General features: G+C 44.0%; 1 protein-coding gene and 2 pseudogenes across 6 annotated transcripts; all 3 read right to left on the bottom strand.

Moving 5' to 3' along the window:
* Nucleotides 1–3,274: 3,274 nt before the first annotated feature.
* On the bottom strand, nucleotides 3,275–4,561 carry LOC308251829 (ornithine decarboxylase-like; annotated as a pseudogene). Its single transcript has one exon. The product of its transcript is annotated as an ornithine decarboxylase-like (transcript).
* A 19,145-nt stretch (nucleotides 4,562–23,706) lies between these two features.
* ARHGEF3 (Rho guanine nucleotide exchange factor 3) lies at nucleotides 23,707–181,877 on the bottom strand. Of its 4 annotated transcripts, XM_080675326.1 has the most exons (11): nucleotides 181,719–181,877; nucleotides 154,044–154,106; nucleotides 64,188–64,295; nucleotides 49,886–50,056; nucleotides 47,113–47,175; nucleotides 45,747–45,843; nucleotides 45,512–45,588; nucleotides 40,095–40,352; nucleotides 35,129–35,299; nucleotides 28,176–28,362; nucleotides 23,707–26,127 (listed from the first exon to the last, which is right to left on the bottom strand). In XM_080675326.1, the coding sequence occupies exons 1-11, from the start codon at nucleotides 181,776–181,778 to the stop codon at nucleotides 25,775–25,777; spliced, it is 1,608 nt and encodes a 535-aa protein (XP_080531452.1). In that variant the 5' UTR covers nucleotides 181,779–181,877; the 3' UTR covers nucleotides 23,707–25,774. The 4 variants fall into 4 exon arrangements, with proteins under 4 accessions (XP_080531452.1, XP_080531451.1, XP_080531453.1 ...); XM_080675325.1 differs by lacking the exons at nucleotides 154,044–154,106; nucleotides 181,719–181,877 and adding an exon at nucleotides 88,616–88,882; XM_080675327.1 differs by lacking the exons at nucleotides 154,044–154,106; nucleotides 181,719–181,877 and adding an exon at nucleotides 65,243–66,030.
* LOC308250627 (large ribosomal subunit protein eL14-like) lies at nucleotides 173,672–174,817 on the bottom strand (annotated as a pseudogene). The gene is made up of 2 exons: nucleotides 174,773–174,817; nucleotides 173,672–174,358 (listed from the first exon to the last, which is right to left on the bottom strand). The product of its transcript is annotated as a large ribosomal subunit protein eL14-like (transcript).
* Nucleotides 181,878–224,125: the final 42,248 nt, after the last annotated feature.

The raw sequence follows: 224,125 nt of genomic DNA, 5'->3' as shown, positions 1-224,125 counted from the left end.
CTCTCCACCTGCAAAAAGATTACAACTGGCTTCACTGGACAAAAAGATTACAACTGACTTTATTGAGGTAATCTGGAACTGAACCTGCAGTATATCTGAGCTATGCCTGTATTGGGCACAATTTAAAATACATATTTTTTGAAGTATTTCAAGACCTTGAACAAAATGAAGTTATGAAAATCAGAACCTGAAGTCAGGTCTGTTTAACTCCATCACAAAGTACTTACACTTGACTACTTCTCCAAGACCTAATCTTGACAGCAGCTGTGCACTTTTATGTATTATAGATGTAGACATGAGGATTGACACCTAGTTTAGTCTCCTGGTGCAGCAAGGTCAGGATTGGAACCCAAATCTTGATTCTCAAACTCCAGCTGTCTCCCAAGGAGATAACTGACCAAACCTATAATTATAACAAAACTAGAGGCCCAGTGCACAAAATTTGTGTGTGTGTGGCGGGGGGGGGGGGGGGGAATATGTGTCCCTCAGCCCAGCCTGCACCCTCTCCAATCTGGGACATCCCTCTCACAATCCAGGACTGCTGGCTCCCAACGGTTAACCTGCCTGCCTGCCTGATCACCCCCTAACCACTCCCCTGCCAACCTGATCAATGCCTAACTGCTCCCCTGCTTGATTGCCCCTAACTGCCCTTCCCTGCCAGCCTGGTCACCCCTAACTGCCCTCCCCTGCAGGTCTGGTCCCCCCCAACTGCCCTCCCCTGCTGGCCTGATCACCCACAACTGCCTTCCCCTGCCGGCCATCTTGTGGTGGCCATCTTGTGTCCACATGGGGGTGGCCATCTTTGACCACATGGGGGCAGCCATCTTGTGTGTTGAAGTGATGGTAAATTTGCATATTACCTCTTTATTATATAGGATTCTAGGCCAGGGATCAGGAATGTTCGCCCCTCGGGCCATATAAGGTCCAGGAAATCATTTGGTGTGGCCCTGCCAAGGCATTAGGGGTGAGTTAATTAAATGTTTGACAAAATATAGCAGGCTAGTTTTTAAGTTGATAATTTTGTTTGGGCAGCGAATGATGTTAGAAATATCCAAATGGCCCTTGGCAGAAAAAAGGTTCCCCACCTCTGCTCTAGGCCTTGCTACTTAAAGAACATCCTCAAGAGCAGCATGAAAGTTGAATTCCTATGTCCTGTGATAAACATCCCTGTATGGAATAACAGCCTATATGGAAAAGCTAATCATGGTTTGCCCAACCTATTTGAATCAACTGAGTAAATGGAAGGACAATGAGTGTAATAAAACAATTATTCCTTTTAGTAAACAGTTCATGTAAAAACATGAAAAAAATACTGATGAAAACATTATATGAGCTATATTGAAACAAAATGCTCATTTAAAAAAATTTTTTTATTGATTTCAGAGAGGAAGGGAGAGGGAGAGAGAGACAAATGGTGATGAAAAAAATAAAATAAATAAATAGGAAAGGGCAGTAGTCCAAGATCACACAGCAAACTAATAATTACAGTTAACATGCATTGAGTACTTTCTATATGTCAAGCACTGGTATAAGAGTATTTAATGTATTATCTCATTAATCCCCACACAAAGTACTAATGTTATCTCTATTTTACAGATAAGGAAACTGAGACAGAGTATTTAACCTTCTTAAGGTCATTTAGATTATAAATGGCGGAACCAAGATTCTAACCGAGGCAGTCTGCCTCCAAAGCCCATGCTCTTAATAACTGCTGTATGCTAACCTCTCTTCTTAGTGGCAAAACAAAGTCCAGAACCCAGTGCATTTTACACTTTGCCATTTCGTATCACTTCCTCAAACAGTACTTTAAAATACAGGATATAAACGGTATAACTCAGCAATAATATCAGTATTACTGATGCATAAACCTTTGACTTCACAATTTTACTTCTAGAAATTTATAATACAGATATACATACTCATTCACATTCTTAATGTTTATTCAAGGATATACACTATTGTTTGTAATGGGACAAGTGTTTGTAATAGCAAAGGATTGGAAACAACCTAAATATCTATCATAGGGTATATCCATACGATGGAATACAGCCATATAAAGGAATGAAATATTGATACATGCTACCATGTGGAAGAACCTTGAAAAGATTATGTTAAGAGAAAAACCAGATACAAAAAGTCACATATTGTATGATTCCATTCATATGAAAGTTGAAAATAGGCAAATTCATAAGAACAGAAGATAGGTGGTTACCAGGGGCTTCGGAGAGGAGAGAATGAGGATAAGACTGCTAATTAATTATAGGATTACCTTTTGGGGTGATGAAAATATTCTGGAACTAGATATGCTGTTAGTTGCACAACTTTGTGAATATACTAAACCCCACAAATTTTACAGTTTAAAAGGATAGGTTTTATAATACATGGACTATATCTCAATTTTTTAAAAAACAGAACATACTCATTCCCTGAGGACAGATACTCCAAGCAGCAGATTCTCCCAATGGCTTTGAAGAAGCAAGCTGCCATGAATTCTACAGCTGCCAACAACTTAAAAGCACTTAGAAGAAAATTCTTTCCTGCTGATTGTACAGGTGAGAAAGCAGCCCAGCTGACACAATGATGTCAGCGTTGTGAGACCCAGGCACAGAAACCAGCTAAGCCATACCCATACTCTGACATATAGAAACTGTGAGGTAATACATGGATATTGCTTTAAGCCACTAACGTTTTGGATTTGTTACACAGCAATAAAAAACTAATATAGAGCCTAGCCAGTGTGGTTCCGTGGTTGAGTGCTATGAACCAGGAGGTCACTGTTTGATTCCTGTCAGGGCACATGCCCAGATTTTAGGCTCAATCCCTAGTGTGGGTTGTGCAGGAGACAGCCAATCAGTGATTCTCTCTCATCATTGATGTTTCTATCTCCCTTCTCCCTTCCTCTCTGAAATCAATAAAAATAAATGTTTATTTTATTTTTTAATTTTCAAGGTACTTTGTTGTTAAAACAGGTCACAACACTAAGCCTCTGGCCTGTTCTGCCAATGTACAAGCTACAAATGCTTGCCCAGCAGCTAAGGGACACTCTGCAGTAGCATGTTTAAAAATTCAATAAAAATCCATATAAGACAAACATTCAAATAGTTTCCATAGGAACACAGATAAGTGTGACCCTGTCACCTAAACCTTCCACCTTGTTCCATCTGTGCCAACCCCACTTACAAAGACATTTCAAAATTATCAATAATTAAGTTAAATGGTCCCCCCAAGTGTCTTAAGTCAAGCTACACTTGCATAACAGCTTCAAGAATGGCATCTACACATTAACAGGAGCTGAAATCCCACTCTCCCAGCCATCAGACACAAGCAGAGCACTGGCCTTTCTGCTTCTCCACCTCGGGCTGGAAGTCATTCTGGACTTGCCACATCAGTTGCCATGCCGACCCTGACATCACATAGTAGATGGTCTGCCTCTGGAATCCATTGAAAATAGAAGCAGCAGCAATGGTGTAAGCACCCATGTTTTCAAAGAGCATCCAGTCCCCCCACATGCATCTTGGGTAAGCCGCAGCGCTCTACAATGCAATCAAGGCTGTCACAGGTTGGTCCCACATGCTGGATGAAGAATAACTCTCATCTGGTTTGGGACTCTTCTGCAGAAGGCGCTTCATGTGCACATGATCATAGAAGATGCAATTAAATGATCCATATACTCCATCACTCATGTAATACATAAAGGTTTTTTCACTTAATTCATCTTCATCATCAGAACCTGTTTGTTCCTTTAATAGCAGGTTTTTGGCAATTATATTAACTGCAAACGTGAAAGCTGATGCAACATAGTATCTGCCTGGCTCAGCTATGAGTGTCACTCCCGAGTCTGTTGTAAAATACTGGGTTTATTACTCTACTCAGATCCAGGAAAGCCACCACCAATATCCAGCAGATACATGTTTAAACCAACCTCAGCTCCCATGTCAAAGACACAGGGGGCATCAGAGATGGCCTGCATGAAGATCTCAGGGTCAGTACAGCCACTTCCCATGTGGAAGCTGACACCAATGACATCAATATTTAGCTCTTTTGCCTGGTTTTAAGTATGGCACCAAATTTAACACTGAGACAATGGACTGCTTCACAATCCATAAAACCAACTTTGCCTTTGGATGTGAGCTGGCAATGTTCATCAGCTGGACTTCACTATCAAAAGTCATCATCTGGATTCCATTAGTGGCATCATATTTAATCGGAAACACTTGTTTACAAGGATTTGCATAGATAATCCTCCCAAGGCACCCCAAGACTCTGCACTAATTGTATTTCAGTCTTGCTGGCATAGTCAAATCCTGTCCCGATGACAGCTGGAGTCTTCACTATGATTCTGCTATCACTGCATTTGACTGCATAAAAGGGGGTAATACTGAGGAAGAGCTTTTAACCACTTCAGATGTTTCTTTAGAATGTGTCCCAGATCTGCAACAGAGAAGGCATCCTTATCACTGGAAGAAGAGACTTTGTCAATTTTTTGGTCTAGAAGATCCTTGGTAGTAAAGCCCTCATTGAGGAAATGGCAGTCAAACTCTTCATTACTAACGTTGTTCATGTTTATGGTTTTTGGATGTTCCAAAATGCAACACAAAGGAAAATGAAGAGGTAGGACTTAAGAAATTATTGCCAGTTGTTCATAAATGCATCTCTCCAGGAATTCCAAGTCCACAGAAGATGGGCGTCCTCTTGGTGCAGCAGTAGAAATGCCGTAGGAGTGCAGGGGCGCCTCACACTGACCCCATGGAGCCCCTCCCTTCTACTCTCTCTAAAAATAAATGAAAAAAAAACAAAAAACCCTTGGGTGAGGATTAACAACAACAAAACTAACATAGAGGTTACAACATGCCTGGCATTTTTTAAAGTGCTTTACATATGTTAACTTTATTTAATTTTCACATAAACTCTATGAAGTGGGTACTCATTTTTTTTCTGAAAAAGAAGCTCATTATGTGCAAAAAAAAAAAAAAATAGAATCTTAGCATCTGTACCCCTGAACGGGAAATGCAGTTAAGTATATGCACTTATTTGTATAAAACTTTTGTGGAAGGCTACATAAGTAGTAAATTGGTTGCCTGAGGAAAGGGAATGGTCTGGAAGACAAGTGGGAGAGACTTTCACTTTATATCCTTTCTTACTTTAAAGCAAAAGAAGATTTTTTAAAACCGTTTATACAAGAGTGAAACAGTAATCCTATCTAATAAAAGAGTAATATGCAAATTAACAACCACTCCGCTACACCCACAAGCCACGCCCACCAGCCAATCAGGAGCGAGTATGCAAATTAACCCAACCAAGATGGCTGCGGCCACAGAGCAAGCAGGAGGCTTGGGTTTCCCCAGCAATGGAGGAAGCCAAGCTTTCCACACACCTTGGCAGGCCCTGAACTCCACTCAAGGTGACAAAGTTTCAATTATAGAAGATAAATAAATCCCAGATACCAGGGCCTCCACTTGGGTCACCAGGGGGCGTGGCCAGCCTGCAAACCACCACAGGCCTCTAGCCCAGGCCACCCATACCCCAAGGGAACCCCCACCCTGATCTGGGACACCCTTCAGGGCAAACCAGCTGGCCCCCACCTGTGCACCAGGCCTCTATCCTATCTAATAAAAGAGTAATATGCAAATTGACCATCACTCCAACACACAAGATGGCTGCCCCCATGTGGACACAAGTTGGCTGCCACAAGATGGCCAGCAGGGAAGGGCAGTTGGGAGGGACCAGGCCTGCAAAGGAGGGCAGTTGGGGGTGATCAAGCCTGCAGGGGAGGGCAGTTAGGGGTGACCAGGCCAGCAGAGGAGGGAAGTTGGGGGCAACTGGGCCTGTAGGAAAGGGCAGATTGGGGGGACCAGGCCTGCAGGAGAGGGCAGTTAGGAGTGACCAGTCCTGCAGGGGAGGGCAGTTAGGGTCAAAGAGGCTGGCAGGGGAGTGGTTAGGGGGTGATCAGGCTGGCAGGCAGAAGTGGTTAGGGGCAATCAGAAAGGCAGGCAGGCGAGCAGTTGGGAGCCAGCAGTCCTGGATTGTGAGAGGGATGTCCGGCTGCCCATTTAGGCCCGATCCCACTGGGATTAGGCCTAAACGGGCAGCTGGACATCCCTTGAGGAGTCCCAGATTGGAGAGGGTGCAGGCTGGGCTGAGGGACACACACCCCCGTGCACGAATTTCGTGCACTGGGCCTCTAGTATCTTAATAATCATCCAGAAAGCCAATACAATAATTTTATGTTTTGTTTTTTCTTTAATGTATTTTTATTGATTTCAGAGAGGAAGGGAGAGGGAGAGCTAGAAACATCAATGATGAGAGAGAATCACGGATCGGCTGCCTCCTGCACACCCCCTAGTGGGGATCGAGCCTGCAACCCGGGCACGTGCCCTTGGCCAGAATCAAATCCGGGACCCTTCAGTCTGCAGGCTGATGCTCTATCCACTGAGCCAAACTAGCTAGGGCTATGTTTCTTTTTTAAAATAATTTTTAAAAATTTTCAATTACATTTGACATACATTATTATATTAGTTTCAGGTGTACCACACAGTGATTAGACATTACATTACTTACTAAGTTATCATCCTAATAATTTCACACCCATCTGACACCATACATAGTTATTAGAATATTGACTATATTCCCTATACTGTATTTTACCTCCCCCTGACTATTCTGTAACAACCAATTTGTACTTCTTAATCCCTTCACCTTTTTTACCCACCCCTCAAACCCTCCCATCTGGCAACTACCAAAATGTTCTCTGAATCTATGAGTCTATTTCTGTTCTGCTTGTTCATTTTGTTTTCTAGATTCAATTGTTGATAGATAGGTATTGCCATTTTGGTGTTCATATTTTTTATTTTCTTTCTTCTTCTTAAAGAAGACCCTTTAACATTTCATATAATATGGAGGTGTGACCAGCCCATTCTTTGTCTCTGCCCCTCCTATCACTCTCAATGAGGTCTCTTCTTTAATTCTGTAGTTGTAGGATTTCCATTCAGCCAGAATTCAGGTGGTTCTGAATAATGGTTGTTCTATAGTTTAGTTGTAATTTTGATATCTTGACTGGAAGCTCCCATATGTTTCAATACAGAGGAATTATAGACTTACACATGCTAATCATAGCAATTAAGTAAATATGTAATCAGAGTTAAAGGATTCACACATAGTAAAACAAAAGCATTAATAATGTATCTTTGAAGTGAATAAAGTCACTAATAAGAATTGATAGTAACAACAATCCTTAACATTTGCAAAGCAATTTCATGTGGGGTATTTTTGTTATGTTTTGTTTTGTTTTTTAGGTGAAAGATGTTATCTGATGCTCACAAATACCTGAATCTTCAAACCTTCAAGGTCACACAGCTAGGAAACCGCTTTCTTTCTTTCTTTTTTTTCTCTCGACATTTCCATTGAAATGCAGCTCTAGGGAAAGATAATAGAGGCCAATCAACAAAACCACCACTAATAGATCCAATTCATAAACTTCAAGGATCTTAGGGATTAATTAGTCTGGTCATTGTATGAATAAAGACAGTATTATAAGCCTACAATTTCATTGCCTATTCAGATGCATTTAAAAATATGAAATTGCCATTCCTTCCATTATGCTTAAGCTAAAACAATAATCTCATTGAGCAGATATTTCTTATATTTGTCCCAAGAAAATATAAGAAAGACCCTTTTATTTTGGCAACAATCTGGGATGAAGTTCACCAATGGTTGATGTCCGGAAGTCTTTCCATGCAATGAAGAGAAGGCAGAAGAATCCTAAGTTGAAAATAAGAATATAGTTAGGGATGAGCAAGTATGCAAGTATCCCTTAAATTACTATGCCAGCTGATCTGATAACTAAATCCAGTAGTTAAGAGCTGTGACTAAGGTTTACATTTTTGTTTCCTTTTTGAGTCAAATTCTTCTAAATTTTCCGTTACATGTAATGCCATGGATGAATCTTACAGGCATAATGTTAAATGAAATAAGCCAGACACAATATTATATACGGTATGATTCCATTCCTATGAGTTCAAGGCCAGACAGAAATAATCTATGGTAATAAAAGAATAGTGGTTCTCTTGTTGGGAGAGGGGGTGGTATATTGACTCAAAGGGGACATGAAAGAACTTTCTGAAATTATGGAAATGTTCTATATCTTGATCTAGGTGATGTAAGAGAGACAGTGTATACATATTTAATTTTTATTGAACTGTACCCTTAAGAGATATGCATTTTACTATATGATGTTATTCTTCAATTAAACAACAACATAAGTAAAATGAAACAAAACTCCTCTACAGATTCTCATTATCCTATATAATAAAAGGCTAATATGCAAATTGACCAAACAGCGGAATGACTGGTTGCTATGATGCGCACTGACCACCAGGGGGCAGACGCTCAACACAGGAGCTGCCCCCTGGTGGTCAGTGTGCTCCCCTTGTGGGAGTGCCACTCAGCCAGAAGCCAGGCTCACAGGCTGGCAAGCGCAGAGGCGGTGGCGGAAGCCTCTCCCGCCTCTGTGGCAGCACTAAAGATGTCCGACTGCCAGCTTAGGCCTGCTCCCCGGACATCCCCCAAGGGCTCCCGGATTGCAAGAGGGCACAGGCTGGGCTGAGGGACATCCCCCCGAAGTGCATGAATTTCATGCATCATGCCTCTAATTCAAGGGATAATAAAGATAAGAATTCTTCATATGACTTTTAGAGCCCTGCTGACTCTGGCCCTGGTTGACCTTTCTCTGTCCACTCCTCTTCCCTAAACTCTTTCTTGGTGCTTTCTCAGTCTGACACACTTGCTGAGCTCCCCTGGCCACATGGTCAACCTTAGCACATGCTATTTCCCCAGTGTACTATGCTCTCCTCACTATCTTCCTCCCCATTAGCTCCTGCATTTCCTTTGGTTTAAGGTGCACTTCCTTGTGTAAGCTTCCTTGATCAACCCACTTCTGTTCTAGGTTGGGTTCCCCTCTTGGGTGTTCTCATAGAACCTTGTTCATTTCACCCAGACTATTTACATCCCACTCAATCTGTGACTACTCCCTTATTTGTGGGATTATTTAATTTAAGTCTCTCTGTCCCATGAGACCCTATGCCCCACTTCATGGGCTGAAGGGAGATGTCTTGGTTTACTTACCACGGTATTCCCAAAGCCTGGCATAGTGTCTGGAACACAGGAGATATTTACTAAATATGTTTTGACTGCTGAGGACAACACAATGGCTCTCTGGTATTTTCTGGTAAGAAAATCACTTACCTCATATAACCTGATTTGGGTTTATCCTATTAAGTATTTACAGGTTTATCTTGCTTTAAACAAACTGGCTTCATTATATGGAAATCTAAATTTACCCAAAATATAAATTAGGGTGTATCTATCAACTCCCTTTAAATGATTTATACAAATTCAAAGTGCCTTTTACTGAATTTGAGAAGACAGGTAAATTTCCTTTGCCAAATCCAAGACTTGTTGAAAATCAAAAAGATTTAACTCTTGGAAGTGATCATTGTGTTATATCAGCTGGTTGACCAGTATAGGCCTAGTTACAAGATAATTCACACCACTGCCATTTCCACCTGAAGAAAGACTCAGGTTTATACTAACTTCACATTGTGTTTGTGGAGTTTTCTAAGAAGGAGGATGGTGCACAAAGAGAAAAAAATGCTCAAGAGGAAGTGGTACACTACAAAAGTGCAAAGAGTGGTAAAATATGTGGGAAAGAAGTGTCTTAGGTTTTATGTTTTTATAATAAAGGAGGGCAAAAGAAACTTGTATAGGAATTCATGTTTTCAGAAGAATAACGTCTCATCACTCAATTAGGAAGACTGAATAAATTGGAGGGAAAGGAGTAATACTACAGAAAGAACATTTGAATACCTCCCTACAATTTATCATATGCTTTATTCATTCTCACCACAAATATTTCTTAAGGACTCTATCTGCTACCAGACCCCAGACTGGGCTTCTGGGAAACCAACTGAAAGTAAACATTCATCCTGCCCCTGGGTTTATAGCAGGGGTGGGCAAACTTTTTGACGCAAGGGCCACAATGGGTTCTTAAACTGGACTGGAGGGCCGGAACAAAAGCATGGATGGAGTGTTTGTGGATACTAATATAAGTTCAAAGTAAACATCATTACATAAAAGGGTATGGTCTTTTTTTTTTTATTTCAATAGTTTTATTCATTTCAAACGTTTTAACAAGAAGAATGTAAACACTAATTATTATAATTTGAAACTTCAAAAAATGGAGGAATCATAGCACAATAACATACCTTATATTGAAGATGGCAAAGGCAAAATAAAATTGCCTAACAAAGGAAAGGTACAAAAGCCTTTCAAATTAAACTTAAATATAATAAAATAATTTAAAACTAAAACAAATAGAAAAGAACAAAATGTGTAAACAGTAAATTAAACATTTTCTTTAGTGCAACTTCCAAATTATGCCCGGGACATAGATGTAGATGGCAATGTAGACTGGGTTGAAAGGTTTTTGGTCGGAGAGAAACCAAGATGGCGGCATAGGTAAACACCTAAACTGCTGCCTCGCACAACAATTTCAAAACTACAACTAAAAGACAGAACGGACACCTTCCAGAACCACAAGAAAGCTGGCTGAGTGAAAATTCTACAACTAGCAGGAAAGAGAAAAGCTCACAGAGAATTGGAGGTACGACAAAGGGTCTTTGTGCGCGCAGAGAGGAAGGGCGGCTGAGAGCCTGGCTGACTTTCTCTGGCGGAAGGGGGAAGGAAGCCCCCGACCGCACTGAACCCCAGTTCTGACTGCACTGAACCCCAGTTCCGGGCGGGCCCCTGGGGACCCACGCTCTTACGGGGGGAGTCTGGACTCTTGGGCGGAGACTCGGGAGCCGGGGAAGGTGGAGGACTGAAAGCGCGCGCGTGCCAGTGCGCACAAAGGCTGCGGAGGTTGCCACAGGCTTTCCCTAGTGGAAGGGAGTCAGAGGCTCCCGACTGCACTGAGCCCCAGTTCTGACTGCAGTGAACCCCAGTTCCAGGCGAGCCCCTGGGGACCCACGCTCTTGTGGGGGGAGTCTGGACTCTCAGGCGGAGACTCGGGAGCCGGGAAGGCAGAGGTCTGAAGGCACGCATGTGCGCTCAAGGGCAAGGCTGACGGGAAGCCAAGACTGAGACTCCACCCCATCCAAGCTGAGCACAGAGGCTATTGCAATTTGGCAAGTCTAATCCTATAAGGCTGTCTTCAGCACCGAACTTCTCCCAGCATAGACACAGCTGATCCTTACAGCCAACTGGCCTGGAGGTCAATTCTTCCCAGTGATACCAACAACAATCAAGACTTAATTACAACAAGGCTGTACACACAGTCCACAAAGGGGTGCACCAAGAGTGTCCACCTCAGGTTAACTGGGGAGGCAGACCCACTGGGCCATATTGGAAACCTAGCACACAAATCTACCTTACCAACTCAGGGAAGCAGTGAAAATGCGGCGTCAAAGAAACAGATCACAAACAAAAGAAATGGAGGAAAACAAACGACTGGATATAGAATTCAAAACCACGGTTATAAGGCTTTTTAAGAATATCCTAGAAAAGGCCGATAAATATAACGAGACCCTCAAAGATATGAAAAAGGACCAACTAGAAATTAAACATACACTGACTGAAATAAAAAATATTATACAGAGACCCAAAAACAGACAAGAGGAACACAAAAATCAAGTCAAAGAATTGAAATACAAAGAAGCAAAAACACTCAACCGAAAAAGCAAAAAGCAAAAAAAAAAATCCAAAAAGTTGAAGATAATGTAAGAAGACTCTGGGACAACTTCAAGCGTACCAACATCAGAATTATGGGGGTGCCAGAAGAAGAGAGAGAGCAAGATACTGAAAACCTATTTGAAGAAATAATGACCGAAAACTTCCCCCACCTGGTGAAAGAAATAGACTTACAAGTCCAGGAAGCCCACAGAACCCCAAACAAAAGGAATCCAAAGAGGACCACACCAAGACACATCACAATTAAAATGCCAAGAGCAAAAGACAAAGAGAGAATATTAAAAGCAGCAAGAGAAAAACAGTTAGTTACCTACAAGGGAGCACCCATATGACTGTCAGCTGACTTCTCAACAGAAACTATGCAGGCCAGACGGGAGTGGCAAGAAATTTTCAATGTGATGAATAGCAAGAACCTACAACCAAGATTACTCTACCCAGCAAAGCTATCATTCAGAATTGAAGGGCGGATAAAGACCTTCAAAAATAAGAAAAAGCTGAAGGAGTTCATCACCACCAAACCAGTATTATATGAAATGCTGAAAGGTATTCTTAAAGAAGAGGAAGAAGAAAAAAGTAAAGATAAAAATTATGAACAACAAATACATATCTATCAACAAGTGAACCTAAAAATCAAGTGAATTAAAAACCTGAGGAACAAAATAATCTGGTGAATATAATAGAATCAGGGGCATAGAAAGGGAGTGGACTGATAATTCTCAGGGGGAAAGGGGTATGGGGGGTTCATGAAGAGACTGGACAAAAATCATACACCTATGGATGAGGACAGTGGGGGGGGAGGTAAGGGCAGAAGGTGGGGTGGGAAATGGGTGGAGGGGAGCTATGGGGGGGAAAAGGAGAAATAATTGTAATAATCTGAATAAAGATTTATATATTAAAAAAAAAGGTTTTTGGTCTTTAAAACATCAACTTCAGTGGGAACAGTGTTGTTGGTCTCCTTTTTAGCTAATGCTCTGATACTGTGCTCTCCAGGGGCATGTCTCCCTACATCACCATGATAACGTGTCTACGCATTCCCAGGGTGATGTCCGGGACGTGTCCGCGGGCATTACAAGGAGCCTCTGGAAGATTGAGAGGTTGTTCCTTCTACTGAATGGGCGGATATAAATCCGCCCACTCAGAAGAAGGAGCTGCGGCCGTGTTTCCCGATGTTGCCATGTTAACACTGCTGCTGGTGAAGGAGCGGAGGGGAGAGCAAGAGAACCCTCTGCTCTTTCGGCTCCGCAGGGAGGATAGAACAGCCGAACGGGCCGGATTCGGCCTGCGGGCCGTAGTTTGCCCACGGCTGGTTTATAGTCTGGTGCTCCCATCACCTGATTTAATCTTCACAGCAGTTGCCAGAGAAATATTGCCACTTTTAGCAGAGAAGGAAATGGTAGCTTAACTGTCTTGCTGAAGGAAACAACACTACACTAGTAAGTGATGGACAGGACTCTAATTTACATCTCCTTACTACAATTTCAGGCTCTTGCAACTACATTTGCTTGTAGGTCTCTGGGTCTCTAATTTGCAACTACATTTGCTTGTAGGTCTCTGGGATCTCTAATAATCAGGCTCTCAAGAGAAATAAAGATAAATTATGAAGTTACAGCACTAATGCTTTTTAAGCACTCCTCTATGTATCTCTTCTCCTCCCCTGTTTGTCCCTCTATTATTCTCAGTGAATAGGAAACTTCCCACCAACAACCTTACACACACACTTCATTTTCACTTTTTCCTAAGGCACCTAGGATTTGTATGTAATTTGTGGACAGACAGAATTAAATCAGTCTTCCAGTTTCCTTGACTGACTAACAACTGGACTGAAAATCTGCTTCCCTTTTATGTCACATGACTCAGGTTATTGCTTTATTATTTGGTGCTTCATAGGACCAGAAAGCTACTCAGACTTTAACTTTGGATATTTTCTCCCCAATGCATAAAAGCCCCATAATAAAAGGTATAGCTGACATGACCTCTTGCTACATAGTAAATACTGATTTTAAAAGGACCTTAATTAGCCCTGGCCAGGTAGCTCAGTTGATTAGAGCGTCCTCCTGATACACCAAGGTTGTGGGTTCAATCTCTGGTCAAGGCACATACAGGAAGCAACCAATGAATGCATAAATAAGTGGAATAACAAATAGATGTTTCTCTCCCTCTCTCTCTCCCTCCCTCCCTCTCTCTCTCCTTCTCCCCCTTCTTTTTCTAAAATCAATAAAAATAAAATAAATGGATACACTAATTAATAAATGTCCCATCAAATGTATGTGCAAATAATATTTGGCCACACAAAAAAATAAAATACGGACACATGATAAAAAATAGATGAACCTCAAAAACTATGCTAAGTAAAAGAAACCAGTACAAATAGCCAAATATACAATTTCATTTATATGAAATGTCTGGAATAGGGAAATCTATAGAGACAGAAAGTAGTGGCTATATAGTACTGGAGGAATGGGTGGATTTAGGGTGGAAGCTAAAAGATCCAGGTTTCTTTTTAGGGTGATGAAAATGTTCTCTTAATATATATATATATATATATATATATATATATATATATATTTCAAATTATTTTTTTAAAAATTGCATTTCAACTATTTAAAATAAAAGTTAAATTATTGTTTGGCTTTAAATACCTATTTCAAGTGTCCTTTACCATAATATTCTCAAACACACACAAAAACATGTTTTTCCCAATTATCTTCCCACTTAATATAAAAATATTCCTGGCTAGGAGAAATATGCAAAAATAGATACTTACAAAAATTACAACCTAGAATATTAGTACCCCACCCCCAGTGGCTCTGAAAAGATAGGCAACTAATTATTATTTTAAGTTTTCTTCTAAGAAGTCTTTGGGGAACCAGCCAAGTTTAAATAGGGTAATTATAGGTCTATGGTTACAATTTACATAAATTATAGAAACATAACACCAGACATTTATCTAATTGAAGACAATATAGTGTTTGGTTACATATCTAGAGGAATTCTACATGTGGTTTGTGCCATTCTCTTGAGAATCATATTCTCTTGGGACAGAATATGCTTGCTAATAATGTTAAAAAATCAGTCTTGCTTTACTTCTTGAAAACTCAAAACATATATTAAATATAAAATACTATTTGTATATATATTTTTAATTAAAATAGTATTAAAATAATATAACTCCATAATTCCTTTAGAAGATATTTATCCACATCCCTAACAGAGATGTTGATTAGTTACACTCACTGTTATGTGCTGCTTCTTTCTTTAAATGTGAATGAACTCTTCACTCTCCTAGTCAGTAAGTAATCATAGGTCCTATGACCTTAGTTGAGTTTATGTTTCCTGCAAATATAATAACAATGTAAGATAATTAAGGCTGTCAAATTTTACAAGTATTTTTCTACATAAATGTGAAGATGCTATTTCTATAAAAAGCATATTAGAATTTAGATTCTTGTAGAATTGCACATAAGTTGTCCCAAATATTTAAGCTTCAGAAATTATTCAAGCAAAATTCCACATCCCTATTTCCTACCTAAAGAGGTCTGAAATAGAGTCAAATTGCAAGTTTTATGTGTTGTGTGTTTTTTTAATATAATCCTATATAATAAAAGCCTAGGTGGCGTCGCACAATGTCATCACAAGATGGCCGCCCCCATGTCATCACAAGATGGCCACCATAAGATGGCTGCCCCCACATCATCACAAGATGGCCACCACAAGATGGCCGGCAGGGAGGGCAGTTGGGGGCAATCGGGCTGACAGGGGGGCAGTTAGGAGGTGATCAGGCAGGCAGGCGAGTGGTTAGGAGTCAGCAGTCCCGGATTGTGAGAGGGATGTCCCCCAAGTGGTCCCAGATTGGAGAGGGTGCAGGCTGGGCTGAGGGACACCGCCCCCCCCCCCCCGCATGCACAAATTTTGTGCACCGGGCCTCTAGTAACATACAAGTCTGTCTCAATGCCTCAAATAACCTCCAACCACAGCCTATCTACAGTAACCTAGGACACCTACAAGACAGGAGAATGCCTTATGCCCTCATACTGGGACACTGCAACTTGGAGATTACTACACCAATGTTACTGGTACTCATTTATTCAACTTGCTTAGTTAGCAATTACTTATTGATCAACTTGTGCTTGCCAGAACTGTAACTGATGCAGGGATTAAAGAAAGACATATATCCTGCTTGAAAAGACAATCAGGCAAAGGAGGCCATCTAGTAGAGACTCTGAGTTAGCAAAGGCCAGAGAAGAAGTTTAAGTGGAAGGGAGCATGATAGGAATCTAGATAGAGAGGACAATAAAGGAATAAAGATACCACCGTGAGAAGCAAAAAGATTTATGCTGCAGGGAAGCACAGCTGGTCCTGTGATATACAGGGTGAGTCAAGAAGTTGAGAGGCAAACTGAGCTGAACTACAGACCTGACATATCTCCTGCTTGAAAAGATAAGAGATAAGAATTTAAAGACTTTCGGTAGATTTTGTGTGTTGTTTTTTTAAACAAAAACATTAAGTGTGTTTTTTTGCCTTACAATCTGCCTTTAACTGTAATTTTCAAATGGAGACCTATACAGCAGAAATAAAGGCACAATGTGTAGATGGATTTAGAGGATGGGAGGAAGCTAGTTCAAATATGTGTAAGTTGACATTTTCATTCAAGTATATTAATGCAGAGATTTCTAAATGGGCCACCAGCTTAAAACATCATCTTTAAAACAGTGAGAAATAAACAGCTATTATCTTGTGCTTTTCTTCTCCAAGAACTTTGTTTAAATGGTCATGGCTCCCCTTCCATGGAAGGCAGCTAACTGCTGTCACCATATCAAGTTTTAACCAGACATGTTTTTGCAGCCATCCACCCACTCAGGATATCTCATTTCCAAGTTTCTCACATAGGCGAGTAGGTTCTGGTTAATAAAACTTACTGTTGTGTGAAAGACATCAGGGAGCGAGGATGGTGTGATCAGCCACCTTTTTGGCCAACAGCATGGCCCTCTCTGCCTCCATGTCTTTAGAATAAGTCCACTCCGGCGCAGCAGTACTCTCTTCAGGCTGCTGGTTAAATTGCAACCTTGGGGCACAGTCTTACAGCAGCTTCTTGGGTGCGGAGAGAAGGGTCAGAGAAGGAATGCGCATACCCTTTACAAATAAAAATTCCTCACAGAACAGGGAATGTCTTGATACTAAGGAAGTAACGGTCTTCCTGTTAAAAAAAAACCAGACAACTCAGGAGGGTCTGGAATAAAGTTCTGTACTCAAACAGAGGGAAAATCAGGCCTCAGAATGGCTGGCTTTTTTTTAACTTCATTTCCTTTTACAAGAGTCCAGAAAAACCATAGGCAAATAAAAGGGGTGGAGGTGATTTAAGGGCCCATGTCACCCAGTTTTCAAAATCAGGTAAATAAAGCCACCTTTTCTGTTTAAGGTGGTGAAGTACATTCCATGGCGAATGGATAATAGTATTACATTTTCATTTTCCCACCGTACCCCTCAGTTCATCCATGCCCAAGAGGCTGCATCAGGAGACAATAGGTTTTTCCAGGCAGAAAAGATGAAAAAACAGACTTAAAAATTCAACAGTTAAGGGGTTGCTTTTCCTAGAGACACAGCCAGAATACAAGTAATAACAAATCATATCTCTTAGATAGTATCCAAATAAACAAGGGAATGAGTGAATTTAGAAACAGAGCCGCTGTTGTAGTGTAACCACGAATCGCACAAAGGACACCTCAATCAAGAAGTCGAATTATGGAGTCATTTATTCAAAAGCCGGCAGCTACGAGGGGGCAATAGCACTCCAAATCTCGCAGCCTCAAAATGCTGGCATCATCAGGCTTATATAGGCAGAATATCACGAAGGTATCGATTACATCTTTGGGTTTGGAATGAGGAACCTGGTTTGCACAAAGCAGTTACAGAAGCGAAATTGAGCAAGTTAGTTATCTACAAGGATTAATTATAGTTTTGGGTCTTTGGATCACTGAATCAACTGAAACACATTATCTGGAGCCCCTGAGGCAATTTAGAGTCCTGGTCTTTAGGTACAGAAGAATGTGTTTCGATGACCAGTAAGATCACAATCAAGGGTATATTCAAACCACCAACAATGGAGTATTCAATCGATTGGGGTAGCATACGTAAGTAAATCAAAGTAACTTTTCTATTGTTTTAGCAAGCCAATAAGTACAGAAGCCAAAACAGCAGGGTTAAAGTTAAACTGTAGTTTCTACCCAAGATGATTGCTACTATGCTTCACCGCACCCAACAAGTGTTTCCTAAGGTTCCGTTTATACGTATGATGGTGGATGTTGGGTCCATATCACACATTAGCTTTACTCTACAACAGGGGTGGGAACCTTTTTTTATGCCAAGGGCCATTTGGATATTTATGACATCATTTATGGGCCATACAAAATTCTCAGCTTAATTAGCCTGCTAGCCCTAACTGTTTGGCTCAGTGGAGAGAGCAGCAGTCTGCGGACTGAAGGGTCCCAGGTTCGATTCCAGTCAAGGGCACATGCTTGGGTTGTAGGCTCGATCCCCAGTGCTATCTCTCTCTCTCCCACTCTGAAATAAATGAAAAAATACATTTTTAAAGTAATGAAGTACTAATAAATATTTCCTTGTTACCAAAACAAAAATAAAAGTAAAAATAAAGACTTTAGGTAGAGGCTGATTCAATCAGATGTGCATTTTAGACCAATCATTCTGGTTTCTGTTATAGAAGGTGGGTTTTAGGGATATAACCTGAAAGCAAGAAGACCAGTTAGGAGACTGTTGCAAAAATCTAGGCAAGAGATGGCTTGGGACTTCACTATTCTTGGTCATTGTCAGCCTAGACACAAACAAGGCTGTGTTACAGCATAAGAGAATTTCAAAAGGGAAGAAGGAAAGAGGTGGAAGAAATCAATAATAGCTACTGAAGAAAGCTATTGCTGTCCTCTTTCCCACCACAATCCTGTTTTAAATGTGTCAGTAATTTAAATTCTCTGAAAAGACCAAATAGTAAACCATGAAATGATGCTGCCAGGTGTTTCAAAACAAACCATATAAAGAATGGAAACGCTTCCAATTCGTAATTCAGATGCAGAAGACTTATAATAGTTCACAATTTTTAATCCCCTGTAAAGCATTATAGGTAATTTTTCCTATTGGAATTATTTAACAGAGGACCACAGGGTTTGAAATGGAGTGATAATGAGAAGACTGAATGGCTTCATATTTCTTTCTTTCTTTTTAAAATTATTGGTTGATTTATTCAGTAACAATAAGCCAAGTCACAGTGAAATAAATTACTTGCATTTGAACATGTAAGCAGTTTATTGTCTAAAAATATCCCATTTAGCAAAGAATTATGAACTCACTATATTTTGGGGTTATACTGGCCTTTAGCATGTATAGCTGAGCACTATAATATAGAAAAAAAGATGTATGTAACAAAACTTAATCTTCTCATCACTTCACCCAACCACCAACTTTCCTTCTGATTTGGCTCTTTCTTTTGTGACATTAACCAGGCGGATTCCAAACTTCATAGTCACATTTGACCTTTTCCACTTTGTGAATTCTTATACCCAGGAAGTCACCAGTGAATTCCTATAAAGTACTTTGTAATCCATCACTTCCTGCCTGCTCTCACAGTGAATGGCTTAAGATACTCTTTTTCCATTCTAAGACTAGTTTCAGGCAGTATCTGGGGTGTCAAAATTGGCTCCGTAACATTTAAATGTACAATATTGTTTTTAATGTAAAAAAATAATTTAAATGCATTTAAAAATAAAATTTGAAAGCAAGCACTTGCAGAATATCTAAGACATCTCCTTGAAGCTTAAGGCTCTGAGAAAAGAATCTAACACTGGACTAGTTTGGCACTTCATAATCTCCCTTTTTTTGCAAAAAAACACAGACCCTTAGGAGCATATACACAAACAGTCCAGCAGAGAGCAGCAAAACATCACTAACCAGTTTTTTTAAAAACCCCTAGCAGCTTTTCTATATTGCCTAACAATTATTTTATGTTTTTAAATTATAGTTGATATACAACATAGTAATTAGACATTTATATACCTTACAAAATGATCATCATGATAAACCTAGTCCCAACCTGGCACCAGACATAGTTACTACAATATTATTCAGCAGAAGAGTCATGTGAACATATTTGTTTATATATGTATTAGAGGCCTGATGCACAAAGATTCATGCAAGAATAGGCCTTCCTTCCCCTAGCTGCTGGCACTGGCTTCCCTCCGGCACCCTGGACCTGGGCCTTTGCTCTGGCCGCCGCCTTCCGCCTTCCGCCTTCGCTCCGGCCCTGCCGCCCTCCTGTAGCTCCCTCCACCCTCTGCCCTCTCCACCCCCCAATAGCAGGCATCCCACCCTGGCTGCTCCGCACCTGCACGCGCGCTGCCCAGAGGCCCAGAGTGGCCGGGGCGGGGCGTTCCGCAAGCATCTTTGTTGTGTCAATTTGCATATTCCCTCCTTATTGGCTCTGGGCGCCACAATCTTGGTTGCAGAGTGACAGTCAATTTACATATTCTGTCTTTATTAGATAGCATATGAATTAGTCTATCTTATAGTAATCATGAAATTGTAGCACTTATGTTTAGGCAGACTAGATTTCTTTCCAGAAACAAAGGTAGGCCACAATGTCTTTTTTTAAAAATATATTTTTTATTGATTTCAGAGAGGAAGGGAGAGGGAGAGAGAGATAGAAACATCAATGATGAGAGAGAATCATTGATCAGCTGCCTCCTGCATGCCCCACACTGGGGATCGAGCCTGCAACCCAGGCACGTGCCCCCAACTGGAATCGAACACGGGACCATTCACTCCATTCACTGAGCCAAGCCAGCCAGGACGGGCCACAATGTCTTAATGTCTTAACAGGGTCGTTGGCTGGCGGTTTGCCAACTCTTTTACAAAAAATATTGTGGTTTAAGGTACAAAGGGTTTCTTTTAAAAAAATATGTTCTAACTATGTGCCTGAGTTTCCTCATCTGTAAAATGAAGATCATTGCACCTAAACCACAAGGGGTTGTTGGGCAGATTAAATGTAAAGTGAGTGGAACACTAAGGGTTCACTGTTTTATTTTTTTTTAAATTATGGCAAAAATACATAAAAAAAATTTACCATCCTAATCATTTTAAGTGTATAGTTCAGTAAAGAACATTCACATTATGTATAACCAATTCTCAGAACTGGGTCCATGTTGCACAACTGCAACTCAATACCCATTAAACAAAAATTCCCCATTCCCCCTCTGCCAGTCAGTGGTAACCACCATTCTACTTTGTCTCTGATTTTGTCTATTCTAGGTACCTTATATTAGTGGAATCATACAGTATGTCTTTTTGTGATTGCCTTATATACTTAGAATAATGGCCTCAAGATTTATCCATGTTGTAGCATGTATCAAAATTTCATTCCTTTTTTTAGGCTCACCAATATTACATGTTATGTATATACTAGAGACCTGATGCACAAAATTCATGCAAGGGGCTCGGCCCTCGCAGCTGTGGCGGCTTGCCTCAGCCTTTCCAGCCCTGGCTTCCTCCGGAAGGTTGTCCGGCTGTCCGGTCTAGTTAGCATATTACACTTTTATTATAGTAGATACCTGGTATATTCTAGAACAGGAATTTATAAAATAATTTTGGGAATACTGTTTTCAGTCATAGTGGAATAACAAAGATTAGACTTAATTCTCCCACTAGAAACAACTAGGCAACTGGCCAAAATATATAAAACAATCATATTCAGACATTAGACAACACGCAGTGTGGATCATAATTCCCAAGGGAAGGAAACCAAAAGGTAAGCTTTACAACCATCCCAGATATTTTATTAGAGGCAGTCCCCAGGCTGTGGATGCAGGAAGGATGATGGAAGCAGATTTAAATGAATCAACTGCATCAATAGGACGGCCTTTTCTACCATGCCAAGGGGAGCCCAAGTGGTCAGACGTTCTCTTTATCAAATCTTCTAGAGTCCTCAGGCTGGTAGAGAATTTGTAGGTGGGCATGGACTGAATTTAAATGAAAAGTTGAGTGGCTAGCTCGCCAAGATGGAGGGTTGCTGTTTCCTGTAAGCACAGAGACATGGTTAAGAAGGACTGTTATGAAGAGCTCTTCAGTCTCAGCTGCTGCAAACTGTGCTAGGAATGGAAACAAAAGCAGTCGGTGGTGGTGACCACAACCCAGAAGCTGAAACCACACTCTAATTTTGCACAAAACTGCTCGTTGTGGCTCTTCTCTTTGCTTGTGACTTCATTTAGACTGTGAGGATTACATTTAGTTGTGTGTCAAATAACATCCTGAAAGTAGACTGGAGAAAACCATTTTGCCTTTAGTCATTTGTACTAACCCACCTATTGTCAGTAAAGATGTTTTCTAACATGCTAGTACAGAGTATTGAGGGCAATGCAGTCCTGGAGTGAAAAGTGGAAGAAGAGCAGAAGTGGCCCGGAAGAAGGACAAGAAGGCTGAAAAGGAAGGAGGGGAAGGAGACAAGAACAAGGAGGGGTGAGTTTTCATTTGGGAAAAATATTTGGGGTTAAATTTATGTGAGTATTTTGATTACTCTGGAAATTAACAGTATGTTAAAGAAAATGGTAAGAGCTTCTTATAAAGATAAGACCAATTACCAGCTTTATTGGGCCAGCATGCTATTGACAATTGGTCACCAGTAGCTTAAAACTGTTTAATTTTTTCACCCTAAAACCCTTCTTTGGGGGAATAAACCCTCAATTTTGTGGACCTCAATTTAACGGACCTCAGATTTTTTAAAAAATTAAATCTTTATTGTTGAAAGTATTACATATGCCTCCTTTTTTTCCTCCACTGACCCCTTCCATCCCACCCAATCCCCCACCCTGGGCCTTCACCACCTTATTGTCTGTGTCCATGGGTTATACACATATGCATACAAGTTCTTTGGTTGATCTCTTCCCACCCACCCTCCCCCACCTTCCCTCTGAGATTCTGCAAGGCATGTGGTAATTGGTTGTATTGTCACGTGTGGCATGACTTTCTGCAGCAGTTCCCAAGGGACATGCCCTAAGCCACGCCCCAACCATGTGAATTTGTTTACTCAAGGTGGATGGTGAATGCAAGCATTTACTAGACCTCTTAGGTATAAATTTTAAATTATTGTAATACATGTAGAAAACTGTGAAATTAAACTTTTCCTACATACTTAATGTTAATTACACAAACCTGTCTACCTTGTAAAAACAGGTAAGCTAACTCATTTGTCCATTTTTTAACATAAGCATTCAGAAAACCAACTTTATTGTAAAATGTACTTTCAGCTTTAATGGACACCCCCCACTCAAATTAGTCCATTATATCAAGGTTTTATTATAAAACTAACCAAAGAATTTCAAAGTGAAATTTGCCTTCCATTGTTTCGTCTCGAGTTCTTCAACAGTCACCTATGCTAACAGTGAGATCCAACACTTCTTTTCTATAAGAATTCTGACTTATCACCTGACACATACTGGTAGTACAGATTTAAGATATAGTTGTTAAAAACTAATAAATGGATAAGTGGGTGAGCAGAGAATGATCTTAGAAATACTGAGTTATGCAAAAGCTTTGATAGATCAAAGGAAAGCATTCATTTCAACCTGCACCCTCTTTCAAAGTTTGCATTTGGGAACAAGCAAAAATTTTGTAAAGAACCTCCCGGGGAGGTAGTTGAAATTTGATGTTTGTAGGGTATCCAGCCGTGGGCAAACTACGGCCTGCAGGCCGGATCCAGCCCGTTCAGCTGTTCTATCCGGCCCGCGGAGCCGAAAGAGCGGAGGGTTCTCTTGCTCTCCCCTCCGCTCCTTTACTTTGAATTTATATTAGTTCACACAAACACTCCATCCATGCTTTTGTTCCGGCCCTCCTGTCCAGTTTAAGAACCCATTGTGGCCCTCAAGTCAAAAAGTTTGCCCACCCCTGGTATAGACTGTACACAAAGAGGACAACATTTTAAGGTAATTTATTTGAAATGCTCCCAGAAAGTTTAAGGCCATAATACAAAAACATTCATTTCATCAGAACATTCATTGACTTTCTTCCCAAAGGTCAGCTCTTGACAGACCTCTTTTCTTGATGCACTGGCCAAAGTGTCCAATGGCTCCTGCAAAGAACAAGTCATTCTTTTTCCCACCATCAAACACCTTCTCTCTGCTTCTATCTGCAGCAAGGTTCATTCACTCCCCAAATCAATAACAACTTGAGAAACGAAGCAGTTTTAAATAAACTTGCAATAGAAAAAAAAATTCACCATGGTTAAGATCTATAAATACAGAAATAAGCTTACAGGGTAAAATTGACCACAATATTTTTTGTTTTTGAAAAATAAGTAATATACCTTGTTTCTATATTGATAAATCTTGTCACACAGCTTCTCTGAATGCACATGATAGCTGTACGTAATAAAATGACAACATAGTATTTACTGCTTTCTTTTCTGTAAACTTGAAAGACACAGAAGATTAAAAAAAAAACCTTTTTGGCAATAATTTAGCATCATTACTACTAGTGCTGGTGTGGGTATAACTTCGCACAGGTCACCCCTAATATTTACACTCACAGGAGCTTTTCTGTGTATTCGGTTAACTTTTTTTAAGGTCTATGACCCACTCTGCGCTGTAAATCAAGGCTGGACAAAGAGATACTAATTTGGCTACCTGATCCTAATTAACCATGGAGTTAATTAAGTTGGCCTTTGGAGAAGGTAACTGTGATTCCCAGTACAGAGCCAGAGGTGGCAACCTCAGGACCCAAAGGCAGAGCAGGAAAGCCCGAGGCTCTGGCTGCATCCAGAAGGGTGCTGGACCTTTTCTCTCTTACTATTTCTCGCATAAGGTCCTGATGAACGCACTTCTTCCAAATTCTTCTCACGTTTCTATAAACAGAGTTGCTGACTCAGATTGTCCTTTTCCCTCATCCCTTCATTCATGCTCTAACACAGCCGTGGGCAAACTACGGCCCGCGGGCCGGATCTGGCCCGTTCGGCTGGTCTATCTGGCCCGCGGAGCCGAAAGAACGGAGGGTTCTCTTGCTCTCCCCTCCACTCCTTTACTTTGAATTTATATTAGTTCACACAAACACTCCATCCATGCTTTTGTTCCGGCCGTCCGGTCCAGTTTAAGAACCCATTGTGGCCCTCGAGTCAAAAAGTTTGCCCACCCCTGCTCTAACAGGTGAGTAGACCTTGGCAGATGAAACACAATGGAGATGGGCTTCCTTGCTACCCTGCCAGGTTTTCCCAGGTGCTCTGAGATTTATTCTGATGTTTTAGGCTAGAAATGGCTCTCCTAGGCAAGCCAGCAATGATGACAGAGACTCCGGGTGAAATGCACATTTCAGTTCAAGAGTCAGAGCTGACAGCTGCTTTTGTGCTGGTCCTGGTAAGGCCAGACTCTAGTTCATGTCCTAAGATTATTGCATCAAATTTGCACTGGATGACATGACAAGGTCAAGAGGGTATTTCTTCCTTTGCAAAATGAAGCCTCCAGGGCCCCCAGGGATGTTTACATGCTTTGTGGTTGTATAACATCGAATCAAGTTCACTGCCAGGATTGATCTTTCCCAGTTTTCCTTCGAATGCCATCATAGCACATGAACGACTTCCTTGTGCCCTGTGTGCAAGGCCCCCTAACCTCTGTGCCTTCAGCTACCACATCAAAGAGCTAGAAAAGCACTAGAAAACATGGACGGACTCTAAGAATCTACATGAAACAGTAGTTTAGAGACTCTTTTTCTATTTTTTAAAATCCAGCAGGACATTTGAGAATAAGTTGTTCAAGTACCTCTTCATCCATCCAGACACTTGTGAAATACAATACAGGAGAACAGGCCACAGATTCCAGCTTACACAGACAGACTGGCAGTTACAGTACTAGGGACAAAGATACAGACACAAGAGACTGGGTCAACATGGTCACAACATATTAAAAAGTGCTTCTCCAAACTGTTCCATGAGTGGAATGCAAATACTGTACAGGTAAGACACAGGGCTACTTCCAAGAAGTACTTGCTTCTGTCAGACATTGCTTTCAACGTGCTTGCTGTTCCCACAGGAAGAGTCTGTCTGTTCCATGCGCTCACAGTCGAGGCTGACCTCACTTGTGTCCATACTGCAGTCTGAGTCACTGTCCGATTGGTCCATCTGCTCAAGTTTTGTTTCTCCCTGCGGCTCCCTGCTCCCAGCGGCGGGATTTAGGAATGATCCCTCGGAGTCGAGCACCCCAGCCTGCCCAGCAGCACACAGCACTGTTTCTTTGGCTTGACGAATACAATTGAGCCACTGCTGTTTGTTGAAGGTGTCATTGGCTTGTAGTGAGTGGGTCTGACTTTGGGATCCATTTTTGAAACTTACTCTAAAGAAGTTTTTAACTAGAAATGAAAACACATGAAAGAAGGTCAATGGACAGATATTCTCCCAGGCCAAGATAATACATGTAGTGACACTAACCCCAGGTCCCCATGGCACAGGCATCACTGACTGATTACAAAATGTGTCCCACGGATTCAGGATCCATGGCTCAGCAGTGCCCTGCAGCCACCATCAGTCAACCAGAGTTGACACAGGTCTAGCTCTCAGTTGCCCTCTGAAGCTAGCAAATGGTATCAGCCCGGAAAAACTAACTCATGTTTCAGGGGACCCCAGAGTACTGGTCACCCAACCTGGTTGCGTTATCAAAATGCCCTGAAGAGCTTATTAAAAACATAGATACCTGGGTCCTATCCTTGGAGATTCGTAATCACTAGGTCTAAGGTGTGCCTGGTAGTCTTTAATTTCAACAATTTCCTCACCTGGAGAGTGCTTCAAGTTCAAGAAGCTCTTTGTAACATCAAAACATGCCTATGAGCCTCCACGATGGAACTTTTCATTTAGTATCCAGTGATTGAGAAGATATGTAATGACGTAGAGAGGTTACAAATTCAGTTTCATTGAAAAATGAAATTACATGTTTAAGATCTCAACAGGAATTTATGTGCATTTAAAAAACAGCGGTGCACACTATGAAAGACATTTTATTTAGTTTAATAACAACATCAACTGGCATTTAATGCCCCACATGCCACGTACACCACTTGGTTCAAGAAGGATCTGCGTTCAGCCAGTTCCCTTGCATGACCCTGTAGTCAAGACTGGGAGCCACCTCCTCAGATACATTTGGGCTCCACTCTTTGTCTTAGGCAGGTGCCTTAACTCCTTTATGTCTCAGTTTCCTTATTTGTAAAATGAGGGAAACAAAGAGAATCTGCCTTATGAGATTATTATGAGGAATAACGGAAGTCCTCGTACAATGCCTGGCACATAGCCAGTATTCGAGAAATAGAAGTTACTACTACTACTACCATCACTAGGGTGGAGGACTGATGAGTAGCTAAGAGGTAGTACATATTAATTACTCTGACAATATGATGCCAATGTTACCCCAAAAGTCAAAATGTCACTTTCTCAAAGAAGGCTGCCCTGACCATCTCATCTAAAACAGATCGCCTACTGCTATCCCCATCTATCCCCTTACTTGGTTTTAGTATCCTTAACAGCACCCATAATATTTATCTGTTTCTCATCTATCTCTTCCATCACAATGTAAACTCCATAGGGGCAAGGCATTTAACTGTTTGTTCACCAGGGTGTACTAGTGCCTAGAAGAGTGCTTGACACATGGAAGATACTCGATAGACATGGCTATCTTAGCTTCCCTTAGTTAACGCCTTTGCTTATTCAGTCTCAAGTTAGAGAAGCCCATTCGAGTAGGTACAAATGAACCCGCAGCCCAATTGACCATTCTTATGTCTCTTTTAGAGATAAGTCTGCCAGCTCAACTACAAAAGGCACTGTTATGCAACTGATATTCACATAGGGACTATCTGGTATTAAGCACGCTTTTATACAACAGAAAGATAGAGAGAAAGGAGCTTAAGAAGCACCAGTTCAGTTACATACAGGCAGGTTCACTTGCAGTATCTTACTTAACCCTTAAAACCACCTTATGGAGTAGGTCTGCATGCATCCCCACTGGGCACATGAAAAACCAGGGCTCACAGAGATTGAACAAGGCTACACAACCAGTAAGCAATGGGATAGCTCTGGGATGCAGTTCAACTCCAAGGCCATGGCTCTTCTCTTTTCACCCGCCAGCCACTCCCTCTGAACCCCCATTGCACTAGACCAGTGGTCGGCAAACTGCGGCTCGCGAGCCACATGCGGCTCTTTGGCCCCTTGTGTGTGGCTCTTCCACAAAATACCACGTGCGGGCGTGCACGTACAGTGCGATTGAAACTTTGTGGCCCATGCGCAGAAGTCGGTTTTCGGCTCTCAAAAGAAATTTCAATCGTTGTACTGTTGATATTTGGCTCTGTTGACTAATGAGTTTGCCGACCACTGCACTAAACGTTCAACAGGTCAAAACAAACTGTCGTCATACTTCTCTCGTTGTTGCTGAATGCCCCTCGCAGGGAGCCGCCCAGCCTCACTTCTCCATCCTGCAGGTCTTCCAGCAGGAGGTCCTTCACAGGGATCGGCTGCCGGTACAGCTGGTAGCAGAGCTGCTCATTGTGGGTAATGGCTCGAGTGATCACCAGCACTTCTTGGAACAGGAAAACGTGCAGTTTCTAGAAGAGAAGAATTCACAGGATGTCCCTAAGCAACAATCTAATGAGTAGTTGATTACTGGACTAAGAGGTCCACAGGTACCAAGTTCACACTGGATTATACACCTCAGGCTCAAATCCACCTCCAGGTAAACAGAAGTCAGGCAGGTCCCAGGCATTTCCAGATGCACCCACTGCCTTTCTTATAGGAGCCTCCCCAGGGCTCTGTGCAGGCCTTTCTGCCTACAGACACCAGCAGGCAGGACTGCCTTCATATTGCAATTCAGAACCTGTGCAGACACACATGGCCCCAGCTCCCATATGAAAAAGGGGAACAGAATAAAAGGGGGTTGTGGGGAGGGGTACCTCCCTGACTTTGGTATACATTACTCAATATAATTCTAAGAGGTCAAAATGAATAATCCTATCTAATAAAGAGGGAATATGCTAATTGACCATCACTCTGTCACAAAGATGGCTGCATCCACAGCTGAGGCCAAGTTCCCATAAGGAGCCTTAACAAGCAATCAGCAGGGACCTGAGGCTACGCCCTCCCCCGCCCCGTGGGGCTTGACAGGGGACCTCAGACTGCACCCCCTGCCTGGCGGGGCTTGACAGAGGACCTCAGGCCATGCCCCCCACCCAGCGGGGCTTGACAGGGAACCTCAAGGTGCACCCCCATTGCTGGGTTGGGGGAACTCAGGCCGCACCCCCGCCCAGCGTGGCTTGACGGGGGACATGAGGCTGCGCCCCCCCGCCTGGCGGGGCTTGACAGGGGACCTCAGGCCATGCCCCCCACCCAGCGGGGCTTGACAGGGGATCTCAGGCCGTGTCCTCCCCCTGGCGGGGCATGATGGAGGACCTCAAGGCATGCCTCCACCCTGGTCTGGGCTGGGGGACCTCAGGTCACGCCTCCTGTCCTGGCGCTGGGCCAGGGGATCTGAGGCTACACCCCCTGCCCGGCAGGGCTTGACAAGGGTGGGACTGGCTGGGTCTGGATCTAGCCCAATGAGGGGGGGCAGCCAGGTCTGGGTCTCATGCGATTTTGAGGTGCATGTGGGTGGGAGGGGACTTGACTCTGGGTCCTGTGGTGTGCCCCAGACTCTGACAGGAGTAAGGTTTTCATATACATTTTACTAATTTTCTTTCATCTCTGACACTTCTATTATAGAGAAAGGGCAAATAGCAATATTAAATTATTTCCTCTAATTAATCCCCTTTTAATGTGCATGAATTTTGTGCACCGGGACACTAGTTTATCTATAATAATAAAAGCATAATATGCTAATTAGACCTGACATCCTTCTGGATGACCTTCTGGATGAAGCCAGGGCTGCGAGGGAAACCCGGGTCCCGGGTGACAGAGGGAAGCCGGTACCAGCAGTTAGGGGAAGGAAGGCCTACTCTTGCACTAATTTCATGCATCGGGCCTCTAGTAGTCTATAAAGGATAAAACTGGTATATCAAAGCTTATTATTAATCTCTTCTTCCCAAACTCAAAAAAAAACAAACACTTGTTCCTTCAACCACAAAGCTGATTATCAGCTTCATCCAAGCATCCCCCCTCAGAACACTGCCCATTCCCAGGGAAAGCAGAGCATGCTGCCGCAGCCAAGAGAAAAAAGATCAAAGACGTTGTCCTTCTCAGTTGAGTTCATCAGAACCTCAGTTCTCTGAAGAGGTTGTGTTTAAAAGACTGATGACTGATGTGTGTGCTATGGGCAAAAGAAAATCTCAAAAATAAAGGCTTGTGTCAAACCACATCAAGAAAGCAAGTGTGCCGGGTGGAGGAGGGGTAAACTAGCTCCATTCAGTTCCATGTGTCAAGTGAAGAGATGCACCACTTTGCAGCTGGGTTTTGGTTTTTTAGTATTTGGGAGTATTTGGGATTGTCAACTTAAAATTTTCAAAAAGGAAATGGGTAGAAACTCACACTGAAAAAAATGTTTTTTTTTTTTTTTTTGGTTATAGAATAGTATGTATTTTTCTCTTACTTCATGAGTCAGTTTTTAAAACAATTTTTCAAATTTATGTTCCTGGTAGTATCTTATTATCTTCTTTTTTATTAAAGTACTAGTGGCCCGGTGCATGAAATTCGTGCACATTAAAAGGGGATTCATTAGAGGAAATAATATTGCTATTTGCCCTTTCTCTATAATAGAAGTGTCAGAGATGAAAGAAAATTAATAAAATGTATATGAAAACTTTCCTCCTGTCAGAGTCTGGGGCGCACCACGGGACCCAGAGTCAAGTCCCCGCCCACCCACATGCACCTCAAAATTGTGTGAGACCCAGACCCGGCCGCCCATCCCACCCCCATTGGGCTAGATCCAGACCCAGCCAGTCACACCCTTGTCAAGCCCCGCTGGGTAGGGGGCATGGCCTCAGGTCCCCTGGCCTGGTACTGGGGCGGAGGGTGCGGCCTGAGGTCCCCAGCCTGATGCCAGGGTGGGGGGCGTGGCTTGAGGTCCCCTGTCAAGCCCCATGGGGGTGGGGGAGGGCATAGCCTCAGGTCCCTGCTGATTGCTTGTTAAGGCTCCTTATGGGAACTTGGCCTCAGCTGTGGGTGCAGCCATCTTTGTGATGGAGTGATGGTTAATTAGCATATTCCCTCTTTATTAGATAGGATAGTTGACACAGTGTTACACTACCTTCAGGCATACAACATAGTGATTTGATATTTATGTATCTTACAAAGTGATTACTATATTAAGTCCAGTAACTATCTGTCACCATACAAAATTACTATGATATAATTGACTATATTCCCTGTGCTGTACATTACATGCTGTGAAGTAATTAATTTATGACTGGAACTTTGCACTTATTACTCCCCTTCACCTTTCTTACCCATCTAGAATCTTGATTTGGGGCAGAGGAGCACATTCAGCATTCTCAGATACTTTCATATTTGGGAGAAATGAGACCTACCCCCACCCCATCACAGACAGACAGACACACGCACACATGCACACACATGCATATGCACACACACGTGCACACCAAAAACTATAGCTCAACCAAATGTTGGCTGGTGGAAACACAAATGATGATTCTGTATTGGGGGGTGGGGGGGAGAGGTTTGAGGAGTGAGAGTTTATGTTTATCAAAATGACTAAATATGCATTCAAAATAGTTAAAAACATAGTAAAGCACAAAATAACCAAGTGAAGGGCTTTTTTAGGGGAGAGGTGGTACAAAAAAATGTGTTAAAACTTTTTGTTTGTGGACAAGGAGAGAAGGGATTGGTCATCATTGTACACACTAAACATTATCTACATATATAAAACCCTAATATGCAAATAGACCGAACAGCAGAACAACTGAACAACCGGTCACTATGATGTGCGCTGACCACCAGGGGTTGTCAGCAGCAGGCAGCAGAGCGCAGAACATGGCGGGCGTCAGCCGTAGTGGCATGTCCAGGTGAGTGGGGGTGCCAAACCAAGGCGGGGTGCCGGTCGCTGTCATTGGGGCAAGCCTTTGGTGGTTGCTGAAAATTCTTTGCCACCATGCGCCGCAGTCCCACCTGGCACTCACACCTGCTGCCGGTGCCAGCCCCACTCGCACTCGCTGCTGGTGCCAGAGCCGCCGCTCGCACCCACTGCCCGTGACGACCCCACTTGCACCCACAGCCGGCACCAGAGCTGCTGCTTGCACCCACTGCTGGAGCCAGCCCCGCTCGCACCCACTGTTGGCTCCTGGTGCTGGTCCCGATCACTCGGTGCCATCAGTGGGTGCGAGCAGTGGCTGCTGGCCCCGATCACCCGAGGGCTTCTTCACCTCCCGCTACTCCTGAGGGGCAATCATAGCAGCAGCCGCCACTTGCACCCGCTGCTGGCGCCAGCCCCAATCACTCCGCACAGTCAGGTGTGAACGGGCCGATGCTGTCAGTGCATGGGAGCAGTAGCAGTGGGAGTGGGGCTGCCGGCAGAGAGGGGAGGGGGGGGCACGCAGTGGGAGGGGCCGGGCAGGGGCACGGAGGATGGGCTGAGACCCGCCCCTGTGCCTGCCGCAGCCTCGTGGCCCACAGTTCCTTTCAAGGTACACGAAAGTCCACCAGTGCTTTCCAAAAACCAGCAAGAAGCAGAATACAGCTTTCTACCCATCGGTCACTCCCTAGTCAGAGATATTTATGCTGTTTCTACTTAAATCAATCTTATAGCCACAGTAGGCAGTTTGAACTCAGATTATCTGGGAAATATATATTTTTTCTTCTTAAAACAATTTTTTTATTGTTGACACTATTACAGATGCCCCCAACCCTTTACCCCTTTGATCACCTCCACCCAGTCCCCACACCCCCTCCCTTGGCCTTCATAATACTGTTGTCTGTGTCCAAGGCCTATCGATGTATGTTCTTTGGCTACTGTCTCCACCTTCTTTTACACAGTCCCCCCAACCTGCCTCCCCTCTGACATTTGTCAAGTCTGTTCCATGTATCCATGCCTCTGGTTCTGTTTGTTTGTCAGTTTATTTTGTTCATTAGATTGCACATATTAGTGAGATCATATGATATTTGTCTTTCTCTGACTGGCTTATTTCCCTTAGCATAATAATCTCCAGGTCCATCCATGCTGTGACAAAGGGTAAGAGTTCCTTCTTCATTTTACAGCCACATAGTATTCCACTGTGTAAATGTACCACAGAGTCTTTATCCACTCATCTATTGATGGGCACTTGGGCTGTTTCTAGATGCTGGCTATTATAAATAATGCTGCTATGAACACAGGGATGCATATAGTCTTTTTGATTGGTGCTTTGGGATTCTTAGGAGATATTGCCAGAAGTGGGGATTGCTGAGTCAAAAGGCAGTTCCATATTTAATTTTTTGAGGAAACTCTATACTGTATCTGGGAAATCTTTACAAAGATTTATTATCCCTTACTTATGAATGCTCATTGAGGACTCCTGTTCTTACTTTCTGCTTCTTTTTGCCCTCAAGAAATTGGGCTCTTTTCCTGACACAAGATTTTGTTCATAATGATTTCTACAATTCTACTGGGTAGGGGGAGGATAACTAAAACAAACCTCCCATCTCAACTACTATCTTTGTTCTCAAAAATCTGTCTGCCTGCCATATGAACTAGAGTTCGTCTGTAATGCCCTAGACCCATCCAACCAGTCTCAGTCCTTGACTGAGGGACAGAAAGAGAATAGGCCCTCATCCCATGGAGCAGTGCCTCTTCCCGACTATTTCCCACAGGGCTCCTAAGAATGTGTGGTCAAGGAGCAGAGCATTCAGTGTTAGAAGTCCACCAGTGCTTTCCAAAAACCAGCAAGAAGCAGAATACAGCTTTCTACCCATCGGTCACTCCCTAGTCAAAGAGAAACACCGTTTAAGCAGTGGTCTGCGACAGGTCTCATTATCTCCACTGCAGCACTGATAATGAGTGCTGTGACATGTATTCAGTGATTTCAAGTAACGTTTCCAAGCCTGCTCTTAAATGCCATTTCACAGTCCAGGTCAAAAGGATATCCCTTGAGTTATCACAGCTTGATTAAGAACTCTCCAATATAGTTTTGGCTGCCTAGCCAGCGTGGTTCAATGGTTGAGCGTCGACCTATGAACCAGGAGGTTCGATTCCTGGGTTATGGGCTTGATCCCACTAGGAATGTGTAAGAGGCAGCCGATCAATGATTCTCTCTCATCATGGATGTTTCTCTCTCGTGCGCTCTCTCTCTTTCCCTTCTTCTCTGAAATCAATACAAATATATTTAAAATATAAATATAGTTTTGGCTTTCATTCCAAGTTATTGAAGATAAAATACAGTAAAAGTGGAGACTCTTTCTCAACACTGAATTTAAATATATAGTATAGATAATAAAGTTTATGTATTATATAAAATATATTTTACATTATAACATAAAAATTATAACATATATTAGCATTATTTTCTACTGACTATACATAAAAATAGCCTGGTCAGTTGAATGAATTTTGAACTCTCATATAATTCAAATTCATCCTTTCTTTATATAAGCATTCACTCATTCATTCATTCACTCACTTATAATAGGTTCTGGGAATTGACACGGCACAGTCCTCTCTCAAAGAGCATGGCATAATGGGAGATACTGACAGAGAGGCGGAGAACTGCAACCCACTGCAGTAAGCGCTCCAGGAGAGATTTGTCCAAGTTGCCATGATAGGAGAGGAAGAACAATTTCAGTATCTATTCAGGAATAAAAGCCAGGAAATGAAGTATCTACAGGTCAGAGGAAGATATACAGCCAATGGAAGGTAGGTTACTATTTAAAAAAACAAAACATCGGTCTCAAAATGTCAGTCTGTAGATGGGTACCAATCCATACGAAAGAAGAGAGTTTCTCACAATGCTAAATGCACTCCATGTAAGAGCTGTTTCTCTGAGATCATCCGCTGTTTCTTGATATCCAAGCGGGAGGAGATAACTGTTCTGTGTTTGCTTTTGAAGGTTACGATCAAACAAAATAAAACACTGGCAACTCTACGTTGTTTTCCAAAATTCTTTCTATGTTCTGGTCATAAAATTAATAAAATATATGTATACATAAAATATAAACATGTATTTGTAATATATGTTACTTATATATAAATTATAACCATATAATATATAAATGTATATAATTATACATATCCATGTATATGTGAGTCTCTGATATAAAAGACAATGGAGAGGCCATTTTTGTCTAAAGAACGTGATTCTGGGTAGGGAAGGCATAGTAACAGGAGGCTCAGCATCAAATGGATTAAGTGTTGGGGGAGGCCCAGGGAGAGACCACCGAAGGGGAGTAACCACTCACCATGCCCCGGTTGTTCTTCAGTTCGCCATGACAACACAGCACTCTCGAGCTGTCGATCAGGGAGTCCTTCTGGCCTTCTTCCAAGTAAAGAAGCCGTTCTTTATAATAATGGCATTCAGATTCCCCAGTCTTGATGTTGATTTCTGCTACGATTCCCTGAATGATGTTTATCTATGGAAACAAAAAAAGTATGGGGAATGGAAGCAAGCCACCCACACTAACAAGTCCCAGGGGCTCAGCCTAGAAGGTCGCCATGATACACCTGGATCTAATTCTGAGATTCTATTATCTAAGTTGCTGCTTTGGGAAAGGGGACAAATATAATGCTTTTAATATTCTGTATCTATCTATCCATCTATACACATACACAGACATATACATGTATTTATACATATATATACATACATTTATTTGTACACACATACAGATGTTTGTATTATATATAAAACTAATGTTGATGAATAATCTTATCTGAGAGGACAAGATATAAGGTACCGTTTTCAATATGCAGGACTCACAGCTACTACATACACTTAGGCCCAAGCCTCAGCACATGTGAACAAGTGAGGGGGTAGAGGGATTTCAAAGCAATGGTGGATGCAATGCTGTTAATGCAAAATGAAGCAAAGTAAAACAAAACAAAAACAGCACGGCACTGACACATGATCAGTGGGCATGAATTCTGATGTGTTGTTCTATCACATAGGTCCATCTGAAAGTTAGAAAATACTAGAAAACAAAGGAACAAGAAATCAGTTGAATAAAAACTCCTAAGACGCCAATCAAAGGCAGAGTAATGACTTCCTTTGTCCCCTAATAGTGAAAAGACTGAAAGTCTCAACTGCCTTGCGGTTGTGTTAACTGAAAGAGCTTAAAAAGTTACCAGGTCTTGTAACGTGTTGAAGTGGTAGTGAATTGTTTCTAAGATGGTTAAGTGATTATTTTTCACATGCGAGTGAAATGATCTTCTTCTCAAAGCAACTGGATGAAAACTTCTACCAGTTATAACTGGAACGTCCACGTGAGTGTGACAGAAAAGCGTACAGCTCCGAGATAAAGCCTGGTGACGGTAGCCTATGAACAGATGCACAATCTGTATACTTTTGTAGCTATTAAGAGTTTCAAAAATCATTTATTTATTTTTATTTATTTGTTTATTTTAAATATATTTTTATTGATTTCAGAAAGGAAGGGAGAGGTGGAGAGAGAGATAGAAACATCAATGATGAGAGAGAATCATTGATTGGCTGCCTCCTGCACACCCCACACTGGGGATGGAGCCCACAACCTGGGCAAGTGCCCTGACCGGGAATTAAACCATAACCTCCTGGTTCATAAATTGGCACTCAACCTTTGAGCTACACCGGCCAGGCTCCCCTCTTGGTTTTCAAAGATGATTATTTACTGCTACTTTAAAAAACAAACAAAAAGAAATTGCACAGAATATGCTACAGCTATGACTCATCCTTTAACTTAATTAAACTAATGTTTGTTGAGCATCTGTTCATTGTTAACATAGGTTGGGTGCATTCAAAGAAATGAGAGGGTCTCTATCCTCAAGAAGCTTAAAAATATTATATGGGAGGTATCTGAGCCACTGATTTATTATCCTTTTACTTTGTTACATTTTTAATATGTTATAGAATCCATATATTTCCTTGCTTTTTAAGATCTTGGCATTAATTGTTATGACTCATCTTATAAGTTAATTACTACTAAGTATAACTGGGCAGCTGACATTAACCAGTACTTGAGTCAATTTTCTGAGTTTCCTGCAAGTGTCCAGGAAACCAGAAGGAAGATGCACCACAGGCATAAAGACGAGTTCACTTCCTAATTTAACTCAGGAACTGAAGAGCTGGCATATCACATGAAGATTAATAAACTCAACCACCACGGTGGTTCCTCAGGCAGCTATGACTACTTTCAAAGGTGCTTTTTTCCTCTGGTGTTTGAAAGTATAAAGAGACAAAACAATGGAAACCATCAGTGTTATTCCATATTCTATATGTACATTTATAGTAGTAACTCTGGGTCTGCTTTATTAAAAATCTTATTTTGTATTTATATCCACTGGTACACTGTCCGAGTCTACTCTCTGCACTGGTTCCTGAGAGGAATTTATTTTGTAGAATTTCATCGAGGAACAAAGCTAAATATAGCAGACGGCCAAAAGCAAACAGTCATGGCAGTTGTACATTTATATTAAATTTATTGTTGCATCTCTCATCAAACCAAAGGGAAGGGACTGGTAAAGGGAGATGACGAGCGATACCTGGTAACTGCACAGGAATTAAGCCCACATATGGTGGATCCATCATCCTCAAAGTGGAATCTGAAAGCCCTGTCTGCCTAGTCCCTTGGGTGGTAATAGCATCTCCTCACAGGCTCCTGACACGAACCAACAATAGCAGCCTTCACTGCTGTTGCATCAAAAGCAGGACTGTTCTTCCCACTGATTGCAGTGATTTTATTTTATAGGAGTTGGGGAACAGTGATGGGCAGAGAGGAGAGACAGTCTGCAGGGTCATCGTCTGGCTGGAACCATCCTGAGAATTTAAAACATTAAACAACTAGCTCCCGGAATATCTGAATATACAGAGTCCTATTTTAAGAATTTCTCTTTTGGGGGAAATTTCTATCAAGCCTCCAAAACACTGTTAAGAAATTCTAATAACGATGCTGCATTGCATTAGCAGCAAGACTTTCTTTAGATCTAAGTCAGGACTGGATGCTTGGTATAGAAGCAAATTACTTAGTGTTCTCTGTTTTTTATTTTTATTTTATTTTCATAGGTGGAACATTTATTCAGGGAACATGTAAGTTAAGCTACATTTATGTTTATCAAACATTCACCATGCACCCAAGAGTACAGGGCTAAATATTTCTGCTCATCTAGGGTAATGCCACAAGGATTTTGAAAAGAAGATTAAAAAGTGCTGTGCCTACATTGTGTAAGTGGGCATTCAGAGGACTTGCTTTGCAGACATTTTCCAATGCGGGTTTCCCCATGCTTCGTGCACAAATCTGCCTGAATTACCAGGTGCAGAATCAACCTCGGAGAAGGGCATCACATTTTCTGCACTAGGGAAATTGGTGCAAACCATCATATTCTTATCTCCCTGGCTTTTAGTTCAAGCTTTAGCTCACTGGGTGTTTTTTTATACACAGAGTATTATTCTTTCATGCTGCATATTAAAAAGAAGAAATCTTCACAATAAAACTGTAAGCAAGCTTGTGTGCTTTAAAAAAGTAATTATTTAGACTAGCGTGAGCTCCCTGCTTTCATTCCTGCAGACCACACACTGGCTGGGATGAAATATGGAAAGGAGGCAACTCTATTGCACACTCCCCAGTAATAAAAACAGACATGATGAAGTGAGATGGGCCTCATCCCTGGTGCCCACATCCCCCATCGTGCTCGACTGCGGGCCTGGTCTGTGTGAGTCGGGCCTGCCAGACACCTCATGAATCAGGAGAGTCTTTTCTCTTTCTTCTCTGTCCTTACATGGAGGCACTGGCCCAGCTCTGCACCAGTGAGGCCTCTCCACAAAGCTTGGTGGACAGCTTCCTGTAATTCCAAAGGCAACAGGGCTCAGAGCAGCCAGGCTTTCCGCTCCATGGTATAGGATCACAAGGAAGTGGAAACGGCCCCGGATTTGCAGTCTACACTGACAGGTTCAGACAGCAGCCCCATCCCTTGCTGGCTCTGGACCCGACAAACTGTTTTCCCCTCCAAGCCTCATCCGGAAAATGGTCCTAACAAGAAGTTATCTCGTAGACTACTCTGCAGATGAACTAAGAGCTGATTTACTAGGTATTCAAGAAACGGCTGCAGGTATTACTGTTAGTGTTGTTGTTACTACTTATTATTAAGCCCTTCTTTGGGAGGAGATGGGCAGGATGCTCAGCAGGTTCAAGGTTTCTGATTTGCAAACCACCAATGCACATCCTCTTTCTGTTATTGTCACAGACCCAGTCTGGGAACGAGCCCTATGAATTAGTCTCAGCCTCCACGCCTACTGCCACTGCTGAGCAGGCTCCCACGACTGCACACCTGGGCAGCTGCACCAAGAGACTGTCCCTAGTCTCTCCTCCTCTGTCCCCCGTCCTACAGACCGGAGGTAACTTGTCCAAGGTTACACAGTTTGTTGCGATGGAAACAAAAACTTAGAAAACAAAAACACAACAAAGAGAAAATGTCTCAAACTGACATTTAAAATCCTCTATAATCAGCTATAAACCCCCATCCTCTTCATCCTCTCCCACTGTTTCCTCAGACTATCCTCAACCTCTGTCTGACTGCTCCAGGCCTCTGCCCAGGCAGGACCTGTTCTGTCACATCTTCACACCCTGCACAGGCCCTTTGCTCCTCCAGCCTGCCATGTCCCCTGCCTGCCCCGCCGAGTACCCCAATCAGAACCCAGCTCTCTGGGCAGAATGCTCACAGTTTACGTTATTCTCCTGATGCAGACTCCATTTCCCCCCATCTTGATAAACCACCACTGGTGAGCAGCACTAGGCCCCCACTGCAATTGGAGGCCTGCATCCAATTGATTGAAGAGAGCTACATTTTAAGTGGGTGCTGACTTCAAAAATGGGCTTTGGGGCTCAGGTAAAAGGCAACTCCAATTTGCTAACTAAGCAAAGATATTCAACTTAAAATCACCACAGAGATTTTGACCCTCACAGCAATGGTAACAAACAGATTACAGAATCAAAAAATTGTAGCATCAAAGGAACCTTAGAGAGCATTGCAAATAAACACTACATATTATAGGTTAGGAAACTGAGAGAGGAGAAGTGACTTGCAAAATCAAAAAAATATGGTTGATAACAGAGCCACGCCTAGAACCCAAGCTTGCTGACGCCCATGTACCCAGGGACCCTTCATTCACCCATCACCTAATCCTCTACTATCCCATGGGGGAAAATAAGAAGGCAGGAGAGAAAGAAAGAAACTTACAGCTTCTTCCAGGTGCTGCTGGTCTGGGTTATCATTTGGTGTGTGCCTCAGGATTTCTCGAAGGAGCAGAGGGTATTTTACCAGGCGGCTTCTTGGAATATCGAGGAAATTCCACAGATCTAGTTTGCGGCTGAAGGGGGATTCTAAACATCGCTGAAGGAAATCCTGGACCCGGTGGTCTTGTTTCTTGTGGTCCAGCAGAGCTTTGGCGGCTACTTGGTTGCTGCAGTAGCTGTCGTAGGAGCTGAGACAAGGCAGCTAAGAAAGGAACATGAGAAGAGGGTTGGAGTGTTACAATCACTGGAGCTACAGTTAACATCACTTGCTGGGACTGAACAAAACCTAACTGGTCTCCTGGCCTGGCCCGGCCCACATTCCTTTATCTGCAAAGGCTGAAGGACACAGACCAATGGAATCTTCAAGATGACAATGGAACAACGTTTTTTGGCTTTGATTTGCTTGCACAAAGTAACTGTCTCAGTTGCATGTTTCCGTTCTTGATTGTTAAGACCAATTTAATTTATTTTGATTAAAATCTGTTTCAAATTTGTTTGCATTTCTGACAATCTAAGCTAAAAACAAAAGAACTAAAATTATTGCATATGCGTATAGTTCATAATTTTCCTAAACTTCCCAAAGTATCTGGTGAGGGAAGAACCTCCTATTAAAATTTTTCTTTTAAAATTATTCATAAGAAATATATCTAGAAGACTTAGTGGCATAAAAAGAAAGCAAGCAGCCAGACTCTGCAGCCAGCCCTTGGCAGAGCTTGGAAAAAGCACCTCAACTTTAGTTTAAGGTTGACTGCTTCAAAGGTGGACAGATTATAAAGAACTCCAAGAAGTTAAAGCAAAAATGTAATAATAAGTAAAAAATTTGATGCAAGAAGCATTTAGTAGAATCTTTTAAATTAGTTCTGACAGGCCAGGAATCATTCTTGGCTCTACCCAATGGTTAACATCACACTGCCATGCAAAACACAACTTATGCTTAAAGACCTTGGAACACTTCAACCCCACTGTCCCCTTCCAGCAAATACTAATTTCTCTGACACGTCCCATCAGTCCAATCGTGCAAACATGGAGTCAGAGACTCAGGGAAAGGGCTGCTCACCTCCCTTTTCCACTTCTCCCTCAAAGGGGCACCCTATACCATGCATCTTAATGCATTGGCTGTCAGCTTCCAGAAAGTTCCTGGAGGCAATAAAATGCAGCCAACGGCCTTGCTGTGTGCTTCTCTCTCTCGGACTATGAAGCCACATTCACCACGACACCTGCTCTGCAGTGGGATTCAGTGCAAGACAGGGGCAAGAGAGTCTTTTGTTTCTGTATCCTCAGCACTTTGCACTGGGCCTACTATACAGCAGTTTGTATTCTGAATTAACAAATAAATTAGTGTTTAATGGATTACCAGATTAGGAAATATTTGATTGTTTGGGAACACAGCTTAAAAATAAGTTGTGGCAGCATCTGAACCATGGGTCAAAGTTTAAATATTCTGCTGCTTCTTTTACCCCTCTTATTGAAATTATTTTTTCAGTGACTGAAACAAAAAAAAAGATACCAAGGAAGCAATGTTTAAAAAGTTCACTGTTGAGTTTAACATTCCTTGGAAATGTCTACCTTCCTTACATGTTATGAAAAACCTCTATTTGTGTTAATACGAGTTGCAGATATTCTTTCCTTAACCTTGTATGTGAAGGTAATGATAACTGGTGTGCGCACGCGTGTGTACACACACACACACAGCAGATGTGGTTTGTGGGTTGTAATTTAGATTTTCAGAGTTAATTAAAAGGAGCCTCAGGCCCTCTCAATTTCATTTCCACTTCCTCGCCTTTTAAAGAGACTTGGAAATGCCTAATGTGGTCATTACAGAGAAAGGAATCAGCAGTAACCATCGCATGTAAACTCGTGAGGAGGCCCCAAAGACACTGCTGCTCACTGCCCAATGAGCCCTTACTCTCTGTGATCCTGCCACCCCTGCTGCCATGGCAACCAAATCAAGCTCTGGTCCTGTGTTCACACCTGACAGGGTGCTCATTTCCTGGGCATGACCTGCAAGGCTCTCTGGCGCAGTCCACTGACTAGAAAAGGCCACAAGTGATCTATAGCTAGATAGGAAATGAAGAATGTACACATCTTGGTTCCCAATTACATACACGTGTACCTATATGAAATGTGAGAGGTGACAGACAACACAGTGGTGAAGAGGACAGACTTGGATTGGGGAGAATCATTTCAAAGCCTTAACTCAGGCTGATACTAGTCAGGTGACCCTTCTGAGCCTCAGTTTCTGCACTTACAAAATGCATAGACTAATGTCCTCCTCTCCTTTAGTTCAGTAAGCAGATAAACAGTGTAGCACGAACATGGCTCCTGGTTAAGAATCAGTAAGTACCAGCTATTATTATTATTATTTATCCCTAGAATATTTTTATGGAAGAAACTGTGGGTTAGAGAAGCAAGACTGCATGCTCAGCTGGAGACAAAACCAGTCTGAGTGTGTTCTCTCCCTATCCCACCTGCAAAGCTCTGAGCTCACCATCTCTTTAAATAGATGATCAAGAAAGAATTCATAAGAGAAACGCTCACTTTTTAAGAAATTTCTTCCATCTCCCTAACATTGTGAAAAGTGACACAGAACAAATCTATATTTTTTGCTTTCATGTGCCCTGTCCTCCTTGGAATTAAAATTGAATTAGAACCCAAATTAACATGAGAACTTGTGCCTGGGAGAGCTTATAAATTATTTTATTACTGAAAAAAGCGTTAGTGTGAAGATAAGTCACTTGGGAAGTTGTTTCTTTATGATGGGGAGGCTGATGAGAGCAGGCTGACCCCTCAGGGAGACAGATCCTCAGTACCCAGGGAGGTTCCCTGAGAAAAAAAACAACCCACCACTTCTGTAAGGCCTTCAAAGTAAAAGTAATTGATTCATTCAAAGGTCAAAAGGACTGGTCAGGGCTAACCCACTTGGCAGGCTCACTTGTTTAAAAGGGTTCCCCCCCCCCTCTTTTTCTTTTGGGGGGAATAAATCAATTTTTCATGGGTCAAATGGGCTCTGACTTTTCTCATTCAAAGTCCACTAAGATGTTTATTTTGTTCTGTTAAAAAGACCAGAACTCAAACAGATGTACCCTTTGGTTTACAGTTCCCACTCGCACGGACACATCTGCAGTTAAAGGAGGGAAAACATTTAACAGCTCGTCGGCCTGAGAAACAAGGACCGTTTCTATGAGGTCTGGTCACAACGGGCCAGTTGTTTAATTTTAGGCTGCTCCTCAAGATGCAAGTCCCACTTGATGTCTGAAGGATGCAGATAGCAACGGGCCGAAAGGTCTGCAAAAGGTACCCCTAGAGCAAACCAATTTTCTAATAAAAGTGACAAACATTTCTTTCAGAAAAAAAAAATTAATAACAAGGCAAATGCCTGTACTTTCGCTTCTGATACAAACTGACAGTTTGTATGTTGGTGTCTAAGGAAACCGTGCAGTTCTATGTTGCCATCTCATCAGGAACAGCAGTCACCACGCTGATTCTGGAGTGGGGTCTCCCTGGCCCCCTAGCTCCCATCAAAGCAGCCCGCAGACTCAGAAGTGTAAGCACAGTGAGCACACCCTCTCTTCTCATCGCACCTTCTCTGTCTCCAGCTGTCTGGCTCTCTTTAGAGAAATTTCTTTGTGGGCTAAAGAAGTTAAAACATCTACCATAGCTTATAATAAAATGAAAGTAAAAAATATAAGATGAATGACCTCTCCTGAAATATTAAAGCACATTTTCTAAATTATTCATATGAGAACATTACTTGCCTTTCAGATGCCCTTGGGATATTTCAGCCTCACTGCTAAAATTGACTCCCAAACTAACGCCAGCTAAGTCAAGAAACCCTCAAAGTTTCTGGATCAAGGCAGTAATTGAGAAGCATAAGTTAATATAAGAGGTCAATGTCAAAACTTAGGAACCAGAAGGTTTTAGGAAGGCTAAAACACAAATGCAAATGGAACTAGATAAAGAGAACTCACATGGTGAGAGTAGAATTCATAACCTTCACAACATTCTCCCAACAGTGGATGACCCTAATACTTGCTGTTGTGGCAGTATCTGCCTATTTTCTAGATCAGGGGTGGGAAACATCCGGCCCCGGGGGCCCTTTAAGGCCCTCGAAATCATTTGGTCTGGCCCAAATGATTTAATTAAATATTTGGGGTGAGTTAATTAAATATTTGACCAAATAGAGCAGGCTAATTTTTAAGTTGGTAATTTTGTACGGCCTGCAAATGATGCTATAAATATCCAAATGGCTCTTTGCAGAAAAATGGTTCCCCACCCCTGTTCTAGATCATTGTGTGGATCAGAAGGATGAGAGATCTAATCCTGTCTGGAAGAAGTCATCAGAGTACTCTGCTTTCACTACCTGGTTCATAACAAATGGAAAAAACCTGGGATTGGGCTAGAACACTCACACATTCACAGACAGAAACAGAAGCATGCCATAGGAGTGATGGGGACTGTGGCAAAAGAGAGAGTACATGCTTGGTCTAAAATAAATCAGCCAAATGAACAACCACCTTACGGACCCAATAAAACACACATTCAGCCCAGGACCATGAATTTAGAAGCCCTGATCTAAGGTCACAGGTGATCTCTTCAATTCAGAAAGGAAAGGGGTTATACAGTATTGAGATGAAGGTCAGCATTCTATCCAGCTCTCCTAAAAAGTCACTTAGAATCAGATATATACTAAACAACAACATTTAGTCATCACCTTGTTTATGAAACTACATTTGGCTATAAGAAGTTTTTGACAGCCTGAATAAAAGCTTTATTAAGGCCCTGGCCAGTGTGGCTCAGTGCTTGAGCTTAAACCCATGAACCAAAAGGTCACAGGTTTGATTCTCTGTCAGGGCACCTACCCTGGTTTCTGGTTCAATCCCTGATCGGGTGCTTACAGGAGGCAACTGATGGATGTTTCTCTCTCACATCAATGTTTCTCTCTCTTCCTTCCTTCCTCTCTTAAAAAATCAATATAAACATATATTTTAAAAATATATTTAAAAGTTTTTTTTTATCATGATAGATAGGAATATGTCCCTAAATTTGTACTGGAATAGAATTGGTAATAATTATATTATAATTGGATTGAATAGAACATTAACTAATGTTACTTTATTTTATTGAAAAAAAAAGGGCATGTTATCTTTAAATGCAGTAAATGTGTAATAAGAAAAAAATTGTTTCCCTGCTTCGAAGGGATACAGCCTAACTATAATGATAAATTTTAAGAGGAATTTGCTGTTTTATTTGTTTCTGGTGTGAAATCAGTGTTTGCTAATAATCAGAAAAGTCTAGCTAATATGAAACTCCATTTAAATGATTGAAATTTATCTTCAATCAAGACCAGAGAACTTTTCTTACCCAGCCCACGAGGATGGCACCGACGTGTTCAGTTGAGCCATCAGGCTTCCGGACATCTCGAAGCTGACTAAGGAGCTCTGGTAAACAAACAGAACACTTATTTTGTTAGGCACTCAAATATGAAGGAGGCTGGAGGTAGGTTCTGGGTTACTCACATTATTACATAATCATGACTTATATAAGGCAGCTCAATTAAGGCTACAAGTCACAACTCATCCTGGGAACAAAATTATACCTTCATGTAGAGGAATCAGAGAGTCCAGTGTTCCAAAAATCTGATTCAGCTCCTGTTCTGTCATTATGGAGAGTTTCAGCATGGGGTCGTGATAGGCCTGCGCAAGAACCACAAGAGATGGAAGCAAACATTTAAACTCGGAGGAAGTAAGTTGTTAATGTAAATGGCTTCTGAGAGGCCCTGAGAATAACAAAATATTTGGCTCTCCCCAACAAGTTCTCCCATAATGCTGCAGAAACAGCAGATGGGTGTGGCTGGAGCAGATGGGAGTCCAGCATTGCCTTGAGTCTTTTGTGGTTGTTGATAAACCAAAGTAGATTTTTTTTTTATTCCTGTATCATACATCTAGGAAAGGGCACAAATCCTAAATATAGAGCAGATTTGATTTGTATTTTTTAAAATTTAATATTATTACCACCTCTTATTAATGATAATTAACCCACAAGAACACCCAATTATTTCCAGGGTACTGTAATAGAATACAAAGACTCAGATGGCACAGTCCCTGCCTTCAAGATTTATAAAGTTAATTGGGAAGATAAGAAAAACACATGGAAAGTTACATATATGTTTAAAAAATAGTTCAAGCCCAGACTGGTGTGGCTAAGTGGTTAGAGCATTGGCCCATGCACCGAAGGGTCCTGTATTCAGTTCCCAGTCAAGGGCACATACCTGGATGCAGGTTTGATCCCCAGCCCTAGTTGGGGCAGGTGCAGAAGGCAACCAATTGATGTGTCTCTCTCACATTAATATTTCTCTCTTTCTCTCTCCCCCTTTCTCCCTCCCTTCCTTTTTCTCTAAAAAATCAATGGAAAAAATATCCTCAGATGAGGATTAAAAAAAACCCAAAAACTACATTGGCTACAAGACATGGGTTTCATCCACCTTCCCACACACAATGAGATTAAAAAACAAATTTCCATATAAAAGACCCTAACTTACATGATAGTACACAAGTGACTCACTTAACCATATTATCCACTTATGAGATTCAAATGACTATTTCTAACACACAATTCCAGTTTCAGACCATCTACACTTTCTCTCCGTGGATAAGGAGGCCCTGCACGTGGAACTTCTAGGACAACAAAACATATGTAAAGCCAGGCCTCCACCAACTTTCTGATTAAACTGGAGTATTCTTTGAAGTGCACTAGAAGCATGCAGAGAAGAACCCTTAAAGGTGCCAGGTCCAGAGGGCTTTCTTGTTTTGAGCCATTTTCCCCACTGCTTGGTTTGTGCAGGTTTTTCTCAGTTTTGGATGACCTTAGTCATAAAAAGAGTGCTCAGAAAGACAACCTTAGAATTGTGAAGTGAGAGGGGAAAAACATGAGGTGATTCACATGACCACTGGATTTAAATTTACCTTTTTTGCCAATTTCAAGTCCTCTATCAAGTCTTCTTCTCCTTGGGAAAGCTCAAAGATCGCCTGCGAGGAAAGATAAAATACACCCACTGAAATAGCTCATTTACGAGACCAAATTCAAACGTTGCTGGTTCCAGCGCTCAAAGCTCCAAATCTACTTATTTCTTAAATATTTTTAAAGGATTCTTAAAAAGTTAAATTGACCTGCAGCAAATATATCGAGTGGCCAAAACCTACAAAGGAAAGATTTTGCAAAACTTCTGTATAATGTGCTTATCTGTGGGATAAAGAGGTTCCAACATATGTTTCCAATCCAACAAGTCGTCTTTCATGTTATAGAACTCTGATGCAGCCAAACAAGAGGGAACTATTTTAGGTAAAATAATTACAGATTGAGCCATGGATACGAGTTTGTTGTCAGTGGCAATCATAGTGAAGGATTCAGGGCCTGCTCTCAGGGATGGATGTGGCAGTGTTATTAATTGGGCCGTCACAATTTGTCTTCCTTCTACTCAACATAAGGTGCATCTCAACGGAAAGCTTTCCCTATCAGCTACTTGTCCTGAGGCTGGAATTATAGGAAGAGTCTAATATTTTATCGCTCTAAATGTCTGGTGAAGTTAATTCATTCTCAATTACTTTGCAGCCCTACACGGTACAATAAATAAAATTACAGGAGCCGGCTGTGCGGGCGAGTGCGTAAAGGGACCGTGTCTAATTTGGCTCTATTAAGCCATCCTAATTTAAAAGCTATGGTGTGCAGAACGCTCTTTCACTCTCCTCTGGGAGTCTAAACGGTGGCAAACATTACATTATGAAAAGACTGCATGTTTGTCGTGCTAGCTTGGGGACTCCTACATCTCTTTTAAACGACAGGGCAGAAGTGAGCAGGGTGGAGAACCCCTCCATCCCTGGGGTTGGTGGAGCTGGACACTCGCTGGGGGCCAGTACATGGTGTCCCTCCGAGGCCCAGTAAGGCCTTGACGCCATGCCCTCCTGCTACTCTATTTTGTTTAATCTTTTATTTTGAAATACAGACTCACATGTGAAGTTAAGCAAATAGTACAGAGAAGTCCAGTACACAGTCTTTCAGATTCCCCGAATGGTGGCATCTTACATAACTACAGAACCGGGAAGTGCACTGGCACAACATCCTTCACTAGCCTTTATTTGGGCCTTCCTCACCTTGCACGCCTGTTTTACTAGGGCTCACGTCCATAGCCTGACTGTCTGACCAAATGTGACCCCAGAGGAGGAAAATCACAGAACTCCACAAGGGCATAGGCCACAGTCAGTTATCTGTGGGGGCAACACAGTGTCACCGTGAAGACCGAGGGCTTTGGAACAGGACAGGGCCTGGGTTCAGAAGCTGGCTCTGCAATTTTCTGGTGCCCACTGTGCCTTGCTAATTTCCTCACCTGCAGAATCAGTCCTTCCCTCCTTCCTTCCCACTATCAGGCTGTACAATAATACATGCACACTAGTAACACTTGGAAAACACAGAAAAGTATAAAGAAAAAATTTTTTGAATTCCCATAGGAGATACTTAAACATCATTAAGATTTTGCCATATTTCCTCACAGGACTTTTTAAGTGCAAATAAATGCTTTATTTACTCATTTTAAAATAGATAATACATTGACTAGGTTCAAAAGTTAGAGTGCACAAATTCATACTTGCTGAAAACTTTTCCCTCTCAACTCCTTCCAACCACCCAGTTCTCCTCCAAGGAGGCAACAATGTTACCAGTTCCTTGTGTTCCTTGCTTCCAGAAATGTTATACTGTGTGTTTTTAAATTTAAAGAATTATTTATTAAATTGTTTGGGGTGACATTGATCAACACGAACATATAGGTTACAGGTGTGGGTTATGTTTTATGGTTTTAAAAGAAAATACATTTACACACATACATTTTCCTTCCTTCTTCTTTCACATAAATAGTAGCATACTCTTCACCCTATTTTGTGCTTTGCTTTATCCACTTAGCCATTCATACATATCAGCACTTTTTGTGTGTTTCTACAGCTACACAGAATTCCATGTATGGACATTCATTATTTAACCAGTCCCTGGTAATAGATGTTCAGGCTGTTTCTGACACTATTCTAAACATTACTGTGATGAATAAGCTCACATATACATCTTTCCATCTGTGCATAAGTGTGCCTGGCAGAGAGATTCCTAGAAAAGAATTGCTGAGTCAAAAACCTAGAAAGTTTTCAAGTACTCCCTTTTCCAAGGTCAAGTTTGCCTCAAAAACAGAAATTCTAAGGATTTCACGAGATGATGCACATTTGAAGTATTTAGCACAGCCTGGTAAGGGATGAACTCTCCATAAAGGGTAATATGATCATAGCCATTTAGGGCTATTGATACAGAAAACTTAGAGGGAATGAAATTAACTGCATTCCCTAGAAGAGTTTTCCACAACACTGAATCAAAGTTTCATTAACTGAATATTTTAAAATATTATAGAAGTTGCTATCAAAATATTACTAAATGATTATGATTATTTTTGTGAATTCTAGGATCCAAAATAGACACATCCCAATTCACCTTCTTTGTAAATTCAGATGTTCACATCAGTTTCTTTTTCAAGTGGGGGCCACACCCACCCAGCTGAATGCTGGTTTCTCGGTTCCTTAAAAGGTCTGACACCCCCATTTGTCCTCCTTCTACAAATGCCAAGGAGAATTGATTTGAAGGAGGGGTGTAGACCTGCAGTGCACCTGCCGCCAGGCACAGGGCCAACTCCGTGGGCCCCAAGCCTACCTCCTGACGTTTGATTTCCTTGGATGTAAGCATCTGATTGACGCACACGTCGAAGGTCTCACTCCACAGTTTGCTGTCTCGCCGCTTGGTGCTCGAGGGGGCGGCATTTCTGGACCAGGGCCGGGGGGTGAGGATGTCAGGACGGCTCTCGCTGCGGAAGCTAATGGAACGCTGAACAATAAGAAAAACAAACCGTCACGGGCGCAGCAGGACTGGGTGGATCACTTGAGCAGCTTCCTGTCCCTGACAGAACATAAATCAGACATCTGCAAGAAAGAGAGGACAATGCCAGAGGCCTTTTGGGAAGGAGGGCATTGTCCTGAGCCTACGTGCTAAGAAAAATTGGGCAAGGGGCCACTTCCCCGCACATGCGGGGAGTATCCACGATCTGTATAAACACAAGAACATGCACAAAGGCAGCTCTCATACAAGCGATGGGTCTACTTCTTTCCATTAAACATTTCCGCTCTTCAGAAGAACAGCAATTAACCGTAGTAGATGTCCTTAAAGAATTCTACTCCCACTCTCCTCCTCCTTCTAGGAACAGAATCCCACTCTCCTTGCTATTCTGTCTCACTTACTGTGGCTGGGCTCCCCCTGACCTGACCAGTCAGAGTACTCCACCCTGGTTCTGGAAGGGCTTGTGATTCCCTGAAATTTCATGGATCATGGGAGAAAGAGTGAAAGACTCTCTATTCTTTTGGGATGGTGAGCTCCAAGAGTTAACATAAGCAGAAGTTTTTTGAAGCTACTCTCTCTGGTCACAGAGAAGAGTCGGTCTGATATAGGAAGGAATAAAGGGACACAGAATGAAGGATGGAGAGAGACACCAATCGAGGGAGGGGAGGAGGGAACAAGCTTTACCCACACAGTGAGAGTGCCTGGATCCCACTGTGCTTGAAGCCAGGAAGAGCCAGTCTTAGACTAAGGGGCTAATACATCCTCCTTTCTGTTTGCATTCATCTCAGTTAAGGTTCTGTCAACTTAAAAGTACCAACTAATGTACATACTAAATATCAAGCAATGATGCCTGCCCCCGAGTTATTTTCCAAAGAGGTCCCAGTAGACTTTGGGGTGGTTTAACCACCCAAAGTGCACCCTTATGGCTGAAACATGCTACCACAGTGCTTTCTCTCGAAAAATACAAATGATCAAGAAGAAAGCTATGTGCATCATATTCAGCTTTCAGCCTAGATTTCACATTTATTAAAAAGTTTGCTAAAGCAATGAGGTGTTGCTGTGCTCAAAAACCACATACTTGCCTGGCCAGTATGGCTTGGTGGTTGAGCATTGATCTATGAACCAGGAGGTGGTCACGGTTTGATTCCTGGTCAGGGCACATGCCCGAATTGCAGATTCGATCCCCAGTAGCGGGTGTGAAGAAGTAGCTGACCAATGATTCTCTCATCATTGATGTTTCTCTCTCTTTCTCTCTCCCCCTCTCCCTTCCTCTCTGAAATCAGTAAAAAATATTAAAAAACAAACAAACAACAACAACAAAACACCCCACATTCTTACTTAGCAAGTGCTCCCTGCCTTGACTGTGGCCACATACCTACGGCCTTCAGCATAAATTTCCAACTCTTCAGTGTGGTACAGAATGCCTCTTATAATCTGACCAGAGCATACATGTACATAGTATCACTTCTTGCAACTCACCAATTTTCTAGCCCTAGTATGGTATCTCTAGCCCTATTGGACTATCTGCCATTCCCTAAATGCATAATGCTTTGCCATCTTCTGTGCTTCTTTCAAGAAGTCTTTTCTTTCTAGAAAGCTTTTCTTCCATTTCTTACCTAATTAATTCCTGACTGTCTTCAGACACCTCCTCTAGGAAGCCTTTACCAATGTTCTCCCATGCTCTCCTAGAGCAATTTGGACATATTGCTGATATAGTAACAATCACATTTTATTATACTTAGTGGTCACCTGCTCTGAATTATAGATTTACTGAGGGCAAGAACTGATTTTATATGTGACATATGTGTCATCCTCACTAAGACATTATGAGGTAGCTTCCAAGTATTTTGAGATTCAACAAAATTTACAAAAGAAATTTTAAAAAATATATTTTATTGACTTTTTACAGAGAGGAAGGGAGAGGGAGAGCTAGACACATCGATGAGAGAGAAACATCAATCAGCTGCCTCCTGCACACCCCCTACTGGGGATGTGCCTGCAACCAAGGTACATGCCCTTGATTGGAATCGAACCTGGGACCCTTGAGTCTGCAGGCCGATGCTCTATCCACTGAGCCAAACCGGTTAGGGCTACAAAAGAAATTTTTAGACAACTATTCACATGAGGACATTGCTAAATAAGGTATAACTCATCTGCTTAATGGAATATTATGAAGTCATTAAGACAATTCTGAGCTAATTTAACAGACAATTTTAACAGCTGAAAATCCCTCTATGCAAAAACAAGATTAAATCAGTATATGAGCCCGGTTGGTATGGTTGAGTGTTGACCTAGGAACCAAGAGGTCACAGTTCAATTCATGGTCAGGGCACATGCCCAGGTTGTGGGCTTGATCCCCATTGTGGGGCATGCAGGAGGCAGCTGATCAATGATTCTCTCTCATCATTGATGTTTCTATCTCTCTCCCTTCATCTCTGAAATCTATAAAAAAAAATTTTTAAATCGGTATATGAACAGTTTATGATAATAAAAAAATGCACATGAGCAAAGATATAAAGAGGATGCCACAAAACGCTATTTTTTTTTACCTGACTACATTATAGGTAATTTTTATCCTAGTTTACAAATTTTTATAATTCAAGAAAAATGAGTAAGTGAAAAAATGTAAAAAAAATTTCCAAGGGGCCTCAGGGTGTTACCAGCAGGAAGCCAGTTCTGCCTGCAAGTAGCAACACAGCTCCTTAGGCTGGCATGGCATCCCGGAGCTGCTGGGCTCATTAACCAGCTCGAGCTCACGATTGCTGGACCAGCCCCGGGCTGGTCAAGAAAGTACTCGCTCCAAATACGCAGTTCCCTAATGGTATCTCATGAATCCTTGTGATCTCCTGAAAACAGGCCCTCTAAGAGAGGGCGCGGACTAATGCTGCAGATCCCCAGCACGCAGAATCAATTAGCCACAGGCACGGAAAGGTCAAAACAAGCAAAGTGAGTCATCAAATAACCCACTCATCTCAGTCAGTGGTTCTGATCCCCGCCTGGGGGGAAAAAGAGTTAAAGAGCAGAGAGAGGAACACACAAAAAAGCAGATTCAAATGAAAGACATTTTCCACTTTCACTTGAGAAAATCAACCACCCACCTGTTAGTGCCTGACCAACTTCAAAATCCCCCTCCCCACCAACAGTTTGAAAGTAATTTATGCTAACTTTAAATTTTCATACGTTGCAAAGTATATAAAATTAAGTACATGGGGGCTAGGGGCATGTGCTGGGGGGTGGGAGCGGGCTGGGAGAGGTCAATGGGGAAAAAAGGAGACATATGTAAAACTTTCAACAATAAAGAATTTTAAAAAAAGAAAAGTGTAAAAAACAAAAAAAAAACAAAAGAATTAAGTACAAATCCTCTCAATTTTAAAGTCCACTTAGCAGAAGTAAATGCTATTAAGTTTGTTCTAGATCTTGTCAAACCTTTTCTTCCCAGTTGCTAACTTTCACAGAAAACATAAAAATTTATCTTTTCATTTAATAATGTCTTTGCATATTAGTATAAAAGACTGACTTCCAAAAAAATAATTTATCGTCCTAGCAGGTGTGTTCAGTGGTTAGTGTTGGCCCTTGCACTGAAGGGTCTCGGGTTTGATTACTGGTCATACCTGGGTTGCAGGTTCGATCCCCTGCCCTCATCGGGGCTTGTGCAGAAGGCAACCAATTGAGGTGTCTCTCACATTGACGTTTCTCCCCTGCCTCCATTTCCTCCCTTCCACTCTCTAAAATAATCAATGGAAAAGTATCTTTGGGTGAGGATTACCAAAAATAATACTAATAAGAAGAATTTATTGAGGTGAAACTTCACACAACATAAAATGAACAATATTTCAAGTGAGCAATTCAGTGGCCTTTAGTATATTCACAATGTTGTGCAACTGTCATCTTTATCTACCGGTAGTTCCAAAACATTCCATCACCCAAAGTGACTAATTCTTTGTTTTTTCTTTAATCCTCACCTGAGATTTTAGAGAAAGAGGAAGGGAGGAAAGGAAAGAGAGAGAAACGAAGAGAGAGAGAGAGAGAGAGAGAGAGAGAGAGAGAGAGAGAGAGAGAGAGAGAGAATGTGAGAGAAACATCAATTGGTTGCCTCCTGTATGCACCCCAACCAGGAATGGATCTGCAATCTAGGTATGTGCCCCAACTAGGAACTGATCCCACAGCTTTTTTGGCGTACAGGACAATGCTCCAATCAACGGAGCCACCTGGCCGGAGCTCACTCTTTTTTTTAATGGCTGCCGAGTTAGTATCCCATATCTGGGTGGACCACATGGATGCAAACAAACTCCAACTGATGGACATTTAGATCCTTTCCCGTGTCTGGCTATTACAGAAAGTGCCTCCGTGAACATCCTTTATGTATTTGTGCTGGCATTTCTGTGAGGCAGATTGCTTATGTAGAAGTCCTTGTTTAAGAAAATCAACATTTTAACATTTGCTATGTACTGCCAAGGTGACCTCCAAACAGTCTGTCGCAGAAAGGTGTATGACACGTCAGTACACTTTTTCCAGACTCTCAGCAACAGGACATTATTATCATCCTAACAGGAAAAACAATTATACCTCCTTAATTTCTGTTTCATGTTTTGAATGTAAGATTGGGCATATTTTCATGTATTTATTGAAAACTTTCCCAGAGAGTTGGAGATTTTCTTCTGTTGCAGTTTGAAGAAAAAAAAAAAAACAGATGTGAGCCATACCAGGTGAGCTCTGTTGCTAAGAATTCCTCATTTTGTGTTTCCTTGGTGATTGCTGGGCTTGGGTACTAAAAGGAAGGGACAGGATGATGGATGATGTTCACCGTGTATGTCACACACGGGCCGTTATGTGCCTCCCACGCTTAGCACTTCTGGTGAATTCTCTCTGATCCTCACAACCGCCCTGCAAGGTGGGGACTGATTCCCATCCTATCTAATAAAAGAGTAATATGCAAATTGACCATCACTCCAACACGCAAGATGGCTGCCCCCATGTGGTCAAAGATGGCTGCCCCATGTGGACACAAGATGGCCAGCAGGGGAGGGCAGTCGGGAGGGACCAGGCCTGCAAGGGAGGGCAGTTGTGGGCGATCAGGCCAGCAGGGGAGGGCAGTTGGGAGGGTCCGGGCCTGCAAGGGAGGGCAGTTGGGGGCGATCAAGCCTGTAGGGGAGGGCAGTTAGGGGTGACCAAGTCGGCAGAGAAAGGAAGTTGGGGGTGACTGGGCCTGCAGGGAAGGGCAGTTGGGGGGGACCCAGGAATGCAGGGGAGAGCAGTTGGGGGGCACCAGGCCTGCAGGGGAGGGCAGTTGAGGGGGACCAGGCCTGCAGGAGAGGGAAGCTGGGGGTGACCAGGCCTGCAGGGAGGGAAGTTGGGGGGACCCAGGCCTGCAGGGGAGAGCAGCTGGGGGGGACCAGACCTGCAAGAGAGGGCAGTTGGGGGCAATGAAGCCTGGAGGGGAGGGCAGTTAGGGGTGACTAGGCTGGCAGAGGAGGGAAATTGGGGGCGACCAGGCCTGCAGGAAAGGGCAGTTGGGAGGGACCCAGGCCTGCAGGGGAGGGCAGTTAGGGGTGACCAGGACTGCAGGGGAGGGAAGTTGGGGATGACCAGGCCTGCAGGAGAGGGAAGTTGGGGGCCTGCAGGGAAGGGCAGTTGGGGGGGACCCAGGCCTGCAGGGGAGGGCAGTTAGGGGTGACCAGGCTGGCAGGGGAGGGCAGTTAGGGGCAATCGGGCTGGCAGGGGAGCAGATAGGCATCAATCAGGCTGGCAGGGGAGTGGTGAGGGGGTGATCAGGCTGGCAGGCAGAAGTGGTTAGGGGCAATCAGGAGGGCAGGCAGGCGAGTAGTTGGGAGCCAGCAGTCCTGGATTGTGAGAGGGATGTCCGACTTCCTGTTTAGACCCAATCCTACTGGGATCCGGCCTAAACGGGCAGTTGGACATCCCTCGAGGGGTCCCAGATTGGAGAGGGTGCAGGCTGGGCTGAGGGACACACACCCCCATGCACAAATTTCGTGCACCAGGACTCTAGTTTTATGATAAGGAAATTGAGGCTCAGAGAGGGTGCCTAATGAATGAATGGCATGCGGTATGTGCTGGGCACTGTGAGGGGAGCTGTAGAGACCTGCTGTACCCCCAAGGTAAGGAATCCTACCCCTGTTTTGCACATGGGGAAACTTGAGGTTCAGAGAGGGTGACACTTTGCTCAAGGTCAGGCAGCTAATGAATAGTACCCCAGAATTTAAACCCAGGTCAATGGTGAACTCAGAATGACACCTAGGTCTGGTCTATTTCAGTCCAACCTCTCCTCCCCCCATTTTTTTAACCAATAGCCTACCCTGCTTCCTCTAGGGTAGTGGTTGGCAAACTCATTAACAACAGAGCCAAATATCAACAGTACAACGATTGAAATTTCTTTTGAGAGCCAAATTTTTTAAACTTAAACTTCTTCTAATGCCACTTCTTCAAAATAGACTCGCGCAGGCCGTGGTATTTTGTGGAAGAGCCACACTCAAGGGGCCAAAGAGCCGCATGTGGCTCGCAAGACGCAGTTTGCCGACCACAGCTCTAGGGTAAGACTCAAGTGTGGGGTGCATGTACCCAAACGGAGGAGTTTCAGGCTATTTCTCACCCTTGCCACCACTAACATTTTGGACCAGAAAATTCTTTCTGGTGAGGGGCTGTCCTGTGATTATAGGATGTCCTGCAGTACCCTTACCGCTAATCGCTAGATGCCAGTAGTGCCTGCCCCTGTTATGACAACCTACACATCACTACACATTGCTGGCTGTCCCCTGGGGTGAGAAACAGTGGTCTATGGTGACCAGGAGGGGCTTACTTCAGAAAGAGGGACCCAGCCTTGGGAGGAATTGCATACAAAACAGAAACACATATAGAGATCCCCCACCTGGCATGGTGGTGAGGTTCTGGGCCTGGAATGAAAAACGTTCCAGGACAAGCAAGAGTTTCCATGAGGGAATGCTGCCTAGCAAGTGAGCCAAAAACCCAAAGCTCGTAACTACGAGCAGCTACAATAACAATGGCCATAACAGGCAGAGATAATGCAGACTGAGGAAATGGGTGCTCGTGTTTATGCCGAGTTGGTATGTGGAAAAGATGCTGCAGGTGCACAGGGGACTGTCTGTCAGGTGGGGGCATGTGTCAGAGGAAATGTAAGCCCAGCAGGTGAGGCGCGATGGAACAGATTTGGTTTGTTAATGCTGCCTGTTCAGCAGGGTGCTCCCTCACCTTTTCCAAAAAACAGAAGGTCTCTCCAGCCAAAGACAACATGCTCCAAAAAAAGAGCTCCAGCCAGGAACTTCTTGATGCCTCCCATTGCTATTTTGTAACAGATAGTTTATTATTAAATGGACTGGAAGCTAGGGGCTATAGGAAGAAAACACTTTTCTATGTTGCTACTACAATGGGTTAAGCCAAAATGTTCAGTGGTTACGGCTGGGACCAGAAAATGTTCTCCAACAGCCCAGTTGAAGAGTGTCTCACGTAAGGCTTGATTAGAACATTTAACTTAAATCGACAAGTAACACTTTCCTGCTGTGTGGCCTCCAGCACATCCGAACCTCATGCTAATCCTGGGAGAGGAATGGGGCAGGTTCTTATATTATGCTCCCTTTTAATAGATGAGAAATCTAAGTACCAGAGGACTAAAGTGACTGGCACAAGGCAAGTGCTGGAATAGGATCTGTGCCCAGTATTTTGGCTACACAACATGGATTTAGGTAAAGAACACAGGCTTTGAGGTCAAACAGACATGGCTTCAAGTCCACCCGGAAGCCGAGGGACCTTGGGAAAGTTAATCCCTTTGGGTCTCGGTTTCCTTAAAGGTGGAAGGGGTGTGGTAATAGTATCTCACAAAGTTGTAGTGAGGATTAGGTAAGAAAAAGTATGTCAAGGGCTTAGCCAAGTGCTGGCACATGGTCAGTAGGAAATGGATGTTACCTATCATTGTTACTACTCCACCATCTGCACTGCCACCATCAGTGTTTATTTATATGTTTTCATTCATTAGCAAACAGCAGGCATCTCGGAACTACTTGGACCAAATAGCACCTTGGGGGACCTTCATTAGGATAATTTACAGGAGGAGAAAACCCCTCGGCAGCACAGCGTTGTTGAAATAGCCTAACATGACCAACAATAGGGATGAAATAAATTACAGTGTAACTGTAAAATGGAACATTATACAGTCGCTAAAAACATTCTTTTTGAGAAAAACTTGATAATGGGAAGGTCTCACATGCAGAATTAAGTAAGAGAAGGGAGATCCCTATTTAAAAATTGACAAGTTTTCAATTATAATCAACTATTACAATGGTTTATCTACTATTGTAGGGTAGTAAAGGTTGGCAGAAGGTCAGGAGTTCCCCTTGACATGGAATATAGGTCACCTCTCAGCTATACCCTTGCCTTCTAGATGGAAAGGCGGTATGGTTTCTGGCTCCTCCAAACACACGCACCCACGCACCAAGCTTGTTCCTGTATCTGCCAAATAACTTAGGACCAAGGACTTTGGTCAGTTGTAGAAAGTGTGTCACCTTGGACCAGGGGACTAAATGTGAGGTCCTTGGAGAAGAAAATCATGCTTTCCAGCTCATGGAAAGCAAGCAAATATGCTTGGGTTCTCCTCCTACTTATTTCCCAAAGCGAGATGCCATCAGTCTTCTCTCAGTTGTTCCTCAGATCTGAAATGCCCCTTCTCCCCTCCATCCCCATCACCTCTGAGCCATTCCAGGCCCAACACAAGCCCTCCCGCCCTTCCTTCAACCCCTGTCCCAGGCCACTGCACTAAGCGTCCTCTCTCTAATATGCTCATCATATAAGATTTTCAAGTCTTAAATATTTTTATCTGGTTGCAAAGGTAATATATTATTACAGAGTGGGGTAAAGATTTGAGATCAGGATGTCTAAAGCAGTTTATAATGATGGAAAAATGAAAACAACTAAAATATCCAATAACAAAAGAATGATAAAATAAACTGGTATACCCTTTTAATGAAACAGTATATATACCCAGTAAGAATCAGGTTTGTGAAAAATATTTAATAACTTCGATATATACTCTCATACTATAAGTTATCTTATACTGTTAAGACAAAAGCAAGTTAAAAATAGTGCTATAATATGATTATAATTTTGTTTAACAAAATACACATGCAAATATATAGTAAAAAAAAAGATTGCCTGAGTATATGCCAACATGTTAATAGAAGTTTTGTGGTGATAGGAGATGGGATTATGAGGGACTTTTATTCCCTTTTCTGTACTTCTCTATATTTTTCTATTTTTTAATGATGTTATATAACCAGAAAAGAAAGCACAATAGAAGGTAGGTACTTAAAGAAAAAGAACAAGCACCTTCAAAAATCATTCTCCATACAGAGTTATATAATAATGTAAAAATATTCACAGCCTAAATATCCATTAATAGGAGACTGGTTATATAAAATAAATCACATCTACACACTAGAATATATATGCACAGTCCATTAAATTACGATCATATTTCCAAGAATAACTGTGATATAATATTTCCCTTAAGCCATAACAAAATTCTCATCCAGCTAAATTACAAAGGGAAAATAAGAATGAAAGAGATAAAACACACCAGGCAAAATGCAAAAAAATTAAAGTTAAAAAACCACAAAGCATTACAAGAAATAAACGGAATTATTTAACTTTAATAAAAGGTATAATTCCCCCAAGAGGCTGTAACAATGATGAAGAGGAACCTTTAAGTACCCAACTGCACAGCTTGGAAATATGTGAGGCCAAGACCAATAGAGATGCACAAAAAACCAATCACCCACTGTCTTTGTGGGAGGGCTCATCCAAAAGTGAACAGATCATACAAACATAAGGCTGGATAGACTGGGAGTAACCCCAAATTTGTCTCAGGAGTGTGTAGGTTATGTAGTTTACCTGGAATGACATTGAAAGGGAATTATTAAAATCTTAACAGGTTATTTTAGAGTGAAAGGCTTTATGTGTCCTTTTCTCTTTCTCCTTTTCTGTATTTTTCTGCAATGAATGTACACTTTTATAATGGAAAAAAAAGAAAGTTCACGTTCAAAGAGGAGGCAGGGCTCAATCACACTGTAATGAACACGGCATTCCACAGCACATGCTGGACTCAAATGAGTCCACCAGGCGTGCACAGCTGTGACGGGATGACTGGCCAAGGGGCGGAAGGCGAGCTCGCCTTCCTCACTCCACAGGAGTGCATGCAGGTCCCTCTTGGAGCTGGGCTGGATTGTCCTCCGGGCAGGGCAGCGGAGGATTTACGGGCCCAGAGGGATCCAGACATCTGTGCTCCATCTACCAGCAGTGCTAGCCTCCCTGGTCAGCAGCAGACGGAGCACCATGCAGTTGGCTGTCCCTCTCTGATTTCCACAAATGCCGCCTTTGTGCTGAGGCCCGAGCCCCCAGTCCATGTGGGGCACAAGGGAGGCAAGAGAGAACAAGGCCTGCAGTGTCTTGCTGAGCTGCTGCAAGCACCACTCCACTGGTGACTGGGGTTTTAACCTTTTTGGAAGAGGCTGCCAGCCCCACACTCTCCTGATATCCTCCCGAGGAGCCAGAGGACGGACTGCTAAGTGCTCCATTATTGATTAAAGCATCATGTTTGGGTGTTTGGGCCTCACTCATTTCTCCTATAATAAAAGGAGCCCAACGTGAGAGACACAACGGGACATCCAAAGGGATATATATATATGGCTCTAAGGTGCCAGGAACCAAAGGCAAGGGGTACTGTGGCAGAGAATCAGGCTGCTCAATCACAGCCTTGAGTTGCCTTTGGAAGGAGAAAGGGTATAAATATATACACACAGGTAAGAAATGAATGCTGAGAGGCAGCCCCTACCCTCCATGTTCTCTGTTTCTCTCCTTTTAGAATGGGCATCAAGGCCACAGTGGGCAAAATGGGGAAGGATCTGAGGTTGGCCCACTGAGTACCCCCTTTGGGACTTCCCCATCCCCCTCCTCCTCCCTGCTTCTCGGGCTACATCAGCATCCTATCCCATTCTAGCTGGTGCAGGAAGCAGTAACGACATGAGATTATTGAGATGCTACGACTGGAAATAATTTTGCAGAATTTGCACTGCATGCACCAAGGTGACTGTTGGAAATATTTGGGGGTGCTTCACAGGTTCCTCTGCAAACATGGCTGTTGAACTCTGCATACAACCACAGGAGCATATTTCCATTTGCTGACCTCTCAAGGACACACTCACAGCATAAGCACATTGCTCAAGTTCTCTCTGTGTCTACGTGTAAAACCATTATGCATAACTCTGCTGGGTTGTTTCTGTCCATAAATGGAGCCTGGAGTTAGCCATTAACCATGATATTTAAAAAAGTAAATAAAAATTATTTTGCTACAAAAAAATCTGAGGTTTTATATTATTTTTTAAAAATATATCTTTATTGATTTCAGAGAGGAAGGGAGAGGGAAAGAGAGATAGAAACATCAATGATGAGAGAGAATCATTGATCGGCTGCCTCCTGCTGCATGTCCCCTAATGGGGATCAAGCCCACAACCCAGGCATGTGCCCCTGACCAGAATCGATCCCGGGACCCTTCAGTCCGCAGGCTGATGCTCTATCCACTGAGCCAAACCAGCTAGGGCAAATCTTTCAGGTTTTAGAAACTAATTTCCGCATGTCAGATCCCTCCCTCGGGTCTGGCTTTCTCATCCTTGCTTGGCCTCATCTGCTGCATTTCAGACATGGCTTGATTTTTTTCTGCCCCAGTTCTCAAGGTCAATGCAAATTGTCAAGGTGATCAAATATTTCCTGCAGCGTTCCATGCATAGGATCTGCATAGAGCAGAAACAGGAGAAAAGAAATAAAGGTTGCCTGGGAAGCCAAAGAAAAGATTCTGAAGGTATGACAATGGGGACATTTGCAGGTGACGGCTGGCTGGCTACAGGCCCAGCTCCTTACTGCCATGTGGGAACAGAGGCCCAGCACCACCAAGCCTTCCACTTCCTCAAGAGGAGTCAGAAGGCCAGGTCCTTACACAGATTGTTTTGATTTTTAATTGTTAGCTCAAAACACTGTGCGGCCAAACAAAACACAACTTGAGGGCCAGATGTGGCCACGAAGTTGTCAGAAAGCAACTCTATCTAGAATGTAAGCAACATGATCTCAGGAAGTAGGGCCTGGTGCATGACGAGGGGATGAGTGAGGCCCTTCCTTGGGCAGAGGGTGGACTGTCCTAGGAGACAATGGGAAGAGATGCTGGCAACATGGGGGGGTCTCATAATTAAGGGGGGAAATAACTACAGAGTGAATGAACTTGAGCCACAGTCGCTGGGATGGAAAGGAAAGGGTGAAATAGCAGTAGACAAGCTAAAGAATTTCCAAAAAGCAGAACTCAGCAAAAGACCAGATGTGCAGGACTAGGGCGGTGATGAATCTTCCAGAGGAAGCCTGCCATGAACTTGGCCAGAGGGCTGAGGGGCTGGTCACGGGGGAGAGAAGGTAAACACATTTTTCTCCACTAGCTTCAAAGTCCTTCATCTGCCTCCTCCAGACAACCTTCTTTTTTCCTCCTCTGCTCTCCCACAAAGGGGACCTGGGGTACCCAGAGGCCCCAGCACCAACAGAACCAGAGCCAAACCTATAGGTAACTATGTGCTGAGGTATTCATCCAGAAGACACTGTTAGCAGAGTTAACAGAGGAATGGGTACGTCAGGGGAGAAGCACCGGAGAGGACGGCTTCTCTAGGGAAGTGGCGAGAACAGCTTGGGCTACTCGGAGTCATAGCACATTGGCTGAATGGTGTGGAAGCAGCGACAGGAGGGGATTAGAGAGATTCAAATCATTCTCAAGTCATAGATTATCAGAGCATGGGACAAGCCTTGGGTTCCAGTCCACAATTTTCCTAATGACTCACAAAGTCAAGAAAAAAAATACTACAAAGAAAAGTGTTCAGGACAAGTGAGAAAAGGCAGACTCAAGTCAACTTCTCAGCTAAACAAGATGAGCCTTCTCATGGCATGACTTTTGCGGGCTTCAGCCTACAAGAGGACGCTTATGATTATCAAATTGGGTTGGAGGCCTGGACAAATCTCAGTTTTCACTTTAAAAGATAAACTTTATCAGGAGTTTAAGAACAAGAACTACTACTACCACTTGTTAAGCAAAGAATTATTACAGTAGATACTATTTACTTCCTGGCTAACTAATTAGTAAATAAGTGATTGCTAAGGATCAAGGCATTATACCAAGCCTTTTAAATGCACTATCTTGTAAATATTTACAACAATTCTATAAAGGAGCTGGTGGCATCAACCCCAGTTTACCCATTAGGAATAAAAGCAAGACCTAGAGATGTTACATCATTTGCCCAAGGTGACAAAGTATTTGAGTGACAGAGCTGAAGTCAGAGCTAAGATATTTCATTTCCAGGGTCCCTGTTCTAAGCCAGGGGTCAGCAAACATTTTCTACAAAGGACCAGATAGCAAATACTTTTGACCTTGTGGGCAATATAGTCTTTGTCACAACTACTAGACTCTGCCACTATAGTATAAAAGCCATAGACAAAAGCAGGACATAAATATTGGGCATACCTGTGTCCCAACACAACTTTATTAGTGGACACTGAAATTAGAATTTCAAATCATTTTCATGTGTGGTGGAATATAATTCCTCCTTTAATTTTTCCTCAGCCATTCAAAAAAAGGAAAAAGCATCCCTATCTCGTGGGCCATAAGAAGACTGAGGTGGGCTGAATCTTTTCCCACGTGCTATAGTTTACAGATCCTGACCTACACCACGAGGCTCTCTTGCCCTCTGACTCACATCCTTAGAAGGCCCGGAGACATGTTAGAATGAAACCTGTCAGAAGGCGTCTGAATGGGGCACACAACTCGGAAATACGAATGTGAGAAAAGACGGGACAGAGATGACTCCTCAAGTTACCCCTCTCAAAGGACACTGCCTGACCCCCGTTTACAAGTTGAAATACCTCTTTCTTCCTTTCGGTCCCCTCCCTTGCTCCCTTCTATTGAAATAAACCTTGATTCAGGTCAGTCTGAAACCAGGGCAGATTCTCGGTAAAACAGCAACGCCCTTCCCGCACATGGTTTTCTGCAAACAGGAGCCCACTGTGCCCTTCTTACCTGCAGGGTTTGGCTGAAGCGCTTTAGCGGTGTAGCCTTCACGGGCGGGATGAGGTTTGCTAGTGATGTGACTCTGGAAAGGGGTTTGACCCGTTTATTACTAGGCTCCTGTAGGATAAAAAAAAAGAAGAAGAAATGAAAATGTCAAGTCAATTACGAAGAAAACATAACTCCACCATAAGTCTGTCCCACTCATGAGCTTGCACACGGATCTGTGAAACGCAAACAGTACCCTGTCTCACTCCAGCTGCGCGGAGGTGACCTGGCTTAGGAGCCCGAAGGAGCAATGGCAGCCAGATGTCAACAGAAGCAGCCTCTGAGCACACAGCTAATGGGCCAGATCTGCTCCCTGCCCCCACTCCCAATATCTGCCAGTTTTTAACTCAGTAAAATCATTCTTCCCAAACCCTCCTGAGAGAAAAGCTGCCTCAGATTTCCCATCCAATGACCTTGTCAGGCTGCTGCCTTTGATACCTCTGGCTTCTTCTTTTGAAAAACCCTTTTTTCACCTTGCCTAAAGCCACTCTCCACTTTTCTTTATGCAATGGATTTTCTAAAGCACAAGGAATCTTTTAGTTAATTAAAAAAAAATGTTTTTTAAAGAAGTTCTTCTATTCCTGGGCTCTTAAGAAAGCATATTTGCATCATCAGTATATTTGAAATGTACACATTAATACTTACAAAGAAAAACCAGACAGCAGAAGAAAATGCACAAAGAGGAAACCCTGCCTTGGGCATCCGTTTTTATACTATATACAACCGTAAGCTTTGAAAATCACCTCCACGTAAAACACTGGCAAATCTGCACATTACCCCAAACCAAGCTGATGGGCGAGAGGGAGCCTATCCGTTCCAGTGACTTTGCAGACAAGAATTACACAAATAAAAGAGCAGACTGAAAGACGGAGATGACAGACAACACATCCTGCAAGGACAAAGAGAACAGTTACCCTTGTCTTCCTAAGCTCCATCTGACCTGCGGTGGACGCTGGACAGCACATGAATACACCAGCTTTTAATAGAAAAGGCCAAACGTGACAAACGTTGTGGCGAACCTCAATCATTTCCAGAGGGAGTCTCAAGATGCTCATCTTTCTTTTTCAGCCATCGCTTTCTCTCAAAGTTTCGAAGGGTAAGCCAGAACTTCTGCTTCTCCAGGATGTCCCTGCAGGGTGTTCTGAACATAGTAGGTGCTTGGGAAAATCTTGTCTGGATTTGGAATTCTGCCAAGAAACCCTCATGTCATTTTATGCCCTTGCCAGCCTCAGCCATCAGAAGCCTTCTTTGACACAGACCCAACTTTTCTGGCATTTAAATACAAAAACAAGAACAATTCTACACTGTGGCCAGGAGTGATGTCACGGTTTCTCGAAGCAGTGAAGCACTTTTCCAAGACAGAGAACGAATCCAGGCTGCCGGCTACCTCTCCAGCTTCTCGGCTTGCTGAGCTGAACAGACAGCGGGAAACTCTCCCAACACTGGGAAGGCTCAGCTCCAAAATTCAAAAGATAAACCTCTCAGTGAAAGAGACCTCGCATTCTAATTCCTGATGTGACCGAGGGGAAGATCCAACAGCTCTGCTGCTCCAGGTGACAGTGCCCTTCAGGATGCTCCCCGTCCAATTCCTGGCTCCTGAGCATCTGTCCTCAGAGGAGGATTTTAAAAATGTTTTACGTAAGAGCTGCATCACTGGCATAATGAACACACACACACACACACACACACACACACACGTGCACGCACACACTCTTGAGCACCCCCTGAATTCCTCTACGTGGGTGCTGCCTTAGGCTGGCAATGCCAGAATTGTGATATCACCACCTTTGGTGGCATGAACTGCACTGCAGCAAGTGAGGTGAGAGATTTCCTGGGGTGGGGGCCAGGACTTGTTCTCCAGTAATCCTGCACCCACCTCAGCACCTGGAGACTCCTGGGCCCCTGTTTCTTTAATGGCTAAAGCGGCTGGGTCACAGAGTCTATGTCAGAATGGGGAGATTGAAGGGCAAATGCCAATTGAGTTCTCTCGCTTTAAAAAGGGGCAGGGAGCAATGCACGCTTGGCAGGATAGGAGAAGACTCAGCTCTGTTCCACCTGCTGTGTCATCTTTTCTGAGGTTCTGCTGACTTTGCTGTCCTTTTACTCGACCCAGTTGGACAGCTACAGAATGTAACATGTGATGCGAACGCCAGCTCTGCTGCAGGCTGTGCAGTGCTGCTAATGAGACGGCAATGAAAGCTCCCTTCCTAAGGCATTGACCATGCGAAAGTAAACATCGGGCTGCTCTCTGCCAGTCTCATTCCCAAGTAAGGAACAACTGAACCAGCAACTATGGTTGCGTGACTTAGTGCTGTGGTCCAGCAAAGCAGGCAGGTGCGATTTTAAAACCAGGCTACTGGTCCACGGAGGAGGTTTTATGCATGACCGACATGAGTGAAGTATGAATTACGTTGTTCTCCTGGAAGGCTTCAGTGAGAATAGGCGATTAAAAAAAACTTGGCCTAATTTGATTTTTCTTTTCCATTTGGTCAGTATGTCTCCAGCTACATTTTACTGCTGTTTAAACAGAGCCCTCAAGGAAAATGTTCCCAGATTCTAGTTAAACAGCTCTACTCAGAACTAGCAAATGCAATACCAGGTTTGCTTCCGGGCGTTATAGAAAGATGACAAAATACATCTCATTGCAGAGGCTTCTTAGTCCAACAACTCGACGGCCAGACCAAGCTGGGCAGGTTTAGCATGCTAAACCCAAGAACAAGGTGTCCTGTTTCAAGTGCAGACACCGCCCTCACCATGCAATTTTAAGACAGAGCAGAAGGGCAGCACACTAAATAAGGTTAAAAGAGAAGAAAAGTAAAAGGCATTGCATGTTTTGTGTAGGCAGCACTTTCTGAATAACAACACAGTTCTGTTGCATCTTTTCCAGCCTTACAGCTTTTTGTTTTTCTTGTCTTATTGCAATGGCTAGGACCACCTATATACTGTTGATTACAAGCTGAGCTAGTGTGTACACTAGTCTAATTCCTGAATCAGAAGTGATTATTATGAAGATTTCATCCTTAAGTATTATGTTTCTTGAAAGCATGGACAAGACAACCCTTTTCAAGTAGAGAAAGTTCCCTTCATGCTAAGTTTGCTGTGAATTGTTATCATGAATCCATATGAACTTTTATCAAATGCTTTTTCTTTTTTCAGAGGACAAGCAAGGGAGAAAAAAATAAAGGGGAAAAAAGAAGAGAGGGGTAAGAGGAAGGGGAGAATGAAGAAAGGCATGGAGGTCATATTTTTTTCATCAGTCGAGGCATGTGCCCTGACCGAGAATCAAACCAGCAACCTTTCAGTGCATAGGATGATGCCCAACCAACTGAGCCACACTGGCCAGGGCTAGCACAATTTTTTATTCCTTCAAAAATAGTTCCATTCTAATAGGCATGACATAAGGAAACCCCCATTCATTCTCCCTGCAATTCACTGCTGCAGCCTGAGTGGGGCTGGGAGCAGTAGGAGGGTCGTCCACACCACAGTTGTAGCTGCCCTGAGACTACTTTCACTGGGCCATAAACACAGCCCAGAGGGCCCAGAAGCACAGACACAGGTGCGGGACTTAGACTGCTCTGCTGCAAGGCAGCACTGCTCCTGCCTGCTCTGCACCTGGCCAGGAGCAAGGGATAGGAGAATCAAGTGTGCCAGCAAACGCTTTTGCCCATGAGTTTCTGGAGTCATAAAAAAAATGCCTTTCCAATGCTTAGAAATACCAGGGAAGCATTATGGAGAGCTCCATCTGTGTAACAGGAGGTGTGCAGGGAACTGCACACCCAGGGGTCACGTTTCACCCACCCAGTAACCCTCTAGGATGTTTTTATCACCTTCATGTTAAAAAGGAAGTTACAACCTCAGCATAACTGAGGAGCTCTAGCATTATTAAATAAGAACGAGCTAACAACAGAGTGATATGCCCTTCTCGGTGCATCATATTGGGGGTGCATTATGTCACTATATGTTATTACTGCTGATGATAACTTTGACCTGTTGGATAAGGTGGTGTTATGGGTTGAACTGTGTCCCTTCAAAAAGATATGATGAATTTCTACCCCTGAACCTATGAATATAACCTTATATGGAAATAGGATCTTTGCTGAGGTAATCAAGTTAGGATGGAGCCACACTAGATTACAGTAGGACTTAACCCCAATCACTGGTGTCCTTATAAGAGACACAGGGAGAATGCCATGCGATGACAAAGAGAGCAACTGGAGTGATTTATCTACAACACACAGAACACCGAAGACTGACAGCCAACACCAGGAGTTAGGAAGGCAAGAAAGGATTCTCCCACGGGTTTCAGAGGGATCATGGCTGTGCTGAGACCCTAACTCTGGACTTCGAGTCCCCAGAGCCATGAAAAATACATTTCTGTTATTCAAAGCCACCAGCATGTGGTACTTGGTTACAGCAGCCCTAGGAAAGGAATACAGGTGTGTCTGTTGGATTTCTTGATTGTAAAGTTACTAGCACAGTAGCCACGCCTCCCCTTCCCCGGGAAAATGTTCCAAGACTTCCAAGATGCCTGAAATGGACTGTACTGAATTATATATACAATGTGTTTTTCCTAAACATACATACCTATGATAAAGTTTTATGTCTTCATCATCTTAACTAAGCACTTACCATGCACTGTGGCCATAACTTTTGCAGTTTGAGCAAAATTAGCACAATGTTCTTTTTCCTTCTTTACAATTTCACAGATTTGTCCTTACTGTAGAGTTTAGCAACCTCAGCATACAAGTTTTTTTCTTTCCTTACGCAGAGAAATTTCACCTTTTCACTTAAAGGACGCATTTTAACGCTTCTCTTTGGCATATCTGAGTTGCCAATATCACTCCTCTTGTGCTTAGGGCCATTATTAAGTGAAGTAGGGGTGACTTGAACACAAGCACTGCGGTACCCTGCGAAGAGATCTGATAACTGAGACACTACTAACTGGCTAATAGGCAGGGACCACGTGGAGCATGAATTTGTTGGACAAAGGGATGATTCATGTCCTGAGCAGCACAGCACGAGATTTCATTACACCACCCAGAACAGTGTGCAATTTAAAACTTATGAACTGTTTGTTTCTGGAATTTTCCATTTAATATTTTGGAGTGTGGTACACAGCAGGTAACCAAAATTGCACCGTGAATAAGGGAGAACTACTGCACTCCCTTTGTAATGAATTCATATATTGGAAGAGAGACTTTGTGACTATGTGCATCCTTTTAAATCCAATTCTGCTAGTGTTTACCCAGCACCTGCAAAGTGGGCTTCACTGACAGGTGTCACCTTAGGAAGAGCTTCTCCCAGTGAACAGGGAGAGCCAGAGGTTGGTCCAGGCAGAGTGCCCAGGAGAGTCAGTGTTGGCTGCAGCGGGCAAGGAGTGGGGCATGTGGGCATCAGGCAGGGCATCCCCAGTGGCTGCAGGGCAGAGAGGCAGCAATGAGGAGCCTGAGCAAGAGCAGTGGGGCTGCAGAAACAGGAAGGGGAGCTTCTCTGGAGCCTGAAAGTGACTCTTCACCTTATTTTTATTTATTTATTTATTTATTTATTTAGGAAATAGGGAAAAAAAAGCAGTAAAGAAATAATGGTTTCTAACTCCAAAATTTCCATGAAAAATATTTTTTTCTGTTTTCTTTCTTCTGGCATCTGTTCCCAGAAATTGAAAAGAAAAAAAAAACGAGTCCCACATCTAATGGAAACCTGGCTTCATTGATTAGACCAAACCCATTTCAGAATTATTGACTTCTAACCCATAAGGTGAGCAAAAGATCTTCAAATCCAGAACTGTAATTTTCCCCAAGAGATGCTTATCAGTGATTCCAACAAAGGAGTACAGGCGCTGTGGATGTAGATAAACACCAGGAACAGCTCTCGAGGGAGCCTGAGACCTTTGTCTTGGCTCCCCTCAAAGACGGAGGCCACACCCCTCTGTTTATTTTCTCCAGGAGTCAGGCTGCCTTGCTCCAGCACCCAAGGGAGATCTGATTTCCTCTTTGATAATATGGCCCAACTCTCTCCCTACCGGACCCTTTAAGGAAAACATCCCAATTTCCTTCCTTCTTTAAAAGAAAAAACAAGTGCGGGGGGGGGGGGGGGGGGGTGGTGTGTGTGTGTGTGTGTGTGTGTGTGTGTGTGTGTGTGTGTGTGTGTGTCAAGGAGAGCCTGGCTCTAAATAAAATCTCAGAACATGCTTAATTCAGTCCCATGGCCGCGCTGCTGCAGACAGGGTGTTAGATTGCTGTGTTGAAGATCTGATAATTTCTCGAGTCTAGGCACTCCCACGCCTCCATGGAAATGCTGAAAAGCATATGATGGAGGTGTCACAAGATGGTCTGGGCAAATCCACAAAATCAAACCTCAGGGGCACACCACTGAACACAATTAAGGTTGGAGAAATTACGACTTACTCCCTGCATAGTGAGTTTGTCTTTGCCTGGGACAGTCATTCAGCACAAAGAGTCCAGTCAGCATCTCCAGCATCTGGTCAAGGTCAGTCTATGTGGTGGTCATTTTTAGGGCAGCCTTGGTTAAGGGAGAGGCATCAGGGGGACATTTGACTGAGCTCAGACAATGCTGGCATGAGCCTCTGAAAGCCTGCTCAGTCCCTGCCCAAACATAGCTTCCTGTATAGTGCAAGGAAGAAAAGGAGGATTGAGAGAAATCGCACTTCATGACAATTTCTGTGGTCATCCTGGCATCATTTCCTCCAGGCCTTCCCTGTTTCCTTCAAGTCCAAAACATGCTAGAAAAACAGTATAGCTCTCTAACATCTGTATAAACCAAATGACAAAGTGAAGGAAAGGTGGGGTGTGGAGGGAGCTAGATGGATTTCATCCAGTATACATACCCTAGAGAAACAATTAATTTTACTACAAACTCTCAGAGGGCATGCCATTTTGTTTTCGAGGAAAGACCTCAAGCACATTATTATCTTTATTCTTCTCATTATCATTGAATTTTTTTTCTCCCACATGGGAAAAGTAACCTATCCTACTTGTCTTCCACAGGGAAATTCATTTTTGCTGAATGATGGTTTGTACGCTGAAAAAAATAAAAGAACCTTGGGAAGTAATTCAGTAAAAGGTAGGACTCCGAGCCCTAGCCATTTTGGCTCAGTGGATACTGCGTCATCCTATGGACTGAAGGGTCCTGGGTTCGAGTCAGGTCAAGGGCCTGTACCTCAGATGCAGGCTCCTCCCCGGCTAGGGCCCTGATCAGGGCTCGTGCAGGAGGCAATTAATTGATGTGTTTCTCTCACATCAATTTTTCTCTCTGACTTGCCCTCTCTCTTTCACTCTCTCTAAAAATCAATGGAAAAATACCCTTGGGTGAGGATTAAAAAAAAAAAAAGGAGGAAAAAAAAAGGCAGGACTCTGAGAGCTGCAGCAGGCAGCAGCAGCCTAGCTTATGGAGTGTAATCTCTTAGCTGTGCCAGTAAAATAAAACAGAACCACTGTTTCAGACACTGTATTTTTGGCTAAGGTTTCACTCCTCAATTACTTTCAAAGTTATTCATTTCAGTCAACATTATAAGGGTAAGTCAACATTTGTCCTGGCAACATGCCCAAAGTTGTTATTTTATTAGTCTGCTACTGGTTAAATTGGCCCAAGATTAAACACATCTAATAAACAGCCCTAAAATATTGGAGTTTAGTAGAAAACCACATTCAAGTTCTCTTGCACAGGATGTTACTATTACTTAACCTTGGGCAGAAGGAGACATGCATACCCACACCCCAATAAGTTCCTTTTAGCAAATGCCAGCCCACTGCCTGAAACTCATCGTGGTCATGCCCAGACGTGGCACTACAGACCTTCGGAGAAAGAGGAAGTGGAATATTTGGCCCTCTCTGCGGTCCCTGGCTCACATCTGCCTCTGAAAGGCCAGCACAGCTCTTCCTCTGTCGAGGCAGCAGGGCCAGCTGATCAGAGCTGTAAGCACTTCAAGAGCTTGACCTCCTGAAAAGTGAGGGCTGCCAGCAGCGGCCGGGGCTACCAGGAGGGCCAGCCTTGGGCCCAGAAGATGTGTTCTCATGATTAGATTGAGGCTATGCATTTTGGGCAAGAATGCCACAGGAGGGATGTGACCACTGTGCCACAACCATCCCCAGGTCTGGAAAACGGGGCCAAAGCTGCACATCCCTGGGGGGAAGATGCCAACAAGGCCCCTGGAGGTGGCAGTGGTGGCCTAATCACAGCCACAGGGCCCAGAGGAAGGCCCTGCGGTTCTGGGGTTTCACAGTCAGGTCATTTCCTATTGACTTCTTGGAAACCCTGAGGTGGGATATCAATGCTGTACTTGTTTATCTCAGTAAAAGGGCTTCCCTGGCTTCCCTTTTGGGCTGGGATGGAGGGGGAGGGGGAGGACAATGCCACTGGGCATTCCACCCCTGCTCAGGGTTCGGGAACTATTGTGTACAGACACCAAGGGTACTTTAAAGACACTTGCTGAGACTTCCCCAGAGCTTAGGAATACTCCGAAAACCTGTATAGCAAGTGACCAAGTTCTTATCACTCTGGCTCCAAGAATGTTGATTCTCTGCACAGGACTTAAGGGTAAAATAGGAGACAACCTTTCTGAGCTCAATATCCTATGGTCTCAACACCCTGACTTTGGGCCAAAAACGTAACCTCCAAGGGCTTTGTCTCCCCAGTGAAGTGAAGGTGATTCTCCTATTCCCTCACAGTGTTGCTGGGAAACGGGCAAGAGATCATGCCTGCAATGTGCTTGGAACAAACCTGCCCCGTAAGTGGCCCAGCCTTCTCTCCTGCCCTGTCCATTCTGCTCTGGATTTTCCCCTGGCCTCCCAGGGACAACGCTGGAGCCCCAAGTCACCTGCCACCATCTCACCAAAGACATGCTCTGAACACCGAGGCCCAGCGGCTGTGAGACCAGTATTTTGATTTCACATTCCTGCCTTCCCTTTCTTCCTGCACCTTTACCGTCTGTTTAGCCAAGCTCTGGCTAGATAAGAGCAAACCTGGGGGTGGTTTGGCAGGATCCAAGGCTATGTCCTGAGGAGAGAAAAACTTTAGCCTTGAAATCCCAAAATTAAAACCTGAGTGGGGGAAGGGAATCCAAGTAGGTGGGGCTTGAGGTCTGCTTCCACCCCTTCCACTGCACCCCACATTGCTGAATTACAGGCTAGAAAAACTGGTCTACAATCTTGCCTGATCCCAGTACTATCTGGGATTAGGCAGTGATAGGAACTCACGGATACCAACTGACTCAACGATATGCATTCAACCCCTGCCAGATGTTCAAGGTGGAAGGTCTCCCCTAAATAACATGTTACCTTTGGCTTCCAGAAAGGACCGCACAGATCCACTGACATGTTCTCTATCTCTCACCCACCTGTCATTCCTTGAAGCTCAGCATTCTCTTAACTTCCCAGAAGAGGGGAAAAAAATGATAAAGATGACAAAGGATGCCTAGATCTTAATCTCAATGTCCCAAGGGAAGAACAGCCTGTTCCAGCAGAATCTGGTACAATCCAACACATCTCAGGCAAGGAATGCTGACAGCCAGGTCTGCCATCTGACTGAGGACTAGGCTGGCACAGGGGTCCCACATTCAGCTGCTGGGTAAAACCTACAAGGACATCTGTCCAAGGACCCCGGGTCTGCAGTAGGAGAACACGGACTCGCATTGCATGTTCCCCAGACAACGTCTATTTCTGAGAATAATGACTTTTGAGCAAACAAGCCTTGAAAAGATGGAACACTAAAGACACTTGCCGTGCTCCTTGGTAGCACCTGGCCCTCTCTCCTAGCACACCGTGTTCCTCAGCTCATTGGTCCACACGCACCCTCAGCGGCACGCACCTGCATTAGGACCCAAAACTCTGCGCCTGGGTGTTTTAGAACAGCCTGCTCTCAGCTGAGAACAGAATACACTGAAGCCTGATTATTCAAAATGGAAACAGCTACCAGTCACACAGCACAAGTGACTGATTGAATTGAGTATAAAATAAAAAAATTTAACTTTCCTGTGTGTGGCTTTCAGCTCGTATCTTACCACTCACTGACCTATGAATGAGATGTAGGAAAAATAAGGTACAAGGCATGCTGTTCAGGAAATTGAACATGCAGAACACAACATTAACTTTATTTGAGATAGTTTTCATTTTGCACCACATTTTTAATCACAGGAATTAAAAAATGCCCACCAACAATGGATTTTTCCAAAGGCTCATAAAAAACACTGGCTCTCAGTACTGTACATTTGCAACCTTGAAACACAGTGATTATGTGTTATTTCTAACTCTCAGCAATTAATATGCAGCCAGATGTATCATTATCTACAGTCTATTAAAATTCAGAAGCCTGTGAATTTGAAAAAGAGTGTATCACACGCCAACGACAAAGGAGGCAGAAGCCTCAGAGAGCCAGCTCTAGTCCCCAGTCACTCGCGGCTCATTTCAATTACAAAGACACCAGAGGGAAAATGAATAGACAATGGCAGTTGACTTAAAAGAAAAGAAGTAAATACAAACCTGTGATTTGACTGTTACGTTTCTTGTGAAAAATGTTGGTTAAGCCATTGGAGAGTCAGTGCTAAGGGGTGCCAATAAAAGTTTCCAGAAGAAACAAAGGCAGTTTTGTGGTAAAAGAAAAAAGTTATTTATTCCTGTGGTAAAGTGGCAGAAAGGGGCAAAGTTCCCAGGAGTTTTCCAGCACAGGCCATCCATAAGGAAACTACAGGGGGGATAACGAGGCAACAATTTCCCTGGACAAGGTTCCCCAAGGGCCCCCAGGGATGGAGGGAAAGGCTCATTTACCTGGCAGGCACTTCCTCCTTCTGCTCTGCAATTTAGGAGTCAGGCTCTGGGCTGCTCCTGAATTTGCAAAGCAGAAGTGGGGTGCAAGGAGGCTGCCTGAGCATGCAACGACTTCTGAACTACTAAATTAAATGCTGCCAGGGCCCCTATCTACTCAGACTCTAGCAATTCTCTAGAAACAGAGAAATCGCCCAGCTGTGATTCTTCTGACTGCCTGACAAGTAGAGAAGGAAGTGCTGTATAGACAATGGGGACCCCTGGGTATGAAGGAGGAGGCACCAAGAGCCATGGAGTTACCCCATACCTGGGGCTGGAACATAAGCAGGAACGTGCACACATAAATAGGAAAACACACACACACACACACACACACACACACACACACACACTCATCTATTTGGTATAGCAACCCCCATCACTCCATTTTATAGAAGAGGAGGCAGGTGTTCAGAGAAGTGAAGCGACTTGCCCCAAGTCATACCCAGCAATTAATTGGCAGAGTTGAAATTCAAAGTCAAATCTACCTGAGTTGAAAGCCTTCCCTGCCACCCCCACACTGGCTTCCCAGGATATACAACCTCCTTTTCTAACATAAATGACATAATAGCAATAACACTGAGGATGACTTCATGCCAAGCTGTGCCAAAGTGCTTTCTGTGCCTGTTTTCCTTGACTTCTCTTAAGTTAGTATTATTAATATACCCATTTCACAAAGCAGGAAACTGAGGCTCAGTGGGGTTAAGAACCTTGCCTGAGGTTATACAGCCAATAGCATGAGTGGCAGAGCCAGGAGTGAGCCCCAAGGCTTTTACTCAGCAAGGCCTCGGCACTTAACCACAATGCTGCTCATTTCCTAAGCTAGGTGGGAAGCCTGAAGGAAACCAAGACTGCAGAGGCAGAAGGGCGGTGGAGACTGAGGCAGGGGGTGGAAAAGTAGAAGCTGTTCTTCCAACATTCGAGCCCTGTCACTCTGGAATCCATAACCCCTCTTGTCTCCTCCCTCAGCATCTGTGAATGGCCAGCCGGGTGCACAGGTGCCTGCTCATGCGCCCCCAGCAGTCAATGTTCCCCCTTAAAGGCACACCTGGAAGTGGTGGGTTACCATCCAGCATCGCAGATTCATTGGATGGCCACCTCCCAGTACTGCCCGCCTCCCAGTCTGCCAAACTCCCCAATGAGATTGCCTGCTTCCCCTACACCCCTTCTGCTGACTGACAATTACTGCCTATATGTTAGGGTTGTAAATGAGTTGGTCAAATTCAAGTAGAAGTTTCTTGCATGCCTTTCTCTTATTTTTTAAACGCAGGAGGAAAAATGCTAGCTGGAGTCTAGTCTCAGTAAATACTTACTGACAATCGAAGAGCATTAGGGGTCATTTTTAGTTGTCTAACTCTTCTCCAACTCATATCCATCACACTATGGAGTTTCCCCACATTTCTATCACAGGATCCACTTGTAATTAAAGTGCCCCGCTAATGAATAGGGCATCCTCACCTTCCCTGGGTCTGTGTCCTCGCTAGGAGCGTGGTTAAGATTTCCTGATGAAGCCTGTCAGGTGGGAGCTGGCCTTGAGGACAGATGACATGCTCCTCATTTCCTGTGACCAGGGTGCCTCCACCCAGAGCCCAAACCCCACCTCCTGTGTGAAAGTCATCATGGGAGCAGTTGAAAACCACACTAGACATTTTTCATCCTACCTGGCAGGAATGAATGCGAAGTGTACCAGTGAGCTTGGAACATCTTTTGTTTTTTTTTAAAAAAAATAGTGCCCAGTGCCAATGCGAACCCCTGGGAAACTGGGTGGGTGTTTCCTAAAAGGAAAGTGACCTCCCAGCAGACCACAGACAGGGCTGGTCATCCAAGCTTCCTCTCTAGGAATATACATGCAAAATAGAGGCTGCTGCTGCCGCCACCAGTGAGCTGTGGGCACTTGCTCTGTGGTGCCCTCTGCATGCCCATTTCATCTCCAGGATTCCCTCGCAAGTTCTCATTTTACAGACGAGGAAACTGAGGCTTAGAGGATGAGTCACTGGTCCAAGGTCCCGTGACTCACAAGCGGCCATTCAAACACAGCTCAGTCTGACCCTCAAACCCAAGTTCCTAACCACTTCACTGGATGGCTGCCCCAAATTAAAACGCAATCTTCCTCAATCCTTCCCTCAGGGTGAAGGGCAAAAGAAGACGGGTTAAATGATTTCAGCTGGAACTTTGGAAACTAACTTTGAAGCTTTGAAAAAAAGAAAGATCTTTGTTTTTAGAACAGAAATCCAGTTTTATTTATTTTTCAATTGGCCAACATTTAGTCAAGAATAATTACCTATAATACATTAAGACCAGTGGTTTTTGTTTTTTTTTAAGGTCAGTTTTTATCAGTTTAAAAATCTTTAGTATTTGAAATATGGGTCCCATGCTCAAAGTCCAAATTTCAAGTTTAGCCTGTAAGTGGCTGTGCCCAAATTTGAGAACTTACTGTGACAGAGTTCTGATTCCAGAATGGCCTCAGAACACTCCTAAGGCACTGTGTCTAAACAGTTGATACCATCATGACAATTTTTTTTGCAAAATGTACATATCACCTGAGCTATTGTGTAGTTAATATTTTCTTAAGTAACTCATTTTGCTTAAGCAAACTTGTAAAAACAAACAATATCACTGCCTTACAGGGAGAATCACTATCACTTGCCATAATTAGAAACTAACTTTAAAAAAATGAGTCCTGTTGTTAAATTCTTGTTAGATACTCCTGCCTGGAGGATGCAGAGCCTGAAGCCTGCACTTCCTTAAAAAGGAAAATTAGCACGTGATAGAGAGTTGTTAAGGATACACTAGCAGCAGGTATACTAGCTGCAAACTGAGACTTTCTCCTGAACACAATCAGAAGGATTGGTAGAGAACTGGAAAGAGAAAGTGATTCAAAATTATTTTATGCCTTGCCTTGGCCTATGTGGCTCAGTTGGTTGGACTATTGTCCAGTACACCGAAAGGTCACAGTTTCGATTCCCCACCAGGGCACATATCCAGGTTGTGGTTTGATCCCCAGATGAGGTGTGTATGAGAGGCAACTGGTCGATGTTTCTCTCTCACGTTGATGTTTCTTTCTCTAAAATAATTAAAAAAAACAAACATATCCTTGGGTGAGGATAAAAAATATACATATTTTGTGTCTTGGGCCCAACACCATCTCTTTCCAACCACTACCTGGTTCCTCTGTATCACCTTGTCCTGTGTCACTTGAGCTATCACAAGAGATATGAAACTCACCTTCTGAGAAATAATGATCTAACCCAGTCTGCTCATTCCAGAAACAAAGGCTCTGAGGGTTCAAGAAGCTGAGTCTACTTGTGCCCTGTCCCCAACTAGTAGGGAGACTCTTGTACGAACCAACTTAGAAATAAATGCTGGTAAAGAAACTCAGATGAGCCAGTAAGAGTCCTCCGAAGTGAGTTCCCATCATTCCATGTTGAGTCAGAACAAAGCTCACTCTCCCTAGACTCTTAAAGCCTGGACATACGACATTCAGAGACTAACAAGAGGAATGATATTTAATGATATTTCTCCTTCAAAACTCGCCGATAAGACACCATCAAACAGCTGGGGCGGAAGGAGGTCACTGTTCACCTCGTGTCTGTGGTTAACACTTAAGCTACCATCAATTTTTCCTCTTTGAACAATCTATTTCCTTCTTCTCAGCAGTTTCAGCCCCCTCCTGCAAGACCACACCCAGAAGCACCCAAGGCAATCACCGAGCAGCAGGAGGATGGCTGACAGAGGTGTGTGAAAATGAACCAAGACTGTCAAAACCTAGCAGGATATTGATGAGCAACCCACACCCCTCCCCCACATGTGTGAAGTGAAAAATAAGAATAGTCTTCGTCAGTGACCTTTAATTATCCCCTCTGTTTGCTTGGGGTTGTTCTTGACATGCCTGTGTCAAGTGGGGATTATGAATGTTAGCATTTCAATGTAAGATAACACACTTGAGCAGGGTGTTTACACTGGCCTTGTGTCAGGGCCAAAAAGCACACAAAAGGATGCCTTATCACTTAGCCCCCTTGGCCATGGGCCCAACTCCATCACTTTCCAACCACTAGTTGGTTCCTTTTCCCCTTCTCTGGCTTCTTCCTCAATGTGTGGTACCTGCTAAACATTTAACTTTATTTTTCCAAGATCCTGACATTGGATCTCAGTTTTATTTTAGCCAGTTTGCCAACTTCTAGTGATGTCTCTACAGAAACAGTACCCTCAGGGAAAGGCTCTATTTCTCCTTATCATTTAATGATCACCTCTGCTGCAAACTAGACCTGCAGAGCTCAGTAAGACATCATTTTAAGGAATGTCATCTACATGGATAGAAGTTTGGGTCTAGCCAAGCCAGCGTGGCTTAGTGGTTGAGCATCGATCTATGAACCAGGAGGTCAGGGCACATGCCCAGGTTGTGGGCTCGGTCTCCAGTGTAGGGCGTGCAGGTGGCAGATTAACGATTCTCTCATCATTGATGTTTCTATCTCTCTCCCTCTCCGAAATCAATAAAAATACATTTTAAAAAAGAAAAAAAGGAGTTTGGGTCTATCCATTCTTTTTTTTTTTTTTTTTTTTTAAATATATTTTATTGATATTTTACAGAGAGGAAGGGAGAGGGATAGAGAGCTAGAAACATCAATGAGAGAGAAACATCGATCAGCTGCCTCCTGCACATCTCCCACTGGGGATGTGCCCGCAACCAAGGCACATGCCCTTGACTGGAATCGAACCCGGGACCCCTCAGTCCGCAGGCCGACGCTCTATCCACTGAGCCAAACCGGTTTCGGCGGGTCTATCCATTCTTTGTGGGCTTTTTGTTGACTCTAACAGGGATTTCACATCCAATATAAAAACCTTTCACTTGGATCTGCTGGAGTACATGCCAAGGGAAAGGCCCACCAGTCCACTGGCCCCAAGGCAAGTTCTAGCCAAGTTTATAGGGTTCACTTTGAACACCCCAAAAACAGTGCTGTTTACAACTGACCTCACTCAGGAACATGCCTGGCTTAAGCCAACATTGTGTTATGCCAAGAGGTCAAGGTTAGGCAAGGAGAGACCAACATTTTGGCCCTGCCTTCTAATCGCTCTGAATCTCTGTTTCTTCTGTTGATAACAAAGAAGACAGTCCTTGCCTTGCTCAGCTCCCTCAGCTGGTGCAAGGTTCAAAGGAGATAATGCATGTGAAAGCAGCCAACTGCTATTTGAATACTGGGTGGCGTTTCTGTGAATGAGAACTTAGCGAGCATGATGAGAAAGGGAGGTGCTCTGTCTGAAACATCCCTCCCCCCACTTCTCTACATTCCATGTTCATGCATATATATTCAGATTGGTTACACATGCATATAATTATGCTCAACCTTTTTCCTCTTTATTTTTTCCAGGAACTCTAGGGTAGATCTGTTTACTAGTGTGCAATGGCTCAAATGATGCCCCTGACTCTTGTGCCAGAGGCCATGGTACATGGAACCATTCCTCCATTATAGGTCAGGGAGGTTGTTGGCTTTTCTGACGAGTATAAATAAGTACAAGAGTGTGCTGGACTGGAATCAGACAACTGGACTTCGAGAGGTCCAGCTCTGCCATTCCTAGCTGTGTGATCCAGGGGAAATCACTGAATCCCTCTGACTCTTAGTAGCCTCATCTTTAAAATGAAGAGAGCCCAGCTGGTGTGGCTCAATGGTTGAGCATTACCTATGAACCAGGAGGTCATGGTTCAATTCCCCATCAGGGCACATACCCCACGGATTGTGGGCTCAATCTCCAGTGTGGGGCATGCAGGAGGCAGCTGATCAATGATTCTCTCTTGTCATTGATGTTTCTACCCTCTTCTACCGCTCCCTTCCTCTCTGAAATTCAATTAAAAAATATATCCTATCTAATAAAAGAGTAATATGCAAATTAACCATCACTCTGCTACACTCACAAGCCACGCCCACTAGCCAATCAGGAGTGAGTATGCAAATTAACCCCAACCAAGATGGCTGCAGCCACAGAGAGAGCAGGAGGGAGGCTTGGGTTTCCCCAGTGATGGAGGAAGCCAAGCTTTCCGCACACCCTGGCCGGCCCAGGCCTCCGCTTAAGGTTACAAAGTTTCAGTGATAGAAGATAAACAAATCCCAACAAAAATGATGGCAGCCACAGAGCTGGAGAGAGCAGGAGACTAGGATTGCCCCTGGTGATGGAGGAAGCCAAGCTTTCCGCACACCCTGGCTGGCCCAGGCCTCCACTTAAGGCTACAAAGTTTCAATGATAGAAGATAAATAAATCCCAACAGAAACGGCTGCCGCCATGGAGGGAGCAGAAGGCTTGGCTCCGCTCCAGGCTACAAAGTTTCAATTGTAGAAGATAAATAAATCCCAGATACCAGGGCCTCCACTTGGGTCGCCGGGGGGCGTGGCCAGCCTACAAACCACCACAGGCCCCTCGCCCAGGCCACCCCACACCCCAAGGGAACCCACACCCTGATCCGGGACACCCTTCAGGGCAAACCATCTGGCCCCAACCCGTGCACCAGGCCTCTATCCTATCTAATAAAAGAGTAATATGCAGACTGACCATCACTCCAACACGGAAGATGGCTGCCCCCACATGGTCAAAGATCCTGCCCCCAGGTGGACACAAGATGGTCACCACAAGATGGCCAGCAGGGGAGGGCAGTTGGGAGGGACCAGGCCGGCAGAGGAGGGAAGTTGGGGGCAAACAGCCTGGCAGGGGAGCAGTTAGACATCAATCAGGCTGGCAGGGGAGTGTTTAGGGGGTGATCAGGCTGGCAGGCAGAAGCGGTTAGGGGCAATCAGGAAGGCAGGCAGGCGAGCAGTTGGGAGCCAGCAGTCCTGGATTATGAGAGGGGTCCCAGATTGGAGAGGGTGCAGGCTGGGCTGAGGGACACCCCCACCCCCGTGCAAGAATTTCGTGCACCGGGCCTCTAGTATATATATATGAAGATATACTCAGGTGAGGCAAAGAATATAAAAGTGCTTTGAAACTTATAAAATGCACAAACATAAAATGTGAGCATTATTGCAAATGATATCATTATGAACAACTTTGGACAAACAGCTCTCCCTCCCCAGAACTGGAATACTGGGCCCAAAGATTTTTTTGTCTTTTAACGTGCACTGACAAGTTCCCTCATTCCACAAGTCTGTTATTTCCCTGCAACATCCCCAGCATTGGGTTTTATCATGTCTTTCAGATATTTGTGACATCAATTAAGTATGAAATAGAATCTTATTATTTTTTGCCTTTTTTATTTCTATATTTCTATTAGGTTGAATATTTTAAATAATGTTACTTTGCTATTTGCTGTGTGCGAATTGCACATTTGTCATTGGACATCTTGCAGTGTTCTTTTACATGTGTATAAATTATTTATATGTCAAAGATTAATTTTTAGTCTGTCATCTCTATTTCAAAAATCTATTTCAATGTATTAGTCTACGTCCCTGGTCTAAGGAAGCACATTAAGTATAAAAGAAACCTTGTTGTTGGTACAGCATCATACAGTGTCTTTGGGCTGATCGATACTCAAGATTTCCAAGCACACTGGGGATGCCCAGTAGAAACAAGCAAGCAAGAAAAATAAGTTGGACAGCATGTTCTATTTGGAACTGTTAGAGGAACTGGGAGTCTAGCCAGGAGAAGACCAGCACCTGAGGGGTGGGGGAGGGGGTTGCAGGGGGAGAAGAGTTTTCAGATATTTAAGGGAATAACCCATGAGAAAGTATTACCCATGAGAAAGTAATATTCAGCTCCAGAAGGCATCACTACGACAAAGAAAGAAGTTTCTCATGATCCACACTGAACAAAGACAGAATGTACAGCCTTGAAAGTAATGAGCTCTCTGTCCCTGCAGGTGTTTAGCAGACTGAATGGATTGAGCAGGGGATACAAACTGGGCTCCATATTCTCAACAGGCCTTTCCCACTCTGAGGTTCTCTAATGAAATGACCCTGGGTCATTTCCTGGAGGCTAGTTTTGTTTGCTTGTTTCATAAATCCCTGGAACAAAAAGCTTGTTTTGTTATTCCTTTCCTCCTCATCTTAGAGCCCAAGAGAAAAAAAGTTTAGTGGGTTTACCATAAGGTTTCTGGTTCAGCTTCAATTAACTGACCTTTAGTAATAATTGAGCTGCCTTCTTGCAAAAGGACACAATAGCCCAAACACAGGAGGTCCAGGCACAAGTGTTTCTAGACTTAAAAAGACCCACTCCTATTCCAGCCAGTCAAAGGTCCAGAAGCCTTTCTTGATTAATTTATGACACCGTCTCTTCTAAGCTAATAACTGGTGTCAATTCATAAAGAATGAAAGGCATTAAAAGCCACTGCCCTTCACTCCAATGGTCCATTAGTCAACACAACAAGAATAAATGGCAATGCAATCGCAGCCACGGCCTCATTTTGTGTGACCTGTACCTGTTACCAGCGCTGACAGATTATGGAAGGCAACTGCATGCATACATCACAAATGAAGTCGCCCTTTCAGATATACACCCGATGCCATTAATAACAATTACATGCGCACAGGGCTTTGCGAAATTAGGATATGATCAGTAATTTATTTTCATTCAGTTGTTATGAAAACAGTGGCTCTGGTCCAGGATCTTACAGGCACTCGCAGTGTCTTGAGAAAATGACACAATTTGCAAATATCCATATGGCAGTCGGGGCCTTCCTGCTATTGGTTTACTTAGAAGGCTGGCAGTTAATGTAGATCAGCAAAGTGACTAATTGCAGAACTAACGGTATCACCTCCACAGAGCTGAGCCTGCAGAATTCTGCCAAAGACCAGCTCCCTGCTGAGAAACACAAACGGAAGTTATGGAAACCTACCGCCTGTCCCCCACGCTCCCCCACTACCCCCAAAGAGAGGTTTGCAAATTCCACTTCTGTGGGTCCCAGTCTGAAGTACTGACTACTGGGGAGGTCTCCCATCCAGACACTCAGGAAAAAAATGGGCCTCTGACCATGAGGGGGTTCATTCTTCCTGTGTTATGTGGCGAGGAGACCAGTGATTTAGTCATTTAGAGGCAACGTGCTGTGATTGGGAAAGTAAGGACTTCAAGGTCAGACTAGGGTGCGAGTATTGGCTCCTCCACCTACTAGCTCAGCCAACCTGGAAAGGCCCATTACCAAGCTCTAATCCTAACTTTCTTCTACAAAAAGGGGCAATTATACCAACCCCAGAGAGTGAGGATGTTTAGAAGACTACAGGAAGATCCCTACTGCACTGCTGTGCTCAAAACAGCATCAGGAAATTAAGATGGTGGTCACGTTTCTTAAAATTGTTTTAGGAATCTTTTTGAGATGCAGAGGTCTTGATGATGATATTTATTGAGCACCTACTATGTGTCAAGCACTGTGCTAAGCACTGTACATGAATCATCTCATTGACCCTCACTATGGTCCCAGGGAGGTAGAACTATTTCATCCCCATTTTCACGGAGGAAACAGGGGCTTAGAGAGGCACAGTAACTTGTCCAAGGCCACACCATTAGCAGGTGGCACTGGGGCCCAGGCAGTCTTATTCCAGAGTGGATGCCTTGACCTCAAATGTACACGTGTAACGTCACCATATTTTCCTCTAATAAACTACTCCTAGTTCATGTGCATCCTGGAGGCCCAAGACCCCCAAGGTATTTTCCATCTGAACAAGACTGGATGGCCATAACCAAATCCTATCAGCAAGGGATAGCTTTTACCTGTGTAACGCCACCTGGCTCCTCACGCAGCAAGATCTGAGGTCACATGATTCATGGAGTCTATTTAGTTAGTCATTTGAAGAAATCCCAGGATTCTTAGTGCAATAACTCCTTGGAACTATTTCCATGCAGTTGGTTGTACGTACTGTCAGTTCAACACTATATGATACAGATTTCAAAAAATGTATAAATTACTGGAAACCAGTTGACTCTTTTAGCTCTCCAATGGCATGCAAGGAATACAGCCCCAGGTGCATACAATTTCCAAATACACGTGTGGACTGATTGGGGCATAAATTATGACAGAGGCATAGGGTTCACTTTACTCTTTAGAGCTAAAGCTTAAAGGTACTTCTCAGTTACATAAAGTACTCAAAATTCTATATTTAAAATAAATATTTGAAAGCATTTTACATGTCTGTTAAGTTTTACACCCCCTCCCCTTTATTTTTCTTCACAGAGATAAACACCCTTAGATGCCACTAGGTACACGGGTATTAAACTCGGGACTAAACCAGGCATTGGATCTTGGTTCAGCTGCTGATTTTCTTTGTGACTTTCTGCAAGTCGCCTCCCCTCAGTGTCTTTATTCATAGAGAGGATAACACGTGCTTTATGTTAACCTTGGAGCATGGCTGAGTCTCAAGTGAGACACTAGACATGGTACTTAGAAAAGAACCAGAAATCCTTCATTTCTCAGTAGGTGTCATTCCAAGGGCCACACAAGGCTACTACTGGATGAGTCAAAACCAGAACATATCAGAGACAAAAGGACAAAGGCAATGACTACAAATACCACTAACTAAATCTGGCTTAATCCTGACCAATATCTGAGATAGTGAATCTTAAAACCAAAACTAAGCTGTCCATCAAACTGTCAGGTAATTCTTAGAAAGAAAACAACAGAAACACCTCTTTGTATGTTCATTAAAAATGAAATGGACCCCAAACCCTTAAGACCTTACACCAGGCTCCAGAATCCTTAGCCAACATAAGTCACTCATTTGAGTCTTTTTTCTTTAAGAGCAAACATCCCCATGGGGTAACAGTGGCTTTTAAGTTACAATTGGTATAATTCGTGAGCCTAACAGCTTTCCTTTTAATGACTTGGTCAGGTGTTCGGAGCATCTAACATGCTACAAGCACCAGTCCCTCCTGGCATGGGAAGTAAGCACCCAATAAATATAAAAACAAAGATCAATTGAGCAAAGCTGCATCAATGATCAGAAGAAATAAGCTTAGTGATGCGCACGTGATACCATGTTTCTCAGGGAAAGTCTAGAGCCACGGACTAATAAGCTCCTTAGATTTCACAGTTAACCATTAAAGCCGGAAGGACCTACCTGGTTATGAATATTAAAACTGAACATTTGCAACCCAACTCATACACCCATGTCATAAGAAATACTAGATTAATAAGCAGTATTATATTAATGTCATAATCCATGCAGAATATTTTTGTCTAAAATATTTTAAAGAAAATATATTTTCAAAATATGCCATTTTTTTCCTTTCATTGGGTACCATCATTGAAATAAAAAAAAAAATTACAAAGCACTTATGGTAAATCTTGAGTAGAAATTTTGTTAATGATTTTCTTTTAAGAGAATCTTTATTGTTGGACATTTTAACTTAAATGTATGATATCAAATGCACATCAATGACACCTGCCCCTCCCCATGAGCCTTTCCCTAAGTGGCCTTCCCTAGCATATTGGTTGCAACGACAAAAACAAACACTAGAAGGCACTTTCCCATTCAGCACTGTCCCCTGTCCTCCCCATAACAAATGCAGAAGGAATAGCCATTATACACCTAAAGGGCACAGGTGCTTTGCTGTAACTACCTTTGAAGGTCAAAAAGGATTTTAGAAAGGCCAGGTTTTTTAAATTATTATTATAACCACATTCCTTCTGCAAAGAAAATGATCAATCTTAAGAAATTACTTTCATAGAAACTAACAATCTCTCATTTATAAACAAGTATATAATCATGTTTTCAAAAGGCCAACTAGTGTATGCTGATTTTTAAACACAAATACTGATGACACCTGCTGGTAGAAAATATATTTTCATTAACTGCTTATGGAGAAGTGGGCCTACAAGGCTTAGCTGTCTTTTGCACTGATACTGAAACCAGAAAACTAGCCCCAAACTCACTTAGGTTTCTTCTTCCAACTTTGCCTATCATCATTATCAGGAAGTGATACGCCAGATCAATGAAGCTTGGAATTATACTGGACTGGGCACCTCTGTCTCAAGGTATAGTCAGCATAAGAGATACTTCTACTTGGATTTACACACCTTAAAAAAAATTCTCAATGGTGATACCTGAAAAACATTTACCAACTACTTCTGAAATAAAATAGTTCCTCCCCCATCCTTACTCCCACACCTGGACATCTTCATAAAATGAAAGTAAGTTACATTATATAATCTGGATCCCTTAGGAAAATATTTGACATTTGGTGATACTTTTCTTTCATCACATTTGTGACACACAGATATATTTACATTCTAGTATAAGAATAAGAAAAGACTAAGCAGATGAGTTTTAACCCACATCTTTCACCAAACTCCTAAAACACACAGGAATACGTGATAGCAAGAAGGAACTAGTGAGAGCCCAGAGCTATTTTCACTGTGATTTTATGTGACCCAATTCAATTTATTAATTAAACTCGGTTATGCTTTGCTTCCTTCCAAAAGGAAGCTAGTTTGAGGGGCACTAGCTTCATTGCTCCTACATTCATTAAATTATGAAGTTCCCATTGAAAAACCATTCTATCCATCCCAAGCCTGAACAACCTGAATCCTATGCAGGTGCCGTCCTGTCAAAACTTAAACAAGAGTCCAAACACCACTGGGGCCATAACACTTCCACAGCTGCTGGGAACAAAAACTCTTTGTGAAGATGTACAACTGAGCTGGGGTGGGAAGTGGGGATGGGGGAGACGTTAAGTTTGGCCTCGGCTGATCACAACTAGAGACTGGAATCCTGTCAGCTTAGAGCAGTTCTCACTGGAGGCAATGAATCTTCCACGCTGTCCTCCTGAATATATGTAATTCAGTGAGCCAAGCGCACACAGTGGAGCAGACCCAAGGGTAGGGTGCCGGGTGGGTGGGACCCCCACGAAGGCCGATGCACACCGGCCTCCATACTTTCCCTGGTCCGGGTGGTGGTGAATGTCAATCTCCCACTCACACACATGAGCAACAGTGATGAGCTGGGCCCTGTGAGTTCCACCATAGCTTGCCAAGAGAAGAAGTTGGCACGGGCTTGATCCACAGGGAGGGTACAGATCCACAGGCAAGTTCCCAGGAAGAGAAATATTTCTAATGTTCCAAGACAGTTTCCCCCTGCCCCCGAGACTTTAACTCATTTTCAGGACCCTTGTGGGAGGCACTCAAATGATCATTTAGCCCCCAGACCACTAGCTGACTGACCCATGGCCACAGGTGACATGCAGAGGTGCGGTAGCCTTTGTTGCCAAGCCTGACAGGTGAGATATCCTAAAGGGTCCCCAAGACCACCCCTGCTCCCCCAGCCCCGGCAAGAGGAAAGGAACACTTAAAGAGTATCTCTTCCCGGAACTGGGCCTGCTGATACAGTAGGAAGTCCCTCTGCCAGGTCTAGACAGAAGATTGAGTTTGAGAGTCTTGCAGGAAGCAAGGGCTGGGGGAGGAGGGGCAGGGGCAAGAGGCTGCTGCTCCCTGGTGAGAGGGACAGGGACAGGGAGAAGAAGGTGGCGCAGGCTTGATCCACAGGGAGAGTACAGAAGGGAGACAGTGAGAGAGAGAGCCAGGGGAGTATGTGTGAGAGACGGAAAGAGTGAGAAGTGGAAACAGAGACAGTGACACGGAGCCAGACCGGAGAGTCCAGGTGGAGCCCCTACCTCGGCGTCCTTGGCCGGACTGCTGGCCGGGGGCACCTCCAGGCTGCAGTTCGCCCTCTTGACCGAGAGGTAGAAGGGGTAATCCTTGGCCACCATGGCGGCTGCCGGGCCTGCCCTTTGGGGTGTCACCGCTGACCCGATGCGAGTACAAAACTCCCAGGCGAAAGGGGGCCCCAGCTCCACGGTGCCGGGCGCCGCGGCGACGCGGAGACTGACAGCCGGCTTCTAGCCCGAAGGCACCCAACCCCGCGCGCCGGCTGGCGGGGCGGGGCCACGGCAGGGCACGCCCACCTGGTGGGGCGGGGCGTCCCGGGAGCCCCAGGTGCCGCCCCGCAGAAACGCCTCGCTGCGCTGGACCCCGCACGCCCTGGCGGGAAGCCGCGGCGGTGGAGGGGAGGCCCGGGAAGAAGCCGGGCGAGGGAAAATGCCCCGGGGGGAAGCAAGCCTTTAAAAGCCCACCTTGCTTATTCCCAGCCAGGCTCCCCTCACACACATTTTTTTAAAAAATGAACGCCATTATAACAGAGTCCATAAACAGTAAAATGCGCCCCATTTAAAAAATGGTTTTATTGATTTGAGAGAGAGAAAGGAAGGGAGAGGGATACAGAGACAAAAGCATCCATGAGAGAGAGACACCCATGAGCGCCTCCAGCACGCCCCTCACTGGGGATCGAGTCTGAAACCCTGGCACGTGCGGGGAATCCAACGGAGTACCTCGGGTTCGTGGGTGGACGCTCAACCACTGAGCACACCGGCCGAGCAAATGCGCCCATTTTAAGTGTACAGCAGTTAAGTGATGGCAAATATAAACACTGTAACCACCTCCAGAGAGTTCCCAGGAGCCCTTTCCTCTGCAGTCTCAAGGCAATCAATCTACCTCACCTTACTAGAAAAAAACACATTGCAAACGCCCAGCAGGCAATTACCAGATCATCTGCTGCAGCCCAGTCTGGGCAGTAAAAACCAAGTCGCACCTGCAAACAGCTAATATCCATCAACAGGGAATACTTAAATAAACTCTCCTCATTATGGAGCACCCCTCAGCAGCAGTCAAAAAGGAGATGGGTCTATGGGTCTGGAGTGGAAAGATCTTTAATGTATGAGGTTCGGTTAAAAATTAATTACAAAGTAAGCACAGTATAATGCCATTTGTGTAAAAACACATTTACAAAAGAATACCATATATTTTCTATAGATATCTGAAGGTAAGTACCATTGGAAACCATCCAGAAGGCTCTGCAGCAAACTCATATCACGAGTTCTTAGGGCTGAGGGGAGGCAATCAGTACCAGAGGGTACCTGGCATTAAGGGATTAAAGGTAACAAAGGAGACTACAAGTATAGCTAATGCTCTTAAAATTGTTTTTAACCCTCACCCAAGGATGTTTTTATTGAGTTTTAGAGGGAGAGGGGAGGGAGGAGATAAGGAGGGGGGGGAGAGGAGGGAGGGAGAAAAGGAGGGAAGGAGAGGGAGGGAGAGAGAGGGGGGGAAGGAGAGAAGGAGAGAGGGAGAGAGGGAGAGGGAGAAAGAGAGAAAGAGAGAGAAACATTGACTACTTGTCTCCCATACGCACCGCACCGGGATCTGGGATTGAACCTGAAACCTAGATATGTGCCCTGACTCGGAATCGAACCCGCAACCTTTTGGTATACAGGACAATATTCCACCTGGCTAGGGCTGTTCTTAAATTTTTTACAAGAAAAATATAGTCATATGTTTCTTGGGAAATTATAAATTAGTTTTTAAAAATTAAAATGATCATTACCTCAAGTTACTTTGTAGATTGCACTGTTGGCTTTTCTACCCCCTCCTTATCAGAGTCCTGGCCACAGTGAGTGTGGTTTGGGGAGATGTGGTTTCGACTTCTTCCGTGTGCACGGGGAGTGGGAAAGGAAGTATGTAGTCCCTGTTTCCATGTTCTCTGTTCCAGCTGATGGCAGAATCCTCAGTTCCCACTTCCCAGACAGGAAACCTCAGGATACAGGACTCTTTCATCTCAGGTACCAAGCCCACACCCTGGCATTAAATTCACCCACTTCCCTGCCCAACAAGTGAAGATAAACTGCCTCCAGAAGGAGTTCTAGGGAGAAACAGGCTCAGCTTTGCAGCCTCACTGCTGCCACAGACGTGAAGGAGGCTCCTGAAGGAGTGGGTTCCAACGGAGACAGAAGAGAGCGCCTGTTTCCTCTCAAACGTGGACCATAAAGTAGTTAGTGATAAGAAAGTGGGGTGGGACCACTGATTTTTCCTCCCTGTACTCCTGAACACAACTCTGTCCTTTTAGCCTGGGCTGTGCGGATGGGGTGCTTACAAAAGTGCTCTCCACAAGCTTGGCTAAGCTTGGTGGGCGAGTGAGAGGACCCCCATCTCCAAGGGCACCTTAACTAAAGCAGCCCCTGGTTAATTCTGCAGCCAAAGCAGGGCCAGGAGGCAGGGAGATGCCTCACTTAAGGCTGCCCTGGCTGCCAAGGACATGAGCTGAAGCACCTGTAGCTGCTCCTCATTCCCTCCCTGCTCTCTGGCTCCCACGGACCCGCCATCCCAACTAGAGCAGCGGTCGCCAACCTTTTGGACCTCACAGACCACTAGTGGTCCGCGGACCACCGGTTGGCGACTGCTGAACTAGAGGACTCTGCCAGCAACAGCCCTTTGGGGGTGGGCTTTGATCCCTGGTGGAGCTTGCTGGGCTTTGTCCTCCAGTTGGGAGGGGTACGTCCAGCATTTGGTGAAGAAAAGAGTGACCCAGCAAACTATGACAGCCCTAGGATTAGACTACTCACTGTAGGGTCTGCAGGGCCAAGCAGGAAATCTGACACACCATGAAATCCAGCGTGGTAATAAACCAAGCCTAAGGAAGGGAGGGCACTTTAACCTCAAGTTTAAGTACAACTATCACAGAGCAAAGCATAGTCATTGGTTGATGAGAACGCTTCCATATTCACTTTCTTATAACGTTTTTTATTTGCCCCTCCTTCAAAGATTTTGATCCATAAAAATCAACCAATATGCTTGGCCACACAACATATGTGCAAGGTTACATCTTTTCTACTATCCATGCTAGGGAGAACTGGAGGAAGAGGAAGAGGAGAGGGAGAGGAGAGGAGAATTGATTTATAGCTAATGGCCAATAACAATTTAAATAGTGCTGCCAACAAAACAAAACAAAACGAAAATAGGCCCCAAAAGGAATGTGAAGGGACAGATGGCAATCTGGAGTTTTCTTGGGAGGCCTGAAACAGTTAAAGGATTTTCAAGGGTATTGACCCCACGCAATTTCCATCTTGTGCTCTGACTTCAGAACCTTCTCAGTGTGTGATGTGCTGCTCCCAAATTAGCAGATTTGGGGTTTGGGAAATCTGCCTAGGATTCCAACCAGAGGTGTCTGTCACCAAAGACTTTGTCAGAAAGCAGGCTGCTCCACAGAAGGGTTCCCAAGCACACACCTGAGGCTGGTGTCACAGTTGAGTGAAGCCGCCCAACTCTGCAATGCTGCCCAGCTGAGCGGGCCCCAGGAGCCCGGCATTCCCCATCCTGCCTGTGTGTGTGTTTATGGGCTTAGGAACAACACTGCCCTAACAGTCAGCTTCACTCAAAGCAACAGCACAAAGTGCCTTTCAGAACTCGCCTTTGGCAAAACCCCTTATAATCCTATAAAACGCTTCACAGCCGGGCAGTGTTCCTCGCTAGCCAGAAGCCTGGAGACTGGAATAAAGAAGTCTGTTCTGCATTTCCAGGACTGGTGCCAAGAGCAGGGCCTGCGTGCTCGCCTGGGCTGAGCAGGGCTCATTTGTGCTGCTGGTGGAGTGGTGGGTCTCCACTCATAAGCCCACCACTGATTATGAGCTCCTTTCAGACGAACAGTCAGCCAGGCATGGCTGGAAGACCATCAATCAACTCCTCAAATCCACTGCCTTGACTGTGAGCAGAACAGGCTCAGCATGGGGCTAAAACTTAAGAAGTTAGAGTGGTTGTGACAGTCTTCTCAGCCAAGGGGACGATGCTTTGTCCTGTCAGCATTATACTTAACATCAGGGTTAGTGTGTTCTTCTTTTTCCTAAGCCTCACTTGTTCATTCATTCATTCGTTCCTTCGTTCGTTCATTCATTCATTCATTCATCAAGTAAGAATGCCTATTACAGATCAAGTGCTCAATTAGTTACATTTCTCCCCTCTTTTCCACCCATTCCTGAACCTCTAAGCCAGGAATACACACCTGCTCAAGAAACATGTTGACTGTAAAACCTGGCCGTTCGATGGTAACCTCTGCAGAGAGGTATGCACTTGCAGAAGCAGCTCAAGTAACAGTAGCCCATCCTCCAAAGCATGACCTTTAGACCCGTGCCTGCTTCCCTGGCATCTAAAGCCATCTCTTCTGTCCCTGCTAGTCTGACATGGTCATGTAGATACATGTCAGACACACATGTGTACCAATACCTCTCCCCTCCCCTTTCATTTGGGTGACATTCCCAGTTAATGACCCAGCTCCCTCTCCTCTCTGCAACTTCAGTCTTGATGGGAGAGGGGGGTTTAAAAAGTCTGCAGAAGTTCTGGCAGTGAATTCTGAGAGATCAGGACTATGGTTTACTGCCAGACAGGTAAAAATGGCACAAATGAAGCACTGACGATATCTAAGATCATACCAGTATTATTACTCTCCCTCTGCCTGGGGATATGTCTACTGGCTCCAGGCTAGATTTATGAAAATATATCCCTAGATATTTTAAAGCTGGAAGGCTTCATTCTTGCATTCTCTTAAAGATCTCATTTTCTGAAACAAGTCTGAAAAACTGGTTAAGTGACAGAATTTTTCTCTTTCTCCTAGGGTTGAGCTAATTCTGTGGATTACTAACTAATGCAAAAATAATCAAGACTCTATGTTTGGGGAAAAAAGGGGAATGAATATCTGTCTTGCCCTGATATGCACACGCAGGTGCATTCTCTAGGCTCTGGTTCATTACAGCTGTGATTCTCAACGGGGGGCGATTTTAACTCCGGAGGTGATGTTGGCAATGTCTGGATAGACTTTCCATTGTCCCTGGGGGAGAGTGCAGGTGGTATCTAATGGGTAGAGGCCTGGGATGCTAGAAAACTTCCTATAATGCACAGGACATCCCTCCACAACAAAGTTAACATGTCCAAAATGCCAACAGTGCCACTGTTGAGAAACACTGCATTAAAGATAGAGTAAAGCTGAAATATGGCATCAGAGCCAGAAGAATCTTCTAATTTGACCTCAGGGATATTTTCACTTTAGACCTTGATCACTGATTGATGTCAAATGTTAGCTTAGGCATGGCGGTGTAAAGAAAACAATGGTTGAGTGCCAGCCCTGGCCTGGTAACTCAGTTGTTTAGAGCATTGTCCTGACATACCAAGAGTGCGGGTTCAATCCCCGATCAGGGCACATACAAGAATCAACCAATGAATGCATAAATAAGTGGAACAACAAATTGATATTTCTCTCTATCGCTCTCCCTGCCCCTCTCTCTCTCTAATCAATTTTTTTAAAAGGCTGAGTGTCAAGAAGCCTCAGAATATTGACATGCCTAGAATCTTTCCCTGATGCCCAAACTTGACCCTTAACTGAATGACAGATTTCATAACATATGAAATGGACAAGAGAATAAGGAAGAATATGGGAGTAAGGAAGGCTGGGGGCGGTATAGAAAATGTCTTAAACTGCTTCAGATATGAAAATGCGCTTCAAAAGATCAGTGAAAAGGGAAGTTTCAATGAAAGACAATACTTGAAGAAGAAATTTGGGAGGGGCACGGAATGTTCCAAAGCTTGGTCTTTCCCAAAACAATCTTTACCACCACATTTAATTGTTTTGGGGGGCAGAAATGCAATCTCAGTGATGAAATAAAAACGCCAAAGAGTTCAATTCATTATTGTTTTGGCTGCACAGCATGTGTGATGGGAAACTTGTCTTCGCTCCAGATTTTGCAATAAGAATCCTGACCTTCTCCAATTTTAGCTGATTACTATCAATAGCTTGTTTTGCTTAGAGAATCCAAGCCATCTCTGAGACCACTTTCTGTATAATACTAGAGGGTCTTTGAACTTTATGGATAGTCTGCATTTGTTTGAGAGTCTTTAATATTTTTGACCAATAATTCAATAAATTTGTTTATACCCCAAAACTATTTATTCCCCGTAAACTACAGCTAATGTATGCATTGTGTACGTTTTAAAATACTAATCATTGCATGCCGAAACCGGTTTGGCTCAGTGGATAGAGCGTCGGCCTGCGGACTGAAGGGTCCCGGGTTCGATTCCGGTCAAGGGCATGTACCTTGATTGCGGGCACATCCCCAGTGGGAGGTGTGCAGGAGGCAGCTGATCGATGTTTCTCTCTCATCGATGTTTCTAACTCTCTATCCCTCTCCTTTCCTCTCTGTGAAATATCAATAAAATATATTTAAAAAACAAAACAAAACATAAAATACTAATCGTTGCATGGAGAAATTAGAATCCAAAACGTATAAAGTCTAGCTTTGGATATTGGAAGTGTTTTCTATCAACTACAAATTCAGCAAAGTACCATATTTCATCAAACCTAAGATACCACAGACTGTAATATGTGGTATTATTTTATGTATTACCAGGAAAGAAAGAAAAAAAAGCTGCCAATTAAATTATAACACGTGATCAATTCCAGAGGAGTTAAAAAGAGGAGCAAATGTGCATAAAATAAAATGTAACAGTATTCATCCATCTGGCTGGGATTTGAAACACACATTTGTAGACTTCTGGGAATTCAGGAACAATAATTCCAGAGACTACCTTCAATGAAATCAACCAAGAAACTTATCAAATCCATATCCCTGGGCCCCACTTTGGGTCCATGGAATTGGAATCTTTAGCAGTGGACTCCAGAAATTCAGATCACAATTATCAGGAAGTCCAATAATGAACCTGGGCCCCCTCCTTCAGAAACACTTTGACTGCAGATCCTCAAGCCAGAGCTGCCCAGGGGTAAAATGTGGTAGCATCAAAACCCAGAATGGGCACGGGAATGGCTTATTTGCTCATCCAACACTGAGAAACTATTATGTGCTAGACAGGCTGCTACATATGATGGATGCATTGGGGGATACAATGAAAAATATGCAAGTCCACACTTCAAGTAAACTACCAACTGAGCCACCCACCAGCAGATGTGTTCTGGCTCTTGGGACTTGATTTACAATCTAGTATCCAGCTCCAATGAAAAACATGCTTATCTTCATAGCCAGGGGGCACGACGGCATTTAAGTTTTTAAAAAATTAGCTGTAGCAGTCAGAACGGGAGGAGGGTAGTTGGCTTGAGATGTTTACTTGAACAAGACCTGGGGCTGTGGGGAGGTGGGGAGGGGGCTGGTGTGTGTAAAGGAACTTAACTACACAACAAGTTCAGCTAGCACAGTGGTCGGCAAACTCATTAGTCAACAGAGCCAAATATCAACAGCAGAACAATTGAAATTTCTTTTGAGAGCCGAAAACCGACTTCTGCACATGGGCCACGAAGTTTCAATCACACCGCTCCATACGTGCGCGCCCGCATGTGGTATTTTGTGGAAGAGCCACACTCAAGGGGCCAAAGAGCCGCATGTGGCTCGCGAGCCGCAGTTTGCCGACCACTGAGCTAGCAGAAGCAGTCTCCCAGCAAGCATATGCCTTACTCGCCTGGTGGGAGCGGAAGTCGGCTGGGGTGTGCTAGAGAGAGCAGCCCATTAGCTGAAGTGTTCCTCCAGCCCAGGGTGTCCGACAACACTACAGAGGGGTTAGGAGGTGCAGGTTCACTGAGCACTTTGGTTAAGCTGACTTACATGCGCTTCTGCTGTATTTGAATTTTTTTTCATCTCACATCCAAAACTAAGCTCAGCAAACACACGTCTCCCATGCCCACAATTCTGACTGAACCAAGAGCCTTGGCAACAGAAGGCTGAACACAAGCATCAGCCTCTGGTTCACCAACTTTGGTCATTTAGTTCTTTGGCATGAGGAGATCAACCACCAGATGGCTTTCTGGCTAATGCCTCTCAACCGAGGCTGTCCCTGAGGCCCAGGCTTGGAGAACCCTTGCTTTGTGCCCCACAGTGCTGAGTGCCTCTCTTTCCCAGTACTCATCCTGCTCACAGGGACTGACTTGATGTGTCTCCACTGCTCAACAGCAGCGAGCTGCCAGGGCACAGGGGCCGTGTCTATCTTGCTTACCACAGAGACTCCAGCTCCTTCCATCACGCTGGCACATGGTAGGAGGACCCATAATTGTTCAATAAAAATTAAATTGAAATGGAGCTAATCAAAGAACACATTGTGGAGGAGGCAAATCCAGAGAAGAATTTTTGCAGCGAGGAACAGAAGTTTCTGAGATGGGATGAGAAGTCATATGCACAATACCACAGCTAAAAGACATTTTGAAAAGCACACGTGGGTCCCTAACGCTTATCTTCTTGAAGAGTCCAAGACTCACCGAAAGCACTCTGAGAGCCAGCTCCTGGGGTGTAGGCTGTGGGCCCGCTCAGATATTACTGAGCTTCCAGTTCCCCCGGGCTTCTTATACACACCCGGCAGTTACACTAATTCCTGAACAAGGTGGGCTTTCCAGGAGACTGAAAATCTGGTGGCAAAGGTATGTCAAATAGTTTGTTTTCAGAGACACCATGTAATATGTTCATCTGAACCTTTTCCTTCCTCCAAAGGCACTTTCTTCCTTTTCCTGCTCTGCTTTTATTTCAGGGTAAACTATAATTTTTTTTTTTTTTTTTTTTTTGCTTTTCAACTTGCCATGCTCATACCTAGTGCTTTTTAAATATAGTTTTATTGATTTCAGAGAGGAAGAGAGAGAGAGAAAGAGATAGAAACATCAATGATGAGAGAGAATCATTGATTGGCTGCCTCCTGCACACCCCACACTGGGGATGGAGCCTGCAACCTAGGCATGTGCCCTGATCGGGAATCGAATCATGACCTCCTGGTTCATAGGTCAAAGCTCAACCAGAGCCACTCTGGCTGGAGCCACGCTGGCTGAGTTAAACTTTGCTCTCTTGAGTTGGGCCCAGAGGGACTGACTTTTAAAGGGGTAGGGGAGATTTTTGCCTGTTTCTGCAAGATTAAGCATGGCACTTATCTGAAGCACCCAGACTGATGGGCAATTATGGACTCAAGGACTTTTTAACCCAAGGAAACTGCCCTGCTGGCTAGTCTACTAAGGGACGACCATGGTCTCCCGTCTGGCCTTCTTGGAACATTACATGCTCCGAGAGCTCAGTTTGATTTAAACCCAGTACACGCTGCACAAAACCCATCTGTCAGTGAGTGGGAGGAAGGGAGGGTAGAGGTAAGAGAGAATTAAAATTGTAAAGCCAACATCACGTGGCTTCCTTCTTGAACTTTAATAACCCAGTGCTGCCTGCCTGCAGGCTCAGAAAAACCAAATGCAATGGGTAGGGACAAGGATTGCACTGGTGCCAGGAAAATGCAATAAGACATAAATTTTACAAGGTAAGCAATGAATAAATGCCCTCCAGAAACAAAAAGCCTTTAACATCTCCGAAGTTGGCAGCCAGATGCCTGAAACGTTGGTTCAGTGCATCCAAAACGCACAACAGGTAGGACCACCTTCTTTTAGATGAAGTCATCGTCCAGGGCAAACAATAGCTGGGGAGGCTGGATTTTATGATTCAAGGAAGGAGGGGAATTAGATCAGTATTTTCTTTGCCACAGCAAGACCCATTTGAATGCACATTAGAGGTTTTCCACATGTTGGGCACATTTTCTAGAATGTTTGTAAAGGAAACACTCTGCAGACTGCCTTGGTTTCTGAAAGAGCTGTCTTTCTCCCTGGGAGTGGGGGGGGGATATGATTTGTCCCATGATGTTCTTAAGAAGATCCGCAACTCCAGGTCTTCATTCGGGTCTCTTGTGGTTCTGAAATGCAGCTTGTTATTGCTTTACCCCCAGAAGTGTTGAAGGAAGTGCCTGTCACCATTACTCAAAAATAAAATTGAAAACGATGCTGGCAGAGCTCAAAAACCAAAGGGATCAGCATTCTGCTGCAGTTTCCTGTTCATAAAACTTTATAAAAACAACCCACCCATCAAAGAAAAAAGCCTACAACAATAGCTCATTATTCTCTTCCTAAACGCTTGCCTCCGACCACTCTGAAATTAGGTGCCATCACATTTCCTGAGTTATGGGCTCTGAACACCACATCCCTTTCCTCCCTTCCTTGCCCCTACCCAACCTGGCATCATTCCTGAATTTAGACACTTCTCTAGTGTATGGGCTCAGCAGAGAGAGGCCAGCATTCGCCTTCCTACCTGTCCAGAGACCAAGCACCTGTACCAGCTGGAAGCAGGAGTAATGGAGGCTTCCTTCCCTCAAATTCATTTTCATTTCCTAGAGAAACTTTTAATATGGAAGGTGCAAAGTTACAAAGTGAAAAAAAACAAAACCATACAGACTGCTCCAATAAACTGAAAAATAGTATAAATGCATTGCCTTGTGACATTAATTTTTGGCTGTAAAGTAAAAATGTATAGAATATTCAACACCTCATCCTTTAGTACAGTGGTTCTCAACCTTTTTAATGTCGCGACCCTTTAATACAGTTCCTCATGTTGTGGTGACCCCCAACCATAAAATTATTTTTGTTGCTACTTCATAACTGTAATTTTGCTACTGTTATGAATCGTAATGTAAATATCTAGCAGGGTTGCCTAAGACCATCGGTATTAAAGGGTCACGGCATTAAAAAGGTTGAGACCACTGCTTTAGTACCTGATAGGATACAGGACAATACAAGCTCTAGAAAAAGAAGTTTAGATGCAAATACCAAGTTTTCCACTTGCTGTCTATAGGACTTTGGACAATTTATTTAACAGGGCCAAACCTCAGTTTAATCATCTGTGAAATGGGGATATGAGAGTTTCAAGGCTTTAATAAAGTATTAATAGTTTAATGAGTTAATACATATGTCAGCATTTTAGATACAAGGTAAACAAATAATCCATATTGTTGTTACCTTTCTAGTATATAAAACATGCCACTCCCTTTTGTTTCAATGAGTTAGAGAGGAAAAGATGGGATTTGGGGATCCTTGCTTCCAAAGGGGTTAATTCTTTAATTTAAACCAATGGTTTCAAATGCTGATTTAGTTACTGAACATACATAATAAAAGCAGCACAGTGAAGAGTGGAACTGACCTAACTTTGAAGACATGGGGTCTAATCCTGGTTCTACAACTGAATTTGCTGTGTGACCTTTGGCAAGGCAATTAAACTCTTTGAGGTGCAGTTTCTTGAACTATAAAACAAGGAGATTTAAACAAAAATGCTTATCTTCCTAGCCAGCGTGGATCAGTGTTTGAATCTCGACCTATGAACCAGGAGGTCATGGTTGATTTCTGGTCAGGGCACATGATCGGGTTGCAGGCTCAATCCCTAGTGGGGGGTGTGTAGGAGGCAGCCGATCAATGATTCTCTCTCATCATTAATGTTTCTATCTCTCTCTCCCTTCCTCCCTGGAATCAATAAAAAAAAATATTTTTAAAAAATGCTTATCCTCTGTGATTCTATAAAATAGCAACAGCTGATGTATACATGAAGTATTGTTTAAATTTTATGCTGTTTTATTTCAGGAAAGAAAATAACAATGATAATGCTATTGACGAAAGCATCCTTGCTTAAAACCAGCAAGTTTGATATAGACAGCCCACAGTTTGGGTCGGTTCAGTATAATCTTATTTCATAAGGGGTCATTAGAAAATTCAGCTCGATGTCCTCATTTGTCAGGAAATGCATAAGCATATGGATTTCTTTAACATCAAATGGCCAAGAAAACAAGATTGAAGCAGGGGTAAGATCAATGATGACCAATGAAACACGGAAGAGAAAATGCAGCTAGACTAAAAATGGAAGGGAACAGGCCTAAAATACACTGTCACTTAAAAATAGGCACTTGGCCGCATGGTGCCGTGTTATCTGTACGACAACATTTGGTTCCTACTGTGTCCTCTTCCTACAGGCCTGTGATGACTGTGAGAGCTCTCTGTTCCCTCAGTGACAAAGTCTTGCTGCTGTGTGGATCCCCCTGCCCCCGGGCATGACTTCCTCTCTGCCTTTGGATAGGCTCTGCTTATGTCCAAGTAGCAGGGCTGCCGCCAGTTCTCTCCTGAGTGCAACACACAGACGGCTGCTGGCGAGAGCTGAGCACCCGGGGCTTCTCAAGGCTGAGGGCCCTGTGCACCCAGGCCAGATGCCAATGCAAAATACTAACACCGATGTCACACATTTTAAAAATCAGAACTAAAGACAAAGATGCATTGCAGCAACGTCTGAACAGTGCCTTAGAGATAACAAATGGAACCAGAATTAGCCAACAAACCATACGCTTCATTATTCTTTATTCTGTGTCTTCCACTTGACTGTCAGCTCCCTAAGGGCAAGAATCATGACTCTTGTTCACAGTTGTAACCCCAGTGCTGGCAAGTGACCAGAGCTCAATCAGTGATGGCCATAGCTAATGCTGACTGAGGGTTTGCTCTCTGCCAGGCACTGTTCTTTGACTTTACAGGATGTATCTCAGATAATCCTCACAACAATCCAATGAGGTGGGGACATCTATTAAAGGAGAAACTGAGGCACAGGGAGCTTAAGCAAACTGACCCAACTCTAGAGCTGGTAAGTGGCAGGGCTGGGGTTTAAATGCAAGTACTTTGCTTCAGAACCTGCAGTTCCAATGATGAAGTGGAACATAATTTCTGCAGTCTTGCAACTTAGCAGGTCTCCTAATGCCAGAGATCATGATGCTGAGGGTCAAAGATGGGAGCCTATTAGCTATGTTGGAAAGAACAAGCGACAGTCAGAAGACCTGGATTCAAACCTTAGCCCTGGACTCCTACACCAACTTTGGTCAAGTCCTGTGACCTATTTGCTCACCAGTTTCCCCTGCTGGTTAATACGAGGTTGGATGGTCACTCAGGTCCCTGACAGTTGTAAATCCCAAATGCTAGACTCACCCTAAACACACCCTTACATCCAGACAACTGCAGGTCACACAAGTGTGCTCCTCCATCCTCCAACAAGGGAGAACCACCAAAATATCCTCAACAATCAAGCAAGTTTCTCAATCTTCCAGGGCCTCGGTGCCCTCATCTGCAATTAGGATACAATAGCACCTACTTCAAAGGGTGGAGGTGACAATTATAGAGAAGCCAGGTAAGGGGCTGAAACATAGCAGCAATTTCATAAACAGTAACTAGGTTTATTATGGTCCCAAAGAGAGCTTCGAGGTAAGTCTGGAGGAGGGAAAAAAATCTTCTCAAAGCCCCTGAACCAACCAACCCATCAAAAAGACAGTGTGGACACAGGATTTTAAATAATTTCTACGAGTAGAATCCCCAGAGCAAAAATTCCGTATTGGACTCTCTTTCAAAAACTGGAGCAATGCAGACAGGTTTGAGTTGACTTTGGATAGAACAAAAAGGAACCACTGTGATTTGGGGAGTTCACGTGTGAGTGCTGAAATGCTAGAAAATAATGTTAGCTGCCATTTGCTCTATGCCAGGCCCTTGTGACACGTATTATCTTACCGAGTCCTCGCAACCTGCTGAAGATTGTGCTTTCCCTGTTTTATAGCTGAGGGCAAAGAGGCTCACAAAGGTGAAGTAATGTGCTCAAGGTCACACAGCTACTGATCCACACTAGAACTCAGTCTGCTAGGAACACTGATGGCCTTATCCACAGCTGCACCCCCTCCCCAAGGATAGAATGTTGTTGGCCTCAACATGGCCCAGGTCCACAGGGAAGCAATCTTTTTCCACAACATGGGCAGGTAGCTTTATATGTAGGGTGTGTGTGGCTCAAGCGGCCTTGGGTTTTAGTCTCTGTTTAGCCAGAGTCTCTGTGGACAAATCATTTGATGTTCCTGGATCCTGTTTTGATCAAACAGAATGTAATGGATTAGAGTCTTCCATTCCAAGTCTTGTGGAATATTAACCACATTCATTTTATAACCAGGAGGTCAGGGATGAAGGGGTCAAGGCTTGAGCTGACCCTGTATTGTGATATCCTGGTTGGGGGAAGTAGTGGAATGCATTTGCAAGCACAAATCCTCAATTCCCTTTCATCTTAAAAATTCTGAAATTCTACTGAATATGATGTGACAGAGGAAGAGAAAAGGGAAGAGAGGACTTCACAGGAATCATGGGGAAGGTTGCAGGGGGCTCACATTGACGCTGTGTTTACATACCAACCACACTGTCCATACTTAGCTTATTTGGGATGCTGTGGGGTAGAGAGAGCTGGTGCCGATAATGGGAAGGAAAGCTAAATCTCTCCTTTTGAAATGATCCCTACAGCACACAGCAAACACTCAATAGATGCAGATAGAATTGACTTCAAAGGAAAACAGATCTGGATCAAACTGACAGAAGCTGAGCTGCAGCAGAAGATGTATGAATATGTCAAAAATACTAACAGCAATGCCTTTCTTTTGTTCCCAGCCACCCACTCCACCATAAGCCATTTTCAAACTAAAGATCAATTCTCTTTTGTTCGAATGAGCACGCCTCTCCCAGGGGGATAACCACAGGTAAACCCTCCCTCTGCCTCTATCCCACACATTTGGAATCCGAACAAAGGTGAGCTGACTGGAGCGAAGAATTCTTCTCATTTTCAATTGTATCGTTGCCCAGGGTAGTGACAAATATTGTTTCATGCGTTTCCAGCTTAGCTTTAGAGCTCAAAGGATAAAGTGCTTCCGCAAGAAAGAAAGAGAAGGAAAGAAAATACGAGAGCGAAATAACTTAAGCCACATATATATGACGTTTTAAAAAATTAAAATAGCAGAGTCTTGTCCTCCCTGGAAAGGTGGCAATATGCCCCAGCCTCAGACCTGCTGATGTCTCCATCTTGAGATACCAGGAGTAACAACCGACAGGAGTTCTCTTTGTACTTTTATTCTAAAAATAGGATTTCAGAGTAACCTCAGTTCATCTGACTCCTGGCTGATGATTCTTCCATGAAACCAGGTAGCCTCATGAGCCATGTTCCCAGCACGCGCGTGCACACACACACACACACACACACACACACACACACACACACACAGGCTGGCACATAATAAGATCTCCATACATATTTGTTGACTAAATTAAAGAAAAAGATTCAGAAGATATGTACCGAAGGCCACCCACATGAGTGGATTGATTGACTGTTGACTGACATTTAAAAAGTTTTATGTAACTTTGAACTCATGTCCAGAACAGCCCCTCCCTCCCCTTCCCTGCCTTTTCAAATATCACCCATTATTCAAATCCTAGACCAAGTTTTTCTTCTGAGAAGCCTTCCCAAATCAACCAGCCCACAGGAGATGGTTCCTCCTTTTGAGTTTTAACAATCGTTACTACCACCACTCATTGATCGTGTTCTGCCAGGTGGCAAGTTTTGAAATTACTTAACTTTCTACAGTCACATAACTTTTTTTATTATCTCCCAACCTAGAACTCCTGAAGGCAGGGCCTTCCCACACCTACCTCTAGATCCCTTCTTAGGGCACTGGAGGAAAGAAAGAATGACTTCCAGAGCAATGGCTAATCTATTCAACTTCTTCCAACTAGTTTCATGGTCAATTGAACCTTTGTGCTGTTCTCCTGCTGCTGGGAAGGCCAGTTACAATTGGTAGCTGGTCAATTGCGTAAAACTCTACTGAGGGAAGGACTTTAAGGATGTGTTGTCCCCTTAAAAATTAAGGAAAATACTTATCAAACCTCTAGTTCTACTCACCAGTTTACAGAGAATAGGAGGATAGAGGAAAAAGTAAAGCCATATTGGGAGAAAGCAATCCCTGAATCCAGAATAGAAAACATTTCACAAGACAAATGACCGGGTTTCTACAACAGATCAATAGCATGGGGAGAAAAGAGAGGGAGGCAGAGTTTTACAGAATATTACCCATAAGAAATGGGTGGAGCATGCTGGGACCCTGATTCAAACAGGCCAACTGTACAAGAACCTCTTTGAGAAAAATTAACAAGAATCCTTCAATATCACCTACGATGCAGTCCAAAGGCAAATTTGAATTTGGGGAAATTGATGATACTAAGAAATTCTTAGTAGTCTTGGTAAGTGTGGTAGTTATGTAAAAACAATAAAATGTCCCTATCAGGTAGAGATGTATACCGAAATACTGACAACTAAAATGATATGAGGACTGAGGTTTGCTTAAAGTACCCCCCAAAACAGTGTGGTGAGATTGCTGAGGCTGGATGTTGGGGGGAAGGAGGTGCTAATTTCACTATTCTCCCTACTTCTCTAAAGTGGGCAGATCATAAGGTGTCATGTTTAACATACTAAATTGCCAACCTTAGAAAGTTAGTTTCCAATGCTGGTGAAGGTGTAGTGAAAATGGCACACTTACCATTGCTGGTGACAGTAAAAACTATCACATCAAGTGATGTTAGTATACGCTAAGAGCAACACAAAAGTGCAAATGTTTCGGCCCAGTGTTTCTACATGTGTGAATTTACCAAAAGAAAACAAACCAAAATAAAATATTTTCAGTGCCTCGTCATTTAATAGTGATGAACTAGAAATAATAATAGGATAGCTGCTAAATATGGAGAATACACTATGTGCCCGGAACTACGTGAAATGCTGTAGATACGTTCTCCTCTAAACAACCCTTTGAGCAAAGTATTCTCCCAGTTACATCCCCAAGAGGCACAACTAGGAAGTGGCAGAGCAGGAAATATGGGTCAGGCTGGCTCCAGGCCCTGCACGCAGTTACCCTGAAATCTCAATGTCGAACAACAGAGGATGTTTAATTAAATTATAGGACAGCCACTGGATAAGCACTGTGTAAACATTAACAAGTCTCCTTATGAAGTCAAGCAACGTGGAAAATGCTAGGTTAAGAAGGCAGGAAGAAGACTGATTATTAGGGCACCTCTGCAACCTGTCTACACGAGGAAAAGCGTGGCAGGGAAAATACACAAAATAAAAATCCTGGTGGCATCAGAAGGGCAGTCTCCCAATTATGGGCCATGTGGTTATGTTATTTTTATAATGAAAATAATGAAAGGGGAGGTTACTGAGCTGAGGTGCGCGACCACTGCTGATGCAAACAATTTTGGTAGCGGGGTTTCCATAAATATTGTGAGCCATCAGTTTCTTCATGTAAGTTTTTTTCCCCTTCTTCTTTGGAAGTCTACCAAAATTAAAGAAAGAAATATTCTTTTCCTCCTCCCCTCCCCCCACCCCCAAATATCTTTCCAATGAGCTCTGCTAGGAATTCACCTATTTTGATCAGGAAGCAAGAATTATCCAGCAGTTTCCTCTTACAGCAGAGGCCGAGTAAGATGTTACAAGATAAGATAGATGTCTTAGACATAGCCCAAGAGGAAAAAAAGACAACAGTGTAAATGAATCTACAAAGGACTGTTTTATGATTGAGGTTCCCTCTGAGTCTTGTGAAATCCTCTCACAGGTCATATATTATTCGCATGACTGAGAAAAGCACCAGAAAACAGAGATCCAGTTCTCCATCTTATCATGGTCCAGCCCAGGCACATCCTCACGGCATCTACCAGACTGCTAATCACCTCAAAATCCCATCTCACCGTCAGCATCCTGGATTCTCTCCTCTTCCTCCCCCTCACCTCCCAGACAGGCACATCCGATCTGCTCCAGAGACAAGTTCACGGTGAGATTGCATACACGGAAGTGCTTTGGAATCTATGAAATGCTCTACAGATGGGAGGTTATCCTGATTAAAAATCTGATATGTGCCCTTGTGTGTTTCTTTGGCCATAAATGAATTCCAGGGACGTTCCTTGGGAGGGAAAAAAACAACTAACTAGACCCTGGGTTATTTTAACTGGGACAATCAGGTTGCCACAAATTATCAACATTTTATGACAAAGCTTCTGCAGGACCCTGGGGATCATTATCACCTGGAATAACGCACTAATCTGTGAGCCAAGCCACACGACCATTTGCAACTCTCTGTGGTATTTATCAGTACCTGACACCAAGATAACAGCTTAATCTTGAATGGAGGAGGCAAGAATATTTCAGAGAAAGCCCTGCAAGATATTCCCCTTAGAAAAGCTAAACAAAGAGGAAAGACTTGGGGAAAGAAGGGAAACAGAACAAGCTAGACAGCCAGCTGGAAGCGAAGACTGAGCGATAGCCACCGACCCTTCAGGGAGTTAGCGCAACTTCTGCTGAAGATTATGGAAAAGCTACTGGACACCAGAGGGGAAAAACACACAAAAGAGAATTTGCTGAACAGAAAGCCTTAAACAATTCAAGTTCAAACAAACAGAATTCCAGGAATTAGGAAGAGAGGAAATTGCAAGGTGCTTTGCAAACCACTGCAAAGAAAAGACATTTATTAAATGCCAGTGATAAAAATGAAGCTCTTGTTGCCGTGCAGTTTATTTCAGAGGGGGGACGGGTGAGGATAAGAAATAATCATAGTCGCAAATAATAACAGTAATTGTAAGAATAAATGATTGTATTCCTGGCAGCTGGCCTTCTGGACCACTTATTAGGGGCAGCACTGCTGAGTACTTTGTAAGCGTCATCTCCTTTAATCCTTATGTCAGCCCTGTGAGCTCAGACCTACTAATGACCCCCTTTATAGATGAGGAACCTGAGGCTCAGACAGGCTCCACAACTGCTTTGAGGTCACAATGACAGGACTATGATTCAAACTCAGATCTGTTTAAAAGCTCAGCCTTTGAACGATTTACACACAGGTATATATAATTACCAGATCTTACAGATCATTCTATTTTTTGAAGATCATTGATAATTCTAAAATTCAGAGCTGATGGCCAAATTGGTCAGTATTCTGGCTCCTTGCCTTCCTTCCTAAAGATAAGAGGAAAGGAATGGAATGCTAGTTCTGGAAAAGGTGGGAGGAAACCAATTAGGAAAATCTGGGCAATTTTTTTTTTATAGGTGGTCCATCATTATCAAGAGGTAACTAACTATACACCAGGATTCTCAGAGTAAAACACTTTAGTGGCATCACTGTTTAAAGATTCTCCTAACAACCCAAGTGTTCACCTCTAAAAAGGAATGCGAAAACCTTGTGAGGTGACAAGGTCAGGGTTCCACAGCCAGCTCATTACTGAGCACTTAGGAGCCCGGACACTGGAGTCCAGCTGCCTGAGTCTGAATTCTGACTCACCTTTTCTCTGGGATCCTGGGTGAGTAAATCTTTCTGAGCCTCAGTTTCCTCACCTATAAAATGGGGGTGGAAAGAGGACACGGGGCTGTTGTGAGGACTGAATGAGGTGATGCCTGGAAGGCATGAGCACGGTGCTGGACACAATGTCAGCTACTGCTCTTGGCAGTCAACAAAGCAGCCGGACCACTTAGTTGACAAAGACCCCTGCACTCATGCCACACTCTTCACAAGACGTAGAACATGCGGGAGTGGAATGAGTACATGACTTTGTAAAAGCACCAATCAAGAATCCTGCCTGCGCCCTAGCCGGTTTGGCTCAGTGGACAGAGCGTCGGCCTGCGGACTGAAGGGTCCCAGGGTTCAAGTCCAGTCAAGGGCACGTGCCCGGGTTGCAGGCTCGATCCCCAGTGTGGGGCATGCAGGAGGCAGCTGATAAATGATTCTTTCTCATCATTGATGTTTCTCTCTTTTTTTCTCTCTCTCTCCTCCCTCTCCCTCTCCTTCTCCTTTCCTCTCTAGTATATTAAAAAAAAAAAAAAAAAAAAAGAATCCTGACCAATTCAAGACCTTGTTATTTCCCCAAAACATAGTCAGTGGTCGAGAAGAGAAAAACAGTACTCTCTGTATGTTTTCTTTTTCTATTGGGTTTTGGTGTTTGACAAACACTGATAATACCCGATGTAGCTTTTCCAAAAAATTCAATTAGAAACTCGGAAACCTGACAGGCAGCAACGTTTTCTGTTTGGGCATTTTTGTAATGCTGGTGAGAACTGACAAAAGCTATTGCTCTTCACCATCATATGACATAACTCAGTGAGCCTTCATTTTTATAGGCTTAACCAAGCCCAACTGCTCCAGTCATGACTTTCATTGCTTATGTTCTTGGCACCTGGAGTAGATTCTTAGAACAAGAAGTTCATGCTGCAGGGCACTCTGGGGCTTTGACTTGCTCCGCATCAGTCCCTCCCTCTTTTAATAACAGTCCTTCCATTTTCTTTGGGGAAACTTGCCTCTCTCTCAGTGCTTGTCTTAATCATCTATGCCCAGTCAGTCCCCTTGGGAGTACATGTGACTCAGGACTGGCCAACCAGCAGCCCCTCTTGCTGGTCACAGCAGTTGGTTCAGGAAAGAGCTTGAGAATCAGGCTTGAGATTTTTGCAGGAAGAACTGGGCAAGAAAGCTGCCGAGAACCAATTCCAGCATGTGATAATTATAAGAGTTCCGCCAAAAGGTTGATGGGACTTGGGTGGCTCAACAAGGGTGAGCCACATATATAGTTTACCTGTTGGAAATGGGCTAAACGGCACTTCCCCCAAATCTGAATAGGATTGTTAACTGCCAGACAGCTCAGGGCATTTATTGCCTCCTGTTGGCCAAACACCTGAACAGCTGTAGGCTATTCCCCAAACTGATAATGCTTCTGTATTCTACCCTTTGATACTGTACCCTTTGAAGTGTATATTTCCACCTTGCCTTGGGACAAATTGTGTTAGAATAAAAGCACGGGTCCTTGGTCAAGGGAGAGTCTTCAGTTCCCTTTAGCTGAAGCTCCTCTGACCCCCAATGCCTTTCAAAGATACCTTTCGTCCTTGGACTCCTTCTTAATCATCTATGCGCAGCCCCTTTCTCCAGAATGCTGAACCCTTTGTAAGGCTGGGAAAAGAATCCCAGCAGAAAGCAGCTGGAAATTAGAAGCAGGTAAGCTAAGAGCTGCTGGAGGCCATATTGCCACCAGGAAGGGAGGACACATCTGAGAATGGAACCACCAAAGAGAAATAAAAACTGAGAAGTGAAAAGAGAGAGAGAAATTCCTGAGGAAAATGAGCACCTAGATCCAGCCATGACTGAAGGCAATAATCCTGAACTCTTCTGTTATGTGAGCATAAATTCCCTTTTTGCTTAAAGGAATTTGAGTTGTGTTTCTGTTATTTGCAACTGGAAAAGTTTCAATTCAAATGCATACACAAAGGTCTTTACCATATAAATGAGTACTTGCCTTCTTGCTCCCTTACATTATTCAGGATTTACATTACATATCTAAGTCTCACTTCCCTCAATGAGATTGTGAGTTCCTTGAAACTAGCAGACAAGTGTGATAACCTACTGGTAAAGTAACACTTTTTGCCAAAACCAAACTTAGGGTGGCTGAGGAATCATTTTGTAAGAAAGCCAAAGAGAAGAATGTAGGAAAACATGAAGGATGCGTCACAGGTGAGCTTTTGGAAGCTGATGGCATGAGGAACCAGGGTCTCATGAGTATCCCAAGCTCCCTCCAAAAGTTTCATTTGCCTGATTATCCTCTCTCAGCTGTCCACCACCTTGCACTTGATCATCACAGCAGACAGGAAAATCCTTACCAAAGCTTCAGGCTAGAGGTCTACTTAGAACTGTGAATAACTTTCTACTTATCACGGTAACATCAATATACCTGCTTTCTTTTTTTAAAAATTTTTATTGACTGATATTTTTAGAGAGAAAGAAACATTGACATGTTGTTCCACTTATCTATGCATTCATTGGTTGATTCTTGTATGTGTCCTGGCCAGGGATTGAACCCGTAACCTTGGTGTATCAGCACGACGCTCTAACCAACTGAGCTACCCAGCCAAAAATGTTTTGAAGTGTTTTTTTAAGTTTTTTTTAAGGCCCATATTTCACACGGTATACCAGGAAAAACTTCAAATGGATCAAAGATTTAAATGTCAATGTGAAAACAAGTAAGTTTTAGAAAAAGACGGGCAAATTTCCTGGTGTAGAGAAGATTTTCCTAACTATGACTCAAAGTCCAGAGGAAAAGAAGACATTAATAAATCAAAATATCACAAAATATAAAACACACAAGAACCCTTCTACATGGCAAACACAATAAAACATCATAAACAAAGTCAAAAGACAAACAACAAACTCGTATCAGAAAGCTCTGATCTCCATAACACATGAAGTCCTTCTAGAAATCAAGATGCAGAGGACCAACAGCCATCTCTCTATGACTGTGTGTTTCATTGGTATGAAAACAAAGCCATTTATAATGCCACTCCCCCTACCCCACCCCTTCTCATACACATTCAAAATGACCTGGATGGTCCAGCTAGCACACCTCCGGCCTGACAAAATGCTGAATCACCCACAGCTCACTCCTGACCTCCAGGAAAAAGGAGGGAGAAACCAATCATGCACCTCCAGGAGGACCTCCTGTGCAAAAAAATTGCTCAGAGAATCAAGAAATGACTCGTGTCTATGTTTCCTCAGTTTCCCCAAAGTCAGTGAACCTATGCTATTTATATAGCAGTGAACAGAGAGAGAGACATGTGGGAGGACTTTACCACAGTACTTATGGTGGTTACCTTGATGGAGGCTGTGAGGTGATTTTACTGTTTGGTATTTTTTCCAGTGTTCTGAAGGAAGCACATTTTTATAAATTTAATAAAGACTTTTAATTATTTTTAAAGTGAAGGGAAATGATTGGGGTGATGTTTTTAAAATACATTTTTATTGATTTCAGAGAGGAAAGAAGAGGGAGAGAGATAGAAACATCCATGATGAGAGAGAATCACTGATCAGCTGCCTCCTGCAAGTTCCCCACTGGGGATCGAACCCACAGCCCAGGGATGTGCCCTTGACCGGAATCGAACCTGGGACCTTTCAGTTCACAGGCCAATGCACTATCCACTGAGCCAAACCGGCTAGGGCCATTTTTGACCTTCTTGACACGGTGCAGCTGGCAAAGGCATCAAGCTTATATCTGATTAATGCAAGCCCTCTGATCACGTTTCCTTACTCCTCCCCCATCCTCTATGCTTAAGAGGTAATGCCCGATGTTTGCATGAGGCCAAGTTAGCAAATTTAGGAAGAACCAGGGGAAAAAACAGATATTTGTTTTTGATAAGTCATTGATGAAATGTTTCTAAAGGAATAAAGGTCACCTATTACCTACAGGGAAGGAAGCCTTGTTTAGAGTGGGTTTTGTTTTGCTTTTAAGATTCCTTCATACTTCCTTTGTGCACAGAAATGTTACACTAACTTCAATCCATTACTGTTTGGGGGGAAATGAGAGATAGTTGACATTTTAAATTACAAGTTAGTTCTGAAACCTTATAAATCCCACCATGGGATTATTCTAATTAACTTGGGACACCCATTCATTTGATTCAATTCATTCAGTGATTTCATTGATTCAATGATTCATTCACTCACCCACCCAGAGACCTTACACGGGCCCATCACGACCCTGTGCCTGGGGATACAAATGTGATTCCAACCCCATTATGAATGATCCACATCTGTCTGGAGACACAAGACAACTAGAAAAGATACAAGGTGAGCAAAAGTAGGTTCACAGTGGGAGGTACATGAAATACAGCTTATTCTTATATTCTCATTTATTAATTATTGTATTATTTGTCATATAAACAACTGTAGACCTAGGTTTTGTCCCACCTTGTATAAAAAGACACTGTGAAAGGGTCAGCAACGATGCAAAGAATTAGCCTGCATTATGTAGACCTTACTCTCTCCAGAAGGCCCATCCTCCAGACATTCAACATGAATTCATGCTTTCAGAGATGCAGAGCCTGCGGAAAGTATGCTTTATTTGATAAACAAATGATTTCCTAAAGAAAGAGTAGAGTCAGGATCAGAATCAGAAAGATCAGAAATTTTATTTTTAGCTTTTGAAAAGACTGTTAATTAAAAAGAGTGCTGATGCCTATATCCCAGAGAAGAGTTTCACTGAAAGAGACTTTGTTTAAAAGGGAGGGGAGGGAGCAAGCAAAGAATCCAGACATTTTCCTACTTCTGCTACCGTATTCTGAAAGCAGTGTGACCACCTGAGTTCGTGGGGGATCAAGCCCATGCCTCCTGGTCCAGCATTACCTCCACAGTCCCATCAGCCAAGCTGACTGGAATTGACTGCTCAGTGGAATTAGTCTTCCCTTTTTAACTGGCTAGAAACCTTGCCAAGAAGTTTTGCCTGACAGTCCACCAGGCGGAAAAAAATGAGGATAAAAGATGGTCCAATAATTACCAATGGGAAGAGGATGACTGCTCATTAAAGAGGCTATTTCATGAAGCTATTTGAAGCTGGCAGGCAAGGAAATGCTGTGGAGGCAGAGCCTGTGGAAACCTGCCCCTTGTAAGCCCTGGACTGCAAGGCCATCACCTCTAGCCCATGAGGTCACAACAAACTGCAACAGGTCTCGGCAAACAGTTTGCTCCCAGCAGTCAGTAAGTCCCCTGAAAAGGCTTAGTTCTGACTGTGAATTCATCCAGTGTGAACACACAAGCAGTGATTCTGGGGGAGGCAGGGCTGTTTCCTTTGCATTGTATGTGCACAGTGGCTCAAACAGCTCCTCTCTGGAACTTCGGGATTATACACTTCCTTCAGCAGCCGGAAAATTGCATATTGTTAACTCTGGTCAATGTGGGCTATCAGAGCCTTCAAAGTGTATGGTTTTGACGCAATAATGTCACTCCTGGGAAGAAGGCCTCTTGGATGTTTGCAGAAGTATAACTACCAGACTGTTCATAACAGGATTATTTATGCTTTAAAAAATAGAAACAACCTAAATGACATTCTATAGGTGCTAAATATAGCCATAAAGTGGAATGTTATGTAGCCTTTCAAAATAAAGATATAGGAAAAAACTTATCAATGTTTCCCAGGTTTTCTATAATAAACAAATATTTTTGTAAAGCATGTGGAAAACACCATGGGGGAAAATAATTAAAAATTTTACATAGGTCAGTGGTTACGTAGTGGAATGATAATTCAAATACATTGAAAGAACATAATACTGGGGTGTTTTTTTTTTTGTAAAAATATCTACATAGTGCCGAAATCAGTTTGGCTCAGTGGATAGAGCATCGGCCTGTGGACTGGAGGGTCCCGGGTTCGATTCCGGTCAAGGGCATGTACCTTGGTTGCGGGCACATCCCCAGTAGGAGATGTGCAAGAGGCAGCTGATCGATGTTTCTCTCTCATCGATGTTTCTAGCTCTCTATCCCTCTCCCTTCCTCTCTGTAAAATATCAATAAAATATATTTTTAAAAAAAATATCTACATAGTACAATCTGGATTCTATTAAATTATCACTGAACTTTGCATTGTTATCTATCAAAATCTGGTCAAAAACTGGGAAGATAATAAAAGGGCTTTTGAAAAAATGACATAATTCACACGTTAATATAGCCCATGTCCCTCAGTTATAAGTATTTTTCCTCCTGTAATTCTAGGAAGCCCAAGTACCTGGTTATAAAGTCTTTAAAGGTTAGCAGCTGAAATATAGATGTGAGAAGGAGGTCTGTAACAGACAAAAATGCTGACGGCAGGAAAGTAACAGCTAGCAGCCTGGCAATATGACACGAGCTAGAAAAACTGTGGCGAGCTGACCAGAGGACTCAAAAAGCGCAAATTCCTGGGGCCAAACAGCCCTAAAACATCAAGAAGCCAATGCCACACAGCAAAGCATAATGACTGGTCGTCACCCAGAAACAGCAGATGATAATTATGTTCACCTGTCAAAAGGCAGGGGGACATAACATCTATTTATGTAACTGGATAATTTGTGTATTTTCAAATGTACATTTTAAAAGTGGGATTTTATATATTTATATGTTGGTGTGTGGGTGTGTTTCATTATCTTGGCTTTTAAAGAAGAATGTATGATGAAATCTAAATAGACTGTACTTTCGTTAGCAGTACTATATCAATGCTACTTTCTTGATTTTGACAAATGAACCAAGATTATGTAAGATATTAACATTAAGGGAAGCTGAGTGAAGGGCATACAAGAACTCTCTGTACTATATTTGCAACTTTTCTATAAATCTAAAATTATTCCAAAATGAAAGTTTATTAAAAATACAAAATAGCCCTGGCCAGTGTGGCTCAGATGGTTAGAGCATCATCCCATGCACTGAAGGATCATGAGGTCCATTCCCAGTCGGGCACATAGCCAGGTTTCAGGTTCGATCCCCAGTTGAGGCTTGTCGGGAAGGCAACCGATCAATCTCTGTCTCTGTCTCTGTCTGTCTGTCTCTCCCCTTCTCCCTTCCTCTAACATATTCTTGGGTGAGGATTACAAAAACAAAGAAGAATGAGGGCTTGGTTATTCAGACATATTTCTCCACCCTGCACCTTCTCCCCAAATCTCAAGGGGTCTAATAGCTGAGGTTTTACTGATTGGGTTTGCGGACACTATTGCAAGGACCCTTTAACTCTAGAAGGCTACCTTCTTTACAATCTGACAGCTCCTAGCAAAGAATCACATTTTAAACTTTTACCCTCCTGAGAAAAGGAGTGAGCAGAGTAGTAAGAACACGGGACTGGTCCCCAGGTTTGCAAACTCTGCTGCAGGATCCTGGCACCCTCAGGCCCAGAAGTGTTTCATCTGACAGGAAGTCCTTTAGGGATGACTTAAACCACCAGATCCAGGCATTATCTCATCTTGGCACTGTGTCAGCCTCTGCATTTTGCTAAGAGGAAGTGGGAGATGAGCGGCAGCTCCAGAAGCTCACCTTGTTTTTACGGGCACATTTTTAGTACTTTGAGGCAAAGAGGTTATTTTCTTTTTGTTTGTTAATCCTCACCCAGGAATATTTTTTCCCATTGATTTTTAAAAAATATATTTTATTGATTTTTTTACAGAGAGGAAGGGAGAGGGATAGAGAGTTAGAAACATTGATGAGAGAGAAACATCAATCAGCTGCCCCCTGCACCCCACCACCCACTGTGGATATGCCCACAAGCAAGGTACATGCCCTTGACCGGAATCGAACCTGGGACCCTTCAGTCCGCAGGCGGACGCTCTATCCACTGAGCCAAACCTGTTAGGGCTCCCATTGATTTTTTGAGAGAATGGAAGGGAGGGGGAGATACAGAGAGAGAGAAACATCAATGTGAGAGAGACTCCCACACGCACCCTGACCAGGGCCGAAGATCGGGCCTGCAACCAAGGTACGTGCCCTTGACTGGAATCAAACCTGTGACCATTCAGTCCCAGGGCCAACACTCTAACCTCTGAGCCAAACCGGCAGGGCAAGAGGTTACTTTTCAAGATTGTCTCAGACATTCTGCACAGGAGAGGTGGAGACTTTCTCTGCTAAACTATAATGAAAAACCCAGGCTGTGCTTAGGAGAGCAGCCAATGGTCAGCAACAGGAAAAAACACTGCTCCAGAGGGCCATAAATATTACCGTGTCCAATGTGTACTTGCTCTTCAATGACCATGTAAAAACAAACGTCCTAGGACAAGATAGGGTCTGGGTTTCTACAGGCTCACAGGGAGTCAAAGCAGGAATGGAACAGAGATGTCATCCAGTTCCCACATTTTACAGATAAGAAGGTTGGGAGTCCAAGCATGCTCCCATCAGACGTCTCCTGTTAAAAATATCTCTATTACAACACACATTCCCTGAGCCACAGTTCATTGTTTACACGTTCGTCTCTCACATGAGATTAAAAGTGTGTGCTTGCTGAGGGGCTTAGCACAGTGAGCATCAGCAGCAGTCAATAAAAGTTTGGAAGTCCAGCTCTGCCCTGACTCATATTCCCAGAGACCTCTTCACTGCACCTAATTTTAACACTGAGAAGACAAATCTTACTCTTTTTTTTTAATATATGTTATTGATTTTTTACAGAGAGGAAGGGAGAGGGATAGAGAGTTAGAAACATTGATGAGAGAGAAACATCGATCAGCTGCCTCCTGCACACCCCCTACTGGGGATGTGCCCGCAACCAAGATAAATGCCCTTGACCGGAATCGAACCTGGGACCCTTCAGTCCCCAGGCCGACGCTCCATCTACTGAGCCAAACCAGATAGGGCCAAATCTTACTCTTGAAAGGATGCAAAATCAGACAGGAGTACAAGGGAAATTCACTAGGTGATATATTATGAAATTAATACCATATATTCAAAACTTCAAAAAATATTTTATTAGATAAAGACTAAAGTAGTATTTTTCCTCTTTTTAAAAGGTAAGAATACCTATGATGTTGCTTTATTAAATTTCATAGGTAGGAAGGTTTACTGAGCTAGAAAAGGTTTAAAAAATAGTGAAACAGCCCAGCCAGTGTTGCTCAGTGGTTGAGCATCTACCTATGAACCAGGAGGTCACAGTTCAATTCCTGGTCAGTGCACATGCCCGGCTTTCGGGCTTGATCACCAGACAGGGTCATGTAGGAAGCAGCCAATCAACGATTCTCTCCCATCACTGATGTTTCTATCTCTCCCCCTCCCTTCCTCTCTAAAATCAATAAAAATAAAAATTTAAAATTTAAAAAAAATGGTGAGACAGAAATAGAAAGCTTCCTGTTATTAACATATACACAGTGAAGGCATTGCTAAAGAAAGCCTTTTGCCCCATAATATATCTACCTGACCTTAAGATTGCTGAAAACCCCTTTTCTTCATCCCCAATAGATGAGTACTTCCAGCTCCTCATCTGTACTAATCAGGTTCAGGGTAAAACAGAATGGAACATGAAGATCCCTAAATGTGCCACGCACTTGGCATCTCAATGCAAGAGTCTGAAGGATCGACCTTGGCTTGAGTCTTGCCTAGAGTAGCAGTGGCAGGAAAAACTTAGGCCATCAGCTAATGAGGCAGAAGCTCTAAAGAAGTGATGAAGAGAACTTGGGGGCTTCCTAACAGGTGGGCGTCCCAAATTGAATCACCTTTTCAGCTATAGCACACTCCCATTTGCTCTGTTACATGAGATAGTTGAAGGCCTCCATTTAGGCACAATTTAACCAATTAGCTGCCATCAACTCTGTAAGGTTCACACTCTCTCACCTTCTCCATCAAGACGATCACTTGAAAGCCGAGTAGCTGCCCAGCTGGTGTGGCTCAGTGGTTGAGCATTGACTATGAACCAGAAGGTCATGGTTCTATTCCTGGTCAGGGCACATGCCCAGATTGTGGGCTCGATCCCCAGTGTGGGGCGTGCAGGAGGCAGCCTCTCTCTCTCAACGAGAGAGAATCGTTGATTGGCTGCTTCCTACATGACCCTGTCTGGTGATCAATGACTCTCTCTCATAATTTGTTTCCCCCTCCCTTACTCTCTAAAATCAATATATATATTGAGTAGCTGAGTAAACTTCACTTTCCTAAGTACAAAATTAACTAGCAAGCAAGCACTAGAGAGAGAGCACATATATAGACTGGGACAAAAGTAGGATTACAGTTGTGAGTACACAAAACAACAGTTTTTTCTTGTATTATTATTTATTAACTAGAGGCCTGACGCACAAAATTCATGCAAGGGGCTCGGCCTCACATACGCGGCAGCTGCCTCGGCCCTCGCAGCCACGGCGCCTGGCTTTGTCCAGAAGGTCGTCTGGACGGTCGTTTTGCTGTTTGGCCATCAGTCTAATTAGCATATTATGCTTTTATTATTATAGATTATTGTAATATTGCCCTAGTTGGTGTGGCTCAATTGGTTGGAGGGTAGTCCCATACACCAAAAGGTGGCAGGTTCGATTCTTGGTCAGGGCACATACCCAGGTTGCGGGTTTAATCCCTAGTCAGGGAGCATGTGGGAAGCAACTGATTGATGTTTCCCTCTCACTCTCTAAAAAAAGTCAGTAAAAATTAAAAAAATTATTGTATTATTTTCCATATGAACAACTGTAAACCTATTTTTGCCCCACTCTATTAGAGACTCCACCTTCACAAAGACCATTTTATTAGAAAATTTCTTGGGTGTGAGTATATGCATTTCAGAGAAGCTATGTAATCACTTAGAGTCTGTGTTTTACCTTTTTCAGCCATCAGATTGATTTGAAATAGGTAATTCCATTAAAATGTTAACACAAAGAGGACCAAAAAGTAATAGTATAGAGAACCACCCCCCCGCCACATATATGTACAAATTTCCAAAATGAGAAGTTTAGCACTGAATCATCACCAAAGGATGGCAGCATCTTTTACTAGTATAGATGTTATATTTACTCAAGTCCTTCGCATTTGTCTTATTATTTGCAAAGACGTTTTTCTTTTGCTAATAGTTTTTAAGTATTACACATTATGCTTTATAGATATTAGCTCATGTAATCTTCACAACTACTCTACGACACTACTATAAGTAAGCCTACTTTGAGGTGGGGAAATTGAGTCTAAGAAGGTTAAGGCAAGCCCTGACCGGTTTGGCTCAGGGGATAGAGCGTCAGCCTGCGGACTGAAGGGTCCAGGTTCGATTCCGGTCAAGGGCATGTACCTTGGTTGCGGGCACATCCCCAGTGGGGGGTGTGCAGGAGGCAGCTGATCGATGTTTCTCTCTCATCGATGTTTCTAATTCTCTGTCCCTCTCCCTTCCTCTCTGTAAAAAATCAATAAAATATATTTAAAAAAAAAAAAAAAAGGTTAAGGCAAGATTTGAACCCAGTTCCTCTCCAAAGCCCAAGCTCATCACACTTCTGACAATGTTTCCCCCAGCATGGTCCATGCACACTAGCAGATTGAGAGATATCATATGAAGATGCACATGGATAAACAGATTTTTAATAGTTAAAAATGTGTTTATTTTAATGCAGATAAGGAAAAAAAAGTATTCAATTAACTTGAATCTTAATGCTGAGGACTGAGCTAATTGACCATAAGTTACATACCAGGTGTACCGGTTAATAATGCGGATTTTTTTCAATAGATGGAGTTACACATATGTTGATATATATCCGATTTGATAGTTATGCTCTTTTGTTGTATTAACAGCAGGCTTCAAAACTTCATATGTCAAATTTTCTGAAGGTGTTAGCATCATAGATATTTTTACACTTAAAAATGTCGAATTTCGTGCCAAAAAAAGAGCATGTGCGAGAAGTTTTTATTCATTATTTTGAAGAAAAGTACTGCTGAAAGTTATTGTATACTTCGGGAAGCTTATGGTGAACATGCTCCATCTCAAGATACTTGTGAATGCTGGTTTAAACACTTTAAAAGTGATGATTTTGATGTGAAAGACAAAGAACAGCCAGGTCAACCGCAAAAGTTTGAAGACCAAGAATTACAATTGGATGAAGATATGTGTCAAACTCAAAAACAACTTGAAGAAAGATTAAATGTTGCTCAGCAAACAATTTCTGATCGCTTACAAGTAATGGGAAAGATTTTAAAGGAAGGAAAATGGGTGCCACATCAACTGAACGAAAGACAAATGGAAAACCAAAAAGTCATCAGTAAAATGGTGCTTCAACAGCACAAAAGAAAGTCTTTTTTTGCATCGAATTGTGACTGGCGATGAAAGAGATAGAGTCCATACCAGTCTCATTAGACTGGTTCTCAACTGAGTTCATCTGTCTGGACACTAAATGATTCCTAGTAGATGCCTAGAACCAATACTTTACCTTCAAAGAAGAGTTTCTTTTCTTAGCCCTCTCTTCTCCATCAACTATCCCTCCTTCCCCCCGCCCCCTCCCCCGCCTACCCAACACACAGACTCATCTGGCCCTGGAAGATTACCTAACATAAGGTGAAGTGATGAAGCACAGAGATGTCTAGGAGGAAGCCGACGTGCTCGCTCATCTCTGTCCCGAACGGCTCATCACAGGACTCTCCCCAGGGTGGCCATAGCTAACTCCTGAGCAAGGGCTCTAATCAGACAATGGCCAGACATCAAAGACCTAGCTGATTTAGAAATCTCGGTGGTGGCGGCGGGGTGGAGGGGGGGGGCGGGGAGAGTCCTCATGGTGATGTGGTATTTTTAGTCCATCCTTTTCTACTTGTTGAAATGACTTATAAATAACTGCGAGTTTTGGCTGGGCTCGTCATGCGGTGGGCTGACTTTGTGTTCTATACTCGACCATTTCAAAAGGAACTTCTAATTACACAAGTAACACATAAATATTTTCTCCTTGTAGAAACTTAAAATATTAAAGATAAGACTCAAGTTACTCCAGATTGCCACTGGGTCCAATACCGGACCCCATTCTCATTTTAATAAATTTAGGGTGTTACCTTTCAGGGTGTTATGCTCTCAATTAGTTTATCTTTAAAAAATAAAATGACTTAGCCCTGGTCAGGTAGCTCAATTGGTTAGAGCATCACAAGGTTGCAGGTTCAATCCCTAGAGCACATACAAGAATCAATCAATAATGCATAAATAAATGAGACAACAAATCAATGTTTCTCTCTCTAAAAAATAAAACCAATAAATAAAAGTTTAGAAATAAATAGAATTGCTTTTATCTTTTTATGTGGTTTAGTTTAGCACACAAATGGCATCATATTCAAATTTCTGTGACTTGATTTTTTTTTATTGTAACTTGATGTATTAAATATACCAATATATCTTGGCAATCTTTCACCTCAGACCTACCTCATGTTTTCCCATTTCTTTTCCCCATTCATTCATTCATTCATTCATTCATTCTTCCTTCTTTCCTTCCTTTCATTTCTTTTATAAAATTGCTGTATTGTATTCTATAGTGTGTATATATGTTTTATATATTAAAAGGTGAAAATATCATGCAATTCAACCCTTGGTTTTTCTATAATACTTTTTTTTTAAAGAATAGCTTATTGATTATTTTTTAAAGAGAGAGGAATGGGGGGGAGGGCAGAGATACTACCGGGGATTGAACCCACACAAGGGCATGTGTCCTTGACCAGGAATCAAACCAGCAACCTCCTGGTGCATGGGACGATGCCCAACCAACTGAGCAACACCGGCCAGGGCATATAACACTTTTCTTAGAGAACAGTGACCCAAGCAGAAACTCCCCTTTAAGTTCTATGGTTTCTGGCTCCTGAAAAACTGCCACTAGAAAGACCTACGGGGCACTCAGGCATGGTGGGACAACCATGTGAGGACAGAACAAGAACTCGAACCTCTGCAAGCCAAGGAAAGAGGCCTCAGGAGAAACCAAACCTGCCGACACCTTGATTTTGGCCTTCTGGCCTCTGGAACTGTGTGAAAATAATGTCTGTTGTTTAAGCCAAAAAACAAACAAACAACAACTGCCACAGACTTCATTTCAGGAAAAATAATACATGGATAGCAATCTGAATGAGGGATCAACCTGAGTTCTGTAATTCCTGGTTCAATGACACGTTAGGATACAGAGTCAGGCAGAATCCTAACTCGTGGTCTTGTTAAACAACATCCTTGAATCTCAGACTCATAATTTGCAAAATGAAGATAATATTCACTTGTCAAGGTCACTGTCAAGGCTGTCTAAGAAAAGGAAATCAAGAAAGCAAGCACTTAGTGTATGACAATTATTTAAAGCTTCATGGCACAGTTCTGCTCAATAGTGAAGAATGCAAATCAATTTATATTATGTAAGATTTCCAGTTTATGTTAAAAAATTATGTCCAAGTTCCTGTTGGAATATCTTATTAGTATGGATACTGCACCTTGTGGATTTATAGGTAGGGAAATTGAGACAGAAAACTACACTCAAGATAGATTCACCATGGTACCAGGATTAGCCTTTCTAAGAACTATTAAGTTCCTTTACTTATGGTTCATCATTAAATTAATAAAATAATGCTTGAAATTGCTACCTGAAGCCTTCTCAGCATGTATCTGGAATCCTGCCTGCCTCTGTTAATTTTCCTTAAATGACTATTATTCAAATTAGTTGAGTTAAACAAGTTAGAGTTAAGAACAACTAAAAGGAGCAACATCTTTCAGGGAAAGAAGGTAATATTTATAAAATGAAACAAAACAGCTCTGCTGGTGTGGCTCAATTAGTTAGAGCAGTGGTCGGCAAACTCATTAGTCAACAGAGCCAAATATCAACAGTACAACGATTGAAATTTTTTTTGAGAGCCAAATTTTTTAAACTTAAACTTCTTCTAACGCCACTTCTTCAAAATAGACTCGCCCAGGCCGTGGTATTTTGTGGAAGAGCCACACTCAAGGGGTCAAAGAGCCGCATGTGGCTCGCGAGCTGCAGTTTGCCGACCACTGGGTTAGAGTGTGATCCTGTGCAGGTTCACACAGGTGGCAGGTTCGATTCCTGGTCAGTGCACATACCCAGGTTGCAGGTTCAATCCCCAGAGTCTGTACCGGAGGCAACCAATCGACGTTTCTCTCTCACATTGATGTTTCTCTTTATTTAAACACAAACACAAACAAAAACAAAACAAAAAAGGAAAATAAAACCAATACCAACTGTTGCTGCCACCAGGATGGGACTAAAATAATCAGCCTGAAAGATTTGGTGGGGATTCTGGACCAATTTCCCAAGGTGGTCTTGTGACAACAGCAATGTTTTCTGGGAGACCTACAGGCTGTGGTCCCTTCACCCTCTTATCCATTCCATCACCTCTACCAAGTCACTGAACATCACAGATGGCAGATAGCCTCCTGGGGTGGCCCCCGTGACCCCTGCCTTCTTGTGTTCATGTTCTTGAATGATTCCTTGCCCTTGAGTAGAGGCTGGCCTATTAATTTGCTTCCAGAGATATAGAATATGGCAAAGTCACAGCATGTACATGACTATGTGTTTGTGATTACATGATTATGTGTAAGACTGTACGGCCCATATTTCTCCTTTACTGGCACTGAAGAAGCAAGAGGTCATGTGGGAAGCCCAGGTGGCAAGGAGTTGAGGGCAGCCTCTAGGAACTGAGGGCAGCCTTGGCCAATAGCCAATAAGAAACATGTGGCTCTGCAATCACAAGAAACTGAATGCTGACAACAACCACGTGAGTTTGCAAGCAGATCCTTTCCCAGGCCAACCTCAGATGAGACCACAGCCTGGTCAACAGGTTGGTTATAGCCTTCTGAGAACCGAAAGTAGAGGACCCAGATAAGCCACATCAGACTCCTGACCCACAGAAACTCTGAGATGATAAACATGGGTTAGGGGAGAAACCAAGATGGCGGCATAGGTAAACACCTAAACTGCTGCCTCGCACAACAATTTCAAAACTACAACTAAAAGACATCATCCAGAACCACAGGAAGGCTGGCTGAGTGGAAATTCTACAACTAGAAGGAAAGAGAAAAGCACACTGAGACTCAGAGGAGCTGCAGGAGGCAGAGGTACTGAGACGCGCACGAGGAAAGGACTGGCAACTGAGTGCGCGGCTGGATTCCTCAAGCGGGAGGGAGACAAAAGCTCCTGACTGCGCTGAACTCCAGTTCTGGGAGAAACTCTGGGGACCCAGACTCATACAGGGTGAAACTGGACTGTCAGGAAAGAGAAAAGCACACTGAGACTGAGAGGAACTGCGGAAGGCAGAGGTATCAAGGCACGCGCACGGAGAGGGCTGGCAACTGAGTACAAGGCTGGCTTTCTCAATTGGGAGGGAGACAAAAGCTCCCGAGAGCTCTGAACTCCAGTTTCGGGGGAGACTCTGGGGACCCAGACTCATTCAGGGAGAAACTGGACTGTCTGGCAGTGGGCGAAACTCGAGGGCGGCTTTCTCTCAGAGGTGCTTGCAGAGATTACCACGGGACACTGAGACACAGGGGCCTATCAGGGCAGGGCTGACAGGAAACCAATGCTGTCTGCTCCGCCCTGAGACTCCACTGCATTTAAGCTGAGCACAGAGGCTTTTGCAAGTCTTCTCCCATAAGGGTGTCTCCAGCACAGAAGTTCTCCCAGCGTAGACACAGCTGATCCTCACAGCCAATTGGCCTGGAGGTCAATTCCTTCCAGTGATACCAACAACAACCAAGACTTAACTACAACAAGACTGTGCACACAGCCCACAAAGGGGTGCACCAAGAGTGTCCACCTCAGGTAACTGGGGAGGCTGAGCCACTGGGCCCTATAGGACACCTAGCACACAAAGCCACTCTATCAACTCAGGGAAGCAGCCAAAATGCAGAGATAAAGAAACATGTCACAAATGAAAGAAATGGAGGAAAGCAAACGACTGGATTTAGAGTTCAAAACCACGGTTATAAGGTTTTTCAAGAATTTCCTAGAAAAGGCCGATAAATTTAGTGAGACTCTCGAGGATATGAAAAAGGACCAACTAGAAATTAAGCATACACTGACTGAAATAAAAAATATTATGCAGAGATCTAACAGCAGACTGGAGGATCACAAGAATCAAGTCAAATATTTGAAATGCAAAGAAGCAAAAAACACTCAACCAGAAAAGCAAAAAGAAAACAGAATCCAAAAATATGAAGATAGTATAAGGAGCCTCTGGGACAACTTCAAGCGTACCAACATCAGAATTATGGGGGTGCCAGAAAAAGAGAGAGTACAAGATACTGAAAACCTATTTGAAGAAATAATGACCGAAAACTTCCTCCACCTGGTGAAAGAAACAGACTTACAAGTCCAGAAAGTGCACAGAACCCCAAACAAAAGGAATCCAAAGAGGACCACACCAAGACACATCATAATTAAAATGCCAAGAGCAAAAGACAAAGAGAGAATATTAAAAGCAGCAAGAGAAAAACAGTTAGTTACCTACAAGGGAGCACCCATACGACTGTCAGCGGATTTCTCAACAGAAACTATGCAGGCCAGACGGGAGTGGCAAGAAATATTCGAAGTGATGAATAGCAAGAACCTACAGCCAGGATTACTCTACCCAGCAAAGCTATCATTCAGAATTGAAGGTCAGATAAAGAGCTTCACAGATAAGAGGGAGCTGAAGGAGTTCATCACCACCAAACCAGTATTATATGAAATGTTGAAAGGTATTCTTTAAGAAGAGTAAGAAGAAGAAAAAGGTAAAGATAAAAATTATGAACAACAAATACATATCTATCAACAAGTGAATCTAAAAATCAAGTGAATAAAAAAATCTGATGAACAGAATAAACTGGTGAATACAGTGGAATCAGGGGCATAGAAAGGGAGTGGACTGACAATTCTTGGGGGGAAAGGGGTGTGGGGGTTGCGGGAAGAGACTGGAAAAAAATCGTACACTTATGGATGAGGACAGTGCGGGGGAGGTAAGGACAGGGGGGTGGGGTGGGAACCAGGTGGAGGGGAGCTATGGGGGGAAAAAGGAGGAACAATTGTAATAATCTGAACAATAAAGATTTATTAAATTAAAAAAAAAAACAACATGGGTTGTTTGAAGCTGCTAAATTGGTGGTAATATTGTTATAGATAACTAATACATCACATTTGCTTCCGCTCCTCCGTCTGAACCCAGGGGTGAAACCATAGAGAGCCTAGTCTCACCAGTAATAAGAGAGCAAAAATCTATAGCAGTAGGAAGATAAATGATCCAATAAAAAAATGGGCAACGGACCTAAATAGAATCTTTTCGAAAGAAGACAGAAGGAAGGCCAAGAGACACATGAAAACATGCTCAAAGTCACTAATTATCCGAGAGATGCAAATCAAAACGACAATGCGATACCATCTCACACCTGTCAGAATGGCTATCATCAACAAATCAACAAACGACAAGTGTTGGCGAGGATGCGGAGAAAAAGGAACCCTCGTGCACTGCTGGTGGGAATGCAGACTGGTGCAGCCTCTGTGGAGAACAGTATGGAGTTTCCTCAAAAAACTGAAAATGGAACTCCCATTTGACCCAGTAATCCCACTCCTAGGAATATATCCTAAGAAACTAGAAACACCAATCAGAAAGGATATATGCACCCCTATGTTCATAGCAGCACAATTTACAATAGCTAAGATTTGGAAACAGCCTAAGTGCCCATCAGCAGATGACTGGATCAGAAAACTATGGTACATCTACACAATGGAATACTATGCTGCCATAAAAAAGAAGGAATTACTACCATTTGTAGGCACCTGGATGGAATTAGAGAACATTATGCTAAGTGAAATAAGCCAGTCAATGAAAGAAAAATACCACATGATCTCACTCATTTGGGATAATGAAAAACATTATAAACTGATGAACAAAAATATAGATACAGAGGCAGTAAAGCATCAAACAGACTGTCAAATTACAGCGGTAAGGTTAGGGAGAGGTGGGGGAAATAAGAGATCAACTGAAGGACTTATATGCATGTATATAAGAGTAACCAACAGATGCAAAACATTGGGGGGTGAGGGCATGTATGGGAGTGGGAATGGGGGGGCAATGGTAAGATATGTACACATATAATACCTTAATAAAAAAAATAAAAAATAAAAAAATAAAAATAAATAAATAAATAAAAAATTAAAAAAAAAAAAATCTATAGCAGTATTGAGCTACCAGGTCTATTTGATAATCCCTGAATAGAAATGAGACTTATTGCAAACACTGGTGCTATATGCTGTGTTTCTTTGTTCATTGACTTATCCTGTTTTGTTCACAGTGAGACAGAACAACATACATTTTAACACATAGAACTCCATGAGGAAGCGATCTCCCTGGGAGATTTCCCTGACTTCCTAATTGATTTACCAGCTGCCAGGTCCTGACTTCATTAAGCCACTCTCTCAGTCCTTGACCTTCTGAAAAGACCAATCCAATCTGATCATATCCCTCCCTCCAAAGCCTCTACGGCCTGCAGAATCAGAGCCAAACTCGCTAGCAAGGCCCCAAGGCCAGGTTGGTTGAGCAAATAAAGAATAAAGACATGTGGAAGAACACTTGTCACACTGCACTGCAGTTGTGATTGCTCAACGCCAAAGACCGTATCTCATGCACCTTCACTTCCCCAGTGCCCAGCACAGCTCTTGCCATGTAGCAGCTGCCCCTAAACCTCTAATGTGAGGCTGAAACAAAAAAGCAGCATCACTCTCCACGGCTCTAAGGATCTCTGAGTTTCCTTACTTCTGATAGTCTGCACTAGTGTAAATGAATCCAGCCTGCCCAAGGTCATCAATCTATCCATTATATAATATTACCAGGGGACCAGTGCATGAATTCGTGCACCTTGAAAGGAACTGTGGGCCACAAGGCTGCAGTGGGCACAGGGGTGGGTCTCGGCCCATCCTCTGTGCCCCTGCCCAGCCCCTCCCGCCACGGCCCCTGATCCCCTTTCTGCCAGCAGCCCTGCTCCTGCTGCTGCCACTTCCATGCATTGACAGCGCCAGCCCCTCTCGCACCCGCTGACAGCGCAGAGCGACTGGGGCTGGCACCAGCAGCAGGTGCAAGCGGGGCCGGCGCTGTCAGCAGGTGCGAGTGGTGCCTGCTGCCCCGATCGCCCCTCAGGAGCAGGGGGAGGTGGAAAAGCCCTGAGGGGTGATCAGGGCCGGCAGCCACCGCTTGCACCCACTGACGGCGCCAAGTAATCAGGGCCAGTGCTGGGTGCTGGCAGCAGGTGTGAGTGGGGCCAGTGCTGGCAGCAGATCCGAGCACCTGGTGGGACTGCAGCACATGGAAGCAAAGAATTTTCAGTAACCATCAGAGGCTCACCCCGTTGACAGCAACTGGTGCCCCACCTTGGTCTGGCACCCCCGCTGACCTGCTCCACCATCCCGCTGTGGCCAATGCCCGCCATGTTCCGCGCTCTGCCGCCTGCTGCCAACACCTGCCATGTTCTGTGCGTGCCTCCTGGTGGTCAGTGCACGCCATAGCGACCGGCTGTTCGGTTGTTCTGCTGTTCGGTCTATTTGCATATTAGGGTTTTATATACATAGATGTTTAACAATTACTAGTAAACTTCTGCTTCGGTCCATAACAATTCCCTCTTCACTCCAATCCAAGGGACTTTTATTTATGCCATTCATTTGCTATATTTTACTCTCCTTCATACCTCAAAGGAGCATAAGAACACAAACACAATTGAACAGAAATGTGGAAATCAGAAAATGGGGCTGGAGGAAACAGGAGTTGAATGAAAAGACCAGGTCATATGGTCTCAGAGCTTATGGAGGTATGTTGATACTGAAAGTGGACTGTCGCGTCAGCAACAATTAACAAGAGCTAATTGTTAGGGTAAAAATGACTAGAGACCTTCCGGGCCCAGGTGGTGTTTATTCAAAAGGTACACATTTGTAGAAATTGCTGTCAATGGGCTCAAAGTATGTGTAAGCTGTTGGATTTGCTGTTTTGTTGCTTTGAATGCTCTTCTGTACACCAGACATTATATGGTGCTCCTTTGGAACAGGGCTTGCTCAAGGACTAACTTCATAACCTTTCCCCATACACACAGTCACCCCTCTTCAGAGCCAGTCTTTGACCAAATGTATCCTTAGTGGGCCCAGGGCCTTATATCCTGTCTCCTTCCCCTCCCTGTCAAAGCTCTAAAAAGCCAAGACTCATTCATAAGGACACAGTACTATTCAAAGTGCTCCTTTTCATAGGCACTTAGATTTTAACAAGGAAAACACCATAATTATTACAAAATTTATTGACAAATGATTGTCACATACACCATCTTATTTGATGCCCAGTGCCCAGCACATGGTAGGCACTCAGTTGTATTTACTGAATAGATGGATTGAGAAACAGGGGCTCAGAGAGGTTAAGTGACCTGCCTAAGGTCACACAGTGAGTCAGAGGCAAAACAGGGGAGGGGGACACAGATTTTCTGATTCCACATTCCTAGCTTCCTTTACTCCCACCAAGTCACAAACTATAGACAGAAAGATTCACAAGAATTTCAATTTATGGGGAAAACTTCCCAATGCTCCAAAATTTATTCCATGAAAGCAATTTCTTCTGCTCTGCAGCCAATTCACCCCTAAATTGCGGCATCATTCTAAGAATCAAACTCACAAATTCATCCCAGAATTCAGCCTTGTTTTGAACCTTCAATTCAGTTCCTCAAGCAGTTACTGGCCAACTCTGCTGTCCACACATGTAAGGTGCTTCCGCGGGAGGCAGCAGGCTGGGGGTTCCCAGCAGCATTTTCTCATTTCTTCCTTCAAAGAGTCTCTTGTTTTCCAAGGATTGCTTGAAAATGGTGACCCTCCACTTTCTGAAAAGTTGAGATGTCTCTAAGAGCATTTACCTTTCATTTTTATAAATGGGAGTTGGGCCCCACCGACTTGGTGCAGTGTGGGGGTGGGTGGGGAAGGGGGAAGGATGACACAGGGGCTGCCCCCTCGGAGGCTGTAAGGCACAGGAAACAGCACACAGAGACATCACAACCGCGACAAACACCGTGAACTAGAGAGAAAAGTTCACTGTGGAGCAAAGCAAGGCTTGAACTGAGTAGGAAGCAGCTTTGCAACCAAAAAATATTGGTGTTGTGACATTTAAACTACCTTTGGGTTTTATTTATGGATTAAATGATATGATGCTTGAATGTGATTAAGATTACCAAAAAAAAAAAAAAAAGAAAAGAAAAGAAAGAATGTGTGAATGGGGGAGAGGTAAAAAAAAAAAATGGTAAGCAATGAGTAACTATTGGAGCTGGGTAAATCAGTTTATGGGGGCTTCATCATACCAATCTCTTGAATTCTGGGTATGCTTAAGCATTTCCACAATACAAAAAAATAAAATATTTGGAGAATCAAGTCTAAGATGTGCCATTTGCTAGCTCTGTGGCTTCAGGCAATTCACTTAATTTTTCAGAGGCTCAGTTTCCCCAAATGTATAATGGCTATGATATGCTCTCACTTAGAGGGCTTTTTTGAGATTTAAATAATAATAAAATATATGTAAAGGATCTGGTACCACTTCTGAAAAAAAAAATGGAGGAGCTCAACAAGCAGTAGTTTCTGCTGTTATCATGTAATAAAAGTTATCTGGGGGGAGGGTGAGAGAGAACAGCACTCAGCTCTCCCACTTAGACATCTTAATACACATGCTGTGCAGGTGGCTTCTAAAAAAGGCTGGACTGAACCATAATTATTATCAGCAGGTATCCAGTTCTTTATTTAGTAAAACCATAAAAGAGATTTATTTTTATCTTAATTGCAGTGAGCCAAGCCTCATTCACCTCCCACAGACATGAGAGCCAGCCTTTTCTGAAGCGACTTCAACCTATACATCCCAGGGACTACAAAATATCACCTAAGTGTCCTGTACCTATAGAATCATATGGCCTTTCACCAGAAATGTACATAATTCTTCTTTTCAGGTTTGCATGAAAACTGGAACTCTGATTTATTTAAAATAAAAATAACGCATGCTCAAGGAGGCTCTTTTGACAATACATACAGCACAGTTTAGGATAGTCTCTGGATTCATTCTAGCAATGCAGAGTTACAGCTTTGATCAAGTTTCTCCACCTGTTTCAGCCTCATTCTTTTCATCTGTAAAATGGGGACAGTAATAATAAGTAGCAACTTCTCAGGATTGTTGAAAGGTGTAAAGGAGAAAGGAGATGTTAAGCCATACAGTAAAAGTTCAATGCAGACTAGCTGCTTTTATTATTCGTGTACCATGACCTCAGTAGAAAGTTCTCACATTGAATCATCCCTCCATCCCATGATGCCTGTGGCCTGTTACCTTAAAGATGATGTTTTGCCAACTCCCATAGCCCAAGATAGATGGTCCCTCCCCACCTCTGGGTGAAATAAGAAACTTAGCAAAGAAAACACACTTTTTTTTTCTATTTCTGGATACCAATCTTAAAGTAGCACAAAGGGTGGAAGAGTGTGTCTGAAATCCCATTTTCAACTTAGGTTGGCTGTTTCTAGAATTCAGGGAACAATGTATTCTAAAAATACCGTGCCTGCCTCTCTCCAACCCCCCCTCGAAGGCTGCCTCAACACTGCAGTTGGGACATGACAGCTGAAAGGGCCTTTTGGAAAACATGCCTTACAAAATGTAGCCCCGTGCCTTAGATCTTATCAATTTTGGCCCAAGATCCAAAACTAAGTTGCTTTATGCATTTTCTGAGTTTTAAGCAGTGCTTCTCCCACCACAGTAATGCATTGCCAGACACCGCTCAACAGAGTTTTTAAGCCCTATTTGTTTAATTGATGCTTTTCCACATCATCCATCATATGTAGGGACAGGCCCTGTGGTTCCTGGAATTTTTGAAAATACAGGCAAGCAGTCCTCATCTGATGAAACAGTTGTGTACCAAGATTTCTTTGTAAACTTGGTTATTTGGAACTTGAAATGAAGTGAGGTTTCCGCTCCCCGCCCTCCCTCCCCCGCCCCATGCACAGAAAACAAAGCCATCTGAGATCTAATTATTAAAAAATGAATTGTCGTGTTTATTTATTTGACAACTATATGCAATGCATAGTGTTTACAATATACCTGCCTATCACTATGTGAGGCACTTGGAGAAGGTCCAATTAAATATACAGTCACAGTCCTCAAGGGGCTCCAATTTTAGTTTCTACTTATCAGTCATTATATATAGAGCTTACGAATGCCAGGTCCTGTGCTAACCACTTTGCAAATATTAACTCATTTAGTCCTCATAATAACCATATGAGGTAGGTATTATTATTATCCCCATATATAGATGGGGGAAGCTGAGGCACAGGGAGGTCAAGGAACTTGTTTAAGGTCATGTGATTAGTAAGTGATAGAGTGAAGCCCAAGAAGACAGGTGGTCTGGTTCCCAGATTCATCTACTTGCTTGTCCACCATGTGGCCTTTCCATGGGGAGATGCCCTCAAATTCCACTTGAGGTCCCCAGCTGTGTGCTGGGGTGGAGCCCGTGTCCCCCATGTTCCCACTTCCTCTATGCCTACTGGGTACTCCTGTCCCTTCCTCCTCCATCCATCTCTGCTCTAGTGACTGACAGAAGGCCACTGAACATCACTAAGGCCTCCCCTGCTGCCCTCCCTCCGCTGTCTGTCTCCTAGCACACTGGATTCCACTTCAAAACCCACTTCCTGCCTTCCGACCCTGTCATGCCTCACCTGGACTATTTTATACCTCCTAATGGGCTTACCTTTCCACAGTCTTTCCTCTAATACTCTTTTTTTAAATCCTCACAAAAGATATGTTTTTATTGATGAGAGAGAGAGAGAGAGAGAGAGAGAGAGAGAGAGAGAGAGAGAGAGAGAGAGAAACATTGATCAGGTGCCTCCCACAGGCTCCCCGTCTAGGGATCGAACCCACAATCTGGGTATGTGTCTTGACTGGAGACTGAACCTGGGACCTTTTAGTGTACAGGACAATGCTCCAACCAACTGAGCCACACTGGCCAGGGCTCCTTCAATACTTTTTTCTTAAAAAACAAACAAAACTTGTTATTAGTGTGGGGTGTTTTTTTTTTTTGTTTGTTTTTTTTTGGTTTTTTTTTTTTTGTTTTTTTTTTTTTTAGTGTATAGTAACACATGATCTTTGCAGAAAAACTAGAAGCTACAGACAAGCAAAAAGAAGAAAATTAAAATCACCCAAAGCCTGTCTCCAGAGATAAACTTTTCATGAAATCATTTCAGATCTATCTTGTCTCTTTTTATATATAATGTATACACCAACATTTATCTATGAAATCTACTTTTTTACAGTGACTCAGTATTATTAAGTTGATTGGATCCCATCACCTGTGGGGGAGAAAACGCACCTTCAGTGGTTCTAGGTGGAGTGTAGCCTGGTCGATTTGGCCCGGAGCCTGCTGTCACCTCATTTGCCCTGGGAGAGTCCAGCGGGCCCTAAAGACCTCTGAGTCTCCCCATCCCGTCTTACTCATTCTGCTCCCACCAGTGTTTTCCAGCCTTAGTTTGTCAAGGCTCCTCCTTGTGCAGAGCAAGCCCACCACAGAGCAGAGCTGTGGGTCACTGCAACAAAACTGCCTTAGTATAGAAACCAGAAACTCCCCCCGCCCCCTCCCAAGAACCCTACCACATGGGGTCTCTGAAGGCCCATGGCCCCCTGGGTGTCTAATCCTATTTCATTATTCATTGCCCTTTTTATATCTGGAGTGCTTTTATCTCACAGGAGGGAGGATCTGAGTAAGTGTTCTTTCCTGGTTCTTCCTCTTGTAGTTTCTTTGAGTTGAATCGGAGCCCAGAAATGTTGGAGACATGAAAAAAGGGGACCTCTGGACCCACACACTGACTGCCAGTGACCTGATCCCATCACAGCACCAGTGCCCCGCAGGCACAACCTGGCGAGCAGCCTGACTCCCTGCATGCTAACATCACCTTTGGAAGACACACACACCCACCCCCCCCCACACACACACACACATGCACGCACGCACACGCACGCACACGTACACATTTGTGCACACCCCAAGACCCAAATTGCTGTTTTCTGAAATGCATAAATGCATCAGCAGAAAGCTACAGGACTGGGCCCTTTCCCCCTACTTCTGCAAATCAAAACCATGGCTCATTCTCTTTTGTTTCATAGGATTAAAGGAAAAAACCCTACAGAGTTGTCACAAGCTGATTCACGTGCTGTAAAAAACCCCACTCGTATAATATGCCATTCTTAAGGGTCAAATTGGAGAAGAAAATGTGAAGTATGCAGCTGGTAATCTTTCCAGCTTCAGGCTAGAGTGGCTGATTCATCAAACCTCAACCTGACATGTCCACTTTATCCTCTCAACCATTCCCTTGACTCACGAGAATTATAACTTCCCACAGAGGAAGCCTGGCTGGCTGCTCGATGGATGCACAGCTCATGCTTGCGCCTCAGAGAGGAGAAAGTGGGCTAAAAGTAGCCAGTGCTTCAGTTGAGAGTCTCCCTTTGAAGTTCAGAAGATTTTCTGTTTAAGAAAACAAGACCTCCCAGGAAGAGGAGATTTTTAAACGCTGAATTTGATCCATAGATGGACATCTGTACATATGTTGCACCTCGTTTTGATTTCCTGCAAAACGGCACTTACTTCCCTCCAGTACCTGAGCACGGGGTGCAGGGGTCACAGAACAGGCGACACTGTTGTCAGAGGAAAAGCTGAGATGACAAGTCAGAAGCTTCCATCTTCCACCCTCAAAAATATCACCGAGTGCCCCAGCCAGTTTGGCTCACTGGTTTGGGTGCTGGATCTTCGGACCAAAGGGTCACAGGTTCAATTCCCAGTCAAGGGCGCATACCTGGGTTGCAGGTTCCATTCCTGCCCCAGGGCACGTGCAGAAGGCAACCAATCTCTCTCTCTCTCTCATTTCCTCCCTCCCTTTCTCTCCCTCCCTCCCTTCCACTGCCTCTGGAAATCAATGGAAAAAATATCATTAGGTGAGGGCTTAAAAAAAAAACATATATATATCTATCTCACTGAATTACCTTGTGGTTCAAGGTTTTCTTGTTGAATTTTCATTAGAGACTTTTGTTAAGAAACAAAATCAATGAGTGCTTTAAACTTTCCAGAGCCTCTTTCCCCCTCCATGCTGAGTATCCGTGAAGCACAGACTATGTGCCAAGAGTTGTGCCAGGCACTGTGGGTACGTCATAGCAAGTGAATGCAGGCTTCTGTGGAAGCCTCCAGAAGGGGTACCTCACTCTCTTTGAGCATCAGGGAGGGCTTCTCAGGAGAAGTTACAGAGAAAGCAGAAATCTGAGAACGATCAGGCAGGGGTGAGGACGAAAGAAAGAAAATTCCAGGCAGAAGGACCAGCAGGTGGGCAGGACTATGGTAAAAAATGACAGTGCATTCAGCTAGCGTGGGGGTGGGGCGCGGAATGGTGAAACCCCAGAGGCAGGCTGGGGCTGCCTCTTGAAAGCCACCTGAAGAACTAGGCTTTATCCTCAGGATTTCGCTAGAGGGAACAGGAGGAGTCGGCAAAGGTGAAAATAACAGAGCAGCAACCTGACTTGTGTTGTGGGAAGATCCCACTGGCTTCATGAGGGAATGGGTCTGAGGGGAGGAAGGAGGTGGGCTGATCTCCGAGGTGCCAGCGCGAACGCAGGCCAAGGACTGAGTGGAGAAAACCGGAGGATTCCAGAGATACTGCGGAGGCAAACGGGTGAAGACTTGCGGGAAAGGTAAGAAGCCATGCCACCTCCCAGGTTTCTGGCTTTGGCAACTGAGAGGTACTATTCAGGGGGACACAAATACGTCAAAGGGCAATGGGTTTGGTGGAGTGAGGGGAGGAAAGGAGTCACAGCTCAGACATGTTAAGTATAAAGCCTTGGGGAGACAATCAAATGCAGCTGTCCTGGAGGCCTCCCTCAGGACCCGATGGCCGTTCCCACAGGAAGAGGTGCCCACCAGAGAATCCCAGCAGGCGTGTCCAGAAAGGTGAGGGTGGATAGGAGAGTGTGTGGTCCAGAGGTAGTGGAAGGGAGGACTTGACCAGGAAGGGTCAGCCACACCACTAGCAGAGGTCAGGAGGGAAAAACAGACCTCATTACATGTGGCCACGGCAGTTGGGTCATTTATTCAACACCAACATATGGAGTGCGGCTACAAGGGGTAGGGGAGGAATCCAGACTGGAGTGGATCCCAGAGTGAATGGAGCTGAGGAGAGTGGAGAGGAGAGAGATGAAGGTGAGGGGTAGGATGGAGAGGTGCCTGCAAGCCACCAAAGGGTTTCTTTATGATGAGAAAGATGAAGGTTGTCAAGCAAAATTACTGTGCCCATTTAAAAAAAAATTTTTTTTTTGGTTAATTCTCACTGAGGATATTTTTCCATTGATATTTAGAGAGAGTGGAAGAGAGAAGGAGAGACAGAAACATCGATGTGAGAGAGACACATTGATTGGTTGCCTCCCGCACGCGCCTCACCAGGGCTGGGATTGAGCCTGCAACCAAGGGACTAGTATGTGCCCTTGACCGGAATGGAACCTGGCACCGTTCAGCCCGAGGGCCGGCGCTCTATCCACTGAGCCAAACTGGCTAGGACTGTGCCCATTTTTATCCAGAGTTTATGATAAAATGATTTATCAAGAGAGTGGATTCTGACTCTTTAAAAAAATCTCCTCTTGGTAGCAACCAATGGACCTTTATTGATAGAAAATCAGGTCCTCTGGACTGCCTCCCCCTAATTGACAGCAGCAACTACAGCACCAGAGGGGGAAAGCTATGAGGCTGAGCCAGAACCCTCCCAAATCTGCGGCCCAGAGGATGGATGACAGATGCCATCACTGGTGGCAATTCCAAATATTTACCCTTACCCCTAGAGTAAAAGGAAATTTAACGTTGAAAACTACAAAAAAGACAAGTGTCATTTTTCAATTTCACTATTTGGCTTTCAAAGTGTCCCAGTTATGTCACTTCACTCAGTTTTATTCTAAAGACCAGAGGGTTCGACGGTGAGGAAGGAGATGGTGGGGCTGGCGGCCTACTCTGGTGTCCATCAGAGATGTCTGCCAGGGGCTGGATGATCTGAATCCACAACCAGCCCATCTGGATCCCTGGAAGACATCTCCAAAGGGAGGTGACCATGGAAGAGCACCAAGCCACGTGAATTACACATAACTTAGGCAGCAAAAGCAGTGTGGGATAAGGGGAGGAATAACCTCTTTCTCAAGCCCTTTACCCCAGAGCCTTCAAATACCAACATGGGACCGAAGGGTTATTATTGTTTTTAATCCTCACCCAAGGATATGTTTTTATTGATATTAGAGAAGAAGAAAGGGAGAGGGGAACATTGATGTGAGAAACATTGATGGGCTGCCTCCCGTACGTGCCCCACCTGGGGATGGAACCCGCAGCCTAGGGATGTGCCCTGACTGGGAATTGAACCTGCAATCTTTTGGTGTACGGGACGATGCTCCAACAAACTGAGCCACCCAGCCAGGGCAGGACTGAAGGATTCTTAAGTCATCAAATCTAATATATCCCCTCTCATTTACTTGTATCTTCTGTTTTAGAATTTTCCCAAAGTGAAAATTCTAGCCTACCTCCATCATAATAGCAGCTGACCCCTCTGCTGTAATAAAACTGGAATTAAAAAAAATCTACAGCATTTCTAGAGCTTGTTTAGAAGCTTTGCTCTGCCTCCCAAGGTCAACTACTTGTTTCTTTATAATCTCAGTAAGGTCTAAGCAATGTTATTTCTTTAAAAATTTACATTAGAGCTTTTCAAATCTCTGACACACATTCTCCCTTTAAAAGGAACTATGGGGACCAAAGCCTGTTATATAAGCATCCAGGGCTACAGCCATGGGCCATATTTCCTAAGCTGCCAGATCACAGACCGATAACAAGGCAATAATTTTAAAACTTTTTTTTTTTTTCAGAAGAAAAAGGCCCAGGTATTTGAAAAAATAAAAAATGAAAATAATTAGAACTGTTCCTATCAGAACCCATTCAAAGTGGTTATCACTGTGGATGGAAAAAAGGGTTTTTTTGAAAAGTAGCCTCACAGGGTGATCTGTTCATAAATTCTTAACTTGGCAGGTTATGGTGGGTCTTTATACCCCAGGCACATAACTTTTTAGTAAAAGGTTTACCTTTGCCTTAAGCAAGCCCTGTCATTGTTTCTGTGCATCTAGGTTAACACACCTTTGAAATAAACATAATCACCCTCAAGAGAGCATATAATCGTTTTATTTTGATTTTTTTATTTTAAAATTGATTTCAGAGAGAGGAAGAGAGAGGGAGATAGAAACATCAATGATGAGAAAGAATCATTGATTGGAGAGCACATAATCTTAACTACCTGTAATCCAGTCTCCACCTGGCCATCCCAAATCTTTTTTTAAAATATGTTTTTATTGATTTCAGAGGAAGAAAGGACGGGAGAGCGAGAGAAAGATAGAAACATCAATTATGAGACAGAATCGTCAACAGGCTGACTCCTGTAAGCCCCCTACTGGGGGGATTGAGCCCACAACCCGGGCATGTGCCCTGACCAGGAATCAAACCATGACCTCCTGGTTCATGGGTCAATGCTCAACCACTGAGCCACACCAGCGGGGCCACCCCTAATCGTAACTATCTTATAATGCCATCCCTGAGTTGCTCCCTCCTACCTTCTGTACTCTTCCTTTCATTCCCTCCTTACTCTCAAATGCATAAAAGAAACTTCACAACTTATTCTCCAGGGCATTTGAGATCTTGCTCCCTGGCACATGTCATCAATTTGGCTCAAATACACTCTGAAAAATTCTCTACATGTTTGGACATTTCTTTCACCATTGACTTGGCGTACTCAGCAGGATTCTGAATTAGCCCACCCAGAACCACCCTGCGAACCAGGACCTGGTGCTAGGTACCAGCAAGGGCCATTGTGCCCACGAACTCCCTGCTTTGCACCTGGTGAACTTGGGTGACTTCCTCTCAGAACCCCTTGTTTTAAGTAGCAGGCCATGACTTTACTTGAGCTGTTCTTTAAAAATCCTTGAGGTGAATAAGGGTTGAGGCAACCCAGAAAAGGGGGGAAAAAAAGTTGCTGCTTTTAATTTTGGCTTTTTAATTGCCTTGCATACAAAACCTTAGTTGGTTAAATACTTCTAAATTAAATTTTGCATGCACTATTAGAAAAAGCCAACTATAAAATTAGGTAGAATAAATGGAAAACATTCAATTGGTCTCGAAAAGAGGATTTAGATAAATAGATCAACCTACGATGTCCTTAGGTATCAACCCATATGTTAGTGAGAGAGTGCACTAAAAATGCGGGGTTTCCTCTGGCCAGTCTGATACAAAGTCAAAATCCCAGGTTGTCACCCATAGCTTGAAATGGGGCTTAAGTCCCTGGCCTCCTCGCCATATGGAATCTACAAGGAACAGCACCGAGGCAAAGGCATGGCGAGTGGACTGGGAGCGGTAGCAGTTCGTCTGTCTTTAAGTGTGAGAGCCCCCCAAATGACCTGAGAGCCACCCAAGAACCTCTCTACACCACAATTCCCCCCACCCCCATGCTCACTTTGAATCCAGATCTGCTGAACAGCTATTGCTGAGCCAACATCAAACCACTTTTTTTACGAGGGTGGGGAAACACTCCTTCCCTAAATCCCTGCTCTTGTTCCAAGGGCTAAACAAAAAGCTTTTATCAGGATTATTTCGCTGGGCGACATGTCACAAAGAAAGCAGTCCGCTTGTAGTCTGAAGGCCAACAGTGCTGCTCTTGTTTGAATCTGCAGCTCCTCTAGGAGGCCAAGGCTAAATCGTGCTGCCCCGGGGGGATCTCCGTGGCAATGTACGTTCGTTTAAAGACTCACACAGGACCACGCTGCTGTGGGCAGCTGACCAAGGCAGACCAGCAAATTACACCTCCTGCCTTTCCTTTGGCCCTGTCATTAGATTTTTTTTAGGTCACTGAAACGTTATCAACACTCCTCCACTGGAAAATGTTTGTGGGGGCAGCTAAGCGTGCCTGTTACAACTGCTGACAAAGGATTCCAAAATCAAAGGACGGAAGAGTCAAATGAAGTCCCTTAGCAAAAACTCCTCTAGCTTTTTCCACTTCATTTAGGCTGTGTACACTGGGCAGCTTCATTAGAATCTCTGCTTTCACCCCTCCTCATCCGAAGGGTTTTGTTTTTCTAATGAATCACACATGTGGTGTGTTTTAAAAAGGCATCTGTTCTGAGCTGAATGTTTATGTGTCCGTCTCTCCCGGCCCCCCAGATTCATATGTTGAAGCCCTACCCCTTGCTGTGATGGTATTTTGGAAGTAATTTGGGGCGTTTGGGAAGTAATTAGGCTTATGAGTGGTAGGGGGCATGGTGAGCTTAATGTCCATATAAGGAGAGCAAGTGAGATCACAGCTCTCTTTCCACCAGGCAGGACAGCGAGAAGGTTAGAAGGTGGTTGTCTCCAAGCCAGGAAGAGAGCTCTCACCAGGAACTGAATCTGCTGCCACCCTGATCTTGGATTTCCCAGCCTTCAGAACTCTAAGAAATAATCATTTATTCTTTAAGCCATCCAGACCACGGTATTTTGTTATAGCGACCTACAGTGACTAAGACAGCATCCTGATTAAAGAACAGTCTTGCGTTTGCTATAATAAGAAATGGAAAAGCTCACATTCGTGGCCCCTAACTGCTTCCGCCATCCCAAGGAGTTGGAGAGAAAGACCTGAAGCAAGGTGGTTACAGAGCAAACTTACATATTGCTTTCCCATTATTAACCAGCATCTAATTGTATTTACCTTTTAGTCATCTACCTGAAAAACCCCTGGTACCCAAAACATCATGGACACAGGGAATTTGGGCACTGGAAAGGATGTGATCTGACTAGATTACTTTATAGATGTGGAAACTGAAGCTCAAAATCATTTGGTCTGGCCCTGCCAAGGCATTAGGGGTAAGTTAATTAAATGTTTGACCAAATATAGCAGGCTAATTTTTAAGTTGATAATTTGGTATGGCCCTCGAGTGATGTTATAAATATCCAAATGGCCCTTGGCAGATAAAAGGTTCCCCACCCCTGCTCTAAACACAGCGACACCAGCCAGGGCTTGTTCACTGTTTTATCTGCTCACCATCAATACAGTGCAAGTATAGGAGATGCTCAATCAATATGAATATGAATGAAAAAATAAATGAGAAAAGGAATTTAAACATACACATAAGGCCCTTGATCGAGGACTAGACATGTCTTCTTAATCACCTACACTATGGGAAGCTAGTCCATGATCAATGCCACTTAACAGAGACCTTTCTAGGAAGAGGGAAATTACTGGACACCCTTCTCTCAAAAGCATGCTCGCATCTTTAAGACCACAAGACCACATCACATCTATAAAAGCGTAACATGCTAATTAGACCAGACAGCCAAACGTCCTTCTGGACATCCTTCCAGATGACCTTCCGGACCAAGCGAGGGCTGCGAGGGCTGAGGCAAGCCGCTGCGGCTGTGAGGGCCGAGCCCCTTGCATGAATTTCGTGCATCGGGCCTCTAGTAAGATATAACAACATTTCAAAGTGTACTCAGTAAAATGTCACTGCTTCAACAACACAAGACACTCAGTCAAACATAAGCTCCCAAACTAAACAAAACCTCCAGGTGCCAATGGCAATTTCACTCCTTACCGTGGTTTCCCGGGAGCCCATAAATCATGACCTTCATTATAGAACACACAGAGATAACCCTCCCTCATGCCATCCCTGTTTGCAGACACATTCTTCATGACTGTCTCCAGCAGCCAGCTCATTTCTCATTTCAGACACTCCTCCACATCCCCATGGGGGCAGCATGCCCCTGGCAGGCCTACTTCCGCAACATGACAATAATTTAAATTAAATTTCAGCCTCAATTGCTGGGTTGTATTAGGGAGAGAGACCATCATGGAGAAACACAGCAAAACTTAAAGCAGCAATGTGGCAGAGACACGATGTGACGGAGCATGGATTAACCCGAAAGAAGAATGATCCCGCCATGGCAAAGAGCAGGGCAGACAGAGTTGTCAGCAGCTGTGCAAAAGGCTCTTCAGAAGCATACTCACAAGCAAACGCCCTTTTCCACGTGAAGGTAACACCATGTGAAATACTGACTATAAGAAGATAATTTACAATTTTTAAAGCCAAAGTTTTTTCAGCTAAACATAACGTTCACATTTGTGAAAACCAAACCACGTTAAGATGTTGTCTCTCTTCTGCCTCCTCAATGGAATTTAGTGGCTCTGATGGCATTTAGACAGGTGGCTGGCGAGGTGCCATCTGTGAGCAGTGGCCTCTGTTAGCGATAGCTGAACCATCTGCCTTTGGGTAATAACTTTTAAAAAGCCCTTCTTTCTTTTAAGTTATAAGCATAATTAAGCGGAGGAAATCATCAGGTGCATTTGGGGGTCCATTTAGCTCCTCTTACGTAGTTTTCCACTGTCTTTGAAGCTTATAGTCCATGAAAGGCATTTAAACCACAGCCTTATTCACCTTCTCCAGGTACGAGAAGCTAAACACACAAGGTAAAGAGGAGGCACCCTGCATCACCTTCCCAGGTGAGGCTCCCCCACCAGTCCGGGAGGGTGAGCGGGGAAGAATTCCACCCAGGTCCCGCTGGGATAACCTAGAACATTCTAGTCCCTACAAAGCTGGGTCTCTACAAAGTAGCTTTCTTGTTTTCTCAAAAATGCTCAAGAATTCAGGGCATGCTCACATTTCAATGTAATCACCAGAACACATTCCAGGGTGAGATACAGATGATGTATGTCCTGGTAGCCCACCGCTTTAAACGGCCTGGCATATACTCCTTTTCATTCAACGGATCACCCAGAGATGAGTGTGACTGACAGCTCCTTACACACACCTCTCCTTCTCTCACCACATGGCAGGCACCCGGAGCGGTGCTTTGCACTCAATAAATGCCAATTAAATGGAAAGAAATGGAGACTTCAAAGGGGGGATGGTTTTCATTTTAACAGGAAATTTCCGTTCCTACTATTACCCTGAGATTCCTGCAGCACCGGCTGGGCTAGATGTGGAAGCATTGGCATTACCAATTCCACATCTGCAGGAATCCCGGGTGCATTCCACACTGCTTATATCTTCTTATGTCCGGGCTGATTTATTTTATGAGCTCGTAAAAGCTGGGCAGCAAGCTCACTTATCTTGCTTTGTATAGTACAAGGTCTCGTCAGGTAGGCCTTGGTTTTGCCTCTTGTTTTATGGCTTTTCTTAAAAATTGAGGGAACGCACATACATATATAGAGGAAGATAGACATCCTTAAAGTGTTGCCAAGATAAAGCCAGCTCATGTTTACAATAACCTTCTAAAGACAGCATGAAACATAGGAACATTACAGTGGCCACTCATTTATCCAACAAATGTTAAGTCGACACACTCCGTGCCAGACACCATCCCAGATATTAGGAATATGGCAGAAGAACAAAATAAAAGTTATATTCTAGTGTGGACAGACACTAATAAGTAGAAAATACATCATGTGGCAGGTGATGGTAAATATTATGAAGAAAAAAATAAAGTCGGGTAAGAGGCGTAGGGAATGCAGAGATGGAGTGGAGTCTGGAAATGGAGATGATTTTCAACATAGGGAGACAGAAAAAGCACCTTTAAGAACATCTGTGGAAATACCAGAAGGAAAAGGGGGAAGTCAGTCACACGGGTATGTAAATGAGCTCTCCACTTAGAACCAGCAATTGCTAAGGCCCGGGGTTTGAGCGCAGGAGAATAAGGGGTGGACAGTGTGGTGAGAGCCCAGGGAAAGGGGGGGGAGTAGGGGTCCAGAATCTCAAGGGCCACTAGGAGGATGTGGCAATGCCACTGAGTGACGAGGGAGACATGAGAGAGACAGCATGCGATTTAGGCTTAAAAGAAACCTTCTAGCTGCTGTGTTGATAGTGGACAGCAAAGGGTCAAAGGCAGATGCAGGGCCATCAGGTGGGAGGCCCCTGGAATCATCCAGCCATTGTGATGACGGGGGCCTGATACAGGTGGTCCCACTGGAGGTGGTCATAGCGTGGTTCTGGCTCTATTGAAAGGCAGAGTTGAGCTGCTGTTATCAGTCAGTCACCTATTGATCGAGACTGCTTGGATCTGAATGAAGCTTTGCAGGATGAAATCAATAGCTTTGTCAAATACCTCTTTAAAAACAAACTCGTTCCACCTAAAAAGGCACAGACCTCCACAACCCTCTTGTTTTAAGCAGCATATGAACATCTTTATTTTCTCTTTCCTGATATCATGTATTTATCAGAATTACCAAATACACATTAGAAAAAAATCCATTCAACTAATCTTAACTAATGGTTGGATATATACCAGGCACTTTCTTGGGCACCAGGGAGACACTATTGCCTAAAATAGACAATATCCCTGTTCTATGGTCCTGGATTATTTTTGCAATATCAATAGTAAGTATGCTTACCTGTTGCCACATTGTGCCACAGCTCTACTTGTATCATCGTATTGAGTCCTTACAGCAACCTTATTATCATCTGTATTTTTCCAGCCAAGAAAACCATAACACAGAAGAATCTGAATATGTTGTCCAAGGTCACAAAGGTAGGGAGTGGTGAGGCCAGTATTCACAACGTCAAAACCAGAACTGTTAGCTTCTACTTCCTCTGGGGTTTAAGGTCCAATCCGGAACATGAGGCCCAAGACTTGTATTCTCACTCATCGTCAGTCACTTTGGGCAGGATAACACTTGACTTATCCCAGCTTCAATTGCCACAGCTACACAATGAAATGCATTCAACAAGACACTCTCTTCCAGGTCCCTTTCAGGTCTAAAAGTTTGAGAGATCTTGCTCTGAAACCCAGTGCTCCCAAATCCTATAAGCTCACAGTAAGGAGAGCACAGGTGTAAAGCTCACCTGCCATACAGTACAATTTCTCAAGGTCAGCTTTTCCATAAAACACTGTGAAGCGCTTCCTCAGTCGAACCTTCAGGTTGACCAGCAGGAAGAAAATAAATCAATTTCAAGGAAATTCTAAGGTAGAAAAATGTTACCAGAAGAATATATAGCAAAATTTATTTATTTCAAAACCAACCAACAATGTGGAATTATTCCCTTACAGAAAGCAGAAAACCAGCACTGGGTGCATTAAGATGTGCCTTCTCCGTGCTTGGTTAACTTGTGACAAAATCAAGAGCAATTTCCACTCCTCTGCAGATGAATGAGTCCTAAGTTTCACTTCCTTCAGTGTCCTTGCGCCTGACCCAGGGTACAGCTCAATAAATACTGCTTGATTGAATTAGTGCATGCAATGAATGAACTAAAGAATAAACACATGAGTTCATTAATTCTATAGTAATAAATATTACCCTTGGATGGGATTTATATAGACCTGGCCGGCAAAAAATCACTTTGCCCTGCCAAGGAAAGGCAAAGAAAACACTTTAAATTTATTGATTTTAGTGTTCCTAGAAGATTCCAATTTTAGAAACTGATATTTTGAGGTGTGAGGGGAGTAGAAGAAATCTCATTTATAGAAACATCAAAGGAAGAGGTCAATCTGCTCATGAAAGCATCACAATAAACACCTTTAGTTCCCTGCAGGACGGTGCTGTCAATTTTGACCACTGAAGATAAGCAGATGATTCTGTTTCAAATGCTTCACCATCAATACTGGCCGTGAAGTGATGCTTATAGAGAAACCACCTGCTTATACTGGGTTGACTTTCTCCATAACATGATCCGAAAACAGCAGTGTCAGTTAGACAGCAGGTGCAGGAAGACACGAGAATTCACCTGGACACTCCATTATTTTGACCTTTTTCCAAAGTTACCCAAGAATTTAAATGTCAAGGGAAAAAGAAAAGTAAGAAAGAAAACCAAAAACTTCTGCTATTGAAACCAGGAATATATAATGAGATCAAACATGAGGCTTGATGCAATTACATAAGTCATTTGGGAAAAAATTTATCTGGCAACGGAAGCCTGGATGGAACTTCCTAACCAAGATTATTTACATAATTTTCAGGGGGACAGACCCAGGCTACCTTTTAGAAAAAGAAATAATCAGAAAAAGCACTTGTGAACAATTATTTTCTAGTGACTGTTTTACTGCAAATAATCTCAAAGTAGAATTAATGATAAACAACAAGATGTTAAAGGCAGTTGAGATGTAAACTTTGCCAATATAACAAACTTATTCTTTGAATTCGCAAGGACAGTCTCTTGTTTCTTTCTTTCTTTTTAAACCACAGATGCTATTTCTGGATATCTAAGTCTAAGAGCTACACACACTATTATTTAAGTGAAGCATACATGATGGAAACAAAACTTTCCTTCTCCATCAATTTTAACAGCCTGCTCAGACCTGCATTTGGTAACACTTTGCTTTCTGCTTCAGCACAGGAATCTGAACTTTAACAATGGCAACTTACTACTATTCACACTCACGTAAAAGAGCACGTGTCCACAGGCATTTTTTTTTTTTTTTTGCATCGACCTTACTACTGGTTCTGGGGGATGAGGACGGTCATTGTTGGAACTGGGGAATACTGGAAACGACAAAAGTGCCTCTCCAATGGAGAATCAGGTCAAAGCAAACTATGACTCATTGGTTTTGTGCATGAACGGGCAGCCATGCAATGAACCATATCCTTCACTAGGTGACTGGATAAGTAAATTGTGCTATGTGCATACAATGGAATATTACTTCAGTGATTTGAAAAAAAAAGAAAAAAGGAGTTCTCCAGCCACAAGACGACATGGAGAACTTCAATGCATATAATTAAGTGAAAGAAGCCAGTCTGAAAAGGCTACCTACTGTAGGGCAGACTGGAAAAGGCAAAACTCTGCAAACAATAGAACTATCAGTGTTGCCAGTGAGAGAGTGTAGGAATGAACAAGTGGGGCACAGAGAATTTTTAGGGCCGTGAAACTACTTTGTAAGGCACTATCGTGGTGGATACGCGTCATCACACATTTGTCAAAACTCCCAGAATGCACAACACCAAGTGAACACTAATACAAACTACGGGCTCTGGGTGGTTATGATGAGTGTGCTTACCCGGCGTCACAAACGTACCACTCTCGTGGGGATGTGGATAGTAGGGGGAGGCTGTGTGCGCATGAGGGCAGAGGGTAGATGGAAACTCTGTAATTTCTGCTTAATTTTGCTGTGACCCTAAGATGGCTCTAAAAAAGTAAAGATTAGTTAAAAGAAAAGGAAAGCAAGTTACAAAGTAAAACAAAAGATGACAACGCTTATGTCCTTAAAATACCGCCACAAACTAATTTTTATTTCTGTACCTATTATCTGTCTGAATATCCAGGAGGAGATTGAGCTGATAACTGGGATTATACCTGAGGAGGTGAGTGGGATGGGCAGTGGTCAAAGGGCTGTTAACTCTATTTCTGTTGTTTGATTTTTTTAAATGATGGGATATATGTAGTGTTAGTGAGTAATTAAAAAGAAAATGTTTCTTTTTCTTTTTAAAATATTCACTTTATATTTTACTAGTATGTGAAAGTGTTCAAAAGTAAGTTACAGATATCATGACATGCTACTCCTTCAGTATTCATCTCTAAAAATATAAGGACAGCCCTGGCCAGTTTGCTCAGTGATTAGAGTGTCAGCCCGTGGACCAAAGGGCTTCAGGATCCATTCTGGTCAAGGGCTCATACCTTGGTTGCAGGTTCGAGACCCAGCCCCAGATGGGGTGAGTACAGGAGGCAAATTGCATTAGCAGACCAATGAGTTTGTCACCATAGAAATCACTATGTGCTTAAATCACAGTGTGGTTGATGTGGGTATTTCAAAATATCATTTACTCTATCTCCTATTAGGTATATTAGTTATTAGACTTGTTGCCAGATCTTGTTACTTAACTCATTGATTAAGAAGCACATACATAACTCTTATTACAAATTTGTTTTTTAAATATTTGGATAACCATATTTCAATATAACTGGGTTTTGTTGTAATCTTGTGTATTTTACTTTAAGTATATATAAACAGTCTTCTGGGGGAAGGTATGTTCCTAGGTTTCACAATATGTCAAAGGTCATGACCTCTGGAACCCAGTCATCCCTTCTTGTAATTCCATTCTCCTAACATAACCACTAACCCCAATGCAATGTATGATCTTCCGTGCTTATTCCTTTGAATGGACAAACAGGGGTGGGCAAACTTTTTGACTCGAGGGCCACAATGGGTTCTTAAACTGGACCGGAGGGCCGGAACAAAAGCATGGATGAAGTGTTTGTGTGAACTAATATAAATTCAAAGTAAAGGAGCGGAGGGGAGAGCAAGAGAACCGGATAGAACAGCCGGATCCGGCCCGCGGGCCGTAGTTTGCCCACGGCTGATCTAGGAGCATACTTTGTATTTTATGTGTTCTATAATAGTGTTTTATACTTACATTTTAAAATATATTTACAAGTCTATATAATTCGGATATTCATGCTGTTTCCAGCTTTTGGCTACTATTCAAAATGCTGCAGTAAAACTCCTTGCATATGTCTCCTCAGATACTGGTGTTTTTAAAAATTTCATGATCAGTTCTATTTATGAAACACTGATGCCAACAATCAGTACCTCAAATTTACCCATAGTTGATTTTGTATGAAACAAACAGCAATAATAGCTAGTACTTTTTGTGGTTACTATGGGCCGGGTCCTGAGTGCTTTACAGGAATTAACTAATTTTAATCCTTACAACTCTAAGGTGGGGCACTGTTAGAGTTTCAGCTTCAGTTGAGGAAACTGAGGTTTCAAATGGTGATCAGTCTCTAGCTCCCAAAGTTTGCATTTCTGATGACAAATTCAAACAACTATTCTTGGAGCATAAGAACCTCATTTAACATGGCCCCTGGGTGTCACCTTGAAACGATGACTGACACTTTGCTACATCGTTAATTTCTGAGCATGTGTCCTGACGCTCCTTGTAATCTCTTTGCCACTGTGCTTTTGAAGAGGTGGGTCAGAGAGAAGAAGATCACAGTAATTAGTACGGTCCGCCACCTAATCAATTAGGGCAAAGGCAAAATGTAATGTGTCTGTCAACAACGAGCAAATTTGCCATCAGAGATGGCAGCGTGAGAACAACCTTGAACTCAACATAGGGTCGCCACCTCCTTAGGACATTGCTTCCCCACAGCACTTTTCTAGTTTAAGTTCTAATGGGTGAGAGACACCTGAGTGAAGAGTGGGGGTTCATGGTGCCCCAGGAAAGGCCCTGGGGGAGGAGCCAGGTGTGTCCCAGTGCAGGGCACTGCTCAGCACCAAGCATCCTTTCTAAAAAACAAATGAGTTCTGCGGGGACCGGGGGAGGGGGAGAATGAAAATAGTTTCCAATGATAAAAATAATGTAAAAGACAAAAAGGAATATATGTTCTTTGCAGAAAATTTGAACAAAAGAAGGGCAGATCGTAAATCCAAAACGGAAGAAATGCCAACAGGTTGACTATAAGCATGTGCTAATGAAGACCCAATCTCAGAGGCAGGCCTGGTCTCCTCAGCGATAAGAGCATTACTGAAATCCATGGAATTCATCGAGGCCTCACGCTGGCCGGGGCAAGACTACTCTGCCCAGTTAGCAAGTTCCAGAACAGACCAAGAGAAAAAACCACAGAAACAGTATCTTTCTAAATTATCTGGACTCTGCTGAGCAGAGATGAAATACCCCTGCTGCTACTCGGTGTCTGGTTTAACATATCCTAGCAAGGAAACATTATTTGGCTTAATCGAGACAGGAAGCTTTTCCCCTTGGACATCAACACTTGTGATTTGAGCATCCACGCAACAGGGTAAGTAATGGGAAAGCACAGTATGGAAATTGAGGATGTATGTCATAAACCTCGAAGGTGGTTTGCCATCAAGACCCGTCACCCACTACCAGAAGCCACGGAGCCAAACACTTTCTTTTCCTGCCTGTCTTGGAGGCAGCGTGGGGAAGCAGTGAAACCCAGCCATCCTGGGTTTAAATCTACAATGAGCTGGGACTTGAAGCAAATTGCTTATCTCTCTGAGCCTCAGTTTCCTCATCTTCAAAAAGGTATGATAACACCTACGGGCATAGGACAGTTATGAGATTAAATGGATCTCACCCCACCCCCAATCATGGTTCAACCTGCTACCCTGGAAAAGTTCCAGGCCCCCCCGCCACCCTCCAGACGAAGCAGGAAGGATTCCTCCTAAAGAGGGGGTGTAAGCAAATGTCCCATGTGAAAGTCACCGATTAGCAAGGGACCAAAGAAATAGCTGAAAGAGCGATGGGCCAGAGAAACCTGAACACTATCCCCACTCCGAGTCTCCGTACAGGATACTCAACTGCTCTGAACTGCGTTTCCACCTCTCAGTGCCAGGAGGGGTACAAACCTGTTCACGGATTTAGAAAATATCCATACTCGTTTAGCCAGATCCACATTTTATCCTACTAATAAAAGGTTACGCAATGGTACTCTAGAACACCCACCGGTGTTATTTATAATAGAGAAAAAGTTGTAACTTATCTAAATAGCCAATGAAGGATGGGTTAAGGAAATCTGGTGCCCCCATTTGACAATGTACTGTAAAGTTACTAAAAACAATGCCCCTGAAGACTGTTTCAAGATGTGGTAACATGATCTCAATAAGTAAAGTAAATGAAAAATACAGAAATCAATAAATAGCTTTGCTGTTAAGGGCATATTTCTTCAATTGCATTGATAGCTACATGGAATTTTATATTATCCTTTACACCATTTTGTATGTCTGCACTATTTCCTAATGAAAAATATTTAAAGTGAGTGTGTGTATAATGCCAGGAAGGTAATACACCAAAATATAGCTACTGCTTCATGATGGGTTTATTGAATTCTATTGTTCAAAGTTTCCAAATTTTCTACAAAGAACATATATTCCTTTTTGTCTTTTACATTATTTTTGTCATTGGAAACTATTTTTATTCTGCCCCTCCCCCCCCAAAAAAAAAACCTCATTTGTTTTTTAGAAAGGATGCTTGGTGCTGAGCAGTGCCCTGCACTGGGACACACCTGGCTCTTCCACGAGGGCCTTTCCTGGGGCACCATGAAGCCCCGCTCTTCACTCAGGTGTCTCTCATCCATTAGAACTTAAACTAGAAAAGTGCTGTGGGGAAGCAATGTCCCTGAAATCATCCCACTCATTTCCTCTGACGAGGGAGATTTGTAGGCGGCTGCTGGGAGCATTCTCTATTCTGCAAATTGTTCTCAAAAGTATAGGTTGCTCTTTTTTTATTTTTCTGGAACAGTTTCTATTCTATCCTGCCAGGAAGCTGGGGGCTCAGCAGTGGATTGGGTAAAGTGATGGGAAAAAATAAAGACCAATTATATCATCACATCGTGTGGGCTCACCAGTCACAATTCATTTTTCACCAAGTGCTGGGGGTGAAGGGTGGGAGGACAGTTCTTTGGAGATACATCACTGTGCCTCTGGACCCTTCCAAACCCTTTTTAACATGGAGTCTTGGCTGGGCTCCAGGGGGCCCATGAAATCACACGTCAATCCTGTAAATTTTTCTGGAGCCCAGTGCTATTACCAGATTCCCAAAGGAGTCTGTGATCCCCCAAACAATGGAGGACCCTGCTCTGTAAGAATAAGCTCTTTTCTTCGCGTATCCACTCCTGTTTGGTCTCTAAGCCCAAGTTCTGTAAGGGGCTGGGGAGCAGTGTAGAAAACTCCCTGGCAGCTATCAGAATCGTCATCTGAGGCTTTAAACGAAAGCACGACGTCAGTGGGAATGTCACTCGGACACCCGGAGGGGCTCTATGCATACCTTTGATATTTGTCCATTGATTTTCAGAGAGAGTGGAAGAGAGAGGGAAAGACAGAGAGAAATATTGATGTGAGAGAAACACATTGATTGGTTGCCTCCTGCATGAGCCCTGACCAGGGCCCGGGCTGGGGAGGAGCCTGCAACTGAGGTGTATGCCCTTAACCTGAATTGAACCCGAGACCCTTCAGTCTGCAAGACGACGCTCTATCCGCTGAGCCAAACCGGCTAGGGTTCTATGCATACTTTTTAATCCAAGGGAGAAGATTTCATCTGTGTTAACATTTCCCATTTCATGTCACTGATACATTCCTTTAAAAGGGTGCTGAATTCCACATAAACTGGGGGGCTCATTATTTTTAATTTTTAAGATTCATCAGCCAATAACTATTTACCAAGAGCTCACTGTGTATGCAGCATTCAGCTGGGACTCAACAGAAACTTGAGCATGATCCCCAAAAGACTCCTTCCCCTCATCTAGCAACTTCTTGTTCAAAGTTATCTGGTGAATGTCTTTCCACTTATTAATGGAATCAAAATCGAGAGTTACTAATATTACTTTCTCAAACCCTCACATCCTCCAGTATGAGTCACCCATCGGAACCCACCTCTTTCTTAGATGCTACTTTCCACGACACATAGAAACAGGCTCAAAACAACTCTGCAGTCATGCTGTTAGTTAAGGGGACTGTCACTCGACTGCGTATCCCCACTTAAGAGCCCCTTCACTCCATCATGGCTGTTTGCATCACAGAAAACTCTGTTGTCAGATCAGAACCCAATAATCCACAATCTATGAAGAGTCAAAAAGAAAGCCTTTTACCTTCAAAGGCCATTTATTTATCAGATGGTTAATTTACTGGACTCATATTTATTTAGACATTGTTGCCTTTATGGCAAAACATTTTCTCAAAGGTGACCTCACCCCCCACTTCATTCAATTCAACTCCTCTCTGCTGAGTGCCTGCGAGGCGCCAGGCACTGACCATCAGGACCACTTCCTCAACCTGTCACACATCCTGCCACCTCCACGTGACAAGAACTGTCAGTAAACCTGCAAAACATCGGTTTTCGTGTCCTGCAACAGCTTCTGGGATTCTTCCAACTTTTACAATTTTTATAATAATGTGACAATATCTGGAGGGAACTCTGCCCAGGCTCCAGAATCTGTAAGGCAGTCAGAAAGGAGTGTGGCCATACTTGAATCCCGAAGTATCAAAAAAGTCTCTTTACTATGACAAAACATGATATGAGATGCTTAAAAGGAGAAAAAGAGAAAAAAATCACAATCTGTAATTGAAAATACTAATCTTTCACACAAAAGAGTTTAGAGGTTCTTTGATAAAAAGCTACTAGAGACATGTTTTTCTAAAAAATAAATACAGTTGAGGAAAAATGAATGATGAGGCATGATCTTAGAAATGACCTAGATTAAAGTCTTGCCTAAATCACGACACCTCCCTGGACTTCTATTTCTTCATTGACAAAGTGAGGGGACAGGCTAAGGGTGACTTAAATTCTGAAAGCCAAGAGTCTACTAATTTCCACAAAACTTAAAGCATTCAAACATAAAGAAATTGCTGGTGATAATGGAAGTTCCATAGACTTCACCTGTCAATAACAAAATATTCAGTGAGTCAAGTAAAACCAAGAAGCACACCGGGTTTTTTCCTGTTACCATGGCAACCTAGTAAACTGGTCCAACTTCATTAATGATAGCCTAAACACGGAAACAAACACCATATAGAGAAATAAACATGTGCAAATTCATTAATTAGATGACAGCTCAAGTTCACTCCATCATGGCTGTCTGCATCACAGAAAACTCTGTAAGAACTAAAAATAACTAAGAGAGCTTTGCTCACACCAGCAAATAAATGTTGTCAGATGAGAACCCAATAATCCACGTTCTATGAAGATTCAGAAAGAAAGCTTTTTACTTCTATCATCACCAGCACTCCACTACCATGTCACTTAAATAGCTTTTGCAAACTTCTTTTAAAGAAAACACAGTAAGGCTAATTAATATTAATATTTGGTGGGTGCCTAGTACATGCTAGGTAATGTGCATCGTATTCTCACTTTTATTTGATCCTCATAAAAATTCTGTTAGGTTAAGTCCTTTCACCCCTGTTTTCCAGATGAGGGCTCAGAGGTGAGGAAAGGTGTCACACAGATAGTAAGAATCGTAATTTAAACTACCGTCAGTTGAATCCAAAGCCCCTCACTCCGCCAGCTGCTGGAGAATTCTGGCCTTTGGGCCGCCAGCTGCCTGTGTTGGGTCTAGCGCGTTGGCCTTTTTCTAGATTCTACCCAGATGCACTGAGTTCATAACTCATTTTATGAGAGAAAAGACGAGTGGTGTACAAGTTGGCTTGGAAGTTTAGGTTGGCCACACAGCTTCCTTCAGTAAAATGAAATATTTTGTTTAAAAAGAATTTCCTCCCAGGTCACGACTTCCATAGTCAGATCCTAGGAGCCATGTAATGTGCACAGCAGGTTAACAAATAGATGAGAATGAGAGGTGTTCCCAGGGCAGGGCAGTGGGGAGTGCTGTACTTACACCGATGTCAAGACTACATAGGCTAACAGCATCTTCATCTTGGGCGCTCTGCTTCCGTTTTCGCTGCAAAACAAACAATAAAACAAAGTTCAGATGTAAACATGGATTATGGCTTTGATTAAAGAAAGAAAAAAATGCAATCAAGCAGCACATGCAATCCTTGTCATTTCTAACCTGTTCCCCAAAACCTTTAACGTACATGAATAGTTCTAAGAAAGTACGGGAAACTATTATGCTCTAGAACCGCGGTCGGCAAACTGCGGCTCGCGAGCCACATGCGGCTCTTTGGCCCCTTGAGTGTGGCTCTTCCACAAAATACCACGGCCTGGGCGAGTCTATTTTGAAGAAGTGGCATTAGAAGAAGTTTAAGTTTAAAAAAATTGGCTCTCAAAAGAAATTTCAATTGTTGTACTGTGGATATTTGGCTCTGTTGACTAATGAGTTTGCTGACCACTGCTCTAGAATAATTGCTTTGTGTTATTTGTATTCATGCTGCTAAAATTTGTTTATCTGTATTTTTCCCTCTAAATTTCTTCATATGTCAAGGTTTAGAAATTTAAGACACAAAGTTCAGATTCTGACTAACATGAAAGAAAAAACTAGACTGGAGAGAAAATCTAATTCAGTTAAAGACATTCCATTTTTAGAACTGCTTTGTACCAGGGTAATTTAAATTTGTTCTAAACCTCATCCAGAGTCCTGATGTAATTGCAGAACCAGAATGCTGGAACAAACCTTAGACACCGTCTCCAACCTTCCTCTTTTATAGACATGAATACTGAGATTCAGAAAAGTCATTACTTGAACTGAGGAGAACTGTACTTCCAATGAACTTATGACCAAAGAAGTCTGCGAGGTTAGATGCAGAAAAATATATTTTCCACTTTATAAAAAGAACAGAAACTCAAATCTTCACACCACAATAAAGGCTCATCCAAGATACACTCACCTCTCTTCTGCATTCCAGCTCAACAAACCAGGCAAGTATTGCTGGAGTCCCTAATCTGTGACTTGCTAAGTCTCCCTCTCCGACTTGACAGAAAGCTACCAACTGACCAGAATCACTGGCATGAAGTGACAGTGGAGTCAATAGCCATCTGGAGCCTTCGACCCCCCAAAAAGTCCACCCCTTCCTCTCCTCTATCAGGCCCCGAGCGTGAACACTGGCAGAGACTGGAAAGCAGCCAGGGCTGTCCTTGTCCATCTTACTGTAATTATTCCAGTATTTTTTCACTTCAATAAAGATTTGTTGTGCACCACTATGTGCCAGGACGTGTGCTTGTTCCTGGGAAGGCGAAGATCAGCAGCTCCCACGGTTAAGGAATTTACATGCACGTAGGAGGGACAGATGCTCACATGATTAACTCGAATGCAGTAAGATCCAAACAGTCTAGGGAAAGTCACCTCACTTCTCTGAGTCACCCGTTCTCAACTCTAATATGGGGGGTCCTATTCCACTCCAGCAGGGGAATGATTCAGAGATCCAGTGCCGGGAGCCGGGACGCGAAACCAGCCGTTCTGCGATGGTGCACAGGAACCTGCATCAAGCTGGCCAAGTGGTTCCTGGGAGTCAAATACTCCACTTTGGGGGGAGCCTTGAGAAGATGCTGCTAGCCCTTACCTTTCTTGAGGATGCTTCATATTTGGGGAGGGTCCTGACCCTGACTGATTCGTATCCAGTTACAATGATAGTGGCGTGGTGGTAGCAGTGAGGCCGACTCCCTGGCTTATCCTTACACGGTGACTTTGGAGGCAAGAGGCAATTACGGTGATGGAGAGTTCCCCTCCACAGGTGAATAAACAGGTCAGGGGAAATAAGCAATCTGCTCAAAGTTACACAGCTGCAGTGTAACACTCTGAATCCAGGACACCGTTTAAAGCAAGTTTGGCAAATAGGTTAGGATTCATCTGCCATCTGGAATGTCTGGTAGCCTCTGCCTGGAGGGCTGTATTGAGCAGCGTTACACAGCACAGCAAATGGGAGAAGGCTGCGATCAGTTAGTACTGGGGTGCATGAGTGGGGAACAGCCGTGTTGGTGTCCTGTGGCCCAGGACCACTCGGGTCCTTCCTGAGTCCAGCTGCTCTTGCCATGAGAAGCTACAGTATTATACCTGGGATCTTGGGAAATGCCAAGAGGGGGCTGAGGCTCCTGGATGTTGTTTGTAAAGTGGAAATGATGCCTACCAGTCAGGCAGTTGTGAGGCACATAGATGATTTGTGTAGGGTTCCTGGAAGGAATCCTGGCACATAGTAGGGGCACAATAAGTGGTTATATATTACCCACACTGTAAGCCATGCAGATGTATGCAGCTACCTAGCACTGTCAGGTTACAGAACTTTATGCTGCTGTAGTTCCATTCCCTGGGCTCAATGATGCTGTCAACTTGGCACATTAACAGTAGTAGCCTGTTACCCCAAGAGGAGTAACAGGAGAGGCGATAATAAGAGGCCCTTTTCCTCATGGCATGCAGCCCTCTCCAGACCGACTCAACACACTACCCAGCGCTCAAACCCAGTCTTCTGAGTAGCCCTCACCCCAGACACTTCTGCGCAAGTGTTCAATCCAGAAGACAAAAGTCCTCTAGTGGCCTTTTTCACTAAGCCATGGCCAGTTAATCTGGCACAGAATGATCTCCATAAGAAACCCCTAAATCTTATGCAATAAAAGCTGAATGGATTATCAAAGTGGATTTTTAAAATTTATTTCCATTACATAGGGTGGTGACTGGCTGCTGCCAGCCACAAAGAAGAAACCTGAAGTTTAAACTCTGGCCCAAAGCATCGCTTAATCATTTGTCCACTCATTTTATGTTCACCAAGCACTTCTGGTGTGCAAAGCCCTCCTCTGAGCCCTGGGCTGTGAGCCAGGCATGATCCATGCTCACTAATTGGGAGTAAAAAGAAAAAAGAATAATTCGGTTGTGATCTCCACTGTGAATGAGTCAGAGGAGATGCCGAGACAGAGAGTAGCAGGAGAGATCCATTTCATAAAGATAATTTAATTCAATGTTTTGTTTTATAGTTTTTGGTTGACCTTCTCATGAGATGGAAGCCCATGAAGGCAGGACTTGGTCTGTCACGGTCATCTTCCTAGAACCCGGTGTAGTGCCTGGTACATGGCTGACTGCCCCCAGAAGAATATTTCTTTATATATTTTTAATGCCCTTGGTCCTGCTTTCTTTGTGAAACTTGTCCTCGTCACCAATCACCCAACTCCAGAGAGGACACAGGTGGAGGGAGTGGAGAGGAAAGGGCACCCATTCCAACAGCCTGGCCAGCATAACCAACCCACGTGATGAAGAGCCCGCACGTGAAATAGCCCCATGCTGGTGCTGAACATCTCACCCAGGAACTTCTAAATCCCACCTCGGACTTTTCTAAAATATATTGGGGAGCTCGTTCATGGCAATAATCTAAAGAGCAGTTCCTGGAATAAATCACCAGCAGGAAATTTAAGCCCTGGAGACACAGGCAAATGAGCATCTCCAAAAACAGGGTGTGGCTCTGCTTTAAACTTCCCCAAAGCTATTAATAATGATAATACTCGGACTGGTAAGAATGCCAGCTTTGGTCTGTTAAACACACACTAAATATTGACCACAGAACTAAATCCGTACATGCATGATCTCATTCAATCCTCATGATCACTCCATGAGGTAGGGACAAGTATTATATCCAGTTTGCAGAGGAGGAGACAGAGGCTCAGAGAGGGGCAGGGACTTGCCCAGTGTTCTATAGTTAGCAAGTGGCAGAGCCTGGATTCTAACCTAGATCTACCTGGCTTCAAGCTATGTGCTTTCCCACTGTTCTGTCCTGTCCCAGAGTCTGGGAGAGCGCATCACACCTGCAGAGGAGGTGAAGGAATTTTGGAGGAAACATCTTTATAACTCTACTAGAGGCCCAGTGCACAAAATTCGTGCACTCATGGGGGGGGGGGGGATCCCCTCAGCCCGGCCTGTGCCCTCTCACAGTCTGGGAGCCCTCGGGGGATGTCTAAGCTGGCAGTTGGACATCCTTAATGCTGCCGCGGAGGCAGGACAGGCTCCCACCACCGCTGCTGCACTTGCCAGCCGTGAGCCCAGCTCAGAACTTCTGGCTGAACAGCACTCCCCCTGTGGGAGCTCACTGACCACCAGGGGGCAGCTCCTACATTGAGCGCCTGTCCGCTGGTGGTCTGTGCATGTCATAGCGACCAGTCATTCCACCATTCGGTCGATTTGCATATTAGCCTTTTATTATATAGGATTTTACTAGAGAATTGGCCTTGAAGACAGAATACCTATTTAGACTGGATAACCCAGCCGTGGGCAAACTACGGCCCGCAGCGGCCCGTTTGGCTGTTCTATCTGGCCCGCGGAGCCGAAAGAGCGGAGGGTTCTCTTGCTCTCCCCTCCATTCCTTTACTTTGAATTTATATTAGTTCACACAAACACTCCATCCATGCTTTTGTTTCGGCCCTCCGGTCTAGTTTAAGAACCCATTGTGGCCCTCGAGTCAAAAAGTTTGCCCACCCCTGGGATAACCTATACCATTCTGTGGTCTTGGGTAGGCTAGTGAATGAGCCATTTTACCTCCCCTGTGCACCAGAAGCCATGCACAGCTTACCTGGGGGAGTTCCTGGGCAGGAAGGACCCTGTGTGTGAACTGTCTGCATTTACACACTTGGTCTCACAGGTTCTCAGCGAATTTGAGGAAGACACACCCTGTTATTCTTGTCAAATTTACTGAAGCCAATGCACGGTCCACTCCCTTTCAACCATGGAAACAAAGCACCGTGGGTGAGCCCAACAATTGTGCCTTAGTCTGCGCTCTCTGATTTGAGCACATAACTTGAAACCCCAGTGCCCTGCGTGGCAGGTCAGTGAATAATTTCTGAATGAGTGACTAAAAGGATGAATAAAGGAGGCCCGTGTTCTTGGGGTGACACCCTTCCTTTCTGCTAACCACCTGGCTGCCAAAATTAAATCAAAACCTCAAAAGCAAAATCACTGAAGGCTGCAATTCTTCAGCCTCAAATTTCCTTGGAGACTCAAAACCTGCAAGTTCAGGCTACAGTTCTTGCTTTTCAAATAAGAAAGAGCATTTTCCTTACCAGTGGGGGCATTTGTTTTCCTTAAAATACATAGACAGGTGAAAAGAGATCACAGCTGTTCAGACATTGGTCCACATGGGGCATTTGTAACTTCCACTGCTCCTATGAGAAGGAAAGTCAGATCTGTTCAAGGGTGAGGCACCCATGGCCAGGGTGTCTATCCATACGCTGTCCTGAACAAGAGCATGGGACTCAGCCCTTGTGCTTTAGGAGCAAGGAATCCAAGACTGATCATACCTCACTTGAATGGAAACAGTCAGCTGAGTCAAGTCATAAATAAACTGAAATGGCACCTGAGCCCTCTGTCTGAACCCAAGGTGCCTCGCTGGGGCAGGAAGGAAAGGCAGATACAGAGGGGAATTTCTGAAAACAAAGGAACATAACTATCAGATTCCTTAGCCCTGCCGATTACATATTCGATCGAGACAATTTCTAAAAGTGTTTGGTTTCTGGGAAAACCCTCTCATGCTTCTCCAATCAAAAAACAACCAGGAGGAGGCCCTCTGTTACTTTGGAACAGAGCAAAGGCCTCTGTATATTCAGATGTGAGATCTGGTGGAGATACAGGTACCTCTGGACAGACCAGGTGGACTCTGGGATTCATCACTGGTGCCTCCATCCTGCTGTCTCAGCTTTAAGCTTCCACTTGTCTTCTTCCCAACCCACTTTTGTCACTGTTCTCGGGGCCACACAATGGCTGTCTCCTTTCAGGCTTGGCTACCTTCTGACAGCACAGGGCAGACATCTAAATCTCATTAGCAAATGGTCCATGAACAACGGCTTTTTCCGTTGTTCTGGGTGAGGCTGTCTGAAGAAGCACTGACCCAAATCTCTGCTGATCGATTTTTAGGAGAGCTGGCCCTGGTCCAAAACTGAGTATCTCATCCTCCCTGGGCTCGGCTTCCGTTCTCCCTAGATCCAAATCTTGGAGTCCTTTCACATTGTGTCTTAGAATCAAAGGACAATCACCAGGTGCCTCCCAATTCACGAGTGGAGGGACCAGAGCACCTGCAGTGAGGCATGCAGTGTGCTCACAGTTGAGAGGACCGGTCTTTAAGCTCCTTGTTAGTCCAGTGTAAGTAAGTATTGTGTTAGTTTTACAGAGGACAATCAAGCTCAAAGGCTTACTGACTTGCTCAAGGTCACAAACAGTAAATGCTGAAGAGGGGATTTTTCCTTAGGCCTGACTCCCAAACTACTCATCTTTCTGCCATACAATGCTATTTCTCTTTTCATATTTTTCGAAACAATATGTGTTTTATTTAAATTAATATATTAAACTAATATAAAATAAATTTAAATATTTGTTTAAAACAATGTGCTTGACAACAATATAAAAAGGCTGACAATGAATTTACTTACATACTTCAAGGAAATTAAGAGCATAAATGAGACAGACCTGGGTTCAAAATCCATCTGCTACTTGGTGTGACCTTGAGCAAACTACTTTTTTATCCCTTCATTCACTCAACAATTAGTTACTGAGGATCTATGATGGGCCAAGTTCCGTGTGTGGGATGTATGTGTCTATAAAACATTTCTATAAGCGTTGGTTTCTCCATCATAGGGTTATTTCCAGGATTAAAGGAGATAAGATATTTAGAACAGGGCCAAGCACATGGAAAAGATTAAAAATGGTCATAATTATTGCTACTGTGGTTATTACCATCTTTACCATTACTACTATTACGGCTGCTGTGCTGTTGTTATATGACTTTGAGAGGCAGGCAGGGTGGATAACTGTAGATGTGGGGGGGTCCTAAAGGAGACCTGGGGTGCAGCCTGACCCTCCTCTAACCCATGTCACACAGGGTTGGAAATGGATGCTCTCTGGATACCTTCAGTCACGTCTGCTGCGTGTTGCTCCCACTTCTTTCACAGAGACAGGACAAATGCGAGCCTGGCCATCTTCAACAGCCGAGACTGAAGTGGCTGGCGTTGGAACAGCCCTGTTATTTAATCAGAGGGCTTTTCTATTTAATAACAAAGTGGCCAGAGCAGCAAAGATGCACTGAGGGAGAGAGTGCAGGGCCCGACCTGACAGCCAATTGCCCTGATTAGTCATTTATAATTAATAAATTCAAACCAGAACGCCAACCCGTTTGATTTATCTCTGCTGGCAAACAGCTTTGGTGGTTTCAGAGGCTTTGATGCCTCGCCTTTCATCTGTGCCTTCTTCGGGGAGAGATTAGCGAAAGCATTTTGTGTTTTGTACTTGCCCTTACCTGGAACTTGACTCGCTAAACTCACGTTTTGAGCAGGGAAAGGATCCACATTTTGTTTCTCTCCTGTCTGACGCTCCAGGGGTGAGCAGGAGAATCGAGAGAAGGACCCCCTACTCCATTTTTAATACACAGCTGGGGGGGGGGGTTCCTCCTTATTTAAAAAATATCCTCTCTTTTTACAGCATCCAGGAGCACTGTTCTTTTCTAGATTTTCTCAAGGTGCTCACGGGGTGGAGAACCTGGAAATCATGGTGCTCTCTGAACTATTGGTAAAAAATCTTAACTAACAAAATAGGCGGTTTTGCACTCAGATGTCATTAACTGAGGTTTGAAGGTGCGAGGTGGGCCCTAACGTCAGACTCGGTGGGTTCGCATGCCAGTTATGCCATTTATTTGTTGTAGAACCTTAAGCACATCCCTTCACCCTTTGGAACCTGTTTCCTCATCTATAAAAGGGGAATACAGAGGTTATTGTGAGACTTAAATGGATTGATGTGGGAAAGGGCTCAGCACAATGCCTGGCACACAGTACCCACTCAAGTACCCACTATTAGTGGTAGTAGCAACAGCAGCAGTGGCAGCAAGTGCGAGCAGCCACCAGAGGGGAAAACCATGGAGCAAATATTTAACATGTGTGAAAGTCTGCCCATGAACTTGACTCTGGCAAGCCAGGAAAAGCCCCAGTGATTGATTTTGGCCACTGAACATGGGGCCCATAGCTAGTTTGGAAGCAGAGATGAGTTCTTCTTGGCCAAGGAAAGGTCTTCCTCGTCTGTGGGAAGGAAATCATATCCCACCAGGCAAGTGGGAGGAGGAGCAGACCCAACCCCACCCCCCCTGAGCCACCATCAGCCTTGACAGCCAACAGCCAGAGTCACTGTCATTTCACAAACATTTACAGACCGCTCTTCCCTTCAGAACACTCAAGGCCAAGGAGCTGAGAGAAGACAGAAAACCTGTCTACTTGGGGCAGACAGCTGGCAGGTATATTTCCCAGAAAGACTGTTCTAGAAAAACTTCATTATGTGCACCAACCTAAAATGGGATAAGGGGGGTTCACAGTCACAAAGATTTTCAATAACAGGATATGACAAAAGCACAAAATCAAATTAACCAGAGCACTTTTTCTCTAGCCCTCTAATAATGACAATTATTTTATTTTTTTCTACTGGGTCTCAAGTACACTGAATTAGATTAATCACAAGCTTGGTTCATAAAACTTTATTAATACTGGTGCTCCCCTGGCCCTCTTTTATTTGTTTATTCATTTTTTTTTAACAACATCATGAACTCCCATTTAAAAAAAAAATTCCCATACGCAATAGTTTGAAGTCCCAACCAGCAAAAATATTATCCATATAGTTTAAGGAATGTCCAAATAATTACTTAATTTCTAGAGAATTACTCCATGGAACCAATCAACTTCGATGATTCAACTGCACAATTCAGATTCATATGTGATTATACTGGGAACCTGAGTTTTAAAAATATATTTTTATTGATTTCAAAGAGGAAGGGAGAGGGAGAGAGAGATAGAAACATCAATGATGAAAGAGAATCATTGATCGGCTGCCTCCTGCACGCCCCCACTGGGGATCAAGCCTGCAACCCAGGAATATGTCCTGACCGGGAATTGAACCCTGACCTTCTGGTTCATAGGTCAATGCTTAACCACTGAACTACACTGACCGGGCTGGGAACCTGATTTTACAAGGAGAGTTCTCAGTTCTTCATTCATTTGTGTTCCTGCCTTTTCCTATCTTGAAAGACCACAGAGCCTTAGCCACAGCCTGAAAAAACAGTATTCTCCCATCACTCTAGATAATTTTTTTAATTCATGCTATGAATCTAATCAAGAAGAGTCATCTAATAAACCCACATCAAGGAAAAGTGTACAACATACCTGGCCTCTACTCTTCAAAACTGTCAAAATCAAGAAACACTAAGAAAGTCTGGAAAACTGTTCCAGATAAAGAGAAATGACAATAAATGCAGTGCGTGATCCTGAACTGGATTCTGGTCCAGCAAAAACAACTGCTATAAAATTCATTACTGCGACAGTGGTGAATCTAAGAAATAAATGGTGGAGGAGTTAATATGTCTTGTCCAGGCGAAATGTCCTGCCTTTGATAGCAATACTGTGTGAGAGGATGCTCTTGTTCTTAGGAAACACACACTGAGTTGAAGCATTTGGGGTTAAAGGGACATAACGTCTGCAACTCATTCTCAAGTAGGAAGGGAAGTAATTTGCATTCATATGCTAAATACATATGTATGTATATACAGTCTACATATAAATATATAAAGAGACAGAGATACAGGGAGATGAAGGGGAGAGGAGTGTATAAAGCAAATGGGACCAAATGTAAACAATCAGAGAATCTGGCTTTGGTATTCAGGAGTACCTTATTCTAAACTTGCAACTTTTCAAGTTTAAAATTATATTAAAACAATGTTGCTATGCTCTTGTTTCTCTTCGGAGAGAATAAATCTTTTGCCTTTAAAAAATAAACAAATAACGTTGCCGAAGTAAAACAAAATAAATTCACAAATAACCTATACATCCCCTTCCTGTCCTGAAAAAAGATGGGCTGTAAACAGCTCCATGCCCATCCGTTCCTCTTCAGGGCATCAATATGCACTCAATGCCAGGGGCACCGGGCCCTCCGTGCTCGGCCTGCCTGCCGAGGACTCAGCTCCACGAAACTGCCAACCCTTGGTGCCCACGGCCCGGTGCTCCTGCAAGGCAGCGAGTCCGCCCCGGGACTGCAGCAGAATTTGGTTGGTAGTAACTGGAGCACAATTCCTTAGGACCCAAATGAATATAATTTAAGGATTTGATCAAAAACTGTGCTCTCTCAAATAAAACTGGAAACTCTCACCACAGGCTGTCTATCTGTACAGACGTTCCTCTCTCTCAGCAACAAGGGGACAACCATATAAGCAAAATAACTGTGTAATCATGAATACCCTTCTCCTTAAAAACATGTACTTGAATATACCAACAATGTCTCTTAACTGTAGCTCCTCACAGCATTACCGCTGGAGGTGATTCCGGAGAAGCCATGGCCTGTCCATGTGACAAAGACCCCTCTCCCTGTCCGGCCCGAGCTCATTAGCACAGAGGCGGCCAGAGTTTTCAGAACAGTAGTCCAGACGAACTTAACACTCTTGGCAACAGTCCACAGGGAAGCCATCAGAACAGTAATGTGAAAGCCAGTTACCACTTGGTGCGGTGTCTGGAAAGACGTCAAGTGTGATTAGAGGGACATTTTCCTTCTGCAGCTGCCTTTGAAAGTGGAGGAGGGCCTCCCCACAACCCCAAATTACAGGAGGGGGGCAGAGGGCCCCCAAACGCCAGGGACATGCAGGTATTCAGCACCTCCCTTCATTAGCAGCACTGTCATGTCCTTTCAAGGTCTGAGTAAAAAGCAAAAGTTGTGGTGAGCCACAAATGGCTGCTGGGAGGGGAAAGGACTTTGTGCTGAATTTTCTAATCCTGATTTTTTCTTCAAAGCCCGTCCCAATCACTTTTATCCTGAAGTCTGAAACTGAGAGTCTGGGTTTTGCAGAATCAAAGCATATTTTTCCAGCGTTTAATTCATTTCCCAGGAAATCAGTGTTTTACTAAGAATGGAAGTCTCTCGGGTCCAGAATTGCCCTGGACATTTCTAAGGCCTAGCCCAGCACACAGAACAAAATCAACAAATGTTTGTTGACTGACACATATGAACAGAATAACCCTCCTACTCCCAAATGGCAAGTATAATGCTGTAGAATTTCTTTTCAGGAAGACTAAAACACCAAGACATGTCAACCACAGAATTTTCATTCTGGGGCCCACAATATTGATATATTTTGACAATAAAAAACCAGGAACAACAGGTTCAGAAAAACGAATTTCATTAGATAGGTTCATTGTTTCAACAAATATTTTATGGGGCACCTACTACCTGCCAGGCACTGTGGAAGCTACTGTAGATACATTGGTCAACAAAGAGACACAGTCTTTGCCCTCAGGAAGAATACAGTCCAGTAGCAACAGTAGGGGTCAGAGATGATAAACCAGTACGCAAGTAAACAAGCTAGTATAGCGTGCACTAAGTGTTATGAAGAAAGTAAACCAGGAGGTAGGGGCAGAGCCACTTGAAGAGTGGTCAGGGAGACTTCTCAGAGGAAGGTCATCTAAATCTTAAACACATATTTATTAGGCAATTCTACGTGCCTACAGAGTGGAGCCCTTCTGAGCGTAGAGCCCTGTCCATGAAGCTGGCCCTATTCCTGCCTTCCTCTGGGAGGTCTTGATCCCATATCATTTCAAAACGTTTCTGACTCTTGCCCTGGTCAGTGTTGCTCAGTGGTTAGAGCAGCTGTGGGCAAACTACGGCCCGCGGGCCGGATCCGGCTGTTCTATCCGGTTCTCTTGCTCTTCCCTCCGCTCCTTTACTTTGAATTTATATTAGTTCACACAAACACCCCATCCATGCTTTTGTTCCGGCCCTCCGGTCCAGTTTAAGAACCCATTGTGGCCCTCAAGTCAAAAAGTTTGCCCACCCCTGGGTTAGAGTGTTGGCCCACACAGTGAAGGGTCAACTCCCGGTCAAGGGCACGTACCTGGGTTGCAGGTTTAATCAATCCCTAGCCCTGGTTGGGGCACATGGGAGGCAACCAATCAATGTGCCTTTCTCACACTGATGTTTCTCTCTCTCTCTCCCTCCTCCCCTCCTTTCCACTCTTTCTAAAAATCAATGGGAAAAATATCCTCAGGTGAGAATTAACAAAACAACAAAATGAAAATAAATGTTTCTGCATCTTTGATATATCCTGAGGTACAGTTCACCCTGGCCTTCACCACTCTCTGAACAGTCTAGGTTCATGGGACCAGACATTCCAAGCACAAACCCAAGCTGAAGACAAGAAACCCTCTCCGCATTAGAACATCAGTTCTGCTTTGAACCTGCTCATGGGATTCAGGCCGAAACAGAAGCTCCATCTGCAGAAGCGCCTTTTTAATCTCCCTAAGTTTGGAGTCCTGGCTCTCCTCAGGATGTTGCAAAAGCCTGGCCGGTAGTGGGTCTGGCCACACTAGCCCGCTGCATCTCAGCCGGAGCTCATCGCTGATTCATCATCCGTGAGCATCTACTCTGAGTGATTGCAGGGGGACAGTGCCATTCTACTCACTAGACGGCTCACACTGGCAAACGACCAATAAATGCCACACAGTGAAGACTTTACAGGCAAATTCAGGAACACCAGGTTCATTAGCAAACTGTAATAATATCGAAGAGGAAGAAGAAGAGCGAACGTGGAAACGACGTTACTCATCAGCACAGAGTATCACCAATATGTTAGAGAAAATGGCAGAGAGAGCTGAACACTAAACGTTTTAATGTAATGTAAATCTGGACTTTAAAGAAAAAAAATGCTAAGTTGCTTATTTGGGTGTATACCTCAGGGCAGGGCTTCCCAAAGGACAGGCCTGGTGCCACCATGGCTGTGAGATCACATTAGGCAGTGTGCTTACCAGTTGTCTTAGTTTGGGTTCTCTTCAAAGCAGGTCCTGGGGTAAAGACTTAGGCACCAGCTGTTTACATGGGCGTGAACACCAGGAAGAACTGTGTGAAGTGGGCAGTGAGGTGGGAAAGGGAGGGAAGCCACGAAAGGGTGTGGAGCTGGCAGGTCACGGCCGGGGACAGCTGGGGTCCAACCTCGATACACTGTAGAACATATCTCATGATTTCCGGTGGAGGGGTGAGGAGGGGAAGTATTCAACCCACCAACTCCTGCCTCTCCTCAATGAAGGGGGCTCCTTGGGATGTTAACTTTCTTGGCTGGACACCCCTCAGGTAGAGAACACAGGTAGCCACAGGTGGGCACAGGGGACTCTGCAGGTAGCATCTGGAGTGAGTCTAGGGGACATGAGTGGGAGAGTCTGCTACCAAAGGATTTACCCAGCCTCAGAGCACATAATAAGAAAGTTATTACGTTTCTAATTCACTGTCCAGCTGGAAGGAGAAAAGCTCAGATGGGGGCTATCTCACCTTTAATACCCACCTAATGCTTACCAACCTCAATCTTTCTTTTCTGGCTGCAATAGCATCTTCTAGAATCTAGTTACACCGTTTTTTTGTGTTACTTATTTATCTTCCTAGTTATAGTCTATGTATGGCACGCATATTGGTTTTTGTTGAACATGATAGTATAAACTTTCCATTGAAGATAAATATAAAAACTGTTTGTTTTGTTGAAAATGTCAAGTGTTTTTCTATGTGGCTATGGTAAAAGGTGATTCACAAATGAGGTTTAGGGAACACTTTCTTTGTGGAAATTCAGTCTCATGACTGTCACCCAAAGTAACCATCCCATGCATGTTTGCTGCTCATGACAAGTACAGACAAAGCAGCGCTCTGGTCCCCTCTCCCCTGGGAGCACTGCAGAGCACCTCCTCCTCTCCCCATCCTCTCTGGAGCGGATTTGTGGCCCTGTCTGCCCAGTCATGGATTAAAAATGAAATTCGTATCTAATAGGTCTAACTTTAGCCACAGGAAATGGGAGCACTTGGGGGACCCAGAGAGTCAGCCAGGCTTTGTTTGAGGATGGGCACGTTATCTTTACTGGGCACGTTTTCCCTTTTTGGGAGGGGAGGGCGTGGAGGGTTGGGTTTGGGGAGTGAGTGGGAAGCGAGGTCCACTGGATCTGTTTCCTGGTTGGCTCTGTGGGAGATTTCTCCCCCTCTGCTGTCACAGTCCTGGCTCTCAGAGCTATACGACATCTCATAAGGGTCTATTACAAAAGACTGGAGGCCCAGGTGCACAAAATTCATGCACTGGGGGGGAGGTCCCTCAGCCTGGATTGCTGAGGGACCCCACCGGTGCACGATTGGGGCCTGGGAGGGATGTGGGAGGTTGGCCAGCCGGGGAGGGACCACAGGAGGACTCCAGGGCATGTCTGGCCTGTCTCGGCTCAGTCCCCATTGGCTGGACACCAGCAGCAAGCTAACTTACTGGTTGGAACATCTGCCCCCTGGTGGTCAGTGCACATCATAGCAAGTGGTTTAGTGGTCTTAGCATATCATTAGCATATTACGCTTTGATTAGTTGAACGGATGACCGGACAACCGGACACTTAGCATATTAGGCTTTTATTATATAGGATATGTGATGGTGAAAACCACCCAAACAAAGAATTTAAAAGCTCTTTATGTTGCAAACATATCTATGAAATGCTTCAATTAAAAAAAAAAAGTTTCAGTCTAAATAGTTTTTTAAATTATATATTTGTATATTTTCTCTGGCTTGATTACAATGTACACAATGTGCAGAAATCTGTTTTAGAAATTTTTTATCAGAAGTTGCCAGATCACAACTGATGTTATCTCTCTTTTACCTGATGCATAAGTAGTAAAAAAGATCAACTAGGGAACAATTATTAACAGGTTGTTATCTATTTTTTAAGGCCATCGAACTAGCTATGTGATCTTGGGCATTTCACTTTCCCTCTCTGGATCTCAGTTTCATTATCTGTAAAATAAGGGCGCTGGTCCAGGTGACCTCTCAAGTTTCCTTCCGATATTGTGTGCCGGTATGAAAACGTGCGGCCAAGGAGACTGCTGGTCAGGGAGGGAAGTGGGAATGAGAATGGCAGAGGTTGGGAAACACTTTCTAGAAGTAAATATGAGATTCTCGATTTGCCTCGAAGTCACATATTGCAACAATCCCATCTCTAGGTGATACTTCTGAAACACAAGGTTGGTGCTCAGGTCCCAGCATGGCCCAGTGCACGGCACAAAGAAAGTGACCACAAACGTGCACTGGACGAATGGACAGAGGCACCTTCCCTGGGTACCTTTTGAGGACTCAAGGCTAATGCCAGAAAGACCAATGGTCAATGACAGAGAACGGAAAATGCAAGGGATTGGGAGAAGAAAGAAAAGAGGTGAAAAGGAGAGTGAGCAAGGGAGAGAGGAAGCGTGAGGAAGAACACACATATGCATATATACACACATATGTGCATACACACATGCATACATACACATAGTGGGGGCTTGTTATTCGTGGTGGTTAAGTTCTATAAGTCTCCGTGAGCAATAAGTCAGTGAATGCTGAACTACTGCTCCTAGAGGAAATATGGGGGTAAGTTCCTGCCATCCTCTGGCCCACAACAAGTAATAGAACGTGCACCGGAAGGCAGCCCATCTAACAGGTGTACATGCTCTGTGAGGCACCCCGCAGCCTCCCGTGCCCAGGAACCTGGGCAGCGTGGCAGCACTGCACTCCGGGGGGGGGGGATTGGGGGTGGGGAGGAAGGGCATTGTAAACAGTGCAGTCAACCAAAAACACAAAAATATGAAAAGCATGGCACCGAACAGACCATGAAAAAGACACTTGCTTACAGTATGAGAAGTGGAACAAGAAGGCAGTGTTGCCTGGTCGGCCCTCAGCTGGGAAGGTGCATGCCGGGTGACTCAAATGTTCACTGCTCTGTTCGTGTCCATGAATGGCTGCAAAAGTGCTGTGAGTACTGATTTGGGGTTTACAAATAAATTTTAGTAAGAGGGCAAATACAGAATCTGTGAATACTGAGGATTGACATATGCATGTATATTTATATGAATGTGTGTGTGTGTGTGTGTGCGCGTACATGCGTGTACAATTCAGAGCTTAGTATCTTATGCTCCAAGGTGGGGAGTGGGTGTAAGGGTGATGGTGGGGTAGGGGTTAAAACAGCCAGGTGCCATTTCACATCCATTGGATTGGCAAAATTTAGAAGTAGGATAATTCTAAGGGCTGGAGAAATGGGGACTCTCATGCAGGGCTGGAGGTATGGTCCAGGTGAGAGAGGAACCTGCCATCATCCAGCCAAGCCAAAGATGCACGTGCCTGGCTGCCCAGCATTCCACTTGTAGGGAGACGCTCTAGGTCGGCAACTTCATTAGTCAACACAGCCAAATGTCAACAGTACAACGATTGAAATTTCTTTTGAGAGCTGAAAACCAACTTCTACGCATGGGCCACGAAGTTTCAATCACACTGTACGTGTGCGCCCGCACGTGGTATTTTGTGGAAGAGCCACACTCAAGGGGCCAAAGAGTCGCATGTGGCTTACGAGCCGCAGTTTGCCGACCACTGCTCTAGGGCAACTCCTGCACGTGACTGGAAGCAGCGTGTGCATGGATGTTCAGGATGTTTATAACAGCAAAGGACTGAAATAACATACATGTCTATTAGTGCAGAAATAGGGCACAGGGCATGCAGCGACATTCCCACCTACCAAAACCGATCCATCAATCCAGCGTCCCCTGTCACACATACCTGCCCACACCATTTCGTTGCACTCAGACACATAAAGCGCACACCTGCTCCCGCACTGCCGCTCATGCCGCCTCCCTGACTCACGTTGGGATAGCTGCATTTGCTCCCTGGCAGTTTCTTTTGATCCAACCAGAATTACAGGCACACAGGGCCTCTTTGCCTCTAGAGCAGGGGTGGGCAAACTTTTTGACTCGAGGGCCACAATGCGTTCTTAAACTGGACCGGAGGGCCGGAACAAAAGCATGGATGGAGTGTTTGTGTGAACTAATATAAATTCAAAGTAAAGGAGCGGAGGGGAGAGCAAGAGAACCGGATAGAACAGCCGGATCCGGCCCGCGGGCCGTAGTTTGCCCACGGCTGCTCTAGACCAATAGTTCTCAAATTTTTTTGTTTTAATCTCAGGACCTCTCTATACTTTTAAAAATCACTGTGCTCCAAAGAGCTTTTGTTTATGTGGTTTATATAAATATTTGCAGTATTAGAAAAATAAAGAAATTTTAAAAAGTATATTTTTTCCAAAAAAAATCGTTACTACCTTTTTTTTAAAAAATCCTGACCTGAGGACATGTGTGTGTATGTGTGTGTGTGTGTGTGTGTGTGTGTGTGTGTGTGTGTGTGTGTTTATGAATTTAGAGAGAGGGGGAAGGAGAGAAAAAGAGAGAGAAAGAAACACTGATTGGCTGCCTCCCACACATGCCCCAACCCGAGATCAAACTTGCAACCTGGGTATATGTCCTGCTCAGGAATCAAACCCATGATGACACTCCAACCAACCAAGCCACACAGATTAGGGCCATTATTATCTTTACTAGTGACCCGGTGCACGAAAGGAAATTAATTAGGTGGCCGGAAGGGTGGGACTGGGCGAGATGGGCTGGACACACTCTGGAGCCAACCTCCTGTGGTCCCTCCCCAGCATCTGCGGAGTAAGCGGGGGTCCCTCCTGCAGGTGAGGTCCCTAGGCCTGGCCTGTGGGGATCAGGCCGAAACCAGCTCTCCGACAGCCCCATGCAAAGTTGCTGTTGTACAGGGTGTGGAATGCCAATGCAAGTGTGCAGTAAACCAGATTCGGAGCCAACAGTGCCCCAGCAACAACATAACCCAATGGCCGAAGGTAATCGCGCAAGCCCTGTGAGGAATTGGGCTCCCTCCTCTCTGGTTTTGGGGTGCATCACTAGAGAAATGCCACTGCCAAGTCACTGCAGCTCTGCAGCTCCTGCATTAAGCGTCTGCCCCTGGTGGTCAGTGTGCGTCATAGCGACCGGTTGGACAGTAGGAGGGACACTTAGCATATTAGCCTTTTATATCTATACTAGAGGCCCGGTGCACAAAATTTGTGTACTGGGGGAAGGGGGTCCCTTAGCTGGGCCTGCGCCCTCTCACAGTCTGGGACCCCTTGGGGCAGTGGTTGGCAAACTGCGGCTGGTGAGCCAATGCGGCTTGCGAGCCGCGGTTTGCAGCTCTGTTGACTAATGAGTTTGCCGACCACTGACCTCGACTCTCGATTCCAATAATTACAGGCTGTTGTTGTTCCTTGTGATTAAGCCCCTATCCCAGTAGTCAGCAAACTCATTAGTCAACAGAGTGGCAAACCGCGGCTTGCAAGCTGCATGTGGCTCACGAGCCACAGTTTGCCAACCACTGCCTTGGGGAATGTTGGCCTGCCAGCTTAGGCCCGATCTGGAGATCTGGCCTAAGCTGGCAGTTGGACATTCCTCTTGCAGTCCTCCTCGCTCCTTACCGCCCCGCCTGCTTGCTGCTCCTTACCACTTGGCTCACTGCTCTTTTGCGCTGCCACGGAGGTGGGAGTGGCTCCCATCACCACCACTATGCTGACCAGCCGTGAGCCCAGCTTCTGGCTGAGCGGTGCTCCCCCTGTGGGAGCACACGGACCACCAGGGGGCAGCTCCTGCATTGAGTGTCTGCCCCCTGGTGGTCAGGGCGCATCATAGCGACCAGTGGTTCTGGTTGTTCCACCATAACAGTCACTTAGGCTTTTATTATATAGACTAGAGGCCCAATGCATGAAATTCGTACAAGAGTAGGCCTTCCTTCCCCCAGCTGCCGGCACTGGCTTCCCTCTGGCACCCAGGACCTGGGCTTCCCTTGCAGCCCTGGCTTCATCCAAAAGGTCGTCTGGAAGGATGTCCAGAAGGACGTCCGGTCTAATTAGCATATTATGCTTTTATTATTGTAGATTGTTATAGATATATAAAATGCTAATATGCTAAGTGTCCAACCATCTGGGTAATGACATCACGTAGCAACATCCCGCTTCCTCTCCCTAGCGACTAGCCTCCTTGCAGTTTCTTCAGCCCAGGAACATGACTTGCTTTATAGCCAGGTGCAAACATTTCACACTTTAACTAAATGTCTGTGAAGTGGTTTCCTGTGTCTCATCTCATTTGATCCTCACAGAAGTCCTGAAGTAGGTAGATAGGAGATACAGTGGACCTATTTTCTTTTCATTAGCCAGAAAATGGAGATTTAGAAAGCTTAGAAACTTGACCCAACTGAAAAGAAGAAATGGTAGAACTTGAAAATGACTTCAGGTTTTCTCACTGCATAGAATATAGTCAAACACTGCTGCAGTTAAATATTTTACCCTTTGTTCTCCCTGCGTGATCTACAATAATAATCTGCTTCATATTGATATTTACTGCTGTGTTGCTGACAATTACCTGAAAGAGAAGTTGGGGTGCTTCACTGGGCTGGAAAATGTTCAGCTAAGTCAGAAAGCAGGTCTAATTAAGCAAATTTATTCTATATCTATAAAAGGCTAAGTTGACTCACGTATGCGTGATACATATAAAGCTCTTGCTGGCACCAAGTGCACATGTGTGTTTCGATCTGTCATTGTCAATCGTGAATCTGGTTGACATTTCTATTATAGAGAAAGGGCGAATAGCGACATTAAAATATTTCTTCTAAGTAATTTCCTTTCAATGTGCACGAGTTTGCGCACCGGGCCACTGGAATAGGATAATAGCCTCATATCCTTAGGCTTTCTTTCCAGATGCCTTTGGAGCAGGTACTTTCTGGGCTGGAGCTTGTGGGCCCTTCTGAGCTTTTGGAGGTGCTGCCTTCTGGCCTCCAGCTTGCTGGGCAGGAACCTTCTGGGCTGCAGCCTTCTTGCCTACAGTGCTCACCTTTGCTGCTGGAACCTTTGCAGTAGCAGCACCGTTAGCAGCAGGTGCTTTTTAGGGAGAAGCTTTCAGGAGAGCTGCCTTTTGAAGCTTCCTAACTTGAAGCCTGACTATTCAGTTCCTCATTTTCTTGGCCTTCATGACTTTGTAATGAACAAAACCTGTCATCTTGGCTTTTCCCCCCCTGGCTTCAATCTTCCTGACCCATATCGTGGCTGTCCATTTTGTACTGATATCTGCCTTCTGCCAGGCTTATCAAACATTCTTCTAGTGGGCACTGTGTGGGAACCTGAGGATGAAGTCAGGGAGCTGCATGCATTTGAAAGGCATAGCCTGTCTCCTCACTTGAGGGCAAGGTCCATTGACCAAAGCCCTGTTCTGATCAATAACATCTACAGTCATGACCAGCTTCCCAGCATAAGGCCCAGAAGAGGTGGAGGCCACCCAACCAACCTCCACGAAGCACCTGAACACCACGTTGGTCGTGTCCAGTGAAGAAGAAGAAGGCCCGTCCAACGGTGCACATGAAAAGTACTCCTTCTTTTAAAGTAACAGTATATTACTTATTAATCTATTTACCACATTTTAATGAAAAGTAACTATATTTTTCAAAACAAAATACATAGTGAGAAGAGAAGCATTGTTCTCTACTTTCACAACTCTCCTAATGTCTGGCTGCACAGAAAACAGCTGGCTTCCCACACCTGCCTCTGCGATCAACCTGAGATTGCTATCCTGGTTGACACACATGAAGAAAAATTTGATTTATAATTACATAGTTCCTAGGTCTTGGGGACTCCTAGGGGTCCCTGACGACACAGAGAACCATGGTTTCAAATCATACACTCCTTTGCCAAGCGTTGTCTTCCACACGCCAATCATGTCATCTCCCACTTCCTTCACACTGTCAATGACTGCCTTTGGCTCACAGAGTTAAATCCAAACTCTGCTCACAAAACTCTTCCCATTTGGCCAATCCAGTGCCTGTCCAAACTCCATTACTACCCTACTCTGCACACTGAGACCTCTCCCCACCACTGGGAAAACACAGGTGCTTGAACCTGTCCTGCTCGTTCACGCCTCTGAGCCTCAGCCTTCCTGCTGCCAGAGGACTCCTATGCATCTTTCACAATCCAGCCCAAAGGTCACCTCCTCTAGGGAGCCCTCTCTGATTCACCCTTCCCTTAGAGTTTTCTCTTTGTATGTTTTAGATATTTATTTTTTGAGCAGATAATTCAAGTGACTGAAATTCCAAAATTTGTCATTGTATGGTATACCCTTAGGAGGCACCACTGTGATCAGTTTCTTTTACATTCATCCAGAGCTGCTCTAGACAAAAATAAGTCATTTCTTTAACCTCATGGCATCATGCTACATGCACTGCTCTACTCTTGCTCAACACTATGCCTTGGACAGCCTTCCACACCATCAAATTGGCTTCACATTTTTCAATAATTGCAAATTACCTTTTTAAAATGTACCATAATTTATTTAACTAGTCTCCTAATGACTAGCCATGTATGTGGTTTCCAATCTTTTGCTGCAGCAAATATCCTTCTATATAAGTTACTCTACACACATAAAAGGCTGCAACTTTCAGGATGGAACTGCTGGGCCAAAGGCAATGTACATTTGTAATTTTCATAAACATTGCCAAATTGTCCTCCCTTTATAAAGGCCATTCTAATTTATTCTCCTATTGGCCATGTGTGAAAGGTCCTGTTACCCATGCCAAACAGTGTTACCAAACTTTTTAATCTCTGCCAATGTGGTAAATGGAAAACAGTGCTTTGATCAAGTTTAATGAATAATTAGTATTTTGCTAGTACGACCAACTCTCTAGACTTGCACTGTCCAATATGATAGCTATGAGGTGCATGTAGCTGTTTAGATGGTTCTGCTGGATGCTGCTGCTCTAGGCCTGCACTCTCCAGAGGCTACTATGAGCCACATGTACCGAGCACTTGAAATGTGGCGAGTGAACTCAGAGCTGTTCAAACGTTATTAACACACACTTGATTTTGAAAACTTAGTATGAAAAAGGAAATAAAATGTCTTCTTAATAAATGTTTTTATTAGCAGGGAATCTCACTTTTTTTTTAACTTTTTTGGAGAGAGAGGAGAGGGGAGGGGAGGGGAGGGGAGGGGAGGGGAGGGGAGGGGAGGGGGGAGGGGAGGGGAGGGGAGGGGGGAGGGGAGGGGAGGGGAGGGGAGGGGAGGGGAGGGGAGGGGAGGGGAGGGGAGGGGAGGGGAGGGGAGGGGAGGGGAGGGGAGGGGAGAGGAGAGGAGAGGAGAGGAGAGGAGAGGAGAGGAGAGGAGAGGAGAGGAGAGGAGAGGAGAGGAGAGGAGAGGAGAGGAGAGGAGAGGAGAGGAGAGGAGAGAGAAACATCGATCAGTTGCCTCCCAGAAGCTGCCGGGTATGTGCCCTGACTGGGAATTGAACCCACCACCTTTTGGTGCATGGGATGATGCTCCAACCAACTGAGCCACGATGACCAGGGCCTTGGTAATTTTTACACTGATTACATGTTGAAATGCTAACATTTGGATGTATGTATTGGGTTAAATGCATCATTAACATTAATTGCATATATTTTAATGTGGCTACTAGGAATGTTAAAATTACATCAATGCCATGTGTTCTTTCAGAGGGCACAGTGTTCTGCTGTTGAGACCCGGATTTTAGCATTCTTCTTTTTACACAGAAGTAAGTGTAGTTTACTACTATTGCTACAAAGAAGAATAGATTCACTAGGCTCTTTTTTTCCTCCTCGTCCTTCCCTGTGCCGTGCAGACAGGGTGGGCAAAAGCGGAGAAAGGGCGGCGATGATCCTGATGATGAAATATCAGCCCTGAAACAAACCAGTACACTTCCCACCTGGGCGGCCCCAGCAGGAACCAGGGGCACTGCTGACCCCGAGCAGGGACTGATTTCCTGGCTGCTGTTAAAACAATGCACCCGAGAACAAAGTGCCTTCGAAACTAAGAATAGAAGAATGGCTCCAAATAAGAGTTCCAGGACGGTGCAGGAACCAATCCCTCCCCTGCTCCAACCCTACGCCGCCTTCCACCCTTGGCTTGACCTGACCCCCTGGCTTGACAAATGTCCCTCCCTGTCTCTGCCCCAACCATCCTGCACTCTCAGCAGTCTGTAACACACAGCTCTGGGTGAGGGCTGAGGGACAAAGTGGAAAGGGAAGACCTAGAGCAGTGGTTTTTAACCTTCCTAATGCCGCGACCCTTTAATACAGTTCCTCATGTTGTGGTGACCCCCAACCATAAAATCATTTTCGTTGCTACTTCATAACTGTAATTTTGCTACTGTTATGAATCGTAATGTAAATATCTGTGTTTTCCGATGTATGGTTGGGGGTCACCACAACATGAGGAACTGTATTAAAGGGTTGCGGCGTTAGGAAGGTTGAAAACCACTGACCTAGAGGAAGAGATGACAGAGCTCTGCCCTAAAGGACCCACACCACAATGGTCCTACAGTGGAGACTTGGCATATATGTCATCCATGTATTTGTAACGTGAGCCATGAAACTGATGGGTCAGAATAAAGACTGTTTTTTTAACCAGGTACTGGTGGAATGAAACCTAATTGTATCTGAGCGTAAGTCATCTGCTTGGAGGAAAATATTATCATTATTATTAATAGTCATGTGCCTTTGGGCAAGTGAATTAACCTCTACAGGTCTCAGTTTTATTGTCTACGAGAGGCCAGGTGCACAAATTTGTGCATGGGTAGGGTCTGGCCAGGGGGAGGGGGCACAGGCAGTTGGAGGGCTGGCCTCACCCCTAATTGGGGTGGGGGGGATGATTGGGGGTGGAGCCGGCCAGGGGGAGGGGCCACAGGCAGTTAGAGGGCTGGCCCCACCTCCTGGTCAAACTCCTGGTCGAGGGGACAATTTGCCTATTATCCTTTTATTATATAGGATAACATGAGCATAAAAATAAATACTTGTTGTTGTTTGCCACTGAGTTTGGGGTGGTTGTTGCTTAGCAAAAGTGGGCTGAGACAGTCTCCTTTGCCCTCATCAAGAGATTTCAGGCAGAGAGTGGCTTTGGCTTCCCTTCCCATTTCAGCAATTCAGTCATTCTATGGCTCTCTCCACTCCATTTTCTCTGGGCTGGGAAAGTCCCACTCAAAGAAGACAGCAGGGGCTACAGAGACCCATATTTTGGCCATCTTGGTACCTGGCACTGAGTCAAGCACCCCGCTGGTTCTCAGGCAGTGTTTGATGAGTGAAAGGATCGGTGCTGTTCGTCTGGTGGGATGAGCATGGTCAAAATCACCAGCAGGCAGCAACCAGGCCTCAGGCACTCGGAGCCACTGGTTCCACAGTCCCCAAAGTGTGGGAAGTGGACGTACCGGTGACACAATATCACTTCAGACCACATGCTGTAGACCTGGGTGCATCTATTGTAATGTTTTAGGGAACACACTATAGTGTTGACTAACGTCAGGATTATTATTGCTTAAGATCAGCCCAAGTTAAAAAACAAGTAGCGAATTTAAAGAAAAAGAGTAAGTAAAAAATAACAGTACAAGTGGTATGTGGGTATGGGAAACATGACTGAAGGTTAGGAAACACTGACCCATATCAAGTCTCATTTCCCTACAAATCACAATCACAATCATAGCGTTTTCTGAGCACTGACAAGATGCACTAGTTTTAAGGGTTTCACAGATATTTTATAAACTCCTTCCAGTGTCTGAGGCAGATACTAGTGTCATTTCCATTTTGCAGGGAAGGTAACTGAGGCCCAGAGAGGTAAGGAAATTCCCGAGGTTAAGTGGCAGGGAGGGTCAGAACCCAGACTGTCACCCTCCAGGACCCAGGTTCTTAACAGCACGTCTCTACTGGAGAATCTGGACCCAGGAAGTTCAGCACTGCCCAAGGTGAACCCCAACACCTAGAACTTGAACCCTAAACTCCTGACTCCCAGCCACTGCTCCATGAGGAGCACTTTGGCGGGAGCACCTGGAGTTTGTGGCAGCGGCTGCATGGGGTCTGCAAGGAGTAAGGGAGAGAGGCGATAAACTCCACCAGCAAGATGTGGAAGGGTAGGGATGGGGACATAAACATGCCAAACAGGCAGGTGCTCAAGGCATGAGAAGCTAGAATAATGGGTAAACTTATTCGGGGCTGACAGAGCAAAGGGGCTGCTTTCTGAGCTCTCCCCAAGAGACCTACCCTCCTGGGCAGCATCGGGAGCTGATTTCCCTAAGTGACATCCACATAGTCTATATTTAGGTCCTAGAGTCACCCATTGTTTCTGTCCTGGTGGACACTCAGGGGTCAGCACCCTGACCTCGCCTCTGCGAGTCACCTCTGAGTGTTTCATCAAGAGAAGCCTGTTTAGGATCTGGTTTGAATCAACTTCCCCTTTGTGGCTCCCACTTGGCGTTCTGGGAAAGCTGTAAAAACATGGCTGGAATCGGCACTTTCAAACGAAGCACCGACCTTCTGTGGAATATGCTGCTTCCTTCCCTCCACAAAATCAGACCAGGGCCACCCTTATTGCAGGATAGAAGGTGTTTCACAGCCCTGTTGTCGCTAAGCCCTTATGCACACACGAAGGATTCTTTTTTCTGGTAGCAACCAACCCATTTTATGGTCAATAAGACCTGCGACATAAATCACTTTTGTGAGTACTGACTCTGTGCTAGGCACCATCAGGAGTCATTTCATTTACCCCTCGTGGCAATCCTAAAGGTAGACACTATTTATTATTCCCATTTTACAGAGGAGGAAACAGATTCGCAGAGGTTTGATAACACACATAGGATTGCATGGCTACTAAGAGGCAAAGCTGACTCAGACCTAAATCTCTGTGGTTTAAAAGCATGCCCTTAACCATTACATTCTATCATTTCTCCACAGATACAGAACCAGCATGGCCAAACCTCAGAGGATGAATGCATGAGATCTGTCACAGGCTTCTCCCCTCCCTTACTCACCCTCCACATCCAATTACCAAGTGCCCCTCCCACATCCAGCCCAATTCCTCCAGGTCCTTTCCTGGAGACTCTCAGAGCCAAGAAATAAAAATTCGTTTAATAATATTTTCAAGAGCAGAATAAAGGTCAGTAGCTAGCCAGACAATTACATTTTGAGTTCCAATGATATTCTTGGGAAATGTGCACTTAAAAGCACTCATTAAATGATTTGTCTGTGAAATGGGGAAGATATGAGAACTATATTTTACTTTTTTGACAAGGTATTTGCATACCTAAGATTCATATAAGAGCTAAAATGAGTTTAGAGACATATCCATTTGAGAGGTGGGGAAACTGAGTCCAGAGAAGGTGGTGACTTGTCACAAGGACCTCTTATGTCGGTGTTAATTGGACCACGGCAAACATCCACCAAAACAGGCTGATCTGCCAAAGTACTAAAAAGTAAAGTATCACCAAAGATGCTGCGTGTGACAGATGTGGGAAGGGACCCATCATTAAAATCATCATGTGGCGCATAATGGCTAAGAATGTCACTTCTGGATCCCTTATGCCTGAATTTGAAGTCTGATCCCCTATTAACCAGCTAGGTAACCTTGGGCAAATTAAATTATTTATCTTCTCTAAGCCTCAGTTTTACCATCTGCAAAATGGCAATGATACTAATAGCCAAACCCCACAGTGCTATAAGAATTTCATGAGCTAATGCAAATAAAGTGCTTAGTAACATGAAAAGTATCTAATAAACGTTAGCTATTATCGTACTAGTTCCTAGCACTGTTGCACTGAAATGTGGTAAATCATTTTAAATGTTGTCCATTTCCATATCTCAAAGGCTCAAAAGTTATTCTTTATAAGGTGAGCAAATAGCGAGGTGAGTGAAATGAGAAAGAAGATATACAATGAAACCACCCAAATCACATAAAAAGACTAAAAATGTTATTCTTTTTCGGGTGAACAAACAGCTTGGTGAGTGAGATGGGAAAGAAGATATACAATGAGACCACCCAAATCACATGAAAAGACTAAAAAACATAAAAATGTATGTCTGTAATGGTCATGCACCAAAGAGATGGAATTAGCATTACAATTCTGAAACACAATTCTGATGAGAGGAATAGAAAAAGCAATGGGCATTTCCTTTAGACTATAGTTTTGGCTTTTCCAAAGCTTTAATACCTACCCATAAACAAACAAACAAATGAATAAAACGGACAGAGAGAGTAAGCCTCGGGCTCCTAATTAGCCCATAGAAATCAAGCGTTTTTAGCCTCTCCTGAAATAACCCATGCCAGGCACCCACACTCTTAATGAGAACACCAGCAAGTCAGAGTCTCCACTGATATTATCGGACTTCATCTTCCCGATGATGAATATATTCAAAACACCAGGATTACTTTAAGGAAACCTACAAAAAAAGGTTGCTTCGAGCAAAATGAACTTGCAAAACTGACTTCAGCCATCTTCCAACGTAAAGAAGGGAAGATCTTGGAAATCCACTTTGTGATCCAAACAAACAAAACAGAAGGCAGCTACATCCTTTCTTCTCCCCCATTAACTGAAAACGGGTCTCATAAAAATTAAAATACCAGCATCGTGGGCAAAGAGTGAAAGGCCCACCTCCCCTTGCTCTCCTCCAATCACAGATGCTCAGGGACACGCTGACACCTAGGTGCTCCGCTTAACTCACCATCTCCACCAAGCTCAACCAGTTGTGGTCTTAAACTCAACCACACTCTTTTCTGATTCAGACTAAAGTGAGGCAGAAGTCTGCCTCCACCATTCCAAGTGTTTTTAACTGAGCTTCCTGCTCAGTTTCTTGTGAGAGAAATAGACAGCTGCGCCCTCCTACACCTCAGCTCCTGGCACCGCTCAGCCAGGCCTGGGTGGGCACTGGAAGCTGGTCCAGCCCCAGCTCAGCTGCAGGGAGCTTACCTGAGCTCGGACAAAGAAGCAACACCACACCATGGGGCGCTCCGACCTCATCCACCTCATCCACCCGGGAGTCCCCGGCCCCTAGCTGTGGCGGAGCCCTGCGGACGGGATACTCCGAGCAGAGTAGAGCATGGTTTCCCTGAAGGAACTCCTCCCCCTACTTGGGCTGTATGACAGGAAGTGACAGGGGCGATCAGTTACAAGTGTCAGGAGCTGAGAACCACACCAGCCAAGAGCTCTGGCGGTTTCTTCGCCCGCTGCCGTGCTGCTGCTTCTCGGAGCACCCTCGCTTTGGGCATTCAAAGGGACACAAGAAATTCGGTTCCTGGCTGACAATCCCAGCCTGTAAGAAAGAAACCATGTTCCCTGGGTCCCCACCTAAAGCTGTGCTGGGCATTTTGGCAGCTCTGAAGGGTGAGCTGCTAGGACATCCTGCCCTCACTATGCAGCTTTGCAGACCCAACGCTGGGGTGAAGTGAAGGGAGGAGGAACACTGGGAGGAGAGCTTGGGGTATTCAAAGAGAAATCAATAACCCAAAAGTCGGAGGCCCTGCCCGGACGCAGAGCCCACACCGAGTCCCAATTTCACAGCAACTCAATAAATGAGAGCAGTGGTGAGTGCTGCACCCATCTGTTGCTTTTTTTTCTTAGGCAAATGTTCTCTTCAGAGCTTCTTCAAATAGCTGCTTCTGGAAACCTCCCTTTCAGCTTTTGACATGGCTTACAAGAGGTCTCATTGCTCTTCTCAGAGTTACTATGGAAATAACTCTTGGCTGGCTTTTCTCATTTGATGAGCTGGGGATCTTACCAGACTGGACACCTTGCCCCAGTTCCCTGCCTTTTACAAAACCCAGATTCTCTGAGCGAGAAAGACGGTTTCACAGTGAACTACAAGGTTTCAGATGAAAACTCTGTCCCACTCATACCCTCCCCGCAAACAAATCAACACCCTCATCCTGCATAATGGCGGTGAGCCTCAAGCCCAAGGAGACATAGCTCCAGTGTAGTTTTCAATTTTTTATTTTTATTTTTCAGTTCCCTAACGAGGTAGTATTTGAATCGCAAAAATCTTTTTTTTCTCTTTGATTTTTAGAGAGAGGAAGGGAGAGGGGGGGGAGGGGGAGGGGGGAGAGAGAAGCATCGATGTGAGAGTGAAACACTGATGATTGGCTGCACGCCCCAAACCTGGGATCAAGCCCACAACATGGGCATATGCCCTGACTAGGAATCAACCAGCAATCCCTTCGTGCAGGGGATGACGCCAAACCAACAGCCGCACTGGCCAGGGCGCAAAATTCTTTCTAATTGCAACTATAGGCTGCAAAGATTTATCCCAGAGTTTCCCAAGGCATTCTTATAAAGGCACAGACTTTTTAAGAGCTTTTACCTATCTTAGCCCTGAGTAAAGTGGGGAGCCCAACGAAGAAAGAGGGTTCATTTGAACAAGATTCAATCCAAAACTCAACTTCTGAGCTTACAGGAAAGCAGCTCTCCCCACTCTCTCAGGCCAGTGGCTGGACCCCTAAGATAGGGCCTCTGAAGTGAGCCTTCTGCCCTGTCCATACAGGATGCACCAGGCTCTGGCAGTAATGAAGATGAACTGCTGATGACCAAGAATAAAATAAATCCCCCAGGAACTTGCAAAAAGTGTTGAGGGGGCCAAGAAATAAGTGAGCCTGGCAAATGCATTTTTTATGGGGACAAAGTCTGGGAAGGTTTCTCAGAGCAAGAGACACATGGGCAGAATTCTGAGGGTGTTCTAGGCAGAACTGACGAGAACAGCAGGGTGAGGTGCAGAACCACAGGGCGCTTTGGAAGGAAAGCAAATGCTTTGAAAGCACTGCTCTGCCGTCTTGGGTTTTGCTTCAAGGAGTATGGGTGTGGTGGGGGAGAGGTGGAGGGGGGGCGGGGGGGTCTGCTTGAGAAAGAAGTGAAATCACTGTGAAAAGGTTCAGGCCTTTCAGGCAAGCTTCTGGGTCACCTCAAGACCCATATGCGGTCCCTGCCCAGTCTGGCACCCAGGAAACACTCAGTAACGTATGCAAATCAAACAGCAGTGTCCACAAAAGGTGGGTTTCGGCTGGGCCTTGGGATTCCCTGCTTCCCAAAGCTTGATTCCCCACACAGCGGGGGGCGGGAGCGGGGGGGGGGGGGGGGCACACAAGGGGAGGCATTCCTGAGAAGGCCTCTTGCTCTAGCCTCCTGCACAGAAAGGGCCCTTGAATGTGAACAGGCCGGTAACAACCTGCCTGCGATTCGCCAGCTTTGGTTAATGAAGCAGCTCAGCTAATGAAGAATGTCAGCCCCCAGAGGACCCGTGGAGGTTCCCATGCACCCAGCCACTCCGCTCCTAGCGGATTTTCAAGCAAGCCACTTTGTGGATCCCCGCAGCCAAGGTCAGGATCCAAGTGAAATCTGAGATCCCCACGGCACACTGGGGTTTCTTTCTTTTCAGAGGGTGGGGGAGGCACATTCACATGAACTAATCCTAGAATGATGAGGCCTAACTTCCGCTGCTGCCTGGCCGAGAATGGAGAACCGAAACCCGTGGGTGGCAGCACTTCGTGGAAGAGGTGAAACTAGAGTGGGCTCTGGGGCAGGTAGCGGTGGAGGGGGAGGAAGGAAGGAGAACCAGCAGACGCCCTGGCAGGCCAGCGGGCAGCCTGCAGAAAGGAAGGAAAGGACGGGGCACGGCCGTTTCCTCTGATGCTCCTGCTCTGACCGGAGGCAACAACCCCAGCCATGAAGCCGGTGCCCTCAGAAGGCGCCGGGAGGAGCACGTCCGGTGAGAGGCTCCTGCCCGCAGGACTCAAGGCCAGTCTGAGCTTCATAACGGGAGCTTACAAAGGGACAGGAATGTGGGTTTCTGTGTGGCATCTAGGACCCCACCAAGTAGTCAAACATGCTTCTCTATTGATTCCTAATGTTAAAACTAACTTAGGATCACGATAACACATTCCAACCACACAGAAGCATATGAAGTGAAAAGCGAGTCTTTCCAAAGAAGACGCCCCACTCCTACCCCACTGGCCCACGTGGCATTCAGCACCCATGTCAGAGCCCGATGTAGATAGGGGGGCACACAGCCACATGCTGTCAGCGCTGGCAGTCAGTCACCGGAAAGGCAAGGCTGGGTGGGCACCGGGCACCACTGACCGTGTTGGCTCTAAGTCAGCTCCAGCTTGTTGGGGTCCTGAGGGACTACTGGCCCAGGGTGACCAGACATTACAGTTGTTCAAGAGAAGCTGGAAATCCCAGGTTTTATATAAAAATCTCCAATGTTTAAATGCTGACAACTAATGCCTCATTTTTTAAAATACCACACCAAACACAGTTGCTGGCTAGATTTTTTAAAATATATTTTTACTGATTTCAGAGAGGAAGGGAGAGGGAGAGAGAGAGAGAAACATCAATGATGAGAGAGAATCACTGACCCGCTGCCTCCTGCACACCCCCTACTGGGGATCGAGCCTGCAACCTAGGCATGTGCACTAACCTGACTGGGAATCGAACCATGACTTCCTGGTTCATAGTCGACATTCAACCACTGAGCCACTCCGGCCAGGTGTTGCTGGCTAGATTTGACCCGAGGGCCACCAGTTTGCAACCTCTGGTGGTGATCCTTCTAGACATTTCCTTCTAAACACATAGGTTGCTGGGTATAACATTTGGGTGTGTGTTTTTACCAAAAGTAGAATGATAACATTATTCTACCCCTTCCTTTTTCTCAGATATCATCCAGAGCATCTTTCCACATCATATACAGTTTGGACCCCTACTGCAGAGCCCTCATGGTATAGAAGTACTTTGCTTATTAATTCATTAGCCCCTGCCCTGTGAACACTCAGCAAACATGAAAGATGCACTTGAAATGTCGCCTCTAACTGCTCACTGCTCTTCCCTCTGCCAACGCTGAGAACATAACTCAGGATGAAAGTGCACCTGTGAGCAGATATGAAACCATCCTACAGCCACAATCACTGAAACCATAAATGGTGGCTGCAGACCTTTGATGTTTTAATATGAGAACTTACCATAAATTTTTTTATTTGACTTTTAAAAAATACATTTTTATTGATTTCAGAGAGGAAGGGAGAGGGAGAGAGAGAGAGTTAGAAACATCAATGATGAGAGAGAATCACTGATCAGCTGCCTCCTGCACACCCCTCTGGGGATCGAGCTGGCAACTCAGGCATGTGCCCTGACCGGGAATCAAACCATGACCTTCTGCTCCATAGATCAACACTCAACCACTGAGTCACGCCAGCTGGGTCACTTGATCTTTACAACTGTCCTGAGGTCGGTCATACTATCATCTCCACTGTACAGATTTCTAAAAACTGAGACTCACACAGGGGTATGAGCCTGCTCAACAGGGCCTGGAGGTGGCAGGAGTGGAGCCTGGGTGGGCTGACTTCAGAGCTCCCGCTGCACACATCCAGCCCCCAGAACAGACAGCCAGAAACCTGTCCGAGGAGATTCCACAATTTCACAGATGGCAAATGTTGGACTGCAAGCCACTGGTGGAGAGAAGGATCACTAACAAATGGGACAATTCATTTCTTGAGAGAATGAAAAACAAACGCCTCTTTTTAGGCCCTACTTCACATTCATTAGAAAAAAAAAATTCTGCATAAAGTGAAATATTAAAAAGAAAAATATAAAACTATGAAACTCTAGGGGTTCTCAGAGTATAACATTTTTCTTTAAGTGTATGGAGTTGGCACCTATAATGCAAAAACTGGCCCTGTTCTCCCACATCTATTAAATAGCCAACTTCTTATTAGACTCTAAAAGGTCTGGAACCAAAATGGGAACCTAGCTAAGACCCCACAATGCTCCTCGAGTCACTGGAACTCAAAGTGATATATTTCCTGTGTTATTATTATTCTATACACCTAAGGACATTTTCTATTGAGAAGTTTCTAGCAATTTTTTCACCAAAAATATTATAAGAAACATACTCATCAGGGTTGTGATAAGTTCATTTACATAAAACAAAATGGTGAGATTTCAGTAGAATTATTTCTTCATTAAAAGTTGATGACCAGGCCCTGGCTGGGTAGCTCAGATGGTTAGAGTGTTGTCCCAGTACGCCAAGGTTTTGGGTTCAATCCCCCATCAGGGCACATGCAGGAATCAACCAATGAATGCATGAATAAGTGGGACAACAAATCCATTCCATCTCTCTCTCTCTCTCTCTCTCTCTCTCTCTCTCAAATCAATAATCGATAAAATTAAAAAGCTTTAAAAAAAGTTGGTGACCAAAGACTTGAATGTAAGACCTGAAACCATAAAACTCCAGAAGAAAATATAGGTGGTAAGCTCCTGATATAGGCTTGGGGATGACTTTTTGGAAGGCAGCTATGCTCACCACTATACCACCAACGCAGCTTAAGGGGGATGACTTTTTGAATCTGACACTAAAACCAAAAGCAGCAAAAGCAAAAATAAAGAAGTGAGATGACACCAAACTAAAAAGCTTCTGCACAGCCAAGAAAACCATCAATAAAGTGAAAAGACAACCTACTGAATAATTTCAAATCATGTATCTGATAAGGAGTTAATATCCAAAATATATAAAAACTCATACAACTCAATTGCAAAACCCACAAACAATCCAGTTAAAATAGGGGCAGAAGATCTAAACAGACATCTCACCAAAGAAGACATACAGATGGTCAAGAGGTACATGAAAAGATGCTCACCATCATTAGTCATCAGAGAAATGCAAAGAAAATCACCAAGAGGTATCATCTCACACCTGTTAGAATGGTTATTATCAAAGAGACCAGAAATAACAACTGTTGGCAAGGCTGTGGAGAAAAGAGAACCCTTGTGTGCTATTGGTGGGAATGGAAAATGGAAAATAGAACTAAGGAAAACAGTATGGAGATTCCATAAAAAATTAAAAATAAAACTACCATATAATCCAGCAATTCTACTTGTGGGTATTTACGCAAAGAAAATAAAAACACTAATTCAAAAAGGTATCTGCACTTTCATGTCCACTGCAGCATTATTTACAATAGCCAAGATATCAGTGCATGAATGAATAAAGAAATTGCATTTGCAACAACATGGATGGACCTGGAGGACATTATGTTAAGTGAAATAAGTCAGACAGAGAATAACAAATGCCTTATTATCTCCCTTATACGTAGAATCTAAAAAACAAAATACCAAACTCACAGATACAGAGAACAGACTCATAGTTTCAAGAAGTGGGGATGGGAGAAATGGGTGAACTGAGGTTTCTTTTTAGTTTAAATAAATTGAATTTTTTAAGATTATGACTAATGGTGATTCTTTACATCTGAATTTTATTCTGGTTCCTCAATATCTTTCCTATTTGTACTCAAAAGGCCACAGGTTTCACAAAAGCTCAGAGTTGGCCAGTAATTTCAGAGTCCTTGGCCACATTCCATTTGGTGCTTTACATTTTAAAATAATTCCACAAACTGAGCTGAACAAGAGGTGGTAAAGCAATCTCATTAAAATGGGGTTGTAGCAGTGACCAAATTAAAACAGGAGACTGGATACTGATTTAACCAAGGTTTTAACATCATAAAAGTGTTACCTCATAGGTCTCAGGCTTTTGAAGCTGTTGTCAAATTCAGGTAAGACGAAGAAAAAAACAAAGATCTATGCTGTGGCAGAGAAGGGAGGTACAGTAGCACTCTTTGATGTTGCTAGGTTGGCAGGAAGGAAAAATGCACAGCGAGTCAGTGAGAAATAAAAAGAAGTTCAAAATATTTAGAGCTTGGGGGTTTACTTGCGGTCACACTCACTGACTGTCTTTATATCTACTCCTCAGTGCCAGAAGTGTGTTAATCCAAGAAAAACCTGAGCAACTGCTCTGCCCCCCTCACCAGGAACTGTGGACAACTGGGAGGGGGCACCCAGGTCAGGGTCGTTTGGACATAAGGTGGTTTAACGCAAGAGACTCTGGCCATTTGAAGATGTGGATGCTCTTCTGGAGCGCTGCTTAATATCCCAGCTCAACAAGATTGCAACATGATGAGAAGAATGTGGGAGCAGACCTGGCTGCCCCAGGTCAAGAATGAATAAATAGCAAAGTCTTCATCTGTGGTTTCAACACGAGAACTAAATATAAATGAGGCTTGAACATGGACGTCTCCACAGATTGCTAATCGCGGCTAATCTTGAGTGCTTATCTTGCTGGTTTTGTCACGAGCCATGGTTTGAGCACTGTACTTTCTTTCTCTTAACAAATCTGAACTGTTATAATCAAATTCCTCGCATTATTTTGCCACTGATACATAGACAGTTATTTTTTAAAAAGCAAATGAAAACCAAGGAAACCTGTGTGCTGCGAAGCTGCCACCAGTCCAGCCTGGCCCCCTGATGAACACAAGCCCAGGAAGCCCCAAGAACTTCGGCGTGGAGCAGACTGGGGCACTTGCAAATCAGCTCACTCGGGTTATTTCTTAGAAACTCGAACAACCTGTCTACGGCTTTTTCAAAGTACTGTCAAGTCCCCTTCCTTAGACTGTCAGTTAAAAGCGAAACTCCAGCGGGTTGCTGACCTCTGCCCAATTCTTAGGAAAAAGAAAGGTTTAAAAACTGGTTAGCTGATATCTATCAGCCAAAGAGCTTCCTTACTTAGAAATGAGACTCACTATTTAGCATTATAACTGTCAAAATTGATTAGAAGTGGAAAATCTGAAGATGAGGGGGCTGGGATTCCCAACAGTTGAATACTCAGGAGGATTTTGAAAAAGTTGCTTCTATCACAAAGCAACTCTTGACAAACTAAATTTCTTAGATAAAAATATATAACAAAAGCAGAAATAATTTTTATTAAAAAGTTCCTCATTGTGATTCTGACTCCAGATGTCTCCTCAAGGATAGTTTCTAGGAATAACTGGCTGGCTGGAATAATCAACAGTAAATTAATATGGGAACCCTGTGATTTTTGGCTCTGGCATTATTACTTAAATGACCTGGTAAGTAACTTCTTAACTTCCTTGGCCCTCGGTTTCCTCATCTGTAAAACAGAAATAATGATTCCATTATGCTCCCAGGCTGTAGAGCAGGCGTCCTCAAACTACGGCTTGCAGGCCACATGCGGCCCGCCGAGGACATTTATCCAGCCCACCGGGTGCCGCTGCCTGTCCTGCTTAGCAGCCGACTCTTCCCAGGCCCGCAGTGCGCATAGGAATTTGTTCATAGTTTTTTTTTTTAAACTATAGTCCGGCCCTCCAACGGTCTGAGGGACAGTGAACTGGCCCCCTGTTTAAAAAGTTTGAGGACCCCTGCAAGAGAACCATAGGAATCTAACTGATCTAGAACTAAAAATGACAGGAATATCAGAGGGTCATTATATTATTCTATTTTTGTATAAGTTTAAATTTTTCCATAAGGAAAAAAAATATTAACGACAAAGCACAGTAATAATGTCTTTGCTTGCTTTTTTTCAAGCAGAAAAGGAAGGTTTTTGGTGTAATTATGAACATTAGTTCAAATTTTCCTCTTAGCAAGCTGAAGAGTTGATACTAAATCCCACAGAGTTTGATTTTTACCCTGATATACGTGAGAACTGTCAACTGGGCACCTAATAAGAAAAAAGCAATGGAAATGTGCCATTTTCCATTTCTCCTCTTCACTCCAATAGAGGGGGAGAAATGGGAAGGACGTTAAAACTTAAGTCCTATCTATTTTTTAAATGTTATATAATGCTGACTTCCTTGAAGTCCTTGGGCCCAAAACTTTTATGAAAATACCCCCAAGGTAATAATACCAAGAGATTAAAAAGCGTGAGTAAACCCCCATGACTCAGAATATTCTTCTGCATAACAGTGCAAATGGGCTTTTGTGCTTTATTTTGTCAGGTGTGTACCTTTGTGTCCTTGAAGAATACTGTAATGCCATTTTTTCCCTTAAATTGGAATCGGAAAGGAATCACCAAAACACTGAAAACCTGCAAACCAAGAGGGGGATACTCAGAAAAGGCCCCTCCCTAGGGAAGCTCAGTGCCTCCTCTCAGTTAGGGCTCTGCCCTGGAGGTTGTCCCTTTAAATCAGACTTCCTGGTGAGGCTCAGAGATCTGCGCATGCAGCTTCCTGGAGACAGCATAAGATAAACAATAAACTTTGCAGCAAACTCTTGGACAATAAGCCCCACGTGGCCATCACAAGAAGCAATTATAAGCACTGACAATGGCTACGGCATTTCCAACAGGAATGAAAATCGTGATAAACACAGCAGAAACATGCTACCCCACACACCTGCACAAACTCCACTAACTTAAAAAAAATAGTTCCTAGCTTCTCATCAGATTGAGAAATAGTTGCTTCAAAATCTGGCACTCTTTTTTTTTTTTAATCACTGTCTAAGAGGAAAGCAGTCAGGTCTTCCTTAAAGTGCCACCACCCATTAGATGAACACTGCTAAAGCCAAGTGTCTCCAAGAGTCACTTACTCCATGTGTCTCTGTAAGGGACATCTATCACCCTCTGGAGACTCTACAGCTCAAACCCCTTCCTAGGTTTGGGAAAGCCCTAACTCAGAAATCACAGGGTTCCCACATTACACCAAAGGAGATGAGGATGCCAATATTCGCTTTCCCACCTTCCCTTGCAGCTAGAGCACGAGAGCATGAGTGAGGCTCAGCCAATCAGATACTCCCACTTCAGACTTGGCATCAGAAACTGGCATGCAAAGCAGCAGGGACTCTGCAGACACGGTTCTGGTGAGGGTGGGGACAGCTCACAGAGGAAGCAGTGAGTGCAGACTGAGTAGCCATCCTATATAATAAAAGTCTAATATGCTAAGTGTCCCGTCATCCGGTCATCTGTTCAACCAATCAAAGTGTAATATGCTAATATGCTAAGGCCACTCAACTGCTCACTATGACATGCACTGACCAGCAGGGGGCAGACAGTCCGCTGGTCAACCAGTCGCTATGACATGCACTGACCACCAGAGGGCAGATAGTCAACGAGTCAATATGATGTGCACTGACCACCAGGGGGCAGACGCTCCAACTGGTAGGTTAGCTTGCTGCTGGGTCAGGCCCCGATCGTACACTGGTGGGGTCCCTCGGCCTGGCCTGTGCCCTCTCACAATCTGGGACCCCTCGGGGGATGTCAGAGAGCCAGTTTTGGCCTGATCCTGCAGGCCAGGCTGAGCGACCCCACTGGTGCATGAATTCGTGCACCGGGCCTCTAGTGTTCTATAACTGGTGTCGGTGCCGCCACCAACACCCGCCCAGTAGTGGCAACAATGGTATCCTTGTAGGAAATGTTTGGTAGTGAAATCTGGGGTTGTTCCTGGTTCCCTGATCCCTCCAAAATTATCTGAGCTTCCTACTAGTATATCCTTTAATACATTCATTTTCTGCTTAATCAGAACTGGGTTTTATTGCTAGAGTTCAGTTCATGCACACAGAACACAGGAAGGGCTAGAGCTGAAGTACTCCAGAAATCAATCCCACAGATTATTCTTTTTTCTTTTTAATATATTTTTATTTATTTTATAGAGGAAGAGAGAGGGAGAGAGAAATCATCAATGAGCACTGTATTTTCTCTCACTCAACATCAATGATGAGTGAGAATCATGGATCAGCTACCTCTTGCATGCCCCCAACTGGGGATCGAGCCTGCAACCCAGGCATGTGCCCTTGACTGTAATTGAACCTGGGACTCTTCAGTCCACTGGCTGATGCTCTATTTATTGAGCAACACCAGCCAGGACCGCACAGATGATTCTAAGCCTAAGGACTGAATGGCTTCTTTCACACTTCAAATTCAACCTAAACACTGACCCCTGGCCTATAAGGCCCTGCATCAATGGGCCCATGTTTCCTTGCTGGACCTCGCCTCATTCTACTCTTCACCCTCCTCTCAAACTCTGGCCACACTTGCTATTCCTTATTAGGCTCTTTCCTGCCTCAGGGCCTTTGCACTTGCTCTCCAGAAAACTCCTCCGGCTCTTCCCATTGCAGCAGCATCCTTCTCATAGTTCATTCTCAGTTTACAGAAGGTCTTCAATGGCCAGGCTGTCTAAGAGACCACACAGCACACCCCACCATCTTCCATCACAATACCCTGTTAATTTCCTTTCCAGCACATATCCTGTGATTAATTTATTACATTATTAATAACAATAGCAACCGCCACTGATTGGAGGCTTGCTATGTGTCAGACACTAGGCTAAACTCATTTAATTCTATTACTACCCTATGAGACAGGTACTTTTATTATCCCTAGTAAATAGATGAGGAAACAGGCTCGGGGGGTTGAGAAGTTGTCCAAGGTGCCAAGCTTGGCACTGACAATAGGGATTTGAACCGAGGCCTGCAGTGTGGGCCCATTACCACTTGCTCATTCAGGCAGTGGCCTGACAGCGATGCCATAAGCATCACCCACGGACAGGTCGGGCTCTCACAGAGCCTACAGGACAGGCTCTGGGCCACAGGACAGGTCGGGCTCTCACAGAGCCTACAGCCTGTGATCCAGATCTTCCACCTGGTAGTCTCTGTTCTATCCATGGCCCTCCTCAGGGAAGAAATGCAGCCAGGCATGTGTAAAGAGAAGGGCAGAGGTCCTTCATTCCATAAAAAAGTGCCCAACTCTGTGCTCAAAGTGTCTGCAAACAAAAATACCACAGAGGAGCTCACAGGCCAGAGGGACACAGACCTTCAGACAATGCTTTCTGCTCAACCTGCCGAATTCCACAGCCTTGGGGGGTGTTGAAGTTGCCAGCCTGAGGAGATGGGGTACCAGGCAAGGGAGAGAAGTGGGGAACAACATGGCTCATTTGGGGAGGGAGGAAATATTCAAAGAGTCTGTGGAAGGGGCAGGTGAGAAGGCTGGGAGATGAGAAGGTTGGACTTCCAATTCTAACTTATAGATTATGGGGGGCCAGAGCAAGTTGTTTTTGTTTTGTTTTGTTTTTTGGCAAGAGCAGATGTACAACCAGATACTGGTTCTTTTTGTCAAGAACAGAGGCCATGGCTATATAATACTGCTTGAGATGTTTTGGTACCCTGTTTCCTATTTTAAATACATCAGCTAACCACCAGAATTTTAACAACAACAACAAATTCCATGTCTATGCTTCCCAACTCCCTCTCCCTGCTGAATGAGAAGTGAGGTAAATTTGCCCTCCCAACAGGAGTTAAGCACTGCCTTTCACTCCTGGAATGTGAAATTACACAGAGCTCTTGCATCGGAAATTTATGGAGAAAAGAAGGAATTCCCCCACTACTTGACTTTACAGCTCCAACCACCTCTGCCCAGATTCCCTCAGTGTGATAACAGGAACCTCACCTCTGGCTTGTGTCATCATTCAAATGAAAGGCTCATTTAAAAAAAAAATGTACAGGGTTGAGGCACACAGGGCCTCCTGTGTTGAATGAGCATCTGGGGGCTGTGGGAGGGGTCTCCAGAAAGACTCTCTGGGGCTGGTTGAGACCAGCACACAATAACAGGACCTGAGAAATGATAGGCTAAATTTGCAGCTGAAGTCAGCCAGGATGATAAGGGCATAGCATCTGGAAAGTAGACTGGAAATTAATAAAGGCCGTGTAGTACAGGAGTTAGGAATAGGAATTCTGAGCCAAACAACCTGGATTCAAATTCCAGTGTTATCACGTACTGTGTGACCTCTGCCGATGTACTTAACTTTTCTGCGCCTCAGTTTCATCATCTATTAAATGGGGATAATAAGAGCATCTGCCACACAGGGTCTTTGTGAGGATCAAATAAGTCACTTAAAACAATGCCTGGCACATGATAAGAACAACAGTAGCTTCCTGGAGACTGTATAAGAATGAGCTCTACAGCAAAATCATGGACAATAATGTCCCATGAGGGACTACAAAAAGCAATTATTAGTGCTGACAATAGGTAGGACATTTCCAATAGGGATGCAAATCTATGCAAATAGTTGTTACTGCTATCATTATAATATAAAATATGTATTATGATATATAATAAAAACATGTTTTTAAATATAGGACATGCAACATTATACAAATAATAGTATTATAATGTTTCAAGCCAATTAAAAAAAAAGAGTTTCTCAGCAAAAGGTAGGGGTTTGAGGAGAGGTGCCCAGAAGCAGGTGCCTGGGCGGTGCTTGTGCAATGGTTTTTGGCCACCTTCAGTGGCACCAATGTGAGCTGTGGCGCCAACTTGCTGGGCCAGAGCCTGGGCTCCACCACAGAGGATTTCCTCATTTCTGCAAAGAAAAATAACAATAGCACCCTCTCCATAGTTTGTGCCAAGCACTGCCGCTCAATTTTATATGCATTTTTCCCATTTAATTTTCCCACAACCCTGTAAATCACATGCAGTTATGATGTCCATTATACTAATGAGAAAACCCGTGGCTCAGCTATGTTAATAGAATTTGCAAAAGGGCACGCAGCTAGACTGATACCCAGAAAATCTGACTGGAGCCAGCACTCTAAGCCCTCAATTCTCAGACCGGTACAGTGTGAGAAGTGTGCACAACAGACCCTCTGCAGGATGCAAGGGGTAACCAGCGAGTGCACAGGAATCATCCTTAAGAAGGGTGTACACCATGACCACATGGGGTTTATTCCAGGGATGCAAGGCTCATACAATATTTGCAAATCAATAAATATGATACATCACATAAACAAACTGAAAGACAAAAATCACATGATCATATCAATAGACACAGAAAAAGCATTCAACAAAACCCAACACCCATTTTTGATTAAAAAAAAAAAAAAACTCTCAGCAAAGTGGGAATAGAGGGATCATACCTCAACATAATAAAGGCCATATATAACAAACCTACAGACAACATCATATTCAATAGGCAAAAACTAAAAGCATTTCCCCTAAGAATAGGAACAAGACAGGGATATCCACTTTCACCACTCTTATTCAATACTAGAGGCCCGGTGCATGAAATTCATGCATGGAGGGGGGCGGTTCCCTCAACTCAGCCTGTACCCTCTCCAATTGGGGACCTCTTGCGGGATGTCTGACTGCCATTTTAGGCCTGATCCCTGATTGGGCCTAAACCGGCAGTCAGACATCCCCCTCACAATCTGGGACCACTGGCTCCTAACTGCTCACCTGCCTGCCTGCCTGATTGCCCCTAACTGCCTCTGCCTGCCAGCCTGATCATCCCTAGCTGCCCTCTCCTACAGGCCTGATGTCTCCCCCAACTGCCCTCCTCTGCTGGCCAATTTGGTTCTGATTGATTGGTTTCTATGCCAGTCAGCATCAAAAGCTCCACCTCCTAGACAGCCATTGGGTCCCCATAGCACCCACCTTTGGTTCTGATTGGTCGGTTCCTATGCCAGTCAGCATCAAAAGCTCCATCTCCTAGGCAGCCATTGGCTCCCCACAGCACCCAGATTTGGTTCTCATTGGTTGGTTCCTATGCCAATCAGCGTCAAAAGCTCCGCCTCCTAGACAGCCATTGGCTCTCCATAGCACCCACCTTTGGTTCTGATTGGTCGGTTCCTATGCCAATCAGCATCAAAAGCTCTGCCTCCTAGGCAGCCATTGGCTCCCCACAGATTTGTTTCTCACTGGTCAGTTCCTATGCCAGTCAGCGTCAGAAGCTCCACCTCCTAGGCAGCCATTGGTTCCCCACAGCACCCACCTTTGGTTCTGATTGGTCGGTTCCTATGCCATTCAGCATCTCCAGGCCTATCTCTGGGCCTGATCAAAGAGGCGGGGCTTAACAGCAGCCCCCTCAGAGGCCGGGAGGGAAAGAAAAGCCTGGCTGCTGGGGAGGATCAGAAAGAAAGAGGGAGAGAAAGAGAGAGGTAAATACACTGGTCAACAGCTTCCACTGAGGCTGCAGATCAGACCCTAACTCACTTTCTGTGTCTCAGCCACCTGAGTAGTCAGTGTTAGGTCTCCAGGCTGCAGCTGGGCAACCCAGCGCTGACTTCCGGATGGTCTGCGTTTGGTCGCAGGCTCGGCCCCTTCCCAGGCCTAAAGCCTCCGCTCCAGGCTTTAGGCTTGGGAATCGGGCACTCCGCAGCTAGACTGATACCCAGAAAATCTGGGTGACCTGGGTGCCGAGGAGGTTCCCGGGACCCAGATATGTATGCAAATTAACCGCCATCTTTGGGTTAATTTGAATACTCACTCTGATTGGCTGTGGGCATAGCAGAGGTACAGTCAATTTACATGTTTCTCTATTATTAGTTAAGATAGTACTGGAAGTCCTAGTCACAGTAATCAAACAAGAAGAAGAAATAAAAGGCATCCAAATTGGAAAGGAGGAAGTAAAACTGTCATTATTTGCAGGTGGCATATTATACACAGAAAACCCTAAAGACTCCACCAAAAAACTACGTGATTTAATAAATGAATTTGGCAATGTAGCAGAATACAAAAATAACACCCAGAAATCAATGGCATTTTGATATACCAACTAGAGGCCCGGTGCACAAATTCATGCACCAGTGGGGTCCCTCAGCCTGGCCTGCATCATCAGGCTGAAACCGGCTCTCCAACATCCTCCGAGGGGTCCCGGATTGCAAGGAGGAATAGGCCAGGCCAAAGGAGCCCACCAGTGCATGATCAGGGCCGGGAGGGACGTGGGAGGTTGGTCGGTAGGGGAGGAGCCATGGGAGGTTGGCTGGCCGGCTGCGGGGAGGGACCACAGGAGGTTGGCCGGCCATGGGAGGTTGGCTGTGGGAGCACACTGACCACCAGGGGGCAGCTCCTGCATTGAGCGTCTGCTTCCTGGTGGTCAGTGTGCATCATAATGACCGGTTGACTGGTTGTTCAGTCATTTAGTTATTCGGTCACTTAGGCTTTTATATATAGAGATAATGATCTCAGAAAGAGAATCTAAAAAAAAATCCCACTTACCATTGTAACAAAAAAAATAAGATACTTAGGAATAAACTTATCTAAGGAGGTAAAAGACCTGTACTCAGAAAACTACAAGACGTTGAAAAAGAGATAGAAGAAGAAGAAAAAAAGAGACAGAGGAAGATATAAACAAGTAGAAGAATATACTGTGTTCCTGGATTGGTAGAATTAGCATCATTAAAATGTCCATACACCCAAAGCAATCTATAGATTCAATGCAAGCTCCAGTAAAATATCAATGGCATATTTCACAGATCTACAACAAATACTCCAACAATTTATATGGAACCCAAAAAGACCCAAAATAGCCACAGCAGTCTTGAGTGGATCCCATGGTGTCAACGGGAACAAAGTTAGAGGGATCAACATACCAGATATCAGGTTATACTATAAAGCTACTGCAATCAAAACAGCCAGGTACTGGCACAAGGCATACAGACCAACGGAAGAGAACAGAGAAACCAGAAATTGACCCAAGCCATTATGCTCAATTAATATTTGACAAAGGAGGCAAGAGCATACAATGGAGTCAAGATAGTCTCTTCAATAAATGGTGTTGGGAAAATTGGCAGGTACATGCAAAAAACTGACACTAGACCACCAACTTACATCATACACAAGAATAAACTCAAAATGGATAAAAGACTTAAATGTAAGTCGCAAAAACATAAAAATCCTGGAAGAAAACATAGGCAGCAAAATCTCAGACATCTCTCATAGCAATATGTTTACCGATACATCTCCTAGGGCAGTGGTCGGCAAACTCATTAGTCAACTGAGCGTCAAACCACGGCTCACGAGCTGCATGTGGCTTGTGAGCCGCAGTTTGCCGATCACTGTCCTAGGGCAAAGGAGAACATAAACAAATGGGACTACATCAAAACAAAAAGCTTCAGCACAACAAAAGAAACCATCAACAAAATAAAAAGGGAGCCCACTGTATGGGAGAACATATTTGGCAATCATACATCTGATAAAGGGTTAATATCCAAAATATATAAGGAACTCACACAACTTAGCAAAGGGAAGACAAACAATCCAATTAAAAAATGGGCAAAGGACCTAAATAGATAGTTCTCTAAAGTGGACATACAGATGGCCGAGAGACTATGAAAAAATGATCAGTCATTAATCATCAGAGAGATGCAAATTAAAATGATAATAAAGTATTACCTCACAGCTGTCAGAATGGCTACCATCAACAAATCAACAAAGGACAAGTGCTGACAAGGATGTGGAGAAAAGGGAACCCTAGTACACTGCTGGTAGGAATGCAGACTGGTGTAGCCACTGTGGAAAACAGCATGGAGGTTTCTCAAAAAATTAAAAATGGAACTGCCATTTGACCCAGTGATCCCACTTCTAGGAATATATCCTAAGAAACCTGAAACACCAATCAGAAAGAACACATGCACCCCTATGTTCATAGTAGAACAATTTACAATAGCTAAGACCTGGAAACAGCCCCTAAGTGCCCATCAGATGAGTGGATAAAAAAGCTGTGGTACATTGACACCATGAGATACTATGGAGCTGTAAAAAAAAAAAAAAAAAAAAGCGGGGGGGGGGGATCTCTTACCCTTTGAGACAGCAAGGAGGGACCTGGAGAGTATTATGCTAAGCAAAATAAGCCAGTCAGAGAAAGATAAGTATCACATAATCTCACTCATATGTGGAATCTAATGAACAAAATAAACTGATGAACAAAATAGATCCAGAGACATAGAAGCATGCAACAGACTAAAGAATTTTAGAGGGAAGGCAGGGGTGGAGGGGTGGGAGAGATTAACCAGGGAACTTATCTGCATGGATGCATAGCCCATGGACACAGACAATAGTGTGGTGAAGGCCTGGGAGGGGCAGGTGGAGGGGGTAAATGGGGAATAAAAGGGGAGACATCTGTAATACTTTCAATAATAAACATAAATTTTTTAAAAAGGGGTGTGTGTTTTCCCATTGTGGATATCTGCCCTTATGGTAATTGCCAGGCAGTGAAACTCCCCCGTGTTGAGCACCTGCTACCCACCAGGTACCATGTCATCACATCACTGCCATCTCATCACCATGGCAACCTCCAATGCAAGGGCTGGAGGGCACTGAGGTTCAGGGAGTTTGAGTTGTGGCCCATGGTCACAGAGCTTGTCAGTGGCGACACCCCACCACACTTCTGAGTCTGTCCTACTCCCACTCGGGCTTGGAGACAGGCTCTGAAAATACCCCTTAATGTCCCTCAAGAGCCCCTCTCTCCCTCATTACCTCCCACTCTGAAATCACAAAACTGCTTATTCTGCATCAGGATAATGACCATGGGGGCCGAGCAGGACTGGAGCGCAAACTGTAATTACTGCAAACAATTTGCATTCCAAATCTGAAACGCACTCTGGGCCTCACTTCAGCCCTGTAATCAGCTTAGCCTCTCCCCAGATCTCTCTTGAAATGAAGACATGGTCCAAGTGAGCCACAGCAGTGTTTGGAAACTATGCTTCTGTCCCCAGTGACTGCCACCTGAGGAAAAACTGCCGAGAAAGGGCCAGGGTTGAGTGGGATCTTAAACTCCAGAGAGGTCAAATTCTTCAGTTGTAGAACCAAAAACAAAACAAAACAACAAAACGAAAACCAGCAACCAGGACAGTGGACGGGCAGAGCAAGACCAGTAAATAACTACGGCAGGAAAGGCATTATATAACACATGGGCCTCAGTGAGAAGTGGATGGACACCTCCTTTATCGAAAGTTGCTGCCTTGCCTATGAGTCACACATCAGGGTGTGGTGGCTTCACTGCCTGGGACAACACAGGGCGCCCCCAAGATCAGCAAAAGGCCTACTGTGTGCACACCAGGAGAACAAATATATCCTCTGAGTTAGAGAAAAGAGTCTGGGGAGGATCTCCCCATAGACAAAGAACTCTATGATTTGTGTGCTCCCAGGTGGGGAAGGAGAGTGTAGATTGGGGTGTGAGGGTGGATATACCAGAATTTTCAACCCTGCCTGTGGCTTCTTACACCTGAATCAGAGGGATCTGTACTAGTAGTTTTGGTTCCAAGTGGCTGGAGTTCGGTGGTTAACTATTCACCATAGCCCTACTTTTCTGATTTGAGAGAGAGGACAGACCACATGTCAATTCCCATCACTCCAAATCCTGACTGAAGATTTCCATATGAAACCTCTATTGAGTTAATGGTATCTGCAAGCTGAATCTGGACTGCCCTAAAAGTCAGAGTGTCCCTCAGACTTTAATGTGCCACAGATCAGGGGGCTCTGATAAAATGCAGATGTGGATTCAGCCCTGGGTGGGGCCTGAGATTCTGCAATTCTAGTAAGCTCCCAGGTGCTGTTGCTGCCACTGTCCACGAACCACACTTTGAGAACCTTTGCTAGGAGACATGCTAGTGGCTTAAGGAGCCTGAAAAAAAATCATCATTCCCTATGTTTCTACTACAATCAAGATCTAAAGTAGTGAAGTTGTTCTAAGAGCAAAAAAATAAACTCAAACACTATGTATCGTTAACGTTCTTGCTTCTGAGTTACCCCATTGGATAACTGGATGATTGTTCTTGAAGGAAAACCTTGTTTAGATGCTATTAACTAAGGAAAATTAGCAGATCTTCCCTTGGCAAAGTTTCTTTTCTTTTTTTGTAAATAATTCTTTTCAATTACAGTTGGTATTCAATATTGTATTAGTTTCGGGTGTACAGCATAGTGCTTAGACATGTATATAACTTATGAGGTGATCCACCCATAAGTCTAGTACCCACTTGACACCATACACAGTTATTGCAATATTATTGACTATATTCCCTATGTTGTACTTTCCATCCCTGTGACTATTTTGTGACCACCGTGGCCAAAGTTTCTGGAATAGCCCTGGATCCTCTGAGGTTCAAAGGACCTGCAGCATCAAAGGACAATGTGGCGAGGCAACTTGCCTTTACCAGTGTTATCATTCACGGACGCTTCTCTTCCATGCAGTGGGGTGGCCGACCCACTCCAGGTGCAGCCATGTTCTAGAAGCTGAGTAACCTGCTAACCCATCTCATCAACTGCGGTTGGGGGCCTCTTAGGGACTTGAGCTCTACTTCATCAGTCACAGGCTACACCTTACCAACCAGACAGCACTTTAATAAAAATCATTCAACTAATTCAACACATTTTTTAAAACAGGCTTGAGCTGGATGCCCCATCCCACTATGCAAACAGTACACAATGAACTCCTGATAGCATCTGCTCACCCTTGCCAACATAAACACTGCCAGGCCAGCAGGAATGAGCCCCGTGACTGTAAGCAACAATAGTTGCATGATTTTGTTTAAATAAACAAACCTAACAACACGTGAAAATGTTCTTATCTCCTCCTATGGCTATACCAGAGACTTTCTTTATATATATATTGGGGATCAAGCCCGCAACCCGGGCATGTGCCCTGGACCAGAATCGAACCCGGTACCCTTCAGTCCGCAGGCCAACGCTCTATCCACTGAGCCAAACCAGCTAGGGCTATACCAGACTTTCAAGACTGAGTTTTTCTAGAAATAAAACCAGTTTCAAGTGTAAGAAACAGAAGGCCGCTGAGTGGAGAACACCCAGAAAAACAACTCTGTGTTTCTTCCAGAAGTACACATGTAGACATAGGTTTTTTAAATAAGTTACTAGAATTTCTAAAACCAAATTAACTGACTTGCATTGTCTACTTACTGCCTAACAGTAAAGGACTTTTTTTCCTATTTTTGTCCAGTGCACTTTTTAAAAAAAACTGTGTTTTCATTGATTTGAGAGATAGAGGAAGGGAGAAGGATAGAGAAATAGGAACATCGATGGGAGAGAAACATCATTGATAGGCTACCTCCTGCATGCTCTCTACCGGGAGTTGAGTCCGCAACCCAAGCATGTGCCCTGACCAGGAATCAAACCATGACCTCCTGGTTCATGGGTCAACATTCAAGCACTGAGCCACATCAGAAGGGCTGCAGCAGAAATATTTCTTAATATATTAAACAAGTTTTATACCACTGGATAACACAAAATTGCATGTAAAAGATACATATAGTAGGCAACATTTGTCTTTAAAGCACTCTAAAATAGAAAAAAAATGCAAGTGGACAAGTGAAGAAAAATGGGCATTTATTCAAGTTGAGAGATGATGTCAAGTAGGAGGGACTCAATGGAGGGGACGGGGTGGGGTGAGCTACATCAAAATGACTCATGAAACAAGAGGGAGCAGTCACTTCCTGAGTAGTGGGTGCGAAAGAAAGGAGAGCGAAGCGAGAACAAGCATTTAGTGGCACACAAGCGGGCCTCTTAGTCACTCTGGATAATAAAATAAGTATATTTTTAAAAGAAGGAAAAAAAGACATGACATCAAGACCGTCAAATAGGCAACAGGAGACTTTATTGTGTCTCAAGAACAGCCGTCAAATAGGCAACAGGAGACTTTATTGTGTCTCAAGAACAGCAAATCTTGTCCATTTGTGCTAATTCTATAGACTTGAAAAGACTATTCTAGCCTGAAACTCAAGATTTTCCTTCTTTGAGAAGTTTTAGAATTTGGTGATAAACCTATTGATTCCTGGAAAAAGTTGGCCCCAAGAAAAATGCATTTGACTTTAATTACACAAGCTCCACCGTGAAAAACTTATTTTGGGGTGGAGGGTATATTTATTTGGGGGGGGGGAGGCTATTTTTTAAAAAGCGAAGTATCTTTTTTTTAAATCTTCACCTTAGAATATGTTTTTATTGATTTGAGAGAGAGAAGAAAAGGGGGGAAGAGAGAGAGAAACATCAATGTGAGAGAGAAACAATGATCAATGGTCTCCCATATGTGCCCCAACCAGGGATGGAACCCGAAACCTGAGTATGTGCCCTGACTGGGAATCGAACCCACCACCTTCTGGTGTATGGGACAACACTCCAACCAATTGAGCCACACCGGCCAGGGCAAGCCAAGTATCTTTTTGACACCAAAATTCAATAAGCCAAGTTTGCAATCTGTAGTCTTCTGAGTTTCAATAATAAGCTCATGAGAAGGAAAGGCTGCCATATTAGGTATTTTTCTCTAATTTTCCCAAAGTGATATTCCAAAGTATTATCCCAAGCCATCATCCAGAAGCCATAAAAATGTGCCCCAACGCAGTAAGATGCAACTGAGTTACCTATTAATCTTTGGAATATTATTAACTCATTGGGGGATGATGGTTTTAGAGCTGTGATTTCTCCTGACTATATAGTAGTCATTCTTATTAAGGTGCTTTCCTCCCCTCTCAAATATCCAAGTAAGATTTATGGATTTTGTTGTTGTTGTTGTTAGAAAAGGAAGACAAAATTCCTTCAAGTTCACCTTTAGCAAGTTCTCACATTTGAAACTCCTCCACAAACACATGCCATATTTTAAAACTCCATCTAAAGTAACCATGGAATTTAGACCAATTCATTGAGCTTTTCTAACTTAGATTTATGCCTGTTGGGAGTGATTTTTATTCTTAAACTAGTGGCCCAGTGCACGAAATTCGTGCACATTAAAAGGGGATTAATTAGAGGAAATAATTTAATATTGCTATTTGCCCTTTCTCTAGAATAGAAGTGTCAGAGATGAAAGAAAATTAGTAAAATGTATATGAAAACCTTCCTCCTGTCAGAGTCTGGGGCACTCACCACGGGACCCAGAGTCAAGTCCGTGCCCACCCACATGCACCTCAAAATCGCGTGAGACCCAGACCTGGCCGGCTCCCCCGCCCCTCATTGGGATAGATCCAGACCTGGCTAGTCCCACCCTTGTCAAGCCCCACTGGGCAGGGAACATAGCCTCGGGTCCCCTGGCCGGGCGCCAGGATGGGGGGCGTGGCCTGAGGTCCCCCAGCCCAGACCGGGGTGGGGAGGCATGGCTTGAGGTCCCCCGTCAAGCCCCGCCAGGTGTGGGACATGGCCTGAGATCCCCTGTCAAGCCCCGCTAGGTGGGAGGCATGGCCTGAGGTCCCCTGTCAAGCCCCGCCAGGGGGGGTGCGCAGCCTCAGGTCCCCCGGCCTGGCACCTGGAGGGGGGAACAGCCTCAGGTCCCCTGTCAAGCCTCATCGGCAGGAGAGTGCAGCCTCAGGTCCTCCCTGGGCGGGGGGCGCAGCCTGAGTTCCCCCGACCCAGCACTGGGGGTGCACCTTGAGGTCCCCTGTCAAGCCCCGCCAGGCAGGGGGGGCGCAGCCTCAGGTCCCCTGGCTCAGTGCTGGGGCGGGGGGGTGCAGCCTGAGGTCTGCCGGCTTGGTGCCGGGGTGGGGGGCGCGGCCTGAAGTCCCCTGTCAAGCCCCACCTGGTGGGGGGGGTGGCCTGAGGTTCCCTGGCCTGGAGCTGGGGCTGGGGGAGCAGCCTGAAGTCCCCTAGCCTAGCACCAGGACGGGAAGTGCACCTTGAGGTCCCTTGTCAAGCCCCGCTGGGTGGGGGGCGTGGCCTGAGGTCCCCTGGCCTGGCACTGGGGCGGGGAAAGCAGCCTGAGGTCCCCTAGCCCAGCACCAGGACGGGAAGCGCACCTTGAGGTCCCCCATCAAGCCCTGCTGGGTGGGGGGCGCAGCCTGAGGTCCACCGGCCTGGCGCTGGGGCAAGGAGAGCAGCCTGAGGTCCCCTAGCTCAGGACCAGGATGGGAAGCGCACCTTGAGGTCCCTTGTCAAGCCCTGATGGGTGGGGGGCGCAGCCTGAAGTCACCTGGCCTGGCACCAGGATGGGAAGTGCACCTTGAGGTCCCCTGTCAAGCCCTGCCAGGTGTGGAAGGCGGCCTGAGGTCCCCTGTCAAGCCCCACGGGGGCAGGGGAGGGTGTAGCGCCTCAGGTCCCTGCTGATTGCTTGTTAAGGCTCCTTATGGGAACTTTGCCTCAGCTGTGGGTGCAGCCATCTTTGTGATGGAGTGATGGTTAATTAGCATATTCCCTCTTTATTAGATAGGATGTTCAAACCTAAAACTCCACTTCAAACCTGCAGTTTAAATATATGTCTTCTCAACCCCAATTTTCTTCTCCTCGAGTATAAAAATTATGTATGTATGCATCCTGTAGAAACTTGGAGAACTCAAAACAAAACAAAGAAAAAATGTCAAGTAAACCTCACTTACTGAGAGAAAATCCTTATTAATATTTTGGCATATTTTCTTTCAGTCCTTTTAAATGAATTTTTTTCATAGTTGGATCATTACTATAAGTACAATTTTATTTCCTTCTTTAAAAAACTAACAATAAAAAATTTCCCCTGAATGAACACTCTTCCTTAACATCCCCTATGGTTGCATAACATGCACTCAGATGGATAAAACACAATTTACTGAAACTGTCCCACACTCTTGGACACGCAGGCTTTTCCATTTTTTCTATCATTATAATGACTGCCGCACTGAGCATCTCTGTGCATAAATCTTAATCCTGGTGAGTGTTCCAGGATAGAGCCGTGAAGTTTTTGGGCCAATAACCATAAATATCTTTATGGTTCTTGACACAAATAGCTTTCCAGAAAGATGAGATTAAGTAACACTGGCACTGAACACCTGTGAGAGCATCATTCTACTGCACCCTCACCAGTATGTCAAGTTATCACTTCTTAAAAGGCTGATTAGGAGGTGAGGGTTCCACTCCCAGTCAGAGCACATGCCTGGGTTGCAGGCTCGATCCCCATGAGGCAGCCGACCAATGTTTCTCTCTGATGGATGTTTCTATCTCTCTATCCTTCTCCTTTACACTCTCTCAAATCAATATAAATATGTTTTAAAAGGCTGCTTAATTCTGTAGGTGAAAAATAACACTTTGAAAATTTTCCAATCTTTAGACCAACCTGCTGGGGTCAATGATTTCAAATGTTCCCTCAATATCAAAATAATCTTCTTCTATGATTCAAAACAAGATGTTAACTTTTCCCACATATAAAAATGCAACCAAAACCACAAACATGAGAAGAATGTAGACACCTGTTGGGTGTTTTCATTAAGCAACTAAGGTGCCATGGTGAAGAAGCCAAGATCAGTCGGTTTGATGTGCCAGGCTGTGACAGTACGGAGCGACGCCCAGTGCAGAGATGTGAGCAAAATAAATTCAGGCATGAATCCTCTGCCAAACTTCTCAAGATACATAAGATTTGAATGACCATAAGTCAACACTTATCAGAACACGTTAGAATGTTCAAGAATATATCTAGACTACATTTAAAATTCAGTTAATACCTTTTTACACAAGAAAAGTTCTTTCCTCCCTCAAAATCAGTGCATAATCCCAGATACTTCCAATGTGGTTTTTTTCTTTAATAACACATACATGCAAAGAGCAAATGGTCCAGACTCAGACTCGCATATCCCAAGGCCTAAAAATTGATCACTCTATAACATGGAAAAATATTAGATAAATGAAAAGTTTTTCTATTATACTGGTAATGTTTTGGGGTATCTTTGCCACATTCTCTTTCCAGGAAATTTGTCCCACTTTTCCCAATGTTGCCCACAGTTTCTGATGAGTGGATATAATAGGGGAAAGTATTTATTCAGCAATTAGTATGTCATAGACTCAGTGCTAAAAACCTGATGTGGATTATTTAATTTAATTCTTGTAAGAACCCTATGAGCTAGATACAGTTTTCAGATGGAAAGTCTGAGTCCTGACTTTCTGGCCACAGAAGGAAGAGCTGAGGGGATCAGAGTTTTCTTAGGGATTTTGGGGTGGGGCAACTGAGACTATCCTGTGAGCTAAAAAAAACCCAAATAGACAAACAAAAACACACCATTAAAACAAAATAAAATCATGGTTTTCAACTGAATAAAAACAACCAAAAAATCCGACCAGATGCAATGAATGATCCTTGAATGGTTTTGGGGGAAACCAACTATTAAAGACAATTGGAGAAATACAAATATAGACTGAATGTTGATTGGTAATTTCCTTAGGTTTGATAATTATTTTCTTAGGTTTGGTAATGTAGGAAAACATTTTTATGCTTAGGACATATATACTGAAGTATTTAGAAATGAAGGATCATGATATCTACAAATATGAAATAATCCTATATAATAAAAGGCTAATATGCAAATCAACTGAACGGTGGAACGACCTGTTGCTATGATATGCACTGACCACCAGGGGCAGACACTCAACTCAGGAGCTGCCCCCTGCTGGTCAGTGCACTCCCACAGGGGGAGCGCCGCTCAGCCAGAAGCCGGGCTCACAGGCTGGCGAGCGCAGCAGTGGTGGCGGGAACCTCTCTCGCCTCCACACCAGCACTAAGGATGTCCGACTGCCAGCTTAGGCCCGCTCCCAGGGAGCAGGCCTAAGCCATCAGTCGGACATCACCCAAGGGCTCTTGGACTGCAAAAGGGCACAGGCCGGGCTGAGGAACCCCCCGAGTGCACAAATTTCATGCACCAGGCCTCTAGTTTAGTAAATAAAAGCCAAATTATATAAATAGCTAGAGATGGATAAATAGGTAAAGCAAAATGTTAGCAACTATTGATTCTGGATGGTGGGAGTTCATTGCACTTATATTTCAACTTTCCATGTTCAAAATGTTTCATAATAAAAAGTTGAAAAAATAGCACACAGAGTAAAAATAATAATCATGAAACTCCTTACAAAGACGCCAAGTGAAGCCTGACACCCCCTGTCCATAAACCACACTCAATAGTTGTCCCTCCTCTGCTGGAACAAACATACATCTTCAGTTTGGCCCCAGATGAAGCTGTTGTCTGTTTTTAGGGTACATGATGCACAAAAAGCCCACGTCGGGGTCTAGAATCACCTTCACCCCATCGGGATCAACAGAGCGAATAGCAGGTTCACCATAAATCTAACACTCTAGCTGAGTCATAAATTCTCTCCCAACCCCTCTTCAATGAGCAACTTTAGGTGAACCTGCATAAATTAAATGCATATCTGATACAACTCTATTGCACCTTCCTCAAAGCACAGCTATGATTTTAAACAAAACCTCATCTGCTCATAAACAAGTAATCAGCCTCATTCCCCCTTTTTTCTAAATGAATGTTACGTCAAGTCAGCCCTGATGATACAAAAACACATTGTACACAGAACGTTGCCTCCTCCCTCAGCACAGGAGGTCTGGGCATTGGTGGTCCATGTTGTTGCTGCAACATCTAATCCAGTTGGTTCCATTACCAGTACCATGTGGGAGTCAGCAGTAATAGTCGTGCTATTACTATTACAAAAAGGCTGGTCCAGGAGTTGTGTTCACTGAGATTTCCAGAGTTGATGGCAGAAGGAGAAAGCCTGGGTAGGAGATGACAAATGTGGGAGGCCCAAAAATCAAGTAAGAGAAAAATGTTCATCATCAGGCTTATATAGAGCAGCCCATTTAAAAACGGGACCTATGCAATCAAGTTGAAATGAGCATTTCAACTTGCTTTTAGGGAATATTTATTTCAATTACTGAAGGTAAATACATTTGTAAGACTTACTCATCTTCAATAACAGAAACATTTTGTCATGTTAAGTATAATAAGTGGTTAGTAAGTAGAGCATGTGTGTGCTAAACAGATTGGAATATTCATATTAATATTCATAAGGTACCTGGTTACTAACTGTTTGTTATGCACTAGATATGTATGAGACTTACGAGGCACTAAGTATGCACGGGCACTTGCATACGTGAGGCCTTATCTGGCTACCATGGGAGACACCCACCCTGGCTCCTCTGCCCGAGAAACACAAATGAAACAGAAATTAGTCAGATGTTCACCCAGCTAACTGGCAAACTTCAGCTGCTGACCAGGTATACTTGCCCTTGAGCCTTTTTGATAAAGCAAGTGTATGTCATTGGCCCAGGGAACCTTCAGTCTGTGGGCCTCTTGCTTGAACTTCAACTCTGGTCCTGGCAACCACATCATCAGTGGAGAAGGCCGATGCAATAGAGAGAAAGGATGTATTGGCATTGTAAACCCCAGGATTCAGGTGGGATCCTTCCGTTCCATCTGCATCCTCTCCGTAGTTCAACTTACTCATCTTTTCCCCCCTTGCTTCCAGCTGTGTGTTTCAATTTGTTTAATTGACAGTGTGATGTGAGCACTTAAAGGGGGTGGAGGGGAGGCTATTTAGAGTCACAATGAGCCAATCCATTAAATGGGCCACATTCACTGGGAAAAGAAAAAAACTGATGAGAGAGAAAAGTTTAGTGACAGGACTTTCACTAACCCCCATGCAAGAGGCTACACTTCCCATCCCCAGCTTCTGACATGGGCAGGAAATAGAGAAATAACAGTTAACACGGAAGGGGAAAAGGGAAACTGAGGGGGAAGGTTCAGCTTCAGAAAAGGAATTTTCCAAATTGGCGTAATCCTTTGTTTCTCAAAAACACTATCCCCTCCAACATCTTCCAACTGCCTGAGGGCCTTTAGGAGGTGACAAGATCACTGCTATGATATTGTTTGTATAATTGATTAAAATAAAAAATGGGGGGTGGGAAACTCCATGAGAAGTTATAAATGTGACAAACCACAAAGCAATACTCAGACTGATTCTGGGCCACCTATTTTTTTATTGCAAAGAAAAATTTTAACGGTGCCACAAGGATTACATTTAAATCTCTCAAAATAAGACTGTGCCACCCACCCTCTTCCATCCCACTGAGGGGCCTCTGTCCTTTCTCACATATACTCAGCTGGCCTTCTCCCTCCGCTTCCCCCACTACCCAGATCTCTAGAATGTGGGCCCACCTTTTATTTAAAAACCCCAACTCAGCTCTGCTACTTCCCAATATTATAGAAATGGTCTCAACCATTTCAGAATGTAATTTTCCAGGGGCTGCTAGTATTTCAATTAACCTACAGAACTGTTGTTTTTTGTCGCATGAGCAGTCTAACTTTTGCTCCCAGATCAGACTGTCAGGAGTGAGAAAAAAAAATCAAACCAAATAGGAGTTTTGTTCATTTGAGAGATGGGGAAGACTTATGTAGACAAGAATTGCTTGCATCTGTCTAGTCTAGTGCCTCTGCCCTTCTTCCTCCATGTTACTATGGTTACCATGGGAGCCACCATAGTGGTATGGCAGAGCTCCGTTCCATGGCCATTGCTGATTGGTCCAGGAGTATCCACCTGACCAAGCTGGGCAAATCAAAACCCCTCCCTGGTAATTTTGGCTGTGAGAGCGAAAAGGCTGTCTCTTTGCAATGGCTGCATGTCCACGGTATAAAGAAATGGAGGAAGTCAGTCGGCAGAAAAAAAGGCAGCGAATAACAGGAGTCGGGAACATTCACGGGGCTCTGGTGCCTAGTTCCAAGGGCTTCTGAGGCCCTGCTACACCCTATGAGATATTCCGCACACCTCTGTCATTAAAAACTCTCCCTTGCTTTTAAGCCAATTTGGGTTGAATTTCCATCACTTGCAACAAGATTTCCTAATTAACCCACAAGACCAAAGTCAAAAGTATCTTTCACCATGCACAACTCTGGAACAGAAAGGGAATAACTGAATTGGTAACTGCATAACATAAACAGAGGCATCTATAAATTCTGCATCAAAAATGCAGGATTAGCAGAGCAGACATACAAGCCACTGTCCCCAGAGACCTCACATGTGACCAAAAAAAGAAACTGCTTTTGACTCTAAAAATGAGCTTCCATGTGCCTGGCATATTTTTGGTGTCAGCAGACGGAAGATGACATGAGCTTTTCCTCACAGGTGTCAGCATCTAATCGCAGGCTGGCTGCTCCCCCTCCTGAAGGGAAATGAGACAAGAGGTCTAAGCGGAAACCAGAGAGAGGCATTTTTTCCTTTTGAGGAGGCGCCACACACGGAAAAGGCATCTAGTAAGTACATGTTTATAAAACAGGCATTTCAGGTAGTAGAGACTCCTAGTTACAAGGAGCTAATATTCTCTGCACCCTTAACTCCATGGAGGCATTATTGGGACCACTTTACACATTACAGCCAAGTCTCATGTTTTGAGAAAACAGCATTCTTGTCCCAGTTTTGCAGATAAGGGGCTTGATGCTCTGAAAGGTGTCTTGTCTGAAGTTTCCAGTTGGCATTCTGACCCCAAAGAATGTGCCTTTTCACTACTTAAGCTTTTACAATAACTGCCCCAAACTGTCCACCTAACTCAGAGGCTGGGCTGTGCAGGGGCAGCAGACAGTAAACTCCCCAGGGTGCATGGAGACTATCATGGCAGTAGGGAGGTGGGAGTGTGGGAAGATGGGGAAGACAGTACACTGGGGGGGAGGGGGTCTCTCTTCTATGCGCCCAGATTTTATCAGTCCCCAGATGTTTGCCACAACACATGCTCAATAATGCACCCCGATGTTCTCTAAGCACCCAAAACTTTACAATAAACCTCCTCTTGCTTATGGAAGACTGTGATTGTGGAAGAAGTTTGTTTTTAATTATTACAAGTTTCTTGTTTTCACTCATTATAATATATAGTCTAAGGAAATCAGACATTACAAAAATATTTAACTAACACAGCAGCAATTCCCTGGGACCTCACCAACCCCAAATTGTCAGTCAACAGTGATAGTTCTTTGGACTTCTTTCTGTGTTTATATTAATATATTATCTCCTTACAAAAGGGGATTGTTCCAGTTTTTGTTATTTCAGTTTGCTTTTCTTGACTTATTGACTTAAAGCTATACATACATGTTTTACATTATATGCTTCTGCATCATTTGCACTCATTCAGCAATCACATGCTGAGAGCATAGGCTCTGAAGCCAGACTGCAGTGGGACCTTGGGGATGTGCAATTAAGATTCTGGGCCTTAGTTTGCCCATCTGGAAAGTGGGCATAATAACAGTACCTACCTACTAGGATTGTTGGGAATGTGATGACATACAAAGCACTGGAAACAGTAGCTAACAATGAAAGAGCTAAATAAATGAAATATATTATTATAGTGTTATTTCTTATTTGTAACTTAAGAACATTTTTAAAGTATGAGTTAGAGTGAACAATTTGACTTCGATCACTGGTCATATATATGTTCTCTTCTGTGCTGCCTATTCAGGTTCTTCAATAATTTTCCTATTTGGTTTCCAATTTGTGTTATTGCTTTGCAAGAGTCCTTTGTGGATTAAGGAGGTTAATATAAGGTGAATATTGCACATATGCCCCCCACTTGCAAGTAATTTCACACTAACGAGAAGTGTCTAAAAGGTGCTGGCAAAGAACACGGGTTTGGAATGAGTTGAGCTCAGATTTGAATTCCAGCTCTGCTACTCCCTTGTCATGTGACCCTGAGCAAGCACCACTACAAAGCCACAAATGGAGTGGGCAGAATTCCAGAACTCCCCGACATCCCCACCCCTAGGGTACACACCTTGTAAAATCCCCTGCTTTGGGGTGCAGGCAGAACCTGAGAAGTAATGGGGTCTCATCCCTATAATCATCGACTTTTAGATAATCAAGAGGAAGAGGATCCGGGTGAGCCTAATCTAATGTGGTGAGCCCTTGAGAGGAACTGGGCTCTTCCTCAAGTCAATGAGATGTGAAGACTGATACTTGATGTGAGAGAGATTCTCTATCGCTGGCTTTGGAGATGGAAGGAGTCACATGGAGGGACCTGAGAACAGCCTCTAGGAGCTGAGTGTGACCCCCAGCGGCCAGCCTGCAAAGAAACAGGGAACTCAGTCTTATAACCAATCACCTGAATGAGGTTGTAGGAGGCCCAGGAGCTTCAGATAAGACCCCACCCCAGCCAACACCTTGATTTCAGTCTTGTGAGACCCTGAGCAGAGAACCCAGCCATGCCATGCTCAAACCCCTGACCTACAGAACTGTATGCTAATGGATGGGTATTGTTTCAAGCTGCTAAATTTGTGGTAATTTAGAAAACTAAACTGCCCTATCTCCTCATCTCTAAAATGAGGATGAGGTTCAAATAACATCTTCCTCTTGGGATCGTTCTGGGAAGTAAGATATGCTTAAAGTGCTCAACATAATGCCTAGTATAATGAAATGGTGGGGGTGAGTTACCTGGGATTAATGGAGCTGTTACTGTTGTTGTCATAATTACTGATACAAAATGAGGCAATGAATTATTTTTTCACAAATACAGTAGGAAATATCAAAACTTTAAAACTTGCCAAAACCGGTTTGGCTCAGTGGATAGAGCGTTGGCCTGCGGACTGAAAGGTCCCAGGTTCGATTCCGGTCAAGGGCATGTACCTTGGTTGCGGGCACATCCCCAGTAGGGCGTGTGCAAGAGGCAGCTGATCGATGTTTCTCTCTCATCGATGTTTCTAACTCTCTATCCCTCTTCCTTCCTCTCTGTAAAATATCAATAAAATATATTTAAAAAAAAAAAAAAAACTTTAAAACTGAAGTCCGGGGGAGTAGAAGGGAATGAAAGGGGATTCTAGGGGATGAAAAGTTTAGCACAGGACACTCCCTTGCTTTATAAGGATCTTCATGTCTAAACTCCTTTGGAAAAAGGTATGTCATCAGCCTTGTTTTGAAGAGACAGTGTGCTCTAATTGCCTGGGGACAGACAATCCTGAGTTCAAGTGCTGGCTCTGACACTTACTACAGAGGTGACAGATATGCCAATTAGCAGATATGGGCTCAGTTTCCTAGGCTCTGAAGTGGGAATAAATACCATCTATCATGTGAGACTGCCAAACCCTTGCCTGAAGCCAATGTATAGATATAAAAGGCTAATATACAGTGTCCCATCAGGAGTTTGACCGGGAGATCAGAGTTTGATTGCTTACTATGATGTGCGCTGACCACCAGGGGGCGACGTGGAGCAAAGGAAGGCCCCAGCCGGCAGCCCAGGAAGGAACACCCCGGCCAATGGCTGGCAGCTGGAAGGCCCCGATCGGCCCTGATCACCAGCCAGGCCCAGGGACCCCTACCCATGCACGAATTTCATGCACCAGGCCTCTAGTGTTCAATAAATGAATGAAAATGTACAAAGTGAGGCTGGCAGAGAAGAGAAAGCCTGAAGCCTTCTTCTGCAGAGTAGCCATGGTAAGGCCACAATAAACAATAACCTAACCAGGTGTGCTCTAAGTATCAGAGATCCTGTCACTCTACTGAATTATGAATTTCAGAGAATTTCAGTCTGACCTTCAAGAACCACTCGGCTACACGGAGGGTTTGTCAACTTCCTTCCAAACAGACGACCTGGGATGTGTTAAGGCAGAGAGGAGCAGGCACAGGATTACTGTCTGAAGACACGGTTCTAGACCTGACTTCCAATTCTGAGTGACCCTAGGAGCAGTTATCCTGATTTCCTGTCTGTCTAGCAACCACCTACCTTTTAGTCACAGCACCAAACTCTTCCTTGGAACAAATGCCCCTTCCCCACCACAGTAAGTGGCCCTAGTGGAGCTGTCAATCACAAGCCCTGTCCACCCAGCTCCCTCAGAGGGAACACGTGACCAAGGCCTGTCCAATCCTGTTGATCACACAGTGATTGGCCAAGGTATGTGACCCAAGAATCAGAATCCTACACAGGGATTTCATATGTGGACCCTGGAAACAAAAATTTCTCTTTTCTCTGGGAATGTGTGGCTGTTTGTGATCACCTTCTCCAAAAAAGTCCACATGCAGTAGGTAAAGACCAATACCCCAAGAGTGACAAAGCTGAGAGGGAGAATCCCAGAATAGCACCGTGCCTGAAGCCTACCCATCGCAGTGCCCTTCCGTCAAATGAACCAACCAACTCCCCTGTCCACTTGAGCTAGTTGTAACTGAGTTTCTGTCACTTGTAACTAAAACAGTCCTGACTAAGACACTAGGGTAAAGCCCAGAATCTAAAAATGTTTTCCCAAATGGCCTAAGCAAGAGTGAAAAGGCACTGGAGAAAGAGACAAGATGAGCATAGCCCTGAAATTTGATTGGTATTTAATTGGAACCTCAGTTCTGATACATAATACAATGCTTTGCACACAATAGGTCTTACTAAGTATTTCCTAGGTGACCAATAGGCAATGGCAGAAGTTGTGCTCCTGAAATTTTCACATTTCTAGGGTAAGTTTCCTCCCTGAGTGTCTCTCTCTCTCTCTCTCTCTCTCTCTCTCTTTCTCTGTCTTTCAGCTAACTGGAAGGGCTATAGAAAATATTTTCACAAGAAAGGGTGGAAATTTTGAGCTCATCTGCCCCAACCAGATGGGAACCAGATGTGCAGTGAGCACCTGACAGAGGAGCTGTCTCGAAGCAAGACACCCCAGGGTCCTGCCTTCTCATTCTCCCCATTCTGTTCTGGTTTTATTCGTAATGTTCCCACCATAACTGCCCCAACCAAGACCATCGTCTTGGCTTCTCTCCATGACTGTATCTGTAGCACCCAGGGGTCTAGTGAGAGCACCACCCCTTGCCTGGAAGGGTAGGGGAGTCCTAAGGGGTGGGTACACCTAGGGCCTGTCTCCTTAAATAAGCGTGGGAACCGAAGGACACAATCTGTAGTTAATACCAATGACAACTCGTGAAAGGGATAAACTGCTTGGTAGGTAGAAGGGATGTGTCAGCCAGGTGTCACCAGCCCTGCCTTCGCCTCTGTACAACCAAAAACTCCAGCCAAAGAAAACCGCAAATGCTACTCCGAATGCCTTGAGGAGCGATGCAGATCTGCAGTGCATGTTCCCCAGAAAGATGAAGAGGGGGGTGCAACACAATTCACTCAAAAAGACTTTCCTTAAAAGTATTTTGAAACTCTTTCCCCAAAATGTCTGCTCCTTAAGCCACCAACCACTCCTGTCCTCCCTGTGCTCTGTCCCCAGCTCCCTCCTTAGCCCTCACGTGTGTCCCTCCCCACTTCTCATCCACAGCCAGGCGGTTCCTTCCCCTTGGCCTTTCCAATCCGTTTCTTACCACCTCTTCTCCCCTCCCCACCCCCTTAATCCACCAATGCCCAGCACCGGGGTGAACTAACACAGGATCCTTTTTCTTTACAAGCTAAAGAGGAATGAAACTCCAAATGCTTACAATGGTTTTCTCTGCCATACACAGAAAAATGGGAAATTTGCTAGCACAGAGTCCTAAAACCTTACTTTCTCAACAAAGGAGAAAACAAGGCACTCACAAAACGCCGAGGACAGCAAGCACAGCTCAGTCTAACAGGCCTGGGAGTTGCATCTCAATGTAGAAAATGCTATCTGCTGGATAATGCATCCTTGCATTCTGAGTCGCTCTTGTTCTTTAGTTGCATCACCATAATGAGGGTTATAAAGCATGTCCTGGCTGGGTGTGAGTGGTCCCACTAGGTTGGATTCCCTTCCACCCCCATGTCATGGAGGGTTATGCTCCGAGGTGGGGAGAATAGATCTGAACACAGAGCAAACTGGCAACTGACCAAGGCCCCAAACCATCTCACTCTGGTGTATCTTGACCTCAGTTTGTCGAACTTTACCAATAAGTCACGGGGGCCAGAAGAAGTCAAAGTGAGGACAAGAGACCAAGGTAAACACCACAACCGACCTACCCACCCAGCAGACTCTATTCAATCCATAACGTCTTGGGAAAATCTTATGAGCTGACTAAGAATCTGAGAGCTGATATGAAGCCAAAGTCAACACTGCATTAGATTGCCACCTATTTGGTTGCAATTTGCCAGGGCAGTTAGTATGTTCTCCCAACTATGAATTATTAACTTTAAATGTTACCACTGCAAGAATAAGGCCAAGAACCTGTTAGACACATGCCTAAACCAAGTGTGTGTCTAACAGGTTCTTCAGCAGCAAGTTCTATAAACCAGCATTCACAAAACATTGAGTTGAAGCAGTCTCACAGCCACAGGTAAGGTAATCAATTGTCCCAGGTTGCCTGGAACTAAAGAGTTTCCCAAGACACGGGACTTTCACTGCTAAAACCAGGACCATACCAGGGTCACCCTAGGTGTACCCCAAGCCTTGGCTAGTGACCACTATTGAATCAGAAGGAAGGATAGGGTACATTGAAGGGAGGGTAGATAGGAAGAGAAAATAAATGCCTTCAAAAAGGCCAACTTGCCCAGCTGGTGTGGCTCGGTAGTGAGCGTTGACCTATGAATTAGGAGGTCACGGTTCAATTCTCAGTCAGGGCACATGCCTGGGTTGTGGGCTCCATCCCCAGTGTGGGGCATGCAGGAGGCAGCCGAGCAATGATTCTCTCTCATCACTGATGTTTCTATCTCTCTCACCCTCTCCCTTCCTCTCTGAAATCAATAAAAAAAATTTTTTTTTAAAGACTGATTTGCTCACAGGAGGTCTAAATTCTCCATAGACCTATTTTGTCAACAACTTTGGTAAATGCTACAAACTCCATCAACTCTCCTTGCTGTAGTTTTCATACACATTGACACTCAAAGATCTGAGAAGTCCTGCAGCAGTGGAGATATTGAATTTTGTGCTCTCACTGTGTCCCACGTTTATTCGACCACACACGTCTTTTTTCACTTCATGGTGATGATCATCCAACTGAACATACTTGGAGAAATACGGATCTTATCCACAAAGCCATAAACAACTTAGGAGTTACCTGACATATTCAGTAAGACCTACACATCTACTTAAGAGGTCAACACATTTCTCCTTGTACTCAATGAGAGCATATTGTAAACTTAGCTAAAATAGAGCCATGATTTGTATTTTTTAAAATAAGACACAAGGAAAATGACTGAGATCTATGTAGAATAGTAAAGATGAACGGAACCAGTAAAAACAGTGCTGAAAAGACCAAAGACTTGAACTTGAAACACAATCTGAAGTGGATTTTGTGTCTGATGGATGTGAGAAGATTCATTTATTCATTCATTCATTCATTAAACAAATTAGTTAAGCATGTGTTGTGCTAGAACAAGAGAGAGTGAGAAGGTGTCTACATACCTGATGCTGGGGCTTCCAAGCCTAAATTTCAGTAAGAGCTAACTAAAATCTTAACAATGAGAAGAGCATTCAGGGGTTCACAGGAGGGGCCTCTAGCTCAGACTCAGGGGGCGGTCATGATGGCTTCCCACAGGAGATGTCAAGATTTAGACTTGATGGATGAGGTGGGTGGGCCAGCTGTAGTGTGTGTAGGGGTGTGGTGCTAGCCTGCTGGGCGACAGTGTTCTGGGCAAAAGAAACAAGGCATGCAAAGGCCTGGTGGTGAAACAGAGCTCAGAGCATCCTTTATACATGTTAGGTTTGATGGAGCAATTGAGTTGACACCCTTCCCCCAGGGAGCTGGCTTTTCAGGTCATTTCACTATGGACATTCCCTTTGCTGAAGACCACTTTTCACTTGCGGTGACCACATTCCATTCTCTCCCCTCCGGGTATGCATAAAGAAGTCTCTGCCCAGAAAAATCCCACCAAAAGTCCTTTAAAAGCTGCTGACTCCCCTCATTGGGTGCTGGAGCCATCCAGGCTCAGCCACCTGGTGTGCGGATGATCGAATAAATTCATTGAATAAATTTGTAATCTCTCACCACTCTGGCCTCGTGCGTTCCTCCTTCAGAGACCTAACAATACATGCAAAGATCTTGCTCCTGAAGTCAAAGCTAGTACTCATTTTAGCACACAGTAGGGCTTCCATACACTACTACTACTACTATTATTATTATTATTATTATTATTATTATTATTTTAAGGAAGAAACTTTTGCATCAAAAAGAGGTTAGATCTGACCCTCCCTACACCTCTAAATGTCTATGATTGGGAGAATTTTATTATTACCTTTAAAGTCTCTTTAAAGCTTACAGACTTCTTCTGGAAAATAAAGCTCCCCATGAAGTCATAAATCTATATATTAACAGACTGCACATATCTGATTTCTTTTTTTTCTTCACTGTGCACTGGTTTCCTCCATGTTCCCAAGAAAACAGCCACAACACCCACCCCATCAACCTGGACACCTCTAAGCTTCCTCAAGATGCTTCCAGTAGCCCAAGACCTTCAGGGAGAGTGAACATCAGCCGACACCTATTGGGCCACTTCCATTTGCTAATTAAACCGCAACCGCTGATGCAAATGTGACTTCCCGAGTGTAAAGCACAGAAGCTTTCTCAGTGGAGACTGATGTAAAGCGACCCCGATAGGGTCCTCTCTGGAGCTTCTAGACTAGGACACACCCAGGGAAAACACTTACCCCTCTGAAGTTCCAGGCTTTAGGAGAGGGGAACATGGGAAAGTTGTTCTGCCGCTGCCTTTTAGGCCTAAAAGGGGAGAAAAGATAAGACAGTGTGTTTGTTATTCACTGGTTAGATATTCAGAGGAAATTGCCGGCTTCAGATGCAGCTTCATCAAAAACAAAGATGCCTGGAGAAATGGCCCAGGCACAGGAGGCAGCTCTCCAGCTCTGCAATCTCCAGCAGCCAGATTCATTCCAAACTCCCCCCAGCCCCCAGGAGGAGAGCTCCAAAATCCCTTAAAATAGTCTATCCCTCACCCTTCAAAAATAACATAAATTTGAAAATTCAAACTAGATGCAATATCAAAAAGCCAGACCAAACTCCCAACGTTGATCTTTCTTTCTTACACTCACAGGAGTCCCCAGTGGACACCACCAGGTGATGTTTATAGCTTCGGCCCAGCCTGGAGCTCTCCCCGCTCACAGGCCTTGGGGAGTCCCAGCACCTCCACGCAGGCCACACCTGGGCGCTAGACTTTTAAAGGGACAACCAGCAGGACATGGAGCCACTGCCTAACAAGTTGGGACTGGTTTCCTCACCTATTCATCTCTCCACATGAGCCAGTCTCCTCAGATGCAATGGAACAGCTTCAGGTCAGGCCTGCACAAGGGGCAGGTAACTAGGGAAGGAGAGTGCGGCAACGTGGCTGGGAGGCTCCAGGGACACCTGTCTTATAAAGTGAATGTAATTCTGTGGCTGCCAACATACCTACAGGACACCTTTTACAAACATCTTTCTGGAGTGATAAATTACTCCTCCCAAAAATGTCACCTCTGTCATATGGATATTCAAGTCATGTTTGCTTGACCATCTCACCAAAAAGCATCCCTGAAAAAGGTCCTCCTGTACTTTCCCAGAGGTTTTAGTCACTGCTGTACCAGAAGGGTGTGTTGTTGGTTTTTACATGATAGTCGCACCTTTCCATAATCTCCTGCCACGGTCCGCAGTGACCGCTGAGTAGGCTCCGCAGGGTGTCAGGCCTGGGTAAAAATCTTGGTTGGCGCCTAGCCATGGTGGCTCAGTGGCTGAGCATCAACCTATGAACCAGGAGGTCACGGTTCCATCCCTGGTCAGGGCACATGCCAGGATTGCAGGCTCAATCCCCAATGTGGGGCGTGCAGGAGGCAGCCGATCAATGATTCTCTCTCATCAATGATGTTTCTATCTTTCTCTCCCTCTCCCATCTTCTCTGAAATCAATAAAAACATGTATTTTTTTAAAAATCTTGATTGGCTCTACCACACAAAAGAGATAACATGAAAGGTAATTCCTGTAATAGCAGCAGCTAATGGGTATTGAGTACTTACAAGAGCATATGCTAATAGTTCATAAAGTTAACCTCATGTACTCTCACACTGTGTGCTGGGGTTCATTACTGCACCCATTTAGTAGACAAGAAAATGGAGACCTCAGGATAAGCGACTTCACTTTCCTCACACAAGTAAAATCAGGATCCTGATCTCAACGGTCTGATCTCAGATCCCATGGTGTTTTATTAGCTGTGTGACCCAAGACATGGGACTCAGCATAAGGCTTAATCTTTTGAGATTTCAGAGTCCTGGGAGAAATAATACCCAGCACAGAGGTAAGTTCTATCTCTGCTAAGTTCTCAACAGATGTCAGCACAGTGCCAGCCCCCCCCCCCCCACACCACCACCACCCAAATCCTGGCTCCAAGAACAGCCTTCATCCAGGGACACAGGACTGACAGAAAAGCTGGGACAACAGATGAACCCCAGCTTATGTGTCTTTCCAGCCCCCTCTGCCCACCCTCCTCCTCACCCACACATACAACAATAAAACCCCAGGCTAATCATATCTCAAGACAAACAGAGAACGCGTGGGTGGTTATTTAGATTTAATATCCTTCTCTATTAAGTAACATGTTGGTCTAAGTTCTTCTGAAAAGACCTTTCTCCCTTAAAAATAACAACACTTAGAACTCAACAATTCTTCTCCCTGGATTCCATCCCCTCCCCTCCTGGGTTATAACTGGGCTTTGCTTTCTAATCATTTGATGAGCTTCGCTGCTTCCAAAACAACAACATATACCAGAACATTCTGGGTAAAGGTTTAGTTCACAGAAAATGACCATCACAATAATTAACAGTGATTAAGTTACATGATGTACCAGGCCCTAGGCTAAACACTTTGCCTATATAATCTAAGTCTCACAATAATAATAAGATAGGTTATTACTCTAGGGTGTATTACCATTCTAATACGTGACATACAGGTAATATTATAATGGGGTTATACTTAATATGTATAACATATTATAATGGCATTCCATACTTTAAAAAGTAATATATTACAAGTTTGTATCATAATATATTTTCATATAATATTATGGTATAATGGGATATTATCATTACCCCACTTTACAGATGAGATAAACGCAGGCTCAGAGAGGTTAAACCATATACTATAAGTGACACAGCAGGTAGGTGGCCAGGTTGGAATTCATACCCAGATGTGTTTGAGTCCAGATTCCGAGGGTGTAGCCCCTCTCAAAAGAGAGAAGCCCCACCCAGCCGGGCAGAGCACGCTTTTACAGGAATGCCGCCTGGGGGTTCCTTGTGGGAGGGCATCAGTTTGGCAGGGCCTCCCAGTATGAGGCCTCTTAGAGCAAGCCTGTCAATCCAGGGCACTCTCGGGCAACTTGGACCCACCCTCCTGGGGTGGGGAAGCTGCCAGGAAACTAGGAGAGAAGGGCTCCCCACCCTTGCATTCCACCACCAGCTTCCACATCATTCACATTTACAATCTAATCTGGCATCCTAAGAGTCTCCTGCTTCTCCCCAAACACTGCCACCCAGGTGGCCCTGCAGGACAGCTGCAGGGAATGAAACCACTCTCCTGAGAAGCTTCTTTCTGAAGACGCAGCCCGTGAAGGATGCTGGCAGCATAAGCTGCACCACCTCAGAAGCCTGTCCCGGCCAGTTCTCGCCGCAGGAGGGCCACCAGGCCTGGGTGTATGTCTTCTGTTTCTGAAGCAACGTCTTTGCACTGTCAGCAGGAGTCCCACTTGGGTCGACAGGTTTCCCCAACACAGAGAAATGCAGAGGGGCCTCGTAACAAGGCCAGGAGGAGTGCCCTACAGCGTGTCCAGTCCTTGGGCCCCTACCTAATGTGAGTGCAGTCTGTGCTCGGAGCACCCACACGTGGTGAGGAAGCACAGCCCACCCGCAGATGTCAGGGAGATAATGCTATCCAGTGAGCCTCCGCCGTGCAGAGGGGCTGATGAGAAGCCGGGGACGGGGTGCAGGGGGAGAGGCAGTGCTGAACAGGAGGGACAGCCTCTTGCCTGGAAGGAGGGTACAACCCCAGGAAAGGTTGGGAAGAAAAGTTTTAAACTCTCCTCCCTCAGGAGTGGAGAAATGCCCATGTAGGAGTGAAAGTCAGACTTCAAGTGCATTTAGGAAAGGATCTCAAAGCCAGGTGTGTGGATGGCTAGGCTCAAACAGAATGAGCTCAGTAGCAGTGGGCCTTAGGGTTGGCAACAGCATGTGCTTTCCCACCATGCGGACACAGATGTTATTCTTTTTTTTTTTAATAATATATTTTTATTGATTTCGGAGAGGAAGGGAGAAGGAGAGAGAGAAAGAAACATCAATGATGAGAGAGAATCATTGATTGGCTGCCTCCTGCACACCCCACACTGGGAATCTAGCCCACAACCCAGGCATGTGCCCAGACCTGGAATCGAACCGTGACCTCCTGGTTCATAGGTCGATGTTCAATCACTGAGCTACGCCAGCTGGGCACAAATGTGATTCTTTCCCACCGCCCTGAGAAGAGCATTAGTGCCCATTTCCACAACAGCTCCAAGGAGCAGGGTTTCAGAAGCGAACATTCCCACTGTTTCTGCAGCCTGTGCACTGCATGCGGCCAAGAGACTGGTGCTCAGGGTAGAGCTATGTGGGGCTCCAAGACTGGCGTGGCTCCCTGCCTATCTTGCTGAGACTTCAACAGGCTGCCTACGCTCTCCTCCCTCTGAGCCTCCATCTTCTCATCTGTAAAGTGGGGGTGACACTCTCTTTTCACAAAATAGATGTACTATGTAAAATGTTTAGCAAAGAGCCTGGCACTTAATAGGTGCTCAAATTAGCCATTATTATTATTATTATTATTATTATTAAGACTCTCTTTGACCAATAGTTTGGAATGTTACCTATCATTATTGTTGGTAAGGCTCATGGTGGAGCAAGGATGAAATCTGCACTGATTCTTACCGATTGGATAAAATATAAATAAAATAAAACAATGGCTTCAACATGGCCACAAATATGAGCACATAGTAACTGTGAAAAGAGACCCCCCCCCTTTGCACTCTAATTTCCTGCCCTTTTTTTCCCCTTCCTAAAAATTATCATCCTTGCCAGCATATTGTATATGTTTTAAATATTTTAATGTCTTACCAGTAAGTCTCAATCAGAGCATCTTGCTAACAAAACTTTCCTTTTAAACTCATTTGGTTCGAGTGTCATCCTGATACAGCAAAGTTGTGGGTTCAATCCCC

Source organism: Plecotus auritus, assembly GCF_963455305.1.
Source record: "Plecotus auritus genome assembly, chromosome: 6".
Taxonomy (NCBI): Eukaryota; Metazoa; Chordata; class Mammalia; order Chiroptera; family Vespertilionidae; genus Plecotus; species Plecotus auritus.
This window is presented reverse-complemented; position numbering and strand designations above follow the sequence as displayed.

Coding starts and splice junctions, on each gene's coding strand:
- ARHGEF3 (XM_080675328.1), bottom strand. CDS start 65,278: ATGAGCATCTTGAGACTCCCTCTGGAAATGATTGAGGTTCGCCACAAC. Junction 40,353..45,511: donor GTGCCATCCTCGTGGGCTGG/GTAAGAAAAGTT, acceptor TTCCTTTCTTAG/CTGCCTTGTCTCAGCTCCTA. Junction 28,363..35,128: donor TGAAGAACAACCGGGGCATG/GTGAGTGGTTAC, acceptor CTTCTCTTCTAG/AAACTGCACGTTTTCCTGTT.